Genomic DNA, 226846 nt, shown 5'->3' with positions numbered 1-226846 from the left:
AACTTTGAATCTTGTTCAACTAATGTGACAGGACTGCCAAATGTTCACCAAACCCCATTTTCTTATCCTTCTGGGCATACAGATGGACTACATTTTTCTTGTAGTTAGTTAGGTACAGCCATGTTACTTGAATCAATATCCAATGAGACTGGACTATGGAGTGTAGATACAAATGATGCCCAGCATCTAAGCATGTCTTGTATAAGCCTCTCTGCATGTGATGTTTTCCTTTTCTTTTCTCAACCATTAGCTAGCTGAATGGAGAGGACTCCATGGACACAGAAGAGCACAGAGTTACAGGACAGAAGGAGTCTGGGTCCCTGAGACACTGCCTGAAGGAGATCTGCCCAGGAAAGTCACAAGACCAGGAGAACCCATGTTGAATTGTTCTGTGAGACTGAAATAAACTTTCATTGTGTAGCACCTCTGTAATTTGGGAGGTTATTTTAGTACTTAGTTTATGCAGACTGAAAGACAGAATGTTTGACATAGGTTTATTTTAGTAATAGCTGTGACATGGGTCAAGCTACTGGTTCTATCCATTATCTAAACCTTTTCTTTCAGTTCTCATCATTCTGCTAGCAACCAATATCCTGACCACATATAGTATTTTACCTTTTTTATTGATTTTTTTTTATATATATATAGAGAGAGAGTCAGAGTGAGGGATAGACAGGGACAGACAGACAGGAACGGAGAGATGAGAAGCATCAATCATTAGTTTTTCGTTGCGCATTGTGACACCTTAGTTGTTCATTGATTGCTTTCTCATATGTGCCTTGACCGCGGGCCTTCAGCAGACCGAATAACCCCTTGCTCAAGCCAGCGACCTTGGGTTCAAGCTGGTGAGCTTTTTGCTCAAGCCAGATGAGCCTGTGCTCAAACTGGCAACCTCGGGTTCTCGAACCTAGGTCTTCCGCATCCCAGTCTGATGCTCTATCCACTGCGCCACCGCCTGGTTAGGCTTTTTTTTTTTTTTAATTTATTCATTTTTAGAGAGGGAGAGAGAGAGGCAGAGAGGGAGAGAGAGGTGAGAGAGACAGAGAGGGAAAGAGAGGAGAGAGAGACAGAGAGAGAAGGGGGATGAGCTGGAAGCATCAACTCCCATATGTGCCTTGACCAGGCAAGCTCAGGGTTTCGAACCGGTGACCTCAGCATTTCCAGGTCGACGCTTTATCCACTGTGCCACCACAGGTCAGGCTTTATTGATTTTTTTTTTAATTTTAATTCAGTGAGAGGAAGGGAGGCAGAGACAGACTCCCACATGCGTCCTGACTGGGATCCACCTGGCAAGCCCACTAGGGGGTGATGCTTTGCCCATCTGGGGCGTTGCTCCATTGCTCAGCAACCAAGCTCTTCTTTTTTTTTTTTTTTTTTTTTTTTTGTATTTTTCTGAAGTTGGAAACGGTGAGGCAGTCAGACAGACTCCCGCATGCACCCGACCGGGATCCATCCCGCACGCCCACCAGGGGGCAATGCCCCGCCCATCTGGGGCGCTGCTCTGTTGCAACCAGAGCCATTCTAGCGCCTGAGGCAGAGGCCATAGAGCCACCCTCAGTGCCCGGGCCAACTTTGCTCCAATGGAGCCTCGGCTGCGGGAGGGGAAGAGAGAGACAGAGAGGAAGGAGAGGGGGAGGGGTGGAGAAGCAGATGGACGCTTCTCCTGTGTGCCCTGGCCAGGAATCGAACCCAGGACTCCTGCACGCCAGGCTGATGCTCTACCACTGAGCCAACCGGCCAGGGAACCAAGCTCTTCTTAGTGCCTGAGGTGGAGGCCATGGAGCCATCCTCAGCGCCCAGGGCCAACTCACTCCAATCAAGCCATAGGTGCAAGAGGGCAGGAAAGAGAGAGAGAGAAAGAGAGAGAGAGAGAGAAATGAGAGGGGGAGGGGTGGCGAGGCAGATGGGTGCTTCTCCTGTGTGCCCTGACCAGGAATTGAACCCAGTACATACACATGCCAGGCTGATGCTCTACCACCAAGCCAACTAGCCAGTGCTTTACTTTTTTTAAAAAAAATAATGTTTATTGATTTTAGAGAGAAAGAGAGAGAAGGGAAAGAGGGATAGAGAGGAACATCAATCTGCTCTTGTATGTGTCCTGACTGGGATTGAAGTGGCAACCTCTGAGCTTTGAGACAATGCTCTAACCAACTGAGCTATCTGGCCAGGGCTATTTTCCTTTTTTTGGCTTAGAATAACCAGACCTGATTTCTGTGGTTTATAATCCAGAACCTAGACTTGCCCTGCCGGGGAGCTCAGTTAGTTGGAGCATCATCCTAGTGTGCCAGGATTGAGAGTTCAGTCCCTGGTTGGGGCATGTACAGGAATCAACCAATAACTGCATGGATGGGTGGAACAACAGATCAGTGATTCTCTCCTCTTTCCCTTCCTCTCTCTAAAATAAATAAACAAATAACTCAATCTTGTATCTCCTGACTCAGTATTCCTTCCACTAAGCAATTGGGGATTGTAAGGGCTGCAATAATTAGCACTCCTCTCCTCCACTAACTTATAAACCAATTGAGAAATAAGATTCAGGAAATGGAAAATAAAGGTATATACCACCTTCATTACTGGAAAAGGCTTGGAGGATACAGCTTCCTCACCTGGCAAGCCTGCCTCTGTGAGGCTTAAGACAAAGAAGAACCAAAAAACAACTAGTGTTTCCTGTTAACAACTTGCTTCCAAGTAAAAAGAAGAAGCTTGACTACAGTTTCTCCTTCCAAACTCTCCATTTAAAAAAGTCACGCCCTGGCCGGTTGGCTCAGCGGTAGAGCGTCGGCCTGGCGTGCAGAGGACCCGGGTTCGATTCCCGGCCAGGGCACACAGGAGAAGCGCCCATTTGCTTCTCCACCCCTCCGCCGCGCCTTCCTCTCTGTCTCTCTCTTCCCCTCCCGCAGCCAAGGCTCCATTGGAGCAAAGATGGCCCGGGCGCTGGGGATGGCTCCTTGGCCTCTGCCCCAGGCGCTAGAGTGGCTCTGGTCGCAACATGGCGACGCCCAGGATGGGCAGAGCATTGCCCCCTGGTGGGCAGAGCTTCGCCCCATGGTGGGCGTGCCGGGTGGATCCCGGTCGGGCGCATGCGGGAATCTGTCTGTCTCTCCCTGTTTCCAGCTTCAGAAAAATGTTAAAATAAATAAATAAATAAATAAATAAATAAAAAAGTCACTATCTCTACTGAGGAAAAATGAGATGGTGGACAGAAGTCAGTACTATAATGCTAACTACTGACCCTTTATATAAAAACAAGTTGTGGTCCTAGCTGGTTGCTCAGTGGATAGAGTATCACCCTGGCATATGGATGTCCTGGGTTCAATTCCTGGTAAGGGCACATATGAGTGACCATGTGCTTCTCCCTTCTTCCCTCTCCCCTTTTTTTCCCTCTTCCCCTCCCGCAGCTAGTGGCTCAATTGGTTTGGCCATGGCCCCAGGTGCTGAGGATAGCTCCCTTGGAGTGCATCAGCCTTAGGCACTAAAAATAGCTCAGTACTCAAGCATCATCCCATGATGAGGTTGGCAGGTGGACCCAGGCCAAGGTGACTGTGGGAGTCAACCTCACTATCTCCCTTTCTTTTACCTAAAAAAAATAAATAAATAAAAATAAAAAATAAAACATGTTAATAGTTTAGTGTGTATCATTCCTCAGGACCAAGCTGAAGTTGAGAGTTGTGGTATTAAAAAATTAATTTGAGCCTGATCTGTGGTGGCGCAGTGGATAAAGCGTCGACCTGGAAATGATGAGGTCACCGGTTCAAAACCCTGGGCTTGCCTGGTCAAGGCACATATGGGAGTTGATGCTTCTAGCTCCTCCCCCACTTCTCTCTCTCTGTCTCTCCTCTCTCTCTCCTCTCTAAAAATGAATAAATAAATAAAAAATTAAAAAAAATTAATTTGAGCCTGACCAGGCAATGGCGCAGTGGATAGAGCGTCGGATTGGGATGCGGAGGACCCAGGTTCGAGACCCCGAGGTCGCCAGCTTGAGCATGGGCTCATCTGGTTTGAGGAAAGCTTACCAGCTTGGACCCAAGGTCGCTAGCTTGAGCAAGGGGTTACTCGATCTGCTGTGGCCCCACGGTCAAGGCACATATGAGAAAGCAATCAATGAACAACTAAGGTGTCACAACGAAAAACTGATGATTGATGCTTCTCATCTCTCTTTGTTCCTGTCTGTCCCTATCTATCTCTCTCTCTGACTCTCTATGTAAAAAAAAAAAAAATTAATTTGAAGTATCCATCAACATTGTAGTGCCTGGCACAGTAAGAACTCATTTCCTTTCTTCGACTCTTCCTCCTCAGTATTCTAGAACCTTCTCTATTTTTAGAAACTATGATCAGTGTTGAGCTGGGCTGATGTGACCATAGAGTGCTGACAGATGTATGCTTGCTTGGAATGTTAAAGAGTATAGTTAGGAGCCCAAATCCCTAACAGGGATCCATGATGCAAGACCTATTCAGCCAGGTCACGATCACTGTTTCCCTTTCCTTCTCTTCCCTTCCCTTCCCTTCCCTTCCCTTCCCTTCCCTTCCCTTCCCTTCCCTTCCCTTCCCTTTCCCTTCCCTTCCCTTCCCTTTCCCTTCCTTTCCTTCTTTTCTTTCTTTCTTTCTTCTTTCTTTCTTTCTTTCTTTCTTTCTTTCTTTCTTTCTTTCTTTCTTTCTTTCTTTCTTCTTTCTTTCCTTCCTTCCTTCCTTCTTTCTTTCTTTCTTTCTTTCTTTTTTTCTTTCTTAAAAAGATTTTATTTATGCATCAACTCCCATATGTGTCTTGACCAGGCCCAGGGTTTTGTACCAGCAACCTCAACATTCCAGGTCGACACTTTATCTGCTGTGCCACCACAGGCCAGGCTGTTTTTGCTCCCCCCCCCCTATTTCTATTCCCTGGTCCAGGGGTCCAAACCCCCACCAGAGCCAGAACTTTGTACTGCTTCCTGGGTTATTGTCCTGTAAGCTCTCTTTGTGAGCTGGGACAAAAACTTCCATCATCAGGAAATGTCCCCTCCTCTGGGACTCACCCACAAGGGAGTCAAGCACAGGTTTGAGCCCCAGACCTGTGGTTCACATGGTGGCACCTTCAGCTCTGCCTATAAACTCTGCCTGACCCTACTCTGGCCTCAGAGATGTCTTTTTTCATTTCTTTCTTTAAAAAATTTATTTTAGCCTGAACAGGCGGTGGCACAGTGGATAGAGTGTCGGACAAGGATGCGGAGGGACCCAGGTTCGAGACCCCGGGGTTGCCAGCTTGAGCGTGGGCTCATCTGGCTTGAGCAAAGCTCACCAGCTTGGACCCAAGGTCACTGGCTTGAGTGGGGGGTTACTCAGTCTGCTGAAGGCCCGCAGTCATGGCACATATGAGAAAGCAATCAATGAACAACTACGGTGTCGCAACGAAAAACTGATGATTGATGCTTCTCATCTCCCTCTGTTCCTGTCTGTCTGTCCCTATCTATCCCTCTATCTGACTCTCTCTCTCTGTCCCTATAAAAAAAATAAAAATTAAAAATTAAAAAAAAATTATTTTAGAGCAAGAAAGGAAGGGGGAGAGAGAGATAGACAGGAGCATAGATCTATTCCTGCATGTGCTCTGACTGGGGATCCAACCAGCAACCTCTGTGCTTCGAGGTGATGCTCTAACCAACGGAGCTATCTGGCCAGGGCTGGCTTCAGAGATTTCTAAGGCTATTTTCTCTTGTCTGGATTTCTGGGCTTAGCAGAAGAGAAGAGAGTCCAAAGCTAGGGGCACAACAGGAGAGCATGTGGGGAGAGGACACAGCATTGACTACAGAGCTCCCTCTGCTTGACTTTCCCTTCTTTTTTTTTTCTTTTTCTTTTTAAATTTTATTTATTCATTTTGGAGAGAAAGAGACAGAGAGAGAAGGGAGGGAGGAGCAGAAAGCATCAACTCCCATATGTGCCTTGACCAGGGAAGCCTGGGGCTTTGAACCGGCAACCTCAGTGTTCCAGGTCGATGCTTTTACCCACTGCGCCACCACAGGTCAGGCGACTTTCCCTTCTGATTTAGCTCAGGTGTCTTTCCTCCTCCAGGAGTTCTTTCCTAACAGCTAGCTGTCTTCCCCCAGGCCAAGTTAATCACTCCCTCCTCTATTCTCGTGGATAATTTTTCCATGTCTACCTTTCCTTACATCACAAACTTTAAAAGCCAAAATTTACTTCATCTATCTCTGTGTCTCCAGTGCCCAATACTGGCTCTGGCTGAACAATATTTGATAACTTTAGGTACAATGACTGATAAAACCTCACAGCTGAATTGTGGGGGTAAAATAGGGGTGGGGCAGAAGAGGGAGAAGGGGAATACCTACCTTCCTGTGGCTTGGCCAGGGTTTGTGATCAGCACCTTGCTGATGGCAGAGCTGTCCATTGTGCCAGGGAGGAGGTAGCTCCTTGTCTTGAAGGGTGCACAAAGAGAGACTGGAGACTACTTCTGGAATGCTGCAGCAGGGATTTAAGCACTTCACAAACCTCAGACCATGAAACCACCAAAATCTAGGTGGTTTTCCAACTCAGAAGTCTAGGATTGTGGGGGGGCGGGGGAGAATGAGGCTGGGCCCAGAGAGGCACAGTACGCAGAAAGCTGCCTATCTGTCTTGTCATGGTCAAGGTTGCCTGAGGCCACTCAGGATGATGTAATAGCCTAATCAATCTCCAGCTCCTTCTGTCCCTTCCTTGTACATGAACATCCATATTCACATTAATTTAAATCTAAGACAACTTAAAGAAATACCTGTCTGTATATACATATTCCTATGTGTTATAAAGTACCCAATCCTCAATTCCGCGGGTTCTCGTAGAGACACCAAGTCCAGATGAGTTTTGAAAAGTTTTGTATTTTTTTTTTGTTTTTTATTTTTTTACAGAGACAGAGAGAGTCAGAGAGAGGGATAGATAGGGACAGACAGACAGGGACAGAGAGAGATGAGAAGCATCAATCATCAGTTTTTCATTGTGACAACTTAGTTGTTCATTGATTGCTTTCTTTTTTTTTTTCTTTTTTTTTTTTTTTTTGTATTTTTCTGAAGCTGGAAACGGGGAGAGACAGTCAGACAGACTCCTGCATGCGCCCGCCCGACCAGGATCCATCCGGCACGCCCACCAGGGGGCGATGCTCTGCCCATCCCGGGCGTCGCTCTGTCGCGACCAGAGCCACTCTAGCGCCTGGAGCAGAGGCCAAGGAGCCCCAGCGCCTGGGCCATCTTTGCTCCAATGGAGCCTTGGCTGCGGAAGGGGAAGAGAGAGACAGAGAGGAAGGAGAGGGGGAGAGGTGGAGAAGCAGATGGGCGCCTCTCCTGTGTGCCCTGGCCAGGAATCGAACCCAGGACTTCCGCACGCCAGGCCGACGCTCTACCACTGAGCCAACCGGCCAGGGCCTTGATTGCTTTCTTATATGTGCCTTGACCGTGGGCCTTCAGCAGACCGAGTGACCCCTTGTTCAAGCCAGCGGCCTTGGGTCCAAGCTGGCGAGCTTTGCTCAAGCCAGATGAGCCTGTGCTCAAACTGGCGACCTCGGGGTCTTGAACCTGGGTCCTTCCGCATCCCAGTCTGACGCTCTGTTCACTGCGCCACTGCCTGGTCAGGCTTGAAGAGTTTTATAAAAGGAGATTTATTGCCCTGGCCAGTTGGCTCAGTGGTAGAGCGTCGGCCTGGCATGCAGGAGTCCCGGGTTCGATTCCCGGCCAGAGCACACAGGAGAAGCGCCCATCTACTTCTCCACCCCTCCCCCTCTCCTTCCTCTCTGTCTCTCTCTTCCTCTCCTGCAGCCAAAGCTCCATTGGAGCAAAGTTGGTCCGGGCGCTGGGGATGGCTCCTTGGCCTCTGCCTCAGGCGCTAGAATGGCTCTGGATGCAACAGAGCAACGCCCCAGATGGGCAGAGCATCGCCCCCCAGTGGGCATGCCTGGTGGATCCTGGTCCGGTGCATGCGGGAGTCTGTCTGACTGCCTCCCCATTTCCAACTTCAGAAAAATTAAAAAAATTAAAAAAAAGGAGGAGATTTATTGATTTATTAAATATGCCGGCAACATATGGCTGACACAGGGCAACAGACCCAAATTGTGTGCAAGTCCCAAAAATAGTTCAGGGGCTGTTTATATACCCTTGATCACACACGGGCAGGGAGAGCATGACATCATGGCACAGGCTGACAACATTTGTTAAGGGAAGGGGTAGTCAACCTTTCTATACCTTCTGCCCACTTTTTCATCTCTATTAGTAGTAAAATTTTCTAACCGCCCACCAGTTCTACAATAATGGTGATTTATAAAGTAAGGAAGTAACTTTACTTTATAAAATTTATAAAGCAGCCTGACCTGTGGTGGCGCAGTGGATAAAGTGTCAACCTGGGAATGCTGAGATTGCCGGTTCAAAACCCTGGGCTTGCCTGGCCAAGGCACATATGAGAGTTGATGCTTTCTGCTCCTCTCCCTTCTCTCTCTCAAAAAACTGAATAAAGTTAAAAATAAAATATTTTAAAATTTATAAAGCAGAGTTACAGCAGTTAAAGCATATCATAGTAATTACTTACCAAGTACTTTATGTTGGATTTTCGCTAAGTTTGGCAGAATAAATCTTTTTTTTATTTTTTAAAATTTATTTTCTTTAATTTATTTTTTTACAGAGACAGAGAGTGAGTCAGAGAGAGGGATAGCCAGAGACAGACAGGAACGGAGAGAGATGAGAAGCAACAATCATTAGTTTTTCGTTGCACATTGCGACACCTTAGTTGTTCATTGATTGCTTTCTCATATGTGTCTTGACCGCGGGCCTTCAGCAGACTGAGTAACCCCTTGCTGGAGCCAGCGACCTTGGGTTCAAGCTGGTGGGCTTTTTGCTCTAACCAGATGAGCCCACGCTCAAGCTGGCGACCTCGGGGTCTCGAACCTGGTTCTTCTGCATCCCCGTCCGACGCTCTATCCACTGCGCCACTGCCTGGTCAGGCGGCAGAATAAATCTTTATAAATCAAATTACTATAGTTAAAGCTATCTTTTTATTTATACTTTGGTTGCTCCGCTACCGCCCACCATGAAAGCTGGAATGCCCACTAATGGGTGGTAGTAACCAGGCTGACTACCACTGGTTTAGGAGATACACAGAAACAATAAGACTTTCAAGGTAACACAATCAAAGAAGTTTACAAATATTTTAGGATTCATCTTCCCTCACTAGCCTAGAGGTATTTTACTATCAAGATTCCAGGAACGGCCTGACCTGTGGTGGCGCAGTGGATAAAGCGTCGACCTGGAAATGCTGAGGTCGCCGGTTCAAAACCCTGGGCTTGCCTGGTCAAGGCACATATGGGAGTTGATGCTTCCTGCTCCTCCCCCCTTCTCTCTCTATCTCTCTCCTCTCTCTCCCTCTCCCTCTCTCTCTCCTTTCTAAAATGAATAAATAAAAAATAAAAATAATATTTAAAAAAAATAAAATAAAAAATAAAAATAAAAAAGATTCCAGGAACGGGGAGGAACTACAGTCAATGCAAGATGGTATGTAAATTCTGCCTCCCATTGCCTGACCTGGCGGTGGTGCAGTGGATAGAGCATCGGACTGGGATGCGGAGGACCCAGGCTCGAGACCCCGAAGTCACCAGCTTGAACATGAGCTCATCTGGCTTGAGCAAAAAGCTCACCAGTTTGGACCCAAGGTCCCTGGCTCCAGCAAAGGGTTACTCAGTCTGCTGAAGGCCCGCAGTCAAGGCACATATGAGAGGGCAGACAATGAACAACTAAGGTGTCGCAAGGAAAAACTGATGATTGATGCTTCTCATCTCTCTCTGTTCCTATCTGTCTGTCCCTATCTATCCCTCTCTCTGACTCTTTCTCTGTCCCTGTAAAAAAGAAAAAATCTGCCTCCCATTGAAAGAGAAGTTTCTCGGTTAATCTTTATTTTAGATTTAAAACTAAATGACCCATTGTTCTTGCAAGCCAGAAACTTCTTCATTCTTCTCCCTCCCTCCCTAAAGGAGGGATGGGAGACAAAGCCTGATAGGAAAGCCTGACGTTTCCTCACAGAATGTCAATATTAATTCTCAGCTTTTTAATATCTTACAACATATAAATGTTTATCTTCATATATTTTTTTTGCAGATAAACATGTTAAAACTCAAATGCATCACTAAATAAACACTCACTGGCCCAAATTTATACACACTGCTTTTCCCTAATTAAAACTTCCTCCATTGCCCCCAGGCCCAGGTAAGCTATGGAGTTCCTTCCTCTTGGCATTGAGGGGAAGAGTTAGAAAAGGTTTGGCCTGCCTGTTTGTATGAATAAATCTACTGACCTGGAGAAACTAAATAATTACACATATAATCACTCTCCAAATCAGCCAGGCCAATATAGCTGAGGTAGGGAGGGGACTTGAAACCTAGACAAATAATTTAGAAGTAGGGGTGATGGTACTTGGGCAGGGAAACACAGACAGAAGCATCTAGACCAGGGAGGAACAGATAGGCAGGCAGGTAAATAAACAGACATGCCTTTCCAGTGCTGCTGACTCTCTCTTTCTAATTAGAATTGGAACAGCTTTGGAAATAAAGTCACCCCCAACCTATTAACACAGGGTGGGAACAGGATTTCCCCTCCTCAGAGCCCTTCCTGCTCCCCCATGGAAATGTGTTCTGGGAGCATGTGTGGGTGGCGAACAGCACTCACAGCCTGCCTGGAACCTTGGCTTTCTTCAGCCATAGGCTGAACCTTAGCCTCCTGGAATCCCCACCACTTCCCACTCATGACAGCCCCATTTCCTGGCATCAGGCTGAATGGCAGGAGATAATGTTATAAAGTATTGCAACCCAGATTCTGAAAGGCATTGTACTTCACTTCATTGAGTCCACATAGAGACACCCAGTCCAGATGAATTTTGAAGAGTTTTATTAAAGGAAGAAATTTTAAATATGCCGGCTGCATATGGCTGACACGGGGCATCAGGCCCAAATCGTGCAGTCCCAAAAATAGTTCAGGGGCTGCTTATATACCCTTGATCACATGCAGGCTGGGAGAGCATGACATTATGGCACAATTATATAACAAGATTATAACATTTGTCTAGGGCAGGGTTAGTCAACCTTTTTATACCTACCGCCCACTTTTGTATCTCTGTTAGTAGTAAAATTTTCTAACCGCCCACCGGTTCCACAGTAATGGTGATTTATAAAGTAGGGAAGTAACTTTACTTTATAAAATTTATAAAGCAGAGTTACAGCAAGTTAAAGCATATCATAATAATTACTTACCAAGTACTTTATGTTGGATTTTCACTAAGTTTGGCAGAATAAATCTTTATAAAACAACTTACTATAGTTAAATCTATCTTTTTATTTATACTTTGGTTGCTCCACTAATGCCCACCATGAAAGCTGGAACACCCACTAGTAGGCGGTAGGGACCAGGTTGACTACCACTGGTGTAGGGGATATACAGAAACATTAAGACTTTCAAGGTAACACAATCAAAGATGTTTACAAATCTTTCAGGGTTCATCTTCCCTCACTAGCCTAGAGGTATTTTACTCTCAAGATCCCAGGAAAGGGAGGAACTACAATCAATGCAAGGTGGTATGTAAATTCTGCCTTCTATTGAAAGAGAAGAAGTTTCTCAGTTAACTTTAATCCTTTCAGAGAACTTAAAACCAAATGTCCCTAGTCGTCCTTGTAAGTCAGGAGACTTTTGCATTCCTTTTTCTCCATTTTCCAAGGAAAGGACAGGAAAGCCTGACCTTTTCCTCCTAGAATATCAATATTAATTTGCAGCTTTTTGGTACCTTACAACAATAATCCCTTCACAGATGTCCCCCTGCTTCCCTCAAAAAGCAAAACAGTGAAAAAATATTTGGAGTAGAACTGACAGGTTAAAAATAACTTCTTCCTAAAACTCAACTAAACTGACATTAAAGGAATAAGAAAAGATACATACAAAGGTGTTGGGCAGATAAAATGTATTATGCTCACTTTGTTAAAGATAACATGAGGAGGCCGTCGCCCAGGTGATATTAATGTGTGTTGGGGTGGGCTAAAGGCAGGCAGAATCCTTGTAGCCTGGGGCTTGGTTTTGGGATTAAGCCTTTCCTACCCTTTTTGCTGTAGGGCGGTACAATCCAATCATTCCTCAGAGAAGTGACTTTGTATTAGAGACTACCCTGTTTTGTATATTGGATTAAGAGTTTGGATTGCGCCTGACCTGTGGTGGCGCAGTGGATAAAACATCGACCTGGAAATGCTGAGGTCGCCGGTTCAAAACCCTGGGCTTGCCTGGTCAAGGCACATATGGGAGTTGATGCTTCCTGCTCCTCCCCCACTTCGCTCTCTCCTCTCTCTCTCCCCCCTCTCCTTTCTAAAAGGAATAAATAAAAAATTTTTTTTAAAAAAAGAGTTTGGATTGCTACACTATAAAATGGGGACAAAGTGGGAGCTTGGGGGCTTGGTTCCTGAGATTAGCAAGAGAGAGCAGAGGAGAGCAGCAGAAGGAGGCCACGTGGAGTAGGCCAGGAGAAGCAGCCAAGATGGCGGAGTACTGAGTGAGATGCCAGTCTGTGTAGAGTTTGTATCTGGGATAAGGAAGGAGATGGGGAACTGAGGAGAATAAGGTTGGTGAGCTAGAAACCTTTGATTCTAGGAAACTCGGATAAGTCAGTGGCTTTGTGAGCACTGAGTGTGACTGGGTTTTGGAGCCCAGTGTGTATTTTTACTTGCCTGCCGGGTGCAAGGTAGGATTAAAGGCTATGGCCCACCAGTTTTTGGCTCCATGGTTTCTTTACCGACTGTCCGAATCCAATGCGAACCTGCATGGGCCAGGCGGCTGCTGTGATAGTGGCCCCGGCCCTGCCTGCTGGCTTTACAAAAGGGCAAAAAAAGAATGGTAAAGGAGATATTAAAGAACGGAAGAGTTCAATATATTTTAGAAGACTAGAAGTTTATGGAAGAGTGGTAACTTACAAAAGGAGGAAACTACTGTATACCTGCAGAGGTGAGGTATCCCTAGAATGATGTTGTAAAGCCAGTTTCTGTGGCCACTATCACAGCCGCCTGGCCCATGCAGGTTTCCATTGGATTCAGACAGACGGTAATGAAACAACGGAGCCAAGAACTGGTGGGCCATTAGCTTTAATCCTAGCTCGCACCCAGCAGGCAAGTAAAAACACACACTGGGCTCCAAAACCCACTCATTCAGTGCTCACAAAGCTACTGACTTATCCGAGTTTCCTAGAACCAAAGGTTTCTAGCTCACAAGCCTTATTCACCTCTGTTCCCCATCTCCTTCTCTCTGCACAAACTCTGCACCAACTGGCTTCTCCTCCAGCATTCTGCCATCTTGGCTGCTTCTCCTGTCCTCCATGTGGCCCTTCTCCGCTTTCCTTTCTCTGCTCCCTCCTCTAATGCTAATCTCAGGAACAAGGGAGCAAGCTCCCAGTCTGCCCCACTTTATAGTGTAGAAATCAAAACCTTTAATCCAATATACGAGGGGTCGGGAAGCTTTTTGGCTGAGAGAGCCATGATGCCACATATTTTAAAATATAATTCCGTGAGAGCCATATAATAAGTTTAACACTAAATACAAGTAAATGTGTGCATTTTATGTAAGACCAACACTTTTAAAGTACAATAAGTCTCTGAATTCTTTTTAATAACATTGTTATGCCGTTGCTAACTAATGATGAATAAAGTACTTCTTGGCCCTGGCCGGTTTGCTCAGTGGTAGAGCGTCGGCCTGGAGTACGGGAATCCCGGGTTCGATTCCCAGCCAGGGCACACAGGAGAAGCGCCCGTCTGCTTCTCCATCCCTCCCCCTCTCCTTCCTCTCTGTCTCTCTCTTCCCCTCCCGCAGCCGAGGCTCCATTGGAGCAAAGTTGGCCCGGGCCCTGAGGGTGGCTCTGTGGCCTCTGCCTCAGGTGCTTGAATGGCTCTGGATGCAACAGAGCGAAGCCCCAGATGGGCAGAGCATCGCCCCCTGGTGGGCATGCTGGGTGGATCCCGGTCGGGCACATGCGGGAGTCTGTCTGACTGCCTCCCCGTTTCCAGCTTTGGAAAAGTGCAAAAGAAAAAAAATAAATAAAGTACTTCTTACCATTAATGCGACTTCTGGTGCTGCATGGTTTTGCTGATGGCTTTGTAGTCTGGTTGATACGTGGTTAGGTTAAGCTTCATGTAGGTGTTGAGACTTCCATCCGTTAAACGTGAGTGTAGGTTGGTCTTAACATTCTTTAGATGTGAGAAAGACTGCTCACATACATACATAGAGCAAACATTATCAGCACAGCAATATTTATATGCTGTAGTGTGTGGTATGTGATGGGAAGCGTGTTCCAAATTTTGACAATCAGCTGGTCGGCGTGTTGAAGTTTTTTCATTTCTCCCCATTTGTGTTTGCTTGCCAACTCTGCTTGTTGTCATGCAAATCTTTCCAAATCTTCATTCAGTGACTTAAACTTATTCATCCACATGTCTGAGGCCTTCAGATCAGCAGCTTGTAGCTCAAAATCTCTGACAGAGACACCGGAGATGTAACTCAGGTCGGCGCTGTCCACTGCACACTCGTGTGGATGGGTGATGAACTTAAAAAGATGAGTGCAGGCCCTGGCCGGTTGGCTCAGTGGTAGAGCGTCGGCCTGGCGCGCAGGAGTCCCGGGTTTGATTCCCGGCCAGGGCACACAGGAGAAGCGCCCATCTGCTTCTCCACCCCTCCCCCTCTCCTTCCTCTCTGTCTCTCTCTTCCCCTCCCGCAGCCAAGGCTCCATTGGAGCAAAGTTGGCCCAGGCGCTGAGGATGGCTCTGTGGCTTCTGCCTCAGGCGCTAGAATGGCTCTGGTTGCAACAGAGCGACGCCCCAGAAGAGCAGAGCATCACCCCCTGGTGACGTGCCGGGTGGATCCCGGTAGGGCACATGCAGGAGTCTGTCTGACTGCCTTCCCGTTTCCAACTTAAGAAAAAGTACAAAAAAAGAAAAAGAAAAAAAAGACGAGTGTGCTCACGAAATTCTCCAAAGTGCGCTTTGAATGACTTCAGGAGATTAGATTTGAAGCCTGCTAGCTGCTAGAGATCAAGATGTTGAGCAGGGTCACTTGCTGTGCATGCATCTTTAAACTCTTCCAGTTTTTCAAAGAGTAGTAAACGACCTGTTTCAATGTCAGCGATGAAGAGTTCCAGCTTGTTTTCAAATGCAAACACTGCTTGTTGAAGGGAGAAGACTGTATTTCCAATGCCTTGCTTTTTCACATTGAGCTGGTTCAGATGTTCAGTCATGTCCACGAGATAGTAGAACTTCTGGAGCCACTCAGTTAGCTAACTCAGGATGTTCGACATTTTTCATTTCAAGAAAAGTCTGGATTTCACTCAGACAAGCTGCAAAAGGGCTGAGCACCTTCCCTCTTGACAACCAACGCACATTGCTGTGCCGAAGCAGACCAGGGTAATTATTCCCAACTTCATCCAGCAGTGTTTTAAACTGGCGATCATTTAAAGCTCAGGCAACAATAAAATTGACCACTCAAATGACCAGCGACATCACCTCACCAAGCTGCTCACCACACATCTGAGCACAAAGCACCTCCTGATGTAGGATGCAGTGAAAACTTAGGATGGGTCTCTTTTCATGTTCATGAGGAAGTGCTACGAGTCCTCTGTTTTTCCCCACCATGCATGGAGCACCATCAGTACACACCAAAATAAGTTTATCCATTGGTAGATTTTTTTCTTTGGCGAACTCAGTGAAAGACTTGAATAAATCCTCCCCTCTTGCCTCTTTCATAGGCAAAACAGCAAGACTTTCCTCACGTAGTGTGTCACCGACAGCATACCTTGCAAGCACGCTGAACTGGGTTAAATGGCTTACATCTGTTGACTCATCCAAAGCAATAGAAAAGAATGGTGCTACATTTATGTCCTTCACTTGTGTTGCCTCAATTTGATTTGCCATCGTGATGGTACGATCGTGAACAGTTCTTGCCAACAGAGGCATGTCTTTTATTTGTTTGATTATCTTGTCTTTATTTGAAAAGTCGTCAAAAAGTTCATTGGCAACATCAAGCATGAATGTTTGGCATACTCCCCATCTGTGAATGGCTTTCCATTTTTCACAATTGCTAAAGCACCAGCAAAGCTAGCCGAATTCCAGTCACCTTGTTGGGTCCAAACACAGAATTGCTGCTGACTAGCTTGCACTCTGCACAGTAGCTCTTGACATGCTTTCTTTCTGCTGTCCTCCGCTGGATATTTCAATGCAAATGTAGTATGGCGTGTGTTGAAGTACCGCTTTATATTTGACCATTTCATCAATGCAATTTTATCATTGCATATTAGACACACTGCAGAACCTGCTCTCTCCACAAAGGCAAATTCCTCTGTCCATTCCTGCTGAAAGGTACGATATTCCTCATCTTTTTTTCTTTTAGCCATCTTTTTCCTCAAAAGGGTTTCTGCAATTAGCTAGCGGACTACTTGATTAAAAGGAGGGAAGTTTACTTCCTGACCTCACAACGATCCATGTACATTATGCATTATCCGATAAAAATTTGGTGTTTTCCCGGAGGACAGCTGTGATTGGCTCCAGCCACCCTCAATCATGAACATGAGCAGTAGGAAATGAATGGATTATAAGACATGAGAATGTTTTATATTTTTAACATTATTTTTTTTATTAAGGATTTGTCTGTGAGCCAGATGCAGCCATCAAAAGAGCCACATCTGGCTTGCGAACCATAGGTTCCTGACCCCTGCAATATATAAACAGGGAAGTATCTGATACAAAGTCACTTATCTGAGGTATAATGGAATTCCTCATGAGAGTGCACCACCCTACATCATGCAATCAGTCAAGGGAGTGGGGAAAAGCGTAGTCTTATAACCACCCTGCCTGCTTACAGCCTGTCCCCCACACCCAATGCAAACTATAAGCGAGCAAACATATATCATATTTAAAAATTTATTTAACCAACATTCCACCCCTTTTGCTTGCTTACAATCTAAAGCACAGGTATTCTTGCACAAGGAAATTAGGCACATTACACAAATTACAAAAGCACAAATCATACAGTTTCAACAAATACAAAGGTACATTTCACCAGTCTCTGAGCACTTTGCCAAAAACACAAAATGTCCTTAGCCTTCTTTCTAGCCATGGGAAAAGCTTCCCGGGGCAGGGGAGTGCTTCCAGCAAAGCCGGCCCCGACCCCCATCAGGGTATTTCACATTGTCCAAAATCCATAAGTCCATCCAACAAAGGAGCCAGTGCCCACTCCGGTCATAGTCCAAGAAATCAGTCCACACACATAGGGCCTCAGTCAATCCCCTCATCCCTGCCATTCTGGCAGGTCTTACACTGTTTCAAAGATGAGCACATGGCAATGGCAGTCAGCATTTCCATCTCTGCTCCAGGGAGCATGATTGTGTCCACCCCTATGTCCAAAATCGCAGACCTACTAGGGGCATAGCAAGTACTCCTTGCTGCTGGGCTCTCATCTTCTGGAGACTACAGATTGCAACTCCAGCCTGATTCTCCTCATCTTCCAAAGAGGAACTGGAAACACCAGCTCCTGCTGCCGGACATGAGCCCCAGACCTCTGCTGCCATCTGCTCCAAGGGCCTTGCAGCCCTGGTCCTGGCCTCAGTCCCGGCCTCTTGCCGCTGCTAGCTCTCCACAACATCCAGGGCAAGCTGCAACTCACGAACCTGTGATTCCTTCTCCAGCGGCTGCTCCATTTCCAGGCGAATCTCACAAACCTGGTCAGCCTCCTCTGGTACTTGCTTCAGCTCCAGGGTCAGCATCTGTTTCTCCCACGTTTGCTCCAGTTCCTTCCACTGTTCGGTTTGCAGGTCCTGGGCAGCCTCTTCCACAGAGCTCTCGGTTTCCTCACGCATGGCTGTAAAAGTCAGCCAGCCTATGGTCCCCAAAAGGACAGGCAGTCCTCTACTCCAGTGGTCCCCAACCTTTTTTGGGCCACAGACTGGTTTAATGTCAGAAAATATTTTCATGGACCAGCCTTTAGGGTGGGACAGATAAGTGTATCACGTGACCAAGACAAGCGTCAAGAGTGAGTCTTAGATGGATGTAACAGAAGGAATCTGGTCATTTTTAAAAAATAAAACATTGTTCAGACTTAAATAGAAATAAAACGGAAATAATGTAAGTTATTTATTCTTTCTCTGTGGACTGGTACCAAATGGCCCATGGACCGCTACCGGTCCGTGGCCCGGGGGTTGGGGACCACTACTCTACTCCACCGCTCAAAGGTGGTGGTGGCTTCATACTCATCTGTATCGAATCCTGCCACAGACTACACCAAATGTAAAGCCAGTTGCTGCGGCCACCATCACAGCCACCTGGTCTATGCAGGTTCGCATTGGATTCGGACAGACGGTAATGAAACAATGGAGCCAAGAACTGGTGGGCCATTAGCTTTAATCCTAGCTTGCACCCAACAGGCAAGTAAATACACACACTGGGCTCCAAAATCCACTCATTCAGTGCTCACAAAGCTACTGACTTATCCGAGTTTCCTAGAATCAAAGGTTTCTAGCTCACTAGCCTTATTCACCTCTGTTCCCCATCTCCTTCTCTCTGCACAAACTCTGTACCAACTGGCTTCTCCTTCAGCATTCTGCCATCTTGGCTGCTTCTCCTCTCCTCCATGTGGCCCTTCTCCGCTTTCCTTTCTCTGCTCCCTCCTCTAATGCTAATCTCAGGTACCGAGGGAGCAAGCTCCCAGTCTGCCCCATTTTATAGTGTAGAAATCAAAACCTTTAATTTCATATACAAACAAGGAAGTCTTGGATTACAAAGTCACTTATCTGAGGCATAATGGGATTCCTCATGAGAGTGCACCACCCCACATCATGCAATCAGTCAAGAGTGTGGGGAAAAGCTTAGTCTTAAAACTAAGCCTCAGGCTTTAACCACCCTTACTGCTTACAGCCTGTCCCCCACACCCAATGCAAACTATAAGCGAGCAAACATATATCATATATATTTTTTTTTTTTTTAATTTATTTTTTACAGAGACAGAGAGTGAGTCAGAGAGAGGGATAGACAGGGACAGACAGACCGGAATGGAGAGAGATGAGAAGCATCAATCATTAGTTTTTCATTGCGCGTTGCAACACGTTAGTTGTTCATTGATTGCTTTCTCATACGTGCCTTGACCACGGGCCTTCAGCAGACCGAGTAACCCCTTGCTGGAGCCAGAGACCTTGGGTTCAAGCTGGTGGGCTTTTTGCTCAAACCAGATGAGCCCGCGCTCAAGCTGGCGACTTCGGGGTCTCGAACCTGGGTCCTCCGCATCCCAGTCCGACGCTCTATCCACTGCGCCACCGCCTGGTCAGGCCATATATCATATTTTAAAATTTATTTGACCAACAGATGTCAATCCACTCTATAGGACTCCAAAAAGGCTCAGGATGCAGGAGCACTAGGCATCTCATACAGTGTGTAGTGGCATAAGAATTGGAAGAAACTTTTAACTGGGAACAGTTAGATCTCCCAGAACCTTCCCCGGCATCTATTGCAGCCAGCCAACTACCCACCATGTTCCCCCTAGTCCTCTTCCACCTGATGATACAAAAACATAATGACTCCAATGGACATTCCTGTTCATAAAAAGAAAGAACAGAAAGACCTAGCTGTAACTGATCCATAGTAATTCACTACCTGGTCACCTGTAGTCAAATTTTCAAACTCTAAGGACACAGATGTTCTTTGTTTTGTTCTCTGGGAATGGTTTCATAATCCATTTTTTGGGAGGTTTTTTCTTCTACCCTCTGGGCTCATGGCTTTGTTCCCGAGAAACTTTTCTTTTCCATAAGAAATAGTTCATATTTGCAACTGTGTAGCTTTTTCAGCTTCTCTTTGCCCATACAAAGTTGAGGACCTAGAGATCTTAAAAGCTTTGTGGATGTTTCATGAATCTGGGATTCAGTCCATGCCCCACAAACCACCTACACTTTTTCTGAGACAGAGCTGTCTCTTCTTTGGCTGTGTCAGATTGCTACGGGACAATGCCCTTATGTGTTTTTTGTTTGTTTTTGCTTTTTTAGTGTGCCCCGTGAGAAAGACAGACAGGAAGGGAGAGAGATGAGAAGTATCAACTTGTAGTTGCAGCACTTTAGTTGTTCATTGATTGCTTCTCATATGTGCCTTGATGGGGAGAGCAGGGATCCAGCTGAGCCACTGACACCCCTTACTCAAGACAGCAACCTTGGGCTTGAGCCAGCAATCTTTGGTCTTCAAGCCAGAGATCATTGGGCTCAAGCCAGCAACCTTAGGGCTCAAGCCAGTGACCATGGGGTCATGTCTATGATCACATGCTCCAGCCAATCCCATGCTCAAGCTCGTAAGCCTGTGCTCAAGCTGGTGACCTCGGGGTTTCATACCTGGGTCCTCAGTGTTCCAGGTCAACACTACATCCACTGTGCCAACACCTGGTCAGGCTGCCCTAAGAAGACCCTCTGTCTAGATGAGAGGGTCTATGAGGCACTGTTTAACTCCTAATGTGGCCTAACAAGTACACTCAAGTTGATCTTGACCTTGAGGTCAATGTCCTAGATTCAACCTTTCTTCTGAGGCCATTCCTTATTTTTGATGATATTTTGCTAGCTGCAGAGACTGTTCAGGAACCTTTACATTTTGTCTAATTTCTTCTTTAAAACAAAATAGTTCTTTCTTTAGCTTATTTCTTTCACAATACACAAGTTCGTTAAGTACGTGTTCTATTTTCTAAGTTAGTATAGGTGGCAGTGCTGCCAAACATTTTGACACTACATAACACTGGTTAGTTTTTCTCTAGTTTCCAGTAACAATTTTCTTACTGTTCTTCCAGTCTCCATAATAGTCTCCTTGCTGTCTTCCAGACTTGGCCTGCTGCTTGGTCTCAAAGCCAATGTCACATGTTTTAAGTTTTAGTTATACCGGTACTCTACTTCTAGATATCAATTCCATAAGTTATCTATTGCTAAGTAACAAAATGTTATATCGGAACAGCGAGAAACAAACATCTTGCCACACAATCAATCAATTAGCCAAATTAAGAAATTAGGAGTATTTAATTAGCCAGCTACGCGGACCACATGGAAACCTAGGTTGTTCAAATCAATGTGGCCCTGAACACAGTTTGGGCTGACTTTTATAGGGAAAATGACATAATAACTGAGGAATGGGGAAGGGAGAAAGCATAGCAGTAAAACAAAGCAGTAAAACAAGCTTTCTTACAATGTTTATCTATACACCTGCAACTTTGCAAAGCTAGCCCAAAGCCCCAGTCTGAGAGACTGGCCTCAAGGCTAGGAATAGGGAATAACTTACTTTCAGAAAAAGTAAGTTCTGCTTATCTCTCTTTTTTTTAATTTTATTATTTTTTCTTTTTGTATTTTTCTGAAGCTGGAAACGGGGAGAGACAGTCAGACAGACTCCCGCATGCGCCCAACCGGGATCCACCTGGCACGCCCACCAGGGGGCGATGCTTTGCCCCTCCAGGGCGTCGCTCTGTCAGCGACCAGAACCACTCTAGCGCCTGGGGCAGAGGCCGAGGAGCCATCCCCAGTGCCAGGGCCATCCTTGCTCCAATGGAGCCTCGCTGCAGGAGGGGAAGAGAGAGACAGAGAGGAAGGAGAGGGGGAGGGGTGGAGAAGCAGATGGGCGCTTCTCCTGTGTGCCCTGGCCGGGAATCGAACCCTGGACTCCCGCACGCCAGGTCAACGCTCTACCACTGAGCCAACCAGCCAGGGCCTTTTTTTTTTTTTTTTTTTTTTACAGAGGCAGAGATAGATAGGGTCAGACAGATAGGAATGGAGAGAGATGAGAAGCATCAATCATCAGTTTCTCGTTGCGCATTGCGACTTCTTAGTTGTTCATTGATTGCTTTCTCACATGTGCCTTGACTGCAGGCCTTCAGCAGACCAAGTAACCCCCTGCTGGAGCCAGCAACCTTGGGTCCAAGCTGGTGAGCTCTTTGCTCAAGCCAGATGAGCCCGCGCTCAAGCTGGCGACCTCGGGGTCTCGAACCTGGGTCCTTCCGCATCCCAGTCCGACGCTCTATCCACTGCGCCACCACCTGGTCAGGCTATCTCTTTGTTTTAGAGAAAGTAAGTTTTGCCAAAAATTATTCATGTAAAGAGCCTTTCTTTTCTACACTTCATTCTCTACTGGTTTTAATTAAATTTTAATCAAATCATTGATTTATTTTTGTTTTTGTTGCTATCCTCTCTTGAACAAACCTTATTATAAATTAATTAAATATGGTCCTACTATCAAACAAGTTAAAATTAAACTAAGAGGACCAACTGCTACAGACAAAAGCTATGGTGACTAATTACACATTCTTTGGAACTAATTCTCTGACGGTTTAAATTCTTTTCTTCTCTTTTCTATGTTTGCCCTAACTAAAGATAGGCTTTCTTTAATTACACTAGAATTATTAGCATAGAAACAACAAGTTTCCCTTAATGCTGTACATAAGCTACCTTGTTGAAGGAAAAGTAAATCTAAGCCTTTTCTGTTTTGTATACAGATAAACTTGAGGCATAACATTTGCTAGAATATATAATAGAGGCTTATTCTTTTTTCTAAACCTGTATTTTTTTTCTTCGTACAAACTTCTTACAACCAGCACAAACCTTCTGCAACTTACATAAACCCTTAGCTTTCATGAACTTTCTTATCTATTCAGAAATAACTAGCTTTTATAACAACTTACTTTTTCCTGTTTTCTTTCTTTCTTTCTTTCTTTCTTTCTTTCTTTCTTTCTTTCTTTCTTTCTTTCTTTCTTTCTTCCTTTCTTTCTTACAGAGACATAGAGAGAATCAGAGTGAGGGATAGACAGGGACAGACAGACAGGAACGGAGAGATGAGAAGCATCAATTATTAGTTTTTTGTTGTGCATTGCGACACCTTTAGTTGTTCACTGATTGCTTTCTCATATGTGCCTTGACCGCAGGCCTTCAGCAGACCGAGTAACCCCTTGCTTAAGCCAGCGACAGTCAGACAGACTCCTGCCTGCGTCTGACCGGGATCCACCCAGCACGCCCACCAGGGGCGATGCTCTGCCCACCAGGGGGCGATGCTCTGCCCCTCCGGGGCGTCGCTCTGCCGTGACCAGAGCCACTCTAGCACCTGGGGCAGAGGCCAAGGAGCCATCCCCAGAGCACGGGCCATCTTTGCTCCAATGGAGCCTCGGCTGCGGGAGGGGAAGAGAGAGACAGAGAGGAAGGAGGGGGGGTGGAGGAGCAAATGGGCGCTTCTCCTATGTGCCCTGGCCGGGAATCGAACCCAGGTCTCCCACACGCCAGGCTGACGCTCTACCGCTGAGCCAACCGGCCAGGGCCCTTTTCTTTATTTTAAAAGTACATTTATACCTTATATCTTCTATAATTAAAACTATACAATCCTTTTTTAATTAGAACTCTTAATTTTTAAAGGTCTTAACCTTCAATGATAAGTTAGTAATAAGCAATTTTCTTTTAAAATATGCTTCTGTTTGGAGATGTCTTCCCTCTAAGTAGCTTGTCAGATACATGATTAATATGTATAGGTTACTTTACATGAGTAGCTATGAGTACATATATTTTTTTATTTACTTGGTAGCTTTTTCTTTTTAGCAAAAGGACTTATACCCACTTCTTTATGACTCATAGCAGTACTTGTATTAAATCTTATGATGACTCTCTCTGGTCTTCCTATAACCTGAGCCCCCCCCCCACTCCTCAAGTTTAATTATAAAGAAGTCCTCCGGCAAGGTTCCTCAAGATTCTGTCATAAGTAGACCAGCCAGTTTCCGGTTTGTGGCTGGAGCAGGGCATGTAGTCCTTCTCAGGGTCAACTTACAGGGGTTGGTGGGATCCGTTTGCACTGTCTCCATCTTCAAGGGGGTCTTCAATGGATCCCAGGGAGAAGGGGTGTCGCCCTGCCTAATACAATTCTATGTGGGGTGAATTTTTCCCAGTAGGGGGTGTATTTAGCTTCTAGCAAAACTAGGGGGAATAAGTCAGTCCAGTTTTCACCAGTTTCTAAAATGAATTTAGTTAAGACTTCAGAGCTCAGGACAAGTTGAAAGAACAAACCGAACTCTGAGGCCTGTAAGCACAATGTAATTTCTAATTAATGTTGAATGCCTTTCCTACTAGCTGTGAGACCTTAGATACAAATGCAGGCCCATTATCGGACCCAATGTTAACGGGCAAGCTAGCTCTGGGAATAATTTTATATAGCAATTTCTTAACAACTGTTATTGTAGTCTCATTTCTAGCAGGAAAAGCCTCTACCTATCCTGAAAAGGTGTCAGTAAAAACGAATAGATATTTATATCCCTGTGCTGGTGGCTTTATCTATCTCCTAATGTTTTCCTGTGAAAGCTCTTCTATCCCTATTTCTCTTTACATTTTCTCTATTTTGTTTAGCATTTACTTGGGCACAAATTAGATACTTGGACACTATGCTTTCTGCAATAGCTTCTAAGCCTAGCAAGTAGTAATTTTTCTTAAATAATTCTATTAGCTTCGTTTGGCCTAGATGAGTAGTTTGATGTAGCTGACTGATAACCTCTCTGCTCAAGGCTTCAGGTAAGAATTGTCTCTTGTCCGGCAACTCTAACTACCGTTCTTTATTTTTAGACATTCCTTTTCTTACAGCAAAATCCTCCTCTAGTTGGTTATAAAAAGGTGTCTATGGCAATAAGCGTTTTGGTAAAGTTACTAAGATTTCTAAAGGCCCTACTGGTTTTTTTTTTTCTTTATTTTTTTTATTCATTTTAGACAGGAGAGGGAGAGACAGAGATAGAGGAGAGACAGAGAGAGAGAAGGGGGGAGGAGCTGGAAGCATCAACTCCCATATGTGCCTTGACCAGGCAAGCCCAGGGTTTCGAACCGGCAACCTCAGCATTTCCAGGTCGACGTTTTATCCACTGCGCCACCACAGGTCAGGCCCCTACTGGTTTTAAAGCAACTTCTTTGGCTGCCTTATCTGCTGCCCGATTTCCTTTTGCCTCTGTTGAGTCCCCTTTCTGGTGTCCTGGGCAATGAATGAGGGCTACAGTTTCTGGCAACCAATTAGTTTCTAGTAAAGCTAAAATCTCTTCTTTGTTTTTAATGTCATTACCAGCAGATGTCAGGAATCCTCTCTCTTTATAGATGGCTGCATGAACATGGGCAGTAGCCAAAGCATACCTACTGTCAGTGTAAATTTGACCTTCTTTTTTTGGCCCACCTCAATGCCTGGGTGAGAGCAATAAGTTCTGCCCGCTGAGCTGAGGTCCTGTGGGGCAATGCTTGGGCTCATATGGTCTCTTTCATCAGGAGTTACTACAGCTGCTCCAGCATAATTGAACCCCATCTAGGACAAAACTGCTGCCATCAGAGAATAGTTGTTCTTCTGCATTAAATAGAGGTGCATCAGTAAGGTCTGGTCTTGCAGTTTGAACAGAGTCTAACACTTCAGAGTAGTCATACAAGGGGATGCTTGGTTCTTCATCAGGCATCAGGCTTGCTGGGTTGATAGCCTGAGTCTGGACAAACTTAATGCGAGGCTGATCTATGAACAGGGCTTGATACGGCGTGATCCTAGCATTAGATATCCACCTTTCTGGAGTTCCTCTAAGCAAAGTCTCTACTGCATGTGGGGCTGTCAGTAACAGTTCTTGCCCCATGGTTAGTTTATCTACCTCCTTCACTAGTATGGCAGTGGCTGCTATGGCTCGGAGACAGTTTGGCCTTCCAGATGCAACAAGGTCTAGCTGCTTAGAGAGATAAGCAATAGGCCTGAGCCATGGACCTAAAGTTTGGGTCAAACCCCTTTTGCTATTCCCTTGCTTTTGTATACAAAGAGCTGGAAAGGCTTGGTAATGTCTGGCAAAGCTAGGGCAGGGGCCTCAGTGAGGGCCTTTTTGAGGGTGTCAAAAGCTTCTTGGGTTCCTGCTGTACAGGAGTATAAAGGCTTGGCTCTCTCTGCAAACCTAGGGATCCACAACCTGTAATATCCAACTGCCCCGAGAAATTCTCAAACTTGTCTCTTGCTAGTGGGGGTTGGAATTTGAAGGATTGCCTCTATACGACTGGAGGAGAGAGTGCGCTTCTCCGTCTCAGTGTGGTAGCCTAAATGGGTCACCTTAGAGGTGCAGAGTTGTGCCTTTTTAGCTGACACCTGGTACCCTAGAGTCTGCAGTGTTTGTAAAAGATCCTTAGTGGCTGTGCAGCTGCTTACCTCCATTTCCGCAGCTGGAAGCAAATCATCTACATGCACTCTGGATGTTCCTGGCAGAAGAAGGTGAGAAGATCCCTCATCAAAGAGGGTCCGTGAATTCTTGAAGCCCTGTGGTAATCTGGTCCAGGTTAGTTGTCCTGAAATGCCTGCCTCTGGGTCATTCCACTCAAAGGCAAAGATGGGCCGACTTACAGGGCCAGGGGAATACTGAAGAAGGCATCTTTTAAATCTAAGACTGTGTAACATTTCAAGTCCAGTGACAACAGGCTTAAAAGTGTGTAGGGGTTAGGCACAGTTGAGTGTATTGTCTCAACTCGTTTATTTACTTCCTGCAAGTCCTGGACTGGACAATAGTCTTTGGTACCTGGCTTCTGGACAGGCAGTAAAGGAGTATTCCATTGGGACTAGTAAGGAACAAGAATATCAGCTTCTGGCCCTGGCCGGTTGGCTCAGCGGTAGAGCGTCGGCCTGGCGTGCGTGGGACCCGGGTTTGATTCCCGGCGAGGGCACATAGGAGAGGCACCCATTTGCTTCTCCACCCCCCCCCCTTCCTCTCTGTCTCTCTCTTCCCCTCCCGCAGCCAAGGCTCCATTGGAGTGGGGATGGCCCAGGCGCTGGGGATGGCTCCTTGGCCTCTGCCCCAGGCGCTGGAGTGGCTCTGGTCACGGCAGAGTGATTCCCCGGAGGGGCAGAGCGTTGCCCCCTGGTGGGCAGAGCGTGGCCCCTGGTGGGCGTGCCAGGTGGATCCCGGTCGGGCGCATGCGGGAGTCTGTCTGACTGTCTCTCCCCGTTTCCAGCTTCGGAGGGGTACAGAAGGAAAAAAAAAAACAAAAAACAAACAAACAAAAAAAAGAATATCAGCTTCTACCAGTCTCTTTTTTAAAATTTTTTATTAATTTTAATGGGGTGACATCAATAAATTAGGGTACATATATTCAAAGAAAACATGTCCAGGTTATCTTGTCATTCAATTATGTTGCATACCCATCACCCAAAGTCAGACTGTCCTCCGTCACCTTCTATCTAGTTTTCTTTGTGCCCTTCCCCCTCCCCCTCCCCCTCTCCCTCCTTCCCTCCCCACTCCTTAACCACCACACTCTTGTCCATGTCTCTTAGTCTCGTTTTTATGTCCCACCAATGTATGGAATCATGCAGGTTTTGTTTTTTTCTGATTTACCTATTTCACTCCGTATAATGTTATCAAGATCCCACCATTTTGTTGTAAATGACCGGATGTCATCATTTCTTATGGCTGAGTAGTATACCCTAGTGTATATGTGCCACATCTTCTTTATCCAGTCATATATATATATATATATATATATATATATATATATATTTTTTTTTTTTTTTTTTTTTTTTTTTTTTACAGTGATTAAAGCCTTTAAGCAAACTCTTGGCCAATACAGCAAGAATCCATAAAAGAGTAGTGTCCTTAACATGTTCACCAAGTCCAAGTTGGCACCAACACCATTCCAAATCCCTGCAAATAAAACCCAACCCCAGTTCAGTCCGTTAGAATCAGCTTTACCAGTCTCTTAATATGGGGAGTTATTCCCTTTTTAGCTTCCCTTGACATAGGGTATTGCTTCACCCGTATGGGGATGGCACTTGCACTAAGCTGAACTACTGAGGTTTGATGCTTTGCAAGCCCAGGCGGGTTGGTTTCCGTCCAAACTGAAGGGAATCTATGCTGTAGGTCTGTTAAATAGTCACTTAAAACTCCTTGTTTTTCCTTAGTATATATATTTAATAGATATTCTTCTGAGAAAGGACAAGTGACCATAAGCCACACCTGGCTATCAGCCTCAGTGTGGAACTCAGCAGAGTTATGACTAAAAGAGATAGTAGCCTTTAGTTTTCTTAACAAGTCTCTCCCAAGTAAAGAATAAGGACAGTCCGGAATAACCAAGAAGGAATGGGTGACAGTGTTATCTCCTAAATTGACAGTCCACCAGGAAGTCCGTGGACAAAGAATTGAATTCCCGGTAGCACCTTGTATGGGCACTTGCTCCCTTGAGAGTGGTCCGAGGGGAGCAGTGAGAACAGAGTGAGAAGCTCCAGTGTCAATGAGGAAGTCTACTGGGTAACCCCCTACTTGTAAAATTACCTTGGACTCCTGGGGGCAAACAGGTATGGAGCCCTGGCCCCGTCAGTCCTCCTTTAAGGTAAGGATTCTTGGGGTCTGCTGTGACTTTCTTTTTAGCTTTGGACAGTCTTTCCTCCAATGTCCTTCTTCTTTACAATTAGTGCACTGATTTCTGCTTAACTCAGGCTTCCCTTTCTTCTTATTCTGGTGTTCTAAAACAGCTACAACAACCTTTGTCATTTTCTTAGTCTGTTTCTCCTCAGGGGTGTCTCTGTTATTATAAACTTTCTGAGCTATTTCTAACAATTGGGAAATCACCATTCCCGGGAAGCCTTCTGATTTTTGTAGCTTCCTCTTGATATCTGGAGTAGACTGTAACACAAAAGCTAAGTTAGCTGCCCAAGCATTCTCTGGTGCTTCAGGGTATAGAGGTGTGTAGACCCTGTAAGCTTCTTGTAGTCTCTCTAAGAAAGCTGAGAGAGTTTCCTGGGGACTCTGGATAACCTCCAACACCTTAGACAAATTCATGGGTTTCTTAGCAGTTCCCCTGATCCCAGCTAACAGAAACTGGTGAAAAGTGTTCAAAGCTTCCTGTCCCACAGTAGTGTTAGGGTCCCATTTAGTCCGGATAATGGGAAACACCTTATCAAGGTGATCCCGATTGTCCTCCTCAGAGCCATTTCTCCTCAGCATGACAGCTTTTCTAGCCTCTGATTTTATTCTTTCTCTCTCTTCAGTAGTAAACAAAGTAACTAAAAGCTGCTGGCAATTGTCCCAGGTAGGGCGATGTGTGTACAGCACAGATTCTAACAGTCCTGTTAGAGCTTGAGGCTTCTCCGAGAAAGGGGGATTCTGAGCCTTCCAATTATACAAGTCATTAGAGGAAAAAGGAATGTAGACAAAGTAAGGCTCATCCCCCTACCCCCACTCCCCACCCCCATCCCCAATGGCGCTTCTCTTAAGGGTAAGAGGGGCTCTGCTTCCTTTATCTTTTCTTGCCTCCTAGTCCGTATAGGTACTGGCTCTGACCTTTCTGAAGCGGGTGTTGCTGACAGAGGCGGAAGATATGGAGGGGGCAACTTTGAATCTTCCTGAACAACTTGTAAAAAAGTGATCTTCTTATCTGATTTTGGGGCTGTTGCTAACAAAACATGATGACCGTCTCTGACAGCACAGCCTTTCAGCCAGGGAGGGAGATTCTCTACTAGAGCCCTCCACTGATCTATATATGGGAACTGGTCTGGGTGGCTTGGAGGCTTAGATATTACATTCTATTTCAGCTCTGACATCTCTAGGATCTAATGAGCCCTGTCTTGGCCACTTTACCCCAAAGGATGGCCATTCTAGTTCACAAAGAGTTCGAAGTCCCCCCTTGTTTAGTTTTACATCATAATCATCAGAAAATCCCATTTTGGCCTGACCAGGCTGTGGCGCAGTGGATGGAGCGTTGGACTGGGATGCAGAGGACCCAGGTTTGAGACCCCGAGGTTGCCAGCTTGAGTGTGGGCTCATCTGGTTAGAGCAAAAAAGCTCACCAGCTTGGACCCAAGGTCACTGGCTTGAGTGGGGCATTACTCGGTTTGCTGAAGGCCCACAGTTGGGGCACGTGTGAGAAAGCAATCAATGAACAACTAAAGTGTCGCAAAGCGCAACGAAAAACTAATGATTGATGCTTCTCCGTTTCTGTCTGTCTGTCCCTGTCTATCCCTCTCTCTGTCTCTGTAAAAAAAAAAAAAAAAAAAGAAAAAAGAAAATCCAATTTTGAAATTCTTTTAAAAAAAAATTTTTTTTTTATTTATTCATTTTCGAGAGGAAAGATAGAGACAAAGAGAGAAGGGGGGAGGAGCACGAAGCATCAACTCCCATATGTGCCTTGACCAGGCAAGCCCAGGGCTTTAAACCGGCAACCTCAGCATTTCCAGGTCGATGCTTTATTCACTGCACCACCACAGGTCAGGCCAATTTTGAAATTCTTAAGCATACATCAAGAGGAGTTTGATTCTTACTTTGCCCTTCCCCCATTGTTACAAACAATATGAGTACAAATGAACTTCCCAAGATCACAAAAGGGATTAAGAACCAAGGTTTGTGCCAGTTCTCTAAAATGTCCCCCATTGGACCATATCCTGGAGATCCGAAGGACAAAGAACTTTCAGACAAAAGGGAAGAGGATGCCCATGAAGAGCCACAAACTGGAAACTCAGGCTCAGGTAACTGAGCTCCTTATTTACACATTTACTCAGGGGTTTTCAACACAGAGACAGAACAACAAAACAAAAGCGAAGAATGAGATCTTGGCAGGAGTAAAATCAGAGAGGGACCCTTGAAAATAAAGGTCCTCTATCTAGAGAAGAATGCAGGAAGGAGATTCCAAGGAGGGACCAAATCAGGAGATGTCCTTTAGGATATCCTATAAAAACAAACAAAAGCAGCAAAACAAGCAGAGGGCAAACATATGAGAGCAAATCTAAAGGTGTCCTGGGAAGTTTGAGGTGGGACTCAGTCACAGCAACTATCCTCCCAAGAGCACACAAATCCCTCTTCCAGATAACTCTCTGCCAACGTCTTGGCACTGGAGAGCCTATTGTGTGAGTTCATTCGCATCCTACCCTTGATCACAATAGTGCAGATGGCTAGCCACAAACAAACCACAGATTGAGCAGATTGCAAATCTGCTCTGCTTACCTCCAGAGGCTTTCTTGATGACTCCAAATGGGTGGATGGGCATGCTGATTGTCTGTGGCTGTTGGTCAGACAGAAAAGACCAGCGGGGGCCCTGGAACGTCTCAGGTGGCACCTCCCCTGCTGGGTTTCTGCTCCAGGCAGTCAGGTCGAGGAGGTCAGCCAGCCGGCTTGTGTTGCAAAGACAAAAAGACAAATGAGTCCAAAAGACTCTTATCTCGCTGGGGCCTCCATATATTATATCAGAACAGCGAGAAACAAACATCTTGCCACATAATTAGTCAATTAGCCAAGTTAAGAAATTAGGAGTATTTAATTAGCCAGCTACGTGGACCACATAGAAACCTAAGTTGTTCAAATCAATGCGGCTCTGAACACAGTTTGGGCTTTTATAGGGAAAATTACATAATGACTGAGGAATAGGGAGGGGAGAAAGCATAGCAGTGAAACAAGCTTTCTTACAATGTTTATCTATACACCTGCAACTTTGCAAAGCCAGCCCAAGGTCCCAGTCTGAGAGACCGGTCTCAAGGCTAGGAATAGGGAGTAACTTACTTTCAGAAAAAGTAAGATCTGCTTATCTTTTTGTTTTAGAGAAAGTAAGTTTTGCCAAAAATTATTCATGTTAAGAGCCTTTCTTTCCTACACTTCAAAAGCACCCCAAAATTACTGGCTTAAAACAAAAACCATTTATTTATTCATTTTCCTATAATTTGGGCTTAGCTGGGCAATTCTTTTATTTTTATTTTTTTTCAGAGACAGAGAGAGAGTCAGAGAGAGGGATAGATAGGGACAGACAGACAGAAACAGAGAGAGATGAGAAGCATCAATCATCAGTTTTTCATTGCGACACCTTAGTTCATTGATTGCTTTCTCATATGTGCCTTGACCGGGGGTGTTCAGCAGACCGAGTAACCCCTTGCTCAAGCCAGCGACCTTAGGTCCAAGCTGGTGAGCTTTGCTCAAACCAGATGAGCCTGTGCTCAAGCTGGTGTCCTTGGGGTCTCAAATCTGAGTCCTCCACATCCCAGTCCGATGCTCTATCCACTGCACCACTCCCTGGTCAGGCTGGGTAATTCTTTTAATCTAGTGTGGGCTCACTCATGAGGCTGCAGTTATCTAACAACCTGGAGGATCTAAGATTGTTCCACTTGTATGTGTGGGGCCTCATGCTGGCCATGGGGCTACTCTCTGCATGTGATTTTTTCATCATTCAGTAGTTTAACCCATCTAACCTTGATATGGTGCCGGGTTTGTTTCAAGAAAGTAAAAGCAGAAATTGCAAGGACTATTGAGGCCTATGCTTGGGAATTCACATGATATCATGTCTGCAATATTCTATTAGTCAAAATAATTCAAAGGTCAATCCAGAATCAATGGTTAGGAAAACAGAATCTCTCTCAATGGGTGGAATTGCAAAAAAATTTACCATATGTAATCCTCCACAGGTAACTGCAAAAATTCTAAAGCAAAATGGGTGGACAAAAGTAGGTTTACAGTTGTGAGTACTTGAAACGGTTTATTCCTCTATTACTAATTAATTAATTATGGTATTACTTATTATCATTATTATTATTATTTTTTGTATTTTTATGAAGTTGGAAATGGGGAGGCAGTCAGACAGACTCCTGCATGTGCTCGACCGGGATCCACCTGGCACACCCACCAGGGGGCGATGCTCTGCCCATCTGGGGTATCCTTCTGTTGCAACCAGAGCCATTCTAGTGCCTGAGGCAGAGGCCACAAAGCCATCCTCAGCGCCTGGGCCACTTTGCTCCAATGGAGACTTGGCTGCGGAAGGGGAAGAGAGAGACAGAGAGGAAGGAGAGGTGGAGGGGTGGAGAAGCAGATGGGCACTTCTCCTGTGTGCCCTGGCCAGGAATCAAACCCGGGACTCCTGCATGCCAGGCCGACGCTCTACCACTGAGCCAACCGGCCAGGGCCTTACTTATTATTTTTAATCTAGTTTTTCCCACCCCTGTGTAATATTTAATAATTTTATGTTGAAAGCAATATAGCATAAGAATGATATAGATACCAAATATCACCACTTCCATTTAAAACATTACTAGAGGTTTAACCCAGTGCAATAAGGTAAGCAAATTAAATAAAAGTTATATACTTGGAAGAGAAAAATTTGTCATTATTCTCTATATAGTTGGAAACAGGAAATTAAAAAATATATGGATAAAAGTATAAAAATGGATAAACTATTAGCATTAATAAATGAATTTAGCAAGAGTGCTGGCTTCAAGACCAATATACAAAGGTTAATTGTAATTCTATATTTACACAGTGTTCCCTTGTCTATCACAGGGATTAGGTACCAGAACCCCCTGTGATAGGTGAAAATCCATGAAGTAGCAACCTGATATTTATTTTATTATTTATATATATTTTAAGGCTTTATAAACTCTCCCCACATTCTTATAAACCTTTCCCAAACTGTTATTAACTTTCCCTACACTCTTATAAATACTTCCTATGCTCTTAAACACTTTCTACACTCTTCAACCTACATAAACACAGGGCTCTGGTTGGTCACCTCCCATCCATCAGCCAATAGTGTGCTGTGTATGGTCTCACGTGGGCAAACTAGCTCAAGCAGAAGTGGCTGTAGCTGCATTTTCCATACATGCGAGTCTTTGTCTACTCATCTGCTGTGTGCTATGTATCTGGTTTTTTTTTAAAGGTATTCAGATTTCTTTTCTTTTCTTTTTTATTCATTTTAGAGAGGAGAGGGAAAGACAGAGAGAGAGAGAGAGAGAGAGAGAGAGAGAGAGAGAGAGAGAGAGAGAGGAGAGACAGAGAGAGAGCTGGAAGCATCAACTCCCATATATATGTGCCTTGACCAGGCAAGCCCAGGGTTTCGAACCGGCGACCTCAGCATTTCCAAGTCGACGCTTTATCCACTGCACCACCACAGGTCAGGCTTATGTATCTGTTTTGTTTGTTGTTTTTTTTTTTGTTGTTGTTGTTTTTTACACACAGACACAGAGAGAGTCAGAGAGAGCGATAGATAGGGACAGACAGACAGGAACGGAGAGAGATGAGAAGCATCAATCATCAGTTTTTCGTTTTGACACCTTAGTTGTTCCTTGATTGATTTCTCATATGTGCTTTGACCGTGGGCCTTCAGCAGACCGAGTAACCCCTTGCTCGAGCCAGCGACCTTGGGTCCAAGCTGGTGAGCTTTTGCTCAAACCAGATGAGCCCGAGCTTAAGCTGGCGACCCTGGGGTCTCACACCTGGGTCCTCCACATCCCAGTCTGACGCTCTATCCACTGCGCCACCACCTGGTCAGGCTGTGCTATGTATTTTATTTTGATTTAATATTCTTTTAATATGTTTTAATTAATATCTTTTATATTCTTTTCAGTTTATTTAGGCTAGAAAATGCTTATTTTACTGCAAAAATAATTTAATAAATATATAAAAATACCTATAGTCTGCAAAATCCTGCGATATAGTGAAAAATCTGCAATACAAAATTAGAGATATACAATTTAAAAATCTGTGATACAGTGGGAACATGAAAAGTGAACTGTAATATGGCTGTATACTGAAAATAAAATAAATAAAAAATTAAATCTTACCAGTTAAAATTACCATAAAATATCAAAGCTCTAAAATAAATGCAAAAATATGTGAGATCCGTATACTTAAAAACTATAAAATATTAAGAAAAATTACAGTCACACAAATGGAGAGATATACTATTTCCATGGATTGAAAGAGTCAGCCCTATATAATACAATCTTAGTTTCGTAGGCCTACTATAACCAAGTTCTTCAAACAAATTTATTTTCTTACAGTTTTGGAGGCTTTAAGTCCAAAATCAGTTATCAGTGGAGCCATGGTCTCTCTGTAACCTGTATGGGATAATCCTCCCTTGCCTCTTTTAGCTTCTGATGTTTATCACCAATTCTTGGAATTCCTTGGCTTGCAGCTGTACCACTTCAATCTCTGCCTCAATTGTCACCTAGTGTTCTTCCACCATGTATCTGTCTCTATATCTCTGCTTTTTATAAGGACTAGTCATATTTGATTAAGGGCCAACCCTATTCCTATATAACTTCATCTGCAACAACTCTATTTCCAAATAAAGTCACATTCTGAGTATTAAGACTTTAAAATATCTTTTTGGAAGACACAAATCAGCACAATGAATAACAAATGCTAGTTCTCCAAAATACATCTACAGCTTTACTGCAATATTAAGCAAAATCCTAGTTGCCTCTAAAGTGTATAAAAAAGATTTTGTCCCATTTGGCAAACTGATTCTAAAATTCATATGAATATGCAAAGGGCCAAGAAAAGCTAAGAGTATCCTGAAGAACATAACGGGAAGGAAAACTTTTCCTACGAGATACCGAGATTTATTATAAAGTTGTCACAGAAATTAAGACAGTGTGGTATTTCCACAAATTGATACAAAAGGAATAGATTACAGCAGCGGTTCTCAACCTGTGGGTCGTGACCCACAGGTTGAGAACCGCTGGATTACAGAGTTCTGAGACAAACCCACTTTTATAAACAACTTATACAGGGTTGGGTAAAAGTAAGTTCACAGTTGTTCATATGGAAAATACTACAATAATAAATAACAATATAAGAATAAACTGTGTTTCATGTACTCACAACTGTAAACCTACTTTTGCCATACCTTGTATATGCAAAGGTGACAATATAGAGCATTGGGGAAAGGCCAGACTTTTCAAAAATTTCACTTAATCAGTTTAACATTCACATTGAAAAAATGAAATTTGACTTACCTCACACCATACACAAAAGTCAACTTTAGGTGAATTGTATAAATAAATAAGAAAGACAAAGTAACAACAGTTTCCAAATTTATAAAGACATTTGGTAGGAAAACATTAACAGGACACAGAGGAAGCACTAAGCATAAAGGTCTTTTATGTTCATCAAACACATCAATAAAACAAAAAAAGTAAACAAAAACAACAACAAAAAAGAACAAAAGACACCAATAATAAAGTGGAAAGGCTGCCCACTGAGTGGGAGAAGAAAACTGTAATACATATGTATATTCAACAAAGGACTCATGTCCAGAATACATATCCATTAGAAAATAGCAGTCAATCTAGTGCAAAAATGGGTAAGAGGCTTAAATAGGCACATCTTACAAGAGGATATCCAGATATTTAAAAGCATAAAAATAGACTCAAACTCATTTGTAATCTGGGAACTCCAAATTAAAACCACAATGAAATACCACTAGATACCCACCAGATTGTTAAAATTAAAAAGATGTACAGTAGTAATTATTAGCAAGGATGAGAGGCAACTGGAACTCTCATACATGGCTGTGGAGTGCAGACAGAGATCACTATTTTCTAAAATTGATATTATCCAGTTAAGTTTTACAACTATATAACAAGCAATATCACTTTTAAGTATAAACTTAGCAAATGTGCCACGAAATACAGGAATATACACAGCAGCATTATTCCTAATAGCCAAAAATTAAAAAAAAAAAAAAAAGTCAAATGTCCATCAGTAGTGGTTGGTTAAATTGTAACGTATTCATAAAATGGAATACAATACAGCCGTCAAAATGAATAAACAGTCTCACAAATCATAGATGTACCTCTGAAACAATATTGAATAAAAAAATTTCAAATCTTTTTAAAATTTTATTTATTTTTTGTGGCAGACAGAGTCAGACAGAGGGACAGATAGGGACAGACAGGAAGGGAGAGAGATGAGAAGCATCAATTCTTCCCTGTGACTCCTTAGTTGTTCATCGATTGATTTCTCATATGGGCCTTGACTGGGGTGGGGGGTTGCAGCAGACTGAGTGACCCCTTGCTCAAGCCAGCAATGGATCTTGGGGGCTCAAGCTGGTGAGCTTTGCTTGAACCAGATGAGCCTATGCTCAAGGTGGCGACCTCAGGGTCTCGAACCTGAGTCCTTCACATCCCAGTCCAACGCTCTATCCACTGCGCCACCACCTGGTCAGGTGAAAAAATACCAAATCTTGACTTTGAGCAATGTAATTAATCTCTTAATTTACACCTCTCAGATAAAGTTTGTAACTCTTGAGCTGTGGCGAGGACTAAGTTGAATGAGGCATGTCAAGTGTTTAGCAAGCTTTTGGTTTAGTACATATTAGCTATTATTTAGCAGGCCCTTTCTGGAAAGGAGCAATAAAGAATGGTGCAGAGCACTTAGTGCGACATCTAACACTTCTAACATTCTCCTTCAAATTTCTTTACTTTTCCACAATTGGGTCTCGGTCTCTTTAAGAAGTCAACCGTACTGAGGAAAGAGGCATGCTGGGAAGATGCACTCAGCTCAGAAGTGGAGCATGACGGGAGAGGGGGGCGGAGACCAGGGTGGCGCACGCGCGGTTGTTCGGGTGTAACTGCGATAGATCACGCAGAATTCCGGTGAGAAAAAATAATTCTCGTATCAGCACATGTCCTTGGGTCCTATTACTCCTTTGGCTGGTGCTCCCCGGTAGTAGAGAGGTGACCAGAAAGTAAGCGCGTCCGATGGCGGCGGGAGGGGCCGCGCGGGGCGGGGTCACAGCACGTGACGGGGCGGGAACCGGGTGGGGGCGGTCCCGGGCGGACTGCGCGGTTCCTGTGGTGCGAGGTTCACCGCAGGGAGTGACGGACTTCTGCGGGTTGTGTTTTCTCAGACCGTTTCGACGTTGCAGAGTTTGTACTCGGTGACGCGCTTGGGAATTATTGGTGGGGACGAGAATTTAGGAGTGAATACGATGCTCGAAGGAGAGATGAACGTTCATCATTTTTTATAACTGTGGCAAGTGAACCATCTCTTTTCAGCACAGGCTTTTAAACCACTGTACCCCCTACCGAGCCTGGCTTGACTACCTGAGTAAAGACAACTTTGTGGAGCCACCTTTTTGCTTCAGGTTTATTATGTCCTATTTAGTACGTTTACTCTTAGGGGAAGGGAAGTCTACTGAAGACTAATAGGATTTCTTGTTTACAGGAAGGCGAAGGTGAATCAGGGCTCAGAGGGTCTCATTCCTGGGCATCGCTCCCATAGAGACCTTGAAGGTGGTCGGCCCCCATTAAGTAAGAAGTAGCTATTGTTCACTTGTGATGGCATCTTAGGCCGAGAAATGGGGCCCTTATGGAGGCCTAGTTAGAAGAGGAGGTGGGGAGCCCCATGTGCCCCACTTTGAGAAATAAAAGCTGCTGTGTGTCTCCAAGTACTAATTCTCATGGAGTCAGAAACTGTATTTCTGAGGCCTTTCCTCTAAGGTCTTGGTAGCTTCCTCTTATGTCCTGGCCCGAAGATCTAATTTCCTCTGTAACTTTCAAAATATAAAAGACCAGAGAGTTCATCTTCAAAGATAATAGGGAAGGGGGAGCTATTGCCAGAAGACTTTTCTTATGTGAAGGTGGCTACTAAAGGAGCAGAGTGCAGGAAGAAAGGAGAATAGAGTTAGTCATGGTCCCAGGAAAGTTCTTTTTCAAATGCTCAACCCTAAAGCCTTGTGCTCAACACAAAACTTTTAATATAGGTAAACATGAAGAAGAAAAAGAAGAATAAACTCGAGTACCAATCCTTTATGTTGTGTTTTAGGAGCCCAGCTATCCATTACCAAGAAGAAATCTATTAGTTTAGACTGGGGAATTCCTTTACATAAGAAATTAGAATGAAAGAACCTTTGGATGGAGAATGTGGCAAAGCAATGGCACCACAGCAGGGGCTTCTGGATGAAATTAAAGAAGAACCAGACAATGCTCAAGTAAGCATTTCATTTTACTTAAAAATTTTTTTTATTCCTTCTTTTTTTTCTAGTGAATTTAATCGTAGGACAGTTCAGTTGAATAGAGTATCATGCAGAAGCACAGAGGTTGCTGGTTGGATCCCTGGTCAGGGCACATACAGGAACAGATCCATGTTCTTGTCTCTCTCTCTCTCTCTCTCTCTCTCTCTCTCGCTCTCTTTCTCTCCTTTCCTTTCTCTAAAACCAATAAAGAAAACATTAAAAAAAATTTTTTAAATACAACTTAAAAAAAAGAAAAAAGATCTCGATAACTATATGAAATTTTGTTTTGTAAAATGAAAGTAGTTTGTGTCGTTGTTTTTCCATGCTTGGTATTTTTTTTTTTTAATTTCTTGTATCTGACAGTACTTTCCTTTTATTCTCTTAAGTATTGTGGTCTACTCTATGCTAGGGGATCCAGGAAGTGACCAAAGTCACCTTATTCCCTTCTCTTTTAGTACTTATAGGTTAGTAATAATATATATGATATACTGACAAGTGCTCTGGAAGAAAAGTATAAAATGGGGAATACGACCTAGTTTTTGGTTGGGGGCAGAGGCTGACTAGGAAAGGCTTCCCCGAGGGAAGATTTTGTGAGCTGAGTTATGGAGAATGAATAGACTAGGGAAAAGCATGGAGAGTATTCAGACAGAGGGATCTGCATATAGAAAAGCTCTAAGTTGGAAAGTTGCATGGTTCTTATGAAAAATTACAAGACCAGTAGGCCTGGAACAGAAAGGTATGAAAGTGGTGGTGGTGGTGATGGTGATGATCATGATCCTAACAGTATTAATAGATGGAATTAATATGTCAATGTGTAGTCTATGTTGGGTTATAGTAGCATGTTAAATATATATTATTATACTTATATGTAAAGACTGTATTAGCTACCATTCTCACAATTATTTTATTTCCATTTTACAAATGAGGGAACCAAAGTACAAAGAAGTCAGGCAGTTTACCACAGACCACAGGTCATAACTGGCAAAGACTAGATTCAAATTCAGGTAGACTTCAGGACCTCTGCTATATTTCTTCTAGAATAAGGCTCTGCAGGTAGTTTGAGGCCAGATTATGCAGGATCTTGTGGACCTTGTTAGGAATTTTGGTCTTCATCCTGAGAGCAGTGGGAAGACATTGTAGGGTTTTGAGTGGGAGAGTAGGATAAATACCAGTATGCTGGGAAAGAGCACCTGGCTACCCTTTGGGGACCCAGATTGGAAATTTGTGGAAGTCAGTGTCGGAAGACTAGGTAGTTGCTTTGGCAAGAACATTATTTTTTCATTTTGGACAGTTCTTTTATACTTTGTAGTTATTAGCTTTATTTCATAAACAAAAGCAGTATTACAAATATAAGTAATATAAATAATAAAGAATAAGGATAATATTTTATTTTCCACACCTTCTCAAAGTACCATTCCAGGACAAGCATGCAAATGAGATTTTTGTCTCACTCATCAATTTCATGCCTTCCTAGAGTGCTGTGCTGAGACAAGTTCTGAGGTAGTGTCTACAGCAGTGGTAGTCAACCTGGTCCCTACCGCCCACTAGAGGGCGTTCCAGCTTTCATGGTGGGCAGTAGGGGAGCAACCAAAGTATAAATAAAAAGATAGATTGAACTATAGTAAGTTGTTTTATAAAGATTTATTCTGCCAAACAGTGAAAATCCAACATAAAGTACTTGGTGAGTAATTATTATATGCTTTAACTTGCTGTAACTCTCCTTTATAAATTTTATAAAGTAAAGTTACTTCCCTACTTTATAAATCACCATTACTGTGGAACTGGTGGGTGGTTAGAAAATTTTACTACTAACAGAGATACAAAAGTGGGCGGTAGGTATAAAAAGGTTGACTACCCGTGGACTACAGGATGTGGGGTGGGGGATGATGTCAACTATAACATCTATTTTTCCTCCAGATGGTAAATTCTTCCTCTTCTGCCAAAAGGAAGTGTTTTCTTGTCAGGGTTTATGGATTCTACCTTGCATTTTTTGATTCCGTCTTTTCCTTTTTCTCCCTCTTTCATTATTTCTCATTTGGACTTTTATAACAATTTCCTACTCATCCACTTTCCTTCAGTCACAATCAAAATACTGTGTAGTGATGACATTGTACTCTATAGATCTGATGACATTAGTCCCTTTAAAGACCCTGTCTTCTCATGTGTGATAAAGCGTAAACTTTTTAGTGTGTTGTCCAAAGTATTCATGTTTTGGCCTTTGTTTCCCTCTTGAGTATCATCAGTCCTCCTTCCCACTTTTCTAATCTATGCCCCTACAAACTGTTTGCATTTCACTCAAAAGTATATTCTATTGAGTTTTGTTTCCTTGACTTTGCACATTTCATTTCTTCTGCTGGCAGTATCTCAAACTAGGTAGCCTGGTAAAAAATTTCTCCTCTTTTTTTTTTTTTTTTTTTTTCATTTTTCTGAAGCTGGAAACAGGGAGAGACAGTCAGACAGACTCCCGCATGCGCCCGACCGGGATCCACCCGGCACGCCCACCAGGGGCGACGCTCTGCCCACCAGGGGGCGATGCTCTGCCCATCCTGGGCGTCGCCATGTTGCTACCAGAGCCACTCTAGCGCCTGGGGCAGAGGCCACAGAGCCATCCCCAGCGCCCGGGCCATCATCTTTGCTCCAATGGAGCCTTGGCTGCGGGAGGGGAAGAGAGAGACAGAGAGGAAAGCGCGGCGGAGGGGTGGAGAAGCAAATGGGCGCTTCTCCTGTGTGCCCTGGCCGGGAATCGAACCCGGGTCCTCCGCACGCTAGGCCGACGCTCTACCGCTGAGCCAAAAAATTTCTCCTCTTTTAAGAAATACTCTGTCATTCAGGGGTGAAATTAATCATTCTTCTTTTTCTATTGCATAGTGCTTTTACTTTTTTTGGAGGGGGAAACACATATAGGAAGGGAGAGCTAAGAAGCATCAACTTATAGCTGTGTTTCCTTAGTTGTTTATTGATTGTTTCTCATATGGGCTTTGATTGGGGGGCTCCAGCTGAGCCAGTGACCCCTTGCTCAAGCCAGCAACTTTGGGTTTCAAGCTAGCAACCTTTGGGCTCAAGCCAGCAACCATGGGGTCATGTCTATGATCTGTGATCCCACTCTCAAGCTGGAGACTCCATGCTCAGGCTGGTGAGCCCGTGCTCAAGCCATCCACCTCGGAGTTTCAAACGTGGGTCCTCACGTCCTGGGTCAGTGCTCTATCCACTGTGCTACCACCTGGTCAAGCTGCTTTTACTTTTTTTTTTTTTTAAGATTTTATTTATTCATTATAGAGAGGAGAGAGAGAGAGAAGGGGGGAGGAGCAGGAAGCATCAACTCCCATATGTGCCTTGACCAGGCAAGCCCAGGGTTTTGAACCAGCAACCTCAGTGTTTCCAGGTTGACGCTTTATCCACTGCGCCACCACAGGTCAGGCTGCTTTTACTTTTATTATGGCATCTGCAGGTCAATTAATTTTGTTTTTATGCAGAGTCTGGTCTTATTTGACCTAAATCCTCATTTCCCAGCACAGTAATAGGCACAAGTACATGCTTAGTGATTGGAATAAAAGAGCCTCTGTTTCCCAGATGAGGAAACAGCCTGAAGGAACAAGTGACTTCACCAAGGCCCTATGGGAAAGCTGGATACAAGCCAGTTTTTAAAAATTCAAGATGCATTATTTGTTTCATTATACCTTGTCTATAGTGTATAAAGGTAATAAATATTGTACTACAAGTTAATTGAGTGATCTTTCCAAATATAAAAATTACAATAACAAAAATCCTACTAGTAGTGTACATTGTAAATTTAAGTGGATAAGGACCTACTCAGTTCTCTTTGGTTTAGATTAATGTCATTCCGTGTAGATAGGCTGTAATTTTTTATGATTGACAGTTTGGACAGTATTGACAGTATGATAGAAAAGCCAGCTGAATAGTGTGTGCTGTTTTCTATTTTGCATTTGAACATTGGAAAATAGGAGACAAAAAAAATGTTTATTTTCTGTATACTAAGAGTCTGTGATGAATATTAGTTATGGTTGAGCTCTCATTCATTTGTTCAGTGAGTTTTTATTCCTGCTTACTATAATCCATACTATGTGTTGAACATTGTAAGCAGTATACATATCTTTTTTTTTTTTAACAGAGAGGGATAGATAGGGACAGACAGAAACGGAGAGAGATGAGAAGCATCAATCATTAGTTTTTCGTTGCGCATTATGACACCTTAGGTGTTCATTGATTGCTTTCTCATATGTGCCTTGACCGTGGGCTATAGCAAACCGACTAACCCCTTGCTTGAGCCAGCGACCTTAGGCTCAAGCTGGTGAGCTTTGCGCTGGCGACCTCGAGGTCTCGAACCAGGGTCCTCCGCATCCCAGTCCGATGCTCTATCCACTGCGCCACCGCCTGGTCAGGCAGCAGTATACATATCTTTTTTTTTTTCATTTTAGAGAGGATAGGGAGAGACAGAGACAGAGAGAGAGAGAGAGGAGAGACAGAGAGAGAGAAGGCGGGGAGGAGCTGGAAGCATCAACTCCCATATGTGCCTTGACCAGGCAAGCCCAGGGTTTCGAACTGGCGACCTCAGCATTTCCAGGTCGACGCTTTATCCACAGCGCCACCACAGGTCAGGCAGTATACATATCTTAATCCATGTGATGCTATAACAACCCTAAGAGTGAAGTACTTTTACTGTCATTACACAGGAGGAAGCTTTGGTACAGATTCTAAATAACTTGTTAAAGGTCACACAACTAGTAAATGGTTGAGCTAGGAATTTTTTTATTTTTATTTTTTTTATTGAGAGAGTGACAGGAAGGGAGAGAGATGGGGAGATGAGAAGCATCAGTTCTCCGTTGTGGCTCCTGAGTTATTCATTGATTGCTTTCTCATATGTGCCTTGATGGGGCTCCAGCAGAGCCAGTGACCCCTTGCTTAAGCTAGGGACCTTGGGCTTCAAGCCAGTGACCATGGGGTCATTTCTCTGATCCCACCCACACTCAAGGTGTTGACCTCAGAGTTTTGAACCTGGGTCCTCTGCGTCCCAAGTCAACACTGTCCACTGCCCCACCACCTAGTCAAGCAGTAGAGCCAGAATTTTAACCCAAGAGTCAGATTAAGAGCCCAGACCCTTAACCTGGATACCAGAGGCTAAGTTGTGTTACTTTGTTTTCAGAAATTCTTCAAAGATGAAAGGATAGGGCTTCTATTCTCAAGGGAATAGATAGTGCAAGGAAGAGGTAACTATTTGTTGGGTGACTGTATCTCATCAGAAGCTATGCTACCATATTTTATGCATTCTCATTTAAACATGATGGAAGTAACCTTACCCAATTTTACAAATGAGGAAACTCAGCCAAGGAGAGGTTAAGTAACTTGCCAAGCTCAAAGGAAGCATCAGAGCTAGAATAGGAACTTAGTTTTGACTGGCTTCGAATATGTATTCTTTCTGTTGCTTTGTGCTACCTCTGTATAGATAACAGAATCACAGTATTATGTAATTACTGTAATAAAAAATTGTTCAAGGTACCATGGGAGCATAGGGGAAGGAACCCTTAAGTCTGACAAGGAGAGGAAGGCTTCATGAGTAAGGTAGCATTTGTGTTATTACAGACTTTCAGGCAGAGAAAACCGCATGTGTCAAATTATAGAGAATTCAGAGAATGTGGTATGTTTAGTGGTTGAGTTCAATAGCTTTAAAAAACGTTTACCAATTATAGTTTACATTCAATATTATTCTGTTTTAGTTTCAGCAAAGTGGTTAGAAAATCATGTACTTTATAGAGTGGTCCTCCATCCCTGCTGCTTCAAGTACCCACCTGGCCCAATGCATGTTTATCACGATATTATTTTATTTTATTATTTTTTTTGTATTTTTCTGAAGTTGAAAATGGGGAGGCAGTCAGACAGACTCCCACATGCGCCTGACCGGGATATACCCGGCACGCCCACCAGGGGGTGATGCTCTGCCCATCTGGGGCGTTGCTCTGTTGCAACCAGGGTCATTACAGCACCCGAGGCAGAGGCCATGGAACCATCCTCAGCGCCCGGGCCAACCTTGCTCCAATGGAGCCTTGGCTGCGGGAGGGGAAGAGAGAGACAGAGAGGAAGGAGAGGGGGAGGGGTGGAGAAGCAGATGGGTTCTTCTCCTATGTGCCCTGGCTGGGAATTGAACCCAGGACTCTGCACGCCAGGCCGACGCTCTACCACTGAGCCAGCCGGCCAGGGCCTATCAGGATGTTATTTTGACTATATTTCCTATGCTGTAATCTACGTTCCCGCAGCTATTCTGTAGCTACAAATTTGTCCTTATTAATCCCTTCAGTTTTTTTACACAATCCTCCCAATGCCCCTCACATCTGTCAATTTGTTCTGTGAGTCTGTTTCTGTTTGTTTGTTTGTTTATTTCAGTGGTAGTCAACCTGGTCCTTACCGCCCACTAGTGGGCGTTCCAGCTTTTATGGTGGGTGGTAGCGGAGCAACCAAAGTATAAATAAAAAGATAGATTTAACTGTAGTAAGTTGTTTTATAAAGATTTATTTGGCCAAACTTAGCGAAAATCTGACATAAAGTACTTGGTAAGTAATTATTATGATATGCTTTAACTTGCTGTAACTCTGCTTTATAAATTTTATAAAGTAAAGTTACTTCCCTACTTTATAAATCACCATTACTGTGGAACCGGTGGGTGGTTAGAAAATTTTACTACTAACAGAGATACAAAAGTGGGCGATAGGTATAAAAAGGTTGACTACCCCTGGTTTATTTTGTTCGTTAGATACCACATATCAGTGAGATCATATATTATTTGTCTTTCTCTGACTGATTTATTTCACTTAGCATGATACCCTCTATGTCCATGCTGTAGTAAAAGGTAAGATTTCATTATTCTTTTATGGCTGAGTAGTATTCTATTGTTTTTATGTACTACAGCTTTTATATCTACTCATATATTTATGGGCACTTGGGTTGGTTCTGTATCTTGGGTCTTGTAAATAATGCAATGAACATAGGGGTGTGTATATTTCTTCTGAATTAGTGTTTCGGGTTTGTTCAGATAAATGTCCAAAAGTGGAATTGCTGGGTCATAAGGCAGTTCTATTTTTAATTTTTTAATTTTTATTTATTTTATTTTTAATTTTTAAAATTTTTTTTATTTTTAATTTTTGAGGAACCTCTACACTTTTCCATAGTGGTTCACCAGTGTGCATTCCCACCAACAGTGCACACATCCTTACCAACACTTACTATTTCTTGATTTCGTATGTGTGAGGTGGTATCATTCTGTTTTTTTTTTTATTTTTATTTTTTACAGGGACAGAGAGAGAGTCAGAGAGAGGGATAGATAGGGGCAGACAGACAGGAATAGAGAGAGATGAGAAGCATCAATTATCAGTTTTTCATTGAGACACCTTAGTTGTTCACTGATTGCTTTCTCATATGTGCCTTGACTGCGGGCCTTCAGCAGACTGAGGAACCCTTGCTAGAGCCAGCGACCTTGGGTCCAAGCTGGTGAGCTTTTCTTTTTTTTTTTTTTTGCTCAAGCCAGATGAGCCTGCACTCAAGCTGGCAACCTTGGGGTCTCGAACCTGGGTCCTCCGCATCCCAGTCTGACGCTCTTTCTACTGCGCCACCACCTGGTCAAGCTCATTGTGGTTTTGATTTGCATTTCTCTGATGATAGTAATGGTGAGTGACTTGTCATATGTTTATTGGCATTCGACTTCGTTGGAAAAGTGCCTGTTCTGGTCTTCTGACCACTTTTCATTTGTTTATTTATTTATTTATTTATTTGTATTTTTCTGAAGTGAGAAGCGAGGGAGGCAGAGAGACAAAATTCTGCATGCTCCCAACCGTGATCCACCTGGAAAGCCCACTGGAGGGTGATGCTCTGCCCATCTGGAGCGTTGCTCCATTGCATCCGGAGCCATTCCAGAGCCTGAGGCAGAGGCCATGGAGCCATCCTCAGCACCTGGGCCAACTTTCCTCCAATGGAGCCTTGTCTTCTGCCCACTTTTTAAATGAGTTATTTGTATTTTTGGTGTTAAATTGTCTGAGTTCTTTATAAATTTTGGATTTTAACTCCTTATTAAATATATCATTGGCAAACATCCTCTTTCATTCAGTAGGTTGTTTTTTGTTTTGTTGATGGTTTCCTTTGCTGTGCAAAAATTTTTTAGTTTGATATAGTCTCATTTATTTTTTTGTTTCCCTTTCCCAAGAGATATATCAGAAAAAATATTGCTGAGATAAATGTCCAAGATTTTATTGCCTATGTTTTTTTCTAGGAGTTTTATGGTTTTGAATCTTATATTTAAATCATTCATTTATTTGGAGTTTAATCTTTTTGTGTGTGTGTGTGACAGAGACAAATAGAGACAGAGAGAGGAACCGATAGGGACAGACAGACAGGAAGGGAGAGAGATGAGAAGCATCAATTCTTTGTTGCAGCACCTTAGTAGTTCATTGATTGCTTTTTCATATGTGCCTTGACGGAGGAGCTACAGCAGACAGAGTGACCCTTTGCTCGAGCCAGCGACGTTGGGCTCAAGCTGGTGAGCCTTGCTCAAACCAGATGAGCCCGAGCTCAAGCTGGTGAGCCTTGCTCAAACCAGATGAGCCCGAGCTCAAGCTGGTGACCTTGGGGTTTTGAACCTGGGTCCTCCGTGTCCTAGTCCAACATTCTATCCACTGCACCACCCCCTAGTCAGGCTTAGTTTATTCTTTTTTTTTTTTTTTCCTTTTCTGAAGTTGGAAACGGGGAGAGACAGTCAGACAGACTCCCGCATGCGCCCGATTGGGATCCACCCGGCACGCCCACCAGGAGGCGATGCTCTGCCCATCTTGGGGCTTCGCTCTGCCGCAATCAGAGCCATTCTAGCGCCTGAGGCAGAGGCCACAGAGCCTTCCTCAGCGCCCGGGCAAACTGCTCCAATGGAGCCTTGGCTGTGGTGGGGGAAGAGAGAGAGAGGAAGGAGAGGGGAGGGGTGGAGAAGCAGATGGGTGCTTCTCCTGTGTGCCCTGGCCGGGAATTGAACCTGGGACTCCCACACGCCAGGCTGATGCTCTACCACTGAGCCAACCGGCCAGGGCCTAGTTTATTCTTGTGTATGGTATAAGAAGGTGGTCTAGTGTCATTTTTTGCATGTCTCTATCCAATTTTCCCAACATCATTTATTTATTTTATTTTTATTTTTTTTTATTTTTCCGAAGTTAGAAGTTGGGAGGCAGTCAGACAGACTCCTATATGTGCCTGACCTAGATCCACCTGGCATGCCCACCAGAGGGTGACACTCTGCCCATCTGGGCTGCCGCTCCGCTGCTGCCAGAGCCACTCCAGCGCCTGAGGCAGAGGCCATGGAGCCGTCCCCAGTGCCTGGGCGAACCCTGCTCCAATAGAGTCTTGGTTGTGGGTGGAGAAGAGAGAGAGAGAGAGAGAAAGGATGGGGGGAATAGTGGAGAAGCAGATGGGTGCTTCTCCTGTGTGCCCCGACCAGGAATCGAACTCAGGGCTTCCACACGCGGGGCTGACATTCCACCACTAAGCTAACTGGCCAGAGCCCCAACACCATTCATTGACTAGACTCTCTTTACCCCTTTGAATGTTCTTGTCTCCTTTCTCAAATATTAATTGATCATATAGGTGTGGATTTGTTTCTGGGCTTTCTGTTCTGTTCTGTTGACCTGTATGTCTGTTTTTTATGTCAGTACCAAATAGTTTTGATTACTGTGGCCTTGTAGTATAGTTTGATAGTCATGTAGAGTGATACTTTCAGCTTTGTTCTTCATTTTCAAGATTGCTAAGGCTATTCAGGGTCTTTTGTGATTTCATATAAATATTTGGATTATTCTAGTTCTGTGAAATGTGCCATTGGTATTTGGATAGGAATTGAGTTGAATGTATAGATTGCTTTGGGTAGTATGAACATTTTAATGATGTTAATTTTTTCTACTCGTGAACACAGTATATACTTCCACTTATTTGCATCTTCTTCCATTTTTTTCTTCAATATCTTATAATTTTCTGAGTACAGGCCTTTACCTTCTTGGTTAAATTTTTTTCCTAGGTACCTTATTTATTTATTTAGATGCAATTGTAAATGGGATTTTCTTAATTTCTTTGTCTGATATAGTTCATTATTGATATATAAAAATGCAACTGATTTATGAGTATTAATTTTATATCCAGCTAATTTACTGAATTTATCAATTCTAGTAGGTTTTTTGGTGGAATCTTTAGGGTTTTCTATATACAGGTCTTGTCATCTGCAAATAATGACAGAATTACTTTTTTTTTTCCAAATTTGATGCCTATTATTTCTTTTTCTTATCTGATTGCTGTGGCTAGGACTTCCAGAACTGTATTAATAAGAGTAGTGAAAGTAGACATCCCCATCTTTTTCCTAACCTTAAAGGAAAAACGCTATACTTTTTTTTTTTAATTTTTATTTATTTTATTTATTTATTCATTTTTAGAGAGGAGAGGGGGAGAGAGAGAGAGAGAGAGAGAGAGAGAGAGAGAGAAGGGGGGGGAGGAGCTGGAAGCATCAACTCCCATATGTGCCTTGACCAGGCAAGCCCAGGGTTTCGAACTGGCGACCTCAGCATTTCCAGGTCGATGCTTTATCCACTGTGCCACCACAGGTCAGGCAAAATGCTATACTTTTAGTGATCCTGTTCTGCTCAGAGTTTTTATCATAAATGGGTGCTGGATTTTATCAAATGCTTTTTCTTCATCTATTGATGTGATCATATGATTTTTATCCTTCATTTCATTTATGTGGTGTATCACATTAATTGAGTTGCAGATATTGTACCAACATGAATCACCAGAATAAATCCCACTTGATCATGGTATACAGTGTTTTTCAACCACTGGTCTGCAGACTGGTGGAAGTCCACCAAAAATTTCATAGCAGTCCATGAAAGAGTTAACCACTTGATGTGTGAAGAAACCACTGGTGTACATTCTTTCTAATGTATTGCTGAATTCAGTTTGCTAATATCTTGTTGAGGATTCTTGCATCTATATTCATCAGGGGTATTGCCCTGTAATTTTCTTTCTTCATATTGTCTTTATCTGGTTTAGAATTAGGATAATGCTGGCCTTGTAAAATGAGCTTGGGAATCTTCCCTCCTCCTGAATTTTTTGGAATGGATTGTGCCACTCCTCTCCTAGTGACCCTGTTCTGAACTCCAGAATTGTTTTTCCCATCCTGTGTCTCCCCATGTCACAGACAATCCGTTGCATGGTTCCAGTGAATTATCTCTTTCAGTGTTCATGAGTCTGGTAAAAGGTTTATCAATCTTGTTTATCTTTTCTAAGAACTAGCTCTTGGTTTCATTGATTCTTTTTTGAATTGTTGTAGACTTGATTTTATTTCTTCTTTGATCTTTACTCACTTTAGGCTTTGTTTTTTGTTCTTTTTCTAGTTCCTTAGGTGTAAGGTTAGATTGAGAGTTTTCTTGCTTCTTGAGTTAGGCCTGTATTGCTATGAATTTCCCTCTTAGGACTGTCTTTGCTGTGTCCTGTAGATTTTGTGTTATGTATTCCTTTTCATTTGTCTCAAGGTAACTTTTGATTTCTTCCTTGATCTCATTGTCAACCCATTTATTGTTTAGTAACATGTTATTTGGTCTCATGTGTCGGTGTGATCAGTTTTTTCTTGTAATTCATTTCTAGTTTCATAACATTGTGGTCAGAGAAGATGCTTACTATGATTTCAGTGTTCTTGAATTTACTAAGGTTTGTTTTGTTTTCTAACATGTTGTCTATCCTAGAGAATGTTTCCTGTGTTTTTGAAAAGAATGTATATTCTGCTGCTATGGGGTGAAATGCTCTGAAAATACCAATTAAATTAATCTGGTCTAGTGTGTCATTTAAGGCTACTGTTTCCTTGTTGATTTTTTTGTCTGGAAGATCTATTCATTGATGTCAGTGGGTTTTAAAATCTATGACTATATTTTTGTCACTCTCTTCTTTTATGTCCATCCAGATTTGCTTTAATTAAAAAAGATAAAAATTTAGAAAGATATGCTTTATATATTTAGGTTCTTCTATGTTAGATGTATAAATGTTTACAAGGGTTTTATCCTCTTATTAGATTGGTCGCTTTAGCATTATATAATGCCGTTTTTTCGTTCTTTGTCTCTTGTTATAGTCTTTTCTTTTTTTATTCTTTTTTTTTTTAGTGAGAAAGAGGAACAGAGAGGAAAGGAGAGAGATGAGAAGTATCAACTCATAGTTGCAGCATCTTAGTTGTTCATTGATTGCTCTCTCGTATTTTCCTTGACCCAGGTCTACAGCTGATCCATTGACCCCTTGCTCAAGCCAGTGACCATGGGCTCAAGCCATTGACCTTGGGCTTCAAGCCAGTGATCTTTGGGCTCAAGCCAGCAACCATAGAGCCATGTGTATGATCCCATGCTCGCCAGCGACCATGTGCTCAAGCTGGCAATTTCAGGGTTTTGAACCTGGGTCTTCAGTGTCCCAGGCTGATGCTCTATCCACTGCACTACCACCTGGTTAGGCCTTATAGCCTTTGTTTTTAAGTCTATTTTGTCTGATACAAGTATTGTTACCCTAATTTTTTTTTTTGTTACCATTCACATGAAATTTTTTTTTCTTTTTCTTTTTGTATTTTTCTGAAGCTGGAAACAGGGAGGCAGTCAGACAGACTCCCGCATGCGCCCGACCGGGATCCACCCGGCACGCCCACCAGGGGGTGATGCTCTGCCCATCCGGGGCATTGCTCTGTCGCAACCAGAGCCACTCTAGCGCCTGGGGCAGAGGCCAAGGAGCCATCCCCAGCGCCCAGGCCATCTTTTGCTCCAATGGAGCCTCGGCTGCGGGAGGGGAAGAGAGAGACAGAGAGGAAGGAGAGGGGGAGGGGTGGAGAAGCAGATGGGTGCCTCTCCTGTGTGCCCTGGCTGGGAATCGAACCCGGGACTTCCGCACGCCAGGCCGACGCTGTACCACTGAGCAAACCGGCCAGGGCCCCACATGAAATTTTTTTTCATCATTTTACTTTCAGTCTGTGTGTATCTTTCATTCTTAGGTGAGTCTGTTGTAGACAGAATATATATACACACACACACATACACACACACACACATACACATACATATGTATATATATATGTATGTATATATGGGTATTGTTTTCTTATCCATTCAGTTACTATGTTTTTTTATTGGAGCATTTAATCTGTATACATTTAAAGTAATTACTGATATGTATGTATCGCCATTTTTTTCTTTATAACTATGTCCCCCCCCTTTTTTTTATTCTTCTTAAGACCCTTTAACATTTCATGTAATACTGATTATGTGGTATTGAACTCCTTCAGCTTTTTCTTGTCTGGGAAGCTCTTTATTTCTCTGATTTTAAAGATTTTTTTTTTAATTTATTGATTTCAGCAAGAGAGGAAAGGGGAGAGAGAGACAAGAACATCAGTCTGTTCCTGTATATACCCTGACTGGGTATTTAACTGGCAACCTCTACGCTTCAGGCCAATGCTCTTACCAATGGAGCTATCCAGCCAGGACTATTTCTCCAATTTTAAATGATAGCGTTGCTGGGTAGAGTAGTCTTGGTTGTAGGTCCTTGCTTTTCATTACTTTGAATATTTCATGTCAGTTCCTTGTGGCCTTATGGGAGCTTTCTTGTAGGTAACTAGCTGTCTTTCTTATGCTGCTCTCAAGATTCTCTCTTTGTCTTTAACCTTTGCCATTTTAATTATGATGTGTCTTGGTGTGGGTCTGTTTGGGTTCGTTTTGATTGAGACTCTGTACTTCCTGGATAGGTGCGTCTTTTTCCTTCACCAGGTTAGGAAGGAAAGTTTCCAGTCATTATTTCTTCAAATAGATTCTCGATTCCTTTTCCTCTCTTTTTTTTTCTTCTGGTAGCCCTATGACTCAGATGTTGTTACGCTTCATGTTATCCCAGAGATCCCTTAGATCTTCCTCACTTTTAAAATTCTTTTTTTGTTGTTGTTGTTGCTCTGCTAGGGTGTTTTCTATTATCTTGTCCTCTAAATTGTTGATTCAGTCTTCTGCTTCATCTAACCTGCTGTTAATTCCTTGTAGTGTATTCTTCATTTCAGATATTGTACTCTTTATTTCTGACTGGTTCTTTTTTATGGTTTCTTTGTCCTTTTTAATGTTTACTATCTTTTCATTTAGGTTCTTGCTGATATCATTCATTCTTCCTCTAAGTTCCTTGAGCATCCTTAGAACCATTGTGTTTTTTTGTTTGTTTGTTTGGGTTTTTTTTTGTATTTTTCTGAAGTTGGAAACGGAGAGGCAGTCAGACAGACTCCCGCATGCGCCCATCTGAGGCATCGCTCTGCCGCAATCAGAGCCATTCTAGCGCCTGAGGCAGAGGCCACAGAGCCATCCTCAGTGCCCGGGCAAACTTTGCTCCAGTGGAGCCTTGGCTGCGGGAGGGGAAGAGAGAGACAGAGAGGAAGGAGAGGAGGAGGGGTGGAGAAGCAGATGGGTGCTTCTCCTGTGTGACCTGGCTGGAAATTGAACCCAGGACTCCTGCACGCCAGGCCGACGCTCTGCCACTGAGCTAACTGGCCAGGGCAGAACCATTGTTTTGAACTCTGAATCTGGTAGCTTGGTTCCTTCTGTTGCATTTAGTTCTTTTTCTGAGAATTTTTCTTACTCTTTCATCTGGGGGGTTTCTTTGCTTTCCCATTTTGTCTGCCTTTTTGTATTTATCTCTGTGTATTAGGTAGATCTGCTATGTCTTCCAATCTTGATAGTGGTTTTATGTTGTGTTTTGTGGGGCTTAGTGGCATACAGTCTTCCTGATGCTCCAGGAATGTCTCTTGTGTGCGTTATGTGAATTCTCCTGTTGTAGTTGTCTTGAATGCTATTGGTCTTTCTGTGAGTGGGGTTAACCCTCCGGCTGGTTGGTTATGAGGATTGCCCCAACCACAATGTATGAGCCACTGTGTAGTGGCTGCCCCATTGAAGCAGAGTTGGCCTCAGCAGGGTGTGGTGCCTGCCAGGATCTCCCTTTGTATGTGCTATTTGTGTGACTAATTGGGTAGTACGCTGGTGTGGTCTGAAGCCCACCATTGCTTTTGTTGGAGTGGGTCCACTTGAAAGGGACTCTGGTGCAGGCAAATGTCAGACGCTGCCTGTAACCAGCCTTGGGCTACTTGTCTGGCACTACCAAGTGATCTGCAGTTCGTGGCTGCATCTGCTGGGTCTGGGTATACACGGGAGGGGATAAGCTGTGTACAAAGGTTGTCCTCCATCAGCTCCAAGCCCTGGTGATTATTTCAGTAATAAAGCAGGAAGAGAATAGATTTAAGATATTTAGGTAGAATTAAACTTAAATATAGGCTCTGAGGTATTAGAGTTAAGGAATACTTACAAGTTTCTGATCTCAATAAGTTGAATGATGATCCATAACATTGAGGGACTAGGAACAGGATACTAGGGGAAGTATAGTTTGGGATCTGTTGTGGTTAAGCGGCCAGTAGAACCTTCAGATGTTAATTTGCACTGGGGGACATTTGTACATATGGATTTGGTATGTAGAAATTAAAGGGTGATCTACCTGTATGAGTTGTGTAGCCAGATAAAATATAGAATGCCTGGTTAAATTTGATGATCAAGTAAACAATGATTATTTTATTTTATTTTATTTATTTATTTATTTTTTACAGAGGCAGAGATAGACAGGGACAGACAGGAACCGAGAGAGATGAGAAGCATCAATCATTAGTTTTTCGTTGCGCGTTGCAACTTCTTAGTTGTTCATTGATTGCTTTCTCATATGTGCCTTGACCGCAGGCCTTCAGCAGACCGAGTAACCCCTTGCTGGAGCCAGCGACCTTGGGTTCAAGCTGGTGAGCTTTTTGCTCAAGCCAGATGAGCCCGTGCTCAAGCTGGCGACCTCGGGGTCTCGAACCTGGGTCCTCTGCATCCAGTCCGATGCTCTATCCACTGCGCCACCGCCTGGTCAGGCTAAACAATGATTATTTTATATAAGTATGTTGTATATAGAATATTTGGAACATAGTTATACTAAAAATTTGTTTTTTATCCAGAATTCAAAATTAATTGTGTATTTTAGATTCTTACTTGCTAAAATAAATCTGGTACCCTATATGAGTGATAGTTGAAGTCTTGAATGTGAATATGATTGTTCAGGGAACATGAGTAGGGAGAGGAGAGTAGCATTAAGGATAGAAAGTTGGGAACTGGATTAATTTAGGGGTTCAAATTGACTTCAAAGTAGTCCCCCAACCAGCAGTCTCAGCATTACATGAGAACTTGTTAGGAATGTATGTTCTTTGGGCCCCACTCCAGACCTACTGAATTAGAATCTTGTGGCCTGAAGCTCAACAATCTTATGTCTTAACAAGACCTTCAGGGGCTTCTGATGCTACTGAATTTGGGAACCATTGACTTTAGGGGTGTATAAAAAGATCAATGAAGAATACTAAGATGTAGTAATGAAATAAAGTAATAGAACTGGAAGACAATGAATAGGATCATTTACTCATTTACTCTCAGATTTATCTGAGATAATAAGACCTAAAAGTGTTAATTGGATTAGGACATTGTAAGATGATTGATCGTTTTTAGTTTATTGATCACTGGGGAACAAAATTTTTGTTGCATCCACAAAAACACTTGTTCTTACCTAATTTGAATATGCTGAACTCAAATCTGACATTAGTTTTTCTCTGTAAGCTACAGTTTTTCTGAAATTCAAGATTTTAGGTTTTCATCTTATTGTAAAATTTTCAACATTTAGTTTAACATAATGAAGTAGAATGTTTTCTTAGGTATCATCTTTGTGAAAATATAATAATTTATATCATGCAGTAAATACACTAATACACTAAAAGATATGATTGCATCAGAATTTGTTTAGAATTTTGAAACAACATATCAAAACATTTTAATCATAAAATTTGCACAAAACTTAAATTCTATTCAGGCAAAAATTTGCGTTTGTAGTTCTTGCGTTTGTGTACTTGTTGAGGACAATCTTGTTTGATTGCTCATCACTAACAGCACCAAGATTTTTGGGAAACTTATCAAGGTGACTGTTTAGGAAGTGAATCTTAATGCTCATGTTCCATTCAATGTTGCGGAAAGCCAACAGCATCTTTTGAACCAGAAGTTTATAGTTTTCTGCTTCTTTGTTGTCAAGGAAGTTCTTTGTAACTGACACAAAAGACTGCCATGCTGCTTCTCCTCCTTATTCATCTTCCTGGCAAATTCTTCATCACATATGAGGGTTTGAATTTGAGGTCCATCAAATACGCCTGCTTTTATCTTTTCGAAAGACAAGGCAGGAAAAGCAGAAATAATATGTTGAAAGCATTCACTTTCTCTATTCAAAGCCTGAACAAACTGCTTCATTAAGCCAAGTTTGATGTGAAGTGGGGGAAAAATGATCCTGTCTCGATTAACTACAGGTTCATTCACAATATTTTACATCCCTACTTTCAGAGCTTCACGTTTTGGCCACTCCTTCTGTGTCCAGTGTTTCTCCTGAGCTCTGCTGTCCCACAAACACAGAAAGCAAGGATACTTCGTGAAACCTCTCTGTTGTCCTAGCAGAAAATTTATCATTTTAAGATACATACAAATGATCCAGTTATGCTCCTCATACTTCAGAAAGTCGAGGACAATTTTTATGTCATTCTTACTAAGTCATTCAATTCGGGTTGGCTAAACTGCTGAGGGGTTAATGACTGCTTGGCATCAGAAGAAGACCCTTCAGATTCTACAACCATTTCCTCATGCATTTTATCAAAACACACTTGATCACGATGTTTACTTTCTTCATCCTTAGAAGAAATAAAACCATTGAAAACTGGAACCGAAGTGTCTCAGAATGTGGGATAGGTCGTATTGCTGAAGGAATATTAGGATATGCGATCGTATGCTGTTTTTTCTTGCCGATGCCCTTTGTATGGATCAGACAGAAATAACAGGCACTGCTGTGGTCATTAGGTTCATGCTAAACCATGGGAATACCAAAAGGCATTCCTTTGCATTTTCCTTTTGTCCAGCCACGAAGCACTTCCTCACAATTATAACATACAGTTTGAGGAGCCCAATTCTTGTCTTGATCGCCAAGGGGAACTTGAAAATAGGCAATATATGCACGTGTCACAAATGATGAAATATTGTGCCTTTGACATAAAGTGTGTAACAGCCACATATATAACAGAAGGTGTCAGGACTATTCTTACATTGTCGCCTACTCGAAGAAGCCATGATTCAATCTTAAACAAAATAAGAGGGTGCTTTTTATCAGATAATAATTTTTTACATTTCAAAACAACTACAATTATGTAAAAGTGATGTTTGTAAAACATTAATTGCCTTGTGGTTATGTTTAATCCAAGAGTCGTTGCCCTTTAACTCCAATTTAAAAACCAATGCATGCCATTAACTGTAACAAAAAGAAATTAAAATTGCATAAATACTAGAGCATGCACCAAAAAACGGATTTCAGATTTGGAATCAACGATGCAGAAATAAATAGAAACAGTTCTAAAACCTCATGCAACTGAAAATGAAAAAAAAATGTTCCTCATTGTTATCTTAAGACAGTTTCAGTTGAAGCAGTAGTTGGGGTCTGGGGGAAATCAAAGTGAAGAAGTAGAGAAAGAATAGAGTACTTTTTCTCTGGTTGTAAAAGGAGAGAGAAGAGAGGGCAGTAGTTCCTTTCCTTAGGGAATAGGTTCCTTATGTAAACCCAAGAAAGGAGGTACCTACCAAGTGGGGCTCCTGTTGGCTAATTAGGCTCAAATTTAAAACAGCCTAGTAGCCATTTCTAAACAGGGGCCTCTCTAGGAAGCAGAGCTTCAAGGAGAAGCCTGCACTGAACTGTGTGTCTTTGGCACTTAACACCCTGTCTGCACCATGTTCCTGTAGTCTGAGCTAACCCTTTTAAAGGAATTCCTGGAATTGTATTTCAGTTAATAGGACTGAGATTTCCCCATCTGAGTGGAGCTTTGCAGCTATATCTCCATCAGCATCTTCGTTGACCATTCACTGACCAATCAGGACAGTTCCTTTCAGACCAATCAAACTGTGAGGATTTGAAGTTCTCATTTGCATGAGGGTGGACCAATCAGGGACCAGGGGTAGGAACTTTCTCTATATAAATCAGCTCCCTTCTGGCTTGGGGAGTGCACTTTCACTTTCCAATGAAGACCTGAGAGTGTTTCCTGGTGAAGAGGCTGGAGAGGGTCACAGTGCAGCTATGCTGTTTCATAACTGAGCTCTAACACTATTGAGCTGTTCCACAGCCATGCTGTATCACAGTTGAGCTGTTTGCACTAAAAGCCTACACTCCAATTGGGAACTCCTGTTAGCGTTGAATTGGTGCCAACAACCATTGATCAATGCTTATAAGCTGAGGGGGAAAAAAACCAATATGGAGGTGAAGAGAGGCTTCTGAAGATACACAAAGACAGTATGGAGTGCTGAAAGGAGAGGGAAAGGGATCCTGAACATAAGCACTGCTTTAGCTAAAGCACTGTGTTAGCCATGGAAGAAGCTTGTCTTTTTCTGTAAGATAGGAGGACAGTTTGCTCATCAATTTATAAGCATGGTGCAAGGGGTTTCAGGATGTTGAGGGAGTTCTTACTTAGTTGTTCCTTTTTTCTTGGTGAAATTGAAAGGTCGTTGTGAGCAGGAAATATGTGGGGATGGAATTTATGAGTGATGAAGGTTTGGAACAGGTACTTTGTGAAGTAAAAGGAACTGACTAGGGAAATGTAACAGGCATATTAGGAAAAAAAATCAGACATTGAGTTGGAGATAAGGCAAAGGAATTTTTATTGTATCTTAAGTGTTCTTTTTAGTAAGTTGAAGGAGGTGGATATAGGTTCTTTTAACTTCTTTTTGCAAGTGTCAATGTTAAATGTAATGTTTAAGAACATCCACTTTGGATTGAATGGAATTGGAGTCATTTATTCAACAAATACTTATTAAATACTATAATTATGAAAAGAATAATAAGATCTAGCATTTTTGTATGTAAGTCATGCTTAACTTTTGGCTAACTGTAAGGCATCATGCTACGTTACTTGTATTAAATCATTTATCCCTCATAATGGTTCTATGGGTTAGATAATATTTCTATTTTATAGATAAAAGATACTGAAACTGAGAAAGATTAAATGACTTGAGTCAAGATCGCATCTGTTTCTGTCTGCTGTCTGATTCCATAGACTTCTCTGTTGTGTTATGTTGACTGTGGTGGGTGTTGAGTGTATAGATGTAGAAAAACACAAGTGGTCTCTATCCATAGTGGACACGGTCCTTTCAGTGTAGTATGTGTGAGTAGGGTTGAAGGAAGGGTGTTAGGTCTTAAACAAATTATCACCCAAATTAATATGAAATGTTGTATTATCACACGTACAGTGAGCAAAAGGGAGATGTGAGGGATTGGAACAGGGAAATAATTTCAATTGTGGGCCAAGGTGTGAATTCATTATAGTAATTATGCTTTGTTGTATTTTGACATCTATGGGGGAGATAGCATGGATTTTGAAACAAAGATACTTGGTTTTGATTCCCATCTGAACAACTTAGTATCTTTGTGACCTTGGACAAATTGCTAAACATCTATCCCTAAGCTTCACTTTCCTCATTTTTAAAGAAGGTTTCATTGACCCTGGTCGGTTGGCTCAATGGATAGAGCATTGTCATGGTTTTGATCCAGGGTACATATAAGAAGCAGCCAGTGAGTGTACAACTAAATGGAACAACTAATTGGAACAGCGAATTAATGCTTCTTTCCCTCTTTCTCTCTCCCTCCCCTGCCCCTCTCAAATCAATGGAAAAGTTAAAATACAACTACTATAATTATTTTGAAATATGTAAGGCTATTTTGACACCCCTCCCCAAATTAGGATGATTGTGATCTCAGAATAGAGTCTTTTACAAGATAGGAGATGTATTTTTAAATTTTTGTTTCATGATTATATTTTATTTAAAAATATAGGTTAAGGGTAAATCTAATTTGAGCTGTGATGATTTTATGTATAATGAGCAGACTGCACTGAAACGCTTGTGTCTTTTTTGTTATTAATAGATATGACAGCATATAAATCTCTTGGCTAAAATTAGTAATTTTATAAACTCTATATTATTCAGATTGAATTTAATTTCTTGCTCCTTTCTAAACACACCCTAAGAAAAGGCTAGTGCTCAGCATTGAAAAGCTGTGTATTACTTCTGTATATGAAGATTACATTAGAAAGGTATCTATAACCATTATAAAATATAAAATATTTTCCAATTCTGAAATATTTTTTTATAAAGGTTAAATCTAGTCTAATAAATAACTTGTATATTTTGACTTCTGAGGTAGTTGTAAAAATGATTATAATTAGAATGTAGAAGAGATATGACAGTTATTTTTTGCTTGAATTTCTAGTTTACTTAGATACTAACATTATATTCATTTCTCTCTCTCTTTTTTTTTCTTTAAGGAGTATGAACGTGCCCCAAAGCCAGAAACTCAAGAAAGTGAACTGAAAATTAGTGCTGTGTTTTCAGTCAGTGATAGTCCTCTTGGTAAGAAATAGAATTGCAAAAGTTAATTAGGATTAATATTTGTTATATTCTGACTAGTAGAATTTGAGGAAAGTACCTCCTTATGTAAGTTTTTTCTCTCTTTAAATAAAACAAAACAGTGCTTTCAAACTGGGTAGCTGGTCTTGTCCAGCATTTAAAAAGTAGAATAGAGGCTCTGGCCAGTGGCTCAGTGAAGAGCATTGACCTGGTATATGGTCCGGATTCGATTCTTGGTCAGGGCACACAGGAGAAGCCACCATTTGCTTCTCTCCCTTTCCCTCTCTTGCCCTCCCTCCCCCTCTTCTCTCTCTCTTCCCCTCCTGCACCCAGCGGCTCAATTAATTCGAGTGTTGGCCCCAGGCATGGAGGATAGCTTGGTTGGTCTGAGCACAATAGCCTCAGGAACTAAAAATAGCTCAGTACTTGAGCATTGGCCCCAGACTGGGTTGTCAGGTGGATTCTGGTTGGGTCTTGTTGGGGCGCATGTGGGAGTATGCCTTACTATCTTTCCTCCTCTCACCTAAAAAAAAAAAAGTTGAATAGAGTAAGATTGTATCAGAGTGTGATGCATATAATTGGGAAACATATTTCATGGAACTGCTTCTTATTAAATTATATTCACATACATGCATACACATATATGTATGTGCATGTGTCCTGGGTCATAATGTGAAATGTAGTTTTTATTGCGGGTCATGGTTTCAAAAGTTCAAAATCCCCTGGAGTGTTTGTTGCCTCATTCATATTAGATTTTAAGACTGAGGGAATTGTTCTAAAAATAGAGAATGTGTATGTGTTTGTATTGATACTAAAACTGTTTCTGTTTTTGTTTGTTTAGTAGCCCAACAGTTGACTCCAGGCTTTCAGTTTCCTCTTACATCAAATGGTCCAAATAGATTGCTTCCTTCAGTTCCAGCTATTGCTTTGCAGGCTGTTTGTTCTGGCTGTAAAAAAATGCTTTATAAGGGGCAAACCGCGTATCAGAGGACAGGATCTACTGAGCTCTTTTGTTCCACGAGGTGCATCGCCAGATACTCTTCACCGGTCTGCCTACCACTTCCTCCCAAGAAAACCTGCACAAACTGCTCAAAGTATAAAATTCTTAATTACATCCCTAAACTTTTTTAGTGTGTATATAGTTTAGTTGCTATTGCTACTTTAATCTCTTTAGCACATTTCTATGGAAATAACTTTTTATCTAATTTAGACATTTGCAGATTCTAAAGTTTTGTAACATTAAACAAATGACTTGGTATTAAAGGTATTGCCTAAACCAGTTTTCCTCATCTCTTTCCATTTAAATTTTACTATAGAAAGTAATATCAAACGATATATAGGAATTGTAGGACCACTTTTATATCCTGTAATTGAAGACAACCAATCAAAATTATTTATCTTGAATGTTTTGAAGTATAGAATAAAATAATCACAATAAAATAGTAGCCCTGGCCGGTTGGCTCAGTGGTAGAACGTCGGCCTGGCGTGCAGAAGTCCCGGGTTCGATTCCCAGCCAGGGCACACAGGAGAAGCGCCCATCTGCTTCTCCACCCCTCCCCCTCTCCTTCCTCTCTGTCTCTCTCTTCCCCTCCTGCAGCCAAGGCTCCATTGGAGCAAAGATGGCCTGGGCGCTGGGGATGGCTCCTTGGCCTCTGCCCCAGGCGCTAGAGTGGCTCTGGTCGTGACAGAGCAATGGCCTGGAGGGGCAAAGCATCGTCTCCTGGTGGGCAGAGCGTTGCCCCCTGGTGGGCAGAGCGTTGCCCCCTGGTGGGCGTGTCGGGTGGATCCCGGTCGGGGGTATGCGGGAGTCTGTCTGACTGTCTCTCCCCGTTTCCAGCTTCAGAAAAATACAAAAAAAAAAAAAAAAAGAGGAAATTATTTAATTATTTTAGAAGGTAAAAACTAAATAGCTCCAATTATAATGTGTTTGTTTCTAAAAAATCCTTGTGAGCTTTGTTTGGGGTCATTGTTGGTTTAAAAAATGAATTGTTTCAGAAAGAGAGAAAAATAGCAGCAAAGTCATATAAACTTCTTTTTCTACCTAAGTACCTTTGAAGAATTTGGCATGTTTTGCCACTTCCTGTGGTAATGTGATTCTAGGAATACAGTGCATAGTCAGTAGTCACTAATTCAGAGCAAGAAAAGTTAAGAGCTTGGTTTTAGATCATGGCTCTATTACTTATTAGTTGTGTGACCTTGGGCTAGTATTTCATTTTTCTAAGCCTCAGTTTCTTAATTGGCAAATAGTATCTACTTGGTCAGATTTTAATGAGATAGTGTTGGCACACTTAGGACATAACAAATGCTTAATAAGTAGGATCTTATTTTTTTAATAATATAATTAATATTATTGTGCATACTTAACATAATTTATAGGTCCCTGTTTGGTCTTTGGAGATATAGGACAGTTTCTTGATCTGCTGGGTGTGTGGGATTTAGGTATTTAAAAGTAAATGCTGAGGTCACCTGTTCGAAACCCTGGGCTTGCCTGGTCAAGGCACATATGGGAGTTGATGCTTCCAGCTCCTCCCCCCTTTCTCTCTCTCTGTCTCTCCTCTCTCTCTCTCTCTCTCTCTCTCTCTTTCTGTCTCTCCCTCTTCTCTCTAAAATGAATTAAAAAAAAATTTAAAAAAAAAGTAGGTTCTGTTAAAATGGAAATCTCTAACTGAAAGGAAAGCGGAATTTTAAAATATTTTACTTAAATATTAAAACTTAGTTTTCTTCTAAGATGCCCTTCTACTAAATACCTCACTTTAACTCCTATGTTATGCTCATGAAGCTGGTTTGGAAGAATAAATTTAGTTTTCTGATTTTAGATATACTGTTCACAAATATTAGGGGATATTTCAAAATGAATATGAAGCAATGAAATAACCCCTAATTTTTGTGAGCAGTGTAGTTTGCTTCACTATGTCAAATATCAAATGAAAACGAAATAATTTTAGAGACCAATAAACACAGTTTACACATGTAAATATATATATCTCTCTTTAAAAAAAGTCATTCATGTCAGGGACTTTTAACCACAGTTGAATAACAGTGCTGCTGTTACTCAAAAAAATTTTAAATCTTTTGATTTGGTATTCAGAGCCTATGAAACATTCCTTTAGACTAAGGTGACACATCTATCTTTTCAGCATGGATTTGATTTTGCAAATTGCCAGAGTTGCTTGATGTCTTATTAGCTATCATAGATAGTTAAGCTGAATCACCCTTGGTTATAAAATTTAAAAGTTCTTAGAGTTCTTACAAATTAAAAAGAGAAACTAAAAAAAGTGTTTGAGCCATGTTATTGTTGGAAGAGGTATGGTTTTTCTAAGATGAATATGAAGGTGTAACATTCATTTGAATGCATAAGGTTTAGAATGCATTTATATTTATGTGCACAGATTTTCAGTAAAGATATTCTCATTGGTTTACTTATATACATATTAAGCCACTGGCAGATTCACATTATTAAATAAAATTCTTTATTTAACTCTGTTTAAGAGAAAATTTACTTTTCAAAGTAAGTCTGTAAGGATAGCTACTTGGTTTACAAGATTCACTGTTGTATTTTTAAAGGTAGGTGAGTTTTAGAAAATTAAAGTACCTTGCTATTGTTGTTCTTTCATAGTTTATCATGGAACTGTTCTGTATAACAAAGGTACAGATTGTGAGTCAGAGTAGTGGAATGATTAATTCCATGGACTGTAGAATCTGACTGCGAGGATTTGTGTTCTGGCTTCACTGCTTACTAGCTGTATGATTGACCTTCTGATTTAGTCTCCTCATCTATAAAAATGGCAATTATAATAATACTTACCTCATAGAGTTTTTGTGACAATTAAATTGGATAATTTGAGTAAAGAAAAGAATGCCTGTCACATAGTAATACTCAGTACACATTATTATAGTATATAATATTATTGCTATTATTTTTTTACTTTGTGGCCTGCACTAATGTTTTTAATTAATAACTATTTCCTTCAGTTTTTATACTTGTCAGAAGAATGGCAAGTATAAAACTTAGCCTCTGTTTTTACTGTCAGTGCTTATTACAAGAATAAACTCTTAAAAATGACTCTAGGTTTCTTACATAATGGCTCAATTATTTGTGTTCTTTTGTCTTATTCTTGGTTCTGTCCTCCAAGCCTTAAAAATCTTTTTGTCATCTCTGTCTTTGCTCTCTTCAGTTATAGCTAAATTTTATATATCATGCTAATATTTTTTAACTAATCTTTGATAGTTCACTGTTTCCCAAATCTTGCTTTTAAATTTATTTTTTCAAAATTTATTTCTTTTCTCATTCATGTTTTTACTCTTGGTAGCTATTGGCTAGTAAGAGGACAAGTGTTTCATGGTCTGGAGGTGTGGGGTGGCCACTTATTCCATTAGCTCCAGTGGATGAAACTTGGATGGAGCTGTAAGCCTCACTGTTTTTGTCATGGGCATCTGGCTGGATATATTTTAAATCTAATTCTTTATACATCTATAAATTGGATATTGTGAACTCCATTTTATGCATGAGGAAATTGAGATAGTAACTGCCTCCCTCATTGTGGGAACTCAGCTGATAAGTAACAGAACAAATCATTAAGCCCAGGTTTCCAGATGCCCTAATCAGGGTCAGCCATTTTCTACTATACAATAGCTGCCCTTAGTAAATGTAGTTATTTTAGCTCACAAAGAGGAAGAAATTACAATTATGAAGAACACATTTCATTTTACCTTTGTTATTTGTTTTTAGAGACTTTTTAAATCCAAAGAATGTGATTACAACCCGATTTGAAAATTCCTCTCCTAGGACAGATTTCTGCAGCCAATCATGCCTTTCTTCTTATGAGCTAAAGAAAAAACCTGTTGTTACCATATATACCAATAGCATTTCAACTAAGTGCAGTATGTGTCAGAAGAATGCTGATGTAAGTTACATTTTACCTTTATTGGGGTTCTGTTCAAAGATCAGAGATTTTTAACTGGCTCTTCTTATTTTGTATGTGTATGTGTTTTTATTTCCTAGATTCGATTTGAAGTTAAGTATCAGAATATGGTGCATGGTCTTTGCAGTGATGCCTGTTTTTCAAAATTTCATTCTACCAACAGTCTCACCATGAACTGTTGTGAGAACTGCGGGAGCTATTGCTATAGTAGCTCTAGTTCTTGTCAGTCCCAGAAGGTTTTTACATCAACAAGTGTCACTGCATATAAGCAGGTATGAGTATCAGTCTGTTGCATTTAGTTAGGCTTACCCCTTCTGAGATAGATGGCTGCATAGGGATGAAATGCCCAATAACAGAGTGAGCTCTTCCCATCAGTTGATGCTGGTATGTGATTTCTCATCCAGAAATGTTGCTAAATTCTGATACTATAAGGGTTGACTGTGGTAGTGAGATGATATATATATATATATGAACTAGATCATTTTGTAAGCTCTCTTTCATGGTTATGAATTCACACATGTAATTTCATGATTTGCTATGAGTCTGAAATATGTTGTGATATATTGATAAAGAAAATCCCCATATTTATTTATTGTAAATTGACCAAAAGTCAAAAGGTAATAAAATCAGTGAAGCTAAAGCATATCTTTTCCTTTTAGGAAATATATACAGATATACATATATAAACATATATGTACACATACACACTTTTTTTTTTTTTTGAGAAAAGGGAGCGAGAGAGAGATATCAACTTGTAGTTGCGGCACATTAGTTATTCATCAATTACTTCTCATAGGTGCCTTGACCAGGGGGCTCCAGCCAAGCCATGACCCTTTGCTCAGCAACCTTAGGCTCAAGCCAGTGACCTTGGGCCTCAAGCCAGTGACGTTTGGGTTCAAACCAGCCACCATGAGATCATATTGATGATCCCTCATTCAAGCTGGCGACCTGCACTCAAGCTGGATGAGCCCGTACTGAAGCCAGCAACCTTGGGGGTTTGAACCTGGGACCTGAGCGTCCCAGGTTGACGCTCCATCCACTGTGCCACTAGCTACCTGGTCATGCTACTTATGGGCAAATTTTATTATTAAAACAGGCAACTCTGGCCTGACCTGTGGTGGCGCAGTAGATGAAGTGTCGACCTGGAATGCTGAGGTTGCCAGTTCAAAACCTTGGGCCTGCCTGGTCAAGGCACATATGGGAGTTGATGCTTCCTGCTCCTCCCCCCTTCTCTCTCTCTCTCTGTCTTCTCTAAAATGAATAAAAAAAACCACAGGCAATTCTGCAGGATGACCTAATATACATTAAGCATTATTTCTGTCTCCTCCTCTTAGAGTCTTACTAGCTAAGTAACCGTAAAGGTGGTAGACTCTCTTCTAGATTGATGTCTAAGTCTGCACTGAGGATTGCCCTTTGGTTCATGGATTACCTGGTTGTTTGATTATTTGTGATGAGTAAAGTATGTTATGACTATCTAATTCAGTACTTTCAATGTGACTTGTTGTTGCTAATTTAGCTGAGTAGTTATTAATTATTTTCAGTTTACATTTTATTATTGTCCTAATGAACTTTTCCCACATCCCAATTTTTGAAAAAATCTATGCTTGGTGTGGCCTTACTATCATGCTCAAATATTTCAAGCAAAGGCAGTGGTTGTAGGCACCTTTTCTTAAGCAGTATGTATATATGTATTATATGTTTAGATATGTGAATGTTATTTTATTTTCTTAACAGAATTCAGCCCAGACTCCTCCGTATGCCTTGGGGAAATCACTGAGGCCCTCGGCTGAAATGATTGAGACCACAAATGACTCAGGAAAAACAGAGCTTTTCTGCTCTATTAATTGCTTATCTGCTTACAGAGTTAAGACAGTTACTTCTTCAGGTAATGTTGAAATTTGATAAATTTATAGATTTAGTAACTATTAAAGAAGAATGTAATTGCTTTTTTTTCATTTTGTTGTAAACTAAATTTATCTATATGGTTAAATAAAGACCCAAGATTGGCTTAGTCTCAAATAACTGATTTTTTAGGCTCTGGCCGATTGTCTCAGTGGTAGAGCATCGGCCTGGCGTGCAGGAGTCCCGGGTTCGATTCCCAGCCAGGGCACACAGGAGAAGCGCCCATCTGCTTCTCCACCCCTCCCCCTTTCCTTCCTCTCTGTCTCTCTCTCCCCCTCCCGCAGCCAAGGCTCCATTGGAGCAAAGATGGCCTGGGCGCTGGGGATGGCTCTGTGGCCTCTGCCCCAGGCGCTAGAGTGGCTGCCTCAGGCGCTAGAATGGTTCTGATTGAGGTGAGCAACGCCCCAAGATGGGCAGAGCGTTGCCCCCTGGTGGGCGTGTCGGGTGGATCCCGGTCGGGGGCATGCGGGAGTCTGTCTGACTGTCTCTCCCCGTTTCCAGCTTCGGAAAAATACAAAAAAAAAATTAAATAAATAAATAAAATAAAAATAACTGATTTTAAAAAATTTTTTTATTGATTTGAGTGAGGGAGGAGGGAAGGGAGGGCGAAGAGAGAGAGAGAGACAGGAACATCAATCTGTTTCTGTGTGTGCCCTGACCAGGGATCTTTGGCAACCTCTGCACATCAGGATGATGTTCCAATCAACCGGGCTATCCTGCCAGGGCAAAGAACTGATTTTTAAGTGAAAATAGTTTTTCACAGATTTCCTTGGTTGAGGTATTTTTACTGTAGTTTCATACATGAAAAGAAAAAAGTAAAACCACATAAATTCCACGTTAGTTTTTGTGTAAATGGAACTTAATTGAGGAAGTTGCAGATAGCTTTACAGGGTGTAATGTTCCTTGATTTTTGTATTGTATGTTATTTGTGTTTTTATTCTAATACAGTTTTGGATTGTTTGTTTATCTGTGTAACTTACTCATTGGTTTTTATTTCTTGTTACCAAGGTGTCCAGGTTTCGTGTCACAGTTGTAAAACCTCAGCAATCCCTCAGTATCACCTAGCCATGTCCAATGGAACTATATACAGCTTCTGCAGCTCCAGTTGTGTTGTGGCTTTCCAGGTACGATGTGAGGTGGTGTTTTACCCCTGCAGTTCTCTCACTCATTGGTCTATGGCAAAATACTAGCTGCTGAAGGTCCATACTTATAAAAGATTAAATTTAAGTTAGAAAAAAATCCTGTTCATCTGTGGAAGCTAGGATATGGTTTGGATACGTGGTGTGGCGATGTGTTCATGTGCCCCTTCCTCTCTTCCTCCTCTGATCCTGGGCCAGATACATAATGACTCCTGGCATAGAACTGTAAGCCTTGACTTGTTACATTTTCTCCTCACTGTCAGAGGAAGTAGAGTTTTTAGTGGTCCTCCAGGGCAGGAAGATGCCTGATGCGGTGACCCTGGCACTAGTGAGAAAGACACTACTGGTGGCCTCTGTGTTTAATAGCCATCAGAGGCTGGTTGGTGATGGGAGTATAGGTGGGGGTTACCTTGGCAGAAAGGAGAGGCCTGCTGTAACTTATTGGGGTAATATATACTAGCGGTCTTTGTCTGAAAAGCCTGCGTTTCTCAGGCCTATTCTGGAAGAATGTCATTTAAACTCTTTGTGTGTACCACTTTATAAATTTTAAAGAAATATTTGCATGGAAATTAATTTATTAAAATCAGAAAATGAAATTACCAACTTTCATTATTTTTCAATTGTTAATATTTTTGCCTTATTTGTACTCATTCAGAATGTATTTAACAAGCCAAAAGGAACAAACTCCTCAGCACTGCCTCTGTCTCACGACCCAGTAAGCCCACCCTCCAGGTCAGCAGTGTCAGCAGGAGGAGGTAGTACCTCTGAGGTTTCCCTCGGCTCTGCAACAGCTGGTGTCCAGTCTCTCGCTGCACCATCCCAGCAAGTTGCTTCCCAATCCCAGCAGGTTGCTTCAGCCAATGTAGTTGTTCAACTCACGTGTCAGCACTGTTGCCATCTATTTGCCACAAAACCAGAACTTCTTTACTACAAGGTAAAGAGAGATCATGAAAGGGATTGAATATTAACTTATCCAGTAGAAGCATTTTTGTCTCTTCATCTTTGACAGTCATTTAATTTGCTTTGCAATGACAACGAAAAGGATTTCCTAAAGATAAAGCAACTGTCTAATTAGATCTTAATGGTTGTTCTTTTTCTTCAGGGTAAAATGTTTCTGTTTTGTGGCAAGACTTGCTCTGATGACTACAAAAAGAAAAATAAAGTTATAGCAATGTGTGACTACTGTAAACTACAGAAAATTATAAAGGAGACTGTACGATTCTCAGGGGTTGATAAGCCATTCTGCAGTGAAGGTAAATAAAGAAGTACAGTTTTATCCATAGAGCATGTGGTTGTTATGAAGCATTCACTATGAATTGGGCTATAATCCACAATTATTGTTCACATAATTTTTGTTTTAGGAGATAACAATTTGAGGCTTTTAAATTGAGTTTATATTTAACTCACGTTAAAGTCTATCTTTTTAAAGATTTTATTTATTGATTTTATGTGGGGGTGGGAGGAGGATGATGGACGAGAAGTAGTTGCTTCACTGTCTATGTTCATTGGTTCCTTGTAGTATTGTGCCTCGACCGGGCAAGCCCAGAGTCTTGAACTGGTGACCTCATTGTTCCAGGTCTGCATTCTGTTCACTGTGCTACCACAGGCCAGGCTGAAGTCTGTCTTTTTAAATGTTACAATACTCCCAGTAAAGAAAAACTTTTGAAATATAATTAAATCAGTAGTATGATATGCAGTACAGAAAATCTCTTCCTATGTTTAGCTATGACTTCAGAGATCGTTTTATTCTTGTGCCCATTCGTGAAAAGGGTAATTAAGCAATTATGGCTTCTTGGCTTAAGAAACTTATATACCTCTGACGTTTCTGAATAGAGATGGCCTAATATTTAGACTATATCTAAAAGGTGATATGAGTTTGTTTTGTGAAGAGTCTATCCTTTTTAACCTATAGGCAAATAATTGTGTGCAGTATTTAGAAATTAACTTAGTTGGCATCTAAGGTTTTAGACTCACTTTACCTCCTTCAGGTTAATGTAAATGTGATGTTTTTTCCTTTCATCCTTTCTGATTCTCAGTTTGCAAATACCTCTCTGCCCGTGACTTTGGAGAACGATGGGGAAACTACTGTAGGATGTGCAGTTATTGTTCACAGACGTCCCCTAATTTGATAGAAAACCGTTTGGAGGGCAAATTAGAAGAGTTTTGTTGTGAAGATTGCTTGTCCAAATTTATAGCTCTGTTTTATCAGGTAAATGTAATATATCTCTCTGGCTTTCTAAAGTTTGTGAAAATTATTTTCTGTTTAAAATATGTTCAGGTGATGTGAATAAAATTTTGTGTTTAGAATTGGGTAAAATATACTATGGGCTCCCAAAGCAAAATTCAATTGATTATAAAATTGAAATCTTTGGGGTAAAGAGTATAGAATTTCTGGAGACTTTGTTATTATTTGAGAATATGTTTCTTCTAAATTTTGCTTTCTTATAAGGAACATTGACCTTAGTTATAACTTTGAGTTTTTTTTCAGGTTAGAACTTTACACAGTTAAGTTGCCTTAAGCCTCTCTCATACAGAAGGTTACTCTGAGGAATCTGAAGTCAGACCTTGTACTCATTTCATAGGTCAAATGTCTATGAGTGACCTCCTTACCCACCTTCTTTTTAGAAAATTACTTTCTTTGAAAGGATAACAATGAACACTACAATTGTTTGAACTACTAATACATGTCCAGTGCTTCACAAGTGTTATTTCATTTAATCCTCAGGAAAAGATTTATATATAAACTTATTGCCAGTTTATAAATAAGGAAAAAGAGTAAGTAACATGTCCTTAAAGAAGCTGATAAGTGACAGCTAGACAGCACCTATAACACTCCAGTGAAATCACCTGTTTACTTGTCTCCCTGCCCCCTTCAAAATATAATCTCTTGAGGGGAGTTATGTACTTTTCATAATTATATGACCAGGACCTATCTCAGTGCTCAAGACAAAGGATTCTTCAATGGGTATTTGTGGAATGAATCAAAGTCTTTATGACTCTGAAGTCCATATTTTTCCTACTGCAGTATGCTGCCTCTTAACCTTTTAAAAATAGAACCTATTTTTATTTTTATTTTTTTATTTTTATTTATTTTTATTTTTTTTTTAATCATTTTTCTGAAGCTGGAAACAGGGAGAGACAGTCAGACAGACTCCCGCATGCGCCCGACCGGGATCCACCCGGCACACCCACCAGGGGCGATGCTCTGCCCACCAGGGGGCGATGCTCTGCCCATCCTGGGCGTCGCCATATTGCGACCAGAGCCACTCTAGCGCCTGAGGCAGAGGCCACAGAGCCATCCCCAGCGCCCGGGCCATCTTTGCTCCAATGGGAGCCTTGGCTGCGGGAGGGGAAGAGACAGACAGAGAGGAAAGCACGGCGGAGGGGTGGAGAAGCAAATGGGCGCTTCTCCCATGTGCCCTGGCCGGGAATCGAACCCGGGTCCTCCGCACGCTAGGCCGACGCTCTACCGCTGAGCCAACCGGCCAGGGCCAGAACCTATTTTTAGATGCCTTCATTGGTAATTTTGAAAATAGGAGATCAGCTTTTATGTTCTCTCGATTGAGGGTATCTATATGAAACAAGTAAGAATATATATATTTTAACCACAATTTATATTTTTTGTTTTTCAATTGCAGTTTATGTTTAATATTATTTTGTATTAGTTTCAGATGTACAGCATAGTGATTAGACAGTCATAAAGTTTACAAAGTGTTCCCCCAGTATTTCAGGTACCCACCTGGCACTGTATTTAGTTATTACAGTATTATTGACTGTATTCTCTATGCCAGGGGTCCCCAAACTACGGCCCGCGGGCCGCATGCGGCCCCCTGAGGCCATTTATCCGGCCCCCGCCTCACTTCTGGAAGGGGCACCTCTTTCATTGGTGGTCAGTGAGAGGAGCATAGTTCCCATTGAAATACTAGTCAGTTTGTTGATTTAAATTTACTTGTTCTTTATTTTAAATATTGTATTTGTTCCCGTTTTGTTTTTTTTACTTTAAAATAAGATATGTGCAGTGTGCATAGGGATTTGTTCATAGTTGTTTTTTTTTATTTCATTTTTTTTTAAAATAAATTTTTATTTTAATGGGGTGACATCAATAAATCAGGGTACATACATTCAAAGAAAACATTTCCAGGTTATCTTGTCATTTATTTCTGTTGCATACCCATCACCCGAAGAGAGATCGTCCTCCGCCACCCTCCATCCAGTTCTCTCTGTACCTCCTTCCCTCCCCCCACCCCCCGTAACCACCACACTCCCGTCCATGCCTCTTAGTCTCGCTTCTATATCCCACCAATGTATGGAATCCTGCAGTTCCTGTTTTTTTTCTGATTCGCCCATTTCACCCCACACAATGCTACCAAGACTCCACCATTCCGCTGCAAGTGATCCGATGTCATCATTTCTCCTAGCTGAATAGTATACCATGGTGTATATGTGCCCCATCTTCTTCATCCAGTCCTCTATTTTTTTTTTTTACAGTGATTAAAAGCCTTTAAGCAAACTCTTGGCCAATACAGCAAGAATCCCTAAAAGAGTAGTGTCCTTAACATGTTCACCAAATCCAAGTTGGCCCCATCACCATACCAAATCCCTGAAAAATGCAAGCCAACCACAGTTCAGTCTGTTAGGAGCTGTCACAGGGAGCAGGAGTCCAGGAAAGTTCCCCACAGGAAAAGTCCGCATGGCATTGGAATTGTTGTCACCATTCTATACTTTGCAGCTCATGTCCAAGTCCCAATGACTGCTGCTTCTAGCTGGTAATGATTCAGGTAGACTGGAAAAAGCCATTTGCAGCATGCGTGGATATGGAGCTTCTGTTCTCCTCTGCCTGGAGAGTTGAGACCAGGTTGCTTTTCCTTGGAGCTCTGTGACTGTGACCTGGTAAAGAGAACCTTGGGATACACTAAGCTGGGTGGCAAAGGTAAATTCATAATACAAGTTGGCAAAAGGAGGAAAGAGAGCTCTAAATTAGGAGTAGGTCCCAGCCTGAAATATGAGTGGGGTATTGAGGTAGGAGGGATAAAGGAAACACTATATATTAAGCAAAGCAGCAGAAAATCGGACTATCAACACCCACAACAGAGATCTTTGAGGGAAGAATAAAAAACCTGACTATTCAGGCAAAACATAGTTAAGTGGCCCTTGTGCGAATGAGATCAGTTTACCTGCTTCTTGGAAGAAATACCCTAGCCTCGTCCACAGTGTCATAGATGGGGCCAACGGCCCTGGGCACCTTCAGCCTTCAGTGGCAAACCCCAGCTTTCTGGGCAAGGTTAGGTCATAGGTGGCTGGAGCAGGGCTGGAAGAGACTGAACCCTCCCTTAGAGGAGCGAGGGGGAAGCCCACCTTCCAGTGTCCCTGTTTCCTCACAGCAGAGGCGTGTAAGCCTGGCAGGCTTTAGCTCAATGACCTTCCTTTCCACTATTGAAGCAGGACCCAGATGGCATCCTATGAGACCCCTTTGGGGCGTTGGAGCCTTTAAGGGTGTATCCTAAAAGCTGGTAGTTCCCCTGATCTCTGTTGGGCTTTTTCTGCCTCTAGGTATCTTAAAAGCCATTCTCAGAAGATCTCGCTGAGGGGTTTGAGGATCCCCATCCGCCTATATAAATCTTTTCCATATATCTGGAGCTATTTGGAAAAAAGACAACAATGTTATTAGCTAAATCTAATAAAGAAGGTAGTAGTTTGCAGGCGAAAAAGATTTGGTATCTCCTGTTCATCAGCATTCAAAAAAAATGTAAATTTTTTTTTTTTTTTTTTTTAAGTAAAAAGCATGATATGGTAGACCCGTCGGAGATGTTGGCCTGGTGTGCAGGATTCCCGGGTTCGATTCCTGGCCAGAGCACACAGGAGAAGCGCCCATCTACCTCTCCACCCCTCCCCCTCTCCTTCCTCTTCGTCTCTCTCCTCCCGCCCGCAGCCAAGGCTCCACCGGAGCAAAGCCACCCTGGGCACTAAGGATGGCCCCATAGCCTCCGCCCCAGTCGCTAGAATGGCTCTGGTTGTAACAGAGCAACACCCCAGATGGGCAGAGCATTCCCCCCTGGTAGGCATGTCAGGTGGATCCCAGTCAGGCGCATGCAGGAGTCTGTCTGACTGCCTCCCCATCCCCATCCTCAGAAAAATACAAAAAATAAATGAATAAAAGAAAAAATACTAAAAAAAAAAAAGGGGGAGGGGAGGCATTCCCTTGTGCTAAAGCTCCAGGGAGCATGGAGTGAGCTTGAGTATGTCCTATGAAACATGGAGCTCTATGTTGACATATAAGTCTTTGAAGAAGGAGGAACTGCTGAAATAGTTTATCAGCATTTGTCCCTAAGACAGCAGTCTTTATAGTGGGAACACCATACGTAAATATTTGCTGTCTGTCTATAGATTAAGGGGGGAATATGGCAAATGCTGAAAAGCCATGATCTTTGTGCCCCTCCCCTCCCCCAACCCCCTCCCTCTCCTCCCCCCACCCTGTTACCCCAACACTGTTGTTCATGTCTCTGAGTCTCATCTTTATGTCCCACCTATGTATGGAAAAATATAGTTCTTAGTTTTTTCTGATTTACTTCTTTCACTCAGTATAATGTTATCAAGGCCCATCCATGTTGTTGTAAAAGATCCTATGTCATCATTTCTTATGGCTGAGTAGTATTCCATAGTATATATATACCAAAGCTTTTTAATCCACTCGTCCTCTGATGGACACTTGGGCTGTTTCCAAATCTTTGCTATTGTGAACAATGCTGCCATAAACATGGGGGTGCATTTCTTCTTTTCAAACAGTGCTATGGTGTTCTTGGGGTATATTCCTAACAGTGGTATAGCTGGGTCAAAAGGCAGTTCGATTTTTAATTTCTTGAGGAATCTCCATACTGTTTTCCACAGTGGCTGCACCAGTCTGCATTCCCACCAGCAGTGCAGGAGGGTTCCCTTTTCTCCACATTCTCGCCAGCACTTATAATGTGTTATTTTATTGATGAGCGCCATTCTGACTGGTGTGAGGTGATATCTCATTGTGGTTTTAATTTGCATTTCTCTAATCATTAGTGATGTTGAACATTTTTTCATATGCCTGTTGGCCATCTGTGTGTCCTCTTTGGAGAAGTGTCTATTCATTTCTTTTGCCCATTTTTGGATTGGATTGTTTGTCTTCCTGGTATTCAGTTTTACAAGTTCTTTATAAATTTTGGTTATTAACCCCTTATCAGACGCTATGTCAAATATATTCTCCCATTGTGTAGTTTGTCTTTTTATTCTGTTCTTATTGTCTTTAGCTGTGCAGAAGCTTTTTAGTTTGATAAAGTCCCATTTGTTGATCCTGTCTTTTATTTCACTTGCCTGTGGAGACAAATCAGCAAATATATTGCTGCGAGAGATGTCAGCGAGCTTACTGCCTATGTTTTCTTCTAAGATGCTTATGGTTTCACGGCTTACATTCAAGTCTTTTATCCATTTTGAGTTTATTTTTGTTAGTGGTATAAGTTGGTGGTGTAGTTTCATTTTTTTGCAGGTAGCTGTCCAGTTTTCCCAACACCATTTGTTGAAGAGGCTGTCTTTACTCCATTGTATTGTCTTACCTCCTTTGTCAAATATCAGTTGTCCATAGAGCTGTGGGTTTATTTCTGAGTTCTCTGTTCTGTTCCATTGATCTATGTGCCTGTTCTTATGCCAGTACCAGGCTGTATTGAGTACAATGGCCTTATAATATAACTTGATATCTGGAAGTGTGATACCTCCCGCTTTTTTCTTCCTTTTCAGGATTGCTGAGACTATTCGTGTTCTTTTTTGGTTCCATATAAATTTTTGGAATATGTGTCTATGTCTTTGAAGTAAGTCATTGGTATTTTAATCGGTATTGCATTGAATTTATAAATTGCTTTGGGTAATATAGACATTTTAATGATGTTTATTCTTCCTAACCATGAGCACGGTATATGCCTCCACTTATTCGTATCTTCCTTGATTTCTTTTATCAATGTTTTATAATTTTCCGAGTACAAGTCTTTAATCTCCTTGGTTAGATTTAATCCTAGGTACTTTATTTTTTTGGTTGCAATGGTAAAGGGGATTGATTCCCTGATTTCTCTTTCTGACCGTTGATTATTAGTGTATAAAAATGCCTCTGATTTCTGAGTATTGATTTTATATCCTGCCACCTTGCCAAATTCATTTATCAGGTCTAGTAGTTTTTTGACTGAGATTTTAGGGTTTTCTATATACAATATCATGTCATCTGCAAATAATGATAGTTTTACTTCTTTTCCAATTTGGATGCCTTTTATTTCTTTTTCTTGTCTGATTGCTGTGGCTAGGACTTCCAGAACTATGTTGAATAAGAGTGGTGAAAGGGGGCACCCCTGCCTTGTTCCTGATCTTAAGGGTATTGCTTTTAATTTTTTCCCATTGAGTATGATGTTGGCTGTGGGTTTGTCATAGATGGCCTTTATCATGTTGAGGTATGTTCCCTGTATTCCCATTTTGCTGAGAGTTTTGATCATGAATGGGTGCTGGACTTTATCAAATGCTTTTTCTGCATCTATTGAAATTATCATGTGGTTTTTCTCCTTTCTTTTGTTTATGTGATGAATCACATTGATTGATTTGCGAATATTGTACCAGCCTTGCCTCCCAAGAATAAATCCTACTTGATCATGGTGTATGATTTTTTCAATATATTGCTGGATCCGGTTTTCTAATATTTTGTTCAGGATTTTTGCATCTAAGTTCATCAGGGATATTGGCCTATAATTTTCTTTTTTTGTGTTGTCTTTGCCTGGTTTTGGAATCAGAATTATGCTCGCCTCATAAAAGGAGTTTGGAAGTCTTCCTTCCTCTTGAATTTTTTGAAATAGTTTGAGAAGGATAGGAGTTAGTTCTTCTTTGAATATTTGGTAGAATTCACTTGTGAAGCCATCAGGCCCAGGACTTTTCTTTTTTGGGAGTTTTTTGATAGATGTTTCAATCTCATTTGTTGTAATTGGTCTGTTTAGGTTTTCTGATTCTTCCAGATTGATTTTGGAAGATTATATGTTTCAAGGAATTTGTCCATTTCATCTAGGTTGTCTAGTTTTTTGGCGTACAGTTCTTCATAGTATTTTCTTACAATATTTTGTATTTCTGTTGTGTCAGTTGTTATTTCTCCACTCTCATTTCTAATTTTATTTATTTGAGTCCTCTCTCTTTTTTTCTTGGTGAGTCTGGTTAAAGGTTCATCGATCTTGTTTACCTTTTCAAAGACCCAGTTCCTGGTTTCATTGATCCTCTGTATTGTTTCTTTAGCCTCTATGTCATTTATTTCTGCTCTGATCTTTATTATTTCCTTCCTTCTACTAGCTCTGGGCTTTACTTGCTGTTCTTTTTCTAGTTCTTTTAGATCAGGGGTCTCAAACTCGCAGCCCGCCCACCAATTTTGTGCGGCCCGCAGACTAATCAAACTTCGTGGATTAGTCTGCGGGCTGCACAAAATTGGTGGGCGGGCCGCATGCGGCCCGCGGGCCCAAGTTTGAGACCCCTGTTTTAGATGCAGGGTTAAGTTGTTTATTTGAGCTTTTTCTAGCTTCTTGAGGTATGCCTGTAATGCTATAAACTTCCCTCTCAGGACTGCTTTTGCTGTGTCCCATAAATTTTGAGTTGATGTATGCTCATTATTGTTTGTTTCTAGGAATTTTTTAATTTCTTCTTTGATCTCAGTGTTAACCCATTCATTGTTTAATAACGTGCTATTTAGTTTCCAAGTGTTTGAATGTTTTTCAATTTTTCTATTGTGGTTGATTTCTAGTTTAATGCCATTGTGATCAGAGAAAGTGCTCGATATGATTTCAATCTTCTTAAATTTGTTGAGCCCGCTTTTGTGCCCTAACGTGGTCTGTTCTAGAGAATGTACCATGAGCGCTTGAAAAGAATGTATATCCTGCTGTTTTAGGGTGAAAGGTTCTGAAGATATCTTTTAAATCGAGTTGATCTAATATGTCCTTTAAGTCTACTGTTTCTTTGTTAATTTTCTTTCTTGAGGATCTATCTAATGATGTTAATGGGGTATTGAAATCCCCTACTATTATAGTATTGCTGTTGATCTCGTCCTTTAAGTCTCTCAAAGTCTGCTTTATATATTTAGGTGCTCCTATATTAGGTGCGTAGATATTTATAATGGTTATATTTTCCTTTTGGATTGCTCCCTTTATCATTATGTAGTGACCTTCTTTATCTCTAACTATGGTTTTTGTTTTAAAGTCCATTTTGTCTGATACAAGTATTGCTACCCCAGCTTTTTTTTCATTTCCATTTGCGTGAAATATTTTTTTCCATCCTTTTATCTTCAGTCTGTGTGCATCTTTTGATTTAAGGTGTGTCTCTTGTAGACAGCATATGTATGGGTCCTGTTTTCTTATCCACGCAGCTACCCTATGTCTCTTGATCGGATCATTTAATCCATTAACATTTAAGGTTATTACTGATATGTAATTGTTTATTGCCATTTTTTTTTTTTTTTTTTTTTTTTTTTTTTTTTTTTGTGAGGGGCAGTTCTGGAGCTTCTTTTTTTTTATTTATTTTTTTATTAAATTTAATGCAGTGACATTGATAAATCAGGGTACATATGTTGACAGAAAATATCTCTAGATTATTTTGACATTTGATTGTGCTGTATACCCCTCCCGCAAAGTTAAATTGTCTTCTGTCACCTTCTATCTGGTTTTCTTTGTGCCCCTCCCCTCCCCTAACCCCTCTCTCCTTCTTCACCCCATCCCCCCTCCCCCAACCCCCCGCCCCTGTTGCTGTCACATTCTTGTTCATGTCTCTGAGTCTCATTTTTATGTCCCTTCTATGTATGGGTTCATCTCAGTTTTTTTTCTGATTTACTTATTTCACTCCGTATAATGTTATCAAGGTCCATCCATGTTATTGTAAATGATCCGATGTCATCATTTCTTATGGCTGAGTAGTATTCCATAGTATATATGTACCAAAGTTTTTTAATCCACTCGTCCTCTGACGGACACTTGGGCTGTTTCCAGATCTTCGCTATTGTGAACAATGCTGCCACAAACATGCGGGTGCATTTCTCCTTTTCGAGCCATTCTATGGTGTCCTTGGGGTATATTCCTAAAAGTGGGATAGCTGGGTCAAAAGGCAGTTCGATTTTCAGTTTTTTGAGGAATCTCCATACTGTTTTCCACAGTGGCTGCACCAGTCTGCATTCCCACCAGCAGTGCAAGAGGGTTCCCTTTTCTCCACATCCTCGCCAGCACTTATTCTGTGTTGTTTTGTTGATAAGCGCCATTCTGACTGGTGTAAGGTGATATCTCATTGTGGTTTTAATTTGCATTTCTCTAATGATTAGTGATGTTGAGCATTTTTTCATATGCCTATTGGCCATCTGTATGTCCTCTTTGGAGAAGTGTCTATTCATCTCCTTTGCCCATTTTTAGATTGGGTTGTTTGTCTTCCTGGTGTTGAGTTTTACAAGTTCTTTATAAATTTTGGTTATTAACCCCTTATCAGACGTATTGTCAAATATGTTCTCCCATTGTGTAGTTTGTCTTTTTATTCTGTTCTTGTTGTCTTTAGCTGTGCAAAAGCTTTTTAGTTTGATATAGTCCCATTTGTTTATCCTGTCTTTTATTTCACTTCCCCGTGGAGATAAATCAGCAAATATATTGCTCCGAGAGATGTCGGAGAGCTTACTGCCTATGTTTTCTTCTAAGATGCTTATGGTTTCACGGCCTACATTCAAGTCTTTTATCCATTTTGAGTTTATTTTTGTGAGTGGTGTAAGCTGGTGATCTAGTTTCATTTTTTTGCAGGTAGCTGTCCAATTTTCCCAACACCATTTGTTAAAGAGGCTGTCTTTACTCCATTGTATTTCCTTACCTCCTTTGTCAAATATCAGTTGTCCATAGAACTGTGGGTTTATTTCTGGGTTCTCTGTTCTGTTCAATTGATCTATATGTCTGTTCTTATGCCAGTACCAGGCTGTTTTGAGTACAACGGCCTTGTAGTATAACTTGATATCAGGAAGTGTGATACCTCCCACTTTATTCTTCTTTTTTAAGATTGCTGAGGCTATTCGTGTCCTTTTTTGGTTCCATATAAATTTTTGGAATATGTGTTCTATATCTTTGAAGTATGTCATTGGTATTTTAATTGGTATTGCATTGAATTTATAAATTGCTTTGGGTAATATAGACATTTTAATGATGTTTATTCTTCCTAACCATGAGCACGGTATATGCTTCCACTTGTTTGTATCTTCCTTGATTTCTTTTATCAATGTTTTGTAATTTTCCGAGTACAAGTCTTTAGTCTCCTTGGTTAAGTTTACTCCTAGGTACTTTATTTTTTTGGTTGTAATTGTGAAGGGGATTGTTTCCTTAATTTCTCTTTCTGACTGTTCATTGTTGGTGTATAAAAATGCTTCTGATTTCTGAGTATTGATTTTATATCCTGCCACTTTGCTGAATGTATTTATCAGGTCCAGTAGTTTTTTTACTGAGACTTTAGGGTTTTCTATATACAATATCATATCATCTGCAAATAATGATAGTTTTACTTCTTCTTTTCCAACTTGAATGCCTTTTATTTCTTCTTCTTGTCTGATTGCTGTGGCTAGGACTTCCAGGACTATGTTAAATAAGAGTGGTGAAAGGGGGCACCCCTGCCTTGTTCCTTATCTTAAGGGTATTGCTTTTAATTTTTTCCCATTGAGTATGATGTTGGCTGTGGGTTTCTCATAGATGGCTTTTATCATGTTGAGGTATGTTCCCTGTATTCCCACTTTGCTGAGAGTTTTGATCATGAATGGGTGCTGGACTTTATCAAATGCTTTTTCTGCATCTATTGAAATTATCATATGGTTTTTCTCCTTCTTTTTGTTTATGTGATGAATCACATTGATTGATTTACGAATATTGTACCAGCCTTGCCTCCCCAGAATAAATCCCACTTGATCATGGTGTATGATTTTTTCCATATATTGTTGGATCCGGTTTGCTAATATTTTGTTGAGGATTTTAGCATCTATATTCATCAGAGATATTGGCCTATAATTTTCTTTCTTTGTGTTGTCTTTGCCTGGTTTTGGAATCAGAATTATGCTCGCCTCATAAAAGGAGTTTGGAAGTCTTCCTTCCTCTTGAATTTTTTGAAATAGTTTGAGAAGGATAGGAGTTAGTTCTTCTTTGAATATTTGGTAGAATTCCGTTGTGAAGCCATCGGGCCCTGGACTTTTCTTTGTTGGGAGTTTTTTGATAACTGTTTCGATCTCCTTTGGTGTAATCGGTCTGTTTAAGTTTTCTGATTCTTCCAGATTGATTTTTGGAAGATTGTATGTTTCAAGGAATTTGTCCATTTCATCTAGGTTGTCTAGTTTTTTGGCATACAGTTCTTCATAGTATTTTCTTACAATATTTTGTATTTCTGTTGTGTCAGTTATTTCTCCTCTCTCATTTCTAATTTTATTTATTTGAGTCCTCTCTCTCTTTTTCTTGGTGAGTCTACTTAAAGGTTCATCAATCTTGTTTACCTTTTCAAAGAACCAGCTCCTAGTTTCATTGATCCTCTGTATTGTTTCTTTAGCCTCTATGTCATTTATTTCTGCTCTGATCTTTATTATTTCCTTCCTTCTACTACATTTGGGCTTTACTTGCTGTTCTTTTTCTAATTCTTTTAGATGCAGGGTTAAGTTGTTTATTTGAGCTTTTTCTAGCTTCTGAAAGTGTGCCTGTAGTGCTATGAACTTCCCTCTCAGCACTGCTTTCGCTGTGTCCCATAAATTTTGAGTTGTTGTATGCTCATTGTCATTCGTTTCTAGGAATTTCTTTATTTCTTCTTTGATCTCATTCTTAATCCATTCATTATTTAACATCTGCTATTTAGTTTCCATGTGTTTGAGAATTTTTGAGCTTTTCTGCTGTGATTCATTTCTAGTTTTATGCCGTTGTGATCGGAGAAAGTGCTTGATATGATTTCAGTCTTCTTAAATTTGTTGAGAGCCCTTTTGTGCCCTAACATGTGGTCTATCCTAGAGAATGTACTATGAGTACTTGAAAAGAATGTATATTCTGCTGCTTTAGGGTGAAAGATTCTGAAGATATCTATTAAATCGAGTTGATCTAGTGTTTCCAATAAGTCTGCTGTTTCTTTGTTAATTTTATTTCTTGAGGATCTATCTAATGGTGTTAGTGGGGTATTGAAATCCCCTACTATTATAGTATTGCTGTTGATCTCGCCCTTTAAATCCATCAAAGTCTGTTTTATATATTTGGGTTCTCCTATATTAGGTGCATAGATATTTATAATAGTTATATCTTCCTTTATCATTATGTAGTGGCCTTCTTTATCTCTTACTATATCCTTTGTTTTAAAGTCCAATTTGTCCGATATAAGTATTGCTACCCCAGCTTTTTTTTCATTTCCGTTTGCATGAAACGTTTTTTTTCCATCCTTTTACCTTCAATCTGTGTGTGTCTTTTGTTCTAAGGTGTGTCTCTTGTAGACAACATATGTATAGGTCCTGTTTTCTTATCCACGCAGCTACCCTATGTCTTTTGATTGGATCATTTAATCCATTTACATTTAAGGTTATTATTGATATGTAGTTGTTTATTGCCATTTTCTTCTTTAAGGGTGTATTCCTTTTCTTTTTTTTTTTCTGTATTCTTTTCCCACTTTATCTGTTTACACCAGGCCCCTTAACATTTCCTGCAGCATTGGTTTGGTTGTAATGAATTCCTTGAGTTGTTTTTTGTCTGGGAAGCTTTTTATTTCTCCTTCAATTTTAAACGATAGCCTTGCTGGATAAAGTAGTCTTGGTTGTAGGTTCTTGTCCTGCATTACTTTGAATATTTCTTGCCATTCCCTTCTGGCCTCAAGTGTTTCTGTTGAGAAGTCAGATGTCATCCTTATGGGGGCTTCTTTGTAGGTGATAACTTTTTTTTCTCTTGCAGCTTTTAATATTTTCTCTTTATCGCTTAGCTTTGGTATTTTAATTATGATGTGTCTTGGTGTAGGTTTCTTTGGGTTTCTCTTTAATGGAATCCTCTGTGCTTCTTGGATTTGTGAGAGTTTCTCTTGCATTAATTTAGGGAAGTTTTCAGCTATGATATGATTGAACAAAGTCTCTATCCCTTGTTCTTTTTCTTCTTCTTCAGGAACCCCTATGATGCGGATGTTATTTCTCTTCATGTTGTCACAGAGCTCTCTAAGAGTTTCCTCTGACTTTTTGAGTCTTTTTTCTCTTTTCTTCTCTGCTTTCATGCCTTCATTCCAGTTGTCTTCTAACTCGCTGATTCGATCCTCTGCTCTATCTATCCTGTTTTTAATTCCTTCCATTGTGGTCTTTATTTCTGATATTGTATTTGTCGTCTCCAACTGATTCTTTTTTATACTTGCTATTTCTTTATTTAGGTTTTCAAACTGTCCCTCCATTGTTGTTCTAAGATCCCTAAGCATCCTTACAATCATTATTTTGAACTCCGCATCTGGAAGTTTGATTATTTCCATATCACTCAGTTCATCTCTCGAAGGTGTCTCTTGTGGTTTCATTTGGATTGCACTCCTTTGTCTTCTCATCTTTTTTTTTTATTTTTTATTTGTAGAGTTGGTTGAGGCTAGGCTTGGTGTTGTCTGCCTCCAGTTTTCAGTTGTGTTATTTTTAGGTCTTTGTGGGTTGGTATCAGCTATTATTTGTAATCCACTTTCGGATTTGGGCAGCTTTGAAGTCTTGATTTGTTTGTTTTCTTAACAGGTGATAGTCTTGTTAACTGATCTCAGCAGGGGGCTTCCTTGAAACTGTATCCAGGAATGCTGTGGGTGTAACCTGAGACGCTGAAGGTCTCTTCCACCAACTAATCTCACTGGGGGCAGGGTTTTTTCTCAGCTTCAGTAGGGGGAGGTGTATCTCAGATCTCCATGGAGACCTGAGTTACTGCCCCTCCTCCCCACTTCTTGTTTTCAGCTGTGTCTTGTTGTGCTGATTGGAGCTGGATAGATGTCCGGAGATCTCTGATCCGGAAGCACTTCAGCTCTGTTTTGTGAAAGGTTCAGTCCCTCCCCCAGCTATGGCCGCCTCCAGCACGAATGAGTCAGCTTTTTTATTTCGTTTCTTGCATACCTTAGCCCCTCACAGTCTTTCCCTCTCCCTGTCTTTTCCACTTGGGAGATAAGCTGGTCTTTTCAACCCACCTTGCTCCCTGGTCGCCAGGTAAGTGGCTGTGAGCAATAGTTTCTGCTCTTTTTCCTCTGTGAAATCCTCTCTGGGCTCTCAGCCTCACCCCCCTCCTTCCGTTCCTGTAAGCAGAGGAGATTCAGGCACTCCTTACCAGGATTATTGTGGCTTCCTCTTTGCTCCTTGGTTTTTGAGAGCTGTTCTTGCAGTTCAGTGTTGGTTTTTCATGCTGATTTTTTCTAAATTGATTTGTATTCCAGTTTGGTGTTGAGAGCTGGGCGTCTGTGCATCCGCCTACTCCGCTGCCATCTTCTCTCCGCCATTTTTTTTTCTTTAAAACTGTTTTTCTCTTTTGCTATATTCTTTTTTTCCTTTGATCTGTTTACAACAGGTCTCTTAGCATTTCTTGCTGCCTTGGTTTGGTTGCAGTGAAATCCTTGAGTTTTTTTTTGTCTGTAAAGCTGTTTATTTCTCCTTCAATTTTAAATGATAGCCTTGCTGGATAAAGTAGTCTTGGTTGTAGGTTCTTGTTCTGCATTACTTTGAATATTTCTTGCCATTCCCTTCTGGCCTCAAGTGTTTCTGTTGAGAAGTCAGAAGTCCTCCTTATGGGGGCTCCTTTGTAGGTGATAGTCTTTTTTTCTCTAGCAGCTTTTAATATTTTCTCTTTATCATTTAGCTTTGGTAATTTAATTATGATGTGTCTTGGTGTTGGTTTCTTTGGGTTTCTCCTTAATGGAGTTCTCTGTGCTTCCTGAACATGTGAAATGTTTTCCTGCCTTAATTGGGGGAAGTTTTCTGCTATAATATGTTTGAACAAAGTCTCTATCCCTTGTTCTTTCTCTTCTTCAGGAACCCCTGCGGATGTTATTTCTCTTCATGTTGTCACAGTGCCCTCAGGACTGAGCATACGTCACACATAGGGGCGGGGCAAAGGCAAAGGCCACCAACAGGATCTCTTAGAGTTTCCTCAGACTTTTTGAGTCTCTTTTCTTTTTTCTGCTCTGCTTCCGTGCCTTTATTTATTGTGTCCTCTAACTCACTGATTCGATTCTCTGCTTCATCCATCCTGCTTTTAATTCCTTCCATTGTATTCTTTATTTCAGATATTGTATTTGTCATTTCTGTCTGATTCTTTTTTATTATTTCAATGTCCTTTTTTATATTTGTTATCTCTTTATTTAGGTTTTCGTAATGGCCATCTATGGTTGTTCTAATATCTTTGAGCATCCTAATAATCGTTATTTTAAACTCTGCATCTGGTAATTTGGTTATATCTGATTCACTTAGGTCCTTTTCTGGGGATTTCTCTTGGTTTATTTGTGTTGTATTTCTCTGCCTCCGCATTTTCTCTTCACGGGAGTGGCTGTGATCACGTGCTCGGGTGCACAAGGGTTGGTGGCCTTTGCCTTTGCCCCGCCCCTGTGTGTGACGTATGCTCAGTCCTGAGGGCACTGGCGAGCACCTTTGCTCAGCTGCGGGTCTCCGCCTGTTTCCGAGCTTTCGCCCTGCCTTTGCAGGGTGATCCCACTCAAGGAATAGCTGCTAGCCTTGGCTCTACCGCCGGGCAGGGCTGCGTGCCCAAGCTCAGCTCTGTAGCAGAACTCCGCCTCTTCTGGGCTTTTGACTCCACCCCCGCGGGAAGAACCGGCTACCAAATCAGACCGCTAGCCTGGGTTGCACGGTCGGGGCAGGGCTGTGCTCCTCTGCCCTTGCTCCGGGGCTGGTTTCTACCCTTTCCGGGATTCCCGCCCTTCTCCCTTAGGCTGGATTACAGACTGCTGGCAGCTGAGCTTGACCGCTTTTGCACGCCTCCTTCTCCCCAGCGGGGCAAGATTGAGCTCACACCTGAGCCCAGTGGTGGCCAGCTGGCTTCCGCCCCTGCCAGCAGAACCGCGCTTTTGTCTCCCGCTGCTGCTGGCTCTCCGGTGCGCCCTCAGCCGCGTGGGTGGGGGCGTTGCAGCTCGGACCCTAAGACTCACTACTGTAGACCCGAAAGCTCCCACCTTCTATGCGACTCTGCTCTGAATGCCGTGGGGGAGCTTGTTTGGCTGCTCTCCTGCTTCCCTTTGCTGGTATTGCTGTTTCCGGGGGAAATATTCACTGCAGCTTTGGGGAGTGACTCATCCCAGGGGTTAGGGTGGCTATTTCCCAAAATGTTTCTCCCTATGCCTCCTAGATTGCACTCTCTTCCTGTTACTGTGGTTCCCCCCCCCCCCCCCCCCCCCGTCCCCAGGAGCCCCAGGTGATTGTTTTTGAGAGAGATGTTCTGCGCTGTCCCTTTAAGAAGGATCCTGGGTCTGAGAAATCAGACTCTCTCACAAACAGTATCCTGACTTGTTTCCAGCTAATACTGTCCTTACGCCTCTTCTGGGCTCTGGGGCTGCAGGCTGGGGCTTTGTTCCTGGGGCTCAGGACCCTTTCCCCTCTGCTAAACTCACTTCCCGCCACGCGAGTCTCTCCCTGCTGCCGTTCGCTCCGAGGAGCTGGGCAGCCCTCTCCGCGTTTCCGCTTTTCCTACCAGTCTCTGTGTGGCTTCTTCAGCGTTCCTTGGTTGAAGAGTCCTTTTAGTTTAGTCCAAAGTTGGTTTTTCCAGATGATAGTTCATAAAATTAGTTTGTAATCCACTTTGGTTCTGGGAGGTAGATGCTGGTACATCCGCCTACTCCAGTGCCATCTTGTCTCCTCACAGTTTTTTTTATAGTCCAGCCCTCCAACGGTCTGAGGGACAGTGAACTGGCCCCCTGTGTAAAAAGTTTGGGGACCCCTGTTCTATGCTGTAGTACTTTACATCCCCATCACTATTTTCTAACTACATTTTTTACTTCTTAATCTCTTTGCCTTTTTCACCCGTATACCCCCTCCCCTCTGGCAACCATCAGTCTGTTCTCTGTGTCTATTCCTCTTTAAATTTTGTTTGTCCGTTTATTCTGTTCTTTAGATTCCATATATAAGTGAAATCAGATGGTATATGTATTTCTCTGACTGGCTTATTTCACTTAGCATAATACTCTCTAGGTTCATCTATGCTGTCATAAATGGTAAGATTTTGTTCTTTTTTATGGCTGGGTAATATTGCATTGTATATATATGTACCACAGCTTTTTTATCTACTCATCTATTGATGGGCAGTTGCATTGCTTCCATATCTTGGCTTTGTAAGTAATGCTGCAATGAACACACGGGTATAGGTATTCTTTTGATTTAGTATTTTGGGTTTCTTCGGATAAATGCCCAGAAGTAGAATTGTTGGGTCATAAAGCAGTTTCATGTTTAATTTTTTTTCTTTTTGAGGAACATTTATATTCTTTTACATAGTAGCTGAACCAATCTGCCCTCCTAGCAACAGTGCTACAGGGTTCTTGTTTTTTCTACAGCCTCACCAACACAGTATTTGTCGATTTATTGATGATAGCCATTCTGACAGTTGTGTGGTGATATCTCATTGTGGTTTTAATTTGTGTTTCTTTGATGATTAGTGACGTTGATCATCTTTTTGTTTGTTTGTTGGCCATCTGTATGTCCTCTTTGGAGAAGTGTCTATTCAGGTCCTATGCCCAATTTTTAATTAGATTTTTTTTGGGTGTTGATTTGTTTTGAGTTCTTTATAAATTTTTGTTTTTAACCCTTTTTTGAATGTATCATTGGAGAATTAACTATGATAATTTAAGTAGGAATCTTATATTTTGTGATCTTAACTGACTCATATATCCTGTTTTCATAGTGCCTTCTGATTTCATAATTAATGTTATATTTTTTATTATTTTATAGTTTTAAGCCTATCCTGTCTTACATTTTTTTCTCAGATGGCCAAGTGTGACGCTTGTCAACGACAGGGAAAGCTAAGTGAGTCCATAAAATGGCGAGGAAACATCAAGCATTTCTGTAATCTATATTGTGTCTTGGAATTTTGTCATCAGCAAATTACAAATGACTCTCTTTCACAAAGAAAAGGTAAAATTAAACTTGGCTAATGGGATCTTTACATCAGTGCTAAGATATACATACTATTAGCATATACAGTTGTAAATCATATAATAAAAATAAAATTCCACTGGGTTCAGATAGTCTGAATTTCCTTAAAATTTTCTTGTAAGAATCTTTAAAGATTTCCCTTGAGAAAAAATGAATCCTGATGCTTTTTGCTATCATAATCAAACACACCAAGGGTAATAAATGTAGAAGTACTAATTGTATAGGAAAATTGGATTTGGTTGCTTTATAAAGTAAATGAAGAAAAAATTTATGTATTGATTTTAGAGAGAGGAAAGGAGACACACAGAGAGAGAGAGAGAGATAGAAACATCGATTTGTTATTCCATTTATTTATGCACTCATTGGTTGATTCTTGTATGTGCCCTGACCGGGGATCAAACAGTAACCTTGGTGTATCCAGGATGATGCCCTAACCAACTGAGTAACCTGGACAGGGCAATTTGATTGCATTTGATCAAATTTATGTGTACATAAATAACAACACTAAGGGATATATGCTATTCAGTTAGTAAACTAGAAATAAAAATAGAAAATTGGGGCAAATAAAGGAAGAGGATATAAGTATGTTAATATAGTTGCTGTGACTGGTATAAGGTTTGATTCAGAGCTTGCTTGTAGCCAAGGAAAAAAGAAAACACTAATTATATCAAAAAATAAAGTAGACCAGTTCTTCATGGGTAGCAGAGTTTTTCTTGGCTAAGAATAAAATAATTTTGTAAGTAGGACAGCTAATGTGGTCAGAATATACAGATGAATAAATATATACTTGGCATGTTTTTTAAAGTAGCTCCCTAAAGTAGGACTTCTCTGATTTAGATGGAGAACATTTGATTTTATGTTCTCCGATCAAAGCCTGGCATGCTGCTGAATTGACGGAATCCATGTGCTTTGGCTTCTTGTAGTCTGGCTCTGGTCCACCTTTGCAGTCTTATTAATCATCATCTTATCCAGATATGCCCTGGGCTAATCTTTTGTGCTATCATCCATTCCCTGAGATTAGTCAGGTGGGTGGTAGAATTTTCATTCTGTGGTGTGGGTCAATAAAACCAGTGTTATTTTGTGGATGGACAGCTATGATACTAATTTATAAGAATTGTCATGTTAAGTTTTTATTTGAAGCAATATAGGTATAGGAGTTTTAATATTCTTCAGTAGAAAAGCCCAGCTAACCCTGCAGCTAATACTTATATTTTTACCTGTTAAATATCAGTTGAAGTTTATCTTTTTAGGGAATCAGCCTCTTTAAGTCCTAATGAACACTAATCTGACCAGAATCACCCAACTCAACATTATACAGTTAGATATTTGCGTTGCATCTTGAAAATTTAGTTGTTAAACAGTTTGTGTGTGTGTGTGATCCTTTTATTTATACTGTTTCTTTTTAATTTAATCAGTAAATATTTCTAAGGCACCAACTGCCTCACTGGAGCTCCCTTCTTCAAGGACAGATACAATACCAGTTATAACCAGTGTGGTGTCATTAGCAAAAATATTTCCTGCCCAGCCCACAGGGAACACTAACAGTGTTTTAAAAGGTATGATTGGGGTCAAGTCGTTTGTCTAGACTGTGGAAATGAATGTTGTCTAGTGTGAGTATCTGTTATCTGTAATGTTTACATTTATATGAGGAAACGTGTCTCTGTCTTGGAGGAAAGCGGGTAGCAAGCGGGGTGGAATGGATAGCCTAGGAAGTGGCATGTATAGTTTATTTTTAAAAATAATCCAAATGATTTAAAAACAGCTGCCTTTACCACCAGAGATTCTGGTACAGTAGGATGGTATTGCGGCCCAAGAGCCCTTACCTTTACCAAGGTCCCCAGGTGATACTGAGGCTGAGTTTTCTTGGACCATTTTTTAGAAATTCTGGGCTAGACTCTAGATCACCTTAGTGGGAGGAAAGTAATTTTTTGGTTTCAGTGTTTACTTCTGTATATTCTGGGGATAATAATGTATGTTTTAATTTATAATAGGTACAGTCACCAAAGAGGCAGCAAAGATCATTGAAGATGTAAGTTTTATTTTTAATATTTGCCTGATGATGTCACTTTATTTTCATTTTGGATATATCTGAGTATATTTCTGTTTGCAGCTTAGTCTTTAAAAAAGTGGAGTAGTATGCATTAATTTTTGTTTTAAAATATTATTAATAGAAATGAATTTCTGATTTGTTTTATTATTTGTGTCTGGTTCCTTAATGTCTTTAAATACTTGTTAATTTCATCTGGTTGCTTATTATTTTCAACTGAATTTATTGGAGTGACACTGGTTAATACAATTGTACAGGTTTTAGGAGCCCAGTTTTACAACACATCTTTGTATACCGTGTTGTGGATTCACCCCCCCAAGTCAAGTTTTCGTCCTTCACCATTTATCCCCCCCACCTTCCACCACCTGCTCCACCCCAGCAGTTACCACAGTGGTCCGGGCCCATGTGTGTTTTTCCTTTTTTTTTGTCCTTTTTTGTTCTATCCTTCCACCCGCTTCCCCGAGCCACCTCCCTGCCAGCAGCTGTCAGCCTGCCTTATTTCGCTCTTTTACTACATCCAAGTAATCTTTTGACTAGAAAGTTTCTTGAAAAAGTTCAATATAGTATCATTTTATGCATCTTTGAGTTAAGTCAGGCTGAAAATAGTACAAAGTAAAAACATTTAAATTCCCACTTTATGTCTCAAATTTGAAATATTGTAAAACTTCCTGAAATTAAAAAAATTTTTTAAGAAATGAATACTGGCAGGATGAAAGGATTACAAACTTTGTCATTATTGTCCTGTGTCAGCATCAGTTGAGCAGGAAAACAAAATTCCCATCATACTTTAGGAACATTACATGAATCTAACGTCTTAGATCTTAGATTAATGTTTTGGTGACTGTTGTGCCGCTCTCGTAACATTTATTCTTGATACAATTAAAAATTATTTTTTATATAAAATAACAATGTCATTCAGATTCATTAAGTGGTGGTGCTAGTGCTAAAAAGTGTGCCCAAAATTTAATAAATTTGGAACAGAAGTTAAATGTGATAAAACTCTGTGAAGGCCTGACCAGGCGGTGGCGCAGTGGATAAAGCATCGGACTGGGATGCAGAGGACCCAGGTTCAAGACCCCGAGGTCACCAGCTTGAGCGCGGGCTCATCTGGTTTGAGCAAAAGCTCACCAGCTTGGACCCAAGGTCGCTGGCTCGAGCAAGGGGTTACTCGGTTTGCTGAAGGCCCACGGTCAAGGCACATATGAGAAAGCAATCAATGAACAACTAAGGTGTCGCGACGAAAAACTGAAGATTGATGCTTCTCGTCTCTCTCCATTCCTGTCTGTCTGTCCCTGTCTATCCCTCTCTCTGACTCTCTCTGTCCCTGAAAAAAAAAACCCCAAAAAACCTGTGAAGAAGGCCAGACTACTGCTGTGATATCTCATCCTGTTAATTTGGGATAGTGCATCCTGGAGCATATTAGAGATAATGCTCAAAAGAAACCGAAACATGATTGAAGCAGGTACACCCTTTAGTTCACAAAGTTATCTTATAACCAGGCAAGGATAATGAAATAAATGGACCAAATCCTGGCAACACAGCTATAAGACCAGTGCTGACATAATGCGCTCCTAAGGCCAGGCTGTCATCTGTGCTAAGGCGTGAAGTGTTTTTGATTTGAAAAGAGGTGACAGACAGAAGGGCTTACTACAGGTAATAACTGGCTTTCCATTTTCAAAATCCACCAAGGTATTAAGAATATAAACATGAGTAGGCAAGCTATGTCTGCTAACTCCAACGCTATTGAAACATTTCAGCTTTACCATACTTTAAAAAGGCTTTAACTTGGAAGACAGCATAAGCCCTGCTAATAAAGAATCTGTGAAAGTAGTAAAGAAGGTAAATTTGGGCAAGGTTAGTGAAGGGGATGTTGAAATTTTGCTTGGGTTCTTCACCATGGATTAATAAAGAAAGACTTTCTACAATTAGAAAAACCAAGGTCCCGTGGAGTCTAATTGCCGGTGGGCTAAGGGAGAGGACGGCTGGGGTGGAACATCCAGGCCATGGGGGCGGCCAGGTCGTGGGGGCAACATCTGAGCACGGAGGGGGCTGCCAGGCGGGTTAGCAGGTTGTGAGCATGCTGGTTTGTCGGGTGCTGCCCAGTGGCCCATCATTGGCATTCTGGGCCGCCTGCGGGCTGCACGCCCCTTCTGGCTGCAACATATAGACCTTAAAGTGCCTATAGTTTTGAAGCACTGACATCTCCACAGGGCTTTGTATGTGTGGAAGCACTGTGACATCTCTAAAGTAGCACTGTGCAAACTGAAGCATTTGGTAATTGTAACGTGCTGTAGGCTTGGAAACCAAACTAAAGCCTTTAGTAAATCTTGTAGCATTGTAACTTCTCTGAAGTGCTTTGGAATCGCAAACAGCTGAAATGCTTTGGCATATCTGAAACCTAGAGAACTGTGATGGCCAGTGGAAAGAAGGAGAAAGGTGCCCATGACGTCAGAGTGGCACAAGGTCAAGTACCATTGGAGCAGCACTTCAGAGGGCTTTTCCGGCAAGCGCAGCTGCTTTAGGCAGACCAGTGGTGTGGCCCCTGCAGAGGGCTAGCTCATAGCTCTGTAGCATTCCAAAGGGCCAGCAGCCCCAGCTCCTGAAAGCCCACAGGGAGGACGATGTGGTCTGCATACTACGGTTGTCCCTGGGACTCATCCCACCATAAAGATTCTTCCTCCCTTTCCTCCTCCCAGTCCTCCGGCCCTGGTGTGGACTGGGCTGCTTGTGGAGGCTGCTTGTTCGTCAGGGGGATCCCATCCCCTCTGCACCCTGCTGTCCCCTCTCTAGAAGAAATGGCTTCTCTAGAGGAGGGAAACTGCAGCCTTAAGGTTAATTTTAAATACAGTTCTCTTAATTCCATGAACTCTGAGTTTGTAGCTGAAGCTGAGGGTCAAAATTATACAATGAAGAACCAAACAAGACCTGTGGTGGCACAGTGGATAAAGCGTCAACCTGGAAAGCTGAGGTTGCTGGTTCAAAACCCTGGGCTTACCCAGTAAAGGCACATGTGGAAGTTGATGCTTCCTGCTCCTCCCCCCTTGTGTCTCCCCTCTCTCTCTCTCTCTCTCCTCTCTCAAATGAATAAATAAAATCTTTAAAAAAAATAAAAAAGAACCAAACAAGGTGCAGAAAAGGAAGAGGGATGGACTTGGTGACCAGGCTGTGCTATGATCTACCTGAAGGCTATCCAGGGCATCTTGGGAAAGTCGATGCCTGAAAGGAAGGCAGAGACTGCCACTAGGGTGAAACTGAACACAGGAGAGCATCCCAGCCGTGGAGAAGGACCAATTAGGAGTGTCACTGCGTCTGCGCCTCAGAAAGAGGAAGAGCCCCAGGGTCAGAGGAAAGAGGGAAAAAGGAACAGCCTCAGTGATAGGAGCGTGGTGCTGGATCCTCGGGAGAAACCTAGCGAGGAGCCACTTGGTAACCGAAGGACAATTATTGACAGGTACTCTCCACCCCTAGAGTTTTTGGATGACTCTGACTCGCTTTTAGAAACCAAAAGCCTAATAAAAGAAGGAAGGCAGTGATGTCGCACACCTCTTCAGAAGGTGACTGGTTCTCCCATGTGGCTGAGGCATCCATAGTCAGTTTCTCTCGGGAGAAGCCCAGCTCGCTGAAACTTTCAGCAGTTCCGGGGCCTTCTGCCTTCCCCACTGACTATGCCATGTGCCTGGCTGAGTATACTTTGTGTGACTATGCCAGCGATTGGACCTACAGTCCCAGGCCTTCTAGCTACCCCTCCATGGGCAGCAGTAGCAATGACACCCTACAGGCTGGGAAGAGCAGCCTCCCAGCCAGGGCCTCCTCAGTGATCATTTCCCCAACTCTACAGTGAGCTCCTAGAACACCTCCAGAGATCTGAAGGCGACAGATAGAGGAAGGCAGATCTCAGAATTCTCATTCATTTTGCTTCTCCAAAAGCTTAGAAGAGCAAGCGAAGGAGAAAAGAACATTCCAGGAGTTGAAGATGCCACCCTACTTTTATGAAGGACTCCCATCTATCTCTCTGCCAAGGAGCCATTGGGAGCCAAACCTAGAGAAAGGTTTCATTAATACCAATTGTCACTTTGACATGTTCTATTCCAAGTTGTCTTTCAAAAGGACCTTTAACAAGTTCAGAGAAATTTATAGCAGCTCCTTCCCTAAGGAATTTCAGGCCTGCATTTCTGAGCTCTGTGATCCCAGGACACTGGCAGATGCCCATAGGTCAAGCTGTTGAAAGAGGATCTGGTTTGGGGAGGCCTTTGGCTATCACCCTCATTACTACAGTGAAAGTCAAGGGAGAAATACTTTGTAAGCCTTAAGGGAACCCATGGCTGTGGCATTTGGGAAAAGGGGCTTGTATTATTCTGATCAAGTCATTGTGCCTATGCTAGCACAGCACAGGGTAATGAGGTTCTCTTTAGGTTGTTTACAGTTTTTTTTTAAGTTCTTAATTTATTAATCTTCTCATAAAAAATCTGCACAGTCACTACAGATAAAGCCACTGAAGAATCTTGACTCCTCTGTTCTTCGGTCTCCAGCTCACGTTTTGCCAGCACCAGTGTTGGCCTTTCAGTCCCCCTGACTTTCTTGGTTCTGTTCTTGCATTCCTTTCGGTTTTCTTGAGGTCATCTTCTCACATAGGCCAAGTCTTGCAAGTCTAGGTTTGGGTTCATCTTTCTTTGTGTAATCCAAGGAATCATAAATCATGCCAAAGCCAGTTGTTTTGCCACCACCAAAGTGGGTTCTGAAATCAAATGCAAAGATGACTATGTCTGGTGTGATTTTATACATTTTGGCTAGTTTTTCTCGAATTTCTGTTTTAAGTGATGTTGCTTACCCAGGGTGAAGGAAGTCAGTGACCGTTTGTTTCTGCTGAAGTAGTCTGCTGGTCATGAACTTCCTGATCCAAATAATTACTGTGTTGTTCACGATGCTGGCCCACTGCTTAAAGTTTTAATTCCTCTTTTATTGGTTGAAATCTAACAAAAGAGTTTTTCTACTTTTGGAACTCAAGAATTTAGATTTCCTAAAACTTTAGTTGCTCTCATCCAGACCATTTAGATGTTATTTGTCAAATTCTTCATAAGCCATTTCTTTCATCATTATTATGTAAGGTGTGGGGAGGATAAGTACTTTGTGACTTATTATGGCTAATTAATATGCATCAAAACATTTGTTTTCCTTCTTGGGAAGCAATAATAATAACAACAGAAAGAAAGAAAAACAAAGGTAGCAGGAAGAGGGCCCTAGCAATTAGCCTACGAGGCCTTCAGTATATCAACCAAGAGTACAGTGACTGGCATAGGCTCTTGACCCTATTTCAGCAATGGTTACTAATTTTGAAGATAATCCAAATGTGGATTGCTGCTCCAGGTGGCAAGGAAAAGGAAGGACAGTGTCTGTACATCACGAAATCCACAATGAACAAGGGGTGGGGGAGGTAAAAGGAGGGTATGGGGGTAAAAATGGTAATAGAAGGAGACTTAACTTGGGGTGGTGAATACAATAGACAGGTGATGTATTACAGAATTGTACACCTGAAACCTATATAATTTTATTAACCAATGTCACCCCAATAAATTAATTTAAAAAGTAAAAAAAAAAATCAACAATGAAAAAAAGAAAATGCAAACCATATTAGATTCATTCATTTTTTTTTCCCTTCTTTTCCAAGCGAGAGGAAGGGAAATAGAGAGACAGACTCCCACATGCTCCCCAACCGGGATCCACCTGGCAACCCTTGTCTGGGGCCGATGATCTGCCCATTTGGGGCCATGCTCGCAACCCAGCTATTTGTAGCACTTCAGATGGAGACTCCATGGAGCCATCTTTAGTGCCCAGGCCAATGTGTTCAAATCAGTTGAACTGTGGCTGTGGGAGGGGAAGAGAGAGAGAGAGGAAAGAGGGAGGGTTGGAGAAGCAGATGGGCACTTCTCCTGTGTGCCCAGGCCAGGAATTGAACCCAGGACTTCCACATGCCAGGCCAGTGCTCTACCACTGAGCTAACCGGACAGGGCCTAAATTCATTCCTTAGCAGAAGTCTTTCAGGGAATCAGACCACCCTTGACCATAATGTGGAGAGATAGCTTGTTCTAATTTGATAATCTCTTCACTCTCCCACTATAGTGGTACCTTGACACACGAGCACTTGAAATCACAAGCAATTTGTGAGATAAGCAGTCACTCACGGGATTTTTTGCTTTAAGTCACGTACGGATATTTGAATCACGAGCTCCCGCCACCCTCCACTAGATAGCCTGCGGAACGTTCGGTTTTACAGGTTACACGAGGCTGTGTCATTCAGTTCACGTGTTTATCTGGCCGTGCGAGCATCTGTATTGAATTGCTGTTGCTTTGTTCTTTGTTTTCGCCTTTATTAACAGTTTTTTGGCAAATTTCTTAACTTTTAACCATGGGTCCTAAGAAAATGAGTGCCAAGGGCAGTGCTGAGAAGAAGAGAAGGATGATGTCCATGGAATTAAAGCAAGAAATCATCGAAAGACATGAGCGAGGTGTGCGTGTTGCCGACTTGGCGAAGGAATACGATCGTAGTACATCGACAATATGTACAATTTTGAAGCAGAAGGAGTCGTTAAAGGCTATAACGCCAGCCAAGGGTATAAAGATTATTTCAAAGCTCCGGACCTCTGTCCATGAAGAGATGGAGAGGTTATTGCTAGTCTGGTTGATGGAGAAGCAGCTCGCAGGAGATATTGTGACCGAGAGCATTATCTGTGAGAAGGCACGAGAGATTTACAGTGATTTGGTGAAGCAGACACCGGGAACATCAGTGGACGAGGCATCACAAGAGTCATTCAAAGCCAGTCATGGATGGTTTGATAACTTCAAAAAAAGATCAGGCATTCACTCTGTTGTCAGGAGGAGTGAGGCTGCAAGTGCAGATGAGAAGTCAGTAAAGGCTTTCATTGAAACCTTTGCAAAATTGGTAGAAGACGAAGCATACATCCCCCAGCAAGTCTTCAGTTGCGACGAGACAGGGTTGTTCTGGAAAAAGATGCCAAGAAGGACGTACATAACCACAGAGGAGAAGAGCATGCCAGGCCACAAACCTATGAAGGATAGGCTAACCCTTGCGCTTTGTGCGAATGCGAGTGGCGACTGTAAGATTAAGCCGCTACTTGTATACCACTCAGAAAACCCCAGAGCCTTTAAATCTCATAAAATAATTAAAGAAAAACTGCCAGTTATGTGGAGGGCAAACCCAAAGGCATGGGTCACCAGGGAGTTATTTGTGCAGTGGGTAAACCTAGTCTTTGGTCCTGCTGTAAAGAAATATCTGTTGGAAAATAACCTACCCCTGCAAGCCCTCCTCGTCCTCGACAAGGCTCCTGCGCACCCACCAAACCTCACAGAGGACATCCTTGATGAGTTCAAATTCATCAAGGTCCTCTACCTTCCACCCAACACCACCCCTATCCTTCAGCCCATGGACCAGCAGGTGATTTCAAATTTCAAAAAGCTCTTCACGAAGCAGCTGTTCCAGCGATGCTTTGAGGTTATGGAGAGCACAAACCTCACCCTTCGAGAGTTCTGGAAGGAGCATTACAATATTGTGACTTGCCTTGGAATTATCGACATGGCCTGGCAGGGTGTGACAAGGAAGACCTTAAACTCTGCGTGGAGGAAGCTGTGGCCTGAGGTTGTGTCTGAGAGGGACTTTGAAGGATTCGAACCTGAAGTATCAGTGGTAGAGGAGATTGTGTCCCTCGGAAAGTCCATGGGCCTGGAGGTGAATGAAGAAGACATTGATGACCTCATTGAGAAGCACAGTGAGGAACTGACGACGGAGGAATTAAAGGAGTTACAGCAGCAGCAGCAGCGTATGGAGGTTTTGCAGGAAGTTAGCAGGGAGAAGCCCGAGGTGGATGAGGTAATCAGTACAAGTGAGATTAAGGAAATATTGGGGACTTGGGAAAAAATTAAACAGTTTATTGAAAAGACACACCCAGAAAAAGTTGCAACAGGTCGTGCATTGGAGCTGTGTAATGATACTTGCTTCACATATTATCGAAACATTCTGAAAGGGAGGAAGAAACAAACTTCCATGGAAAGGTTTTTGTTGAAACAGCCTCTAAGTGAAAGCGAGGAAAGTGTGGTGAAAAAGCCAAAAGTCAGTGAAGAAAATGATGATTAAGCAAAGTAAAAAAATAGCAATTAAGTTTAGCGATAAAGATACATATCATATATAGTGTATAAGTTAAAATTTGCAATTAAATATAGCGTTAAGTGTGTAGAGAGTAAGTTATGTTAAGCAATAGCGCATGAAATGAAAACCTCCTCTGCCAGTCTCCTCCCCCTCCACCAGCATCTTCGCCTGACCTTGAAGGTAAATAACATTTCATAAACCAGTTTCTTTACATTCTCTCTTATTATGTGTGTGTGTGTGTATATATATATAGATATATGTATGTGTTATTTATAAAGTACATTGTCTTATTTAAAAGCGTATAAAACAAAAAATTTGTGTGGTTTTTGGGGACTGAAATGGATTAATTGCATTCCAATTAATTTAAATGGGGAAATTTGATTTGACACACGAGCAAATTGAGTCCTGAGCTCGGCCATGAAATGAATTAAACTTGTGTGTCAAGGTACTACTGTATTTGTATTGTAGGAAGATGATAATGATAACTTCTACTTAATTACTTTCAGGTAGTATAATACATTAGGATTGTTATTTAATTTAACTTTGTAGTTATTTGTATATTGTATGTTGTGTATTATATTTTAAAATCACATGATTAATAAATCACAGTTACAGAATTAATTTTGTTATTAAGTATATCAAAGTATTTTATATTAGTGTTATTAATATGTATTATAAAAAGAGTCTAGATTGATTGAAAATTTATGTATTCTGAGAATGCATCTCTCCTCTACTTTATATGTATGGAACATGTAGACTTGAATTGTGTTAGTTTTGAATTATTCAGGATTTTCAGGACCATATCCCTCATAATAAATGTCCTATACCGTATATATTTTCCCTATGTGGAATTATTCTGTCATTTATTTTAACCAGTCATTTAAATTGTGTTATAGAATAGCTCTGATTAATAGTTTCAGTTTGGTCTAAAAATGAAATAATAACAAATAGTGTAGTACTCTATGATTTTTAAAAAATATGACAGCTTTAGAGTTTTTTCTTTGTTTTTCTGGGACTGTAGTGTGAATCTCCTTCAGATTATTTAAATGGTCTTAAATTTTAGGGAACAGTTAAGATACAGGAATATACCAAGAAGAAAATATGCAGAGGTCATCAAACTTTTTATATAAAATTCTAGCTAGTAAATGTTTTAAACTTTTCAGGCGATATGATCTTTTGCAACTCTTCACCTCTGACAATGAAGTACAGTAAATGCTTTCAATAAAACTTTATTTACAAAAACAAGTGGTGGGCTGGACTTGGCACAGAGCCATACTTTGCCAGTTTCTGCTCTCCACCATTCAGAATTAACCATTGTTAGATTTGGCTTATTCATTCACAGTTTTTTCCCCCCTCCTACCTTTTTATTTTCTTTTAAAAATAATATTTTCATATTTCTAGATTTAACTGCTATTAGGAATTTAGTATGTGTCTTTTGAGACTTTTTAAAAATTGATTTTAGACAGAGAAGAAAGAGAGAGCAAGAGAGAGAAACATTCATTTTTGTTCCACTTAGTTATGCATTCACTGGTTGCTTCCTGTATGTGCCCTAACCAGGGATTGAACCTGCAACCTTGGTGTTCCAGGACGATGCTAACCAACTGAGCAACCGGCCACAGCCCAGACCATTTTTATTATTATTTTTTTCTGAAGCTGGAAACGGGGAGAGACAGTCAGACTCCCGCATGCACCCGACCGGGATTCACCCGGCACGCCCACCAGGGGCGATGCTCTGCCCCTCCGGGGCGTCGCTCTGCCGCGACCAGAGCCACTCTAGCGCCTGGGCAGAGGCCAAGGAGCCATCCCCAGCGCCCGGGCCATCTTTGCTCCAATGGAGCCTCGGTTGCGGGAGGGGAAGAGAGAGACAGAGAGGAAGGAGGGGGGGGGGTGTGGAGAAGCAAATGGGCGCTTCTCCTATGTGCCCTGGCCGGGAATTGAACCCGGGTCCCCCGCACGCCAGGCCGACGCTCTACTGCTGAGCCAACTGGCCAAGGCCCCATTTTTAATCTTATACATTCATATATACCAATCCATGAAAAATATTTAATATTATTTTTTAAATATTCATGTGATACCTAACAGATTTGGTATAGCCCTGTTGACTGTTATATTTATTTATCCATTGTCCTATTGATAAATAGGTTGCTTCCAGTCTTTCATTATTAAATATCTCTGCTACAATGGACTTCCTTGTAGATGTCTCCTTGTGCTGCATGTGTGGAATTTTTGGGTCAAAGTGTATTTGCATTTTTAGGGGTTTATTTGTTTGTTTATTTTTTGTATTTTTCTGAAGTGAGAAGCAGGGAGGCAGAGAGAGACTTTCACATGTGCCCGATCGGGATCCACCCAGCAAACCCACCAGGGGGCGATGCTCTGCCCATCTGGGGCATTGCTCCATTGCAACTGGAGCCATTCTAGTGCCTGAGGTGGAAGCCATGGAGCCATCCTCAGCGCCCGGGCCAACTTTGCTCCAATGGGGCCTTGGCTGCAGGAGGGGAAGAGAGAGACAGAGAAAAAGGAGAAGGGAAGGGTGGAGAAGCAGATGGGCGCTTCTCCAGTGTGCCCTGACCCGGAATCGAACCCAGGACATCCACATGCCAGGCCAGCGCTTTATCACTGAGCCAACTGGCCAGGGCCAGTGTTTATTTGTTTAGAGCATACATTTATTAAAGCTGAGGACAGTGAAACAAGGAAGGGCTTAGGACAGAAAAAGCAACAGGAGAGAGCATGGGCAGGGCGCTTTGGCTCTTTGGAAATGTCATAGGAAAGAAGTGACCCACGCGAGGCCACTGTCAGCTCACTGGGAAGTCAGAGAAAAGGGGTCCTTGGGGAAGGTTTAGGGGGTTAGCTCTGGACCAGCTGCCCACTGCTCCCCAGGTTGCAAGTCTCGTGGAGTCCCTTAGAGTTTAGGAGATGCACGCCTGTGGGGGAAGCTGAGGGGGAATGGAAAGGTGTGAGTGTGCAGTTTTAGTTTTCAAATCTCCCCATAGAGAGGCCATTCCAGTTTTTATTCCCACCAGCAGTTGATGATTGTACTGATTTCCCAGAGTCTCACTATCGTTTAATGTCAGATTTAAACATTTTTTTGCCAATCTGTTTAGTAATATCTTATTGTTGTCCTCTTTTGCATGTCACTGATTACTTGACTTTTTTGAACATCTACATTTTTTTAAAATTTTGTTTTTAGTTTTCCCATTTTCTTTTTTTTGTGACAGAGACAGAGAGGGACAGATAGGGACAAGACAGACAGGAAGGGAGGAGATGGGAAGCATCAATTTTTCATTGCGGCTCCTTAGTTGTCCTCTGATTGCTTTCTCACATGTGCCTTGACAGGGGGGCTACAGCAGAGTGAGTGACCCCTTGCTCAAGTCAGCGACCATGGGGTCATATCTGTGATTCCATGCTCAAGCCCACGACCTTGCGCTCAAGCTGGTGAGCCCAGGCTCTAGCCGGATGAGTCTACGCTCAAGCTGGCGATCTCGGAGTTTCTAACCTGTGTCCTCCGTGTCCCAGTCTGACACTCTGTCCACTTTCCCATTTTCTTTGTTGAATTGTCTTTTTCTTATTGATTTTTAGAATTTATATATTCTGGATTTTCCTTCCTTCCTCCTCATCTTAACTGAGAAACATGCAGTAATGCTTCTTGAAAAAGTCCTCCTCTAACTCCATGGCCCTCTAGCCACTGTCTGATTTGTCTGCTCTTCATTCTGGAAAAACTCCTCTAAAGTGACCTATACCTGCTGCCTTTGTTTTCTTATCTGTTGTCTTTCCTTAGCTCACTCAAGTCAGGCCTTTGTCTGCACCACTTCACTGAAACAACTTGTTAAGGTCACTATCAATTTTTATTTTGCAAAATCCAGTGGTCAATTTTCAGTTCTTAGTGTCATCTTCTTTTCAGTAACAATTGACATAGTTGATCTTCCCTTCCCTCTTCTGTTTGTTTGTTTCTAAAGCAGAGAGAGAGAGGGAGGGGGGAGGAGAGAGAGTGAGAAGCATCAACTCATAGTTGCATCACTTTAGTTGTGCGTTGATTGCTTCTCATACATGCCTTGACTAGAGATCAGACTCAAGCCGAGCCAGGGACCCTTTGCTCAAGCCGGTGACCTTGAGCTCAATCCAGCTACCTTGGGCTTCAAGCCAGCAACTTTTGGGCTCAAGCTGAGCCCATGCTTAAGCCTGTGACCTCAGTGTTCTGGGTTGATGCTCTAGCCACTGCACCGCTAGCAGTGAGCTTCCTTTCCTTCATGAAATAGCTTCTTCAACTTGCAGGCCATCATACTCATTTGTGCCTTTTCTCAATTTACATTGCTTCTAGGGGACTCCTATAGTACTGTGGTTTTCAATTTTAAAACTGGCTGATTCTCAGTTTTCTTTCTTTTGCTTTGACCTCTGAGTTCCGGATTCATGTATCCAACTGCCTACTTGACATTTAGATGGTTAATTACACTTAGATGATTAAGAGCTATCTCAGACAGTATGTCTAAACAGGATCCTTTTATTCCTCCCAGACTCCCTCACCAGTGTTCCTTACTTGCTACCTCCTTCACTTGAACCACCGTCATCTTTCTTCTGGGTTATTGCAATAACCTCCTACTTGTTTTCCTGCTTCCATCCTTTCTTGCCTGTTGCAGGTTTTTTATTCATGTTGTTGTCAGAATGATCTTCTTAAAACAAATCAGGCCCTGGCCGGTTTGCTCAGTGGTAGAGCGTCGGCCTGGCGTGCAGAAATCCCGTGTTCGATTCCCAGCCAGGGCACACAGGAGAAGCGCCCATCTGCTTCTCCACCCCTCCCCCTCTCCTTCCTCTCTGTCTCTCTCTTCCCCTCCCGCAGCCGAGGCTCCATTGGAGCAAAGATGGCCCGGGCGCTGGGGATGGCTCCTTGGCCTCTGCCCCAGGCGCTAGAGTGGCTCTGGTCGCAATAGAGTGACACCCCGGAGGGGCAGAGCATCGCCCCCTGGTGGGCAGAGCGTTGCCCCCTGGTGGGCGTGCCGGGTGGATCCCGGTGGGGCACATGCGGGAGTCTGTCTGACTGTCTCTCCCCGTTTCCAGCTTCAGAAAAATACAAAACAAAACAAAACAAAAAAATCAGGTGTGTGACTCCACTGCATAAATTACCTTCAATGAAATTCTGAAAAAAAAGAATAAAAATGAGGAAGAGCTAGTTTCCAAAATTATAAGAAAACTGCAAGTTTTATAAAGCCACATAGTTAAAACAACTGATACTGAAGCTGTGACTAGGTGGACAGACTCAATAGAGAGGAAATCCAGAAATAGGTCTGCATATATGTGGAATTAAGAAATAATAAAAGTGGCATTTATATCAGTGGAGAAATAGATACTATTCAATAAATAGTGTTGTGACAACTGAGTAGACATAAGGAAAAAAATATAGTTGGATTTCTACTTCACAATTGAAGCCAAAATAAAGACCAGATGGAGAAACGACTTAAATGTAAAATAATACTAAAAGTACTAGGAAAATATATACAAAAGAATTTTAATGCGTAAGTGGGGAAAGTCTAAGTATTACACAAAACCCGGAAGCCATAAGATATTTGTTAGGGAAATTTAACTGCACTTCAAAGTGAAAAGAGAAATGAAAAAAGTGAAAAGTTTGTAATTCATGTCATTAAAGACTAGGGTTTTTTTTCTTTTTATATGTAAAGAGCTTTATGAATCATTTAAAAGACCCATTTTCCATTGGGAGAATGGGAAGAAGTATGATTGTAGACTAGGAAATAAAAAATAGTTCTTAGACATATGCACAGATAGTCAACTTCAAAATTAGAGAAATGCCAGTTAGAACTAGTTTTATCAGATTGGCAAAGGAAAATAGGACAGATAACACTGTGAAGGCATTTTTTACATATTGCCAATAGCAGCCGGTAAAACTGCTACAGAGGGTAATTTAGTTAAGACCTGTTAAAATTTAAAATGTAATTAGGCCCTGGCTGTTTGGCTCAGTGGTAGAGTGTCATTCTGGTGTGTGGCTGTCTAGGGTGTGATTCCTGGTCAGGGCACACAGGAGAAACAACTATCTGCTTCTCCACCCCTCCCCTTCTCTCTCTATCTCTTCCTCTCCTGCAGCCATGGCTTGATTGGTTCAAGCACATCACTCCAGGCACTGAGGATGGCTTCTTGGAGCTTCTGCCTCAGGCACTAAAAATAGCTTGGTTGCAAGTATTGGCCCCAGACAGGGGTTGCTGGGTGGATCCTGGTCGGAATGCATGCAAGAATTTGTCTATCTCCCTTCCTTTCACTTGGAAAAGAAGAAAAAAATTAAAATGTAAATATCTTTTTACCTAGGAATTCAATTTTTAGGAATTTGTCCTTTAGATACATTTCACACATGTATGAAATGAAGTATGTTCATGGATAGTAATTTTAGCATTGTTCATAGTAGCAAAAACTTAAAAACAACCTCATTATTTTATCAGCAATCACGGCCACTGTAAGTTCATCCTGAGTTACTATACTAATTAGAAAAAAAAAAAGAGCCCTACGTGGGTAGAGCCTGAAATGTACCCCTCTCCAATCTCATACTTGGTCACATGGCCTGGAGTTCCCTGTACAGGCATGCACAGTGGCTCTGTTGGGACTGTACTTAAATATGTTATATCCATACAGTGGAATACTATGCAGTTTAAAAGAACGAAGCAACTCTATATGCATAAACACAAAGCAGTCTTACATATCGGTGAAAAAACCCCACAAAACTGTTAGCATACTGCCATTTCTATTTTAAAAACACTCAAAACACATGCCTGCATATATATGTAGAATATCTCTGGAAAGCAGTCAACAAATAGATAAGAGTGGTGCGTCTGTAGGAGAACTAAGTAACTGAGGGATAATGATTTTTCCATTAGTTACTATTTGAATCTTTGAATTTTATGTCACATGTTAATATTATCCATTCAAAAAATATTCCTAGAAATTTTTTAAAAGAAAGGAAAACGGCAACAGATACGAATAGGCAGTTCACAAAAGAGGAAATACAGATAATGTTTAACCATGAAAACTACCCAACAACGCTACTATTAGATAATTTTTTACTTATTGAGAAATAACAAGTCTGATAATAACTATGTTGACTCAATTGTTGGAAACAGGCTCATAAACATTGCTGAAGGTCATTTAATTTGGTATGACTTCTATGGAAAGCATTTTGGCAGTACCATCACAATTAAAGTCCGTAACATACTAATTTTAATAAACTTCTGACCCACCAAACAGTACTTATAAGACCTTCTTGTATAGACATAATGGCACACCTAGAATTAATTTCTGTGTAAAGATATTTATTGCACATTGTTAGAACAGCAAAGGATTTGTAACATTAAATGTTCAGCAGCAGAGACAATTTAGATTACTTGAGGTATGTTCAATGAATAAAGCTGTTAGGAGTCAGCTTTATACAAAGCTATGTAAATACACCTCTAAGATAGCTGTCTGTCTAAAAAAATAAATTAAAATTAAGCCCTGGCCAGATAGCTTGTTTGTTTGGGGCAGTCTGGAAGCACAGAGGTTGCTCGTTCAATCCCCAGTCAGGGCACATACAGGAACAGCTTAATGTTCCTGTCTCTCTCTCTCTTCCTGCCTCTCTCTCTCTCTCTCAAAAAAAAGAAAAAGAATATTTGCTTCTTGTTCTGGTTATCTGAAAGTTCTCCAGTGATTTATTTTTATTATTTATTTATTTATTTGGGGGGTGGGTGGAGGGAGGGGAACATCAAGCTGACCCTGACGGAAGATTGAACTGGTAACCTCTGCTCCAGGAGGACACTCCAACTGACTGAACTGTCTGGCCAGGGCTTAATTTCTTTTGATTTACTGTTTCAAAGAGACAGAGAGCCTGACCAGGCAGTGACGCAGTGAATAGAGCGTCGGACGGGGATGTGGAGGATCCAGGTTTGAGACCCCGAGGTTGCCAGCTTGATTGCGGGCTCATCTGGTTTGAGGAAGGCTCACCAGCTTGAGCCCAAGGTCACTGGCTCGAGCAAGGGGTCACTCGGTCTGCTGAAGGTCCCTGGTCAAGGCACATATGAGAAAGCAATCAATGAACAACTAAGGAACTGCAAGGAAGAATTGATGTTTCTCATTTCCCTCCTTTCCTGTCTGTCCCTATCTGTACCCCTCTCTGACTCTCTCTGTCTCTGCCACCAAAAAAAAAAAAAAAAAGCGAGGAAGGGAGAGAGGTGAGGGGGAGGGGAAGTATTATTCATTTGTTTTCCACTCAGTTGTGCATTCGTTGGTTGCTTCCTATGTGTGTCCTGACCAGGGATGGAACCCACAACCCTGTTTCAGGACAGTGCTCTTAACAGACTGAGCTAATCAGTCAGGGCCTTCAGTGATTTTAAAGTTAATATTTTTCATGTTGTGGTTCTTAATTGATAGGGAATGTATTCTTGCATATGGTCTGAGGGTGGATCTAATTTTTCAGAATATCAGTTGTCCTAATGAGCAAAGATTCTTTTCACTGTTTTGACTGTACTTATTATAGGCAGAATATTTTTAAAAATCAGTTTATGGAACTAATACTGATTAGAAGAGTTAGGAATTAGTGTATATTTTCCACTCTTTTAGAGGAATTATATTTCTCGATATATGCCACCTTCCCATCGATATTGTCAGCAATTATTGTCAGTGACAAGATACTAAAATAATCTCTCTGATTTCTGAATTTGTTTTTAACTAGGGAAATACAAAGACAGATGCTATGAAACTTCTTCCTTCCCAGTCTTCCAGGCTTCTAAAGAACAAAGCATTATTGTGCAAACCCGTCACACAGACCAAAGCCATCTCTTGCAAGCCACATACACAACACAAGGAATGTCAGACAGGTATGTGTCCTTGTGCTACCTACAAATAGAAAGTCTTCTTTCTTTCTCTCCCTCCCTCCCTCCCTCCCTCCCTCCCTCCCTCTCTCTTTCTTTCTTTCTTTCTTTCTCTCTTCTTTCTTTCTTTCTTTCTTTCTTTCTTTCTTTCTTTCTTTCTTTCTTTCTTTCTTTCTTTCTTTCTCTTTCTTTCTTTCTTTCTTTCTTTTCTTTTCTTTTCTTTTCTTTTTCTTTTCTTTTCTATCTTTTCTTTCTCTCTCTGTTTCTTATAAGGAAAGGAAAAGAAAGTCATTGACAATTTCTTAAATGTGAAAACATTAATTCTTAAATCATATACTTTGAACATTCAGTTTATTCCTTTTATAATTATTGTCATTTACACTAATAACTACTAAATTGAATCAATATGCACACAAAACATTACATGTAGAGTGGAAAGACATTTCCTATATGTGCACTGCTGTTTTTCAAATGTATAGATAAGCTATTACAATTACTAAATACAATTTTTTAAAAAGCATTAGTGATTTCACCTTAGTTCTTTTTTTTTTTTAAACATTGAATTGATTTGTCAATAACTAAAGGTATAACTGAGGTGTTGGTGATCAGGAAAATTATTTGAATTTATATTTGAAAAGGCTATAAACTGATGCTCTAATCCATGTTACAGCTTTTAATCCTACTAATACTATGTTTTCGATTACTTTCATAGCTCTGCCCAAAGCATTTAAAAAATTTTTGTTTTTAATGATAATTTTACTTCAAATATACTGTATTTAAAAGCTTAGTCTGTCAAAAAGTAATCATGAGTTTTTAAGAAGGGTGCTTTTCTTATGGTAGGAGTTGGGAAGAATCCCACTTTCCTTCCTCAGTAAATTTGATTGCTTTATATTCCTGTTAAAATGATACACTCTCTGTGTACATGAATTATATAGCAATATATTATATAATATTACATATATATACATACATTCACATATGGAAAGTAGTAAGGGATCGGTGGGCATCTCAATGTGTGGGCATGTGTGTGCTTATGCATTATTTTGAAATTTGTATATTAAATATTGGTTTGGACCAGACCTCTGGTGGCGCAGTGGATCAAATGTCAACCTGGAACTCTGAGGTTGCCAGTTCTAAACCCTGGGTTTGCCTGGTCAAGGAACATATGGAAGTTGATGCTTCCTACTCCTTACCCCTTCTTTTTCTCTCTCTTTCTCTTTCTCTCTCTCCTCTCTAAAATAAATAAAATCTTTAAATGTTGGTTTGTTTCCTATATGCTATTATAAACTACTTTTTCAATTGAAACCATTCCACATGAATATAAATTTATACATTGAGATTTTCAACAGATATGCATAGATTCTAGTGTATGGTATTCCCGTACAATTGGACATTTAGATTACTTCTAAATTTTTAATATTTTAAACAATATTGAGTTAAGCTATGTAAATGGATCTTTGTACACTAAGTATATCCTTAGGATAAATCCTAAATAGTGGAATTACAGATTCAAAAACTGTCATAGATTTTTTATACATGTTATAAAATTGCCCTCCTGAACAGTTACATCAATTTATGCTCCAACCATTTAGGGTTTAGAGAGCACCCATTTCTCTGTCCTCTCACTAACACTGGGTATTAAAACTAATAATTAACCCTTCCTTCCCCCAACTTTAATTTGGAAATTTTTCAAAAATCAGAAAGATTGAAAATACAGCACAATGAACACAATATAGCCTTCATCTAGATTCACCAAATGTTAACTTTTTGCAACATTTGTTTTCTCTTTTTTCCTGAACTTTAAAAAGTTGAAACAATTTTTTCTTACTGTGATGTGTTCTATGGACTTCAGCCCTAATTCCAGTAATCTATTGAACATATAGCATTGGTAGTTCATGTACCACAGTGAACAAGGTTTGGACAAAGGAGGAATTCTGTTTTCAGTGGCATCATAGAAGTATTATGGTTTGTGTTTAAACCTTAGTGTATTCTTTAGATAAATAGTAAAAAAGTATAAATTTTAAATGTGTGGAGAAGAACATAAATAACAGCTTATTCTTAAAAATAACAGAGATTCAAATGTTTCATTCAGATTTACCTGTGCCTAATGGGAAAAGTGATGTGGAACTTGATTCTCCACCTGCAAAGAAAAAAAAAATAGGTTTTTTCCAGACTTATGATACCGAATATTTAAAAGTTGGCTTTATTGTTTATCCGGGATCAAAAGAAAGTTCACCAAGGTCACAATGTGTCATTTGTGGAGAAATCTTATCTGCTGAAAACATGAAGGCAGTGAATCTTTCTCATCATTTCAAGACAAAACATTCAGAATTAGAAAACAAGCCAGTAGATTTTTTTGAACAAAAGTGTCTTGAAATGGAATGTCAAAACAGTTCTTTTAAAAAATGTTTACTGGTTGAAAAGTCACTTGTGAAAGCTTCTTACTTAATTGCTTTCCAAATTGCTGCCAGCAAGAAGCCATTCTCCATAGCTGAAGAGTTAATTAAACCATATTTAGGAGAAATGTGTTCAGAAGTTTTGGGTTCAAGTGCCGGAGACAAAATGAAAACCATTCCTCTTTCTAATAATACAATTGGACACAGGATTGATGAACTGTCTGCAGATATTGAAGATCAGCTGATTCACAAAGTCAGAGATTCCAAGTGGTTTGCCCTTCAGATAGATGAGTCTTTAGAAATCTCAAACATCACCCTTCTTTTGTGCTATATTCGTTTCATTGATAATGATTGTGGTGATATAAAAGAAGAATTATTATGTTGCATTGAAATGCCTTCTCAAATAAGTGGTTTTGAAATATTTGAACTAATAAATAAATATATTGCTAGTAAATCTCTGAATTGGAAACACTGTGTTGGTCTCTGTACAGATGGGGCTGCAAGCATGACTGGCAGGTATTCTGGTTTAAAGGCAAAAATCCAAGAAGTTGCCATGAATACAGTGGCATTTACCTATTGTTGTATTCACCGTGAACATTTAGCAGCAGAGAAGTTGTCTCCATGCTTACATGAAATTCTTTTGCAGTCCGCACAAATTTTAAGTTTTGTAAAGAGCAATGCACTGAATTCACGTATGTTAATGATTTTGTGTGAAGAGATGGGGTCTGAGCATGTGAATTTACCACTTCATGCTGAAGTTCAATGGATATCAAGAGGGAGAATTTTAACAAGATTATTTGAATTACGACGTGAAATTGAAATTTTTTTAAATCAAAAGCATTCAGATTTGGCCAAGTATTTTCTTGATGAGGAATGGGTTGCAAGGCTGGCCTATTTATCAGATATTTTTTCACTTGTAAATGAAGTAAATTTAAGTCTTCGAGGAACTATGACTACACTCTTTAATTTGTATAATAAAATGGATGTATTTAAGGGAAAGTTGAAAATGTGGTTGAAGCGCACACAAAAGAATGATTATGACATGTTCCCTTCATTTTCTGAATTCTCAAGCTCATCAAGCTTAAATATGAAAAGCATTGCAAGTATTGTTTTTGAGCACCTGGAAGGACTTTCTCAAATGTTCAATGACTGTTATCCATCAGAAGAAGACTTGTGTTCAGGAAATTTGTGGATAATTAATCCTTTTATGAATCACCAAAATAGTAATCTCAAGGACTTCGAAGAAGAAAAACTAGCACAGTTATCTTCAGATTTAGGATTACAATCAGTATTTAAATCAATGCCTATAACTCAGTTTTGGATAAAAGCAAAAACAAGTTACCCAGAACTCTATGAGAGAGCAATGAAAATTTTATTGCCCTTTTCAACTAGTTATTTATGTGATGCTACATTTTCAGCTTTGACTGAGTCAAAACAAAGAAATCTGTTGGTTTCTGGCCCTGCCCTAAGACTTGCAGTCACATCTTTAATTCCAAGGATAGAAAAATTAGTAAAGGAGAAAGAATAGTAAATGTTTGTTGCTTATCAAATTCTATAATTTTGTGTTAAATTTGGTATGATAATTATCCTAAAATATAATGTCCTAATGTGGATATGTGTTATCAGTGATTAAATGTTTTAATACGTTTTCTTTTTGTTGAGGAATTTAATCATTGCACATTTATACATAACTGTATATCATTTCAAGAGTCCATGGTAGAGAATTTAGCTATTTTATTGACTGGTCAAATAATTTGGATTAGTGACAAAGATGTGGGTAGTGCAAGATCCAACTTACAATGTAATAGCACGCATACCTAGATGTTGAAAAGGCTAGGCCTTAGAAGCACGTGGACCAAGTTAGTTTTCAACCAGCCTGCCTCTACAGCAGGTTGTAGGTAGGAAAAAAAAAACCTAAGCAGCTTGGCTAACAGGAAATGAAAGCAGCAGGAGAGTTTGATACCCTGGTAGGTGGCCTCTCTGGCGTGCTAGACCAAGGTTTGGCAAACCTTTTTCATAAAGGGCCAGTGAATTACTTTACACTTTGCAGGCCATAGGTGGCAACTACAGTACTTAATTCTGTGGTTACAGCACAAAGGCAACTGCAGACGATACACAGACAGATGAGTGTGGCTGTGTTTCAATAAAACTTTTTATTTATGAACATTGAAATATGAATTCACATAATTTCCAGTGTCATGAGAACTGCCTCTAAAATTTTTATCATGAAAAAATATAAACAAACATTGTTAGCTGAGGGGTGGTGAGTAAAACAAAAACAAAAAACAGACAGCTGATGGAATTTGGCCAGTTTGCCCATCCAGGTCTAGACATTTCCAGGTAAGATCAGATGGCCAGGAGTGGCTTGCGTGTAAGGTTTTGTTCTGTGAAAGCCTTCCTTCCCACGGCTGCCAGTGTTACTGTGAAAGGCACCAGATGTCCTTGAGTTCTGCTAAGGAAAGAATACAGAGCCAGGGAACTCAAATACATGGAAAGGTTTATTTAGAAAGTCGCCCCCATCTTGGGGAAAGAAGGGAATAGGGAAAGGCTCTGACATGGGGGGAAGAGAGAGAAAGGGTGAGAAGGAGGGGAGAGAGGAAGGGAGGAGGAGGGTGAGAGAGAGATGGAGAGATTAGCACATGCTGGGCCCTTTGTGGTAAGGGCTTTTGTCTGGAAGTCTCAGGGGAAGATCTCAGAATATTCATCAGCTTTGCAGGTGTGTCTCCTCAGGGTCAAGGTCTCCATTGATTAGTAGGCACCAGGGAGGGATTATTAGGTATTGTAACTGGTCTTGATGTCAGCCCTGTCTGGCCTTGCTGCTTTTCTGGGCCTGGAGCTGAAACACAACTGAGACCTAGATGTTATCTCTAGTTTGACCAAAACTCTGTCTCTGTGGTCAGCAGACCCAAGGCTTTGTTCCTAAGATTATATGATTCTGGTCGAACCTCACTGCCTGAAGGGCTTAATACTTAAGGGAGTGGTTGAGCAAGGGAGTCATTATGAGACTATTTGCCTGCCCCATCATTCCTCCTCTAAGGGCGTCTTCCAAGTAATGATCAACATAGCAGGGGAGCAAAGCTCAGGGGAGGGTTCCAGCTGCCTGACCAGGGAGGGATATGAAAGATCACCGGGGTCTAAACCGTATGACTAGCAATATGCTAGGGGAGGTAAGGTCCCACCCTACAATACTCATGTTCCCAGTTTTGCCTTTTGCTAGGCATCAGGTGCTTTCTGCCCTGGATACCTTCTGTACCTGCCTATTGTACCTACTCTGCTCATGCCTGCCTTAACTATACTACAAGTATTTGAATTTTTACTGATTTTTACTGATTTTAGAGAGACAAAGGGGAAGGGAAGGGGGGGGGGGGGGAGAGCAGCATTCATTTTTCCGTCTAGTTGTGCATTCATTGGCCGCTTCCTTATGTGCCCTGACTGGGGATTGAACCCTCAACCTGGGTGTTTCGGGACAATTCTTCAACACTGTAAAGCCAGTAGTTGTGGCCATCACAACCGCCTGGCCCATGCAGGTGCCCAAGTAATTCGGACAGATGGTAATGAATCAATGGAGCCAAGAAATGGTGGGCCATTTTTCTTTATTCTAGACTAGTACAGGCCAACGAGTAAAAACAAACACAGGGGGCACCAAAACCCGCTCACATGTTCTCCTGTTCTACAACCATGAGAATCTTTCCGGTTTTTTCTAGAATCAAAGGCTTCACCAGCCTCACTCAGTTCCCTCTACACACCTCCATTTTTTGCTGCCTCTTCCCCTGCAACCACATGGCCTCTCCTGCAACAACTGGTCTCTCTTCCTCCAAAATGGCCTCCTAGCTCCTCCTTTTAAAACTTTTCCTGGGGACAACCCCTCCTCTATCACACATTAACATAAGCATTATCACCCGGGGGACAGCCACTCACGTGGGCAGCACCATTTTTAAGAAAGTGAGCATAAAGCCCACAGTTTATTAACTTATTTGCCTAACCGACCAGGGCTCAAACATCTTTTACATTTTAATTTCAACTGAGATAAATTAGAGTGAAAATGTTTCAGGCAAAGATACAGAAAAAGCAATTTATTTTATGGTGACTAGTGACTCATTTAGTACTAAAAATATCGTAAATTTAATTTGCAAGTAACTTTTTTGAGCTCATACATGTGCTAGGAGTTGTGCTAGGCCTACTCCAGACTCAGGAGGACTGATGCAACATTATAATCCCCTTTTACAGAAGCAGATAGGTGGAGGTTCCACAGAGGTTAGGTGAGAGATCAGATCTCAAAGTTAGGGTGACGCGGGTGGGAAAGAAGCCCCAAGAGCGCTCTTCTGCAAGCCACGTCCAGATACCCAAGTTTGCCTCCACTCTGTCCATATTAACCGGGAGACAGGTTGTCCCTGAATTCAGTGGGGCCCATTTACTCAGTTAAGAGCCAGTGGGCGTCAGTGTCCGCATCTGTGACAAACGCCATAACCGCCCCCTCCCCTACGCGCCCAATCGGCGCTGGGACAAAAGAAGAGTGTGGCAACACGCCTGGACAGACAGAAAAAGCGTGGTCCCTGCGCGCGTCCAGCGGCCGCCCGCCTGGGGCGGGAGGAAGTGAACCCAGCAGGGGCGGGTTTTCGGCGGGGCCTGACCTGGGGCGCGCGAGCCCGCCCTGCGGAGGGCCGGCGCGGCCATGGCGTTTCTGCTCGCTGTGCTGCGCGTCCTGCTGGGCGGCTTCTTCGCGCTCACGGGGGCGGCCAAGCTCTCGGAGCAGCTCTCGGCTCCCGCGTCGCAGCAGACGGTGAGCGGCGTGGCGTGGGCAGCGGGCGGACGGGCCCTAGCGTCTCCCCGCGCCGTTCCCCCGGCGCGCCCCGCCGACCCGCCTGCTTTCGGGCGAGGAGGCGCTGGAGCTGGGGGAAGAGTGCCTGGACCTTCACTTCGAAGTAGACACCTTCCTGGGGAGTTTCTCCGAGTTCTGTGGATTTTCCATAGGTGGAAGGGGTCGGCCACGTCCTCTTTCAGCTGAGCATTGGTGGCCCAAATGTAGAGCCGCAGGAGGAATGCTCCCGGACCCTAGGGGAGAACGCTAGAATGGAAAGGGGGCACACCTCCTTCAGCTCCTTCCCTGCCCTCTTCCCGTACTCCTTCCTTTGCTTGAGCTCTTGGGAGCTTCGTGAGGCAGGGGTTTGTTAATCCTCGCTTGTAGAACCCCCCCCCCCCCCCAGGTGAAGCGTGTCTTGTAAAGGTTACACAGCTAGTCAAGAAGTAGAACACAAACTAGACACTCCTAAGAATCCAGAGAACCCTTTTCTAGGGGATGGAGCCTAAGAGGGAGGCTTAGAAGTCGCCCTTAGGTCTTCAGTCTAGTTCTAGACTCGGGCGAAAGCTTTCCTGTTCTTAGGCCCATCCATCCCCCAAGCCTCTCACATGGGTCAGCTCCCCCTCCCAGGCCTGGGTTCTCCCCTTCTTTCCTGGCTTCAGGTGCTGGGTTTGGGGAAGTTCATCCCCAGAGCCAGACAGCTTACAGCTTCTTCCCTGCATCACTGAGGAGGGGAGGGAGAGCTGAGGTCGGGGAGCAGGAAAAGGTAGCCAACGTAAGGGTGGGGGTGAAATTGTTATGTGCCCAGGATGGAACTTGACTCAGCAAGATGAGTCACTTTGAGCCCCCTGAACTCCCCTTGTGTCTGCTGCTGTGGGATCCAGGCACCAGCATATGATGTAGAAAATGTGATCTGTTTAATGAGCAACAATCTGCCCTTCCAGCCTCTTTGCCAACTCCATATATTCCCTGTGTAGTACCTGAAGAGAAACCAAGCCAGGCAGAAGCCATGGCATTGCCAGGCCTTGGCACTAGATGAGAGGGCCCAGCCCTTGATTCTTCCTGGAATTTGGGGCTGGTGAGAGTCCAGTGAGAAAAGCCCTTCTTGGGGCATGAAGCCTGCTTACTGATTCCAAAGCCCCCCCCCCCCCCCCAGGCTCTCTCCTTTCCAGGCTGACCTCAGCCCTGGACCTGCTCTAGAGTAGTATCTCCTTTGTTGGGGGAGTTGACATAGGCACCCAATGCCCCCGTGGAGCACCTGGCCAGTGTATCCTTGCTGAGTAGCTGACAGGCATTCCTGCCACCCCTAGAAAGCCCTGTTCGAGCAGTTCGCTGAGGTGTTCCCGTTGAAGGTGTTCGGCTACCAGCCAGATCCCATGAGCTACCAAGTGGCTGTGGGCTGGCTGGAACTGCTGGCTGGGTTGCTGCTGGCCCTGGGCCCACCGATGCTGCAAGAGATCAGTAACTTTCTTTTGATCGTGCTCATGATGGGTAAGGGGGGCCCACCTGGGCACGGGAAAGAGGGACCTCTTGGGGAGGCTGATGGGAAGACCTGGCTGTTCCTCTGTTCCCCTTTACTGTTGCCACCCTCCCTTTTTCTCTGGAACCAGGAGCACTTCCTGCTGTACTGCAGTCTCCATGGTTTTCAGACTAAGACATGTGCCTTTCAAACAATATACTGGTAACACCATTTTGTGTCAGACATACCATCCACCTCATCAGTTCTATTGGCTGTATGGTATTCCATTATAAGGCTGTATCGTAACCTAAAAGGCCCTACTGCTCTTCCCCATCCCACCTCTGAGTTGAGAGGATAGAGTAGCAGCTGCCCCTTGACTTATGTGAACAAGGAAGCTGAGCCCCCTGAACAGAAAGGCAGAGAATTTCTCTGGGGCAAGAAGTCCTAGAAGGGCTCCCCTACACACACAGCGGTTCTGCCCACAGGAACTGCTGATGGACAGAGACATCCTCAGGCTCTTCTCTGCCCCAGCCTGTGTCACCCTTGCTGCCACCACTGCCGCCGCTCCCCTAGGCTTTCTTTCCATCTCTGAAGCTTCCCTAGTTTTCAGAGCTTTCCTTCACTTCCACCACCAACCCCTGAACTTCCTTCCCTCCAGTCGGATTAAGAAAGAAGTGGGAGCTCTGGCCGATTGGCTCAGTGGTAGAGCATCAACCCAGTGTGTGAAAGTCCCGGGTTTGATTCCCGGCCAGGGCACACAGGAGAAGCGCCCATCTGTTTCTCCACTCTTCCCCCTCTCCTTTCTCTCTATCTCTTCCCCTCCTGCAGCCAAGGCTCCACTGGAGCAAAGTTGGCCCAGGCGCTGAGGATGGCTCCATGGCCTCTGCCTCAGGCGCTAGAATGGCTTCAGTTGCAACGGAGTGACACCCCAGATGGGCAGAGCATCAACCTCTGGTGGGCTTGTCAGGTGGATCCCGGTCGGGCGCATGTGGGAGTCTATCTCTTGGCCTCCCTGCTTCTCACTTCAGAAAAATACAAAAATAAAAAGAAGTGGGAGCAGGGAGAATTTGTTCCAAAATGCTTATCTAATCACCTCCCTGCCCGATTTGGCTGGATTGTTCTTGTTTCTTCCTTGCCCTTTGAGAGGGGTTGCATTAGTTCAGAAAGCTTCTGATTCCCTGCCCTGCTTTCTCTGGAAGGCCAGGGAGACAAGAGAAGCTAGTTTAGGCTGCATGTTGGGGGGCGAGGGCCCTTTATGGGAGCAGGGGAGCTGGAGTGTGTCAGCCTAGGCTGGAGAGCCCTGAGCTCCTGGATCTCCTGGGTGCCCGCATGGAGCCTTAGAGACCTGACTTTCCATTCCAGGCGCTATCTTCACCTTGGTGTCTCTGAAAGAGTCACTGAACACCTGCATCCCAGCTATCGTCTGCCTGGTGCTCCTGATGCTGCTGGATGTCTGCCAGCTGGTAGTCCAAACTAAGAAGGTGGTCAGACCCACCAGGAAGAAGACTCCAAGTTCAGTCAAGGAGTTCTCTGAGTAGAGTGTCCCTTGCCTCGCTCTGCCTTGTCCCTGTCACAGCAGGAATATGGAGAGACATACAAAATCAACCACTTTGTTACCAGGGTCAAAGTATGGCCAGTATTGAAATAGACATCTTGTCTACCTGGCCTTACTTTCCCTCTTGGACATCTACTGTTCTTTTTTGACATTCACTAGCATTCCTCTTGTCTTGTGAAAATAGAAAATAAGCAGAAAAGAAATTTAAATCACCCAAAATTTTAATGCCCCCAAATAACTATTTTCAAGTCCTTTGTATAATTGTACTTTTCAACTTTTTTCTATGCCTTTATACAGATTTTTTAAAAAAAATGAAAATGAGACCATATATACTGTTTTATTACCTGCTTTTTAAAGCTGATGTACCGTAACAGCATTCCATGTCTGTCTTACCACGTTGGTGTCGACGGCTGTGGAGTATTCCGTTGTAAGACTGTTCTGTAATGTATTGACTTAAGCCCCCACTGAGGACCCTGTGGATTGTTCTCACAGTAAATTGCTTTTGCTACTTATTTTTTTTCCCTAGAAGTGACAATGCTGGTTCAAATGGCATGCACGTTTTTAAGGTTTTTATTACTTACACATTGAGTGCGGCAGAGTAGAAATGACTGCTTCTGCCTGCGCCCTTCCAAGCCACGTGAAGTACAGGCAGTCCCTGGGTTACAAACAAGATAGGTTCTGTAGGTTTGTTCTTAACTGGAACTTGTATATAAGTTGGAACAGGTACATTTGCCTATTAAATGCAACTTAAACTTGTTTGTCTTAACATAGTATTTATTTTTACCTTTCTGTGCATAGAAGTACTTAACCATGTTCAAACCTACAGTGCCCATCTTTTCTGTAACCCGGGGACTGCCTGTATTCCCTCCTACTTCTTTTTATCTTAGGCACCTTAGGTTTGCAGAGCTAACAGAGATGGGCATTGAGTCATGGTTTTACAGGACCTGAACCTGCCAGCTTCTGGTGGTGAGGCGGGGCACTCAGTGCAGTGTTCCTGGGACACCTTCATGGAGGCAGGGAACAGTCAACTCCAAGGCACGCTGCCTATTAAAGTAGTGCCGGAAGCCTGGGGTGAATCCCAGAGGTCCTAGTGAGTCAGAAGAATGTGTGTCTGTGTGTGTGGCAATTCTCAAGGGAAAAGTGATCATGTTAGGGTACCTAGCATTACCAGCCATCTTTACCTCATAGACACACACATACACACACACAAATATATTAGTACATAAGTAGTAGTTTACACATACTACATATATAGTGTCAAAACAATAAGGAAGCGTTCACTCACATCAGAGGTCCCGAGATGACAGCTTCAGCTTTAATGTTGGGTAATCTAGCTGCCTTATGTTGACATAAAAGACTGATTTTTTTTTTTCAGCTTTCTGCTCTGCTGCTTTCAACCTGTTGGCTACTGCCCACAGGGTTGCAAAATGGTTGCAGCAGCTCCAGACTGCACATTTGCACGTAATGTCTAAAGGTGAAAAGAAAAAGGAAAGCTCTCTTAGAAGACCCCTGGACTTCCTCTCACATCCCACTGGTCAGAATTATGCCACATTTCCATTCTTAGGCCAGCCACTAGCCAAGAGAAGGGAATTCCCACAATGGACTTAAAATAGTTAAGATTTACCCACACTGGTTAGCAAGGGAGGGGGGTAGAAGTTGGTTTCTGCCACTTCCTAGCTTATCTATAGAATATGTTTAATAATTGTAAATACCTCTTAGAGTTGCTGTGAGGATTTAGTGGGTTAAAAGTACAGTAGTGTCTAGCACATACGAAGTGTTCAGTAAGTGCTATTATTAAATAAGGTTTGTTCTACAGATGAGAAAACGGATTCAGAAAGCTTACGTGCCCATGTGTCAGACCTGAGACTAGAATTAAGGTCTGATTGACTCCAGAATGCGCACTTTCCACTGCACCAGCTGCCAAAGTCGGAAGTGGGCAGGCATGGCACCCTGGCTCTCTTCAGCTTGAGGGTACACAGGATAATCTTTCTAATGAGATTAAGTCAGCCTTGCTTTCTAGAATTGCTCCTCTGCATGAAAATTTTGAAGCCCATGAAAGTAGAGCCCGGAGCCCCTAGAATCCTGGCCTCTTACCATCTCCACCCCTTCCAAGAAGTCCTGTCTCCAGCCAGGACTTGGAGTAAAAGCTCTCACAGCTAGCGTTAGGTTGAAGGTTCCTGTTTACCTAAACTTGTCCTGTAAGCTGATTAGTTGCTACAGAGCCTCCCAAGTGGGGCCCTCCCAACAGCTGTGGGAAAGGCAGCATGCTAGAGGAGTGGGCTGGCCAGCTGCTGTGGGTGGACAGCAGCAGGAGTATCAAGCTTCAGCAGTGGCTCAGCCCAGGAAGAAGCCAGGCCCTAGGAAATGTGCCCCCCAAACCATAACTGAAACCTAGGTCAGATCAGCAGTGACATTCAGCTGCCAGGGCTTCCTTTCCCTTTCCTTGCCCTGCAGTGACACTCACCTTGGGGCCCTGGCCACACCCCACAAACACCTCACAGCTGCCACGAATGGGTCTCTGCTTTTCAGCTGTTGGAACCAATCTTCATGTCATGTCCTGGGATTAATTGGTGGATGGGAGGGTATGGGATGTGTGGATGGGAGTGGATTCTGTTCTCCCTCAGCTCTTTAAAGCCAGGTGTCAAGGGCCCCAGAGACAGCTGTAGCAGCCAGGACAGCAAGAGGTAAGACAGGACTGACCTAGTGGGATGGCAAGGGGTGGTTCAGGGTGGGGCATTTGGGGACTAGAGCCATATTTGGCAAAGCTGGGAGGGAGGACAAGAAAGGACTCATTCAGGATCCCAGAAAGGATTGGAGCCTGAGAGGTTCAAAGGCAGAAGTACAAATTTTGGTATTGGAGGAACCGAGTTTTGGGACATCCTAGAAGTTTGTCTATGTGTCCAAAATAGGAACAGAAGAGAAGCTTGTGTAGTTACCCACCTAAGGGGGAGAAGAGGAATACACCCAGATGTCTTTGTTTGAATACACCCAGTTTTGTTTGCTTGGAGTGGCTGTGTCTCTGATGCTGTGTGTGTGCCTGTGTGGGTGTACACAGCTACCCTACCAGTGTGCTGCCTAGAGGGGAAGGGAGCAAATGGTTATGAAGTATCTCCCCAGTGTCAGCCACAGTGCTCAGAGTTTTACTTATGTTTTCTCATAATCCTCCCAACAACACTGTGAAGTAGGTATTTTAATCTCCATTTTACAGCAGAGAAGACAGGCTCAGTGAAGCTGAGTAATTTGCCCAAGGTCACATGGCAATAAATGTGTATATCTAGAAACTGCTTGATTCCAGGGCCTGTGCCCTTTTTGTTTTGCTGCCCACCGTTTTGAGTCAGATCCAGAGTTCTTTGTGGTCAGAAGGCAAGGGGGTAGGAAACAGGCTGGAAGGCCTGAGTTGTGAAACATTTTCAGCTCTGTCCAAGGTACTCCAGGCAAGCCTCAGGAGAGAGCCTCCACCAAGGCAAGTCCAAGGTCACACTATACACAGGCCTGTCCTCTGGATCAGTGCATCATAGGGCCGGTCTTCCATCCATGTCCTGCTCCACCCCACCCCCACCCCCGTCTGGACGGCCTGAGCTCTTTCTGGGCGGTTCTCTATATTCCAGCCTGGTTTCTTGAGAACTTCCAATTGGCTCAGCCTTGCTTGGACTGACTGCACATGCTTGTGCCCCCACATATCTGAGCCATACTCCCTTTGTGAGGGGCACCTCCACCCACCCACCCCAGTCACCAGGTTGGAAATTTCCAAGCTATCTGGGACTTCTGCCTCCTCATTTCCCACAGCTTGTCAACAAGCCCACTCAACTTCAAAGAACTCTGGAATCCATCCCCCTCCTCTCCACCCTTCCTGGCTGCTGGCTCAGCTCAGGCCTCTTTCCTCTTAAGTGATTTCCTGCTTCTAGTGTCTCCTTCCAGCAAGGACTAAGGAAGAAGGGACTGGGGTTGGGGGAAGGTGGTAAGCTTCCGCAGTGACCTAGCTTTGTCTCCCTAGCCCAACGTCCGAGATGAATAGCAGTGTTGGGGACCTGGGTGTTGGCGGCTGCAGCCCCTGGGATGACCCTGCTTGCTTTATTGTGGTGCCTGCGACTTACACGTTGGCGCTGGGCCTTGGGGGTGCCCTTGAATATGGCCCCCTAGCGATGTTCATCTGTGGCGGTAGGCGCTTGGGCGAGGCCCTGCATCTCCACCTGCTCCGCCTGGCCCGAGCCGATGTGCTCTTCACGCTCACACTGCGCGCTGGCTCCCTGCTCCCTGCGCCCCGCCCACTGGCCCTTCCCGGAGGCCGCCTGACACGCGACTGGGGCTGCCTCCTATCAGTCCACCTCCGCGGTCAGGGCTCTCGCGGCGCTCAGCCGCACGTGTTGCGGCTGGGTGAGCCAGTCCGGCCCTGGGCTGACGGCACCGCGCGCTGCGCCCGGGGCCGGGGCCGGGGCCGGGGCCGTGCCGTCAGCACTGTTGCCTCCAGCAGCTCGGTGCGCACCAGCCGGGTCACCGCCCCCGTGGCCTTCTTTGCAGCCGCCTTCCTGCTGGTGATCGCGGCTTACGGAGCTTGGCAAGGGCGCCCGAGGTGCCCTCCGGCCCGGCTGGTCCTCACAGGCAAACGACCCGGACCGTGGTGCTGGGGCTTCTGCTCGTGTTCACCATCTGCCTGGCGCCCCACCACCACCTGCTGGCACGTTGAATGGCCTGGCAGGAGGGCGTCCTGGGCGGCGACATCAGCAAGTGTCCCGCCGCTTCCAGGCGCAACGTCCCGCACACCCTCAGCCTGGCGCGGCTGAACCTCGACAGCTTCCTGGACCCGCCGATCTACTGCTTTTCCGTGCGCCGCCTCCGCCGGGACTGTTGGGCGCTGAGCTGCCGTCCCGGGGTGAGGGGGTCCGGAGGAAGGCGGCCTCCTTGGCCTCCTCCTAGAGGCCTGGCCTCTGTGCCAACTTCACCACGGCACACTCCCAGTGGCGTCTCTGGATGGAGAAAGCTCTTTGGAGGAACCTAGATTCCAATTCTGATGCAACCACATATTAGCACCCTAGCTTTGGAACATCGGTCTTCTCTGTAAAAAGGGGATAGAACATTCTTTGTAACACAAGTGTTCCCTAGAATCTGTCGTTTTTTTGGATACAAAAAAATGACATTAAAAAAAAAATCTCTTGGGATAAAATCCAAGTCCTTAAAATGGCCTGCAAGGTTCTGCCTGATCTGGCTGCTGCTTCCCAGCCGGCCTCAACCTCTTCCACTTCTACCCCTCTCCTGGGTTCAGTCACTTTCCCAGGCCCCGGATCAGACCAACTTTCTGACTTACAAGGCCTTTGCATCTGAGTACCACGAATGATGTCCCTCGCTTTCCTTTTCTAAGTTGATTCCTCTTCAGCCTCACTTCCGCAAAAGTAACTATAGCCCCTCTTGACCAGCGCGCACGCGCACATGCACACACTCATTAGATCTGATTGTTCTTTCATAGCTATTTTCACAATTGTAATCGAGCAATTAATTGGGTAATTTATTGTTTTTCTTTCTATCTTGCCAGAATGTGTTTATATTGACCCATAAAAAAGTGCCATCTTTTGTAGATCCATCTTTTGTTGAATATTGGCTATTTTATTTTTATCCAATGCAACTTATACTTTCTACTGTACATAGTAAGACCTCAGTATATCAGATGAATGAGTGAAACCTGATTATCATTAGATTAAAATGCTCAAGGACTCACTCAGACATTCCAGTCTCTGGTAGATTTTCCTCAAGTGTTTCTGGGATTCTCCAAGCCTGTATTATTATCTGGATGCATTCCTGCCGCAGTCCTGCTGATTGCTTCCTTCTGCTGTTGTTGGATACCTGCAACTCTGTCATCACCTCAACTGTGCCCAGGCTCCTGCACCAAAACATGGTGGTCACCAAACTGGAGATCCATTCTGCTATTAACTGGGACTGGGATCTGCCAGACTTGCTGCCTTCTGCTTCGGCTGAGCTGGGACCCTGTCACTGGGTACAAATCCCTAACAATGGCTCTGGCTACTAGTGCTTTCCTTCTTAATGTGCTGATGACTCAGGAGTTGGCTTCAAGTGGAGTGAGGAACCACACCTCTCCTTGGCTTGTTAGTGGGGGCCCCACAGCAAGACTGCTTAGGTCTCAAGGAGTCAGAGCTTAATGAATGAGAGCAGCATGTTTATGTTGCCAAGTTGGCTGGAAGGGTCCACCAATTAGCCACTGTGTCTTACTGACCTTCAGTTCCAATTGCTGAATTTGCCTGCTAATGCTAAACTTCATAAATTTTCTCTTTTCTTTTTATTAAATTACCTTTTATTGGTCTCTATTTCTTCTTTAATTATTTTCCTTTATATTTCAAGAGTAATACATGTTCATGAAAATAAACTCAGTGGCCCTGGCCGAGTAGCTCAGGTTGCAGTTCAGTCCCCCGTCAGGGCACGTACAAGAATCAACCAATGAATTTGTGGATAGGTGGAGCAACAAATCAACATTTCTCTGTTTGTATCTGTCTCTTTCCCTTCCTCTCTCCAGAAAAAATTAATTTAAAAAGAAAAGAAACTAAATTAAAAGCAGTAGAGAAAAATGTAAAATAGAAAATAAAGGCCCTCCAGCAGTAGCCACTGTTCAATTTTTTATATGTATCTTTCCAGATGTTTTCTTTTTTTTTTTTTTTAATATTTTATTTATTGATTTTTAGAGAGAGGGGGGAGAGAGAGAGAGAGAAAGGGGAGGAACAGGAAGCATCAACTCCCATATGTGCCTTGACCAGGCAAGCCCAGGGTTTCAAACTGGCAACCTCAGTGTTCCAGGTCGATGCTTTATCCCACTGCGCCACCACAGGTCAGGCCTCCAGATGTTTTCTATTCCAGTATGAATATATATGTAGTCATTTTTCTTTAAAAAGTCACAAATGAAGTAGTACTACAAGGCTCTTCTGCCCTTTTCTCATTTACTAAGTTATACATCTTTTTATATTGTCACATATGGAAATCTACCTTATTCTTTTTAACAGATGCAGAGTATTTATTTTACTGACTGGTTCCCTACTGATGGGCATTTGTTTCTATTGTTTCACTATGGTAAAAAATGATGCCATGAACATTCTTGTTCACCAACCTTTGCTTACTTGAAAATCTGTAGAATAAATTCCCGGCAATGAAATTGCTGTATCCATGACTCTGTGTGCACACTTAAATTGTTTAATTACATCACCAAATTACTTTCCAAAATGCCGCCCCAATTCCATACCCATCAACAACATGTAACAGTTTCTGTTCTACACCTCCTGGCCAGGGCTGGGTATTGTCACCTGCCTCCTTCTTGAATCTAGACTCCTGTGAGCAATCCAACTGTGAGCACACTTAATTAGTTTCCTTTTCCTAGGAGATTTCTCAGTCTCCTCCATATCTACCTATTTCCCCGGGTATAAGACGCACCTTAATTTTGGGGTCCGAAATTTGAAAAAAAAAAGTATCACATAGTAATTGAACTCAAGTTTTATTCATCATTAAATTCATACAACTCCTCAACAAGTGCGAAAAAGCAGGAAATGCAAGTAAAGAAATCTACCACCACTGTATAAGACACACCTAGTTTTTAGACCCCAAATTTTTCAAAAAAGGTGTGTCTTATACACAGGGAAATATGGTATTTGCAACCTGGTGGGGGTGGCGGGACTGAGAAAAGCAATGGTGTCACCTAAGACCTCATACCAGCCAATTTTTAGCCTTTCTTGCTTGTTGAAGAGTTAAAGAAAAGCCCACATACACACCAGTAGGTCTGCAGTAATTGTTAGTTCTCTCTCCTTGGGAATTAGGCTGGCTCATTCCAAGCAATGCTGACCAACATCTCACGCCAGAGCCAGGAGGCAGCGTGGGCCCACATCATGAATTCAGTTGCTCTGGTGGAATGAATTGCTCAGCCTCGGGGGCCGTGTCAGACTGGATCTCTGAGAAGTGATCTGGTGTCCACATTAGAGCCAGCTGAATCTCCTGAGGCTGAATTTGATTCTGTCCAGATTAAAAAAAAAAAAGATTCCCTGTGGCCCCATCCATCTCTGTGGTCTTGTACTATCTTGCTTTTGATGTGACTTTTCCCTTAGTAAAGTAGTCAGTTTCCTTTGGGAAATGTCTAACTTAGTCTTCTGTGTCTGACCTGGGGAAAAAAAAACACCAAAAAACTTGAGAGTCAATTGCCTCTGGGAGATCAGACACTGCAGAAAGAAAGCCTCCGTCTGGAGTTACAGTGTGTGGGAATCACTGTCCTCCCTCCTTGTCACTTAGGAGAGCAGGGACCTGGGGTGAGGACCCAGAGGCAGAGAGCCCGAGGGCTGAGAGAGCAGGCTGCTTCATACTGTCCTCTTGGATTTGTGGTCCCCTTACTCCAAACCTTCAAGATTTTGATGTAAGACCCTTCCTTAATCCAAGATGGAGAAAAGGGAGCCCAGTTTGGTCCTTAATTAGATATTAGACACCCACTTTTGCCAGGATCCAGGGAAAATTCACCTGCCAACTGTTTTCAGCAGCTGTCAATCAATATGCACTAGACTCTCCCTCTCTTTCAGGGCCAGGAATGCCCAATCCCTGGCCCAGCCCACCCAGGCCATACCCAGTGGCAGTGGGGTCCACATGTGGTTCAGGGAAGCCGCTCCTGACACAGAAAGAACAAAGCTCCCTTCTCAACTGCACCTCACTCTCCTCAGCTCAATCACAGTCCGAGTCTCTGAACCCAGCCTAGCCTTGGTCCTGCCCTTGGCCAGAGCTGGGCCAGGTCCCTGGCTCTTCCTGGGGTCTTTCAACCAGTCTGGCATCCTTTGTGAGCCTGTCTGTTCCTGAGGAGTCTTCCTCTCCAGCCCAGGCCCCACCTGCTCCCTTGGATTCAGGAGGGAAGCCTGTCAGACTTCAGCTTGATTCTCTCCATCTTCAGGCCTCCAGATGCTCTCTCTCCCACTGATTCTTTGCCTTGAGGTCCATTTCCCTCTCCGCCAGCCCTAGCAGGAGGATCATATGTTCCCGCTGTGGCTACAGCTATCCTACACTGACCCTGAAGCTATTTCCTTGGACTACACGCTGCTTCAGGGACTGTGACCTTACTCCCAGAACCATCACGTTGAAGTCTCCTCATGCTTACCATCTAGCCCTAATAGAGAGATATTGCCATTAAATCATCCTTCTTCATCCTTAATTTTCAGTGAGTACCAGTCTACCTTTGAAACGTACTTGTGGTTGAGGTGGTGGGCTCATGCTGGAACCTAGTATTTTGGGGATCCTAGGCAAGAGTACACATGGAGGCCCACATACTATATGTCTAAATATTTTTAAAGTTATAAACCAAGCAAACATATTGTTAAATAAAATGTGTTTCATCCACCTACCTTGACAAATACACCTTCATTATGACAAAACAGAACAATATGTCTAAAAATGTTATTCACCACAAAAAAATGTGTAAAGCAATGGTTTTCAGGGTTGACAGCAAATTATCAAAGACGACTGAATTTAATTTTACATATTATGTTTTAGCATTGCATTTGGGTCATGTATAATAAATTATGATCCCAAAATATAAAATGTTTTAATTCAATCACAAAATCACTATCATTCATAATGTAGGTTTGTTTGTTTTTTTACCATTTGATCAAGCCATTTCGGTATACATACAGAATTTCATAAGTTCTAAAAAAGAGAAAATGGCAACTTGTTGCTAAATTTGTTCAAATCTCTCTTCAATCAAGATTATACCTCAAAATTACAACAAAACTACAGAACAATCACCATTCAGAACCACTTGAAATCTGACTGAAAAGAAGTCCTACAACTGGCTCTGGCTGGGGGTTCAGTGGATAGAATGTATAAATGTCCCATGTTCAATTCCCGGTCAGAGCACACAGGAGAAGCAACCATCTGGTTCTTCCTGCCTCATCTCCTCTTTCTCTCCCTCTTCCCCTCCCACAGCCAGTGGCTCGATTGGTTCAAGCTCCATAGGAGAGCATCAGTGTTAGGTGCTAAAAATAGCTTGGTACTTGAGTATTGGCCCCAGATGGGATTGCTGGATGGATCTCAGTCAGAGCACATGCGGGAGTCTGCCTCACTGTCTCCCCTCCTCTCATCTGGGAAAAAAAAGAAGTCCTACAATGAGGGAATTAAAGAAGCCACATAGAAACTGGTAGGAAGGGTGGAGATGCAGAATATGCTGGTCCCATACCCATATGTGGTGAATAAAAATTGGGAGGGAAGCTGTGGCCAGGTAGCTCAATTTGTTAGAGCATCATCTGATATGCCAAAGTTGTGGGTTTGATCTCTGGTCAGACCACATACAAAAATCAACCAATGAATGCATAAATAGTGGAACACAAATTAGGAAGCTATCTTGGCTGCAGAGGTTTCCCCTGAGGGTCAGGAGTCCCAGCCCCATACCCAGTTCCTCAGACCAGGATTTCAGTGCCATGAAGAGAAGTTCCCATAATTTCTGGTTGTAAAAACCAGCAGGGATTAAGGCTGAGTGAGATGTAGGGCAGCTGGAGTCTCATGAAGTTCCTTTTAAAGGGCCCATGCACAGACTTACTCAGATTCACTTCCTTCAAACTCCAGCACTGGGGCAGCAGCTTAAAAGGCACCAGAGATATATGAGGAGGAACTGCATTGTCTGGGATGAGAGAGAGCTGGGGAGCAGTTTTCTTCCAGGCAGAACTGCTGGCAGAGGGCATTGTTCTGTCAAAGAGCTTTCCCCCCACAGAGTTATACCTGCGACTTCATCAAACTGGTCATGCTATTTGCCCTGCACAGGTGATTCCCTGAGGCCCCACCCCACCCAACTTTCAGGCCCACCCAAACTGTTTCCAATGGCTTTTCCATATGAATGGCCTATCTTGGCTCATGCTTCAGATTTTCCTAAAATCTCCCAAACAAGCAGCATCCAGCCTAGCACACCCCATATCTCTTGCTAAGTGACCCCAGGCCCAGCACTGTAACAGCCAGCCTTGGTTTGCAGCTTGGCCTCACCTGTACAAGTACAAGCCCAGAACAAGTAGCAGCCATCTGCAGATCACTTTGTAGCTCATGCCAGGTGGCCCAAGGCAGAATAAAAGTGGTGGCTGACCTTGGCCTGCACCTCTTGGGAGTCACAGAGATAGTGCACACAGTGGACAGCTTCAGTCCAATTCAAAGCATCATCACACAAAAACCTCCACACGTAACACACTCAGGGGGCAGATGTAGTGGGCACCAGAGTCCCACTGAAGTAAATCCTGCTCTGTAGAATGGGTTTCTGCACAGCTGATCATCCATAGTGGTCAGATGTTGGTGGTTGGCGGTCACAGGCAATTCTTGCAGCTAATTTGCCTGGGGGTAAATCCCTCTCATCAATGTGCCAATGGTAATCAAGGCTGGACTATAAAAGGAGGCTGTACACAGCTCAAACAGGGGTGCACCTCAAGTGCTTGAGTGATTAGGGAGTCTGTGCCAGTGGAACCTACACAGAAGACCTACTGCATTTGGCCACTCCACCAAGCCTGGGAGACAAAGGAGCTCTACCTAACAAAGAAACGAACAGGAAGGCTGTCAAAATGAAGAGCAGAACAAAACTCCAGAAGAGAACGAAACAAAATGGAGACAAGCAATCTACTAAATGCAAAGTTCAAAACACTGTTATATGGCTGCTCAGTGAACTTAGTGAGAGCTTCAACAGCATCATAGAAAAGGACCAGTCAGAATTGAAGAATCATTTACAGAAAATTAACAGTAAGGAGATGAAGTCAAAAATCAAGTGAGCAATTTGAAATATGAGGAAGCAAAAAACACCCAACCAGACAGCAAAAAGAAAAAGAGAATTTAAAAAATAAGGATAGGGTAAGGAGCCTATGGGACAACATCAAGCATACCAACATTCACATCACAGGAGTTCTGGAAGGAGAAGAGAGAGAGCAAAAATTGAAAACCTAATTGAAAAAAATAATGACAGAAAACTTCCCTAACTTGGTGAAGAAAATAGACACATAAGTCCAGAAAGCACAGAGAGTCCCAAACTGTTAATGAACACAAAGAGGCTCACACCAAGACATATCATAATTAAAATGCAAAAGGCTAAAGATAAAGAATCTTAAAAGCAGCAAGAGAAAAGCAGTTAGTTACCTACAAGGGAGCTAGCTCCCTTAAGACTGTCAGTTGATTTCTCAACAGAAACTTTGCAGGCCAGAAGGGAGTGGCAAGAAATATTTAAAGTGATGAAAAGCAAGGACCTACAACCAAGATTACTCTACTCAACAAAGATAGCATTTAGAATTGAAGAACATATAAAGAGTTTCCCAGACGCCCCCCCCACCAAATGCTAAAAGAATTCATCACCACCATATCAGTATGACATGAAATGTTAAAGGTCTTCTTTAAGAAGAAGAAGAAAAAAGATAAAAAATATGAACAATATCATGGCAATAAATACATATCTATTGACAATTGAGTCTAAAAAACAGAATAAACAAACAAGTCAGACAGAAACAAACTCATAGAGAACATTTTGACAGTTGCCAGAGGGGAGGAGCTTTGGGTGGCTGGGTGAAAAAGGTGATGAGATTAAGTACAAATTTGTTGTTATAGAATAGGCATTGTGATGTAAAACTCAGCATAGGCAACATAGGCAATAATATTCTAATAACTCTTTAGGGGGGACCATCACAGTTGAGACATCCTTCCTAATTTTAAACCATGCCATGTGTTTGTGGGACCAGCATGTTCTGCATCTAGGCCCCTCCTGTCAGTCTCAATGTGGCTTCTTCTTTCAATCCCTAGTTGTAGGACTTCCATTCAGCTAGATTTCAGGCAGTTCTGAATGTAGTTGTCCTGTCGTTCAGTTGTAATTTTGATGTATTGTAGTTGTCGGAGGATCTGAGTACTGTATTTACCTACATTGCCATCCTAACCAAAAATCTATGGTTATAAGAAAATCTTGTACTTCTAACAACACATGTAGAACTAATGATGTGATAATTATTTTTAACTTTTGTATATTCTTCTGGTAGTTCACAATATATATAATAAAAGTTTGGGGTTTGGAGAGAATACCGGTAAGATGACAGAATAGAAACCACCAGGAATCAGTCTCTCCACCTAGAAAATTATGCCGGCAGAATTTGTCTGCTGTACCTGTTTTGGGACTCTGGAGTCTGTTGAACATTTGCAATTTTCAGGGAAATCTTGGGCAGTAAAATGCTGTTGATTTTGGTCAATTTCACCTCTTAGCACAATAGCCTTGACCCATCCCCCACCTCCCAAACATGTGGCAGACAACTGTGCATGTATCTTTCAAGTTGCTTCTACACAGTGTGTGAGAGATAGGTTGGGCAACAATGATCCTGTTTTCTAAATATAGGGGAGTTGCAGTATGGTTGTTGCTTCTGATTATGGAGTTGTAGACAAAAAGATAGAAAGCCATTGTAGTCATTGTAGTTTCACCACCCCTATTGTTGAAAGACACACTACTTCTGGATGGAGTGACTTTAAGGAGATTTAAAGGCCCAACACCCCTCTTTTCCCCTTCAGGAACGGGGAAGTGTAGTCCATTCAAATGAGATCAGGCATATTCAGGGTGGTATGGCCATAGACAAGTGTGGTCCATTCAAAGGAAGAAAAATAAGCTACCTGAAATTGTGCCTGAAAAATACTTAATGAAAGACATACTTAACAAAGACTTTAAAACAACTGTATTAACTATATTCAAAGAACCAAAGGAATATGTGAAAAAAATCAAGAAAGTAATGTATGAACAAATGGGAGATATCAATAAAGAGACAGAAAACCTAAAAGAAACCAAAAATAAATTCTAGTGATAAAAAATTCAGTAACTATGTCTAGTGGTGACACAGTTGATAGAGCATAGACTTGGGAAACCTCAGGCTGCTGGCTGGAATGTGGACTCAAAGGCTTAAGCACAGGCTCACCAGCTTTAGTGTGGGATTGCTGGCTTGAGCGCAGGATTATTGACATGATCCCTAAAGTTGCTGACTCCAGTCCAAAGGTTGCTGGCTTCAGCCCAAAGTCACTGACTTTAAGCCTGAAGTTGCTGACTTGAGCCCAATGTTGTTGGCTTATGCAAGGGGTCATTGGCTCAGCTTGAGCCCCCCAGTCAAGGCACATATGAGAAGCAATTAGTAAACAACTAAAGTGAAACAACTACAAGTTGGTGCTTCTCATCTCTCTCCTACCCCTTCTCTCTCTCTCTCTCTCTCTCTCTCTCTCTCTCAAAAAGATTAATAACTGAAATTTAAAATTCAGTAGAGGGATTCAAAGGCAGATGTAAGCAGGCAGAAGAAAGAATCAACAAACTTGAAGATAAGATGGTGGAAATTATTGTGGTTGAGAAACAGGGAAAAAATTTTAAGAAATATGAACAGTTTCAGAGATTTATGAGACCCTATCAAGTGAACCAGCATATGCATCATTAGAGTTCCAGAAGGAGCAGAGAGAGAGAGAGAGAGAGACAGAGAGAGAGAGAGAGAGAGAGAGAGAGAGAGAGAAGAGCAGAGAGAATATTTGAAGAAATACAGGTCGAAAACTTTACAAATTTGATGAAAGAAGTAAATAAACATCTAAGAACCTCAATGAATCCAAATAGAATGTACTCAAAGAGACCCACATCAAGAAACACAATAAAACATTCAGAAGACAAAGCCAAAGAGTATCTGGAAAGCAGCAAATCATTACACACAAGATTATTGATGAGATTATCAATAGATTTCTCATCAGAAAATTGTGAGCCCAGAAGAGAGTACTGTAGTTGATATATTCAAAGTACTAAAAGAAACACACTGTCAATCAAGAATTCTATACTGACAAAACTGTCCTTAAAAGTGAGGAAGAGATGAAGACATTCTCAGATAAACAAAAGGTGAGGGTATTCATGACCATTAGATCTGCTCTGCAAGAAATGCTCAAGGGAGTCCTGCAACCAAAAATAGAAGGACACTAAACAGTAACTTTAAGTTGAATGAAGAACTAAAGATCTCAGTAAAGGTAAATACATGGGCAATTATAAGAGCCAGTTTTATTGTAACAGTGGTTTGTAACTGAACTTTTTTTTTTTGGATTTTTCTGAAGTGAGAGGCGGGGAGGCAGAGAGACAGACTTCTGCATGCGCCCAACCGGGATCCACCTGGCAAGCCTACTAGGCGGCGTTGCTCTGCCCATATGCGGCATTGCTCCATTGCAACTGGAGACCTTCTAGCGTCTGAGGCGGAGACCATGGAGCCATCCTCAGCGCCTGGGCCAACTTTGCTTCAATGGAGCTTTGGCTGCAGGAGGGGAAGAGAGAGAGAGAAAGGAGAGGGGGAAGGGTGGAGAAGCAGATGGGTGCTTCTCCTGTGTGCCCTGGCTGGGAATTGAACCCAGGACATCTACTCACTGGGCTGACACTCTACCACTGAGCCAACCATCCAGGGCCTGTAACTGTACTTTTTATTTGTTTTCTACATGATTTAAGAGACTAATTCAGTTAAAGAAGAAAAAACAATTATCAGTGTAAAATACTGGGATTACTGTACCTTTGATTTGTAATTCCAAATCTTGTTTTTAGAATACTAATGCATTTATTACTTGTTTTTGGACACACAATATATAAAAATGTAATATTATGATGTTGACAATGAAGGGGTTAGAACAGAGCAGTAAAAAAGCAGAGTTTTGCTTGACTGATGGTGGCACAGTGGATGGAGTGTTGACTTGGGATATTGGAGATCACAGGTTCAAAATCTCGAGGTTGCTGGCTTGAGCATGGGCTATCTGGCTGAGTGCAGGCTCACCAGCTTGAGCACAGAGTCGCTGGCTTGAGCCCAATGTTGCGGGCTTGAGCAAGTGGTCACTGGTTCAGCTGGAGCCCCCTGGTCAAGGCACATATGTGAAGCAATCAATAAACAACTAAAGTGCCACAACTATTTGTTGATACTTCTCATCTCTCTCCTTTCCTGTCAGTCTCTCGTTAAAAAAAAAAAAGAAGAAAAAGAAGCAGAGTTTCAGTATGTTATTGAAGTTCAGCTGGTATAAATACAGATCAGCATGTTATAACCACAAAAAATAGCTCTAGAATATATAGAAAAGGAAATGAAAAAGGAATATAAATGTTTCACTAAAAAAACTGAAATAAATACAAAAGAAGACAGAAAAGTCCCTTGTTAGCAGTAATTACTTTAAATATAAATAGATTAAGCTCTCCAAACAAAAGACAGAGCTTGGTACCCTGGCTGGATAGCTTTGTTGGTCATCCCAAAGTGCAGAGATTGCTGATTCAATCCCCACTCAGGGCACGTACAGAAACAGATTGCTGTTCCTGTCTCTCCCTTTCTCTCTCTTCCTCCCTTCCTTCCTCTCTCTCTAGAATTAATGAATGAAGTGGTAGAATGAATAAAAACATCTGACTCAATTATTTGCTGTTTACAAAGATAAAAACAGGTTGAAAGTGAAAAGGTGGAAAAAGATTTTTCCATGCAATGGTTACCAAATGGAACAGGAGTAGTTATATTAATATCAGACAAAATAGACTTTTTTTTTATTTTTTAGAGAGAGAGAGAGAGACAGACAGACAGACAGGGACAGACAGACAGGAAGGGAGAGAGATGAGAAGCATCAATTCTTTGTTGCAGCATTTTAATTGTTCATTGATTGCTTTCTCATATGTACCTTGACTAGGGGGCTACAGCAGAGCGAATGACCCCTTGCTCAAGCTGGTGACCTTGGGCTCAAGCCAGGGACCTTGGGCTTCAGGCTGAAGACCTTTGGGCTCAAGCCAGAGACCATGGGATCATGTCTATGATTCTACGCTCAAGCTGGCGACCCACACTCAAGCTGGTGAGCCTGTGCTCAAACCAGATAGCTGATGCTCAAGCTGGACACCTTGGCGTTTTGAACTTGGGTCCTCTGCAACCCAGGGTGATGCTCTGTTCACTGCGCTACCACCTGGTCAGAACAAAATAGACTTTTAAAATTTATAAAAAGTTTACTAGGACAAAGGACTTTGTATATTAATAATGTTCAATATAGCAATAAACCATTACATTATAAAATTTATTTATTTGTTTATTTATTTATTATTATTATTATTATTTGCATTTTTCCAAAGTTAGGAGCAGAGAAGCAGTAAGACAGACTCCCGCATGTGCCCGACTGGGATCCACCCGGCATGCCCACCAGGGGGTGATGCTCTGCTCATCCGGGGCATTGCTCCGTTGTGGCCGGAGCCATTCTAGTGCCTGAGGTGGAGGCCATGGAGCTGCCTCAGCGCCTGGGGCGAACTTTGCTCCAATGGAGTCTTGGCTGCGGGAGGGGAAGAAAGAGATAGAGAGGAAGGAGAGGGGGGAAGGGTGGAGAAGCAGGTGGGCACTTCTCCTGTGTGCCCTGACCGGTAATCGAACCCAGGACTTCCATATGCTGGGCCAATGCTCTACCACTGAGCCAACCGGTCAGGGCCTACTTATTTATTTTTAAGTGAGAGGAAGGGAAATAGAGAGACAGACTCCCACATGCCCCCCAACTGACAGCCACCTGGCTACCCCCATCTGGGGCCGAAGCTCAAATCAACTGAGCTATCCTCAACACCTGAGATCAATGCTCCAACCAACCAAGCTATCCTCAGCGCCTGGGGCCAACACACTCAAACCAATAGAACCACTGGCTGCGAGAAGGGAAAAGAGAGAGAAAGGGGAGAGAGAGAAAAGAAACAGATGGTCACTTCTCATATGTGCCCTGACTGGGGATTGAACCTGGTATATCAGAACGCTGGCCAATGCTCTATCCATTGAGCCGACTGGCTGGAGCCCATTATAAATTTTTAAGCACCTAATGACAATCAAAATATGTGAAGTAAAAATGGATAGAATTGAAGGGAGAAATAGGCAGTTCTACAATAATAGTTAGATACTTCAATGCCCCACTCTCAATAATGGATAGAACAACCAGATAGAAAATAAGTAAGGAGGCCTTGGCCGGTTGTTGCAGTGATAGAGTGTCATTGGCTGGGCATGTGGAACCCAGGTTCAAATCCTGGTCAAGGCACAGAAGAGAAGTGACTATCTGCTTCTTTCCCCCGCCCTCCCTTTCTCTATTCCTCTCCTGCAGCCATGGCTCGGTTTGAGCAACTTGGCCCCAGGGCACTGAGGATGGCTCCATGGCCTCACCTCAGGTGCTAAAATAGCTCAGTTATGGAGCAGTGGCCCCAGATGGGAAGAGCATCGGCCGGTAGGGAGCTTGCCAGGTGGATCCTGGTCAGGATGCATGGGGGAATCTGTCTCTGCCTTTCCACCTCTTACTTAATTAAAAAAAAAAAAAAAAATATATATATAGAAAGCAGAGTCCTGAAAAGATATCTGTACACTGTGCACTGTGTTCACAGTAGTACTATTCACAATAGCTAAAACATGAAAATAACCTATATATCCATTTACCAATGAATAAATAAACAAAATGTGGTATATACATATAATAGGATATTATTCAGTCTTAAAAAAAGAAAATTCTGCAATATATTACAACATGAATGAAATTTAAGGATATTTTGCTAAGTGAAATAAGTTAGTCACAAAAAGGCGATACTATTCTACTTATAAGAGGTACTTAGGGTAATTAAAATTACACAGACAAAAGTCTAATGGTGGTTGCCAGGGTCTTGGGGGAGGGGAGAATGAGGAGTTACTGTTTAACGATATAGCGTTTCAGTTTTACAAGATGAAAAGACTTATGGGGACATATAGTAGTGATGGTTACAGTAGGTGAATATATTTAATACCATTGAAGTGTACACTTAAAAATGACTAAGATGGTAAATTTTATGTTATGTGTATTTTACTATAATAAAATAGGAAAAAAGCTTTTTGTTCAAAATGACTTTGGTTCCTGTGCAATCTAGCCAAATGGAGCAATGTTTACTTTTTGAAATTTTATATATAATTTCATCTTTCACTGCATTGCCCTTTAAGTTACTAGTCTCATTTTGAACTCTCTTTCTCAGACAGTGATTACTTATTTTATTATCACTTTTTAATCCGCCTTACATGTTTGCCCATACTATCATCAAGTTTCAAAGTCTGTTCTACAGAAAATACTTCTTTCTGGAAATATTGAGGTTTTGTTGGTTAAATATCAAAAGACAATATTATTCTTTTAAAGAATATCATGCCAGCCTGACCTGTGGTGAACAGTGGATAGCGTGTCGACTTGGAATGCTGAGGTCGCTGGCTGGTTCAAAACCCTAGGCTTGCCCTGTCAAGGTACATACGAGAAGCAACTACTACAAGTTGATGTTTCCTGCTCCCCCTCTTCTCGCTTTCTCTTCTCTCTAAAATCAATATATAGAATCTTAAAGAAAAAGAATATCATGCCGATGTTCTTTATCGAAGTTTGTATTTATTTAGCACTATCAGTGTTACAATTGATTGTTTTGTAGCCCCTTTTTTTTTAGATATAATAACTTAATGTAATTTCAACGGCTCTAGATCCAGAGAAACAAAGGCATAAATGTGTTCTTTAATACTGTATTTCCCCATGTAGAAGATGCTCCCATGTATAAGATGCATCTTAATTTGGGGGCCTGAAATTTGAAAAAGAATATATTACATAAAGTTATTGAACTCAAGTTTTATTCATCATAAAATTCATACAATTCTTCATCACTGTCAAAAAAAAGTGGGAAATCAAGTTAAAAACAATCACTGTAGAAGACGCACCCAGTTTTTAGACCCAAAATTTTTTGAAAAAGGGTTTATCTTATACATAGGGAAGTAAGGGTCAATTGTGGTGTGTTCGTGTGTATGTGTGTGATACACAAGGCTCTCTAAAGTGTAAGGACCCGAGATAGGCCCCTTTTGATTCAAATTAATGAGTCTACTAGCTGAGCCCATCTGGTTTCTTTCTTTTTTTAAATTTATTTATTTATTTAAAAATTTTATTTATTTATTTTTAGAGAGGAGAGAGAGACAGAGAGGGAGAGAGAGGGGAGAGACAGAGAGAGAGAAGGAGGGAGGAGCAGGAAGCATCAACTCCCATATGTGCCTTGACCAGGCAAGCCCAGGGTTTCGAACCAGCGACCTCAGCATTTCCAGGTCAACGCTTTATCCACTGTGCCACCACAGGTCAGGCTGGTTTCTTTCTTAACACCCATTCTGTAGTCAGAAATCATAAGTCTCTCAATATTGAGGACAGTTTTCATTTAAAATATTTAGTCTTATTGTCTCCATAAAGGTGAATCACTAACATTTATTGTTTCCTATGTCCCAGGCATTTAATATTTTATATAATTACGAGATACTCAGTATTTACTCACAAAACTCTGTAAAGTAGGTACCACTATTATCCTACTTTTACAGGTAAGGAGATTGAAAATAGAAATGTTAAAGAAAATTACCTAAAACATTGAAATAACCCAAGAATGTCAATACGTTAGTATTAAAACTTTCTCTTTCGAATCTGTGAGAAGCACAAAAATCTATTTATTGCCAACTATATTTCTTTGTTTTCATTTTAGAAAATACAGTCATCAAATCTCTCTATCCAGCCTCAGCCTTTCCCAGGTGTGTCCCTCAAGCTTCTCCAACTCATCATGTCCTAATCATACTCATAATTTTTTCCTTCAGGCTCGCTTTTCTTCCTGTGCTTTTTATTTCAGTGAAGTGGCACCATAACCCTCAGGTATCTGAGCCAGACCCTGGGTGGTCTCAGGCTCTCCCCTTCCTCTCCCACCAAACCCTTCTTATTTAAACATACACTTTAATGCTGATAATGTGCTATTTCTTGATTAGGATTGATTGCAAGGATGTGTTTACTTTGTGACATATTCATTCGCTGGTACACTCATAAATTTATGTACTGTATGTAGGCATATGTGTATCTGTATATGTATATATAATCCAATTGCAATTCAATGAAATTAGTTAAAAATTTAATTTGTTTTAAAAAAGGAAAATGTAATTTATAAAAGTATTTAAAACACTGCTTTTAAATGATATAAATGTAATATGGCTGGGTATGAACTAAGGCTCAGGTGTTTCTGAGAGAAATTGGGCAAATCCTCCTCCATTTGTGTTGGCTGATACATTTACCCCTACTGATTTACTGAAGGTTTGAGGAAGCTCTGAAGAGAAGTCCTGAACTCTTTTCAGACATGTATAAATATGACTGATGGAGAGGGGTGACCACAAAAGAAGCCTAATGATAGGGAAGTAGACCAGAAGCCATTGAAGGAGAACTCCCTCTACATGGAAAAATTCCTTAAATATATGAACCCACTTTAGCAATAGAGCCTCAGAAAGGGAAGAGTGCTGGTACCAGGTACAAAGCAGTGCTGACACTAGAGGAAAGTCCAACCTACCCCCTCTGGTGGCGAGTGTGCACCCTGCCAGACTGGGTAATAAATTCACATTGGAAGAGTTGAATCAATGATCTCTAAAACGCCACAGAGCTGAGTCAGCCTCGCCGTGGTTTCCCTACTCACTTTCACTAAACATTCTTCAGGACAGTCTCATACTTCCAACGTGTGCAATGCAGAGTCCAAGGTTCATGGCTTTCAGGCTACAGCTGAATGCCAGCTCCACCAGAATGTGGCCTGGCTGAGTGCCTGCTACACTGGTTCCTAGTGCTGGTGGTAATGGTAACATCTATGAGAATGGGTTTCAGCAGGAGTATGACTCTTGTGGAATCATTAGGGCCTGAGGATATGGAGTCCCTGCCTGGATGTCCATGGCAATGAGAGAAACCATATAACTAACAGTTCAAGCAATTTCACTTCAGGACCTCTCCAACTGAGCATAACATAGAAAAAGCATTCTCTCCATTTCACAAGAGAGAACTTTAATCTCAAGCATGAAGCCAAAGCAGCAGCATTTCAATTTCACTACCAATGGCACAAGGCAGTAATGGGAGTCAACTGCCAGTGTGGAGTGGCGCTTCCCGAGCAGTTGGGTCCTGGGCATGCAGATTCCTGGCTTGGCTAGCCATGGCCTAAAGCTTCCACTCTGTGCTTGCTTGCAACAATTGGTAGCTTGGGTTTTTAGCTACCAAGATTAAGTTGATGGATGACATCTGTATTCACTTACTGGCAAAGTTTGAGATTTCTGGTTATCATTCTGAGATTGTGTGTGTGTGTGTGTGTGTGTGTGTGTGTGTGTGTGTGTGTGTATGTGTGTGTGTGTGTGTGTGTAATATCTAGTCTTTATCCATACTGTTGTCAGAGTGTTGTTTCTTAAAACAAATCTGATTGTGTCAGTCATCCTTAAATTCAAATTCTTCACCGATTCCACATTGCTTAGGAGACTCCCTCCTCAGCTGGGTGTACCAGACCCTTCATAACTGGACTCTTTTTTTTTATTTTAAGATTTTATTTATTCATTATAGAGAGGGGGGAGAGAGAGAGAGAGAGAGAGAGAGAGAGAGAGAGAGAGAGAGAGAGAAGGGGGGAGGAGCAGGAAGCATCAACTCCCACATGCGCCCGACCAGGCAAGCCCAGGGTTTCGAACCGGCAACCTCAGCGTTTCCAGGTTGACGCCTTATCCACTGCGCCACCACAGGTCAGGCTCATAACTGGACTCTTGCCTACGTCATAACGTCATCTCCCACCACTCTCCCCACAGTTGTTATCTTGAAATGGTACTTGGATTCTCAATCTCATTGAGTGTTTTATATTTTAATTTTTCTACAACTATTTGTAAGTTTTATGTTCTATTTTATTTTTATTGATTACTCTGGAAATTTTAATATATATATTTAACTTATCAAATCTGAATTTAATCAATCTTTTTATCCTCTTTCCCCCTAAACCCTATATAAGGATCTTAGACACTTTAATTCCATTCTTTTCTTTCCATTCCAGAGATATGCTATTGTTGCCATGTTTTAATTCTATTTTTGAAAACCTCGGCAGACCTCATGACTGTTGTATACAGTTAAGGTTTACTTATATGTATTCATGCATTTGCCATTTTCTTTGTTCTTCATTGTGTCTTGCACCCTAGACCTTCCACCTACGATCACTTCTTACACGAGATCGTATTTTGTCTCAAGAACTTCCTTTATAATTTACTTTAGTGATGGTCTGCTAAAGGCAGTCTTTCAACTCTTCTCTCTCTGAAACGTCTTTCTTTTATCACAATCCCTGAAAAGTCTTTTAAACTGGGCATAGAATTCTAGGTTGTCCGTTTCCTCAGCACATGGAACATACCATTCCGCTGTCCTCTGGGCTTTTGGGGTTACTTTGTGAAGTCAATTGTCAGCTTATCTATTGCTTCTTTGAAGGCAACCTGTCTTTCCTCTGGCTGCTTTTAAATTTTTTGTATCTTTGGTTTTGCTGTTTTAATATGATATTGTAGGTGTGGATTTCTATCTGTTTTATCCTACTTAAAAGTTGTTGGTAACCTGTAGCTTGGTATCTTTATCAGGTATGGAAAATAATCAGCCATTATGTCTCCACACATCGCCTCTGCCCCATTCTCTCTCTTTGGAGGAGGGCGTCTGATCAGATGTGTGTTAGGCTATCTCATGTTACCCTTCATGTTTCTTAACCTCTCAGAGCTTTGTCTCTCTGTGGTGCTTTTTACCTTTTTTAACTGTATCGTTTTGTTCACTGTACTATTAGTACCTGCATCCAATAAGCTGTTAGACCCATTTGTTGAGTTTCTAATTATAGTTGCTACATTTTTCATTTCTAGAAGTTATATTTAGTTCCTTTTCTTAGCTGCTTGGTCATTCTTTAAAATTCTTTGTTCTTTGCTCATATTTCAAAATTGTCTTTTATTTTTTAATGAGCCTGAGACAGAATTGGATGAATCATAGTCCTTACTTCTTGGTTACTGTCGTCATCAGACATAGACCTCTTATGTTGTATATCAATGTATGTATGCATGTATTTTTAAAAGAATGTAATGGATACCTATAATCCCACTGATTTATCTATCTCTCCCATCCTGCAACTGTTTCCCCTTCCCAGATTTGCAATTACCATTCCCATTCTTTTTGTTTTTACAGTTTTATCAAATATATGTGACCTAAATATAGTGCTCAGTTCTAGTTGTTTTTGAACATTCTGAAGAGTATTATCTTGTATATAATCTTCTGGAATTTTAAGAAAATCTGCACACTCTATATAATATTCCATTGTGTGACTACTCCATAATTATTTATCCATTCTTCTGTTAATGGGCATTTTGGTTGTTCCTAGTTTTTTTCCCCTTCAAATGGGAAGTCTTGCTGTGCATATTCTTTTTTGTTTGTTTGTTTTGTGTGTTTTCTCTTCTCTTCTGTTTTTGAGATTCTTGTATCTATCTCTTAATAAACACGAGCAGAAGTTTCCACTGGGTACATCACTAGGGGTGAGATGCTGGGTTCTGGGGTATGTAGAAGTAGTCAGCCAGTACACACCAGTAGAGCTACTGGCATCCAGTCTGGCTGGCCAGGCATCTGTTCTGATTGGTCAGTACCCATGTGGTATTGGTTGTTAATACTTTGAATATTATCCTTCAGACTCTATGAATGACAAACTTTGTAAGCTAATGCCAAATTATTTAGAGATGGTTTTTCTAACTTATACCTCTACCAGAGATATCTGAGATCCTGTTGATTGATATTCTTTACAACATTTGGAATTGTCAGATATCTTAATTTTTGCCAATCAAATGAATGTTAATTTGTGTCTCATTCTGGTCTTGATTTGCATTTTCTGTTTGCTAATCAGGTTGAACATCTCTTTAAGGGTTTGTTGGTCATATGCATTTCCTCTGAAAATTCCTTGCTAATATATCTTGCTCATATATCTTACTCATGTATCATGTATTTTTCTATTAGATTGTTTTTCTTTTTCTTAATGATTTAAAGGAGTTCATATAAAGAAATTTAAAAACTCTTGATGCCAATTCTTGGTCAGTTATGTGTTACAAAATTCTTCTCCTCATTTGTAGCTTGCCCCTTTCGCTTTCTTTAAGATGATTTATAAAAAGAAGTTCTTCACTCTAAAACAGCCAATATACCAATCTTTTCTTTCCATTTAGTGCTTTTGGTGTGTCTTATTTAAGAGAATCTTTCTGAAAGGTCAGTAAGAAATTTACCTATAGTTTTTTTTTTGTTTTTTGTTTTTTTTTTTGTATTTTTCTGAAGCTGGAAACGGGGAGAGACGACAGTCGGACAGACTTCTGCATGTGCTCGACCGGGATCCACCCGGCACGCCCACCAGGGGGCGACGCTCTGCCCCTCCAGGGCGTCGCTCTGTCGCGACCAGAGCCACTCTAGCGCCTGGGGCAGAGGCCAAGGAGCCATCCCCAACGCCCAGGCCATCTTTGCTCCAATGGAGCCTCGCTACGGGAAGGGAAGAGAGAGACAGAGAGGAAGGAGGGGGGAGGGGTGGAGAAGCAGATGGGCACTTCTACTGTGTGCCCTGGCTGGGAATCGAACCTGGGACTTCTGCACGCCAGGCTGACGCTCTACCACTGAGCCAACCGGCCAGGGCCTATTTACCTATAGTTTTTTTTTTTTTTTTTACAGATACAGAGAGTGAGTCAGAGAGAGGGATAGACGGGGACAGACAGACAGGAACGGAGAGAGATAAGAAGCATATACATTAGTTTTTCATTGCGCATTGCAACACCTTAGTTGTTCATTGATTGCTTTCTCATATGTGCCTTGACCGCAGGCCTTCAGCAGACTGAGTAACCCCTTGCTGGAGCCAGCGACCTTGGGTTCAAGTTAGTGGGCTTTTCCTCAAACCAGTTGAGCCCGCACTCAAGCTGGCGACCTCGGGGTTTTGAACCCGGGTCCTCTGCATCCCAGTCCGATGCTCTATCCACTGCGCCACCGCCTGGTCAGGCTACCTATAGTTTTTTAATGGTTAATTTTATGTTATCATGACTAGGTTATGGGGTATCCAAATATGCTGTTAAATATTACTTCTGGGCATGTCTGTGTTTTTGGTTAAGATTAACATCTGAGTAAACCAAATTGTCCTTCTTAATGTGAGTGGGCCTTATCCAATCCATTGAGGCCTAAATAGAATAAAAAGACTAAGTAAGAAGAAATACTTTCTCTCTTTGCCCGACTGTCCTCGAGCTGGGACATCAGTCTTCTGCCTTCGAACTCAAACTTCGACTGAAACTTACACCATCTCCTCTCCTGTTCTCAGGCCTGTAGACTTGGACTAAGCTCTATACCTTTGGTTCTCTTGGGTCTTCAGCTTGCCTACTGCAGACCTTGGGACTTCTCAGCCTCTATAATTACATGAGCCAATTTCTTATAAAAAAATCTATCTGTATAGCTCTTTAATAAATATATAAACTGTGTTCTATAATTATTATAATTGTATATTTTCAGTTATAGAATGACATTTATTAAAAGTATATAAATATTAATTATATTTATATATTTAACATATATTCACATATTCTTATTTATTTTATTGAAGATATAAATATATCTTTAATATATATACCTTATATTAAATAAATGTGCATGTGTACACACACACACACACAGACACACACATATACATGAACATGTATTTCCTACTGATTCTGTTTCTCTAGAGAACCCTAACAGAGCTTCTATTAAGAGTTTTGAATTTGACATTTAAGTTTTAAACTCAACTAAAGTTGAATTTTGTATATTATGTGAAGTAGGAACCCAATTAATTATTTTTACAAATAGATCATTTCCCCACCTTTCCCACTTATCTGCCATGCCACCTCTGTTACATATATTATATATATAACTTTGTTTTTGAGCTCTATGGTCTATCATACCAATACTTTTGTCTCTGAGCCAGCACCATATGGTCTTGATACTAGCTATACCTTTTTAGTAAGTCTGGATATCTGATAGGGCAAATCACATCTCTTTCTCTTCTTCAGAAGTTTTGAGGATAATTAATGAGATCTCTTAGTATTCCGTTTGGAACTTTTAATACCATTTCAAATTAGAAGGTCCCTGGATCCTTGGAAAAATGACTATTTTTCAGATCTGGACAGAGAATGTGCAAAATGAGTTGAAACATTTTCTTATATTAGAAAGTGAGGAAATTAGTGACATTTCTGGGTATGCAAAAGACTTAGCAGAAAACTTAGTGAAGCTCCCATTGGTCAAAGATGGAAAAATAGAGCATAAATAGAATAATAATGTCACTGAATTAAAATATATGAAATATGTTTAAATCCATGAACCTCTTGGCCACCTTTGAAATATGCTAGTGGCCTGACCAGGAGGTGGCACAGTGGATAGAGTGTCAGTCCAGGACGTGGAGGAGCCAGGTTCGAAACCTGAGGTCACCAGTTTGAGCACGGGCTCATCTGGTTTGAGTAAGGCTCACCAGCATGAGCCCAAGGTCACTGGCTTGAGCAAAGGGTCACTCGGTCTGCTGTAGCTCCCCCCCCCACTCCTGTCAGGGCACATATGAGAAAGCCATCAATGAACAACTAAGGTGCCGCAATGAAAAATTGATGCTTCTCATCTCTCTCCCTTCCTGTCTGCCTGTCCCTCTCTCTGACTCTCTCTCTGTCTCTGTCACAAAAACAAATAAGAAAGGAAGATCTAAAAATCTCATTATTTGCACACAACATACTAAACCCTAAAGACTCCACACAAAAAAAGAAATATGCTAGTGAACCAAATCATTGGTTTTATTTTATTATTTTAATTTTGTATTGCATTAAACAGATATAGTAAAGTGCATTTTAAATGTATAGATTTTAATATATGTAATTTAAAGTATAGTCTTAAATGTACAGATTGGTGAAAATTTAATTTGTATATACGTAACTATCACTCAAAAGAAGATATAATATTTTAAAGCTTGATGTGAATACGTATCAACTGGTGGATTTGTTAAAATGCAGATTCTGATTCAGCAGGGCTACTGTGAGACCTCACATCCTGCATTTTTAACAAGTTCCCAAGTGATGCTGACACTGCTAGTCTGTGGACCACACTCTGAGAAGCAAAAATATAAGTTTTATGTTGTAACATGTAGCATGAGTTTGTTCTTATTGATGCATGGTTTCCATTGTATTAATATTCCAATAATCATTTACTTGTTTTACAATTGATGGACATTTTTGTTCTTTCCAGTTTGGGGTCACTATAAATTAAGTTGCTATGAACATTTTTATATATGTTTTTGGCTGAACATATGCACTGTTTTGGGGGAAGTGTATATCTGGTACAGTAGTAGCATTGCTGGATTATAGGGTAGGTACATATGTAACTTTAGTAGCTACTGTCAGTTTATCAAAATGTTTGTACCATTATACTCTTACCAGCATTATATCAGTTCTAATTGCTCCACATTTCATCAATACTTGTAATTAAAAAATATATTATACAGGTATATATATGGTCATTATTGTGTGTAGTGGTATTCATTTGAGTTTTTTGGCAACTAGGAGACACTCTTTTTTTTTTTAATTCTTTAAAGCTCTAAACATTTCTATTTATTTTTTATTTTTTATTTATTCATTTTAGAGAGGAGAGGGAGAAACAGAGGGAGAGAGAGAGAGGAGAGACAGAGAGTGAGAAGGGGGGGAGGAGCTGGAAGCATCAACTCCTATATGTGCCTTGACCAGGCAAGCCCAGGGTTTCGAACTGGCAACCTCAGCATTTCCAGGTCGACACTTTATCCACTGCGCCACCACAGGTTAGGCCTTTTTTTTTTTTTTTTTAACAGAGACAGAGAGAGAGAGTCAGAGAGAGGGATAGACAGGGACAGACAGACAGGAACGGAGAGAGATGAGAAGCATCAATCATTAGTTTTTCGTTGCGCATTATGACACCTTAGGTGTTCATTGATTGCTTTCTCATATGTGCCTTGACCGTGGGCCTTCAGCAGACTGAGTAACCCCTTGCTCGAGCCAGCGACCTTGGGTCCAAGCTGGTGAACTTTTGCTCAAACCAGATGAGCCCGCGCTCAAGCTGGCGACCTTGGGGTCTCGAGCCTGGGTCCTCAGCATCCCGGTCCCACGCTCTTATCCACTGCACCACCACCTGGTCAGGCTAGGAGATACTCTTTTAAAAAATGCTTACTCAAAATATTTTTGGCTTTTTTTTTTTTGCTTCATATTGATTTGTAGAGATTCCTCATATGTTCTATACATAAGTTCTTTACTGGAGACATGTATTGCAAATATTTTCCCCAGTCTGTGATTTTCATTTTCACTCTCTTAATAGTGTTTTTTGATGAACACAAGGTTAATTTTAACAAAATGCAATTTGTCAATATTTTTTCTTCAATTTTTAAAAAATTGGGTTAAAATACACTTAACATAAAATTTCTATTTTAAGTGTACAATTCAGTGGTATCAAGTACATTCATATTGTTGTACAACCATCATAACCATCCATATCCAGAACTTGTTTCCTCTTGCAAAACTAAAATCTATCCCCATTATAAATTTCTCCCCGCTCCTTTTCTCTCTCCAGTCAGTGGCTATCACCATTCTACTTTCTGTCTCTATGGTTTTGACTACTCTAAGCACCTCATATAAGTGGAATCATACAGTATTTGTATTTTTATGACTGGCTTTTTACTTAACATACTTTTTGTCTTTGTCTCTAGCAATGTTTTTTGATCTAAATTTTATTTTGTCTGATATTAGTATAACCACTGTGCTCTTACATTACTGTCTTCTCTTGTGTTTAGTTGTTTTTTTTGCAGAGAAACATTTAAATTCTTTTCTCATTTCCTTTTGTATATATTCTAGAGCTATTTTCTTTGTGGTTACCATGGGGATTTCATTGAAAATCCTAAAGTTATAACACTACTTTGAATTTATACCAGCTTAACTTCAATAACATAAGAAAAGCTCTGTCTCCACTTCTTTTGATTGTTGATACCACAAAATTACATCTTTATCCATAGTGTATCTTAAAACATAAACTAATAATTCTTTTAAATGCATTAGTCTCTTAAATCATGTAGAAAACAAGATTTGGAGTTGCAAACCAAAGTTACAGTAAGACTAGCCACACAAATGTTTTTTCTTTAAATGTATTAGTCTCTTAAATTATGCAGAAAACAAACAAAAAATACAGTTATAAATCATTGTTACAATAATACTGGCTTTTAAAATTGCTCTTATATTTACCTTTATTGATTTAGCTTTATTTCTCTAAATAAAGATTTGAGTTAGTGTCCAGTGTCCTTTTATTTCAACCTGTAAGACTTGTTGGGAAGGTCTGGTGGTATAGGATTTGGGTTGACAGCTTTTCTTTTCTTTTAACATTTTACATGTATTAGCCACTCTCTTTTGGCCTCCAAAGTTTCTGGTAAGAAATATACTTATGGTCTTATTGATGATTCCTTGTATGTGACCATCTCTAGCTGTTTTCAAAATTCTCTCTTTTTAAAAAAGTTTGATTATAATGTATCTCAGTGTGGGTCTCTTTGAGTTCATCCTACTTAGAGTTTGTTGGGCTTCTTGGATATTTATATTCATGTGTACCATCAAATTTGGGGAAATTTTAGCCAGTATTCCTCCAAATATTCTCTCTGCCTCTTCCACTTTCTTATTTCCTTCTGAGACTTCCACAATACATTGGTCCCCTTGATGGTGTCCTATACTAAGTTTTCAAATAAGCAATAAGTTTAAGAATGAGTAAACCTAAGGAAAATAGATAATGAAACTAAGAGCAAAAATAAAAAAATTAGAAAATATACTACAGAGAATTTCAACAAAGCTAAGAAATTTATTCTTTAAACTGATTAAAATATGGACAAATTTCTGTTAATGAGAATCAAGGAAAAGAAGGCACAGGTAAATATTATGAAGGAAGGTACAATTACAAATGAAGCAGAGATGAAAATAATAAGAGAATTTTACCAACAAGTTTATGGCAATGCATTTAAAAATTTAGAGAAAGTAAAACATATTATTAGAAAAATATAACTTATGATGAACTCAAAAAGAAATAGGAAACTTAAATTAGTCCTTTAAATAGGTCTGTTGGCCCTGGCAAGGTTGCTCAGTTGGTTAGAGCATCATCTTGATATGCCAAGGTTGTGGGTTTGAACCCTGGTCAGGGTATATAGAAGAATCAACCAATGAAAGCATAAATAAGTGGAACAACAAGTTGATGTTTCTCTCTCTCTAAAATCAATAAAAAAATTAATCCCGTTAAAGAAACAGAAGGGATAGTAAAACAACAACAAAGAAAAAATTTTTCATAGGGAAAACACCAGTTTCAGATGGCTTTACAGATGTGTTTCACCACAGTTACAAATATCAGATTATTCCAATCTTACACAAACTTTTACAGAGGAAAGAAGAAGATAATATTTTTCAAACTTATTCTGTGAAGCTAGAATTACTTAGATACCCAATCCTAGATAACAAAGATAGGAAAATATCAGGCTTGTTTTATTTATTAATATAGATGCAAAAATCCAAAACAAAATATTAGCAGATCAAATCCAATGGTATCTGTAAAATTAATAATAAAGCTCCTTGAATAAGTTGGTATTATCTCAGGAAAGTAAAACTTAACATTAAGAAACTCTCTAAATGTAATTGATCAAAAACAGACCAAAAGAGAAAATGAGATGATCATGTCAAAAGATGCAGAAAAAGCCATTGATAAAACTCAACATACATTTGATTAAAACTCTTAATAAATTAGAATAAAATTCAGCCGTGGCCAGATAACTCAGTTGCTTAGAACGCCATCTCGCTATGCCAAGGTTGTGGGTTTGATCCCTGGTCAGGGTACATACAAGAATCAACCAATGAATGCATAAATAACAATTAAACAACAAATTAATGTTTTTTTCTCTCTCTCCCCCTTTCTCTCCAAAATCAGTAAATAAAAATTAAAAAAATTACATAATGAAATAAAATGGAATGATCTATATAATTGATCAACATAAGTTTCCAAAAATCTTAATAATAAGTAGCATCTTAGAGAAGAAATGTCAGAGCTGTAAAGTTATGAACAAGATAAACATACCCACCATCACTTTAAACATTGTTCTCTTGGACCTGACCAGCCCAATAAGATAAGGAAAATAAGCCAAAAGCAACAATATTATCTTATTTTTCTAAATGTATGTGTATATGTGTGTGTGTATGTATGTATATACACACAGTTATTTTATAGTGTCTCATCATTCTAATAGGTAAGTTCTTTGCAGATGTGATTCTGCTATTTGTTGTTTTTGCTGGTTCTTGTTCTAGGTGCCATGTTTTCTTGTGCATTTGGTGATATTTGTGTGCTGTTCATTTTCTTTGGAACTTTATTGGTGGAAATTACTTGAGGCCTGAGATGACGGTGAGTTCTTCTAACAAAGATTTACATTTCCTTCTGCCAGGCACCTGAGGCACTATCAGACTGGGTGATTTTATACTAAATTCTTGATTTGAGGTTTTCCAGATCACCTAGGTAGAGTGAATTTGATTGCATACGGTGTGAGGTCTAACTTGTAGTCATGGATTCTCAGGAGGAGATTCTTCCTTTCTACACTCATAGCAGTTGTCAAGGTTTAAAACAGGTAATTTTCCTTGCAATTTCTTAGGTGTGGGGATGCAGTGAGTCATTTTCTAGTTCACCTGTCTATTAGAGTAGAGAGAGCTCTTTGGGCTTCCAAGTTTATGCAAGGGAGTATTTTCTCAACTTGGGCAGGCTTATCTTCTTTCCCATGTGCTCTGAGAGATCATGAAAACAAAAATTTAATTTTATCTGTTAGCAAATACAGTTATATCAATTATTTATATTATGGCATACCACACCATTAAAAAATTCAGTGGTTTAAATGAATAATATTTATTATTGCTCAAGAGTCCTCAAATTGGCTAGATGGTTCTCATTCAGCTGGTCTCACTTAAGTGTCTGTGGTCAGCCATGGTCAGGTATACATCTCTGTTGCTTTGGGAGAAGCTCTATCATATGTTTAGGGGTCAGCTGGCTATGGGCTGGTCTAAGACAGTCTTGGCTGGGATAGTATGGCTATCTTGCACCTTGTCTCTCATTCTTCAGCAAGCTATTCCAGGGTTGTTCCCACAGTGGAAAGAGAAGACCTAGAGAAGAAGTAGAAGTACACAAACCTCTTAAAGCTTGGGCTTAGTACTGGCACACTGTGACGCCTTCCACATTCTATTGGCCAAAGCAAGTCAGTTCACTCAGATTCAAGGGGCAGGAAGATAAGAGTCAACCTTTTGGTATAGGGAGTTGCAAAATCATGTGGCAAAGGATATGGATTCAGAGAGAGGTGAATTGGTGCCATTTTTGCAGTTAATATATCACAGCCCCCAGGCTAGAGTTGGCTTCAGTGCTCTGCTTACTTTCCTGGTTCTGCCTTCATTTAAATTTTTGCTGGAATAATTTTTATTTATTTATTTTGCCAGATCATTGATGCATTTAAGATTTAAAAAAATCTATTTTAGCTATCATTTTTAAAATCAGTTTTCATGTTTTCAGTGAGAGGATCAACCAAGCACCTAGTCTGCCATACTGCTTGATTGACATTTTGATGAGTTTCTGTCTCCACACATGTGGCTCTCTAGCTTAATTCTTTCTCCCAATCTTTGAGACTCTACTCAAAAGCCTCCTTAATGCTTCTTTATTTCTTTGATTGCTCCTCTTCATCTAGGGAGAGCTGCTGTTGTCTCTAGACTCTAAAAGTATTTTGTGCCCATCTCTATCAAGGCATGGGATTCCTAGTGTAACAATCATAGTTTGTGGAGTGCAGGGCTCCTTGGTAAAAACTTATTAGAAATTTCAAGACAGTGAGAGTAGAGCCTTAAACCAAGAGTGAGAACCTTTTAAGTATGGGCTCTGTGTGACTGCACAGCATACACTCCCATGGGTTGGCCTTGATAGTAATTATTAGTTTATACATCTCCATCTCTCTTACACATCACTGGATGGGTCCAAGGGAGGTCTGTCTGCTTAACCTTTATGCCCCAAACAGGTTAGCAGGGTGCCGTGTACAATCAGTAAGTGGTTGTTGAATAAACAAATTAAAATGACATTATGATCTGAAACACATCAAGTCTTTGATAACAGCATTAAGAAAAAAGTAGAAAATCACACTAAATGTCCCTCTCCAGTTTAAGATGCTTCCCAGTTTCAGAAGAGTTAACAAAATGTACATCTTAGAACCAAGAAAGCATGGTGGTGCCTTTTAGCATACTACATGATAGCTCTTATGGTTCATGCAAAGTGAGATGCTTTCGGTTCTAAATTGGATTCCTGGGTCTAACTTTCTATCTTATTTTCTCAGATGTCTGCTTTTGGCTGATCCCTGGGTTGGGGATTATATGTGACCTTACCTCATTCTTGAAAAGTCTTGGTGGAAATGGTTTTGTAGGCAGCAAGATAGCTGACCAGTCTGCCAACTTCCCACCAGACTTCTAGGTTTCTTTGGGGAAGGGCTCTCCAACCTCCTTTACTGATGTCATGTGACATCTTGAAACATCTCCCTGGGGAAAGAGAAAGGGCTCAACTCCCAGTTTTAACTCTTTTGGGCCTGTGACTTCTACTTTCTGTGCCTCAGTTTCCCTCTTTATACCAGGAGGAGAGCCAGTGACTACAAAGTGATACAGAGAGAAAGGAATTAGTGGGTGAGTGTTGAGTCAGAACTATTTCAAGTTCTGTTCCTAGAGAGGAAGACAGTCTCCCAAACCCACACCTCACCCCCTGCCCCAAAGTTTTCAAGATCAGAAGAGGTGGTGAGAGGGAGAGAGGAACAAGGCTTCAAGGATGCACACTATTCTCCACCCCAACGTTGGGTGCCTGAGGCAGTGTTCCCCCACACCCACCGTGGGAAATCAGAATCTAGAACCAGACCCTCCCCCACACCTTCAGCCCCTCCCCCCTGTGGCTTCCCCAGTGCGGACCCCTCCCCCCCATTACAGCATCGCTCTGGGCGCCAAGCCGGATTCAAGCCAGGGACTGCTGCAGTCAGCTTTCCTCCGCCTCTCCTGGCTCCTGCAGCCGGTGTCCTGGCTCTGCAGCCTCTGACTGTGCCTCGGACAGTCCCCCGTCCCCTTTCCCTCCTCCACTCCGCCCCCGCCTTGGCACAACTCCTGGCTCAGGGCCTAGAGGTGGGCGGGCACCGTGGGCACAGGTGGGGGCCCCAGCAAAGTCGGCAGGTATAGCAGGATTCTCCCTCCACATTGGGGATGCCTCGGCTGTGCGGACTGTGGGTGGGGGACGCCTGTCCGTGGCTCTGAGGCCAGGCACAGCGCCCCACACTGGCAGGGGCTCGGGCCGAGGAAGGGGGCTCCTTGAACCGAGGCCAGGACCTGAAGGCTGGTAGCTGACTGGGAAAACCTGAAGGAGGGTCTCCTAGGGGACGTACCCGAAGGGCTGTGTGTGACATTCACACTGTGACTGCCTCCATGGGGCGCGAGACCGTGTCTTTGAGAATATGTTACTGTCTCCCCAATAACCCGCCTCTGGGCTTCGGTCTCTGTGCCTAGGTCGGCTGTGCGTGGCCGTGACAAATGTGTGCCTGGTCCCGGGTCCCCGGCAGACGCTAACCCGGTGGTCCCGCAGCTGGGCCTCCCCAGAGCTGTCGCTCAGCGAGGCGTGCGCTCCTCGGAGACCCCGGCGGCCGCCGCCCGCCGGCTGCGACCTCCGCCCTCCTGGGTCCGGCGCGGGGGCGGGGAGCTCGGTCCCCCTCCCTCTCCGGGCTCCGGGCTCGGCAGCCCTGCGCGGGGGCGGGGGCGGGGGCGGAGCGCGCGGGCGGGATCCCCCCCGCCTCCCCTTCCTGGTCCCCGGGAAATCCAGCCTCCGTGGCTTGGCCGCCTCCCGCTCCCGCGCCCGCTGCCGCTCGGCGCTCGCTTGGGGCTCCGCAGCCGGCGCGGCCCCTCTGCTGGGGGCTCCGCAGTGCCGGGCCCCGTCCCTGCCCGCTTGCCCGCCGCCGCAGCGTCCCCAGCCCCGGCGGCCGGCACCATGTAACCCGGCCGGAACCCGCGCCGGGCCAGGTAAGCGGCGGGGAGGGGTGGGGACCGGCCGTACTAGCCGCGCCCTCTGCAGCGCCCCCAGTCCCCGGCCTGGCTGCAGCCCCGGCGCCGCCCACGCCCCGGGCTCCCGCGGCCTCGGCTCCCGGCCCGGGAGGGGCGAGGGCCGGGCCTCCTCGGCTGCCCCCTCCCCCGCCCTCGGCCTCGCCCCCGCCCCGGCTCTGGCCTGGCGGCCGGTGGGCCTGACCCGAGGGTCGGGCGGAGTGACCACGCGGAGCGGGGACCGGCTCTCCCCGGTATCGTCGCGGGGTTAGCGAGCCCGGGTTCGGCCCGGCCCGGCCGGAGGCTTGGATATGGGAGGGAGTAGCCAGCTGGGTTTGGGGGAAGTGGTGGTGTTGAGGAGATCCAGAGAGAAGTTTCCTCTGCAGGTGTTGTGAGTGTGAGTGTGTCACTGTGCCTGTGATGAGTGTGTGTGTCACCGTGTGGGTCTGTGGGTGATTTGTGTGCCCGTCAGTGAGTGTAGTGTGTGTGTGTCATTGTGGGCAAGTGTGTGTGCATATGTCACTGGGTACATGCAGTGTGAGTGTGGAAGGTGTTACAGATACTGTGTATGTATCTGTGGACATGTGTGTGAATGAATGTGTGTGTTGTCACTGCATGTGCCTGTGTATGTCTCTGAGTGTGTATGAATGTGTGTGTGCTGGTGTGACTGTGTCTCTGAGTGAGACTAGGTATCTGTGGCCTGTATGAGTGTGTGTGTGTGTGTGTGTGTGTGTATGTGTGTTGGCTCTGTGAGAATGTATCTGAGCAGGGTTCATTCTGAGTCATCCACATCTGGGCTTCATTCCCTCCTTCTTCCCTCAGGGGATTCCTGGTAGTGAGGGGACATGGGACAGAGACATCATACTTTTCAGAGGTCAGATCATCCCCTCTCACCAGGGACTCCTCTCCTTTCCCCCACTCCCACTCAGGCGAGAGGTGCATTGCACTTCCCACCTTGGTCCCCACCTTCACCTACTTCAGAAAGTGGCGCTCTAGTAGTGTCCTTGCTGCATGCTGGGGCCCCTGGTGGTAGTGGGGCCTCAGGTGAGCTGGAGTATGTGTGCTTCTTGGGACCTGGGACCTTGTGTCATCTCAGTAATGTTTCACCAAAGGACCTTTAGAACTGGGGACTGGGGAGGCCAGGAGGAAGCGTTGCCCTGCTCTTAGTCATCAGAGCAGGTGGATGTCCCTCAGACTTACAAGCTTGAAATTTCCAAGTTCTGGGTCATTGGTTCGTTCAGTCTACTGGCTCCAGGTGGGTCTGCGCTGAAGCTCTTCAAAGTATTATTATTAATAATAATAAACCAGTGCCCTTTTGTCAGTTCAGGGCTTTTGAGAAATGCTCCCCTCTCAACTCTTTCTTATCGCCCCAGTAGTTCCGGGCAGCAGGCCGGCCAGGGTAAGCCATAGGAAATTGCCAATATTCAACTGTTTTTGTTTTTTGCCTATAAAAGCAGCAGTTTCATGTAGTTCAGCCTAATATAATGCCAATTTATAGATGAGGATGTTGAGGATCAGAGGCGAATTCCATTTCCCATAATCCTGTACTGTTAGCAGTGGTACAGAAAGGCTCCAACCTAGGTCTTTTGGTGATTCAAGGAGCTATGTTGGGCCAAACTTAGGGAGTGATGCTCCCTGCTGTGCTCTCTCTGACCCTGGGGGCACTGACCTCCACCTCTGCCCAGCATTCCCAGAATGCTGGGGCTACTTCTGCACCCAGCTGCCGAGGCCTGAAAAGGAGAGGGGGGAGAAGAGAAGAAGGAACAGAGGGAGAGGCTTCCTGAATTGACAGTGAATCAGGGTCTAAAGGGGAGCCAGGAGGGCTAGGGTGGCAGGTGTTTCTAAAAAGAACATGAATATAGGGTAAACATCCTTAGACACCACCCCTCTAAGTCCCCCCCCCCCACTGCTCCACTGATCTGACAGGCAGTACCCACTATGTTTTATGCCAGGGGGCTTGCGTCTAAGAAGTGAGCTTATGTGTAGCTATAAAATGCTGGTTAGAAGAGGAAGCTTAGAATTACTTGGTCCAACCTTTTAATTATAAAGTGAAGACCCTGAAGCCCAGAGAAGGGAGCGGACTTGCCCAAGGTCACACAGCAAATTTGTGGGTTCCTGGCTAGTCTTAGCCCAGGAACTTCACAACCCTCCATGTTGCCTTCTATTCCTGGAAATCCTCCCACCCCCATGCCCATCAGAGCTGAGTAGAGATTTGAGGAGGAGAATTAAAGACTCAATAAGCCTAAAACCTGGGACTCCTTTCCAAAGAGAGGGAGCTACAGATGCTTCTGGAGGTGAGGATTCCTAGCCATACCTACTGCCAATGTAAGCTATGGGCTTGTCTTGATTCTTGCTGGTGAGGGGCTGGAGCTGCTGCAGGCCAAGCTCCCAGACTTTCTTCTGTGTCAGCGGCTGCTTTCTGCTGCCTGGCACCTCACATCATCTCACTCCAGCTGATGTTGGGGCTTGAGCTGGATGAGCTCCATATTCTTTCATCCCACCCAGTTTCTGATGCATTTTGCCTTCATCTGGTCTTTCAGTTCCTTACTTTATGATTTTTGTTAGGCAGAGGAACTTCTAGGGCTTGTCTGATTTTGGAAAGATCTACAGTTACCCTTAAACCCTTTTAATTTAACCTTCTAGGAGTCTAGGGTAAATGATAATGATCATTGTTCCCATTTAACAGATGGGAAGACTGAAATTCAGAGAGGGGACTCTTGTTTGGTTGTTTTTCTCTTAATCTATTAAGATTAGTGGAAGAGGTTCTTGGAGTGAGGGGACACAGGGAGCAGATGGCAACAGAAGCTTTTATCTAGAGGGGCTTACACAGACCTTTCTCAGTGTTTTAGCATTCTGATGGGCAGGAAACCTTTCCAGAGTCTGATTTCATTCCCACTTGTTGGGTTCAAAGCTTTGTCTCTCTGTGGGAGTTGGAAGAACAGCCGTGTACCCTCCACTATACAAGCATTTGTCTCGATTCTCTCTTTACCCACCCGCCCTCCAGTCTGAAGGCTGCTGGCTTGGTGGGCATCCTGCTGTCTGGGGAGTCTGGGTTTGAGCTGGGGTGAAGCAGCAGCACCATCGTTATGGTAACAGGCTGCCAGCTCATCCTTGCTAATAACTTGTCAAGTCCCTGGGCTCAAATGCAGCATGCTTTCCCACTAGTCCTTCTCCCCATGTCACAGAAAGAAAAAGTGAGGCTATAAATAAGGGGCCTGTGAATAAGGGAGCTTGGGGAGGTGGGTGGCCTTGTTTTGGGGTTGTAGCTGAAGAACTGGGAAGGTTACTTGGGGTCTGGTTTATACATATGATTACATAATTTGCATATGATTGTATGGGCTGCTACATGTGGAAACACTCACAACACACTTGAATAAACATGTACACAGTGATGACATTTTCATGTGCTTTTACACATCAACTCACATATACACATGCTTCCAAGCATCAGAACATACTTGTGTATGAATACTGCCTCTACCATCTGCACATGAGACACCCAAGAAATCTGGGTTTGTGAGGGTGCCCAGGTATGTGGGTTGGGATCTGATCTTTTTCTGATGCAACTTCAAAGAGTCTTGTTAACAAAGGGACAGAATAGTCCCAGGGTTCCTTCTTTCTTCCTTCCAGCCAAGAGCTCAGAATGAGAGTGGGCTGGGGATGGTGTGGCGGCCCCAAGCTTCCAGCCCCTGCTCTATGCCCTTTGAGCTCAGGTATTCTCTGCCCCTCTCACTCTCTATTCTTTCTCATCTTCGCTTCTTCCTGTGTGTAAATATTAAAGAGCTGAGCCTGCAGGGCTGATGTAGACATGGGGAGAGAATTAAATTAAAAAGGATTCCCTCACCCCCATCCCAACACCCCCACTCTGCAGTCCCCCGCTCCTGCATCCTTCCCTCTCCTTTCTCCCCTCCCCATCACTCAGTGCTTCTACATGTCTCTCCTCCCCCCAGTCCAGATGGGAGCTGGCTCCTTCAGAAAGGGGGCTCAGAACAGAGTGTGGGGAGCTACCTCTCTCTGCCTCCCCTCACTACATCTGCCTACAGGGCTGGGAGCCCCCACGTGAGTATTTATTTTATTTTTGGGGTGGTGGTTAGGAAGGAAAGTGGTGTTTAGAACCAGCTGTGAGTGGCGTTGAGAGGCTGAGGGCTGAAAGGAGGTGGGTGGGGTCCTGTCTCTAGGCTCCTTCAGGAAGCCTCGTGTCTGGGTTTCTTCTCTCTCTTTGGACAGAGACTGATGGGAGGGGTACTAGATGCCTCCGGTGGATGGGAGCAAGTACGGGAGGGGCAGGGGAGAGGGGCTTCTGTTCTTAAGAGGGTGTGCGGTAGGCTGGATTTCTGGCTACGGGGCCCGCTATCCCTGGGAGCTGTCCCGAGTGCTGAAAGGGACTCGGAGGGGATTCGCTCCTTTGGAGCTGTCCTGGGTCCTGAGTGGGGCTGCGTTGGAACCCGATGATTGAAAGGTGGTTGGGCAGTGCTGAGGGCTCACTAGAAAAATTCTCCCAGATGACCCACTTTCCAAGGACAGAATTCTTGGATGAAAACAGGTTTTGGGGGTCCTCTCTCTGGCTTTAGGCCTCACAGTTATTAGTGGTATTTCGAAAAGGGACGCATTTTTCTCTGTTTCAGTCCCCCCACCCCTTTCCAAAACCAGCCTGCTGTGAGTGTGGGGGTAGGGTTGGAGGATGATATTGTGGTCGTGAGCTCTCTTCTCGCAGATAGTTTTGAGTACAGCTAGCTTGGGGGTACTGGTACCAGCCACGAGTCTTTCTTCTTCTGGGTCCCAGAAGTTCAGGCTTAAGACAGTTCTGGATTAGGATAGCTTAGGTTTTGCTGGTTAAGCCTGGGGTGGTTATAGCTCAAAAGTTAAGGATAATTTGATTGACTATGTGGCATCCCTCTGCCCACCATGCCTTGGAATTTGGGACAGGGTACAGTAAAATATGCTGCAAGCCTCTCTTATGCTCTGCGCACTCCAACTACAGCTCAGAACAGCATTTGAGAGAGACTTTCATTGGGGAGGAAGATTTCCAAGCAAAGGATTCAAGGAGTGGGTGGGGTCCTTCAGTGCCACGGACCAGAGAAGCAGGAGGCTACTGGAGATGGGGCAATGGGAAAAGAGAACTAGCAGGGAAAAGAAAACTTACACTGGGGGATAGGATCTGGGTTTCAATCCTCACTTCCCTTAGAAACCTTTTCCCTACTCACCTAGGGTCAGAGTCATCTCAGTTTCCTGGGTTCTTATATTACATCTTTGTAACTCTAAAGGGAATAGAGCAAGGAGTTATTTCTCCAGGCCCCTTCTCTTGTTGTCCCAGGGGGAAGAGAGCCAAATGTCAGGACATGCAGATGAGACTGTGGGGGAACAACAGGCAGGAAGGGTTGCTGGCAGTTTTTATCTCCCATCCTCAAGAGCACAATCAAATATTCAAATAGGATCCTTCTAGAGGGGAGAGGAAAGAGAGGGTTTCCAGATGATACTGGCAAAATTAAGTGTGGCAGGAAGTTCAAGAAAAGAGATTAGGTATCTAGAGACCCCAAACTGAACCACATCATCCCTTCCCAGGTGTGACTTCTAGTTAATGAGGAACCCTTCACCCATCATGTTTTTGATGTAACTCATCCAGTTGAATCCTCCCCTTCTCTAGCTGCTTGGGAGGAGCTGAGTTTTCCTATGCTGTGGGTGCTGGGAGGTGGTGGGTGTGGGTGTGGGTGCCTGTTTGGGGAGGGGAGGTGTTTGTGCTCCACTCAGCTCCCTTGGTTACATAACAGCTTTGATAAGACTTTACTTTGGAGCTGCTGCTACTGCCTGAAGCAGTCACCCCTCCACCCCCACATGGAATGCTGGATGTCCACCCCCTTCTCCCAGGCCTCTTGGAGCGTCCTGCTATTCATGATCCAGTATTCCAGCAGCAGCTTTCCTGCAGGGAGGTGTCTTCAGCTTGCCTCCCTGCTCCCTACCCAGCTCTTGTTTTTTAAAAAATACTCTCTTTATTCATAATCTTGATCCCAGGTCACCCCCTTTACATACTTAAGCCTCCAGGTCTAACCTTTCCTTGGCAGGGCCCTTGGGCTGGGCTGGGAGGGGTTCACTGAGCAGCATGAAGCTGCCCTCTAGGGAAGAAAGAGGTGTTCCTAGGAGGCTTTAGGGCCCAGAGATAATTTTCTTACTGTTTCTTCTTTTGCTCCAATAATTGTTTTGGAGTCTGGGAGCAGTGGACCATACCCAGAAGTACTGGGAGGAAGAACTCTGGCCTTGATATTTTCTCTTCCTCTTCCCTTTTAGAATTAAGGAGTTGTATATACAGGGGATATGGACTGCCTCTTGGGCATAGTCTATTGGTAATAGAAACAACCTTCCAAGTAGGAGAAGTAGGAGACTGGTAAAGGTAGAGAGCAAATGCAAACTTGTGATGACACCTGGAGAGAATATGGACCCCTGGCGTTGTGCACAGCATAGAAGCCAGAGGAGGAGCTGGCTATCTCTGTTATTCCTTCCAGGGCATGTGCATGTGTATTTCTGCCTATGAGTGGGTATACTACTGTGTATGTGCACATGTATATGTGTGAGTGTGCTGCATGAATGGGTACAAACATATTTATGAGTTTGTGTATAAGTGTGGACACATATACATGTATATATGTATTTCTCACATGTATGCATCAATGTGTATGTGTAACTGTGAAGACAATTAATTAAATCTATGTGTGTGGTGCTCACCTAATAGTGCATATATGTGAGTGTAAGTATGCATGTGAACATATATATGGGAGTACTTATATGCACATGTGAGTTAATGACATATTAATATGTTTACATAAGTTGAGTCATACATGTGAATAAATGTAACAGAGAGAAAGAATATGGGAGAGATAGATTTATTCTGTTTGAACACTGAGACTGGCCAAGAGTTGTTTTTCTCATAAGTTTGAACTTGATCCATTTTGATGCCTGTGACTCTTCTCCAGAATGCAGGTTCCTTGAGATCTCTCAAATTCTCATGTCACGGGGACCCTATTGTCCCCCACCATCCATATGAAGGGAATTTTCAGAGGAGAAACCTGTATAGCTTTGGGGACAGCTGGGTAAGGAAGCTGAGCCTGAGGCTGATCAGATGCTGGGGTGCTCAGGGGGTGTACGTGGTCAAAGAGTTTGGGGCTTAAACATTCACTTTACTACAGAGGTTTCAAGAATCAATCAGTTAGTTAGTTTAGTGGATGAAAGAGGAAGGGCTAGTATATAGGCCCAAGTGTGTGCATAATTTTCACAAATATAGGGCATGTGGTGTGTACCTGTATATGTGTATGTTACTTGTCTATGCCTTAACTGCATATGTCAGAACACAGGGTGGGAAAGTAGGTTTACAGTTGTGAGTACACAAAACACAGAATTTATTTTATTTTGTGAGAGAGATAGAGACAGAGAGAAGGACAGGTAGGGACAGACAGGCAGCAGGAAGGGAGAGAGATGAGAAGCATCAATTTTTCATTGCAGCACCTTAGTTGTTCATTGATTGCTTTCTCATATGTGCCTTGACCAGGGGGCTACAGTAGAGCAAGTGACCCCTTGCTCAAGCCAGTGGCCTTGGGCTTCAAGCCAGCGATCTTTGGGCTCAAGCCAGTGACCATGGGATCATATCTATGATCCCACACTCAAGCCAGTGAATCTGAGCTCAAGCTGGTGAGCCCGTGCTCAAGCTGAATGAGCCCGCACTCAAGCCGGTGACCGCGGGGCTCAAACTTGGGTATTCTGCATCCCAGTCCAACGCTCTATCCACTGCGCCACCGCCTGGTCAGGCTATTTTTGAATTAATTATTAATTATTGTATTATTTTTTCATATGAACAATTGTAAACCTACTTTTGCTCCACCCTGTAAGTGCACTTTATTTTTTTTCCTTTCCATCATGTGCACACATGAAAAAATTTATAGGAATGATATCAACATAGGGAGTTGTTAACATGTACATACATGTTCATGCACATATATATGAACAGAGTTTGCAGAAATATGTGGGCATATGCTAACATTGGCCTGATTGCAACCTGTGACTGTACACATGTGCACCTTCCTCACCCAGGTTAATAACAGTCTTGTTTTCATCACATTTGACTCACGCAGTGCATCCATTCATTCAACCAGTGTTTATTTTATGCCTGTGATGTGCCATGGGACACTGAAGATGGTCCTTGCCTCAGGTAACTTAATCTAGAGAAGGTAAAAAACCTGGAACCAAGTAAGGAGACTACTAGCGAAGGTAGGAGGACCTACGTGATCATCAGGGCAGTGGGGACCTTTGAGGGGTTGGTCAGTTCTAGAGTGGGAAGGGAGCGGTTTGGTAAATGATCTAGAGGAGAGAAGGCCGTTAAGCTGAATCTTGAAGGTTGAACAGGTTTTCATCTGGTGAGTAACTGGAGGGAAAGATGTTTCAGTGACAGGACATGTCCCAGCCGGTCTCCCTCCCTCCACCTTTGCCGGCCCCTCTGCAGATTCTCCCCGGAAGTGCGGCCAGAGTAAGATGAGGTCATGCTTTTATAATGGCTTTCCATCTCATTCACAGTGAAGTACAAAGTGCTTAGTGGGGCTTGAATGACATAAGTGTTGCGTGTAAAATAGCCCCCAGTGACCTTCCTGGAACTCAGGTACCACCCCGACATAGGCTTTCTTTTGGTTCTGCCTTGAGACTGCTGTCCTGGCTTTTTCCCTCAGCTGAAATGCTCTTCCCCTAGATGCCCATGGGACTCATTCCCTTCACTTTATTCAAGTTTTTGCTCAAAAGTCTCTTTTTTTTGGAGAGACCAACGTCTACATTAAATAGTCCCTTGTCATTCTATCGCCTCATCCATATTAAAAACATTTTTTTTTAGCCCTTACCACCTCTTTATTTTATATATTTGTTTATCAACTCTCTTTTCCCACTAGAACATAAACTTTGTGAGAATGGGAGCTTCACTTGTTTTGTGCACTGTCGTGTCCACTGTGTCCAGAGGAGTTCCTGGCTGGGAGTAGACATGCAATACATATTTGCTGAATAAATGAAGTTTAGGTAGATCACGCTGGTGCCAGTGAGGAGAAGGAATGGCGCAGGGCCAGGATGTAAGGCAGAATGGCCAGTTAGGGACCTGTCGAAGTAGCTTTGGTGAGACCTTAAGATGACAGTGGCCCGATGTGGAACACTGGCAGTGGAGGTGGAAAAAAGCAGATACAGTGTACGAGCACACACAAAGCACATGCACACAGGTGCACAGACATGCAGAAGTATATATGTTAGCCAGTCAGATCTGTCTCAGTCAGTAGAGGAAGGCTTAGGAAGAAAGTAGAAGTGTTTTTATGTATGCCTGTGGTATGTATGTCATATATGACACCCTCCAGCTAAGCCTGGCTGCCATTCTCCCTTCCTTTTGGATCTTGTCACCACCACCTCATATATGCTAATAGTGCAGAGGGCTGCCAAGCACAAGTCTCTCTGGTTCTAGTCAGTAAGTGATCCAGGGCTTCCCCCTTATGGAACAGGGTCCTGAACAGTGGGAAGGGTCTTAAGAAGTCGAGCCAAGTGGTTTAGGAGACACGTGGAGAAAGGCATTCGGACCCAAGAGACGACCCAAGAAGCGACCCGAGAAGAGTGCTTGGAGTCAAGGGAGCTCAGGCCTGGCCTAGGCTTCCTGAGGTCAGACGTGGTGCGAGGCAGGACAGAATCCTCAGTCAGCATCTGCAGTCTAACCCCACCTCGTTCGTTCCTTTCTTCCTCTCCCTTCTCCACCTCTGCTTCTCCCTCCTGCTGGAGTGGGTGCCTTGGCCAAGTATGGGCTTAGTAAGGAATGCGTGGTGTCCCCCCCCCAGTCTGTGATGTGAATTCAGGTATGGGGGACACTCAGGGAAAGGGAACCCAATTTTCAGAGGACAAGCTGGGGGTTTGGTGTTGGGAAAGGAATCTCTTGAGTCTCAACTTTGCCTATTTTCCTCTCTTCCAAGAGAGCTTGGAGAATTGAGCTTGTGTTTCAGAATGAGGAACTGAGTTGAGACCCCAGACAGGACCAATCAGCTGCTAGCATGCAGGGTCTGCGATTTAGACGGTGGATAAAGCCAGGAGGAGGGTCGATGAGAAATGGAGGAAGCAATGGGAGTTGTCGGTTAGCCTATTTTCCTGCCATTCCCTGACCTCTGGGGAAAGGGGAGGGGTGTCAAGACCTAAGATCCTCTTTGAGAGTTTCTTTCCCAGACCTTCAAGCCTGCGCCTGGGTTGCCTCGTTCCCAAGAGGGCAATACTAGAGCCCCTTGCAGATTCTGGGGTGTGTGTGGGGCCTTCTGCCAATCTCCTCTCTCAGCTGGACTAGGGGCGGGGGCGCTGCAGCCGCTCCCCTCCCACCTGGGTTCTGAGCTTGGGGGTTGGGACGAAACAGCCGCTAGAGCCGCCCACCTGCCCGCGGTGTCATGGCAACGACTCTGCTCACGTGGATGATGAGGAAAGGGAGAAGAGAGGAGAGGAGACATCAGGACAGACGTGAAGATGGGAGGGGGTATCTCAGGGTCCTGCGTGCTGGAGCCCCTATCCCTCCAGCTGGCCCGGCTTTAGCTCCTTTTACTTCACGCCCCTCAGGGTATGATGGGGCTTGTGCTCCAGTCCTGGCCTGAGTGTGCATGTCCTTGGGTGTTCTAAAAGTATGATGACCTTGGCCTCCTGTGCTGGGGGCCGGCGGGTTCTGGGGGAGATGGGGCTATGGCATGTGTGTACCTCTCCTTCTCTTCCCACCCAGCAAGTCCGGGATGTTGCCTGGGGCTGAGGGGATGAGAGCCCGACCTACTTCTCCATTTTCTCACTATTTTTCAAAAGGAAAATGACCCACTTTTCAGCCAATCGGACTGGAGCCTGTTCCCAGGCTGATTGCCTTAGCCCCCCTGCCCAGGGCTCTACCCCATCCTCAGCCTATTAGCCACGTGCTGGACCCACTTCCTGAGGGAAGCAGGTGCACTTGTCATGCTGGGAGGGGTGAGCCAGGGCCTGACTGATCCTACTGCTCCACTTTGGACCCACCCCTTCAGTGGTCACAGTCCTGGGCACTCTGAGTGTCTTCTCTACCGTCCCCAGCCTCTTCCAGGACTCACCTTGTGAAAGGGCAGGCCGGGCTCTCGGTAGAGTGGGAAGACTGTACCCCTCCTCTCACTCTGCATTCGTGGATAGTGGTGGGCTGTCATCTCAGCTGCTCCATTTACACCTGGAAAAAGAGAGCCTGTGGCACTGGAGAACTGTCTGTCTGTCTGTCTGTCTGCCTGCCTGTTTGTCAGTACTCCTCCCAAAGAACTCTCTCAGAGGGTTCTGTCTGTGCCTTTTCCAAGTCCTCCCCCCCTCTAGGATATTGGTCTGGGCCTCAGAGCCCCCTCCCTCCCTCAGCTATATTGGCCTGGCTGGCTTGGGGGGTGATTAGGGATTTAATTATTTAGTTTCTCCAGCTCAGTAGATTAATTCCATCCATCACAGGCAGGCTGAGCCTTCTACCCCTCTCAGGGCTGCCTGGCCAACCCCAGAGGGAGGGCGCATCATTGCTCACCTGGGTCTAGTATTGGATCTGGGAACAATGGATAAAGTTCTTGTTGGGGGGGGATTTGGTGTATGATATCGAGGAGGTGTGAGTGCCTAAGTGATGTGAACTGAAAATGTGTGTCTGCTGTGTGGGGTATAAACATATAGGCACAATGTAAGGTTCTGTATATGCAGCTTCGGTATGCACAAGCCTCAGTGTCCATTACATGAGAATGCACATGCATATAAATCCCATGGGAATGTTTGCATCTGTGCACAGTATGTATGTGAAGACAAATGCCATGTGAGTTGTGTTGGGTGACTGCATGGCTGTGTAATCTGCTTCTGAATGAACACATGTGTTCAGTTGTGAATAAGCACTTTTGGGAATATGTATGCCCACGTGTGAGAGAGAGAAGGCAGGAGTGGAGGTTTCCGGAGGCTGAGTGGTGCATCAGGGCTCATTGGGGGTCCATCTGCTGGCCTCCTCAGACCAGTTTGATCAGAGAGGCACACTCCTTTAGCCCTACCGGGGCTTAGTCTCTTAGAGATTGAGAGTACTGGGCCTAGACTCAGATTCAGATTCAAAATCTTCTTCCATCAACTGTTGTGACCTTAGACAACTTTCTTTACATTTCCAAGCCTCAATTTGCTCATCTATAAAGTGGGAGTAATGATGGTATCTAATGATTGTTGCAAGGACTACACAAAGGAAGTGTCTGAAGCACTGAGCATAATGCCTGCTCAGTTGTAGCCATTCTGAGCCTTAGACTTCAGAGGTTGTCTGGTCTGAAATGTGTTCAGTACTTGAATCCATCCTATACCAGCTTCCAAAGTGGCCCTCTGACATCTGCTTGCATGCCTCCCTGGGCAGGACACCCTCAGCTCTTCAGGGAACCCACAACATTCTGGATCAGCTCTGCCTGCTGAGGAGTTCTGGTTCAGCTGCATGAAGTATTTCTCTCCTGCCTTCTCCTGTTTTTTCCCCTTCCCTATGCCCCAGCTCAGGGGTGCTACTTCTTGATGGTTCAATCATTGATCCTGAACTTATTGAGCACCTACTATATGCCAGGTCTTGTCCATATAGAGAGCAGATGAATACTAGTTTTCAAGGAGCTCACAGCCTGCAAATATTTACGCTACTGTGCTGAAGTACGGGACCCACGATGAGTAGCAACTGCTATGCTGTGAATTGATGGGGGACGCAATCTTAGGGATGCTGTCTTAGAAGAGAAGATACCTGAACTACATCAGAGGGCAAAGTTGGGAGGACATGCCTTCCATATGGACTGGTCTCACTTTCTGTGCTACCTGCTCTCCCCATGCTCTCTCCCACTGTGGTCCTGGCTACGGCTAAGCCCAAACTCCAGAAATGAGAGCAGGGGCTAAGATACCCTGGAGGGCAAAGCCAAGGGGTGGAAGGTGCCACCACATGAATCTGGCAGTCAGCTAACTAATTGGCTCTGAGGGGTCCTGTGGGGCTTAGACCTGTGCTTGACTCCTCTATGAGAGAGGCCCAGAGGAGGAGACAGGCCCTGGGGTAGGCAGCCTCTGTCTCAGCTCACAGTGAGACCTTATAGGACAGCGTGCTAACTCAGGAGGCAGTCCCTAAGCTCTGGACTCTATAGGGGATCCAGACATTTGGGCCAGAGGGTAGGATAGGCCATGGGCCTAGTCTGGATGAGAAGCTCCTGCCCAGTGGACCTTGTCATTAGCTTTGGAGCCTACCTGTTGTTCTCCGATGGCCCTGGCAGGCTCAGGTCTGGCAGCATCCTGGAAGCCAGGGCAGCACCAGCCAAAATCTCATCAAATGCATACAAATGAAAGAAGGCACTGGGGTGTTAGAGTCAGGAGAAGCAAAGATATGGAGATGTGTGTGCCAGCTGCCTTGGGTAAATCAGTTTATTTACTCATTGCCAAAACCTTAAGAGATAGTAATTGTTATCCCTATTTTACAGGTGTAAAAACTGAGGTTCAGGTAGATTAAACAAATTGTCCATGGTTATGCAGGTAGCCTGCAATATGATGGTTGGAGGTGAATGATTGTCTTTCTGACATCTAACAATAAGGTCGCTGGGCCATCCCTTCCAGATCCTTGGAGTTGTAAAAGGGACTACCAGCCCTGGTTGAAGAGGTTAGTGGGGTCTGCAAATCATAGGTCTCTAGTTCTATGAGATGCCACCATCTTTGGCCACCAGAGCCGCTCTGCTGTCTCCAGCGTGCTCTAGGGGTGGGAGGTCTTCAAAAGGAGTCCAGGCAAATACTGAATCCCCCAGGGCTTCTCTGAAGCCTCGAGAGGAAAAAGAGTGGAGGTCCTTTTTGTGGGCTGTTGGTTATAGGAGTAGAGTGGGTAAGGGCAGCTAGTGAAGACTTGCATTCATGCGAAAGATATTTTTGAGCACCTGTTAGTGCCAGGCATTGTTCTAGATACCGACAATACTGCAGTGCATGAGGCATAGTCCCTGCCCTTCTGGGGCTTATATTCTGCTATGGGGAGACATACTATAAACATGTAATAGATAAAGAAGATAATTTCAAAGAACAATAAGTGTTATGAAGGCAATGAAACAAGTGATGTAGAGCATCCGTGGGGGATGGTGCTCGACTTCCGTGAGTGGTCAGGAAAGGCCTCTCTGAGCTGAGACCCAGAAGATGAGACAGACAAAGCCATGGGAATATCTGGGGCAGAGCGTTCCAGCAGAGAGAACATCGAGTGCAAAGCCCCCTGAGGTGGGATTTTCAAAGCGACTATAGGTAGTGCAGGTTATGCACAGGCTGAGCGTTGTCCAGTGGGTTCAGGAGATGGATTTAGATTTGGGGCTGCCTAAATGTCTTGAGTGTTTTGGAGCAGTAAGCCCATTTTCTGTGAAATTCTTACTTTAAAACCCCAGGAAGAATTGATTAAATAAGGTAATAAAGGTGGATGAGAAACAGCCCAAACCTTCCTCCTATTTTGTGTTTCCTTCCTTCTCCATTTTCTGGGGCAATGAAAGTAGGAAGAGGTTTTTCTCTGGGGTCCTAAGGGCTGGGGTTGGGCACACGGCATGTCGAGGCTTCAGCAACAAGGCTGGGTTGAGAGAGGCCAGGGGTGAGGATGCCAGTCCAGCTACAGAGATCCTGCGGAAGGCAGCTGGGTGAAGCCAGTGTTGAAATGGTCTAGGGGGCTCAGGCAGAACTGGATGCAGGAGGAAGTGGATTAAACAGCTTGTCCATGGTTATGCAGGTAGCCTGCAATATGATGGTTGGAGGTGAATGATTGTCTCTCTGACATCTAACAATAAGGTCGCTGGGCCATCCTTTCCAGATCCTTGGAGTTGTTAAAGGGACTACCAGCCCTGGTTGAAGAGGTTAGTGGGGTCTGCAAATCAAAGGTCTCTAGTTCTATGAGATGCCACCATCTTTGGCCACCAGGGCTGCTCTGCTGTCTCTGCTAAGGGAGGAATGCTTATTCACGGGCTCTGGAGTATGGGCTACAGGTCAGAGGCTCTCTGTTAAGACTCCCCAGGAGCTAGCAGTTTCACAGTGGACACACACAGCCCCCCAAGCTGCTGTCGGGAGTGGAGAACTGAACAAAGACCCTGAGACAGAATCCTGGTCATTCTGGTTAAGTTAACACAGGGCAAGGGGATGAGTAGCAGTAGGCAAAGCCTGAAACTTTGGGGTCCCAAGGACACACATTGCTCACCCACGGGCATGGACGAGCCCAGGCCTACAGCAGCCAAATGAGTTCCAGGCCTCACCTGCTGCAAGTTCTGCTGTGTTGGAACTGGTATGGGGATGACCTCATAGGCTTCAGTGCGAAGGGACTGGATGGGCTGGTCCCCAGCAAGAGAGCAACTGTACCCCTTCGCTGCCATCTGGACCATTGTGTCCTGCCTAGCGCTCTCTCGGACAGCTTCGTGAGGAAGGAGTGAATCAGTTAATATTTGATATTCGAAACCTTTTTCTCTGCCCAAGGCATCACTTTGTGTTAGCCTCTGCAACACTGGCGTTTGTCCTTCACACCTGGGTCCCTAGGTGCCCAGGCATGGACAGTCTTGAGTAAGAACTGTTTTTCTTCAGCAGAATATCTTTGGTCTTATATGAGTGCCCCCGAGAGATTAAGTGACTACCCAGGGACACCCTGAAAACCAATGGAAACCATGAACCTGAAAGCACAAATAATGATTGCTCCCTTTACTGAGGATTCTGCATGGTACAGTACTAAGGGACTTACATGCTTTACCTCGTCAACCATCATGTCATCAGTCCCTCTCTGATGGCTCTATTGTTATCCCCGTTTTACACATGAGGAAATGGGCTAAGGGAGGTGAGTCACCTGCCCAAGCACACATAGCCAGTGAGTGGAAAAGGACTTGAACCCAGACAGTCTACACCATAACTGCTTTGATGCAGGGAGTTTGTGAGTCACCTAGGTTCAGTTGTGTTGTACAATAGAATTGGGCACCTGAAACCTGTATAGCTATGCTGACCAGTGTCACCCTAATAAATTCATCAATAAAAATAAATAAAGAAAGGGAAGTCAACTGATCTGGCTGGGCAGGGCTCCGAGGGAGAGGAGAGAGCCCTGACTCTTTCCGCTGCAGCCCTTTTCCTTCCCTCATTTTCCATTCTTTTTCTGGAAGGTAATTGCTTGGGGCAGTGACAGCCTCCTGGCGAATTACACAGCTGGTTTCCCAGTGAGATTTGTAACAACAACCCCGCCAGCCTGGCAGCCCCCAGCAAGTTCCGGTTTAAGAAACTAATTGCTGGATTGTGTAGTTGGTGCTAAATTGGGTAATTTCTTGGTGACGGCATGTGTGCCACTTCTTCCATTCCCAGATAGATTTGAGAGGCATCAGAGGATTTGTCACACACCGCACCCTCCCAGGCTCCTTCACTCTCCACTTGCCAGCCAGCCACAGGCAAACGCGATAGTGACTGCTTCCCTGGGTCCAGAGATTTACCCTGTGGGCAGCTCTCTGTACGCTGGGATTGTAGGGAGGTGACTTGGAGCAGTGAAATAGGGAACATAACACCAGCACCCAGAGTTGTCACACAGCTGCAAGGGGCTTTCTTTATTCTGTACTTATCTGACCTTGGACTTGGAACAAACTCAGCACTTACTGCACAGGGGGAAAGGCTAAACCACACTCTGGTTAGCTGTGGTATGGGTGAGGTTTTTAAAAATTTGTTTCCTTTTTTAATAAAATTCATTATCATTGCTGTGTCTTCAGAATGGCATTAAATAAATTGAGCTCCTCTGGGCTGGCATCACAGGTGGGAGAAAAGCTAGGGCAATGGAGTGAGGCCACATTGGATTTGATGTCTGGCTTTTGCCACCAACTCTGTAGCCTTAAGCAGGCCGGTTAGCCTCTTCAAGCCTCAGCTTCTCTTCTGTCAACTGGGAAGAGGGATAATATCTATCCCTTGGAATAGTTGTGGGGATTAAATAAAATGTCACAAGTGAAAGGATCTTGTTCTTTGTAGGCTCACAGTCACTCAGCAAACACTAGCCATATGCCAAGCATTGTTCTCAGGGTTGGGGATCATTCAGTGAATAAGATTGATGAAATTCCTGTACTTGCATGGAGCTTACATTCTAGTGGGAGAGACAATCTCGGGAATCACTCAAATTGAAAATAATAATGATTGAAGAGCTAGACAGCTCCATAGTGCCTTGAGAGCAAACAGCAGGGAGATCTGACCTAGTCAGGGAGACCAGAGAACGCGTCCCCAGCAAGCAACAACTGGGCTGAGATCTGAAGGGTGTGTAGGAGTTAGCGAGGCAGAGGGGGTGGGCAGAGCTTTCTGTACAGGGGGAATAGGCCCCATGGTGGGAGGGATCCTGGGACTGCAAAAGGCCTGGCCTGGCTGGAGCAGAGGAAGTAGGGGGAAGCATGGTGTGCGGGAAGGTTGGAAAAGTAGGAAGGGCCAGACCTCGCAGCCTTGTTGGACAGGTTAAGGTGTTTTATCCTAAGAACTTCAAGGAGCCAGTGAAGAGTTTTAAGCAGATAAGTGACATGATCAGACTTGTGTTTTCAGATGACCATTTGGATTGGATCAGGGTAGGAACTGCAGCAGGGAGAGAGAGCAGTTAGGAGATATTGCAGACGTCTAGGCAGGAGGTGATGTGTTTAAGGTCGCTGGATTAGTTAGCAGTGCTTTCTGCTGCAAATAACAGAAAATCTGGCCAACAGTGATTTAAATAAAGAGGAGTTTGTTTCTTACCATATTTAGGCCTGGAGGAAGGTAACTGCTTGTGTTGGTTCCATGGCTCAGTGACTCCAAGACGAGCATTTCTGCAATTCTCTAGGCTTTTCTCTTGGTGGCAAGACAGCTGCCCTAGCTCCAGCATCATGATTATGTTCCAGCTGAGAAGAAAGGGGGGAAGGATGGGACTAGCAAGCTTCACCCCTTTTTTTAATCAGAAAGGCAAAATCTTCCTTAGAAACCCTTATGCAATTTTTATGGATATTTCATTAGCCAAAAGTGAATCATATATTCTCCAGTTCCATGGGAGGCCGGGAAAGGGGAAAGGAGGTGGAAGATGAGTTTTAGCTAGTCAGCTAACGATAATGTGGTAGATGTGAAAATAAGTGGGTAGATCTATTGTTAGGAAGCAAAATTGAGAATTCTTGATGAGGAATCGAGTTATTAGTCTCCTCTTTGTTTTTCCTCTATATTGATTATGTTCAGTAATAAGATGGCATCAGGAGGAATGTGATCGTAAAACATAATCCAGTGGAGGGAGCCTAAATAATGAAATCTATATCAATTAAATCTTTTCTTTAGTTAATCCATAAATTGGATATCTCCTTCCCTCAGAAAATTGGATTTGATTGTATTATTTACTATTAGGACACTGGGACTTTTGGAAATCTAAAATAAAAGGTTTTACATAAGGGATTACATTGTATAATCTTTTAGTTTATAAAGCGGTTTCACATAAGTTGTATAATTTGATATTAAAATCCTGGGAGATAGGTGAGCTAGTGTCATTAGGCTTAGAGAGGGCAGGTCACTCGGCTGGTGTCACACCTGCTGGTCTCTGAGCTTGTATTTTTTCCCACTAGACAGTGCTGCCGTATAAGACATGGATAAGGGAGTTGGAGGTGATTTGTTTGGAGAGGAGCAAGTACTCCTCTGAGACCAGAGCTGGGAGAATATGGATGGGTTGGTGCTAAAGAGACTGAAGTTTGGTAAGATCTTCATGAGGGCTCAGTGGCTTGTCAGCAACACCTGTGTGGGGTGGGGGTGGGGATGAGGTGGGGGTGGGAAGAATCTTGGGAATGTCCACCCTTGGGAAGCTCACTGTGAGGCTCCAGCTTGATGTGACCACACGCAAAACAAATAAGATGGCAGTGGTTTCAGCCCAAGTGGCCTTTCATGCTGTGTGTCAGCTGTGGGTCCTGCCTGAGGTCAGGAAGAGGAGGACCGTGCCATGGATGAAAGACTAGGTTATCCAGGTTTCTTTCTAAAGCAGAGAGATACCGCCAGCTGCTTTTCTGACAACAGTTTGTGAGACTATCTTGGTTTAAATTCACCTCTGCTTTTGCAGAGAAGGGTAATGAGGGAGAAGAATTGTCACCTAGAGCCAGGCAGTTGATCTCTGTGTGGTCACCCCAGTTTTCCTCCAGGCAAGATAACCAGTGGCTGCTCTAGCCCAGGCCACAGGGTGGGCTGGGGGGTGGGTGGGTGTGTCTCACCCTCTCCTTTGTGGAAGATTCCCAGGAAACTCCACAATCTTCTTCACGGTTTCACAACCCTCAGGGTCAGGGAGTTCTTCTTGATGTCTGACTGTGTCTTCTCCACTACTATTAATCATGCCTGCAAAGCTAGTTCTTCTTCCTGATATCCCTGTGTCTAATAATGGCATCATTAGTCTTCTAGTCACGGCTCTTGCAAATGTTAGAGTTGTCTTCTTTTCTGACTCTCTCTCTCTTTCCCATCTCTTGACAGCATTTGCCAAACGCTAAATGTCTGCTGAGACTCCTACCCCAGCCCTCGGAGTTCCTTATTTGCCCATCTCTTCCGCCTTTGTGCCTGCTGTTTCCACCACTGGGAATTCTGTCTTCCCCACTACCTTTGTCCTTGGGAAACACAACCATCTTGTTCCATCTCAGACACACTCTTCTTTGGGAAGCCTTCCTCAATTTCCCTATTATATTGGGTTTTGCTCTCATATGAACTAGCCTAACATCTTGGTACCTCTTCCAAGCACATTTATTCATCTACCTAGTAAATATTTATTAAGGATCTGCTCTGAGCAAAGCCCTGAGTTAGGTGTTGGAGATCCAGAGATAAATAGGATTTGCTTCCTACCCTGCAGAAGACCACATTCTAGTTGGGGAGACTGAAACTGAAGCAGACAATTTCAATGCAGCATGATAGTTGCTTTCATGGGGAACCCAGGGTGTTGTAAAAGCCCAATAGAGAGGCATAACCCAGAATAAGAGTACAGAAAGTCTTTGAGGGAAGGTGGGGCTTAATATGAGCATGTAGGAAAGGGAAGGGGCTGGGGGAAGGAGGTGGATGGATGAAAGGAAATTCTAAGAGGGACCAGTTTGTGTAAAAATACAGGGACCTAAAATAACCCTGTTATATAAAAGGTTGTTCCCCTGTTAGACTGTAAGCCCCTCAGTGACAGGGATCTCACTTACACCAGGAGTCTTGATTATGGTAGTTGCTGAACAAATTTTTGTGGCATGGAATCATATTTGAGGGCAATGGAAATGCAGTGGCTCAGCACCATGGACAGATCACTAAGACACCTGCAGTTGGAGGTAGTCCAACCTGTAAGCTCATTTCCATGTATTTGCATAATGGAAAGCTAGCCTCATTTCCCTGGGGGTTCAAAGACTCTGCATCATGGGGGATACAATCAACTCTGGTTTGGGGTGGGGGTTGAGAAGGGAACCAGAGGCTGGTTCTCTGAGGCCTCTGAGAGAACCTCTCCCCTTTGCTCTCTTCACCATCCTTTTCTTTTCCATCAGGAGCCAGTGAGCCTTTTGAAGTTAGGATTCTGCCTGGTGGTGGAGATCCTGACACCAAGGATGGGACACCCAGGATGGTGAGTGGTAGGAGAGTCTGAGAGATGGGGATTAAATTGAGGTTCACAAATCAGAATAACGGCTTTGCATCTTGATTTAAAGCGACTCGCCCACTTCCTGGCTTTGTGACTGCACCATCTGAGCTCAGTCTTCTCATGGGTAAATGTCAGTGGGACCAGAGAATATTAGTTATCAGTGGGACCAGAGAATATTAGTTATGCGCAGTACTTGATACTTAGCAAGTTCTTGGGAAATAGTAGGAGAAGAGCTGTGAGTAGGATCTGGAGGAAGCCTGAGACATGGTGGGTGGATATTGGGAGGTGGTGGTAGGGAGCAAGGGAGGATGAGTCTTGAAGGGGCTGTTTTCTGGAGTCTTTGAGGCTGTCATCCCCTCCTAGTCAGCAGATGGCCCAGGAGCCTGGTCTGGGATGAGGGAGGGCGCCGTCTGCCAGCATCTCAGTCCCTGTTTCTCCTGCTGTCACCCCCTCCTGCCATAGCTCCTGTCCTGGCAGCTCTGAAGTCCTGATTGGAGGCTGTTCTTGCTGAGAGCTGACCTCTCTGTCCTGCAGCCTTGGCAAGCCTGGGATGGGGGCCAGGGGCACTGCTTCCAACGTTTTCTCTCCATCACCGCCCTGCCCTGGGAGCCCACTGTTCCTGGGAAGAGGCACTCCTAGGTTTCAGTCCAGTTTAGGATTCAGACGCTGCCTCATACAGCCAGCATTCCCCCCATTTATGCTTTCTCGTCCCTTCATGAGTCCTCTCTAGTGGAATGGGGGTGACAGGTCGGGATCAAAGGCAAAAGGGGAAATTTCTGTGGGGAATATTTGAAACCCGGAAGAGGAAAGGAGCCATCTCAGGTTATTCCTTCTTACCTCAGTCATGGAGGAAGGGAGAATGAGCCTGTAGCCAGATGGAAAGAACAGGGTGTGGAAGGAAGAGAAGGGCTTGTCCTGCATAATCAAGCTGGATATACAGAGTTGAGCCTGGCTTCTCTTTGATTATTGCTGCTGAGAGCTGTGACCCCGAGACCTGGCTTTTCACAGCAGTAGAAGTGGGTAGGGGTGGGTCAGAGGTGTGGCTTTGGATCATTTTGTGTCAAGTCAGCTTGTTAAAAGCCAGTTCACCTAATGACTGGTTTCTTTGAATATTTTGTACATCTGTTTGGGTATCCTTTTATTTTTGGTAACCCTGGGATTTAAAAAAAAAACCAATTTGGCTGAGGGTATTTTCTCTTGTGAATAAGTATTTATCAGATTGCGGCATTTGATGAATGATGGTATTATTTTGTGCCCTTGTAAGTGTCTTTGTCTAGTATGACTCTTCTAAGGAGTTTAAGCCCATTTGTGGAAAGATAGTACAATTAATCATCGTAAATTAATATGCATTACCTAAAGGGATACCAGAATACCTAATAAAAGATAGTTTTAGGTAAAGTGGCTTATTGTTCAATCTGAATTCTTTTTCTCCCTGTTTTCCCAGGCGGTTCCTGGGGCCTGGCCCCCAACACTATGAAGAGCCCTTGCTGAGGCCATGAGGGGTTACCATGGCGACCGAGGCAGCCATCCCCGCCCAGCCCGCTTTGCTGACCAACAGCATATGGACGTGGGCCCAGCTGCCAGGGCCCCGTACCTACTGGGCTCCGGGGAGGCCTTCTCCACCGAGCCCCGCTTCTGTGCCCCGAGAGCTGGCCTGGGACACCTTTCTCCAGAAGGGCCTCTGAGCCTGAGTGAGGGGCCCTCAGTAGGCCCCGAGGGAGGGCCAGGGGGGACTGGAATTGGGGGGGGTAGCAGCACCTTCCCCAGGATGTACCCCGGCCAGGGCCCATTTGACACCTGTGAAGACTGTGTGGGCCACCCACAGGGCAAGGGTGCCCCCCGCCTGCCTCCTACACTCCTGGACCAGTTTGAAAAGCAGTTGCCAGTTCAACAAGATGGCTTCCACACACTACCTTACCAGCGAGGTCCAGCAGGGGCCGGGCCTGGGCCCGGGCCAGGGCCGGGGTCTGGCTCTGCCCTGGAGGCCCGCAGCGAGAGCCCCAGCCGCATCCGGCACCTGGTTCACTCTGTGCAGAAGCTCTTTGCCAAGTCCCACTCTCTGGAGGCCCCAGGGAAGCGGGACTATAATGGGCCCAAAGCTGATGGAAGAGGTGGCTCTGGCGGAGACAGCTACCCTGGCCCAGGCTCCGGAGGCCCCCACACCTCCCACCACCACCATCACCATCACCACCACCACCACCACCAGTCCCGGCATGGCAAGAGGAGCAAGAGCAAGGACCGCAAGGGGGATGGGCGGCACCAGGCCAAGGCCGCGGGCTGGTGGAGCTCTGATGACAACTTGGACAGTGATAGCGGCTTCCTGGCGGGTGGGCGGCCTCCTGGGGAGCCAGGTGGTCCATTCTGCTTGGAGGCCCCAGATGGGTCCTACCGGGACTTGAGCTTCAAGGGGCGCTCGGGCGGGTCAGAAGGCCGCTGCCTTGCCTGCACGGGCATGTCCATGTCACTGGATGGACAATCGGTCAAGCGAAGTGCCTGGCACACCATGATGGTCAGCCAGGGCCGGAATGGATACCCAGGGGCCGGGCCAGGCAAGGGGCTCCTGGGTCCAGAGGCCAAGGCCAAAACCAGGACTTATCACTATCTGCAGGTGAGGCTTTGGTGGGGGTGGGGAGCAGCGCTCTCAGCCCTCACCGCGTTGTCACCCAGTAGGCTATGGAAAGGGTTGGATGGAAGTCAGCTGTCACCATGATTGAGGGTCTGGATGCAGGGAACTTCTGCCCTGCTTCATTCTGTGAGACCTTAAGCCCTTTTTGGGACCTCAGTTTCCCCAGTTGCCCAATGAAGGGGCCCTTCTCTTCTGACGTTGTGTGTCAGTGCCAGGAAGACTTCCCCCATGACCTGCTGTTTTGGACAAGCTGTGCTGGCCTGTGTCTTGTGAGGCTGGAGGCGCCATGAGGTTGAGGGTAGGCAGTGGACAGGACAGCACGGTGCTCCCTGCTATCGCTTCCTTTGAGATTGGAGGTCAGCAGTTGGAAAGCAGTTCTCCTGCCCCCAGGCTTTCTCCAGACCTCTTTCTTTCACAGATTTGGATGGTCCAGATATTATTTGAATATGAAGGTCAGTTCCAGAATGTGCCTCTGCTGGGGTCTGTCATTCTGGGGTGCGTGTGGTAGGCCACCGTGAGGCTGTGCAAGAGCCTGGGGAGCCTGTCCTGTGGGTTTTCCTAGTGAGGACACGCTGAAGTCTGAGCCAGGACAGGGCTTCCTGGGATTGGGTGGGGCAGCTGATGGCTGGCATGCTGTCCCCGTCTTGTCTTGTCTCGTCATGGTGTATGCAGATGAGGCTCGAAGCTCTGACTCCTGTTTCTCATGGAGCCTTCATCCATCCCCTACTGCCCACTCCCCATCTTCTTACTGAGATGGGTTAGGGGCTGGTCACACCGTCAGCCTTCTTCTTCTCCTCTGTCTTAGGCACCCTTCTCATATTCCTGAGGCCTCCCATAGTTTTAGGAGGAAAAGTCAATACAGTTCTAGAAGTCTAGCAGATTTAGGATTATCCCCTCAACCCACATTCCACCTAGTGAATCCAGTCATTCATTCATTCCTGGGTGCTAGGGATACAAAGATAAAAACACAGATGCTGCTTCTGAGGAGCTCAGTTAAGAGGTGGGACAGACAAGGAAGCAGACAGAATACGGTGCGATAGGCTGTGACTGGAGAGAGTGCTGGGCACCATGGGACCACAGAGGAGGCATCTCTCTTACCCCAGGATGATGGTGGCCAGAGCAGCTTCTGGGAAAAATGTCCCCTGAACTGAGTTTCAGTGCAGAAGTGGGTTAAGGTTATTCCAGGAAGAAACCACAGCATGTTCAAAGCTGTGGGGATGGAGCTTGTATGTGTCTTGTGGGTGTCACTGGTGTTGCTGGTAAGTCGTTCACACACTCTCCTGGGTGGGGAACTCATGAAAACTCAAGGGAACAAATAGGTCACAGTGGAAGCAGGGAGGGGTAAGAGACAGAAGAGGAGGTTGGAGACTGGTAGGATTCAGGACTTTGGGGTTGGCCTTGGATTGTCCCCTCCCTGTGTATGAAGGTTCTCTAAGCTGGCAGTTGAAGGATCCCACAGGGTGGGAGTACCAACCCTTCTCCCATAACCAAGCCCTCATCATTTCTGGAGCCTCGCCACCATGCTGCCGCTGCTTCCTGCTGCTACTCCAGGGCTGCCCTGACCTCCCTGGGGGCTTCCTTTTTAATATGCGCCTCACAATGTCCTGCAGAGGAGCCCGGAGCTCCGCAGTGGTTACAGAGCGGGAGCCCTGCAGTGTGGCAGAGCAGGCCCTGGCTGTCCCATCTGCTGGCCTGCCTCTCTCTGCCTGCTTTGGCTCCTGTTTGTAGAGTGTGGGGGAGGGGAACGATCCATCAGGGTTTGGGGTTCTAGGGTATCTTAAAGACTGAGACGTCTGAACCCATTTGGGAGAGAACCAGGGGCTGCAGGGACCTTCCAGACAGTCAGGTGCTTCACTGGGACAAAAGCAGAGGAAGCTGACCCCCCTCAGACTATGTGTCTTTGTTGGATCCCCAACACTTTTATCAAGACCCTGCTCCTCTCACTGAACCCCAGCTCTCCCTTGACTCTGTCCCTCCCTGTGGGTTTCTTCACGGGGCCCCATCCCTGGGTCCCTGTGTGCACACCGATCTCTGTCCCTTCACCTAGTCTCATCTCCAGAGTCTCTGTCTCTACCCTGACTCTCTCAGGCTTCCTGTCCCACCCCAATTTAAACCCCCCTTTTAAAAAAACAAACAAACAAGTATCTTAAATCTTCACTCCCTTCCCCAGCCCTCTCCTCCACATCTTCATTTACACTTATTCTTTTTTTTTTAATTTTAATTTTTTATTTTTTTAATTATTTTTTTTACAGAGACAGAGAGTCAGAGAGAGGGATAGACAGGGACAGACAGACAGGAACGGAGAGATGAGAAGCATCAATCATTAGTTTTTTGTTGTGTGTTGCAACACCTTAGTTGTTCATTGATTGCTTTCTCCTATGTGCCTTGACCGTGGGCCTTCAGCGGACCGAGTAACCCCTTGCTTGAGCCAGCGACCTTGGGTTGAAGCTGGTCAGCTTTGCTCAAACCAGATGAGCCCGCGCTCAAGCTGGCGACCTCGGGGTCTCGAACGTGGGTCCTCTGCATCCCAGTGCGATGCTCTATCCACTGCACCACCACCTAGTCAGGCTACACTCATTCTTTACAGTGTAAACCACCATGGGCTCCCCCACGTTTCTGTGAGCCCACCTGTAGACTCATGTAGGTCCCCAACCGACCTCATCCCCTTCCTTCTTGGCTCAAGAGGTTCCAGGACTATCCATCACAGGCCGATGCCTCTAGCAGGGATTGAGCCTGTCTTCCCAGGGTTCCCTCCATCCCTGGTCTGTCTGTGGCTCTCCTCCACATTTAAAGATTATCTATCTTTACTGGCTCTTTCCCTCATCCTAAAAACATGCCCAAGTCTCTCATCCTCAAAAAAAATTTTTCCTCCACCCCATTTCTCCTTCCATCTCCTGTCTTCCCTTCATATCCAAGTTCTTAGACACAGATCCCAACTTACTCACTTCCATCCCCCCTCCCCTTTACTGCAGTCTGATGTCCACACCCCATCCTCTAAAATGTCCTGGCAATGGTCTCTTGAGAGTCCTCATTGAAAAATGCCTTTCAATGCTGATAATAATAATAGTTAACATGTATTGAGCACTTACTATCTGCTGGCACTCTGTATTGGCTCATTTCTCCTTCCCCCTAACCCTGTGAAGTAGGCATAATTACCAATACCAATTCAAAGATGAGGAACTGAGGCTTAGAGATTAAATAGTTTTGCTCTAGTTCACCTAGCTAACAGATGATGGGGCCAGAATTTGAACATATATTTAAATCCTGAGCTGGAATTACTAACCTCTGAATGCACTTGACATTTGACATTATCAACTTTTATTCTTGAAATGTCTCCTGTTTCCATGACATGTCATTCTCCTGACTTCCCTCCTACCCTTCTGCCCACTCCTTCTCAGGTGACTTCACAGGCTCCTCTTCCTTTCTTTGCAGTCCCTTTTTAAATGTCAGTGGATCCCTCCTCAACTCTCTCTTTTTTCTCCTGGGCTCTTTCATTCACTCCAATGGATTCAGCTGCCGCCCATGACTCCCACATATCTGCCTCCAGCCCAGATCTCTCCACTGAACTGCAGAACCAAACATCCAACCACCTGCTCGACAGTCTTCTGCCAAACTCAGGATGCTCAATCCTGAGCCTGCCACCTTCCCCCACCTGTTTCTCTGGGATTCTGTGGCTCTGAGCGACAGCACCATCCCCCAGGTCCCCAGCCAGCAGCCTCCCAGTCATCCTCGACTCTTCCTACCCCCTCACCCCCCACATCTAATCAGGCTCACCGATGCGCCTTAATACCTCTCATTTCCATCTCCACTTCCCTCTCACTGTCAATTGTCTTAATTTAGGCCTCATCACCTCTTGCCTGGGTAACAGCAGCAGCCTCCTAATTAATTGGTCTCTCTCCTGCCACTGGAGCCCCTGCCCTACTCCTGGCCATCTACAGTCCATCCTCTGGACTGTTGGAATGCTCTTTTTGAAACACAAATCTGATGTCACTCCCCTGCTTAAAACCCTCTGAGGCTTATCATGGAAGGCAGGGAGGAGAGATGGAGGTTTTGAGAGAGAAAAAAGCAGGTTACGCGGATGAAGGACAAGTAAGGGTGAAAAGGGACTGAGGTCAGGTGATACTTCACCGCTGGGAGGTGGGTTGACATAGGTCACTTTGGCCTTTGATCTTCAACCTTGTGGCACCTAGCATCTCACTGCCAACCCAGACTGTCCAGGTGGCCCTCAATTAAGTAGGAAAATGTCCACTTAGGATGATAAGGCATCTCCTGTAAGGGAGGGTGTGGCCCTGAGCCCCGCCTCCTGCTCTGGGTCTGCATGCTCCCTAGTGTGCCGGCCCAGGTCAGGGTGGAGCGCCTCCCACAGGCAGTGGGGGTTCAGGAGGGATGTATCTGAGAGACAGGGCCCCTGTCCCTGCAGGTGCCGCAGGATGACTGGGGGGGTTACCCCACTGGGGGCAAGGATGGGGAGATCCCCTGCCGCAGGATGCGGAGCGGCAGCTACATCAAAGCCATGGGGGATGAGGAGAGCGGAGACTCGGACGGCAGCCCCAAGACATCTCCCAAAGCGGTGGCCCGGCGCTTCACCACCCGCCGCTCCTCCAGTGTGGACCAGGCCCGGATCAAGTAAGGGCTGGTAGGGTCGGGGTGCCGGTGGGCGGGGCAGCGTGGGTGGGAAGCTGCTGGAGGTCCCTGCGGGAGCTGCATGTGGAGTACCAGTCTTCCCTGCTTCAAGTTCAACTGGGAAGTACCAGAGTCCTCCGTGTAAAGAAGGGGTCCCTCTGATAGCCCCTACCTGAGTGCCCCTTTGGGAGAGCCCTTTTACCCAGGAGTCTTCTGTGGGATCTCCGACTGGGGGTTTCTGAGGGCTAGAACCTGCTCAGCCCCCCCACCCCCATGCTCTCATCCCCCTCCCCTGCCTCCTCACAGACCCCCATTCTGAATCTGGAATTTTCACCTTTCCCAGCTGCTGCGTCCCACCCCGGATCCATCCCCGGAGCTCCATCCCTGGCTACAGCCGTTCCCTCACCACGGGACAGGTAGGGAGAGGCCCAGCATGCCGGAAGGGAAGGGCGGGAAAGGGATACAGTCTGTTCATTCAGCCTAGGCCTGAACATCGAAGTGGTAGCCCAGGAGAGAGTGCGGGTCTCATTCTGGGGGAGCTGGGAAGCCTGTCACGGGAATCCTGGAACTGACTTGGATTGGGGATCTCAGAGTCACATCCTTAAAAACCAAGTATCCTCGCCCTGGCCGGTTGGCTCAGTGGTAGAGCGTCGGCCTGGCGTGCAGGAGTCCCAGGTTCGATTCCCGGCCAGGACACACAGGAGAAGCACCCATCTGCTTCTCCACCCCTACCCCTCCCCTTCCTCTCTGTCTCTCTCTTCCCCTCCCGCAGCCAAGGCTCCATTGGAGCAAGGTTGGCCCGGGCGCTGAGGATGGCTCTGTGGCCTCTGCCTCAGGCGCTAGAACGGCTCTGTTGCAACAGAGCTACGCCCCAGATGGGCAGAGCGTCACCCCCTCGTGGGCGTGCCAGGTGGATCCCGGTAGGGCGCATGCAGGAGTCTGTCTGACTGCCTCCCCATTTCCAACTTCAGAAAAATACAAAAACTAACAAACAAAAAAACCCAAGTATCCTCAAAGTGATGAGCACGTAGAGGCAATGTCAGTTATTTCAGGTTTCTGGGTCCTGCCCTGGCCTGACTGACTTTGTGCAAAAGGTAGGACTGATTGTACAGATGGGCTAGGCAGACTCCAGTCTCCTAGTGTGGGCTTGGGCTCTTTCCCCATCACCTCCACCTGTGGGACCACCAGCAAGACATCTCTCAATGCCTTCATTTTCTCGTCTTTAAAATGACAAATGTAATGGCATTTATTTCACAGGAATTTTTGGAACATTCAGTGAGAAGTTTTATGCAAACACAAGGTACTCGGCCCTGACGTGGTGTAATTGTGAGCTCCATATCTGAGTGTAGACCTTCCTTGACTAAGGGGAAGCAAGGCAGTTTAGTAATTAAGTGCATGAGATGGGTTTGAATTCCAGCTCAGCTCCTTACCCAGCTGAGTGACCTGGGGCAAGTTACTTGACATTTTTGAGCCCCACTTTTCCTATTTAAAAATAGACATCATAATAGTGTTCTTGGCACAGATCCAGCAGCCCGTAAAGGTTAGCTATTTTTGCTGTTTGCTGGGGAAGGAAGCAATGCAAAGGCAATGCAAAAGGCTGTCCAGATTGGCTCCTATTGTTTGCTGCCGCAGTCTCCCAGCATTTCTTTGTTACATCTCCTGAACCAGGGACTCTGATTGGCGCAGCTATCTTTTCTCATCAGAGCAGCCTCTGTTGCTAAACCCACTGGTTAATACGCAGTTCCTCTTTTACCTGACCCATCAGCCACATCTAACACAGCTGATGACTCTTTCCTTCCTGAAACATCTTCCTCAGTTGGCTTTGAGGGCACCCCACCTTGTAGATTCTTCTCAATTCTCTCTGGCCGCTTATTCTCATCTGTGTCTACAGCTCTCCAGGATCTGAACGCTGGAGTTTTTCAGGGCTTAGTTCCTGGACTTCTCTCCACACTTCTTAGGTGAGCTCATCTCACACAGGCTCATGGCTCTGATTATTACTGAGAGCCTGATGACTCCCAAATGTATATTCCCAGCCCAAGCCCTCCCATAAATGCCAGGCACATATATGTATCTAATGGTGTATTAAAAAACTTAAAAAAAATATTTTTAGAAAGGAAATGAGAGAGAGAGAGAGAGAGAGAGAGAGATTTGTTGTTCCACTTACTTATGCATTGATTGGTTGATTTTTGTAGGTACCCTGACAGGGGATAGAACCTCCAACTTTGGCTTATTGGGATGATGCTCTAACCAAATGAGCTACCCGGCCAAGGCTCTAACGGTGTATTAAAATCTCACTCAGACATTTAGTAGACATCTCAAACGTAAGATGTCTAAAACTAAACTGCTAATAACCTTTCTCCGCCAAATTCCCTGCTTCATCTAATGTCTTCTCCATTTCAGATAATGGCAATTTATCCTTCCAGGAGCTCTGGTCTAAAAGCCTGAGTCAGTCTTGACTTCCTTCACTCTCCCACCCCACATCCAATCCTTCAGCAAATCCTGTTGGTCTCACCTTCAAAGTGTGTCCAGGAACCTACCATCCTTCCTTACCTCCACTGCCACCATTCCAGGCCAGATCACCATGTTTCTTTTTTTCAGGGATCTTGCACTGTCTTCGGATTGGTCTCCTGCACTTGCCCTTGTTTACGTCATTCTCTCTCAAATATAGTCAGAGTGATCATGTAAAAATAGATTTATATTCACTAAAAACCCTCATCTTACTCAGAGGAAAAGTCAAGGACTTTACTATGATATATAAGGCCCTGAGTTATCTGACTCTTTCTACCTCTGAGTTCCTCTCCTCACACTGTTCCCTCCCCTCACCCACTCCAACCATAATGGTCCCCTTATCGCTCCAGTGATACCACAAACGTGCTCCAGTCTCAGGGCCTTTGCATTTGCTGCTTCCTCTGCCTGGATCTCTCCTTCCTAGACACTCCTAGGGATCATGTCTTCAATTCTTTCAAGTCTTTCCCCAGAGAATTGTAAAATTAAAATTTTAGTCCTTAGTCCTCCCCCACCCCAACATTTCCTATACTCTTCTCTGTTTTTCTTCTTCTTCTTAGCACTTTGTGTATACATGACCTATTTCTCCTGGGATGTATAGCTTATAATCTTTGCTTTACAAAAGAGGAAACAGATTTAACTCACTAGAGATGTCATCCTACTATCTACAACAGGGGTCCCCAAACTACGGCCCCCAGGCCACATGCGGCCCCCTGAGGCCATTTATCCGGCCCCGCCGCACTTCCGGAAGGGGCACCACCATCTCATTAGCCAAAAGCAGGCCCATAGTTCCCATTGAAATACTGGTCAGTTTGTTGATTTAAATTTACTTGTTCTTTATTTTAAATATTGTATTTGTTCCCGTTTTGTTTTTTTACTTTAAAATAAGATATGTGCAGTGTGCATAGGGATTTGTTCATAGGTTTTTTTTATAGTCCGGCCCTCCAATGGTCTGAGGGACAGTGAACTGGCCCCCTGTATAAAAAGTTTGGGGACCCCTGATCTACAATAATGTTTTTTGCCCTTAAGTCTATTTTTTTTGGTTTCGCATTTTCTCAAACCATCTTTTTTCCATCTTTCAAAAACATATTGTCTCCTTACATTTTAAGTATATCTTCTGTAAATAGTTTATAGCTATGTTTTATTTTATACATTCTGACCATTGCTCGAGAGTATAGTGCATTTATATTTATTGTGATTTACTGATATGTTTGGATTTATTTCTGTCCTCTTACCTTGTGCCTTCCGTTTATCTTGCCTTTTAGGTGGTGCTTCCCTACTCCTTCGCTGCCTTCTTTTGGGTCAACTGAGTTTTCTTAATTTTTCTTCCCACCAAATATCATACTGGCTTGGCAGTCATTATTTTATTTTGCTTCTTTATGGTTACTTTTATAATTATAATGTGCATATTTGAGTTAGTAACAGAGGTGAATTAAGGTTGGTTGAGGCCCGAGGTGCAGAAGAGAATATTGGGCTCCTAAAAAAGAGAGAGACAAGGAAAATAAAAATATATGTTAACCATATTTTTAAATAAATAAAAATATTATATACTATTAATGTTAAAACTGCTCATATGAAACCAAACTTGGTGTCATTAGAAAAAAGTGTAAAGTTGGTTTTTTGTTTGTTTGTTTGTTTTTTTACAGAGACAGAGCGAGAGTCAGAGATAGGGACAGACAGACAGGAACAGAGAGAGATGAGAAGCATCAATCATTAGTTTTTCGTTGTGGCACCTTAGTTGTTCATTGATTGCTTTCTCATATGTGCCTTGACCAGGGAGCTACAGCAGACTGAGTAACCCCTTGCTCAAGCTAGTGACCTTGGGTCCAAGCTGGTGAGCTTTGCTCAAACCACATGAGCCTGTGCTCAAGCTGGCGACCTCGAGGTCTCAAACCTGGGTCCTCTGCATCCCAGTCCGACACTCTATCCACTGTGCCACAACTGGTCAGGCATAAAGTTGGGGTTTTGCAGGGCCCTTCAGAAATCGGGGCCCAGGGTGTGCATCTGGTGCACCTGCTGTTAAATCCGCCTCTGGTTAGCAACATCAAAAGTTGACAATTTCTTCTACCTTTCTCCTGAACAATATAAAGACTTTAGAGCATTTTAATTCTGACTTCCTCTTCCCTTCTTACACTGCTTCTTGCCCAGTATTTTAGTTCCACCTTCTTTTTACCTCTCCAAATTAGTCTTTATTATTGTTGTTATATTTTATGCTATTAGTAAGTACTTGATTATATATACTTACATCTTTATCTCCTGTACAGTATATCTTTAAAAAAATTTTTTTTCCAGTGATTTAAAAGAAAGAGAGAGAGAGAGAGAGAGAGAGAGAGAGAGAGAGAGAAAGGGAGGAAGCGAGTGGGGATGGAAGATAGAAAGAGAGAAGCATCAACTTGTTTTTCTATTTAGTTGCGTATTCATTGATTTTTTTCTTCTATGTACCTTGACTGGGGGCTGACCTGCAACCTCAACATTCCGGGATGACACTTTATCCACTGAGCTACCTGGCCAAGGCTTATATCTTCCGATAGTTTATTCTTTCTTTTTAAAGTTCTTCTGTGTAATTTTTTCAGTGAATGTTAGTAGTAAACCAAACATAATCTAGTTTATAATACAATTCTAGGTCTGCATTTATTTTCTCTCAGTGTTTTGAAGATATTCCTTTGTCATCTGTGTTCTGTTTTTGCTGTTGAGAAGACTGTCATTAATTTAATGGCCTTTGTAGGCAATTTTCATTTCTCTCTGATAACTGTTGCGCTGTTGTCTTTGATTTTGGTGTCCTGAAGTTTCACCATGATATGTGTATGTGTGTTCCTTGAATATGAGGATTTATGTCTTTCATCAAATCTAAAAAATTCTTTCATGATTATTGTTTTCTGGTATATCTTTCTGCATCCTTTTACTTTCAACCTAGTTGCTTTTATATTCAATCTGACAGTCCCTGCATTTCGAATGGGCACGTTTTGTTCATTCACATTTAATGTGATTACTAATATAGCTGGACTGTATCATATATTTTTGTTCCTCAGTTCTTCCTTTATGCCTTCTTTGGCATGAAATAAATAAATACTTTTAGCATACCATTTTACATACTATTGTTCCTTTTACAGTATTCAAATTATTAATGGTTGTGCTGGGAATTACAATGTGCATCTTTAACTTATTAAAATCTAATTAATTCAGGTAAAGTCTAGAAGTACTGTTTCAATATATCTCCTTTCCCCTCTTGGTGCTGTTACTATTATATATATTATTTGTATATATGTTAGAAACCCAGCAATTATTATACACTGATGATGGTATTATAAATTGCCTTGTACAATCTTATTTCTTTTAAAGAGGTGAGAAAAATATATTTATAGTCTTTTATATTTATTCACATATATACTACTTCTGGTGCTCTTCATCTCTTCCTGTTATTTTGAATTACCATTGGGTGTTGTTTCCTTTTAGCCTGAAAACTTCCACTAGTATTTCTTTTAAGCTAGGTCTGCTGCAATAAATTCTTCAATCTATATTTATTTGGAAAGGCATTTTTTTTTTTACTTTATTTTGAAAGATAGTTTGCTGGATATAGAATTCTTGGTTGACAGTTTTTTCTTTCAGCACTTTGAATGTACCATTTTACTGCCTCTGGAGGCCATTGTTTCTGATGAAAAGCCAGTTGTTTTTCTGTATGTGATGAATTGTTTTTCCTCTTGCTGCTATTCATGTCCTCAACTTTCAACATTTTCACTGTAGTGTGTCTGCTTATAGATATCTTTATCTTGGGTTCATTGAGCATCTTTGATCTCTAGATTGATGTTTTCCATCACACTTGGAAAGTTTTGGGCCATTATTTCTTCAAATATTTTTCCTTCCCCTTTTTCTCTTTCTTCTTCTGAAATTTCCATTACATGTATACTAGTATACTTTATATTGGCCTATAGGTCTCTGAGCTCTGTTCATTTCTTGTCTTTTTCCCTTCCATTCCTCAGATCTATGTAGTACTGATCTAGCTTCTAGTTTACTGATTATTTCTTATTCTGAGCCCTTCTAGTGCATTATTTCATTTTGTTTATTATACTTTTCTGCTTCTGAATTTCCATTTTGTTCTTTTTCCTTTAAAAAAATAATTTGTATCCTTTTGTTATGATTTATATTCATTAAATTATTGCTGCAACACTTTCCTTTAAATCTTCAAACATGATTTCCTTTACTTTGAACATTTTTATCATAGCTACTTTCTTGTCTTCAATAAATCAAACATTTAGGGACATTTGCATTTTCTTATTCATTTGAATGTTTTATAATTTGTTGAATATTGAACATTTTAGATAATATATTGCAACAACTCTGGACTTTTACTTTACCTTTTGAAGGTTGTTATTGTTTTGTTACTTGTTAATCTCAGTACTAAATCTGTGAAGTTCATCTTCCCTGCCAAATGTGGACTGTGATGTTGCCACCAATTTTTTTTCTTTCTTGTTTTTATTTTTAAGGCTGATTTTCTAGGTTTCATTTCTGTGTCTGCATAGCTTACTTCACAGACAGGAATTGGTGACAGGTTATGCACAAAAGCCTCAAGCCAGTAAGACATTTTCTCTGTGCTTATGGTTCTGTGTGTGGGCTGAGGAACACAACTTTCAGGCTGTTCTCAGGCCTGCCTTGGCTTTCACTTTTTACCAGGCTCTCTTGTATTTCCCCTGCACATGTGTACAGGCTCTATGGGCTCAGGGCCGCTCTGGTTTCATTTTATTTCTGTTGTGCCTGCACCCACCTCTAGTTAACCCATGATATGTGGAGAGCTATCTCATCCCCCTGGAACTTTGTATTAAATCTCTGGTTAGTCTGACAGTCCATAGCTTGTCCCAAATAGTACAGTGCTGAAACCTCAGCCTCTCAGTGTTGCTGACTATTCCTGTTCTTGACACTCTAACTGGTGATACTCCAAACTAGGTGAGGCCCCTTTACCTCTGGCAGTGAAGCAGCTGGTTTTCACGACCTGCCTATCCTGATTTGAACTATTACAATGAATAAAGCTGGGAGCTGGGATAATGGGAGCAGACCCAGGCAAGGATACCACAGACTCATGCTGTTCTTACCCAAAGTTTAGTAATTTTCATTTATAAATGTTTCTTTGATTTTCAGAGTGATGAAATCGTTGTTTTTTTTTGACAGTTTCATCCAGCTTTATAGCTGTCTTGGTGGGATAGGATTTGGTGTCCCCCTTTTTCTGTCACGGCTGAAGTCAGAAGTCTAAAATTTTTCAACTGCCATCATTATGTCTTAAATATTGCCTCTTCCACATTCTATCTAGTCTTTCCTCTGAAGCTCCGATTAGTTGTATGTGGGTCCTTCTTATTCTTTCCTCCATGTGCCTTAACTTCTCCATTATATTTTCCATCTCTTTGCCTCCCTAAGCTCCCTTCTGGTAAGTTTCTCAGATATATCTTTTGGTTCACTAATTTTTTGCTCAGTTGTGTCTCATCTACTATTTATCTCATTAATTGTGCGTTTAATTTCATTGACTTTTTTTCATTTCTAGAACTCTGATTTGGTTCCTTGTAAAATCTAGTGTTTTTCAATGCTTTTATTCTTTTCTTATATTTTCAGTTTTATTTTTTTAAGTTCTAGAAATTTTTTTGTGTGTTACAGAGACAGAGAGAGGGACAGATAGGGACAGACAGACAGGAAGTGAGAGAGATGAGAAGCATCAATTTTTCGTTGTGGCTCCTTAGTTCATTAATTGTTTTCATTAATTGTTGTTAATTAATTGACTGGGGGGCTTTAGCAGAGCGAGTGACCCCTTGCTCAAGCCACTGACCTTGGGCTCAAGTCAGGGACCTTGGGCTTCAAGCCAGCGACTGTGGGTCATATCTATGATCCCATGCTCAAGCCAGCAATTCCACACTCAAGCTGGTGAGCCTGCACTCAAGCCAGATGAGCCCATGCTCAAGCTGGAGACCTTGGGGTTTCAAACCTGGGTCCTCTGCATCCCCATCTGATGCTCTGTCCACTGTATCACCACCTGGTCAGGCTAGAAATTTTAAACATAGTTTAAAAGCTGATCTGTTTTAGCTAAAGTAACAGTAGCTGCTGATACAGGTAAACCATGAATTCTCAATGGCTCAATGGCTTAACTCAGTTTGTGTCATAGTCTGTATTAGTTATATATCTCTATATAATAAATTACCCCAAACATAGTAACCTAGAACAACAAATATTATCTCACAGTTTCTGTGCGTCAGAAATGTGAGCACCACATAGTTGGGCGCCACCTGGTCAGTGTCTCACAAGGCTTCAATTAAGGTGTTAGCCAGGGCTGTAGTCATCTCACGGCCTGCCCGGAGGAAGGACTATCTGCTTCCATGCTCACCCACATGGCCGTCAGCATGCCCCAGAGCCCTGCTGGCTGTTGGCCAGAGGCATAAGTGTCTTGACATGTGGGACTCACAACGTACCAGTTACTTCCCCCAGAGCAAAGGTCCTGAAGGAGAGTGAGAGAGGGCATCTAATATGAAAACCATAGCCTTTCTGTAATCAAATCTTAGAAGTGACATTCCATTGTATATGCAATATTTTATTAACTAGGAGTGGTTCAATAAGTCTAGTCCACACTCACTGGGAGTAGGCTGTACAAGGATGTGAATGCCAGGAGTTGGAAATCATTAGGGGCCATGTCAGAAACTGTCTCTCAGTTTAATATTAGCCCGTCCTCAATGGAGCTTTATCTGAGAGAATCCTGAGCAGCCTGGGTTAGGAGTAGGTCCCTCAGAAAATATTTTGCAATCACCTCTAGTAGAGTATTCTTGGTCTGGGACCATTTTATGTTAATTTTTAATTTAGGTGGGTCTGGTCCATGCAGGCTCATGCAGATGCAGAATCCTGAGAACATTCGCTTGTGGGTACAAATTCTTAGAAGATTTGCTTCCTTTCTCTTCCCCACAGTGCCTAGACTGTAGGCTAGCTTCCTTATCATCAGTCCTAATAATATTCTTCCCTAGTCTACATTTTCATCAAAGTTTTCCCTTTTCTTACTTTTATGCAGGTTCTCATTCCAATTCCGTGCTTCATGGGGGCCCAAAGTCTTACAGCTGCCCCCCAAGTGGGAGCTGAAACCTAAGCCCTTTGGTTACTGAGGCCAGCAACCCCTCCTCTCACCTTCTACCTCCACTGGGCTGTTTGCAGCTTTGGCTCACACAGTTAATATTCTGATTTTCCAGTCTCCTCTTTGCTTTTGTCCCCTGGGGACTTATCTTGCTTTCTTGTGAGCTCAGCTATGCATATAAAATGACATTTGTTATATTTTAGCTGGTGTTTTGAAATGGGAGGGTTTTTCAAGGTTATCTAAACTAAATGATATATATTATAAAACATACAGCATGTTGCCTACCCCTGAGTTGGACCCACTAACTCTACCATGGACAATTTTCAATTAGTTTCAAACAAAGTGTTTCCTTCTAAATACCCCACACCCTTGGGAATATTTATTGATTGTGAGCCTGGTTTGGAGAAAAGCTAAGGTTCTTATTTCCAAGAAGATTCTTTTGACTTTGATTCTTCTGAAAGTGGGAGCTAGGAGAGCAGGGTGGAAGGCAGTCTAGGAATCATAGGAGAATTCACAGTATAATGTTACAATTTCATAATCGTAATACAGTAAAGATCAACTCAGGTGCAGTATTCCTCTGAGAATCTATATGATTCTGTATTTCCCTTGGGTCCCGGTCTCCTGTTAGAACTCCTGAAGCTCCTTTTGGCCTGTAGAAATGGAAAGTGTGTGACCCCAGGGAACTTCTCACCCTTTCTCTCTCTCTCTGCCTTGTGTGGAGTTAGTGGGGGGATAACATATGGTTGGGATTTCAAGAGCTTCAGAACCCCTGGGAAAGAGAGGTCTCTAAGAGGTATTTTCACTGTGATTTAAGAACATCTTGCTGCTAATAATAGTAGCTGATGTTCATTGAACATCTGCTACATGCCAGATATTATGCCTAGTGTTTTACACACAAGAGTGCTAGAGGTACACAGAGAAGCTGCAGAACAAGAGTCCTTCCATCCTTGGTATCTTGACTTGAGACCAGAATGCTCTTTGCTGGGGTTAGGTCAGCTCTTCTATGCTCCACAAGGAACCCTCTAGGCCAGTCTGGTTCTAGGGGGGGAGTATGCTGAGTCTGGCCTAGAAGTAGCAGGAGTTAGATCAACTCCTGAGCTTCAAAAAATACTGCACCACTGCTGGTCCTCAGGACCCTAGAGTTCCACGGATAGGAAACTGAGAGACTCACAAGTGTCACAGTGAAGCCACAGCTGCACAGGAGTGTGGTTTATGCCAGTCACATGTGGGTGAACTTAACTTCCACAGGATCTTGGTTTGATTTTTCTTGTGACTTCTCTATCCTGGTAATAAAGTTCCTTTAGAAAAAGCTGCCAAAAGAAGTCCAGACAGTCCTTTTTAGAATTAGTGGCCCCACATTGGAACCACTGAGTTTGAATCTCCAGCAAATTTGGTTCCGAGCTTCCAAGCGGCCAAAGCAAAGAGAGGCACATAGTTAAAGAGTCCTGGGTTCAGATCGTTGAGGGGGGGCCTGAGTTAGTGTTGGTTTAACATGCCTCCCGGGAGATTCTGATGCTCAGCTGGCCTGGTGTGAGAGCCAGGAAACCTGGCATTTAACTGGTTTACCATGTATAAGCTGAGTATCCTTAGCTAATTCATCTGCCCTTTCTGGGCATTTATTTGCCCATCAGTAGAATGGGATAGAAATTCCTCCTTAATTTGATGTAGTATCTCCTGAGACCATATTATGCTTTGGAAGCTGAGTTATGGAAACATTGCATTGCATTTTACACATGGATCAAGCCATTCCTTTGGGCCTTTGTGGACTACACATACATATGAGGCTAGAAGTCTTTCCTGGGAAATGTCACGAGATGCAGCCATGGGATACTTGTTGTCACATTCACCATGTGAATGCTACTGAGGTCCTTGTTCATGACTTTGTTCTATGGCTTCTACATAATCAGTCATGAGGAAATTTCTCTTGGGCTCAGTGAGAGGACCCTCACATGCCACTGACTGAGTGCTTACTGTGTGCCAGCATCGGTACCAAGTGCCTTGCAGGGTTTTTTTTTTGAGTCCTTCAAATAGACTGTGAAGATGGTACCATTATCATTCCCATTTGACAGATGATTAAACTGAGGCCCCAAAACTTTAAGTAACTTTCTCAGGCCACATTGCTAGGAAGTAGTGGAGCCAGAACTTGAGTTCAAGTGGGTCTCACTTCATAACCTGTGCAGGCAGCCCATAGGCTAGACTCCTTTGTGCTTTGGCTGCTCTGAAGCTCAGGGTCCAGTGTGTACACATCCTGTGCTCTGGGTGTACAGTGTACCACCAGATCACCTTCTTCTCCTACTTATATTTTTCTCTTTGCACCAGTTTTCTCATATATCACAAATGAAGCTATAGCCCTTGTGATGTAGTTAGTCATAGTTCAGTGTTGTGTGACATGGTTCTGTGAAGAAAATTTTTGTTTTCCTTCTTTTTAGTTGCTTAAATTTTTTTTTTAGTGATAGAGACAAAAAAGGAAAGAGATGAGAAGCATCAATTCGTAGTTGCATTACTTTAATTATCTTTTTTTTTTTTTTACAGTGACAGAGAGAAAGTCAGAGAGAGGGATAGACAGGAATGGAGAGAGATGAGAAGCATCAATCATTAGTTTTTCGTTGCGACACCTTAGTTGTTCATTGATTGCTTTATCATATGTGCCTTGACCATGGGGCTACAGCAGACCGAGTAACCCCTTGCTCGAGCCAGTGACCTTGGGTCCAAGCTGGTGAGCTTTGCTCAAACCAGATGAGCCCGCGCTCAAGCTGGTGATCTCAGGGTCTCGAACCTGGGTCCTCTGCATCCCAATCCGATGCTCTATCCATTGCGCCACTGCCTGGTCAGGCCGTAGTTGTCTTACTTTAGTTGTTCATTGATTGCTTCTCATATGTGCCAAATGAGCCCTTGTTCAAGTCAGTGACCTTGGACTCAAGTCAGCAACCTTGGGCTTCAAGCCACTGACTTTTGGGTTCAAGTCAGCGATTATGGGATCATGTCTGTGATTCCACACTCAAGCCAGCAACCCCGTGCTCAAGCTGGTAAGCCTGTGCTCAAGCTGGCAACCTTGGGGTTTCAAACCTGGGACCTCTGTGTTCCAGGTTGACACTCCTATCCACTGTGCTATCACCTGGTCAAGCTAGTTGCTTTAATTTTTTTTTTAACAGTATGGATTCTGTTCCACAAAATATCAGAAACAAAAACAAGAACCTTGTCCAGCAATGGCAAGGTTCCTTAGAAGTGGAGGACAGGGAAGGAACCTGTGGGCCAAACCAGAGCCCTAGTTAGTGGGAAGAAGGTGGGGGGAAGGCCTGTAACACTTGCAGCTTAATAATTTTTTGCTCCATCACTTACCGGTTAGTTTCTGTCCTGCTGCATGGTATGTATCTCTGTAAGTTGCTTTCAATCAGTTTTACAATGTAGTGGACCATAAATAATAAAATAAAACGTGACCTTCCCTGCATCTCTCCACTCCCATACTGGGCAGGAGGGTAGCTGTCAGGTCCCTGCCCCCTCCCTCAGCTTCAGGTGAGAAACTGTGAGGAGCTGGGACTAGGTGGAGAGAACAATGGGGTGGTCTGGATGCTGAGGTACAGCCACCCATCTGGAAGAAGCATAGATGAGGTGGAGGGAGGAGTATTTAGCGCAAAGTTTGGACTCCTAAGTCTGACCTCAAGGCATTTTAGGGAGCAGCACAAGGCAGAGGTGGTTCCATCTTTCTTTGCAGAGAGTGAAGGTTTCTTTCAGTCCAAATGCAGAAGAGTCGGGCCCTGGCCGGTTGGCTCAGTGGTAGAGCATCAGCCTGGCGTGCAGGAGTCCCAGGTTTGATTCCCGGCCAGGGCACACAGGAGAAGTGCCCATCTGCTTCTCCACCCCTCCCCCTCTCCTTCCTCTCTGTCTCTCTCTTCCCCTCCCGCAGCCAGGGCTCCGTTGGAGCGAAGTTGGCCCAGGCGCTGAGGATGGCTCTGTGGCCTCTGCTCGGGCACTAGAATGGCTCTGGTTGCAACAGAGCGATGCCCCGGATGGGCAGAGCATCACCCCCTGCTGGGCATGCCGGGTGGATCCCAGTCGGGCGCATGAGGGAGTCTGACTGCCTCCCTGTTTCCAACTTTAGAAAAATACCAAAAAAAAAAAAAAAATCAAATGCAGAAGAGTCGCACAGAAACACCATCTTTGCAGATCTAGACAAATTCCAATGGCAGAAGGCCTCAGAGACACTCCCACCCCATCCTAGCACCCCGCTAACTATCCTCTGGGCCCCTGTCCCCAGCTCAGCGAGGAGCTAAACCAGCAACTGGAGGCTGTGTGTGGGTCTGTGTTTGGGGAGCTTGAATCCCAAGCCGTGGACGCCCTGGACCTGCCCGGCTGTTTCCGCATGCGGAGCCACAGCTACCTCCGGGCCATCCAGGCCGGCTGCTCTCAAGACGACGACTGCCTGCCCCTCCTTGCCGCTCCAGCCTCTGTCTCAGGGAGGCCCGGCTCCTGTGAGTACGCCCGTTTGCCCCCAGCCGGGCCCTAGAGAGCCCTGGGTTCTGGTTCTGGCCTCTGGCCCAGCTGCTCTGTGTGACCTTGGACAGACCGCTTGCCCCTCTAGGGTTGATGATGGGTGGGGAGAACAAACCCTTGGCTCTGTACGTGGGAGCACGTGGAGTCTTGGGCACCGCGTGGGCGTGTCGGGTGGTCGGCCACAGACACTTGCAGCGATGCGTTTTTCACCCGCTGCGTATCTGCGTTCCCGGCCACAGCCTTCAACTTCAGAAAGGCCCCGCCCCCCATCCCGCCGGGAAGCCAGGCCCCGCCACGCATCTCCATCACCGCCCAGAGCAGCACGGACTCCGCCCACGAGAGCTTCACCGCGGCCGAGGGCCCCGCCCGGCGCTGCAGCTCCGCGGACGGGCTGGACGGCCCCGCCATGGGTGTGCGCACTCTGGAGTTGGCGCCGGTGCCACCTCGAGCCAGCCCTAAGCCCCCCACACTCATCATCAAGACCATTCCTGGCAGGGAGGAGCTGCGGAGCCTGGCGCGGCAGCGGAAGTGGCGGCCGTCCATTGGGGTGCAGGTATGAAAGAGGGGTGGACAAAAACTCGGGCCCTGGCTAGTTGGGGATGAGTAGAGTGGGTCATTGGGGCCTTCTGGATACCTAGACCTTTTCCTTAGCTTACTCTGAGCTACAGGTAGCCCCTCTGCTTGGTCATCGGCAGGGCTGCTCCAGCTAGCCCTAGCCCACTCCCTTTTCCCTCTTTCTGGCGCCATAATCCCTACTGGAGAGTGGAGAGTGGTGCCCAGAGGTTGCCACCTTGATGCCGCTGACTTCCTGGGCTTTTCATCTTGTTCAGGCATTCAGGCAGATTGTCTTTGCCGGATCTGCCAGCTGGCTTGAGGGCTCAAACATAGCTGGCCTTTCTCCCTGGGAAGGACTTGCATCCCTGGTCTAGCCCCCACTGACTCCTCAACCTTGCCACCAGGTGGAGACTATCTCAGACTCAGACACAGAGAACAGGAGTCGAAGAGAGTTCCACTCCATAGGCGTGCAGGTGGAAGAGGACAAGAGGTAGGTCTGAGTGGGGCCATCTCAAGGGTCCTTAGGGGAGAAGAAGAGAGAGGACTGCATATCGACTCAATGGCCTGGTCTTCCTGGGCGCCATTCCTTCCTGGATGAGACAAGTTCTTTTAATGGGGAGGAGAGACAGTGTAGTCACTGAGGTTACTCCAGAGATAGGAGGTCATCAAATCTAAAGTGATTTCTTGTACCCGTGCCTGTCCCAGGTGCTCTGAGGTGGACAGAGATATATAGTGGTTGCGGAAAGGGAGTGGTAGGGAGAGGTAACAGGTGGGTGCTGAGCAGGCTTCCAGCAATTGCCAGCCCCTTGTGACTTCCCGTGGTGCACCAGTGTGTGAGCTCAAAGAGAAACAAATAAACACAAAGATTGCTTCTCAAGTGCCCCCGACAGATATAACACTCCTCTTCACTTGGCTCACGCAGCATTTAACCTTCGGGGGTCCCTATTACATGCCTGAGTCTGTGGTGTACCTGAGATGATAGAAATACCAGCAACCAGCAGTCTGGCATTCGGTGGCCTCAGAAACACTGCTTCCTTAATTTCCAGTGGAATAATTAGCACTATGAGCTCTGAAGGGAATACTGTTGTTGAGTTCCTATGGGAAGATGCATTCTCTGATGACCATGTGGCAGTGCCACAGTGGCCTGTCTTCTCTCTGGGCTGCGATGCCACCAGGCCTATGGCTTAAGTGTGGTGTCTGGGAACCTGCCTGGGGCTGGCTGGCTGTCAGAGTTACGTAGGAATCTGTGTTGCCTGGGCCATATCCACTGGAGGAATAAAACTAGAGTTTCAGTAGCAGTCCCTTGCAGCTGTGTTCCCAGTTACCATTGTTGGGCCTCCCCTAAAGTTTCCCAAGCTATTTATGGGAACCCCTGGAGTGTTGTGTGTGTGTGTGTCTGTGCCTGATCAAATCTTGGGGTTCCTGTGGGATTCACCATTTTTCTCCACTTTTACTCTAGCTCTCTGTAGCTCCTCATGATCCCGAGGCTGTAAATGTTTTCATCGAGGGTGGCAAACGTTTGCGCTCCTTGTCCCCATAACTCCTGAAAGCTACTGTCCTCCAAACTCTTATTCCACAGATATCACAGAAAAGTAGCACTTAATGGCCAACCCACTTCCTCAAGTCTTTGACTCGAGTTTCTTGAGAAGTGGTTTAGGAGTTATGGATAGATGCAGTTCTGTGTTCAGATCCTGCTCCCTCCCCCCCACCTCATAAACCAAGCCCGTGTGCTCCCTCCCATTCATTCCTACATAAGGCTTTTTGGTCCCTCATCCAGATATAACTCTAGGGTCCCCCTATTCCTCCTAACAAGCCTGAATCCTAAGAATAGTGCAGTAGGCATTCATTCTACTGAGACTCTGGCTAAATCAGCAAACTGTCATTCATTCACTGAGTCATTCATTCAGAAAATAATTATTAAGCATTTGTTATATGGCAGCTTCTGTTAAATGCTCAGGGAAACATCAAAGACATGACTCTTGCCCTCATAGAAGTTATGCTTAGAGGGGAATCAAGGCAATGAATAAATCATCCATGAATAAAAATATGATTACTCATTACAGTATAATATGTAATGGGATATTGTTACACATTATAATAGGAATGTGAAAGAAAAGAGCAGAGGCTAAAAGAAAAGGGACTTTATTTAGTTTAAGCAGGTGACATTTAAGCTGAGACTTGAAGATTGACTAGGAACACTCAGATGATGACTGGGGGTGGGGGGTGAGGGCAATCTTTCCAGGAAGAGGGACTAGCATATGTGAAGGTGCTAAAGCAGGAAAGAGTGTGACCTGCATCGGTAACTGAAAGATGGTTCATGTGGCTGGTGTGGAGTGGGATGGGGTAGTGGCAGGGGCCAGGCTATGTCAGGTGGGCATGACAAAGTAGAATTTAATTATAGCTAATGAGTAGCCATGAAAAGGTCAAAGAAGGAATATGACATTTCTATTTACAAAAGATCTAATTTATATTTACAAAAGATCACTACCTGCTGAGTAGAGAATGGATATGAGGGAAGTAATGGTAGATAGGGGGAGGAAAGGTGATGATCTTTTGCATTATGGAAGATCTGGTGGTGGGAATCTTCTTTTCTATTGTATGTTATAATTGGGCACTGCTGATGTATGGGGACACTTAAGTTTTATATATTAGTTTTATATTCAGCAACTTTGCTGCTCTCTCTCCTTTGTGGTGTGTGTGTGTGTGTGTGTGTGTGTGTGAGTGAAAGAGAGAGAGAGAGAGAGAGAGAGAGAGAGAGAGAGAGAGAGAGAGAGGAAGGGAGAGAGGTGAGAAGCATCAACTCGTGGTTGCATCACTTTAGTTGTTCATTGATTGCTTCTCTCATTGTACCTTGACGGGGATGGGGTGGGTGGGGAGAAGGGGCCCTCAAACTGAGCCAGTGAGCCCTTGCTCAAGCCAGTAACTTTGGGCTTCAAGCCAGTGACCTTGGGCTTCAAGCCAGCAATCAGCAATCTTGGGATCATGTTAATGATCCCGCACTCAAGCTGGTGACCTCGAGGTTTCTAACCTGGGTCCTCATCGTCCCAGGTTGACACTTTATCCACTGCGCCACCATCGGTCAGGTGCTGCTCTCTCTTATTAGGATTCATGTTTATCTGAAAATCATGATGGGTTTTCTATGTAGGCAGTTATTTTTTTCTGCAGATGAGGATATTTTGTTTAATTCTGTTTTCCTTTCCTTTCTTTCATTTTTCTTTTTTGCTTTCTTTTCCAAGTGAGAGGAGGGAAGATAGAGAGACAGACTCTGGCATGCGCCCCGACCAGGATCCACCTGGCAACCCCCATCTGGGGTTGATGCTCTGCCCATCTAGGGCCACACTCTCAACTGAACTATATATTTTTTATAACAGTTCATTGAATAGGACTTCTGGTTTGCTGTTGAGTGTACCACGCTTAGTCCAATCCTGATGTTAGTGGATATCTTCTCAATTCCCATTTATAAGGTTGTTGATGTTTGTTACAGATTTTGGTGAATACTGTTTTATCAGGTTAAGGAAATTTCCTTCCATTCCTAGTTGGCCAAGAGTTTTTGTTAACATTTTTTAAAATAGAAAATTAGAGGGGAATTTTATTGAAAACATTTTCAGAATCTACTTAGATGATCATACTTTCATTTGTAATGTGATGAATTAATAAATTTTCCATGTTGACCCATTTGTTCATTCCTGAGATAAACCCTGCTTGATACTATTATCAGCTGGGATTAAGTTTGGCTGTGAGTAATAGGGCCTCAGTAGTATCTTATATAAAAAATAGTTTTTCCCTCTCATTGAAAAAAACTCCAAAATGCCTGGATATAAAAGTGAAGTGGCAGGGTCCAGGGCTTCTTCTATCTTGCTGCATTTCCACCCTTTGTGTATCATTGTATATCCAAGAACCTGAAGGTCAAACTCTAGTCATCCTGTCTGTATTTTGAGCAATAGGAGGAAAGAAGAGAGAGGGACATAGCCCTCCCCCCCCTTTTTTAATCCGTGAGAGAAGGGAAAGCAGAGATAGATTCTTACATGTGCCTCAACTGGGATCCACCTGGCAAGCCCACTAGGGGGTGATGCTCTACCCATCTGGGATATTGCTCTGTTGCTCAGCAACCAAGCTCTTCTTAGTGCCTGAGGCAGAGGCCATGGAGCCATCCTTAGTGCCCAGGGCCAACTCGCTCTGATTGTGAGAGAGAGAAAGAGAAAGAGAGAGAAGCGAGAGGGGGAGGGGTGGAGAAGCACATAGGCACTTCTGTGTGTGCTGACTGGGAATCAAACCCAGGACTTCCACATGCGGAGCTGATGCTCTACCACTGAGCCAACCAGCCAGGGCCCAGCCCTTCCTATTTTTAAAGACTTTGTGACAGTTACACACAACACTTTCACCTACATCACATTGGTTGAAACTTCATCACATGGGAGGTATATAATTGCAAGGGAGGTGGTGGAATAGACAAAGAAAAGAATGTGTATATTGAACTCTAGAAGTTTTGGTGACAGACTTGCTGTGTATACCTTGCTGGATTTTTGAATAGCTGTTTCTTTAAGATTTTTATATCTATGTTCATAGGTGTTATTGGCCTACTATTTTGTTGTTATTGTTGTTATTCAGTTCAGGTATTAAGGTTATGCTAGACTCCTAAAATGAGTTTGATAGCATTCTCTATGTTTTATTATTTGGAACAATTTGTGTAAAGTAGGAATTATCTATTCCTTAAAGGTTTGGTAAATGTTCCCTATAAAACTATCTCAGCCTGATGCCGTCTGGGGATAGGAGAAACTTTTTGAACTATAGCTTCAGTTTCTTTAGTAGTTCTTGATCTATTCTGGTTTCAGATTTCTTCTTGAGTTAATTTTGGTGATTTATATTTCTCTTAAAATGGACCAGTTTTACAAAAATTGACAACTGAAAAATTTTGGCACAAATATTGTTATATTATTATACTTTCATAAACTTTTATGGTTATCTATAGGTTATGCCCATTTTCATTCTTTTCTACCTTTTTTGATTAATCTTGCCTGAAGTTTGCATATTTATCATTTAAATATATTTTTATTAATTTTTTTTTAAATTGGGGAGCTATTTAATGAAGAAACACAAATACCACAATTTTTTTTTTTTTTTTTTTTTTTACAGAGACAGAGAGAGGGATAGACAGGGACAGACAGACAGGAACGGAGAGATGAAAAGCATCAATCATTAGTTTTTCTTTGCGCATTGCGACTCCTTAGTTGTTCATTGATTGCTTTCTCATATGTGCCTTGACCGCGGGCCTTCAGCAGACCGAGTAATCCCTTGCTCCAGCCAGCAACCTTAGGTTGAAGCTGGTGAGCCTTAGCTCAAACCAGATGAGCCTGCGCTCAAGCTGGCAACCTCGGGGGTCTTGAACCTGGGTCCTCCGCATCCCAGTCCAACGCTCCATCCACTGCGCCACCACCTGGTCAGGCACTTTATTAAATTTTTAAAAATATATTTTTAAAAGTATATTTTATTAATCTTTAGAAAACGACCTTTTTTTGTTTTAGTGAGCATCTCTATTATTTATTTCTCTCATTTTGGGGAGAGAGAGACAAGATGGGAAAGAGAGGATAAGAAGCATCAACTTGAAGTTGCTTTTACTTTAGTTGTGCATCGACTGCTTCTTGTATGTGACTTGACCAGGGCCGAGCCAGTATCCCCTTCCTCAAGCCAGCAACCTTGGGCTTTTCATGCTAGCAACCTTTTGGGCTCAAGCTGGTGATCTTTGGGATCAGGCGGATGATCCTCAGCTCAAGCCAGTGACCCCTTGCTGATGAGCTTGAGCTCAGAGTCAGTGACCTCAGGACTTGGAACCAGTGACCTCAGCATTCTGGATCCATGCTTTATCCCCTGTGCCACCAATGTCAGGTGTGTTTATTTCTCTTTTATCATTAATGTTTTCTTCCATCTACTACTTTTGTGTTATTATATTCTTTCTTCTGCCAGTTTTGCCTTTTATTCAGCCTCTAATTCTTTAACATGTGCTTTTAAGGCTATAAATTCCTTTCTAACTAAACTGCTATAGCTGCATCTCATAAGTTTTGAGATCCACTGTTTTCATTGTTTAGTTTGAAATGGCTTGTAAATTTTCATCATAATTTTCTTTTTAACCTGTGAATTATTTAGAAAAACATTTTTTTAGCTTTCAAATGTATTTTGGGGCAACGGGGGTCTACCTTTTCACTATTGATTGCTTTTTTTGTATGTATGTGTGACAGAGACAGAGAGAGAGACAGATAGGGACAGACAGACAGGAAGAGAGATGAGAAGCATCCATTCTTCATTGCGGCATCTTAGTTGTTCATTGATTGCTTTCTCATATGTGCCTTAACTAAATTACCTCACATACCTTGACTGGGGGACTACAGCAAAGTGAGTGGTCCCTTGCTCAAGTAGTGACCTTGGGCTCAAGCCAGTGACATTGAGTTTCGAACCTGGGTCCTCTGTGTCCCAGTTCAACACTCCATCCACTGTGCCACTGCCTGGTCAGGCTCTATTGATTCTTAATGTGCTAAATTGTGATCACAGTATGCCTTCTGTATGATATTTATCCCTTAGAGGTTGACAAAGCTACCTCCCTCATATATTATACATATAGTATATACAATCAGCCATATTTTTCAAATGTTTATCTTTGAGTTTTTGAATGTTTAATCTACCATTTATAAAAAGGTGCGTCAGAATGTCTCACCATGATTGTGGATGTGTCATTTTCCCTGGTAATTTTGTTAATTTTTTTTTTTTTTTTTTTAGTTTGAGAAAGTGCTATTTAGCAGCATTCAGGATTAAGATTGTTGTAGCTTCTTGATAGGTTGGCCCTTTTATCATTAAATAGGCTGCCTTTCATTTTTACTAATGGATTTTGCCCGAGTGTCTGTTTTGCCTGACTTAGTTGCTATGGCTGCTTTCTTTTGGTTCATTTTTCAATTCATCATTTTTTATCTTTTATTTTCAACCTTCCTATGTCCTCCTGTCTAGATGTGTGGCTTGTAAGCTGTTCAGAGCTAGAGTTTAGTAGACATACTTCATCCACTTATGTGTGTTTTGGTTACTGATTTATTTGGATTTATATCTATCATCTCTAAAAATCTTTCATTTATATGCTTTTTAAATATTTTTGGCTGTACTCCTCCCCTACTTTTCTGCCTTCTATTGACTAATCAAATTTACTTCATATCTGCTTTTTCCCTCCACTGTTTGGAAATTTACATTTTAGGAGCAATTTTTCTCAAGGTTTTAACAAATAGACTGAATTTTATATATTTCTAATAAAGTCTAAAATTAGTCATTATTTCTATCCTTCTTAGGCACAAAACAGGTACGTTGCAACACTTAATTTCCTTCTTAACTCCCCCTCCCACCTCCCATGCTATATGTATTATTTTGATTATACCTTTTAAAAAAACTCGTCTAAATGAGTTGTTATATCTTTTATAGTTTAATAGTTTAGTTTTACAAACGTTTGTAACAATTTATGTGTTCACTATTTGTTACTACCTACTTCTTCCTCATGGGTTCAATTTCCTTTATGCTTAAATACTTCTTGAGCTTGGGGCAGTTTTTAGAGTGAATTATCTTAGCTTGAGATTTCTGTATTTCACTGGTAGTATTCATTTGAACCCCACACCCACACCCAAAGCAGCCTTAATATTTTGTTTTCTCCATGTCTTACTTCCTGGCCACTCTCCTGAGTCATGATGCGAGTTTTCTAGTCCAAATTTGTAAATGAAATGTCCCTTCTTGGCTTTAGGCATGGGGTCTCCTTCCAGCTCTCTGGGATGCACGAGTTTGGGGTCTCCTCTCTTAGTTTCCCTGGGTGTTACCATCTAGCTCAGGGGTTGGGAACCTATGGCTCACGAGCCAGATGTGGCTCTTTTGATGGCTGCATCTGGCTCGCAGACAAATCTTTAATAAAAAAAAAATGTTAAAAATATAAAACATTCTCATATATTACAATCTATTTATTTCCTACCGCTCATGTTCATGGTTGTGGGTGGCTAGAGCCAATCACAGCTGTCCTCCGGGACAACACCAAATTTTTATTGGATAATGTGTAATGTACACGGGTCGTTGTATGGCTCTTATGGAATTATATTTTAAAATATGTGGCGTTTATGGCTCTCTCAGCCAAAAACGTTCCCGACCCTTGATCTAGCCCCTAGCATATGTCTGGCCCCATATTTCTGTGGTTCATCTGCCTTAGATTTCCTCTCACTGCCCGTGAGAGGAAAACAAAAATTTCCTTTTTGTTTCTGGTACCTGAAGGTTTCTCTTCTTTATTTCAAGCCTGGCAATGTAGCAAATCCACATTTTTCACCTTTATTTTATTCAGCATTTCTATATGTTTAAGGGGTGGATGGGAGAGCTTCTTAAATTGGTTCAGTCTACAATATTGATCGTTTGTCTGGACTAGAATGATAGCAGCAGATACAGAGAGAAATGGACCAATTTGAGAAGCATTTGTTTTTTGTCTTTTTTTAGTGACAGAGAGAGAGAGACAGAGAGACAGACAGGGACAGACAGGAAGGGAGAGAGATGAGAAGCATCAGTTCTTCATTGCAGCACATTAGTTCGTCATTGATTGCTTTCTCATATGTGCCTTGACCGGAGGGCTATAGCAGATAAGTGACCGCTTGCTCAAGCCAGTGACCTTGGGTTCAAGCCAGTGACCTTGGGCTTCAAGACCACGACCTTTGGGCTCAAGCCAGCAACCAGGGGGTCAGGATGATGCTCCAACTAACTGAGCTACTTAGCCAGGGCTTGAGAAGCATTTGGAACGAAGTCAAGAAGGGCGGGGACAGGCAGACAATAAGGTCTTCCTTGCTCTTGTGTAGGTGCTCAAGAAGGCCTTGGTGGGGTGGGCGGTGAGACGGTTTAGGGTAAATGTCTAAAGAACTGAATTACTGGGAACAGGTGATCACACTGGAAATCCAGAGGGGTTGACAGGTGCAAAGAGAAGAACTCTGGCACATCTTTCTGGCCAGGCTCCCTTGCTTGTCTGCTGAAGGCATCCTTAGTTCTACACCTGCACCGTCTTCTCTGTCCCTTATGTCCCTGGCACTTTCAGCCTGACCTACCACACACCATGCCCCAGCTGGTACAGAAACACGAGCCGTGAATACCAGCAGCCTTTCTAGGCAAATACCCAGGATGAGCCCCCACTGCTGCCATCCATTTCTTCAAGGAAATGGTCCTTGTTCCTGTCTGACAGGTTTCAGTATCTGTCTCTGTCTTCTCTGTACTTTGGTTTTAAAACTTGCCAGGGAAGAAAAGTCTCTCTTGTCTGCCTTTCAGGCCATTCTTTGCTAACTTACTGGGTGAGGAGTTCAGATTTATTGCCTCCAATACCTGAGAGTCATCGGTGGGTCCTTCCAGTTGCCCATTACTAGTGGTGACTTGGCTTGAAAATACACAGAGGTGGGAATTGGTGGCCCTTCAGTTTCATCTCCACTGGACTCCCACTCCAGATTCATTGGTCCAGAATATACTGTATCCCTAGTCTTTGTCAATGATTCCACTGGGCACCAAGGATACAAAGGTGAGCAGAACTAGGCATAGCTCCTGCCCTGTGAAAGTATTGCCGTGTTCATCTAAACACCTCATAAATGGAGTAGAAGTAATAGCTGTGAGAGGTGCCCCAAAGGAGGGGTATGTATGCTATGAGAATGTATACATAGGGGCTTTGACCAGCCAAACGGGTCAGGTATGGCTTCCCTGACGAAGTGACATTTGAGTGGAGATCTGAAAGGTGAACAAAAATTAGGTGAAAGTGGAAGATGAGAGTGTTCCAGGCAGAAGGACCAGCATGTGCTAAGGCCCTGTGGTGAGAGAGAGCATAATTAAGGCACAGTACCAGCCCTATCTTAGGGCATCCTGCCTTATTTCCAGACCCAGTACACTCTGGGCCATAATAAAAGAATGCATCGGATGTCCTTGCTGGGTATCAGTAGAATGCTCTGGGGCCCTTTGAGAATATAGAAACCATGTAATCTTTGTCTCCAACTCTCTCTAGCCAGGGAGATCCCCTGTATCTTCCACTTCTAGATCCCTCCCAACAAGACCTTTTCTTAAATTCTAGATTTGGCAAAAAGAAAACAAAATTAAAAACCCAGAATATTCTATTAAATTTGATTACCAGATAATGAATAATTTTTAGTGTATTTCTCAAATATTACATGAGACATACATATGCTAGAAAATTTCTGTTACTTATTTGAAATTAAAATTAAACTGGAGTTTTGTATCTGACAAGCCTACTTTTATCCACCTGTGTCCAGCTGCAGCCACCTGGAGAACTCTGTGTAAGAAGGCCGTCTTCTGCCCAGTACCTCTTCTTTAGCATCATGGTCATTGTTGCTTTGGGGACCTTGGGAAGGGAGTATGCTGAAAGAATAGAGCCCCTTGAGCCCTGGGAAGGGAAGCTTCCATCCTCGAAGTTATATTCCAAGAATAGTCCTGCAAAACCAATGAGTTGCCACCTGACCACAAGCCCTGAGCATGGACACTGCCTCCATTCTTCAGCCATGAACTCCAAGATGGTTCCATACTGACCATCATGACTATACTTGAATCTCCCACCCCATTTTTTTCTCTTTTTTTAGCGAGAGAGAGAGAGAGAGAGAGAGAGACAGAGGGACAGATAGGGACAGATAGAGACAGGCAGGAAGGGAGAGAGATGAGAAGCATTAGTTCTTCATAGTGGCACCTTAGTTGTTCATTGATTGCATTCTCATATGTGCTTTGACCGGTTGGCTCCAACAGATTGAGTGACCCCTTGCTCAAGCCAGCGACCTTGGGCTCAAGACAGTGACCTTGGGCTTCATGACAGTGACCTTTGTGCTCAAGCCAGCGACCATGGGGTCATGTCTACGATCCCACACTCAAGCCAGCGACCCCATGCTCAAGCTGGATGAGTCTGCATTCAAGTTGGTGACCTCAGGGATCGAGCCTGGGTCCTCTGCGTCCCAGTCTGACACTATCCACTGTGCCACTGCCCGGTCAGGCTGATTATATGTTTAAGGTCTTAGATGCTTTCTCAAAGTGGGAGCTAGTACAGTGGCTGAGCCTTGCTGAAATGTCCCTGCCCTTACTCCTCTCTGCCCACTTCCCCTCACACCCCCTGCCAGCCTGCTGCCATGTACTCTTGGCAAAACCTTTTAGACAACTCTTGAATGTTGAGCATTCTTTGGATATGGTGTCTCTTGGGATGAGCCAATTTTTTCCCAGAGCCCCTTGTGTTATTCCTTAGAGAATCACAGTAGAAATGTCTCCCTGAAGTAACTGATAGCAACTTCCAGAATCATCAGAAATGTGATCATTGTCATGCTAAAGAACTCTAGAGGAAGAGGCCTCCTCAACCTTGTCAAAAGGCTTGGGGAGAAAATATTGTAAAAGGCATTGTTATGAATTAGGGACAATTCATAGCTGAAGCCAATCTCTATCCTGTGTTTACAGCTATTATTGGTGAAGACCACAGCAAATACTGCCAAATGCAAAACTAAGTAGGGACATGAGCCCTAGACTTCACTATCCTGAAAATGCATCTAGTATAGTCAGGATTAGATTTGGCTGTAAGTTACAGAAAACCCCCAAATGACAGTGACTTAAATATGACAGACGCTTATTTCTCTCTTCCTAAGAAGTTGAGGGAGTCAGTTGAGGGCTGGTAGATGCTCACCAGTGTCAGGACCCAGGCGCCTGCAATCTTACTGCTTTTCCGTCCTTAGCACTTGGTTTCCATCTTGTGTTCCATGATGGCTGCTTGAGGTCCAGCCATCATGTCTGCGTTCTGGTCAGCAGGGAGGAGGAAGAAAGGAAGGGCATGTTTTCCTTTTAAGAACATTTCTGGGAGTTGCAGATATCACTTCTGTTTATATCTCGTGCGCTAGAACTTAGCCACATGGCTACCTCTAGCCACAGGGGAGATTGGTAAACGAATATTTATTTGAAATGGTCATGTGTCCCGCTTAAAATTGTAGGATTCTGTACTAAGGAAGAATGGATATTGGGGATGATTAGTGGTCTCTATTAGCCTTTCTTCCAAGCAGCCATTCAACTAACATTTAAGGATGAGTAACTGTCCTATTTAGTAAGGGAAATAGATATGCAAATAACTAACCGCAATACAGTGTGATATGGAGTATAAAAGATTTTATTCAGGGTGCTGTGGGGAAACAGATGGAAATGATCAACAGCACTCATAATAATTAATAACTCCAAAGCCCTAGCAGGGTTCTCAGTGCTGCATTCTGATGATGTCAGTTGTCCAGCTTCCTTTCTTTTCAGCAAGACCTGCAATCCTTCGTGCCTCTCCATATGCTAGCTAACATTTACAGTGGGCACACCAGGTGTCCTTACACTTATTATCTCATAACAATCCTATGAGCTGGTACTATTATCATTCTCCTTTATAGGTGAGGAAACTGAGGCACAGCCGTAGTGCTGGGTCTTGGACCCAAGAAGTCTGGCTCCAGAGTACATGTGCTTAACCCCTCTGCTAGGCTGCCCCCTACTAAAGCTGCTCATTTTCATCCTTTCTCCCACCTCCCACCCCCGAATATCCAGCAGACAGCCTCCTTGTTCACTTCATTGTAATGCTTGAGGTCATCTGGTGGGGCTGCTCTCCACTTCTGGACCAATCCTTAACTTACTTGATTTCTTCCTCCCTTTTCAACAAACTCTTTTCAAGAGCTTGCCTAGTTTTCTCCATCTCCTGACAGCTCCTGCCTTCTGTGTCTGCCTCCAAACTCCACCAAACCGACTTGCCCTGATCATCAGTGGCTTCCATATTGCTAAATCTATGGACACCTTTCATTCCTAACCGGCTGCATTTTCCATGTTGGTTGCTCATTCCTTCTTGAGACCCCTCAGTCCCTTGTCTGCCTTTAGGTGCCTCTGTCCTGGTGTTCTTTCTTGTCCTCTCTGGCTAAGGCACCTTGCATGCTACGCTGTCTCCACCCCACCCCTGAAACGTTCCTTGGGGCTTTGGATCTTTGTTCCATTGCTCTCTTCTTGGGTGATCTTGTCCCATACTTTGTTTACAAATGCCACTTGCACAAGGATGACTGAACCCTGCTTGTGCTGTGAAAGTCTCTGGCCCCTGGTCGGGAGTGCTGGTGAAGACTGTGCTTCCGGTAATCCCATGAACTCCTCAACTTCTTTGGTCCTCCTTGAAGAGGACCCAGTGAGAGAGCTCCTTGAGGAACTGACTTGAGAACCATCAAGCCTGGGGCACTTATGCTTCTGTTCCAGACTATGTGGCCTAGTCCATCAAGACAGAGAGCGGTCCTCTCAGGACAGGTCAAAGGCAGCAAACCCAGTGGTACCAGAGAACAGATAACGTGTTTTGTGGGGGCAACAGGAAAGCAAGCAGGGAAGGCAGGTCTTTAATACTGTATTTATTGGGGGCAAGCCCTACCTTTTTCGGTGTGGTTTGCAACTGCTGGAGCTCCCGGAGCTCAAAAACACAAAAAAATATTCAAAGGGAGCCAAAGTGCATCCTAACAGTTCAGTTAGACACACAAAACTCTCACCAGAAACAGAACAATTTAACCAAACAGTGGGGCTGCCTCCAAATGCAAGTAGACTGCTGAGGGAGGTACAGTAGCAGGCGTCCCCAAACTACGGCCCGCGGGCCACATGCGGCCCCCTGAGGCCATTTATCCAGCCCCCCACCGCACTTCCGGAAGGGGCACCTCTTTCATTGGTGGTCAGTGAGAGGAGCACTGTATGTGGCGGCCCTCCAACGGTCTGAGGGACAGTGAACTGGCCCCCTGTGTAAAAAGTTTGGGGACCCCTAGATACTATAGAGGATGGTCTTAGGGTCAGTCTGGAGATTCATAGAGGAAGAGGAGACTTGGGCCAAGGATGGGTAGGAAGTGAGGAGCAGGCAGGCCGTTTCAGGCAGGGGAATAGTATGGGCAAAGACTCAGAATCAGGGCCAATATAATCTAGTTGGGGAACAAGGAGAATGCAGGAGAGATGAGGCTGGAGAGGACTACAACCAGAGTGTATGCTGGCATTGGGTAGGCACTAGCATGGGAAGCTTGACCTGTATGTGGTTGGCAATGGGAAGCTATGGAAGAAGTTTGAGCAGGGGAATGAATTGAGCAGAGGTCAGCTTTATGAAAACTACTCCAGTCCTGGGTGGATTGGTGAGGGAGTGTTGGTTCCCAGATCTTAAAATATGCAAGGTGTAATTTTAGAGAGAGGAGGGACCTGGGCAATTACCAGTCTATTCCTATCATTTTATATAGTGTGTATATTTATATATAATATATAATCATGTTTTATATACATACACACATGCATATTAGATGGCCTAGCTGGAGGGTGAGTGACTTCCCAGACGCACAGTGCAACAAGACCAGCATTAGTACTCAGGTCTGACTCCTAATCCAGTGCTCCTCTGTGCTATGCTGAGTAGAGGCAGAGATGTCTAGAAGGGGACTGACCCAACAGTCAAGGCAGAGGGTGATGCAAGTCTTGACTAGGGCAGGACAGAGCAGACACCAAGGTGAAGACCATGTGGGAGGCAACGTGATATATTCTAGCTTTCTCTCTCTCTGGGTGGGGGTTGGGACATAGGGCTTGTTGGAGACTGCACATGAGTGCATCTCTTTTCCTGGGTCCTGCAGCATCCTTCTGGGCCTGGTTTCTATGGCAACAAGCTCCCAGCAGGCAGCCCGCCAGCTGGAGGGAAGCAGGCAGGCAAGATAGGCAGGGAGAGAAGGCTTGGGCAGCAAGAGGAAGACTGAAGTTGTGGGGGTTGGGGGAACCTTCTGGGAAGCTGGAGAGCCCCCTAGAGCTGGCCCCCAAGCCCCTCTTTCCTGACCATGCAAGGGTGGAAGCTGCTTAGGACACACGAGCCTTTCTTTTATAGTCCTTGAATTTCCAGACCCCAAACTTCTGTTCACCTCTCTACCCACCCCACCTCTCCTGATTCCCACTGTCTGACCCCAGCCTCATGCACCTCAGGGGGCCACTGACTTCTTCATAGAACCCAGGGGGGAAAAAAACAAGGCCAATTGACTTTTTGTTTTGCATATGATTTGCATACTATTAACTCAAAGCAAGAAATTTCCAGACCTTCTGTCATTCCTGCCAACAATTTAATTCAACTCCACTGGCACTAGCTGACTGTGTCTGGCCAGGCTCTGGGCTGAGCCATGGGAGTCCCTAGAGGAGAAGTCCTCCCAGCTGCCGCCACCTCCCTTACTCCCTAGCTGCTTCAAGGCAGTTCTTCCTGATGTTCTAGCAGCTGGTTCCTGGGGAAGTGCTTGGGCTGTGGAGTGAGCAGCAGTCCTGGGTCCAAATCCTGGCTCTACTCCTTTGTAGCTGGGGACCAATGGGCCTCTCTGGGCCTTAATTTATTTATCTCTCTGCAGGGCTAAGGACATACCTGTACAACTGGTGTAAATTAGCAAAGACATAGCATTTGTTAAAATGCTGGTTACTTCTGTATTCATTGGTGAAGAGCCACCACCCTGGCCCCTCTGGTGCATCACCCGCCCCTCCCGCCCAGCCGGCTTCCTCAGGGCAGTGCTCTAGCACTGCAGTGTGTCTGTTCTAGTTGATCTATGCCAGCAGCTGTTCTCTACAGGTTCAACAGTTTAAGTATCGCCTTGTCCAGAGGGTGTGCAACAGGTAGGTATATTACGTATCCACCTGTTGCAAGGACTATTATAATCAAAGGTCGTGGATCACTTTGTAGGTTTCCTTTCTCATCCCTTTTCCTTTTAGCCTGGGGTGGGGTGCAGGCTGGGATGATACTCGGCAAGGGCAGAGATGACTGCCACCTCTCTTGCCAGGCGGGCGAGGTTCAAGCGCTCCAACAGTGTGACGGCTGGCGTGCAGGCAGACCTGGAGCTGGAGGGCCTGGCCGGCCTGGCCACGGTGGCCACAGAAGACAAGGCCCTTCAGTTCGGACGCTCCTTCCAGAGGCACGCCTCTGAACCCCAGCCTGGGCCCCAGCCCCCCACCTACTCAGTCTTCCGCACGGTCCACACGCAGGGCCAGTGGGCCTACCGCGAGGGCTACCCACTGCCGTATGAGCCGCCGGCCACCGATGGGTCTCCAGGCCCTGCCCCCGCCCCCACCCCCGGCCCTGGGGTCGGGCGCCGTGACTCCTGGATGGAGCGAGGCTCACGCAGCCTCCCTGACTCAGGCCGCACGTCCCCCTGCCCACGGGATGGCGAGTGGTTCATCAAGATGCTGAGGGCGGAAGTGGAGAAGCTGGAGCACTGGTGCCAGCAGATGGAGCGCGAGGCGGAGGACTATGAGCTGCCCGAGGAGAGTGAGTGAGAGGGCTCCGCGGAGGGATCATGGCTGGCGGTGGGAGGGCTCTAGCTAACAGTAGAGCTCTTTGGTTGGATGTGAGGGTGCCCCCCTAAGGTTTGATTCTCTAGCCCCAGACCTTGGTGGGTCCCCATTGGCAGCAGGGAATTCTGGGAGCTCCTGGAAGGATGCAGGGAGCAGATTCAGAGGCCAGGGCTAGGACTGGGGAACGTGACCAGGCTAAAGCTGGGCCTTCTAGGTGATGGCTGCCAGTCCATGGAGGCCAAGGGAACTCTTAGGATCTGTGCTGGTGTGGGGGATCTGGGCTTGATCAAGGGGATGGGGCCAGGCCTTAAGGCAGAGGGGCAGGTAGTGCACAATGTCAGATCATGTCTGAGGCATAGGTGAAGATTAAGCCAGGAAGACACGGCCCCTGCCTGCAAATTCAATCCAAGGGTAGATACAATCCTTCCCCAGAGTTGGAGACTCTGGGGATAGTGACTCGGAAGACAGGAGTCATACCTGTGAAATTATTTAGTGATTCTTAATGAATCAAGGAGTTGTACCCTGGCGAGTGACAGTGTAGCCAGTAGATGGTCATGGAGTTTGTGCCTACTTAGCTAAAAGGCTATAAAGGCTGGGCTGGGGCTGGTGTCCTCAGCTCTCTGATGCTGGAAGATAAGCACTGAAGCAATGTAGGTTGTATAAAAGAAGAAATACCAGTATGAGGATATGGTTTTCTTGGTGAAGTAGGGTAGGAGCTGCATGTTAGGAATCTGAGGATGGGGTGGGGATGAGCAGGAGGAGATGCACAGACAGAAAGGGTCAGACAATGGAAGGGTAAGAATCAGGGCAGACTTCCTGGAGGCTCGGGAAGGAAATGCATCATTCCCCCCTTGAATCTCCTTCTGCTCCCCAGTCCTGGAGAAGATCCGCAGTGCTGTGGGCAGCACACAACTTCTCCTATCCCAGAAGGTTCAGCAGTTCTTCCGGCTGTGTCAGCAAAGCATGGTGAGTGCCCATGGTATAGAGCCTATCAGGTCCGTGTTCCTGGTAGGTGACCCAGTGTGAGTGTTTGTATGGAGGAGAGACCAGGTGTTTGTATCCAAGAGTGAGAAGCCTGGCCTTTCTTACCTGCTGGCCTCCCAGTCCTCACCCCACTCTACCAGGTTGAGACTTCCTGACAGTGAGGGTGGGTGGGGTTTTTCTGTTCTTGGCTGGGGCTCAGACTTCCCTGACTGGCTGCCTCTCTTCTGTTCCCTTCCTCTACAGGACCCCACCGCGTTCCCTGTGCCCACCTTTCAGGACCTGGCCGGTTTCTGGGACCTCCTGCAGCTCTCTATCGAGGATGTGACCCTCAAGTTCCTGGAGCTACAGCAACTCAAGGCCAACAGCTGGAAACTTCTGGAGCCTAAGGTAGGAGGTAGTCCCTTTAAGGCAAGTCCAGACCCTGAAAATCCTGTTCCTCATGGAGGCACGTGGTTGGAGGGGGCAGGAGAATAGACCCATGGGCAGCAAAGGCAGCACTGACAGGTGATGGTGAGCATCTTCTTCCAAAATGACCACACTCTTGGTCACTGCTTCTGCTAGGTCCCAGTGCTCACTGCCTAAGCTGACAGACCCCCAGGTGGCAGCAGCCACCTTGGGCCAGCTGCTGTTGAGGAAGTGGAGATAGAACTTCTGGAAGCACGGGCTGCCCTGAGCTCCAACCTCAAGGATCCCCTAATCTCACTAGACCTTGTGTGTGATGGGGCCCAGAAGCCTGCTATGTGAGCACCTGCAGCCTTGCCTGTGCCCCTCCTGACCTGGAGTGAAAACATTCACTTCCCAGAGGGAGTGAACAAACACCCAGATTCCAGGTGTCAAGAACAGGACCACCAAGGCTCATTAGAATTAACCTTTTCTTTTTTTTTTCTTTTTCTGAAGCTGGAAACGGGGAGAGACAGTCAGACAGACTCCCGCATGCGCCCGACCGGGATCCACCCGGCACGCCCACCAGGGGGCGACGCTCTGCCCCTCCGGGGCGTCGCTCTGTTGCGACCAGAGCCACTCTAGCGCCTGGGGCAGAGGCCGAGGAGCCATCCCCAGTGACCGGGCCATCTTTGCTCCAATGGAGCCTCGGCTGTGGGAGGGGAAGAGAGACAGAGAGGAAGGAGAGGGGGAGGGGTGGAGAAGCAGATGGGCGCTTCTCCTGTGTGCCCTGGCCGGGAATCGAACCCGGGACTTCTGCATGCCAGGCCGATGCTCTACCACTGAGCCAACTGGCCAGGGCCAGAATTAACCATTTTTAAAAAAGAAAAATGTGGGTTCTGACCTTGTGGGCACAGGTATAGCTGGGGCTTTAAGGTGCTGACACACAGAGCAGCTTGTAACTGCTCTCACGCAGCAGAGCCTCAGGAGGGTCATCCTTCTGGGAGATACAGGGCGCTAGCCAGATGGGACCCCGCCCCGGAACTAAGCCATTGCCCCTTTCCCGGCAGGAGGAGAAGAAGGTCCCTCCACCGATACCAAAGAAGCCCTTGCGGGGCCGGGGTGTGCCGGTGAAGGAGCGCTCCCTGGACTCGGTGGACCGGCAGCGGCAGGAAGCGCGCAAGCGGCTCCTGGCGGCCAAGCGTGCCGCCTCCTTCCGGCACAGCTCGGCCACCGAGAGCGCCGACAGCATCGAGATCTACATCCCCGAGGCCCAGACCAGGCTGTGACCCGCCCGGCCCGCCCAGCTCGGGCCCGGGCCCGCGGTTTTCTACCCGTACTGTACAACCAGCGTCGAGGTCACTGTGAACGCGGGCCGCCCCGTGCGCCCGCCGGCCGGCACCGCACGCCCCGGCCCCTCCTGCCCGTCACACTCTCGTGGGTTTTTTACCTTCCTGATCCCACGCGAAGGCACCCGGGGTGGGCTGGGGGCCGTGCCTCTCCGCCCTGCGCCCTCACCTGGACCCCCCCCCCCTCCTGGTCCGACGCTTCGTCCCCACCTCCTCCCCTTGGGCACCATCTATGCCATCCATTATTGCCCCCCCCCCCACGGGCCAGGCCGGGCCAGGTCCCCCATCTGGGCTCTGCGTCCCCCCCACCCCGCGGGGCTGGGCTTCGTGGGGATCAGCTTCGTGGCTTTTTATGAAGAATCCCGAATCCCGCCTAGGAGCCCGCTCCACCCTCCCAGGGGCTCCACCCTCAGCTCTCAGGCCACCAGGCCCAGGGACCACACTGGCTGGACCAACCCAGGACCAGGGCGCCTGGGCCTCTCCCCTTTCCCGGCTGCTGGGGAGGGGAGATGGGGGCTTCCCATTACCACACCTGTGGCTGTTCCACATCCCCTTGAGTATTCCAGGAAAAATAAAACAGCAGAACTGCACTCGAGCCAGCTGCTCTCTCCTGAAGATGCCACCTCTGCACAGTGCATGGGGGTCTGGGGTGGAGGGAGGGCAGGCAGGGAGCCCAAGCTCTTGGTTTGGGGAGAACCAGGATTGCCTGAGCCAGCTGGGGAAAGATGCGGCCCCCTAGGTGGCCACAGAAGGATCTGAGCCCTCCTGGAAGGTTCCCCATGGGGTGAAGAGGGGAGGGCTTCCACCTCTCTACTCCTTTCCCTTTCTGCCTCCTAGTCCTCTAGGGTTCTCCCGGAGAGGGGCGCCCAGAGCCCAGTGCCTGGCACACAGCATGTGCTCAATAAACAGGGAGTGTGGTTATTCTTTGATATGGACAAATATTGGTTTCCCTTTCCCTGAGGGCCCGGCGTTCCCTCTGCTTCCAGTCATTCCTGATCATCAGCAAAAATGCTCCTATATTTTCTGATGCCTCTCATGAGTGGGCACATTGCCGGGGGTGGGGGGACAAAGAACAGAACTTTCCTTGGGGGCTAAGTAGCAACCAAAACCTAGTTGGATATTTACTGTGGGTCAGGCAAATGGTGAGTATATTATGTGAATGTGGCTCATCCTTATGGCAGATGACAAAGCGGAAGCTCAGGAGATGTTAAGGGACCTGTCCAATGACACAGGGGTAAGGGTGGTAGATCCGGGTCTCGCTAACCATGAGCTTTTAGTTCTATAGTCTTGTGAGCCCAGGAAAGGGTTTGATGGCAGTGTCCACCCCAAAATACCTTTCTTCTCCTTAAATAGTCCTTGGGGTTGACATGTCAACCTGAGGCAGGAGGAAAAGCTTTCCAGGGGATTGGCTGCTCTTCTGGGCCACGCTGATTCTCACTCATTTATTCAGCAAACATTTATCAAGAAACACTGTTGGCATCCAACACCGGGGAAGTGGCCCTGAACAGGAGTAGTTTCTACCCCCATGAAGCTTACAGTCTTATGGGAAAGAGTGGTGAACAAGCAGATAAAATATAAGGGTGAGTGCTAGAAAGATGGTGAAGTATTTGCCACTGAAGGAAGTCTTGGGCTGGGAGGAAGAATATTCCAAGATCAGACAACAGCTGTGCAAAACCCTAGGGGAAAAAAAAGGCACTGGGAGTGCAGAGGCTTGATCGTACTGGGCAATTTGAGGAGGGTAGGCCCTGGGCCTGAGGGCTGTGGGAGCCATGGAGGGTTTTGAATAGGAGAGTGGCATGAACAGATATTTTACAAGCTGATTTGGAAGACCACCTGAAAAGTTAGAGGTCATATACACACTCACATGAGACCACTGGAAGGTGGAGAGGGCTCCCATGTGATCTGAATTCCCAAAAGTGGGTCAGCTTCAGGCTTGTCTCAGATTCCTGGATCCTGTCCAAGACTTAATGATGAGACTCTGCCCTCAGGTGAGTTGTTGTTTTTTTTGTTGTTTTTTTTTTATTTTTCTGAAGCTGGAAACGGGGAGAGACAGTCAGACAGACTCCCGCATGCGCCCGACCGGGATCCACCCGGCACGCCCACCAGGGGCAATGCTCTGCCCCTCCGGGGCATCGCTCTTTTGCGACCAGAGCCACTCTAGCGCCTGGGGCAGAGGCCAAGGAGCCATCCCCAGCGCCCGGGCCATCTTTGCTCCAATGGAGCCTTGGCTGCGGGAGGGGAAGAGAGAGACAGAGAGGAAGGAGGGGGGGGGTGGAGAAGCAAATGGGTGCTTCTCCTATGTGCCCTGGCCGGGAATCGAACCCGGGTCCCCCGCATGCCAGGCCGACGCTCTACCGCTGAGCCAACCGGCCAGGGGCCCTCAGGTGAGTTTTATGTTTTTTAAACTTACTGATTTTAGAGAGGAAGCAAGAGATAGAGACAGGAACATCAACTTGTTCCTGTTTGTGCCCTGATCAGAGATGGAACCCGCAACCTCAGCATGTGGAGATGGTGCTCTAACCATCTAACTGAGCTGGTTAGCCAGGGCTAGGGTGAGTTTGTAACAAGTGCTCTGGGTGATAGTGATGGGTGGCTAGGTCCGGGAGCACTAGAAAGGCTCCTCTTGTCTATTTTCCTGCAGACTTGCCAAGTGATACGTTGGCTGGGTCACTTCACCTCTCTGAGATTTTCTTATCTCTAATATTGGGTCATGGGTGAGGTCTGAACTAGGTAATACTCAGAAATCCTGTGAAGCAGGTATTGTCATCCCCTCCATTTTACAGACGAGAAAGCTGAGGCTTGGAGAGGCTAAACAACTTACCCCCATATCACAAAGCTGGGAAGTGGCTGAGTCTGAGTTTAACCCACTACATTATACAGGTTTTTATGGGTCTGTGTCTTTTTCCAGAAATTGGGCCAGCTTCCCAGGACCATGAAGTATATGGGAATAGACAGGGAGAAACAGATCAGCACCTGCAGCTGTGTGGGCATCCTTCCACAGGCATGATGTCTAAAATCTCCCCACGTGGGGTGATGGCGAGTAGTCTCCTTTGGATATTGTGGCCTGGGTAGTTGTGCTGGATAAGTGAAGGGTTAGATCCACTCCCCATGCTCGAGTTACTCCTAGTCTGGCCATAGCCAGGCACAAACAGAAAGACAGTATTAAGGGAGGCCTGCTCTCCCAGAAGGGCTGAAGAGACCAGGGGAGGGATCCTGTGGTAGCCAGGGAGTCTGGGAAACTTTCTGTAAGAGGGCCTTTTGAACTGGGTCTTGTGGGATGAATTAGAGTTTTGCAGTCAAGAAAGAGAAGGGAGGACATTTATTGAAAGCAAAAGGACCATCTTGGGCAAAGGCATGGAAGGGTATTGTGGGGAATGATGGGGTGAGCAGAGACTGAAGAGAACAGGGGAAGAGATGTGACTGAAAGGGACCCATGGTTGTGGGAGTGGGGGGCTTAAGCTGGAGATTTCATTGTACAGTATTTTGATTTAAGTTTTTGAAAGACCCTTTGGCCAACAGAATGGAAATGCACTGACAGGGGAAATGGAAGGCAGGGAGACCATTGAGAGAGCTGCTAAGGTGGTCCAGGTAAGAGATAATGATGGTTAATTTGAGAGACATTCAGGAGGTATGGGTGCTATGCATAAACTGGATCTTGGGAATAATGCAAAGATGAAGAGACCCTGAAGATGTCACTCAGGTTTTTGGTTTAGTGAATAAGTAATGCCATAAATGATCATAGGATATTGCAGAAGAAGAAATAAATTTGGAGTATACTGAACATACCAGTGACCATTTACTGAGCACTGAGGAGATGCTGAGTACTGTGCCAAGCACTTTATATACATTAGGTGATTTAATAGTCAGAACAAGCCCAGGGGTGGGTACTATTATTGTCTTTTGAAAAACATAAATAGCTTTTCTGAGATTAGCAGGTGGCAGAGCCAGGATTTAATTCATATCTCTCTGATTCCTAAGTCTTGAGACCCACTCAGTTCTGCCTGATGAAACCGCTAGCCATCACTCAGGTCTCAGCTCAAGGGCAGTTTCACCCTGGGGCTCTTCCTCTGATCCATGCCTGTATACTGCTATGGCTACATTTTCCACACTCTGTTGACACTTTGTAGAGCAGTTTGCTTCCTCATCAGTCAGAACTGAAGGCAGGGATGGTCCCAGTCATTGTTTGCATCCCTGATGCCTATAGCACATCTTAATTGGCTGACTGAATGCTGGATATTCTAGGTAATTCTGTTCCCTTCGCCTTTCTACATATTAATTAGTGAAACTGCTAATGACAGTTTCTTGCATATTTTTAAATACTGTTCCTTTCTCTCCATCTCCACTGCCAGAGCTTAGCATTGAGCTATTTGAGGTTATAGAGGAAGGGAAATAATGCAGTCGAATGCACTCTACAGTGGTATTCCTAAAGTGTGAAAAATGCTCCGGGCTTGGGCGGGTTAGCTCAGTTGGTAGAGCTTCGTCTGGAACGTCAAGATTGCAAGTTTGATTCCTGATCAGGGCACATATGAGAAGCGACCAATGAATGCATAACTAAGTGGAACAACAAATGAATGATTCATTCTCTCCCCTTCCCCCTTCCTCTGTCTCTCTAAAATCAATCAGTTAAAAAAAAAAAATGAGCCAAAGAAACTTGGTAAAAAGAGATGGGAAGGGCAATCCAGGTAAATGAAAATACACAAAAGCACAGAGGTGTGAAACAATTTGGTCTGCATGGAGGAACAGAATGCATTTCGCATGTGTTACTAAGGATACATAAATATGCTTGGCGGGGACTAGTGGAATGAGAGTGGAAAGGCAGGGCTAGGTGGAAGCATAATGGAGCTTGAGCTTTGGCGTTTCCCCCCTCATACGCAATTAAATAGATGTCAGTACAGGGAGCAGCGGGGACACAGAAAAGGGATACTTGTACCTGAAAGGTCAAGTAAAACTTAGGTTTTACTATATTTCTGATATTTGTAGACTAACAATAGTAACATTTATTTCTCTGCTCTGTATGTGCCTGGCATAGCACTTTACGTACATGATCTTATCTAACCCTCCCAACATCCTGTGAAATAGGTGTAATTACCTTTACATGTTAGACGGAAAGGAGACAAAGACCAATTAATACTTTTCCCAAGGTCACAGAAAATTAGCTGAGATCTGAAGAGTTCTGAAGCACTAGACTAGAACCTGGTAAAGAGAGCTTTTTGAGGTCAGTGATCATGTCTTTTCTGCGTGTGTGCAGACCTAAGTCTTAGAAGAAGCCTGGTAAACATCACTTGAATAAATGAATGGATGACCTTTTACTTTCTCCACCCGAAAAGCACGTGGTTACATTACCGGTAAACCTCCCAGCCCCCAGGGGGCGTGTGTCCATCTCAGCGCAACTGGCGTTCGGTGGGCGGGGTCCCGGGCGAGGCCCCGCGGGCCGCTGGGAGCGGTGTTCCCGGCAAGCGGGCGGAGGGCGGGGGCCGGACGGAGGAGTGCGGGCTGCGGCTCAGGTGAGCACGCGGTCCCAGCCTGCAGTTTCTTTCCCCCGGGAGGTTGCCGGGATCAACCGTTGTCTTGGCGACGGCCCCTGGCTTTGACCTCTGAGTTACAGAAGGGGCGATTATGAGTGTCCGCTCCGGCTCTGGCCAGGCCTGACGGCTCCTACTCTTCCCGGGGCTCGGAGGTCGAGTCTGGGCGCCCAGCTGGCCCTCTGCGGCCAGGGCTTCTCGGCCTGAGGCACGTGGGTGAGGACGGACGCTGCGGACAAGGCCATGAGCGTGGTGGGATAGGGGCTGGGGACCCGCAGCCCAGCGGAGGGAGATGGCTAGTTCCTTGCGTCCTGCCCTCACTTGCGTTCCCGTCCCTGGACACGGCTGGAGTGACGGTCAGGGTTAATCTTCTACCCTTAGGTGTCCTCTGCCCTTGTTAGCAATTCGCAAATCTCGGACTGCTGATTTGGGTCTCATTGGGCCTCCGGGGCCCGGCACAAAGGCAGGTTTGCCTGCAACCCAGTTGACCTTTACGGGACGCTCAGGCTCCCTCCATGCTCGGCTGGAAATATGCGTCACAGTATATTATTTGTGCCTCTTTCATATTGCTACCCTGGGGATGACTTGTTAGAGTGTCTGACTTCTTGTAATCAGCAAAAGCACCTGCTGTGTTCCTGCTACCTTGTGAAGGCGGGTGGGTGGATGACTGCTGTGGTTTTACATTAGTGTGTTGCTTGAGCTGTCATTCATTCATTCAACAGACTTTTTGGAGCTTTTTATGCCAGGCCGGACTGGGTGGGAGGAGTCGGGGTGGGGGACGGAGAGGGGGGTGGGATGAATAGGGCACAGTGGGCCACAGACATGTCCTTGCCCTCTTGGAACTTAAAGTGTTTTGAGGAATGCAGACAAGTGGGGTAGGCCAGCAGTGTGTGACATGGAGGAAGTGGTTATGTGTTAAATAAATGAATTAATTGACTTATTTGAAAATGATTAGAATGTGAGTAGGAGGACAGACTGACCTTGTGCTGCATGTAACAGATAATAGAAGTAATAGCTGTTTACTCATACTTGGTATGTTGTTTGTTGTTTTTTTGTTTTGTTTTGTTTTGTTTTTTTCATTTTTCTGAAGCTGGAAACAGGGAGAGACAGTCAGACAGACTCCCGCATGCGCCCAACCGGGATCCACCCGGCACGCCCACCATGGGGCGATGCTCTGCCCACCAGGGGGCGATGCTCTGCCCATCCTGGGCGTCGCCATGTTGCGACCAGAGCCACTCTAGCGCCTGGGGCAGAGGCCACAGAGCCATCCCCAGCGCCCGGGCCATCTTTGCTCCAATGGAGCCTTGGCTGCGGGAGGGGAAGAGAGAGACAGAGAGGAAAGCGCGGTGGAGGGGTGGAGAAGCAAATGGGCGCTTCTCCTGTGTGCCCTGGCCGGGAATCGAACCCGGGTCCTCCGCACGCTAGGCCGACGCTCTACCGCTGAGCCAACCGGCCAGGGCATACTTGGTATGTTTTAAGAAAAATTGGAAATCTGAGAGAGTTGCTGGAAAAATTGGGAAACGGAGAGTTGCTGTTTAGAGTAAGTGTTTACTTATAGAGAACTTGCTTAAAAGGTGGTGAAGAAGATGGAGAAGTATTAGGTTTGGGATTCTTCAGGGGTGTCTTTTGTAATGATTTCTAAATCTTATAATTTCACAAATCTCTGAATATAAACATAAAGTTTGCAAAAAAAAAAAAAAGGGGTGGGGAGCTCTTTCAGACAATGAAATGCCAAGCTGAGGGGGAAAAGCCATAGAAACCCTCCCCAAATTCAGGGTCAGTACAGAAGCCATACACCTGTCTGTAGTCTGTTCTTTCCACTAGAAAGAGCACAGGGTTTGAAGTTGGAGGACTTGGGTTTAAAATCAGTGGCTGTGCCATTTCTAGTGATTTGGGGCACATTAATATAATGTTTCAGAGCTTTTGTGACCTTAAACAGAAATCTGGGCTATAATTCGTACCTCATAGAGGTGTTGTGAGGATCAGCTGATGACTAGTGTATGACTTGTCCCGCTGAGTGCTTGGAGCTAAGACAAAGAACCTGGGAAGGAATCTTGGAGCTGCTGCAGTTTTTCCCCTGATGATGGCCTGTGATAGTCTTAGGTCCACAGAATGTGGCATTTCTCCAAAGAGAATTGGACCCATGGAGAGAGGGAGAGTCATTTCAGCCTTAGTGAGGTTTTGATTGTTCCCTTTAGACCCAAGGTAGCCAAGTTGTAGCAATATCCACAGGAGCCCAAACGGAATGGTCTTTTAGTTGAAACTTGGGCAGGTTAACCCTCTGATAATTCCATTCACCTCAGAGGTTGGATGTGAGAGAAAGACTTCTTTTTTCTGTCTTAAAAGGCTGGCAAACTGGAGAGAAGAACAGGTTTGAAGCTTTATTAGATAAGGCCCAGAGGTCATGAGGACCTCTGCTATACATGGTTGCATAATTGTCCAAAAGTACAGTGATAAAACGAGTCTTCTCCCCTTCCCTAACAATTGAAACTTTCAAAATTTTCTAGATTGTTTCAGGGACCCAACTGTTGCATAAAGCAACGTGCCCTCTTGCATTACTCTGCATAGGGTGGATGCTTAGTAAATTGTGCTAGGCTGCCCGATAAGTGGGGGTCCCTGGTAGGTGGTCCATTTGATGGGGAGGTGGTGCTGGTGTCTCCATAATGCTGCCTTGTGCTCTTCTGCAGATGTCATGTGGCCTGTGCTCTGGACCGTGGTGCGTACTTATGCTCCCTATTTCACATTTCCTGTGGCCTTCGTGGTTGGGTCTGTGGGCTACCACCTGGAATGGTTCATCCGGGGAAAGGATCCCCAGCCTGTGGAGGAGGAGAAGAGCATCTCAGAGCGTCGGGAGGACCGAAAATTGGATGAGCTGCTAGGAAAGGACCATACCCAGGTGTTGAGCCTTAAGGACAAGCTGGAATTTGCCCCTAAAGCTGTCTTGAACAGAAACCGCCCGGAGAAGAACTAATAGAGGACACAGGGCCATATGGGTCCTTCCGTAGGCTGTGACTGGTCCTGCCACCATGTTGACCTGGCTCCAGAACCCACATCTGATTTGCTCTGTTGCTTATTCTGGCCCCTCCAGCGGCCACCCAGCCACACACATACTGGCCGCTCTTCTGTGGTCAGGCAGACGCACTAGCAGCTGAAGGGCCAGTGAAGAGGAAGGCCCTGGAGGGTTCAGGCCTGCAGGCTGCATCTGTTGTATGGTGGCCACAACTGCCCAGGTTTCTGGGCGCACTGCTGGAAAAGCAGTGTTATGAAATGAATATTGGCTGTCAGTCTCTGCGGGGAGGTGGTTTAGCCTCAGGTGGAAGTGGGTGGGATTGGGGTGTTGCCTTAGGAGGGATACCACATGTCTAGTTCCCATGTGCATGGGAAGAATTCAGAAATCCACCTCCACTCGTCTGTCCTGTCCTTTGTGTTCACTGTTCCTGAAATCCTGTCCTATCAGCTCAGGAAGGGGGGGATTCCCTGGGGAAGGAGAGCGGTTTTCTGTTCTTGGCAGCCCAGGCTGTTCACCTTGGGGCAGGTGAATTTACCTGAAAACAATCACTAACTTTCATCCCCTCCACATTACTGTCTAGTGCAAAAGTTGATTAAAGTGGCATCTGAGAACTTGATGGATCTGACCCTATCTTCCAGGTGGTGCTTGAGGTCTCCTTAGGAGTTATGCAAGGGCAGGCGTTTCAGGGTAGGAGACCCTTGGTCTTTGAGGACTCCAGGGTCCTGGAGGCTTTGTTTTACTAGTGTGGTTGCATTGGGTCCTCCAGGTGGTGGGTTCTGGAGGCGCTGGGTCCCAGGAGCTTGTCTATCGTGGTGAGAAGAGGCTGATTGGACCTTTCATAGTCTAAATTAGAGTAGACCAGGGAGCTTAACCGCTGCTATCAAAGTTTCCAGTTTCACAAACACACACACTTACACAGTTTTCCCTATGAAAGTAATATCAGTCCTTTAAAGAACGTTTGGTAGGGATTTCTAAAAAGCGCTCCAGAACAACTCCCAGGGCTCTATTATATAAACTAAAAAGCTAAAATTTTGTTATGTGGTTGTTTTTTTTTTTAACAATTTCTGTATTACTGGTGGACATTTGTACTGTCTCTGTTCACTAGTACAGATAGTGCAGTGAATATCTTATATAAGGCCTTTTTCTGCATTTTGGACTAAATGGTAACAGTAAATAGCATTTTGGATAAAATGGAAGGAGCAGTTCTAAGGGTCCCAACCCATACATAATACGGAATGTCTTTCCTAAAGGGCTGTAGAAGTTTATACCGAAAGCTCCCACTGATGGTGCTGCGGGAGAGGGTAGGAGTGAGAGCAGTGGGCAGGAGGAGGCAGGAGAACCTATTGCCTCGTGACGTCAGCTGACGTTTAGTGTAAGGGAGGCGTGTTCCCCTGCTTCATATCCCAGGATCGGGGGGCCTGATGGTGTGAACAGGTGATGAGGGTAGAATTCCTGAACAGGTAGAGACACTAGCTGTGGAGAGAGAGGGTCTGGGAGGATGTGGAAGGTGGGGACCAGAGAGGAGGAGGAAACAAGTCAGGTCGCCCAGGCTGAGTGTGTGTTGACATGTTGCTTCCCGGGTAACAAATCTGATGGGGAGTATGAAGAAGGAATGTCTGCTACTGAGGTAAGGATGGGGTTTCTGGTTCTGAAGGGATATGCTAAGCTCAGCAGCCTTATAGGCTCTGGCTGATGGGCAGGCCTCCCTGATAGACCAGTGCTGCCCCCCTGTGGCAGTCCCGAGCATGACCAAGCCTGGGATTCCTTCCCGGGGCTGAACTAGGAGTGGCAAACGGACGCCTACAGGGGTCAGTTAGGTGGCTTAAACCAGTGGTCCCAACCCCCAGGCCCTGAACTGGTACCGGTCCGTGGGCCATTTGGTACTGGTCCGCAGAGAAAGAATAAATAACTTACATTATTTCCGTTTTATTTATATTTAAGTGTGAACGATGTTTTATTTTTTAAAAATGACCAGATTCCCTCTGTTATATCCATCTAAGACTCATTCTTGACGCTTGTCTCGGTCACGTGATACATTTATCCGTCCCACCCTAAAGGCCGGTCCGTGAAAATATTTTATGACATTAAACCGGTCCGTGGCCCAAAAAAGGTTGGGGACTACTGGCTTAAATGATTGTGCCTGGCCAGGAAAAGGAAAGCCCAGGCCTGCCGAGAGGGGGCAGTCGCTATTCAGCATCTAATTCGTGCTGCTTTCCCAGTGATACCAGATTTTTCAGGTTTTTAAAAAGATGCTAGAAATTCTGATTTTTGTGTATGTGTTTGTGTGTGTGATCTGATTTTTTAATGTTGACACTTCATTTAAAAAATCAGTTCTAAGCATGCAAGCATACCCATGGGGTTAATTTGACCTAATAGATTTGAGACTTCTCAAACTGCTCCTCTCTTTTTAGTCAATCAGTAAATCAGGCAATCAATCAATCAATCAATTATTTTGGCAACCTAACAATTTGTGGCAAATAGTAGCTCTTAGGAGTCGTTCCCCTTGAAACAGTTTTGAGCATCTGTGCATATGTACTGTAATATCAGCCTAAGCAAAACATAAGCTGTCAGAAAAGCTACAGGAACAATACCAACTTTTTTTCCCCATAGACTAAGACATTTTTGGACTTTCGGATATTTTAGAAGAACCCTGTCACTGCCGTTGTACCTCCTCCCGGAGCCTGGCTGAGGAAGCCCTCTCTTTGGAAATCCAAGTTGCTGCCTTCTTCTAGGCTCACTTTAATTGTGCCCCCTTTTAAATAATTTCATTTCCTAGGGCTTGCCCTCACTGAATTTCTGCCTCCGGCAAGTCTATTAATATTCTCAGTTAGCTGTCTTTCCCACGGGCTGGCTGAGGACGCTGTCACGGAGCCCTCTGGGACCGCACATGCTCTCTCGGGTGCTGGGTGACTGTAAGGAGCGGTGTGGGTGTGGGTGTGAGCAGGGCCAGGCCGCTGTAGCTGGGATGAACCAGGGCACAGACTGGTTTTCTTCCATGCCTGCTGATTCACTTTGGAGGCATGTGGCCCTCTCTTGGACGGGCCCAACAGTCATATTCACTGCAACACTTTAGTAAGTGGACCTGCCTGGGGCTTTTTGCTTTCCCCAACTTGGGTCTCTTCCAGGCCCAGTGATGATGGGGGCTTTAGAGCAGGATCATCCTGTCTGAGCACAGCAGGAATCGCTTCTCTCCCCTCAGTGGCCCAGGGTCTGGTGCTTTTCCATTCTCCGGAGCCTTT

At 43.9% G+C, this 226846-nt stretch overlaps 4 protein-coding genes and 2 pseudogenes across 16 annotated transcripts; 5 read left to right on the top strand and 1 right to left on the bottom strand.

The window, feature by feature from the left end:
- Positions 1–37308: 37308 nt before the first annotated feature.
- On the top strand, positions 37309–111467 carry ZMYM6 (zinc finger MYM-type containing 6). 9 transcript variants are annotated; one of them, XM_066375811.1, is made up of 17 exons: positions 37347–37455; positions 38535–38700; positions 46255–46397; positions 60203–60287; positions 61126–61378; positions 65014–65188; positions 65287–65478; positions 66941–67091; positions 68117–68232; positions 68903–69181; positions 69350–69500; positions 70284–70456; positions 88216–88363; positions 89800–89940; positions 90376–90413; positions 107285–107429; positions 109516–111467. In XM_066375811.1, exons 3-17 carry the CDS (start codon positions 46386–46388, stop codon positions 111345–111347), a joined length of 3891 nt encoding a protein of 1296 aa, XP_066231908.1. In that variant the 5' UTR covers positions 37347–37455; positions 38535–38700; positions 46255–46385; the 3' UTR covers positions 111348–111467. The 9 variants fall into 9 exon arrangements, with proteins under 9 accessions (XP_066231902.1, XP_066231908.1, XP_066231903.1 ...); XM_066375805.1 differs by lacking the exon at positions 46255–46397 and having other exon boundaries at positions 37309–37363; XM_066375806.1 differs by lacking the exon at positions 46255–46397.
- Positions 92874–94881, top strand: LOC136397235 (putative deoxyribonuclease TATDN2 pseudogene; annotated as a pseudogene).
- LOC136397234 (small ribosomal subunit protein eS24 pseudogene) lies at positions 94962–96722 on the bottom strand (annotated as a pseudogene).
- Positions 111468–114465: 2998 nt separating the features above from the next.
- On the top strand, positions 114466–118386 carry TMEM35B (transmembrane protein 35B). The gene is made up of 3 exons (XM_066375844.1): positions 114466–114599; positions 115928–116108; positions 117439–118386. Exons 1-3 carry the CDS (start codon positions 114492–114494, stop codon positions 117612–117614), a joined length of 465 nt encoding a protein of 154 aa, XP_066231941.1. The 5' UTR covers positions 114466–114491; the 3' UTR covers positions 117615–118386.
- Positions 114481–215690, top strand: DLGAP3 (DLG associated protein 3). Of its 4 annotated transcripts, none has more exons than XM_066375835.1 (12): positions 114481–114599; positions 174045–174121; positions 175581–176744; positions 181183–181388; positions 181729–181801; positions 195236–195449; positions 195711–196024; positions 196431–196516; positions 211851–212335; positions 213236–213327; positions 213589–213732; positions 214797–215690. In XM_066375835.1, the coding sequence occupies exons 3-12, from the start codon at positions 175632–175634 to the stop codon at positions 215013–215015; spliced, it is 2946 nt and encodes a 981-aa protein (XP_066231932.1). In that variant the 5' UTR covers positions 114481–114599; positions 174045–174121; positions 175581–175631; the 3' UTR covers positions 215016–215690. The 4 variants fall into 4 exon arrangements, with proteins under 4 accessions (XP_066231932.1, XP_066231934.1, XP_066231931.1 ...); XM_066375837.1 differs by lacking the exon at positions 114481–114599 and adding an exon at positions 149813–149878; XM_066375834.1 differs by lacking the exon at positions 114481–114599 and adding an exon at positions 153355–153537.
- Positions 215691–220495: 4805 nt separating this feature from the next.
- SMIM12 (small integral membrane protein 12) lies at positions 220496–224221 on the top strand. 2 transcript variants are annotated; one of them, XM_066375801.1, is made up of 2 exons: positions 220496–220579; positions 223285–224221. In XM_066375801.1, the coding sequence occupies exon 2, from the start codon at positions 223290–223292 to the stop codon at positions 223566–223568; it is 279 nt and encodes a 92-aa protein (XP_066231898.1). In that variant the 5' UTR covers positions 220496–220579; positions 223285–223289; the 3' UTR covers positions 223569–224221. The 2 variants fall into 2 exon arrangements, with proteins under 2 accessions (XP_066231898.1, XP_066231899.1); XM_066375802.1 differs by lacking the exon at positions 220496–220579 and adding an exon at positions 220617–220813.
- The last annotated feature ends 2625 nt before the right edge of the window (positions 224222–226846 follow it).

This window comes from Saccopteryx leptura, chromosome 3 (assembly GCF_036850995.1).
Source record: "Saccopteryx leptura isolate mSacLep1 chromosome 3, mSacLep1_pri_phased_curated, whole genome shotgun sequence".
Lineage (NCBI taxonomy): Eukaryota > Metazoa > Chordata > Mammalia > Chiroptera > Emballonuridae > Saccopteryx > Saccopteryx leptura.
Note: the sequence above shows the minus strand (reverse complement) of the source record. Positions and strands in the feature narration are given on the sequence as shown.

What these genes read in the sequence shown, in the direction of transcription:
- DLGAP3 (XM_066375835.1), top strand. Translation starts at nt 175,632, where the DNA reads ATGAGGGGTTACCATGGCGACCGAGGCAGCCATCCCCGCCCAGCCCGC. An exon ending in GTGGACCAGGCCCGGATCAA is followed by an intron (nt 181,389 to 181,728) that starts GTAAGGGCTGGT and finishes CACCTTTCCCAG; the next exon opens with CTGCTGCGTCCCACCCCGGA. An exon ending in GTTCCCTCACCACGGGACAG is followed by an intron (nt 181,802 to 195,235) that starts GTAGGGAGAGGC and finishes CCCTGTCCCCAG; the next exon opens with CTCAGCGAGGAGCTAAACCA.
- ZMYM6 (XM_066375805.1), top strand. Translation starts at nt 38,608, where the DNA reads ATGAAAGAACCTTTGGATGGAGAATGTGGCAAAGCAATGGCACCACAG. An exon ending in CTCTCTTTCACAAAGAAAAG is followed by an intron (nt 88,364 to 89,799) that starts GTAAAATTAAAC and finishes TAATTTAATCAG; the next exon opens with TAAATATTTCTAAGGCACCA. An exon ending in CACTAACAGTGTTTTAAAAG is followed by an intron (nt 89,941 to 90,375) that starts GTATGATTGGGG and finishes AATTTATAATAG; the next exon opens with GTACAGTCACCAAAGAGGCA.
- TMEM35B (XM_066375844.1), top strand. Translation starts at nt 114,492, where the DNA reads ATGGCGTTTCTGCTCGCTGTGCTGCGCGTCCTGCTGGGCGGCTTCTTC. An exon ending in CTCCCGCGTCGCAGCAGACG is followed by an intron (nt 114,600 to 115,927) that starts GTGAGCGGCGTG and finishes TGCCACCCCTAG; the next exon opens with AAAGCCCTGTTCGAGCAGTT. An exon ending in TTTGATCGTGCTCATGATGG is followed by an intron (nt 116,109 to 117,438) that starts GTAAGGGGGGCC and finishes TTTCCATTCCAG; the next exon opens with GCGCTATCTTCACCTTGGTG.
- SMIM12 (XM_066375801.1), top strand. Translation starts at nt 223,290, where the DNA reads ATGTGGCCTGTGCTCTGGACCGTGGTGCGTACTTATGCTCCCTATTTC.